Consider the following 263,069-nt stretch of genomic DNA (forward strand, 5'->3'; position numbering starts at 1 on the left):
AAATGGGGAGGGAAAACATTTTTAATTAAAAATCATATTGAAAAAAAAAAAATGGAAAGGTGTTAAATGGGGTTTGACAGTTAACAGCTATGGGAACAAACTACATCATATTGGTTCTTAAATGTAGCGTTGGACTTCATTTATAGCATTATAGTGTCGACACTAACCCGAAACTATTTCACACAGGTCTGGTGAAATTGTCTTAACATAATAAAGCACACTAACGTGTCTGCACTCTGCAGCTCAAAGACAAGCTTCATGAGACCCATAACAAAATATAAAAAAATAATAAAAAATATTTTTTCTACTCACTAAAATGTTGGCGATTATAACAAGTGTGGATAGACCATGCATTCTGTAGCCTATCATAAATAATTCTATCAGAAAACCTACCCTGAATAATTATTTCTGTTTTGATATAAGAAACATGTGGAATTTATTTACATTTTACTCTTTTTAGAATACAAAATAAGCCATTGTATACATTTTAGGTGTAAGCAATTCCTTTGTCTAGTTTTCAATATGCTCGTCAAAGGCCAGTTTTTACAAAGGGGGTTATTTTACAAACCTGGCAACCAGCGCATCTTCTTATTCTGTATGGTTCCATCACTGAAAGCAGGCCGACCATCTGCTCTTCTTTGTGTGTGAAAGCCTTTATTGAGGTTGTTTCAGGATGATGTGTTAATTTTTACGTTTTCCGAACATTAGACCTGCAGATCACAGATATGAGCATTTATTTGATGAGACTAACATGCTTTAGGAGTAGAAATACCGGTAGTAGGCCCAAGTGACTCAACACAAATGTTACTCAAGGTTAGAGGATTCTGGATGATGTTAATTTTATTTTCTTTAAATCAGCATGTTTATGCAGCGTGTTCAACCCAGTACAAAAACACTCTGTGTGTACCATCTCTGCTGTTTCAATCCTGCAAGTACACGCTCACATTTCAGGAAAATGTCAGCTGTAAATATTTACAATAGAGACAGAGGCTTTTGTTTCAAGTGACTTACACAAAAACACATCAGGAGCACGGTGGGGGTCTACTTCAATGGCAGTGGTAGCCCTAAACGTTACAGAAGAAAGCTTGTAACAAGGTTGCTGGTTCAATCCCAAGACTCAGCATAGATCTGAGCATTATTACCACCCATGTTGTTCTTGTGCAAGACCATTAACCCTCAACTGCTCACTGGTCAGACATTGTACTGGGCAGCCTCCAGGTGTGTGTGTGTGTGTGTGTGTGTGTGTGTGTGTGTGTGTGTGTGTGTGTGTGTGTGTGTGTGTGTGTGTGTGTGTGTGTGTGTGTGTGTGAAACCTGAAATCTTCTCCTTAAAAGGTGCTCTAAGTGATGCGACGCGTTTTTTAGGCTACAGCATTTTTTGTCACACACAGCAAACATCTCCTCACTATCCACCAGCTTGCCGTTTGTGGAGCCTGGGCTGTCTTCAGAGACCGCGTTTTTTACAGTGGGTTCAGGGGACAGGCAGCTAGCGGATAGTGAGGAGATGTTTGCTGTATGTGACAAAAAACGTTGTAGCCTAAAAAACGCGTCACGTCACTTAGAGCACCTTTAATGTGCATAAATGCCAAGAGGGGCCCTCGGGTTGTGCTACATTTACATACTGGTGCTGTTTGTCTGTAGGAATTTCCCCTGATGAAGTTCTTGTTTAACAGTGTCCTGGAAGTTGTTGTTCTTTTGCATTAATGGAACTCATTTTGGATAGAGTTCAGTTTTTTCACAGAGTTTTCCAGAAAAGCAAATTTTAAGTCCTCAGACTCTGGGCCAGTCTGTTGAGCTCCTGCGACAGAGCTGTAACTGTATCCAGGATCCGCTTCTTGTCCTTCTCCTCTAACCGAGCTTCACATCGCTGAGCAAATTTATCAGGGTGCCACAGCGCTTGCTGCTTCCGGAGCATTTTACGAAACACTGGCACGTCCTTTCTGTCCACGCCGTGCAGCATCACATCCAGCATCTCCTGTACTGTACCTCGTGGAGCTGGCCAGGGGATGTCGCTGTAGCTCAGCTTTGTGCCACCAGATGAAGAGCCACCATCAAAAGTAGCTGCACATCTTTCATCGTACCTGCGCTTCCTACCCTGCCGAGTCTCTTCCTCTTTACGTGCTGCTCGTGCCAGATACTCTTCGTGTTCCCTCTGTAGCCTCTTATGCAGCTCCTTGTTGCTTTTCTCGTCCTGCTCTCTCTCTTGTTTACTCTTCTTTTTTTTCCATCCAGAAGACGACGCTGCCAGTCTTTGAGCTTCAGCGTGCTTTTTATTGAAATAATCATTTCTAATACGGTCAGCCCAGTCCCCAAAGTCTTCCTCGTCATCATCGACAGGAAGAAAGTCATCGGCTGTGAAACAAATACAGCAGTGTTATTATCTAGTGCAGTACGTCAAAATAAAATGTAGCATTAAAGAAGGAGTTTATGTGGCCGGGTTAGCTCAGTTGGTAGCGCAGGCGTACATATATAGAGGTTTACTCCTCGACGCAGCGGCCGCGGGTTCGACTCCGATCTGCGGCCCTTTGCTGCATGTCATTTCCCCTCTCTCTCCCCTTTCATGTCTTCATCTGTCCTGTGGAAATAAAGGCCTAAAAATGCCCCCAAAAATAATCTTAAAAGAAAGGAGGAGTTTATATTTACCATCATATACTCCAAAGGTTTCACAGAATTCATCCTCGCATTCACCAAACAGCTTTTCCTGCCACTCCTTCTCAGGGTCTCTTTCAGATGGACTGCTCATGTTTTCTGCACTCTGAAGAACATAAAGAAATTATAAGTAAATATGTAATATAAAATAAAATATATAATATACTGTGGTATATGTAGGATAATGTTGAGAGTTCACCTAAATGATTAACCAGCTAATAGTTTTAAAAAAACCTTTTGAGTTTTGGTCAAGAGAAACAAGCACTTTGTAATAAGCAAATGCTTAAACCTACACCTTTTCCATCAGTATTGATTGAAAACGAGTTAAGATGACACGCTTTTTTTTTTTACCATTTATGTTATGTAAGTGATGTTGTGTATTTATGCGATTGATTGATTATTTTTCATTCTCTTTTTTTTCTCCTGTCTGACATTTCATAGACTCAATGACATACACATTGATCTACAATTAAAATAACCATTAGTTACAGTCCTACAAAAACAAAAGAAGACAGAAATGAACAGTATCTGAATATGGACAGCATGTGTAATGTACCTTTTTAGGTTTCCTCCAGTTCAGCAGGTCTTGAGGTGTGACTCCAGCGCTGTTGGGAGCGTTCAAAGCTTCTGGACAGCTCTTTATGAGAGGCTCAACCAGATCACCATACGCTGAAGGAAAAACAACAATAAAAGTTAAGATATGGAAAATGATGGATAATGTTTATAACACAGACTCTCTCTCTGTGTCCTGCTCGCCTGTTTTCCCGTGTTTAAGAGCCCTGTTGACTGCGATGTGTAACGTCGTGTCTCCTTTGCGGTCCTTCTGGAAAACATCGGCTCCGTGTTTCAGCAGCAGCCGCAGCGCAGCGTCGTCGCCCAGGCTGCAGGCTAGGTGCAGCGGGCTCCTCTGCCTCCTGCCCTGGTGGAAGTTCACATCCAGGTCCCGGTGCTTCCGCAGGTACGACTTCAGCTTCAGCAGACTGCCCTCCTCCACGTATTTCCACACCCGCTTCTGTTTGCGAGACACCATGCGGACTGAATACAGGTCAGACTGTGAAAAAAGGAGGTTAGGATCACAGACCGTGAAAGAAATAGGCTGTTATGTTCGCTTCGAAGGACCTTAGCATCATCTTAGCATCGGCTAATCCGGTCCGTCTTCTTAATGACTCCGAAGCTTGCATCAGCTCGGACACCAAAGTTCCGGGTACAGAATTGTCATGGTGGTCACCAGGTGTCAGTGTTGTCCATCTCTATAAACTAGCTATTACAGTTTTTTTCGATTGCTAAACGACAGTGGGCACAACTGGAGTCACATGTGCAAAACTCTAACTACAGTCTCCACAGCAGCAGTTCATGCGGACCAAACTCTAGTTTGTTTCTCATTGCTTGAACACAGTTTTCAAAACTCTACACACTTAGGCTATCCCATGACTTTAACCACAACGTGCACAACACTGTAGATTTACAGCACTTTGTTCAAATGCTAACACACTGCTGTCAAAACTGTTAACCACACATTCAAAACAGAATAGATTTCAGTCTGGTGCCTATCAAACACTGCTGATTGCAATTGTAGCTGACAGCCTAAGCAGGTGTCTTGTTTTAGACTAGTTAGTGAACATATACGGTATTTCTACAGAGAAAGCTCAGAAAGCCTTTTATTGTATACAAACACCAATAAGAATAAAACAATTATACACTGTACCATTTGAGAGAAACAGGTAAAAGAGCAAAGATACCAACATGTCCAGGTAAGATGTCTGAGGTTATAAAAAAAAGTGAAAAACACTATATCTTTACAATAGTAAGACTATGTTCTTACTGTTTTTCAAAAAGTAATGGAGGTGAAAGCAATGGAAACACCACATTCATGTGTATTTAGAGATGATGCAGACATCCAATGTTATGAAGAAAACTTGCCACATGATGCTGGAGAGAGGCAGGATTAGTCACACTGTTCTTTGTTACTGGTATAATGTACCTTTAGTTTTTTCCCAGTAATTCCATAAATTACTAGAGACAAAATACTATATTGAAGAAAACTGCAGATTTTCATTCCTTCTTGTTTACCTTACGTAAAAATCGGTATGTTATACAATCTATATTTTTTCCTTAAATAAACTATTGAGTAGTGTCAAGCCAATCAAATTGTTCAAACTGTAAAGATGAAAAAGTTTGTAATTTCTGTATTGGTGTTTGATGCTAGTGTTTTTACCCTCAGTGTGTTCTCAGTGACAGTGTGTGTTATCTCAGTGAGGACTGTGCATAGTGTTTGGCTGCACTGAGCCTGTTTTGAGACGTGTGTTAAGAGTTGTGCTGCTTTGAATGAGTTTTGCAGGTGATGTGAACAGTTTAGCTCAGGTGACTGTTGGTAGTGCAGACTGTAGTTTAAGTTTTGCACATGTGACTCCAGTTGTGCCCACTGTCGTTCAGCAATCGGAAAAAACTGTAATTGATCAAGTAAAAATGTGTTACGGTTACATGCCACTTGTATTGACTCAGCAACACACTGTAGCTAGACAGGATGTCCTTTCATGCATTTTGTATTGTTTTCCTCATCTCCCATTATGGGAAAACAAAGCCCCAGTGTCCCAATATTCATCCTATGCAATTTGGTTTACAGAAAACTGGAAGAGTTTATACACTACAGTGATACAGCCATGCATCAGTGGTTAATCATTATTATTTTTTCAAAAAATGTACTCTGGTAACTAACACTTATGTGATCTTGTACAGTTATTTCAAAATTCTAGGCCATAACATTTCTTTATGAACTACTATTTGTTATGACTCAGTGTGTGGGGGTGTAGTAAAGTAGCCTAACTGTTTCAGCTGTCTGAAATCTGACTGAAAATGTCTGACTGTAGACTACAGCTTAAGGAATGAATAAACAAACAATCCTTATTTAAAATTATGAAAAAAATAATACATAGCTTATATATATAACCTAAATTACAGGGAGTCATTTAACTGAAGGATTATAGTTTTAGCAGTTTAATATGTTGTGAGATTAAAGCCGTAATTTCACATCTGCACTGCAGGTGTTAACTAAATTAACGAAACCTGCACCACTCAGCCTCTTTGGGTGTTGTTGTTGTCTAATTTCTTGCTTGCTTGTGGGCTCGCCTGTGCAGATATATTTACCTGCAATGCATATGTCACTGCAGCTGAGCCTCTGAGCTGGATCGCTCCTGCTGCAAATGACAGGGCTTCCATTTAGGCCCGAGGGAGGCAAGGATGCACAATGGAGAGGATAGAGGAGGGAATGAAGGGGCACTTTGTGCCTTGTGAAGAGGATGATCTTCTCTGAGATTCACATAACTCCCAAGATCCGGAGTCACCCAAAGCTTGGGCACTTCCGCTCTTTTTTGCTGTCGGAAACGACGTGTCTCCACTAGCGATGGCTGTCTTGTTTGAACGCCTTTGAAATATCTGCCATCTCAGGAGAGACGGAGTGCAAGCAGAGAGTGAGGAAGAAAGAGACATCTGATTTGTCACCTCAGGTGTTTGAGTCACATGTTGGCCAGATGTGTGCATTAAGCTTTATTGCCTTTTTTTTCAGTAGGCCTACCTCTTCTTTGTCTCCAACTGCAACTTGTCTCAAACTCTCAGAGAAGATAACTTGTCATATGTTTCCTCACAAATCCAATGTAGAAGAGTGTCTGAAGGAAGCATCCTTGTCCTCAAAGACCTCAGGAGGAGCATGCATGGAGGCCCTAAAAGCAGAGAGATGCCTCTGAAAGACAGGATATCCCCGGTCAGGAACCCCTACCTCTCCTTTCCTGCCTGGCCTGCTGACTCCTATCCTGTCTGTGAGGTCCTTTCGTCCTCCTGGCACGATGCAGGGAGGAGCACTGCAAGACCGGGCGGCAGGAAGCTGAGGGTCCTCCAAGACGCTCCAGGGGTCAGCATCTCATCCTAACACTCCATGGTCAGACCAGGCTCAAGGTCCGGTCTGCTGGTTGAGCTGCTCAGCCTCCATTGTTAGGATGGAGGAGAAATGTGTGCACGCTTCCTCGGTCTATTTTCTGCATGGCCTGGTTTATTGGGTTCTGATTTATGACAGCTAAACATGCTGCCAACAAACAGCAGGGCTGGCTGCGAGCCTGATTTAAAACAACACAAAAGGCTATGTGTCAGCCATTGATATGACAATGAATGAGTTAAGGTGTGCACCCCTATAGAAACTCGGCCTTCTTACCTTTGCCTTTAGGTTCTTTTATTATGCATTACGTGGTAAACAAACATTGTCCCGCCTTGGGAAGTTTTTGGGTTTGGCCTTTTTTTTACCGTCTGCATTGTGCTGTGTTTATAGATCACCTCTAAAGACAGAGAGGATTTTAGGTTTCTCTCCATCCAGACAGGAAATGAAAAAAACAAGAAAATAAACACATATTTGACAGCTTACCTTCAGTTGTATTTGACTCAATGTGTTACATTTACACACATCTTCTAGATTATTATCTCTGTAAATTGCACATATTTTTTTAATACTTTATACTGTGAACTTTTGCACATTCTTTAATTTTCTTCTCTCAATATTTTGAAAATCCTACCTTCCTTTGCATTTGAAAAACGTTTTAATTTACCTACATTTTCTTTATATTTCTTATCGTACATTTTTCTATTTTCTATTTATGATTCTTGACTTTTGCAGTACTTTTTAATTTTTGGTAAATGGTGGTCTGCATTTATATTGCGCTTTTCTACCTTACGCTAAAGCGCTTTACAATTTGCATCTCATTCACCAATTCCCACACCGATGTTTGCGGAGCCGCCATGCAAGGTGCTGGCCTGACATTGGGAGCAACTTGGGGTTCAGTGTCTTGCTCATGGACACTTCGACATGCTGACAGGAGGAACCGCTCTACCTCCTGAGTCACAGCCGCCCCTTTTATTTTCTCTTACTATATTTATTGTTATTCGCCAAAATATAGGCATTTATCATTTCTAATGTTGCAGTTGGTTGACATTGAGTACATTTTATTGTATAAATTAAATATATGTTTTGTTCGTAAAATCTTACTTTATTCTGAAAAGTAGCAACAGATGTTAAATACATGTAATTGAATGAAAATAACAGTATTTACCTTTTGTAGTGTGGTGGAGCAGATGTATACTTTAGTTACAGTTTTCATGTGAAACTCAAATACTTCTCATTGCCTGACCCTTTAACTGGTTTCTTCATAGTGGACATAATGAGGATTATTTTTAGACATGTATGATATATATGATATAACATTTAGTTCAGAGTAACGCAGATTAATGTTGTCAGAAGTGTTTAAAAAGACTGTTGTATGAGGTGTTAACTGTGGTGTCTACAAGATACTATTATGGATATAATTAGTGGTTTGAGTTAATTATATTTTGATATTTTATGGAGCTTTGATGTTTTGTTCTCATTAGTGTTTTCAGACAACAGTTGTGCTCATCCTTGCACCGACAGAATTTCTGTCTCCTCCTTCCAGATGCAGAACACAATAATGTTTCAGTCACATTATCAATACAGAGGTCAGTGCTACTTTTTAAGTATTTGGCTGAAGCAAATGTTAAATGATAAAACATGCTTGTGAATGTATTGTCAATAATGCTGTTCTAGTTGTTTGTCATTTCTTAGAGAGGGAGAACTGTTTATACCCTCGGGATTCCCCGCGGCAAGCCTGCTTCCAGTGTAGACACACTTAATTTTCACACTCTGTTATTACAGAGGAATGAAAACATTTGTGTAATAATTTCTGAACAGTCATCTCAGACAAACACCCAGCCTACGGAGGATCAAAGGGCATAAATCCCTTTTCTCTCGTAGCACTTTGTTTTCTAGCATTGGCAAAGTTCGTGCCATGAAATTTTGGTAACACGATCACATAGCTCCATAAAACTTGAAAAACCATGAAAATAATCTATCCAGATTATTTTTCACAATGGGCTTTGACTTTGATGCTGACAGGTGGAGGATAATGTGACAAGTCGGCCTGTAAAAATTAGCTGCTGCATGGATTTTTTAAATGTGCTGTTTCACCAATAAAACATGTTGTTGTGCAGACTCTGCCTGTATGGATTGTGCCACTATTTAATCTACTTTAATCTACTTTTTATTCTCAGCAAGCTGTACAATGCAAATAGTTTTCAGGAAATTCTATACAATCTTTCTTGACTAAATTCAGACATCTATTTAACGAAGATTTCGTTGCATGTCTGTGTTTGTGTCTTGGCTCAGATGAGATTAAGCAGAGCTGGGACAGCGATGAAGGAGACGGAGTGAATGTTGCAGCAGCTGTTGGATTTCTTTTCTCTTCCAATGACAAGAATGTTTTCAGAATTCACCTGTGAAATTAAAGACACATATTTCCTTCTACAATGAGTCACATTTACCTAAATGGGACATAACTGTAATTGTCGGTGATTTAGACTAAGCCATTCTCTGTCACAGGTATTACACAGGGACAGATAGTCGACTACAAGTCAGTAACCAAGGATTAGTCCGATCCTTCTGTCTCCCTGCTGTTGCTGATTACATCCCGTAAAAAGCTCTTTACGGTCAAAATCATTGAACTCTAATTTAAAGCTCAGCAATCTGTTGTGGTGTTTGTTTGCAAAATACAATACATTCAACTATGCTTCATCATGATAGACTAACAACACAGAGACTCATTAGAATGTATTTTGGGATCTATTGGTATAAAAAAAAAAGAACCCTGCAATTGTGGTAATTAACCCTTAGGACTTTAATATATCTGGGACAAAGCCAAATGTCCCGTGGTTGATCCAATTTAGAAACTTTTGTTCTCATTGATTGTTTGTGTGAGTGAGTTGTAAGGAGGAGAATAAAACAAACATGCTAAAAGAGGGAAACAGAAGTCAAACATGCATTTCCTGCAGACACATGCTTTGATTTCAACCCTACGAAACACAATGGGAGGGAGACTGCCTCCCCTCAGCAATGCACCAACAGGAAGAAGCACATTCACTGGATAGAAGAAAATACATTCCAGCGAGACTTAAGCTATCACAAGTGACAGAGTAAGACCAGAGAGAGAGTATTTGTTTTCAAAGCACTTTTTTTTTAATTACAAATCATAAACAATCAATTCAAAATGATGTGGATTCACAAAATGCTTTCATGTTTTTGTCAGGAACAAATTCATTGTCATTCTGACACTGAATGACAATCACACACACACAAACACACACACACACAGACACACACACACACACACACACAGACACACACACACACACAGACACACAGACACACACACACACACACACACACACACACACACACACACACACACACACACACACACACACACACACACACACACACTCCAGCAGACTGTCAAAGCAGTCACCTTTTAATTGGGCCCTCAACCAGCCTGAAAACATTTGTCAGCTGCCATCTGTCTGTCTGTCTGTCTGTCTGAGACTCCCTCCCCCTCTCCCCTCTCTCCCACTATCCCCGTCTCTCCTTACAACACTCTTATCAGACACCAACACGTCTTACCAACTGGCACACCCTTTCTAGAGAAATACTTATACGTAACACTGCTGGCTGTGATACAGATACTACAGTTTGAGCTGGAGAGCCGGGTAGTCTGGTAGATATCACACCTCAAGTGCTTACAAATGAAAAAAAGAACAGCAGGGGAAAATGCATGATTATTACACTTCACCGGGACTTAAGTACCGGAGTGCAAAGATCTAAAGTTCAGCATTTGCATAAAAGTCCACAGGAGAACACAAGCATGTGGTCATTTTAAAACACATTCCACCTTTTCCAAAAAAGTCTGGAGTATGCTTGGTCCCTTGTATTGAATAGTTCAGTTTTGCTTCCCTTCTCCTAAAAGTGAGGCTGGACTTTGAATGTGGTCAGACCCCAAAACCACACGCCCAACTGTTGTCTTCAAGCAAATGCTGACAGTAGTCCATCTAGCCAGAGAGGAGCAAAGGTGACACCCCGAAACTGACCGCAGACGATCTGTGAGCAAGCACCAAGCGCTGTACAGTTTTGATTTACCTGCATTGTTCTGCATTGTTCACCCAGCATGGATCTGGGCCCTCAGTTGTCGTCACACCTTCGTGGCCAGAGACTGAGCCTCTGTCTTCTGAGAGGACAGGGAGCTGACAGGGCTTGCATGCAAGGACTTCTTCAGGTTGAGCAGGCACAGACACTGGGATCTGAAGCGCAGGTCAAAGAAGGCGTAAAGAAAGGGGTTGAGGCAGCTGTTGACGTAGGCCAGACAGGTGGCGTAGGGGTGAGCCAGCAGCAGGAAGCGCAGGAACGCACAGGTGGCGGGAAACAGCTCCAGATAGGAGAGGGCGTCAGCACTTTTCACAACGTGGAAGGGCGTCCAGCAGGCGGCAAACACCACTACCAGCGTGGTGATGATCTTCAGCAGCCTCCTCTTACGCTGGTCCTCTTTGCGCAGAGTGTTGAAGTGGCGGGTGACGGTGCAGCCGATGAAGCCGTAGCACACCATCATCGCCAAGAAAGGTAGAAGAAAGCCCAGAGCTGAGGAGGAGATGCTGAGACCTGCGATCCAAAGGTTCTCTTGATCTTTCCCGGTCATCACCAGGCTGAAGTCCATAGCGCAGGATGTGATGTTGATGTTCGCATCATGTTTGGTGGTGCGGAAGACCAGAGTCGGGGCAGCCAGGAGACCAGACAGCGTCCAGATGGCTGCCAGGGAGGCTTGCATGTGGCCACGGGTGCGCAGCTGGGTGCTGGACAAGGAGTGGACGATGGCCAGGTAGCGGTCGAAGCTCATGCAGGTGAGGCAGAAGACGCTGGCGTACATGTTGAGCAGGACTACGTAGCTGCTGATCTTACACAGAGCCACTCCGAAGGGCCAGTGGTAGCCCATGGCGGTGTAAACGGCCCACAGAGGAAGAGTGACCACAAAGGTGAGGTCAGCCAGTGCCAGGTTGCCAATGTAGACGTCAGCAGCTCGCCGCTTACCCTGGGCTCTCCACACGGTGAAGATGACCACCCCATTTCCAGAGAGGCCCAGGATGAAGATAAGCATGTACAGCACCGGGATGACAGAGTACGATGGTGTCCACTCAGAATAGTCACACATGGTGGAGTTTTCTGTCTCATCGTAGTCGTAGTAGTCAGGACCATCATTTGGCTCCATCTCCATTTTCTCTTCTTTTCTATTTGTAATGAAAAAGACAAATCTGTTTGCTGCAGATAGATCCACAGTAGTTACCAGCACTCTCAAGTCTGTTGCTACATGAGAAATCTGCCCACGCTTATATACCCCCCCAGACTTGTACCCTCCCAGGATGCCCCCTCCTCCCTTCCCACTGCCCTCCTCCTCTCTGCTCTGAAGAACATGCTCTTTCACTGCATACACGCCCACCTCTCTCTTTATTCATTTGATTTGTACACAACATAATGCATAGTGGGATCACTTTAATGCATGTAATATGGGTTGAAAATGCTAGTAATTTTGATAATGCTAGTATTATTTTTTGGGATATCCCATTTTCTTCACATTTCATGCACAAAATTTTGGCTGCAGAAATTTATCTCCAGGGGCAAAATGAAACTCTATCCAAAGTATAAATCCAAACTTGCCACATATATAATTGCAACCTTTTGTTTTACTTCAGGGAATGAAAGTTAATAAGACATGTTTGGACAGAAGCCCATGTGTCAAGTCTAGGCAAGATAAGTTTGAAGTAGTCAATTTCAATATCAATTGAGAGTCCTTCTGGCACCGGAGCACTCTGCTGAAATCCGAATGGGCTGCACTATTTACGTTCCTATGTCTGTTTCTTTTGTGTCTTTACACGTTTAAACAAGTAGAACCACAAACTAAAGACAAAAACATTAAGGTTTAATGAACTGTAGGTTAGACAAACACAACTTTGACCTCAGACCTTTAATTGAAAATATACAATAATTATACAATAAGTATTAACAGAAAGAAAATATACTTAGAAACATGTTTAATAGCCTTCAGTTAAAGCACATTTTATTTCCATTCAATTTCAACTGAAGAGAAAAACTGACAATATTTTACAATATACTCTTTTACTTAATGTGTTTAAAATAAAATAATGATTATAATTATCATCATACATTTAGGTATCAGTTTTGAAAATAAGTTTAAAATGCCTAATAAACAACAAAATTGAAAGATGACAGCCAGTATGACAATACACAATTAAATGACATTAATTAATTAATGGGTAGCATATATAAACAAAGACATTTTAAATTGAAATTTTAAAACTCAAATGCATCCTGTGAAAACTGAGGGCAAATAATGCAATGTGATATATTTCATCACCACTTGCATTTGTGCATTTTCCAGACTTTTCATCAATTTACCCAGGAGGATATTACATGAGCATCAGCATTAAAGGAAAAGAGCATACATGTCTCACATATGATACAATTAACATGATTGAAAATGAAAAACAACTGAACAACACATTGTTTTAAGTTGCAAAACTTAATGTTAAATGTTAAAATGTATAAAGTTTCCAAAGATACCAAATATGTCAGGCTAAATTAGAAAAATGATACACAAGTTATTTTTTTATATGATTGCATGCTGCCACCATAAAATAAGTGTTGGATTTGAGTATTTAAATGTAAACATCCTTATAACTTCAATGAAGTGTTGTAACGAGCTGGTACAGAATAAATGTGTGATAATGTCAGACAGTGTGGAATAAAGTGATTTATTCAACTTTAAAGCTACTTAAGGGGAAACAAAAGTGGAGATCATGTTAAGAGGTTATACAAGTAACACTCTTCTTCTGTCTCCCTCTTCTTTGCTGTCTCTTGGGTGTATTCGTTAGCCCAGGTGGGTCAGCTCAGTCTTCAGTCTGCTCCGTCTCTCAGCAGAGAGGCAGCATTGGCGCCGGGGCACCGACCTTTAGACACAACTACTGTATCACTCAACAATCTTTTTCGCCACTGATCCCTTCCTCCACCCCTCCTTCCTCCTCCTTTCCCTTCCCCGCTCATCTCCGCCTTCCTCTGATTATGAAGATGAGGACTGCTTCCCGTCTTCCTCCGCTTTCACCAACGTCATTTACTCTCAGTAAACTGTTTGTTGTTGCCAATTATTGTGATGTGATCTTGTGGCATTTGTTAATCAAACTGATGTAATTGTGTTTGTGTGCCTCCTCCTGAACTCGGTCCTCTCTCCCTCCGCTTGATTGTCCTTCCAGTTCTTTGTCCGTCCGGCAGAACAGGAAAAAAAGCATAAAGCAAGCTTCCTATCTGTGCTCTGGTGGGACTAAGGCCTGTTTTTAGCTGTGTTCGCTGACAGGGATGTGAATACAGCTAAATAAAACATCAGGCCTTGATGAATATGTCAATCCACCCCACTCACTTTCCCCCAAAATCCCCATCAGCCTTGATGGAACAGTTTTACAGTGATAGGATGAGAAATATAAGAGAAAAAAATAAGTTTGCTGCAGATAGAGAGTCCATGCAACATGACAAAAATCCCAATTATTTCTCTTTTTGGCTTTTAGAAGTTCCAATTGGACCGAGCTTGAACCTCTTTGCAGAGCCTCCATCTTTTCATTCAGCATACCAGAGACAACATTCAGCTCTTGTTTTTCCTCTTAATAGCCCACCTGTGTCTCAAATTGATTGTTGTTATTGTTGTTGCTGTCCTCTCATGTGTGGCCTTGTGCTGTAAACCACACACCATGAAGGCACCAAGACATTCCTTGTGTTTTTGCACTCTTACTCAACCACACCAAGGCGTTTTATCCATCTTTCATCATTCATTCGGCTGCCATCCATAAGCGATGAGTCAGTAGCAGACAGCACATCCGGGGGATATAGAAAATGATAAGTACTTGCCTCTCAAAATATACACAAAGGCAGAAAGACACAGAAAGAACGCTACAGTGGCAAACTTTCTGAGTTTATGAGTCTGTTTTTGGTGATACCTGCAGCGCCAGAAGAGCGCGAGGTGTGTGTTCTTGTTGTTTAGGTGTGTGTGTGGGGGTCTGACAGTTGTTTGATGTGTGCGTGTTAAGCTGTCACGGCCCACATGCACGGGCCCCCTCTGCTGCTGAGACAGCTGGTTCCTTGAGGCTTTGTTTGCGATCTGACCAACTCTGAGCCAGACTGGAGCTCCACAGAAAATTCATGACATCACACGTCTGACCTGATAGCAGCTTGACAGCCCTGATGATAAACAGACCCTCGGGCAAATATCTGAGCCATCAGCACCATTTACATTACCAATCACATTAACAGTCTGATCCGCGCTTTTAATTATCTGAATGCTGTCACAGTTAACACTTCCAGCAGCACGGCTGGAAAGCTTGAACATTTGGGCGTTGTTGCAGCCTGCTCCACTTCTCTGCTCTCCCTTTACTCTTTTCAGCAAAGACCATGAGGTGATTGACACCAGCTTGTTAGACACAAAGGCCACCAGGATGGGAGAGGTTCACGCCTTTTCTTACTGTTCCAGTAAAGACTAATGTGGCCTCAGCTAGAGTTTAACATTTTGCATGGATGAAACCGTTAGGTGAAGCATCTGTAACTGACAAACCAGCAACCTGCTGGTTGCATTTCAGACTGTGTGAGAATTTTTTTGGTTTCTCCTAAAGTAAAGCTGGTGCATGGAATAGGAGTGGGTATGATTGGACAGGATGGGGCAGGACAGGATGGCAGGGCAGGGCAGCGTAGAATGGGATTGGGCACGACAGGACAGAATACACGGACTGGCCTCATTCATGAACAGGTTGTCTGGGTTGATGGATAATTTGATGAATGCTGCAGCATAATTGTCCCATGTATAGACTTATTTGATTTCTGGGTACTGGAACTGGCCAAGAACAGATTCTGAGTCCAATCTTGCCCCAGAAACACAGCCAATTCTACTGCTTTTTCTTCTCTTAAATCATACATTTCCCCATTTCACTTCTCCTGTTCAGTGTCATGAAATGTCATATGTAAGGTACAGGGAGTAAAAAGCATCCAGGGCCTACATGTTATTCTGTTTGAAAGGTCAGGAAACGGCCATGGTGCAGTCTTCTTGCTGAGTTTGTATCTACTGTATATGATAACAGTGCGGTTTTTGGACCTCACTCAGCACACATGCACAACATGTTTTCATGATGTTACGGCCCTGATGACCCCACTGCCCTGCAGTCCCTCACACATCCACAGCAGTAGCAGTTATTTTGAATGAACAGCTAAGACACACATGGATGTCCAATTTGTGTTTTTCTGTTTGTGGGTCAGGCGACCGGAGGACTCTGTTGATATGAATCTTCCTGCTTTCAAGATGTTGTTGTCTTCTTGTGCCAGGAGCAGCTGAACAGAAATGTTTATCAAATATACTGTAAATGTAACGACAGGGGAGGGAAATCCCAAACGGGTGTCACAAAAAGGTATAAATAGCTCAGACTTCAGGGTCACCAGTGAAAATATAACCATCAGAGAAAGGCGGGGCGCCTCCTCGTCTCTCACGCAGGACAGCTAAGGAGAGTTGAAATCAGAAAGAACAAAAGCGAGAGGTTCATTATCATTTATAGAAACTGTGAGGTAACTCTGCTGCTCCAAGTTATCATGACAATTGTGGTTTGTTTAGGCAGACAAAGAGTTGTATCAGTGTTTGTTTTATGTTATGCATGCCACACTCTTTGAAGGCCCAGCATGCTTTATTGCGTACCATAATTAATTTACATAAATATCTAATATATATAATGCTCAACACCTACCAAGAAACTGCTTAAAAATAAGAAATAGACTATTTGTGAAGAAAAGAGATAACGTCCAGAGCCTCCTTGCTGTCTAAACACCAGAAAGCTGCAGTAAAACCTGCACCTACATTTCCCTCTTCCTGTGAGGAAGGTCCAGCAGGCAAGTAACTGCCCTCTGCTGCACTCCTCCTCCTCCTCCTGGATGTAAGACTGATATTGTTCACAAAAACGTGTGAAAAAACAGCAATGGGTCAGAGAACAGGAGGTAGTCTAGAAACTGTGTGAATCATTCTAAATGTACTGCAGGATTTACAAAAGTCTTTTATCCCTCACATGTAACATGAACTGTTTTATAGAGCTTTATGGCTGTCCGAACTTCACAGAGTTTTGAAACACAAGCCTCCAGTTTAGTCTCAAGGCTGAGAGATGTACACACACATACACACACATGCACAGAACACACTCCGCTATCCTACAAGTTCACACACACTATGTAACACCCATGACTACTGGACGCAATACAATAAGCTATTGTAACCTCAAACCAAAGGTCTCGACGCCCATATGCTTTTGTCATTAGTCTATAGTCTATTATAACAGGCTATGAGGTCACTCGCTGATGTGTAGTAACACACACACATCCCTTTTTCTCTCTGCATGCACACAAATACACAGACACACACACACACACACACAAAATGCAAATATTAATGCAAAAACAAAGTCCTGGCTATTTTGTTGCAGCCTAAGATCCAAGGTATAATAACCCAAATGATCCTTTAACTCATTTTTGCAGGACATGTTGATGCTCAGCATCTGTGGAGCTCTCGTGCACGCATGCACCAGATCCCTGTTTTATTCCAAGCTTAATATTTTTCAAAAAAGGGTGACTTATTTTCTTTCTTACAAGAAAAACCTCCAATTCTTTACTTTGTTGGTCTCTTTATCTGTCTGTTTCGCTTACGGTTATCACAGGCTGCTCATGCTTCTCCTGCTCACCATCGATATCAGTCTGGCCAAGGTTTTATCAGGACAGGGCTCCTGCTCTCGCTCTCTGTCTCTCTTGCACATGCAGCAACATACACACTCAAGCACTGCCCCCCCCTCCAGTGCATCCTCTCTCAGCTCCTGGCTTCCTTGATTGGGAAAGAGGGGACTAGATGGACGGGAAGAGAGGAGACAGTGGGGATGTGACACAACAATGGCAGGAAGTGACCTCAGATCAACTCAGATTAGTGCAAACACACCAACACCAAAGCACCAGGCTAATAAACATCCCTGGTGAAGAGATAAACATGCAACACAAACAATGCCAAATATTTGTTGCAAAGCCTCAAAACTCTTGAAAATAGCAGCTTCACTCATAATGTGTTACAGGATATTTCTTCTTCTTTCCTTACCAAATAATAAGGTTATAACAACATTTTCTTTAAACATACATAAACATGCACTGGGTAAATACCCTCATTCACTGTAATCATATGGTAAATGCAAAATGGTTTAACCACAAACAATTTCTGCTGTGGTTATTTTTGAATAAGTCACCATGATCTGACAGTGTTAACGGCAACAACTAAAAGGCGTGGTTATTTCTTCCTGTCAACTCAAATTGATTTTTATAAAATATATTCAAAAACAAGCCAAAGTGAATCAAAATGCTGCAAATAAACAAATAAAAACATACACATTGAAACACAAAGACACATCCAGAATAAAAGCAAGTTGTTTGCAGGAAGTTGGAAAAGTCAACAGTGGGTGCAGTTGGAGGGAGAAGCTGTTAAGCAGATCAGAGGTCACATCGAGGTCCCTAAAACAGAAAACCTGATAGGTCTGGAGGATGTGTAACCTGCCCAACTTCAAACATACTGAAATCAAGTGTAAAGAAGCTAGATGGTTATCTGCAGTATTCTGGATCAGCTGCTAACATGAAAAAAATGACTGCTCAACATTAAAGTACAGGGACTTGGAGAAATCCAAGTTTGAGAATATAACATGAAATGATAGAATTGTATATGTCATTGTAAATAGAAAGACAGTTACAGGATTTTACCTTGGCACTTAAAACTACAGGAGACAAAAGTCCTCACACAATGTAAACCCACTCAGCACTGCACATCACTTTTCAACATCTCTGCTTTTTATTTTGCATTGCTCCGGCTATGGACCATTTATATATATTTTAAGAAATTACTCACATTTTAGTAGTATAATCAATAATCTTAATGCCTGGGTTCTATTTTGCTATTCCTTTTTAGCAGAAAATGACCTTTCACAGACCTTAAACAGGAACAATAACTTGGACGTGGATCTGAAGTTGCTAAGCAGAACAAATCAATCTTATGATGATTCATGATTCTGCTTGGACTCAGGGGGATCCCCAGCTGGAACCAAACAGGTGTGCGTTATCTTATCCTATTACTAATCATAACCCAGTGTCAAAAACCTGATGGATCTGAGATAATTAGGGCTACATGTCCAGCTACTGTTATCCTGAGGAGAACCATAAAAGGACACACACACATCCTGTCCACTGTCCACTGAACGAGCATCTGTCTGACCCCTGACACCTTCCACTCCAACTCTGCTTCCTGTCCCACACGTGTAGCTCCGCTACTTGAAGCTTCTCATCAAAGCCTTTCCCTCAATACATAAAAAAAAGTCCCAAATAAGAGTGCCCATGAGGTAACAGTCCTCTTTTTACTCACATATAGTGTGTAGACAAAATAAGGGGAATACTAATGTTTTTTTCTTCTTCTCATTTTACCTATAGACACACACAATTATTATATTAGATCACATCATGCATAAAAACGCAAACTGCAGGAAATGCATGGCAGCTGCAATTCAATTTAGCAATTCAAACTATTATCAACGGGTCACAGTTGTGTTTTTTGTTTTGTGCCCCTGCCTCGACCTCTACCCCTTCTAATCCCTTCTTTAGGCAGAGGGCATGATGAGGGATGGCAGGCCGGGGGATAAAGGTGCAGACCCTCAGTCCTTGTTACCAAAAAGCTTTAGAGGAGCTTTACAGCTCATGAAGCCAGACTTTAATCTCCCAGACGCTTCACACATATGTTTTCAAGAGATCTTCCACCTCACTATACTATCCCACCCCCCATAAACAGCTACAGTGTATACACATAGACATCACATGGGTGGGGTATCTGTTTACACACACATACAGTGTATGAGCTTTGGATATAGTTGTACAATCAAAAAATATAGGTACACAGAACATTTCAGTACTAAAAACTAAATTTGAGTGTGGAGATTAATTCTCCAGACTCCAGAATATTTAATCATTCATAAGCAAGTAAACTTTTTCATAGTTGTACCACAACAGGCAAATTGACCCAGACGTCAATGTGGATCCACCATAAAAGGTACAGCATTTTTTCTGGTAGTTCAATGTGCAAATTTGTACCAGTTCAACCTGACCTTCTCCCCAGTGGTGGTGGTTTGGCATTATTAAGGCGCACCAACCCGATTATCGGCTGTCGTACAGTCTGGCGAGGTCGGTGATCCGAGTGTGTTTGGTGTGTTCCGTGCCGTCATCAGTCGGAGGAGCCGTCGGCATTCATCTGGGCCAATTTGACTTGTTGAATCGGCCAGTGGGCAGTCAGACTCAATGACCAATTACTGGAAATGACGAGCAGGATGAGCGTGATGAACGCCTCTCAAAATCTGACGAAAATCTTTAAAAACTGACCTTTGTCGATCTGAAATGAAGACAGATTCAGCAACTGCATGGCCTATTTCTCTCTTAAAATGTTTTCAGAAACACGTTTCGGTGAACTATTTTCATAAAATACGAGATCGTATTCCAAACGAGCCGCTATGATGGTCTGGCTTTGAAATTCGGGAGAAGCCAGACCCACGTGACGCGTTCGTCCAATCAGCTGCTGATTAGCGCCGCCTGCTGTTATAAAGACGTATTACGTCTCACGCACGCGCAGAACGTACGCTCAAGTCCACGTCGCTTCGGTGTGTTCCGAGGCACTTTTTGGACCAACTTGGGAAGACTGATCAGTCCGACTGCCTTTTCTGCCGACGGCCGGTCGTCGGGTTGGTGTGTCAGAGCCTTTAAATTCAGTCAGTTGTGTTTACTGGAGGGAAGCAGGTGAGCTGTCCTGTCCTTACAACAGGACTGGGCCCGATATATTCCAAAAAGGACACAAACACGGACAGTGGATGCCATTTTGTTTATACCACGTTGGGTGTATAGTACAATATATAGACAAGTTAAACTCTATAAATCTCATATTAGGGATATTTTATTTCTTCACTCATGTGCAGTCAGTGCATGCTGTCTGCACTACGGACCCTTGCAGACACGGGCAACATTAATCTGACAACGGACTGCTTTGGCCAATCAAAAATGTGCAAGAGTACTTTTCTGGTAGATTACTTTGTAATGTGAACCTTACAATTGTTGAGATGGAATATAAAATGATTGCTGCCACAACAACTTTCCCAGAGTTGTTAAAACCTGTTGAAATCTCACAGTATAATAAACTGCATCTGATGAGTCTTAAAGCTCATGGGTGTAATGTATCACTCAAACTGGACTTCCTGGATCATATTTCATCTTCTCACCAGATCTTGTAGCAACTTGTCCACACCAACATAGCCCCTTGCGTTTTTTTTTTTAACAGACCTATTTTCTGTCTCAATATGGCATAAGCAGCAACATGGACTGGGAGAAATTGCCGCTCCACATTAGATGAAAAGTGGAAAATGTCGATGTCAAGTCAAACAATAGTACAATCATTTCCTCAATATGATTACCCTTATTTAAAGGTTCATCGTGATAGTACTGTCAAGATAGCATTATTGAAGGTATGAATGTTAGGAGCACAACAACTGACTTGTGACTTGTGTACCATGAGGTTTTTGTATACAACACTGCCCACAGCAACAAGCTATTGTACTAGGAAAGCTACACCTACACCTACTGCTCTGCTCTTTTCTGAGAGTGTGGTTAAGGGGGCACGTCTGGGTCACGTCTCCTCCTCTGCAGATTAGCCATAAAGCCAGTCTCCCATTACACCCTCTCTGGTCTAAGATTGGATCTAGTGAATGTCAGTGAGCACCAGCACAGGGAGAGACAGGCAGGTGGGGTCCGGTGGGGTGGGGTTGGATTGAGGTGAAGGGTGGAGTTGGGGTAAGAAGCTGGCATTGTTTACAGACAGCGAAAGGCACAAAAGAGATGACGAGAGGAGCCAGAAATACAAAAATGCATTAATGACAGGCATCCTCAGACAAGCAACACACAAAATCCTTCACAGAAATAGAAAAGGCCAATTTGAAGGTTGTGGGTGAGGAAGATTAAAAATCTCAATCATCTGATTGTTGGGTGATAAATTAAAATATTTCATCATTGCAATCAAGTCTTCTCAAATGACAGAAAATGTCTCTACTTTAAATGAGCGGAAGTATGGGAAGACCATAAGAATTCAACTGACAATAGTAATGGAATTATAAACAAAGGGACACATATCATATTTATATAAGTGTTGTGGTTTTCACTGGTTGGGTAAATTAAAATGTAGAGGAGAGTGTTCTCAGCTGTAATGTTCTTGGACTGCAGCTGAACCTTGTCGATGATGAAGAAGAAGAAGAAGAAGGCCTGTATACAGGCAGAAGACTCCATTCAGAGACCAAAGGCAAATGGCTGGGTGAGGCGCTTTGGACGGTGCTGTGGGAATTCGCCCTATTTGAGATGCAAATTCCTCAAAGAGCTGAAAGAGCCGGAGAAACAGGTGTCCAAGGAAGTGTGCTGCTGCGTGGGTGAGGGCGGGTGTGAGGGCGCTGAATGATAACACAGGGTGTATTGAAATCCTACTTGTTCAGTCCAGTCTGTGTGGCACTTCTTCTCTTGTCTCATTGCCTTTCTTTCATATTAAATTAAGGCAAAAGAAGGGGGATTTTATATCAAAATAAAATGCAAAAAAATGACAGATCTGCAAAAGAGTCCAAGAGTTTTTATTGATTTAAATCTAATTTGGTACAAAATAGCTTGTAGATATGAGAAGTTGATTTGAAATCAAATGAGCAAACAGATCAGGAATAAAGTCCTACAGTATATACCCATGAGTACAGCAGGATAAGTTGCACATTCACAAGCCCCAGGCTCAAACAATGTTCTCTTTAATCATAATAGTTGAAAAGATTAGTAATAAGGAGCTTCTCAACATCCTACATTTATATGTTTTGATATATATTGAAACATAATCTTTAAAAAAAAAAAAAAAACATTAAAAGTGTTTAGCTGCCAAACCACATCCTGTATCCTTCAGAATGACTGGGCAACTAATCATTTGAATCCTTGGTTGAAGCTCAGTGGTGCCATCTACTGTATATGACAGTATAGAAAGAAACCCAACTGATGAACTGCATGTTGGTTAAATGTGATCTGTGTTCTAAACTATACTAAAATCTCCAGTGTTTGAAATCAACATAGAACCACAACCATTTTCCATTATAAAAACCCTGACAGCAACTAATGAACGATTCACAAAATGTCACGATTCGATACAATATCGATTTTCAGGCTCAAGATTCGATTAAAAATCGATTTTCGATTCAAAAACGATTCTCGATTTAAAAAACGATTCACAGTATGTAAATGTAGTTACTTTTCCCATGTGATTGCAGTAGACATACAATTTAAAAAATATGAATTGATTTTTGGAATTCTATGAATTCGATTTTGAATCGGTAGAGCTTGAATCGCAATTCGAATGTGAATCGATTTTTTTGCACACCCCTAGCAACTAATCGGATTTACTGTTACACATGTAACTGCTGATAAAGGAATTTCCTGGACTGGGAGTTAAATTTGATTGATTCTGAATTCATTAAGAGTTTTTCCAAACAATTTCTTCATTGGAACATCTCAGATATAATTAGTTTTAACATACCGTTCAGTCATTATCAAAGATTTATGGTAAGGTTCTTTTGACTTTTAATATCTTTTTATCTAAATAATGCCATTAGAAAAGAACTTCTGAAGATTATATATGTACATTACTTGGACTTCATGATTAGTCTTTTTGGTTTTGTATTATTTTAAAAGTTGTTCAAAGCAGTTTTGTCAACAAAAATAATACTAGGTACTTCAGCACATTTGAGTGGAATTTCCTGGTTTTAAAAAAACACATCCAAGTGTTGGGACTGGAGATCAGATTCTGAGGCTGCAGAAAACAAAACTCCTAATGCCATATTTTTCTTTTATAGTAAAATATATCTAAGCCTAAGGGATGCACTAAGTATGATTGTAAAAAAACCAAACAGCTTTATATTAGTGTTCTTTAAAATGGCATTTTGCCATATCCCATTCACAACATTGATATAAACCCAATCCTATCCCTAATACTGTATAACAGTATGATTGATTAAACTGCTCGGACAACATATATCTTAAAAATATGCATTACAAATCTTTGGCTTAGTGGCACAAAATGTCCCTGCACACTTCTTCCTTCATTATGTCCGTCACACAGACGACTGCTGGTCACTGCTGCGGCTGTGAGATAATCTCACGATGCCCTCTAGTGTTCAACAACAGCAAAGACAAACTCCTGGATGACAGACACACTGATTAACCCTTGTGTTGTCCTTTGGGTCCCAGTGACCCGAAGGACAACACAAGGATTATGTACTTCCGTTTACTTTGTTGAGAATTGCTCTCTAAACCCTGTTTCTTGTAAAGTAAGTAAAGTTTATTTCTAGAACACAGTTCTAGACACAGTTTAAGCTGACCAAAATGCTGTACAAACAAGAACTAAGGTGCTGTATTAACCCTTGTTTAGAGAGCAATTCTCAACAGAAATACGAAGCCTATCACTGTTGTCCTTCGGGCTACTGGGAAGGCAAGTGCTAAAGGAAGTGCTGTGTGGTGTCTGCAAATTTGTGCGATTTTAGCAAAGCAGGGTAAAAACGCATCTCTGCGTTGGCAGACGTAGTGACTAACATAGCCAAAGGAGGAAGACTATAAAGGCAAAGTGCTCTAGAAAAGACCTCATCAATCAAGACAAAATCCAACTTCATTTATAACAAAAGAAAGAATCTAGGAGGTACATTTAAAATTCAAGGAGGTAAATAGCAGCAGTAGCTGTTAACAGTGAGTTAGCGAGGGTATATCTCTACATGTTCAGTCATATGAAGCTAATAGATCAACAGGATAAAACCTCAAACACGTGTGCACAGGACACACAGTCGCCATCTGTTGTTGCTCCCTGACAATTACACATTTCTGAGTTCCATACACTTTTATTCTAAATTTCAATGACAACGTAGTTAAAAGTAGAGTAAATAGAAACCTGTATAAATGAAATGACAGCGAAAATGTGTTCAGCATTACAGTGACTGCTTAGCAGTCTGAGCAATGGCATTTTTGCCAGCTTTGAAAACACGATAACTTTTTTCTTGATTGTAAAAATAGCCATTTTAATAAAAAGCTGTCACAGTCATGACTACCACAGATAAAATAAGTCAAAGAAAGGTTTCTCGTGTCACTGTGACATGCGAGAACTTTGACTGAAAACTGTGAGCGTTAGTAAGTTAGCAAAGGCTGTATGGAATGATTTATGTTAGTAAACTGGTGATACTTACCCTGCTACAGGTAAGTGTCATGGTCTGCACTGCTCAGACTCTCTTTGGACCCTTGTACAGTCAAGTGTTTGAGGAGAGGTGAGGGGTCAGTGGGAGGGCGGTAAGGAATAACAGTCTCCTGTGGCAGTGGGATTGATTTCTTCTGTTTTTCTTCTTCAGTCTTTCCACTTTCTTTGGCGTCCTCTTCTCTCTTCCCAACTGTCTTGGGTGCCAAGGGAGATTCCACAATAATTGTGGGTCTCTGTCTCAGGTCCTGACGACTGGGCGGCTCGGCAGTCATGATGGCCTTAGCGCCGTGCATCCTGGGAGGAGACTTGCAGTGTAGATCTCCATGGGTCTCCTTCCAGCGCCGCAGCTGAGCATGGTGTTCCTTCTCAATGTCTTTCTCAGACACCACTAACTCAATAATCTGAAACGCAAGTGGAGAATAAACGTAAATCACATGCGAGTAATGCCTGGGTTTAATGGTTCAAGTACTACAGCACATTACAGGTTAAGTCTTTTTATATCGCTGTTGCAACCAGAGGAGGGCAAAGTCAAACGAGTGTGTGCAGTAGGTGCTAGGTCAAAACAATAAAATGGATAACAAAGACTAAAACAATGACAGAGTTTAACTGTACCTCGTGCACCAGGAAGACTTCTTGCATGTACTGTGGCTGTATAGCTCGGAGCAGCTCCATTGTTTCATAGAGACCTTGACAGGCCTTCAGTTTCTCTTGGGATCCCAACATGCATTTCAGGAGAACCAGGCCCACTCGAAAGAGGATCTTTACTCCTGAGAACAGCATCACACAAGACAACATGCAGCTAGAGCAGCAATCGACACTTTCAATAGATAGACCATCTGAGAGCACATAACTGCTGGAGACCAATTCATTTAAAGTGCTCAAATTATGCTTTTTGGCTTTTTCCCTTTCCTTTATTGTGTTATATATGTTTTTTGTGCACGTTATTAGGTTTACAAAAGTGAAAAAGCCCAAAGTCCACCCCAAAGGGACTTACCATCTCCAACAGAAAACACTGTTCACAAACTGCTCCAAACTGTCCTATTGCAGTCCAGCCTTTGCTTCTGTGACGAACGTGTAACACACGTTATAATGCTCGCCTAGCTGCTAGCGTGGCACACCCTCATACTCTGCTTCTGACCGGCTAGTAGTCCTTACCTAGGTACTGCGCATGTGCGACTCCCAACAAAGATGGAACAGAAGTGTGATGCCTCACTCAGTAGCTAAAACGGAGAGCTCAACACACAGGGTGAAAAGAAGAGCTGCAGCAATGTGCAGTACAACAAATACAGTACAGGCCAAAAGTTTGGACACACCTTCTCATTCAATGTGTTTTCTTTATTTTCATGACTATTTACATTGTAGATTCTCACTGAAGGCATCAAAACTATGAATGAACACGTGAAATTAGTACTTAACAAAAAAGTGTGAAATAACTGAAAACATGTCTTAAATTTTAGATTCCTCAAAGTAGCCACCCTTTGCTTTTTTGATAGCACTGCAAACCCTTGGTGTTCTCTCAATGATCTTCATGAGGTAGTAGAAAATGAGCATAATATTAGCACTTTAAGTGGATATTTAGATGAATAACTATGGTGTAGCCACTTGGATTGATTGCAACAATCTTGCAGCTTGGTGAACTACTTCATATATATTCTCATATTCCTCATCCTGGTGTTTTACAGGTCAAATTACACAGGAGGATAATAAGCACATGACAGGGCCTGGAGGAAAATAAATACTGCTATTGTGTATTTAAATCTGGTGTTTTACCTGTAAAACAATCCTCAAGTGTACTACATCAAACAAAGCTGCTGTCTATGAGCTAAAAGTCATATTTTCACTTCTATTTATTTGAAACACATTATAATATACATTCATTCATGACATAATCTCTGTAAGGGTGACTTGTCAGGTCAGGGAAAACCACTTCTGATATGTTTTTTTTCTTCTTCATGTGCCGTACAATAATATATCAGTGAATGTTTTACACGTGTGGTGTCTCACCCTCACAAAGGAACATGTCCCAGACACGCAGCACTGAGGCCCACGGCAGAGTCCGAGAGAAGGCGCACATGTACCACTCGGTCATGTACAGGATGGGCTCCAGCTTGTGCTTCTTCAGGTGACGGTGGGCCACAGGAGACACCCGCCGCAGCAGAGCATACAGGATCTCCCCGTCCAGCTGGATCGCCTCCTGTGGAGACAACATGAAACAGCAGTCAGTGGAGAGAGGGAGAGAGAGAGCGAGAGAGAGAGAGAGCAGAGAGAGAGAGAGAGAGTGCTTTTCTCTTTGCTTAATCTAATTTTCTGATTATCTCGTCCTTGTAGTCTGGTCACCTCCTCCTATTTATTAGGTCGTTAGCACATCAGATCTAACACCAACACCAGCCACATAAAATAACATGTACTGACTCCAAAAACTGACAATTTTGGCTTCCGTTTAGCCGGTTAAATCAGTCGATGCTTTCAAGAAGCTTAAATACTGAGGGAGAATCTATGTGGGCAATACATCTTGGGCAGTGTCATTTCTGGAAAATATGAATGAATGCAGGGATTCCGTCCTATAATGTGGCAGAAATGCAGTCTTCAGAAAGCCAGTGTTCTTGGGCATTGCTACAGTATTTGCAGTTTATTTTGCTCACAATAGATTAATTTTAGCAATATTTATAGGGTTTGGATAGAAAATAATTGACATGCTGAACACTATTAATATGTAATCCTGTTACAGGTAGTACTTAAGCTCTTCTTATGATATTAAGGTCCTCTTTTCAAAATGATATGACAGTGTGTCTGTCTGGACCCTTACCAGCCCTGTACTGTAGTATCCTGGAAGGTATTTCTCACAGATCTGGACAAGAACCCAGAATGCATCCTAGGACAAAGAAAGGGACCAAGGGTCTGCATTTAGTATGGTAAAATGTGAAATGAAAAAGAATTGGTTGAATCGTTAGTGTGCGTTTTCACCTCTGCTGGCATATGCATGAGGAGTACAGCAGCAATGGGAGCCTGAGCCTGACAATAACCCTCTTCCGGACGATGCAGAGTATATGCCTTCAACACGCGGAGCAGGTCTTGCTGCCTGAATGTATGAGCATATATAAATGATATTCAGAAACTATGTTCAGCCACATTAACACAACAATGGACATCATGACATGCCTTTAGAAGGCAGTGCTTACCCATGACCTCCCCTCGCTGCAAACATTTCATGGAAGGGGAACTGTCGATGGAGGTCCCGCTCAATAATATCTATCCATTTAGGATCTCCTGACTGACTGTCCAGTTCCTAAAAACACAACATAAATTTGTCAGCTTTTGCAACATTGCAAATTAAATTTCACTTTTTAATAGGAATTTTATAATGCAGGCAATTCTGAAACTTCAGTAAGTTATAAGCCTTGTAAGAGTCCAGCCCCTCTCCAGGAGTTTGGGTACTAGTGTACTATTGTTAAAACTAGTTGAAACTTGAATTACAAGTATACGTACATGTACCATTAATAAATATTATTCATTTCGCATCCATATTTTGCAAAACACTCCTCAGTACTTTGAGTGAGTATGATTTGTTCCAGACATGAAAAAGTATGTTTTTTAAGTCAAATAGCTTGATGACAGCAGGGATCACATATATACAACTGACCTGGAATTTGCCCTGGTTTTGCTCCCTTCTCACTTTGCCCCCGGTGAGGTAGAGCCAGGCCCGGCCACGCAGGGATGGAGGGATCCCCTTCTGACAGCGCTCTTTCACCTGTTATTCAACACATGCACAGTTACTCAAGAGCCTGCAGAAAGCAAGAGAAAGCAAGAGAAAGGAAGAACAGGAGAACGGAATACAGACATTGGAAAACAGTACTGTAAATACTGCAGCAAACATGCCACTGACTGCAACATGGCAGGCAACTGTTCATCAGAGATAAAAAAAAAAATTGGCCTGATGATGGAATGATCACAGGTTTCCAAGTTCAGTTTTTGATACACATTTATATTGTTTAGTCCATGCCACAACAACCATGTTTATGCTCCAAAACAGCCAGTGCACATTGGATGAACTCCTGCAAAGTGCACATTTTCATTACAAAGAAAGAAAGATGTGAAGTCAGACTTTATTTACTCAGTTTAGTTTATAAAGCACACCTTCTTGTGTTTTTTGGCCATCCACTTGTCCCAGCTGTTGAGCATCTCCAGCCATTTTGCCTCCCGCTGCCTCAGCACCTCAATTGGGATTTCTTCAGCACTGTGCAGATAGGAGACAATGTCACTGATAAAAGCAAACAAATTACTTTCATACAAATAAACAATGGCTTTACTGTACTGTGTCACTTCCCTGTACTCATGACAGGGCAAACCTGTCTTCAGAGGGGGCGGGACAGGGGATCATCTCTTCCTTGTCCACACAGGAAACCTAACCTCAGACAAAACAGTAGAACACTTGCCATCGGCAGCGAGGTACAAGGAAAACAGGAAGCTGTGGAACGTTCCCCTAGTTGACCTTGTACACAAAACTTACACCAATATCTCACTTCACTCAGTCCTCTCGAAGATCAGAGCTGTCATATTGTTATGCACACACTTTCCCGTCCTGATCTACCAAACAACATGCCCGGTCGTTTTGGCAAACAAATTTAAACAAATGAATTGAAAGAGCTGACTGACATGCTTTTGCATGAAAAGCTAAAGGAAGTTCAATCACTAATCTCTATACGATACCACAGCTACTTAGCTGAACTAGGCTAATAAAGTTAAAGAGCAATGATTGGGACGGTTTCCTTCATGTCTTTAAATTAGAACACACCACTAAATATCTTATGGCGGACCACGAGCCCAAGCTGCATGGTTTGCTCAGTTCTTCCACTGTCAGCATTTGGTCAAAATCAAGTCAAGCGAGACACTTTTTCAAGTCGTCACCAAAGTGCTGTACATTTTCCAAGGCACCGTTGAAATTTAGCCATGTAAGCAACACAGATATAGTATACAAACTGGGACATAATGAAGGTACAAATGACAAAGAAGAAATTCTAGGAGGCACAACAGCAAATGCTCAATCACACACACACACACACACACACACACACACACACACACACACACACACACACACACACACACACACACACACACACACACACACACACACACACACACACACACACACACACACACACACAGCATCTTTGGACTGGCAAACCCATTAAGTACCTTTAAAAAGAACCATTAAGATCTTAAAATCAATACCATACTGGAAGTCAGTGAAAAGAGACCAGCACACAAGTGTGGTCTCTCTGTTAGATGCCAGACGGACGACGAGCAAGGAACAAGGAATACAGACTACTATAGAACAGTGGTCTATGTCAGTGGTTCCCAACCTGGGGCCCCACAAATTCATTGACAAAATTGGAGCGGGTATAAGTTAGCAGCAGGTTTGATATTCGCAGGATATTCGTTTTCGACCTACCCCCATTCAGTGTCTTCAATAAAATTCCACTACATTACTAGTGTAGTATGTTGAGGACAGTTTAGGACATTGTATCAAAAAAAAAAAAAATCACAATGGTATTTGTTGTCACTACCGATTTACAAGCGAAAACAGCACTTCAATCTATGTTCCGGCTGTTGGCTGAGTTAGGGACCGTCTACAAATTACATTGCTCAGGCTGGTGACATAGACTACTGGGATTCTTTCAGGAAAGAAATCACCAAAATTCTATAAAAAGGACTTTTTCTCATTCTGATTGCTGTAGTAGCTGCCAATAGTGGGCAGCTAGTTACTACAGGTCATAATTTTGTCATATGTCACATTATAGTGAAACAGTATGAAATTAAAAAGATTAAAATATTCACCAAAACTCAACAAAAATACATTTTCTCATTCTGATTGCTGTAGTAGCTGCCAATAGTGGGCTGCTAGTTACTACAGGTCATAATTTTGTCATATGTCACATTATAGTGAAACGGGATGGAATTAAAAGTTTAAAATATTCACCAAAACTCAACAAAAATATATTTTCTCATTCTGATTGCTGTAGTAGCTGCCAATGGTGGGCAGCTAGTTACTACAGGTCATAATTTTGTCATATGTCACATTATAGTGAAACGGGATGGAATTAAAAGTATAAAATATTCACCAAAAATCTATAAAAAGACATTTTCTCATTCTGATTCCTGTAGTAGCTGCCAATGGTGGACTGCTAGTTACTACAGGTCACTTTTTTTTTTCATATGTCACATTATAGTGAAACAGGATGGAATTAAAAGTTTAAAATATTCCCCAAAACTCAACAAAAATAAATTTTCTTTTAATTTCATCCCGTTTCACTATAATGTGACATATGACAAAAATATGACCTGTAGTAACTAGCAGCCCACTATTGGCAGCTACTACAGCAATCAGAATGAGAAAATATATTTTTGTTGAGTTTTGGTGAATATTTTAAACTTTTAATTCCATCCCGTTTCACTATAATGTGACATATGACAAAAATATGACCTGTAGTAACTAGCAGTCCACATAGAAAAGTCATTCAAATGACAGCAGGTATCTCTAGCTACATAGACTGATGACTCCACAAATCCAAGGAGGAAGGAGAGATTTAACGTTTTATGTTCCCCTTTACCAGTGTTCAGAAGAAAAATCTGAATCTGTGGGGCAGTCTGTGGAAAAACACTTCATTCATATATTTTAGGAAACATTTAGCCTTATGAAGGTCCACTTACAATTTTCCGGTGTGCTGCTGGGCTCCTCCTGTGAATCCGTACTTATCCACCTGAGTCTCCCCGGGGTCACCGTTTACCTCTGGGTCGGATGCATGTGAGCTGCCTTTCCCATTATCTGTCAGCTTATCTGTGCAGCTCCGCAAGTCAAGTCCATTGCCCTGCTCAATTGTTGCCATTTAATCAACATTTATCTCAGCAGGAGCCGCTCCGAGTCTACAGGGAGTTCACATAACTCACCCTTCCGACCAATCTTGAAAGCTTAGCTAGCTAACACTGTAAAACTTTCCATGAAGACTCCCGTTGGTTAGCTAACGTTAACCTGCAGTCATCATGGATGTATAATAACAACTGTCACATGTGTCACAGCTAAATTAGCTACGGCTGCCAGGAAGATTTGATTCCTGGCTGCTAGCTCGCCAGTGCTATAACGCGTTAGATCATTTCTTTCATACTAAACCTTCTCGCTTTGGTCACATAATCAATGTTCAGGTCAAACAAGAAATGGTCAAACTATTAAAGAGCAAACGCAGCTAGTTCGAGAAACGCGAAATGAGTGCAGTATCTTCCTGCTAACACCGAAGCTAACAAGCTAGCATCACACAAATGTCAGCTGACAAACACCTATTTATATTATGCCCGAATCTCTGCTGTCAGCAAGAATGTAGGTAGCCGCCTATATTAGAAGTTATTTGGTAGCCGGTAGCTACCGAGGAAACTAGAAAGAAGGAACAGGCATTACTCATAAGTAATGAATAGTAATAACAAGGAAAACAAATGCACATATTTATATAAAGAAACATCAGTCAACGTCACATAATGTGTTTTGCTTGTGGATGCATTTTTCACTCAAATGTGAAACAACACAGATATGATGATGGGTTATAGTGAGACTTGCCATGCCCGCCCCAATGCACGATTATAATGACGTATGACTGGTCCTTCTTTCTAGTTTCCTTGTTGGCTACAGGAAGAGAAACTGGAGCAGATTAGTAACATGGCATCCTATCCTATAACTCTACACTGCCATCTACTGCTGAAAATCACAGTATTTACTCCTGTTATTAAAGGTCCCATGGCATGAAAATTTCATTTTATGAGTTTTTTTTTAACATTAATATGCGTTCCCCCAGCCTGCCTATGGTCCCCCAGTGGTTAGAAATGGCGATAGGTGTAAACATTGACATATATATAATGGACCAACAGAGCCCGTTGCTCTGGACGGAGACCAGTGAAGGCTATTAGAAGCACTTTTCCGGTGATGGCCAGCTTTACTGCGCAGCCTCCAACTGAGAGAGACCGTGTAAATGTGACGTGAGCAACGTGTCTGAAAGTTGTAAGTGTTCTGGTAGCTGTGCCAAGAGAAATCTCAATCATTCCCAATCTTACAGAGACGGAGAGTGTAGGTATATGTAAGGAGATAACATAAGCACAGGCTAATTATTGCTAACTAACATGCTAGTTAACATTAGTAATTAAACCTAAACAGCTAATGTAAGTCGAAACTGCCTGCGAGCTTCTCCTGTACTATACGGTAATTCCTCTACTGTGCGACAGTAAGTCACTTGGTTATGACACAATCGTTAGCCTATTTTTACAAAAACGTCTGCTACGGAGCCATAACGTGAGATACAAGGTAATGGAGCCTTTTATACGTTGTTGTGTTTCTTTAGAACTAAACAATGGACAAATCGAGTCTTTAAACACTTCGGATGTAAAGTTATTCTCAGTCAAGTGACGTAAAAAAAAAATGGCGGTCAGCGGAATGCTAACAGGAGGTGATGGCCAGTTAGCAACAAAATGGCGCCATGATGGCTCGAGTTCTGAAGCGAAGCTTACCCCCTTGGGTGTAAACCGAGCCCTGGGTTTACACCTACCCCTGGGTATGCTGTTCTACCCAAAATGAAAGCTCAGATGGGCCGATCTGGTTACCCTCTCTCTGCTTTTCCCGCCCAGAGAATTTGGCCCACCCATGAGAGAGAGACATCAAGGCTTTCAAACGAGCAAAGTGGCAGTTGGTCAAGGCCACACCCCCACCCCCCCCCCCCCCCCCCCTCCTCGATAGCTACAGACACAGAAATGGCACATACTAAGGAAATGGTGCGTTCTTTTTGTCTTGTAATCGCGACTAGTAGCTCGAGCGTGATGTCTCACATCCATGTCAAAAAACGAATAACCGCGGGTAGGCTACTGTTCTGCTTTCTGCTCAAGACTCAGCCATTGTTGTCATATAGCAACCGAGCGTCTCTAGCCAATTTCAGCTGCACAAGCTACAACATAACAAATTAGGCGGTATTTAACTCATAAAGACTGTAGCGACATGCCTATAGGTAGCAGTATACAGTGCTATGAGTACGACTTCTTCATTTGGTTACAACAAAGACAAAAGTGCTTAAAATTGTAGAAAACCACAATGTTTACTACGTGTGATGCACGACGTAGCCATCTTTGAAAGTGAACTCGGGCTCCTCTGAGTTCAGACGACTTGACGAGTCAACCTCGGGGCGTTCTTTTTGCAACTTCCGGTTCGTAACTCCGGAAAACAACTCGTAGGTCGACTTCGTTGGACAAAAAGAACGCACCAAAAGCTCATTGTGGGACTGGCTCTAGTGGCTGTAATTCTGCACCAAGGCTGAATTTCGGGAAAGAGACTTCAGATACAGTATTAGGGGACCACTAAGGTCTATATAAAAGCATCCTAAGAGCACCACGTAATGGGACCTTTAAATAGCTTTTTTGTGGTCTAACTTAAATGTACTTTTTCTAACTCTGGATGTCGTAATTTGGCTTTACTTCACTTCACTTTATGATTTTAGGGTACTAAAGATCTCATGCAGCAGTAGTTCCTTTCTATGGTCACGCTAATCACATATATTTTAACCAGTGAACTAGTATAAGTAATAAGAGATGAAGAGCAGGTGAAATTAACCTTTTATATATACTTCATGTTTACCAGTGGTAAATACCACAATGTAAAAATGTGTAAAAGGCCTGCATTTATAATTTGACTTATGTACTTACATACATGCATACATAGGTCTGTGGGCATATATACACTTTGTCATTGGTATGTATTAAATTGTGGATTTTAAGCTAATTTTACACTTAAAAAAATTATGTACCTGCTGTTTTGACCTGCATCAATATTTGCATCAACAGTAGAATAGCTAACATAGTCGTCATAGAAAATGTGAACGTTCACTGTCAGTAGAGACATTTTATTTATCCGATATAGAGGATGAAGCTGATAAAAATAGTTCATATTTTCTCAACCACACTGGAGTATACTGTAACACAACCTGCCTTATTAAAGCTGTCAATCACTTTGCAAGATTGGATGTCTCATGTAAACAGTAAGTCTGTTTCTGAAGATGAAACGGCTTCATGAAAATACTCAAGCAAATTTAGTATAAATACTGGATTCTTTATTTAAATATTGTACATATTTTAAAACATATTTACATAAAAGTATACCTGCATTGTTACACTGTAGACATAGTTGTATCTTTCATACACACAAACATTGCTTGCTGAAAAGAGGACAATCATACCATACAGACTGCAGAAGCACCTTTGAGAACAATTTCACAGGAGAGAAAGATGGGGGCAGACTGTCATTTACATCAAACACTGGGCAACATGACCGAGACGAGACAAGCTTGCAATGACAGGAAAGGCCTCTTTGTTACAGGTCTGGCTATTTGTTAAGGCTGAAATTGTGCTCACCCTCATACTGCAAGTTCACAGCATCATTACCTATCTCACCACCCCTCCTTCTGCATATGGGTAACGTAACATGTGACTGTCACACATAGGGCTATCTTTGAAGACAAGTTCAGAACCTTTATATACCACCAAACAAGAACAGATGACAACTGGGTGATACTGACTTTATAAAATTCTGCTAATAGCCGAGACAGAAATCATGCTGAAAAACAGTGCAGACAGTAGGACAAATAATATTCAAATAATGGTGTCCATTAGGTGTATGAGGAAGAAACACCATGCTATCGTAACAGCAGGGCTTACAGAGAAGTGCCCTAATCATGTGTTTTTATATGGCTTTCCTTCTTTGGTTTCATAAAATCGGTCGTATACTGTGTTGCAACCAGTCACATATAACTTAAACCAAGAATATAATACAGCTTTTGCTTTGATAGAACAACTTTAGGCATAGAAAAGACATTTTAATGTCCCTCTGAACATTTCCACCAAAACACCTGGCCATCACACAAGATTCAGAGCACAAGCGATTTACAGTATTGCTGTATGATGTTTCTAACAACGTGTTGTGTATGACATACACAGACAGTCTTTGGTGCACCTGCTTTAAACTGTAAAGACATTGTCCAAACCACTTGGATGAGCTGTTAGACAAAAGGACAGACTATCAATGAGTAGAACAGTATTATCAATGTCTTTGATTAATGTAATTTGATGCAACACACACATTACAATCATGGAGACTATGTTCATATAAATCATGTCAAGTCATATACAGACATCTGAGAAGCAGCAAACAAATGTAAAGGGAAATAAGGAACTGAGAAATCAAAATACACACACACACACACACACACACACACACACACACACACACACACACACACACACACACACACACACACACACACACACACACACACACACACACACACACACACACACACACACACACACACACACACTTAAGATTGTTAAGTAATCAATCACAAATATTTCATGTCAGCAGCCACTCCAAATTCTTACTTTTAAAACTAAATAACGTTAAAAAAATACATATTTTCCTTTAAACTCATGCCTGACCTATCATTGCAATTGTAAGCATTCCCAGATGCTAGCTTTAGATGTGTGAGATAACAAATAATTAACATTAAAAACACCACGCATTCCAATAACCAATTCTCATGTATACTACACTCGCACATTTTTAACATCCTCTCTACCACACAACTGTTGCAGCGATCAATCTCAGCAAAGATCTTCTTGTTCATTTCCGCGAGTGGAAGTGTGGGATTGATAAAGCTCACTTCAAGATTAACATCTATACAAGAAAATATATTTATGACTGCATGTGTACACCATCCACAATAGTAACGAAATTGCTCTTTGCTCCAACAACCAATGAAGAGACAACAGAAAAGCCAAAATGAAGCCCTACAAACACAAAAGTATTTACAACTTATTGGGATGTGTGCACCAACAGATCCTCTAGCCAAGTGACAAAAACGGATTCACCTTCACATGTAAGCTCTAACAAGTGTTATGGTTTCCCTTTACAGGTTCATTGATCTGCACAATTACTAGTCAGCTCTTCGATCGTTTACAGTCCCAAACCCAATTCTTAAATCCCATTCTCTAATAACACCCATCCATTCCCAACATCAGCTTCTTCAGTCAATCTATATGCATTGTTCAAACACATTTACAACAAGGAACAGACTAAAAACTGGAACAACAGACAGCTAGCTGGGTTCAATAGTCAACTCTATAACTACTCTCCCAAGAATCCAAAACCATGGCATACTCCTCTTATGATATCACGTTTTATACACAAGAGCTACCAGGTTTTAAAGCCCTAAGTCAATCCAAACTGTTTGACTGAAGGCTCTGAACTGTCTCTCAGTCACATCACCTATACACACACACACACATATACACACACACACTTATAAAGTGATGCCACACAATGAGACACCGAAAGGCATCCCTCAGTCTGTCGTACTCAACTCCTTCTGCATCATGCTCAACATGACAATGTCCTAGCTGCCTGCTTCCCCTCAACCGTTCAAGCACCAAAACAAAAACAGAGGAAGAAAACAAAAAATGTACATGGGTGGAAGTCTGTTTCGCAGCGAGGAGTGTGTGTCGTGTTGGTGGGCCTCCAGTGTTAGCCCACAGGATGCAATGCATTTTTGGGAAGGCTGCAGGTGGAAGACTCAGGCAGATGGGGAAGGGAGGATCAGCCCCAGAGAAGCGCACGCGCACACACACTTTTAGTCTGCATATTCAGCCACAATGGACAGCAGCACTGTGATATCATCTGGCTTCCCTCCTGCAGAACAAGACACAAAGGTGTGAGGAACTGGGCCAACACTTAGCAGTTCAATCCCCTAATTTGTTCTCACACACACACACACACACACACACACACACACACACACACACACACACACACACACACACACACACACACACACACACACACACACACACACACACACACACACACACACACACACACACACACACAGTTTAAAGTATGGTGTTTAAAGTATACTTACCCCTTACATTCAGACCATTGTCACACGCAAACTGTGCAAAAGGGGACATATAATTGGGGTCGTAGGCAAGGTCGTGAGCTTGCCTTGCAATACTCTGTGCAGTCTGCAGGATGCTGTCATAGTTGGTAGTCTGAAATTATCGAAAGTAAACAGCATTACATTTGAAAGACGTAAAAATAATTTGCACCTATGTTTACATACAACTGGCTACGGTATGTGTAACACCTTGAGTTTTTTGAGCTCCTGAAGAATCATGTAGTCTGGCATGTTGTCAAACAGGCCGTCGGTTGCCGTCAAGATGATGTCACCGAGCTGCACGTCAAAGGAGGAGCTGTCAGCTGCTTCAGGACTAGAGGAAACAGACACAGGTACGGAAAGATCAGTCACAAGTGTAACAGGAGCATGCGGCACCTGAGCTGCTGAGTTTCCAGTATGGAATTTAGCAGGTCAGAAGTCACTCTGCTAAATCTTGGCAGTGGACGCAGCCTGGGCGTTTAATCCGACGGCTGACTCGGAAGCAGCCTGCCCTATGTGTCCTTGTTGAGGTCCTGTTGCTTGCTGGCGCCATACCAAGACTTAAGTTTATTTGCTTCGTCTTGAAGGGTTTTATTTTAAGGGGGCACACCAGAGCTATAAATGTACCTTAAAAAAAGGGAACGAAAATCTTAAACTTTATTTCACATCAGAAGAACAGAATTAAACCAGTGGGGGGAAAAGAAATAAAGAAAACAGGACCTCGAGACTGCTCTAAATGGATTACAGAAAGGTTTATCCCTGGTTAATAAGGCTGCCATTGTCAGAATAAAGTTGTGACACCACATTTTTTCTTTGAGCTGCTGTAGCACAGGAATTTCCCCAGTGCGGGATTAATAAAGTCTATTTTATCTTAACTTATCTTATCTGGGTAACCTGGCAAGCCTGTATGCATGTTGCTTGTGTTTGTAAAAAATGCACGTGTGTGTGGGTTTGTGATCTTATTTAGAAAAATTTAAAATTTTTTTGCTGCAGTTGCAGGCACTAAAAAAAACACAAAATGTTTAAAAGGTAACATTTGTAAAGAATTATTTGACATCCTCTCTGTGTTAGTCCGCTTCAATTATGTGCATCTGTTCACCATCACATGTGAGGATAGGTGTTGTATTTTAATAAGTTGTGATGATAATATAGATGACGCCGTGTTTACCTTTAAAATCACTTAAATATAAAGCAAAACCACAAATTATGAACAGGATACGAGAGGATATCCATGAAGGCGATATAAGAAAAGATGATCAAGTACTTAGGCAGCGTAGCCTAGTTTGGCCAGGAGTGTGACACCGAAGCAGATCTCGTTTATTCTGCAAACACTGTCTGGAAGTTCCTACTGCAACTATGCTTGCTGCAGACATGAGAAGATGTGGCAGATTTAACAAATCCAAATTTGACTCAATTCAGGGCTGCAACTAATGGATCTGGTTATTTTCAGAGTCGATTAATCTGTTGATTCTGTTCTGTGTGACACTGTTCATCACACCCCCAACCGGCCCCGTCAGACACCGCCTATCAAGAGTCTGGGTCTGCCGAGGTTTCTTCCTAAAAGGGAGTTTTTCCTCGCCACTGTTGCAACAGCCACTGCTAATGCTTGCTCTTGAGGGAATTACTGTAATTGTTGGGGTTTTGGAATTTATAGAGTGTGGTCTAGACCTACTCTATCTGTAAAGTGTCTCAAGATAACTCTGTTATGATTTGATACTATAAATAAAATAAAATTGAATTGATTATTTTCTCGATTAATCAATTGGTTGTTTGATCCAGAAAGTGGTGAAAAATGATCAATCGATTATCAAAATTTTGCCAATTAATTTAATAGTTGACAACTAATCGATTAATCTTTGCACCTCTACCTTCATTTATCTAAAACAATTGTTTGGAAGCAATTGCTGAACCAGAAAGTAGCTCAGCAACAACCCTGAAGTTTACAAAGAACAATTTAACTGTTATATCCACTTTTATTAGAGAGGTCCTATTTAGCATTTTGTAGTCTATATGGACAACGTTTTATTTCCTGGATTGTTTTGGAAATTCCGCCAGCATCCCAAATTTTCAGCCAGATGTCCCTCACCTTGCGCTTTCTTTGTGTTGGCATTCTAAACCCTGGTGGATTTATGGGGACTATGGCTAACTGCACCTCAGATCTCTGCAGGGTAAATCCAGACAGCTAGCTAGACTATCTGGCCAATCTGACTTCTCTGTTGCACAACTAAAACAACTTTTGAACGAGCAAATGATTCACCAAAAGTTCCTTCCCAAGGCCATTTTGCAGAGGCACCGTTTCTCCGTCCACCGCTTAGCGCTACCCAAGACGATTGTGATTGGTTTAAAGAAATTCCAATAAACCAGAATACATTTTTCTCCTATCCAGGAATGCTATGTGGACTAGCCAGACCCTCCTCCCCAGCGCTGTGGAGGAAGGTCTGGCAATGAGAGAGTAAGCATGTTGTAAAGCTACCAATATCGCATCTACAATACAGCTCTCTTTAAAGTGCATTCACACGACTTGCAAGGATGTATCTAACACTGAGCTACTGACCTGTCACTGAGCACCACCCCTTCAGCTCCAGGAGGAGCGATTGACAGTTGGAAGGGCGTGTTAAAATAGTGCTGTTGCTCATCTGAGCGATGAACCACCTCTCCTCCCCGAACCACCAGGAAACCTGAGTCACCGAGGTTACACGTGTGCAGCCGGTGACTCCGTCGATCCAGAACCACAATACAGGCTGTGCTGCTCCCTACAAAATGAGGAGAGCAAGTCAACAATAAGGTTATGGATAGACTTGACAAGCGAACAGTGAAAAAGAAATGGAGTTCAGTTGTGAAAATGCAAACGTATATCTTTTCAAGTTTGGATAGACAGGCAGAAAATAAGCACGGGCTGAATTTGTTTTTCTAGAGGGGTAGAATGCTGTTCAACCAATACATCACTGCCTTTGTGTGCAACTTCCTCATGAATTTCATTAGATTAGATTCAACTTCATGGTTCCACAGTGGGTGGTTGAGATTATTACGCAATTTGCAAATGAAAAGGGGAGAAAACATTCAAGGGTCATGGACCGTGCCTGTCCCTAAACCCCCGTGAGTGCAGCTTTAGGTGCCAACAGTGCAAGTAACCTTGAGCAGGGAAGGTCAGGCATAGACCTTATAACTGATTCCCAAAATAAAAGTAAGTCATTTGACAGACATCGTGATAAGGGGGGAGGAGGAGGTTAACATTCAGTGTATGTACGTGCTGGCTGTAAGTCAGAGATACAGAGTCTCAGAAGAAATGTGACCTTGGTCACATGTGCACGGTTTTAAAAAACTGTTCAACCCTCCTGCAGTGTCAGTTACAGATGGATTCTTGACCTTTTTGGAACTCTAACACCATTTAGCCCCACAAGGTCACTGAGTCTCAACTTCTAAGGCTGTGTTCAGACAGAGAAACAGCGACCTGGCGATTTCTGCAGGGTCTCACTCCACCACTGTCTGTGTGTACTATAATGTATCCTCTGTGCATGTTTTGGCGTCTCTGTGTACTCACCTAGCAGGGGAACTTTATTCTGTAGAAGCTCATAGTAGCCAGATGTCAGGATACCCACTGGACTACTGGGAGTAAAGCGTCCCTCCTTCACCAGTCGCTCACAGGTTCTCATTAATGTGGCGGAGAACTGAGACGGGTCGACACCATAGTCACGCCAACCACCAACGCCATCTGCAACACCTGATGGACCAAAAGGAGAAACAATTTAAATCTAATTGTCGTTCTTTGGGTGCTCACCCCTCCGCGTACAAATGCTTAAGATTAGTTGATTAATCAATTAGTCAATCGACAATAAAATACAGTAGAAAAATAAGCAACTATTTTGATAATTATTTGATGCATTTCTAAGGAAAGATAAAGGAATGACACACTGTCTGGTTCCAGCTTTGCAAATAAACGTATTTAAGACTTGCTACTTTGGTCTTGTGTGATAGTTAACTATCTAGCTCAGACAAAACAAGCTAATTAACAAAGTAATCTACATTCACCAAGATGATATTGGATGACTTAACTGGACACCTAATTTTAAAACCGCAACTGTACAATATGGTATGTGAAAACATCAGTATTGACAACAATACGCACCCATGCAACTTTAGTTTCGTTTTCTCTTTGTATTGCAGGTGGAAGTCAACAAAAAATAAGAAACTAAAATTACACACAAAAAACACTCTGGGAATCCCTGAAATTTCCTGTTGCACTACTGGAAGGACCAGCATCAATGTATGACTGCACATTGCCTGAAAACTATAAAACGCAGCGTGTTATGTGTCGACCAAGCCACGTGGTTAGTCTAGTATGTCAACAGGGCGATGCAGACAAAGCAACACTCACATAAGCTAGCAGGCTAATGACGCTATTAGCAACATGGCTGCCTCCATGCTCAACCATTCTGACCTTTGCAAGACATTGTCGTGTTAAGTCTGAGACGATGTAATAAGAGCTTTTTCAGCCCTGTCCACCTTTAATGAAGCTTATATATGCATCCTAATTTGATGTGTTTAATATCTTATATTACCGCTGTGTATTCCTCAGTTGGGGCTCATCTAGGTGAAAGGTCACCCGGGGTTTCACCTAAAAATGAAATACCCGCTAAAGGCACATAATCGCAGTTCGTGCATAAAATGTCACGATTGCAACTGCATTGATCTTCTGTAAACATCTGAAATAAGGTCAACACGAGCAAGATAACGTCGACAAGGGGAAATAAGTTATGGGTCTGTTTTGGAGGGGTGGCTGCTGTTGTGTTTTCATCCGAGGGATCGGTGCACGTGCAGGCTAGCCTGAACTGAAGGTCACCTGAACACAGAACATAACATAAAATAGCATGCATCTGCAAGGCAGTTACAGTGCTTTATGCCGGGAACTTACCCAAAACATCGGCGTTCCTGTTCCGCGCAATGAAGCAGGCATCATCTCCGTAGCACATCCCTTTCTTCAGGATCCCTTTGCGAAAGTCTTTACCGAAGCCATAACTGGCGGTGATCAGGCTGTAGTCCCGACCGTCCGTCTGAGAGAGTCCGCCAAGGACAGCCCTGGCTACCAGTCTTCCATAAGACAGTACGGATAACATCCCCTAGCAAGCAGCTACCCCGTCTTGTGAGCACGCACACGCTGTCTCCCCTTTCTCTACCCGACCCCTCTGCCGCCTTCCTACTTTCTTCTGATCAATCCCCGGCTGTCTGTCTTTATCCGTCCATTCGCTCCCGACTGGTCCGCTCCCGTGAAATAGTAACGTGGCCCCAGCAGTTGCTAACTCGGCTAAAACGCCACCGTGCGCACGGACTGATTAACGGTCACTTTATGTCTGAAGTGTACATTTAATAAACGAAGTTCCTCCGCTGGGCTCTCTCCTTCCCGACATGTTTCCACTGTGTGCTGTGCACCGGTCCGGACCGTTCTCTTAATACGTCCATGATCCAGACAGAAAGCTGCGATCACATACGGGTGTTTACACTATGACGTCACGGCACACCGACATCATCCAATGACAACGCAGCCCGCAGTTGCTGTCGAGAGCTCAGATAACTGTGACATAACACCACTCGGCAAGTCGGCCCACAGGCGTACGCCGGCGTAGTAAATGGTGCGGACCCACTTAAAAGTAAACTGCGCAGGCTTCGGGTGTGCACTTTCTCCAATGGTTATAACTGGACATAACCGGACGTAACAGTTGGGCCGAACCATCGTTGGCACCATTTTTAGCCGGTTATTTTATAATTTAACCAGAAAACCAACTGCAAACTCAATTTAAATTGATCAAGTTAATTAATTGTTATAAAATACAGCTCACGGTGAGCTGGGGTCAGAAACCTATGTAGCTTGTATCTAGCTAGCTACATGTCAGAAACGGAGCTAGGTTAAGCTAGCTAGCTAGTTGTAGTTTCTGTCCATATATATATATACACTAGAATAAATGCATTGACTTCTTAAAGTAAAACACATCTGAAAATATCACATATTTGTTTTTATTGGTGGTGTTTGGCTTCATGGTGGTCACCGCATGGACGTCACAGCAAACAGTTCCCACCCCTATTCTAGGCTACAGGGTACTAGCTGCGCCTCAAAACGAGCGTACCCCAGCTAGAAAGAATCCACCCCGAGCCATAACGGAGCCGACAGAGGGAGAGAAAACAACGACAACAACACATTATCGCCGAATTATCATCTAAGATCACATACAACATTAGTTCACGGTAAGAAATAATTATAACGTTATAACGTTACTCCATGAGGATGATGTAGTCTTAATGGGTAGGCTCGACGAAAGATCAGAGCGGCACGTTAGCCTATAATATGATGGAGCGTTAGTGGTTCAATTCAAGCGAATGCGCAGGATGATAATGGTGCAATTATTAGTGCTTATTGTTTAAAAAAAAATCAAGCAGGTCATCGTTTACTCATATTGGTTATGGTACCGTTATATCCTTTAATTTATTTAGGCCTATTTCTTGTTAGATTAAACAAATGAGAGAATAATGGTGAGAGTAGGCCTGCTCTATCTTCGAAACTTTATTAACTATAATTCTCTTTTTGGATTGAGTAAGACTGTTTCTTGCTATGGCTATAAGAATACAAATGGTTACATAATAATCCATTGTTGCTCATGTTGCTCATTTTTAAATGAAAAGGTAGCACTAGGCTAGGCCATTTTTTTCAAGTCATTAGCCTAATGCTTGATTGTTTTTCATGATCATTCCCTGAACACTTTTCTCTTTAGGGTCATGATGAGGAAGTTGTGTGAGGTGGCTCTTGTGTCCCTTCTTATTGGGTTTCTACTGAACACTGAATCAACATGGGCTAAAAAAAGCAGCAGCAGCAGCAAGAAAACATCATCTTCTAGCAACAAGGGTGGGACACAATCAAAACCATCCTCTCAGCCAGGATACCCCCGACAGCCACAGAGTCCCAATCGAAACCCCAATCCTTATCCTCCTGGTGGAAGTTACCCAGGAGCAGGCAACACTAATCCAGGAGGAATTCCCAGACAAAATCCACCAAGTTATCCAGGAGCTGGTAGTAACCCCAACCAGTATCCTGGCAGAGCCAATCCTGCAGGTTATCCAAACCAGAACCCCGCAGGTGGATATCCAGCAGCAGGAGGCTACCCAGCAGCAGGTGGCTATCCCAACCAATATCCAGGCAGAGCTGGCAACCCACCTAACCAGTACCCTGCTGCAGGAGGCTACCCAGCAGCAGGTGGCTATCCCAACCAATATCCAGGCAGAGCTGGCAACCCAGGAGGATATCCTAACCAGTACCCAGCTGCAGGAGGCTACCCAGCTGCAGGTGGCTACCCAGCTGCAGGTGGCTACCCAGTCAGAGGAGGAAATACAGGACAGGGTTGGGGTCAGCCTGGTGCCTATCCAGGGGGTTATCCTGGTGGGGGGGCTGGTGGTTACCCCGGTGGGGGGGCTGGTGGTTACCCCGGTGGGGGGGTTGGTGGTTACACCAACTGGAACCCAAATAATAAGATCCTTAGTCCCCGCTATGGAGGAGGAGGATATGGCGGCGGCCCAGGGATGGGAGGGTCTCCATTCTCTCGTTCTGTACAGGGTATGGGTTACCAGCCCCAGTCTTCAGGTTTTGCCAAAAAAGCCATGTTGGCAGCAGGCGTTGGTGCTGTGGCTGGAATGGCCGTTGGATATGGACTAGGGCGCTTCCCTCGACCACACTTTAATTTCCGCAACCCTGAAGAAGAGCAATACTACAACAACTACATGTACCGCCGTTATGGCACCCAATCTACAGATGAAAAAGACTATGGCCGTGATTACGTCTACAAGCCTCCGCCACGAGCAGAGACTTATGACAAGTTCATGGAACGCTGTATGAATAGGACTGACCTTCTTAAAGACCAGGGGAGCAGCTCTACCGCGCCTAAAAGTCAGAGTGGAGGTGATAATGATGACACCGTCGGCATAGAAGAGATTGGATACCCAGCCCTAATTGAGCAATTGAAGTCCCGGCGCTGTGTTGAGCAGTACATGGTCTACTCTGAGAGTTTTCTGCAGGAACGAAAAGCTGAACAACAAATCGAGCCAAGAGGCAGCAGCCCTCCGAGCTACGGGGTGATTCAGCTGTTCACCTCCCTCCTCATGCTAATGTCCAGCATGCTCCTTCTCCAGTGAGAATACTTTGTCCTTTTACCATACTCCAAATGGATTTCTGCTTCCTCCATTATAACTGCACGGCCATATACTTCTTATGTATTATAATCTCCATAGTAACCGTTCTGGGTCATATTTAGTCAATCCTCTATTATTGTTACAAAAAACTACTAAAAAGTAACAAAATGCAGAATATAAAGTAACTAAAGGAGTCAATTTTAAGAGGCAGCAATCAGTTTAAAATCATCAGTTGTGTGTTGTACATGCTGCACTGTTTTTCTTTTAAGAATATATTTAGCACTTTTATACTCCACATTATTGAACACTGAATGCATAGAAGATTCAGGGTACTTTAGTTCAGTTTTTGTGACAATTTATTGTGACAGTATGCCTGCTACTTTGTAAAATAGGAATGTGACATTAAGGATTTTATATATTTACAAAAACATCACTAACCTCATTCCATAATTTATTCATCCTTTTCATCTGGAGAATTCAACAGACTGATTCTTCCCTGCATTCGTTAAATATTCTTTTATCAAAGGAATATTTACTTTTCATCAAATATAAAAGAATGTTTAAGCCAGAGTTTAGCTAATTTTAAAAACCGGGCTCTTAAAAGGGGAGATTTTCAGATCGTCAGTGCAAAGTACAGATGGTGTTCACTTCCAAATAATAGTTTAATAGCCATAAGCTGTTTTTTTTAAGGACAAAGGCACCAACAGGAAAAGAAAATGTTATAAATAAGAAAGGAGAAATAAATGCCTTCAGTTCCACAATGTGATTTGCTGGGGGTTTGCTCAACATGATAATCTGTGGATGATTGGCTCTAAATTGTTGTGTATTGGCCAAGAAGAGACCATTAAATTGTCATAAAATGAGCCATGTGCACATTTTGATACAAACCCTTGCCCCTATTAGCGTTTGCATATTAAGTCAAGCTTCCCTTATGACCACCAAATTGGTAAATTTCCCTTTGGACAAATGGTTTACTATCCAACAATAAACCGTTAAACACTTGTATGACAGAAATCAAAATACGACTGGAGGTGTCCTCAAAGTAAAGTACAGCTCTACTCCTTCTCAGGTACCTGATACTAACACTTTGTTTATTGCCTGTAAAATCCTGGATTGCATGTAATAGCATGTGTCCTTTGATGTGCAGCAAATGTCGTCTTTAGTGCTGTAGTGGTGTTGCTACCTTGCCTGCAGCTGTTGAGAACAATAGGTGCATTTGTTGACAACAGCGCCTGATGCTTTGAATCTGTGCAGTCCTACATGTAGTTTGGTGAAAGCTGGGATTTGATTGAGGTTTTGAACAGATAAAGTTCCAAAACAATTCAAGACTTTAATCCTAAATTCTGGCATCCCAGAACAAATTCTAAGCTTTATATCTGTACCTTAACCTTATCACACATAGTATCTTTATGTTGTATCTGTCATCAGTCTGACAAGATTAACACTGAAACTTAAAGCACTGGCAATGGCTTAAAACTGCCTGGAAGCAATGGAAGTCACAGAGTCTGTCACATTGTATGTGAATACTGCTGTAAGTATTGGCGGGTCTGTAAATATCTCTTTTTGTGTTTCACGAACTCTAGCCTCATGGTGTGTGTCCCGAGGAATCTAAATTTTGCTCTCCTTTGCCTCACACTGGGTTTGCGAGATTGTGTATAGTTAGGTTTATCTGTACATTATTTCTTTGTGTTTGTGATTGTCTTTTATCTTATCTCTTTCCCTCTGGAAAGTTTCAACCAAGTAAATGTGCAGTTTAAATAAAAACTGTCACTTTTGATTTCATCCTGCTATTTTAAACAGAGTACTGGTGTACACACACAAACACACACACACACACACAGACACACGCTTCACATTTCACTTTTATTCTTGTAATCTCCCAGTTCGTTTTCACACTGCAAGGTTTTTCCTGTTCATTTTTGTTGATTCTGGCAAAGTGTTTCCAATCGATTTCAAATAAAAAATTTGACATTTTCATACTATCTAGGCTGTAGAATATCTGTAAAGTGCACTTATTTCCCTTTAGGTTTAGATATTCTGTAACTGTCATTGAGCTCAGATTGGGACTACAGTCATGTATGTTTATTTCTGGTTTGACTTGCAGTTGTAAATGCTTTGGGTTGCTAATATGGTTTATGTGCTAAATAAAATAAGTAACACAATAAGGGTTTCTTTGTGATTTTCTCATCATTTCATAAACACATATTCTTGTTCGCAATCCCCTTTAAATTAAGTGAATATTTAAATAACAACATCAAAATATAGAGTAAAGACAATGAAACAAAGCCAGACTAATCATGTTTTGTAACCAGTATAGTTATTTGCAGTTCAACTCCCAGCCACCATTTGTTTTGACTAAGTATATCTGCAGTTTCTGACAGGACATTTCTGAATTACGTCAATCTTCTTCAGACTTTAGAATATATTTTTTAGGCAAAGCTTTTTATTTAACAGTGAGACAGACAGACAGAAAAGTTTAATTTATTTATTTTCAAATGGGAGTTTTTTGTCTAATGTATTGTAGACCAAATTATAAATCGATAGATCATGAAAATAAGAAATAAGCCCTATAGTCAAAACATGTTCCCCAAAGGAAGGTGTCATATAGGCACTCATATTGATTCCCAGCCAAAGTTCCTTATTAATTGTTTTTGATTGCCTAAAAGTAGTAGTAAGTATATTGAGTCAGTAATCATACTGGAATCAGCCCGTAAAATACCATGTGTATGCTTTTATTGTAGAATGAGGTTGCTAAAGCCCATGAAGTCCTTGCACCCTGCACTCATATACATAGTAATATTACCATTATTGCCACCATCCTATATTAAACAATAAAGGACAGGAAGGATAATTTCTTCAAATTAGCTTTTATTTCATTTGATAAGATGATTGATCACTAGCCTAATGATCAGATGTGTTAAATGTCTCTTATCCAGGCTGCTATAAGGAAAGACACCACATGTCCAAGCGTGAGAAAGATGTTAGTCGTGGGAGCGGGGGCAGCCGCTGAAACAAAGGCTCTCCAGAGAGACTGGTTGTGAAATCTTTGGCCTTCGCTGTGGTAAAGCCGTTGATCTTGCTCAGAAGAGGCTGTCTTATGGCCATGATGATTCCCAGATCCATGCTTTGGCCTACCAAAGAAGCCCAGCCCATACCCGGTGCCTGTACCTCCCAGGATCCCTGCTGCTGCTGCTCCCGCCCACTTCAGGCCCTGCTTGGGAAGGCCTCGGCTCTGGGAGGGCGGCGCTTTGTCGCCATCACTTTTTCCTCGACCCTTGAAGCCACGCTTACTGTATGCACCTGGGCACAGAGCTGCCATAAGTAACAGCCAAACCCACAGTGAGAGAAGCTTCTGCTGGCCAGTCATACTTACGGGAGATGTGTACCCTGCAAAAACAAACCTACATACATAAATAAATCAGTGGCAGGTGAAGAGTGAGGGTGAATAACCTAAGCCTGATAAAATAAAAATGATATTGCTCTGTATGTATTTTTGCATGGCGTATTTATTCTTTTATTTGAGAGACAACGAAAGAGGGGTTTGTACAGTCTGTTGGCTGTCATTCAAACTGGCATTAAAGCCTTTGATTGAGCTCAATGCCCATCCAAAGTCACATGCTAACCAGCACTAACACAATAGACTTCCAGAACTATCCACATGCGCTGTCAACACTGGGATAAGCTGGGCATTTTGTGTGTGATGCATATTTCTCCCTTCCACGATGCATTTGTGTTTCCTGGCTCTGATAAGCAATGTACATTTCCCTATGTTGTTACAAAACAAATTAATGATGTATAATCAGAGGGTGTGTAAATGCAATGGTATGTGCTATTGCGATGTATCTGGCAGGAGATGATTTATAAATCTTAAACCACACAGATAAAATGTGCTGATACAATCCCTTTTGCAATTAATAATGTATAAGAATATTTGTTAAATGTTTTATTTTACCTTTCTGATTGGTCACACTGAGAAGTCGTGATGCTGGAGCGGCGGTCCTTTGTCAAACCACAACAGGTACAGTGGAGAAGAGCAGCATTTTGGTATGAGTATTATTTCCACACCAACATCCATTCAACAGGGCCAGCACAGCTCCTCCCCAAAACAAACCCTGCTTTGCTATTGGTTCAAGATCAATAATACAGTACAGGTTGAATGATTTTGGCTGATGGCGGCATTTAACATATTTGCAACACCTAGTTTTCTCCCATGATTCACCAAATACAAAGGCTGGTGCAAAAACAAATATATTACTGTCTGCATTGGCTTGTTAACTTACTTCTTACTCCTTTGGCTCTTTAGCTGGAAGGATGGCCCAAAAAAGCAGTGACAGCTTGCTTTAATAATTTTTACCTTTTTTTAATGAAATATCAACACTGTGATGCTACAAAAAGTTAGAGAGCCTAGAAGGTCGAGAATAAGAGAGATGATCGTCAGAGAAACCAGACTGGACTAAATGAAACAAAAATTAGCAAAATTTCCTTCAGGCAAATTTAAACAACTATGTATTTTTGCTTTGTGTCAGAAGATCCTCTTGAGGGCATACTTTGGACTATTGCCGATTTGTTTAGTATCACTCGTACAATGGCTTACCACATTACATTTTTCATGTTACATGTAGCATGTAGCATGTTGCATTGAACTTTGTTTTATTGCTGTTTTGCAGCTACACAGCTGCATAACTTTAAATATAACACTTTTGATGTAATCATTTGCAAGATGTTAACATTTCTCTAGGGTACAGTAAACATCTCACTGCTTTTACAAATCCCAGCTTTGTGTGTTGTGTAAAAAAAGAAGATAGTCAATAGTTATCAGTATGTGAAGGTTTATATTTATTTCAGTAAGGTTTGGGTCAACATGACAATGACCTGGTATTGCGATTACACTGAAATCTGAAGAACTTAGAAACATAATTATAATCTTTACATTATATATGTAATACAGTAACAAAGTATTCTCATTTGCCAAAGTTTCAAAGTGGTCAACGATAAAACCCCTTGTTTGTGTTCAATGTGGTTTGCATCACATGCTTGCAAGCAGTCATGCTCATCTTGTAATGACATGCTGTATAACAATAAACAAAATTGTCATGCAAAGAAAAAAAATTTCTTTAAGTGATTCTGTGAATTCTGCACATCTCCGCTTAGAACAGTTTGTCAGCAAAAGTAATAGTTTTTGCCACTTTGTATCAAAATGTGTCAAATGTGTTGCACGACCCAGTTTCTCCTCTTTAGGATGGATGAAGTAATTTCAAGCCCAGATGCTTGCAGCTGGAAGAACTATGCAACATTACCGATCCACATCCCTCTACAGAAACTAGATGACATTCTCGAAGAGCTGCATGGAAGCCATTATATTTTCATCCTGTTGAGAAAAGAAAGCAGATGCAAGAGAAAGTATGTCTTTGAGCACAAAGCTGCATGAACTCGGTCAATCACCGCGCGGTAAAACTTGTGTCAGTGAGGTTACCTTTTGGCAAGTTTCTATGAATTCATCAATAGTCACCACTCCATCTCTGTTCCGGTCCATTTTCTGAAATATGTCAGACATGGAAAGGAGAGATTTCATATTTAGTCAAGTATGAAATTATATTAATTTAAGGTAAAAAAGTTTGTTGTGAAATTACATTGATGATGGGCTTTGAAAAGGAGCTTTGTGACATTTATCTGTTCAATTAGATGTTCTTTTTGTGTCATGGGTCAAAAACACTAATCAGGTACAGTGAGTGACACACGCTTGGATCAGTACAATATCTGGATGTAATAATACACAGTATATTTTGATGCCAGAGATTAGGCTGTGTGGTTTAGTGGTTGCAGAGATAACATACCTGGAAGAATTTCTCCACATGCTCATAAGGAGAATCGTCTCGTACACTGGGTAAGGTATACCTGCCCATCATGTCATAAATGGATGTCATTATTGCCATCATTTCCTGCAGGAAACCAAAGAGAGACATACAGTACATCTGCAGAATTGAGGACACTGCAATAGATTTTAGTACATTTTCTAGTAAATGAGAATGGTTTGTTGATTGTACCTCTTTAGTAATGTAGCCGTCTTTGTTGATATCATACAAGTTGAACGCCCATCGAAGTTTCTCTGTAACAGAGCCTCTAAGCAAAACAGATAATCCTATCACAAAGTCCTGAAAAAAGCAATTTTCATTATTAGCTTTCTTTACACAAAAATAAATTGCACTTACAACTGAAACTTAACCTCTGCCACCCCTGATAAATGACCACTAAAATGCAGTCGTTGGTGAACTCACCTCAAACCGGATGGAGCCACTTCTGTCCATGTCAAATGCGTTAAACAAGAAATGTGCATATGTGGTTGCATCTAAGAACAAATAATGTGTTGGAAATGAACAGGAAATGGCAATGTTTAATTACAATATTTATTTAATACTGAGAATCATCACTAGCTTTGCTTGTCTTAAAACATTTAACACCATGTTTTGATGAAGATTAACCACCTCGATTCTCATTGTTCACACATTTTGAAATGAACTTGCTATTCCAAATAGTAGTGAGATTTACAAAGCAGATAGTGAGGACAGTCTGTTTTTTGCTTATGTGCTACCAGTTTGCATTGGTTATATAATGTACCTCCTTGAGGGAAGAACTGTGAGTAAATGGTCTTGAATGTTTCCTCATCCACAAGCCCACTGGGACATTCCTATTGAAAGAAAAACATTTACATCATTTAGGTCAGTGCTTACATCATCATATTAGATTGGTTTAAAATTGTGTCCAAATCTATAGTTGAGATACTATAGAGATAACAATATTGCTTAATAACAGAATTTTAAAGTTAGTGTTACTGATATTCTATTATTGTATCTGGGTGTGCAGACACAGTCTCTGCCTGCAGTGCACTGCAGTTTATGGCCACTAGAGGGCAAGAAGATGTCCCAAAAACCCAAAATGTAATAAAAGGCTGAGACCATCTTCGTTGTTTTCCAGGATTTTCAAATAGAAATGCCCACTCAGCCTTAACAAAAAAGGAGTGATATGTGTTTCCACAGTAAGCTTACCAATAAGGTTATGAATAATGTGAACTTTAGCAGTAGAGGAGTCACCGTTAGCTGTGCTAAGTTTGGAAATAATGGCTTAGAAGCTAAGCAATGTAATGTTTTTACTGTGAACGCCATTTAAGTCAGCGGCAGACCAGCAACTTCTGAGGTTCTGTAAGAGGAAATTAGGAGGGCTGGGACGGGACGAGGGGAACTTGAGGAGGTTCGGGGGTAAGCCCGCCAGCCCGGACCCATTTAAATAAATTGAATGCAATGAACACAGAGCAGATCACAAAAACAGCAATTGGGTTGCAGTTTGTTAATAGCCAGTGTGTGCATTTCAGCTGCCCAGTTTGTAGATGTTAGTTAGATTGCACACACAATATAGTCTAATCACAGCTGGCCTGGCAACCCAAAGCCATAGGTTTGTTTCCAGATTCGTCGGGTGACATTTGATGTCAGAAAAGCATTACACACTTAATGTCTTGCTTTCTGAAGATTTTTTCTGCATCAATTTATGCTGGAAATATCTTTATTTATGGAAAGGGAAACATAGATGACAATTCAAAATATAAAAACATACTCAGTCTCAACTTGCACCCCTGAGCCACCATAATGTCTAATGATATTTGCAAAGATGGAAGCTCATCCTCTTAAATCAAAACCACTTAAGAAGTTATTTGGATGGACAGCTGACTGTGCTGATTGTTTACATACATTTTTGAAGCCTCTGTAAAGCGACTGAAGCTCCTTCCTGGTGAACTGTGTCTGGGCTTGGAGCTGATCGAGGCCCTCAGGTTGATGGCGCACCATTGAGAGTTCTAGATCGCCGTCACAGCTGTCTGTCAGTGGGAAACAGAGAAAACAGGGGTGGGGTGGAAAAGATGGGGAAAAAGAAAAAGGGAGGATAATAACAATAAGAGAAGAAAGACAAAAAAAAACAAAGGAAGGGGAGGAGTTGAAAATACTAGAAAAAAACAAATAGATGGGAGGCAAAAAAATATCTGCACATAAATCAACACGCTCACCATCTTCACATAAACAAGGAAGGTTTAAGAAGGAAAGGTAAGACAAGGAAATGGGTGGGAAGATAAAAGGGAGTTAGAAAAATGAACAGTATTGGTGAAATTTGATAAAAGAAGAGACCATGGGGAAGATGTATGGACATTTTTTGATAGAGTAGTGGGAAAAAATGATGAGTATAAAGGACCTTGTAGCTAGGAGAAATTAGGGTGGTTAGAAGAAATAAGCAGATACACTGTATGGCAGAACAGTTTGTTAAGGAAAAAAATACAGGACAATTTGGCTGTGTCCGAAATAACTCCCTCTTTTACTAATTCTCTGTTCCCTACATAATAAACACACAATAGGTTACTCTATAGTAAGGAATATATTGACATTTCTGACACTAGTCACAAATCACTAGTCACAATCATTTTTGTGCCGTCACTAACAGGGGTAGAGTGACATTTTTAGCAAAAGTAGTGTTCTAAACCTATTTTTTTTGCTAAGGAAGTGGGAGGAATTATTACAAGAAACTGGACAAATAGTGGTATGAAGAAATTAGGGAGCAATTAGAGACACAGCCTTTGACTTGCCATATAATCAAGTGTCAATAATTAACATTGATGAAGTCTCTGTGCCAGTATGCTCAACATCACACTCAATGCAGCCATAATGATGTTATCAGTAACACTTTGTTTGACAAGTCTTGATGTCCAAAAGGGAAAACGGGGTTATTATATCAGCCAACGTAAAAGGTAAGTTCAATAAAAAAGGAGGTGGAATAAGTTTAGGGAGACAGCTGGGATGGAATTAAACTTAATAGTAATACTTAGAGGAATACCACTTTGAGTTACTCACCATCTTTAAGAGCAAAAACACAAATGGGGAGTTGGAAAAGACCAGACCAGGAAGAGATGGTGATGAAGAAATGAGAGGGGGAAAAGAACCGTTAAAATATTTGGCTCGATATCTACAAGTTACCCAAATTTACCAACACAGTGAACACATTATTAAAGGAACGATTCCCATTTAAAAAACAACAAGAACATTAACATGCCAATATGTACACTGACAGAGTTTTTACGGTTGCTGCAAATGTTCAGGGCCAGTATGAACTATTACAGCAGCCTAAAACTCTTTCTGTGAGTGTTGTTTTAAATTGTTTTAAGAAGACGTGAAACTGCCCTTTAATATTTTATAACTGCGCTCACTCATAATTTTAGCATCACTATTGCAGTCAACAAAATAACCAGAACGTTTTAACAAGATTATTGTTCTAATGCTACACAGAACACCAAAGACAAATGTTTTAACATACAAACATCTCTTTATGTCTTACCTTCCAGTGACAAGGGCTCCCAAACCCCAAACTGTTTGAGCACGACAACAAACAGTCCGATAACAACAGCAATGGCAATTACTTCCATGCCATCCAATCCCATTGTTGCCTTGCATTAGATCCCGCCTGTACAAAAGCCCTTTTAAAAAAACTTAATGTTAACTTCCTCCTATTTTTTATCAGTGTTTTTGAACAGGCATCAGCAGTTATATTCACTTCAATAAAACCCCTGACTTAAACCACTGACCAGTTAGACAGTAGATTGCCTGCAGAGCATCCTCCTTTAAGTTCAAAGTCCATCATGTGCAAATAAATATCGAATTTGCAGAGTGTTAATCCCCCAAAATGATCCAAAGCTTTCTCCACACGCATATGATCCAGATCTGTTACTACTCGCTGGCATTTAACCCCCTGGCCAAAATTCATTTTAGGATCTCTCCCACAACTCCATCAAGTCAGGGGCTCCACGCCCCACTCACTCCATCTCCTCTCACTCTGTCCTGAGCTGTGTGTGTGTGTGTGTGTGTGTGTGTGTGTGTGTGTGTGTGTGTGTGTGTGTGTGTGTGTGTGTGTGTGTGTGTGGCTATTTGAGGTTGGTAAGGGCGGGGGGTGGGGGGTTGTTACTTAAGGAATCTTCTTTACTAATAGTCTCTGATTGACAGTTCGTGCTGTCTTTATTTGCTCAGTCATTTCAAAGATGCAAAGCTGTAAAACCAAGCATTGATCCACATCCGCTGATGGCTGGGCTATGAACAGCACTTAGAATGAAGGAGCCTGCCCTGCCCTGTGTGGCGCTGCTTGTGTCTAGTAGAACGTTCAGCCATACACACGCTCCATAACTCAGGAGGATTCACTCACAGCTTAAAAACACTGTGACCGTTGTAAGTGTAGAAACAGTGCTTTGTTTATGGCATTGTAGTTAAGAATAATAAAGTTAAAGTGAATTATTGCTGTGCTGCAAAGGCGAGCTACACACCTCAGAGATCAATTTGTAGCGTGTGTAAAATGCTCCACATAACATACATCCAGAGTAGTTTTTAATTTTTTGTTGTTTAGATATGAGTGAGTCTTGATATGATTATAATATGAGGGAGGACAATGAGAGTGAAGAAGAATTTAAGTATAGTTCACTGCTGATGACTCTGCACAACATAATGGACTGAGTTAAAGTACGGGGTGGGGGGGTGGAGGGCAAATCAATTGTTGAGAGGTAAAATATTGGTCTTAGAAGAGGGAGAGAAAACAGGCCAGAAATGCATTTCAATAGCCGAGGAGGGTTTGTGTAAATGGACTCATCCTTAATGTGTGATAATCTGGGATGATGCCGCTCCAAAAATACTAAAATAAATTTGATGCTATGGTTCCAGTGCTACACTTGTATGCCTGTATTGTGTACATTGTATACTTTTAAGATTCCAGAGTGCGATTTTGATGTCATATAGTGCAAAGTATTTGCTGTTTTCTTGTAGTAAGTTATCTATTATACACTCACCTAAAGGATTATTAGGAACACCATAGTAATACCGTGTTTGACCCTATCCTATCAATATGGGCCAACATTTCTAAAGAATGCTTCCAGCACCTTGTTGAAGCAATGACACAAAGAATTAAGGCAGTTCTGAAGGCAAAAGGGATCCCCCACACCATTACACCACCACTACCAGCCTGCCCAGTGGTAACAAGGCATGACGGATCCATGTTCTCATTCTGTTTACGCCAAATTCTGACTCTTCCATCTGAATGTCTCAACAAAAATCGAGACTCATCAGACCAGGCAACATTTTTCCAGTCTTCAACTGTCCAATTTTGGTCCGTTCATGCAAATTGTAGCCTCATTTTCCTATTTTTAGTGGAGATGAATGGTACCCGGTGGGGTCTTCTGCTGGTGTTGCCCATCCGCCTCAAGGTTGTTCGTGTTGTGGCTTCACAAATGCTTTGCTGCATACCTTGGTTGTAACAAGTGGTTATTTGAGTCAAAGTTGATCTTCTATCAGCTTGAATCAGTCAGCCCATTCTCCTCTGACCTCTAGCATCAACAAGGCATTTTCGCCCCCCAGGACTACAGCATACTGGATGTTTTTCCTTTTTCAGACCATTCTTTGTAAACCCTAGAAATGGTTGTGCGTGAAAATCCCAGTAACTGAGCAGATTGTGAAATACTCAAACCAGCCCGTCTGGCACCAACAACCATGCCACACTCAAAGTTGCTTAGATCACCTTTCTTTCCCATTCTGACATTCAGTTTGGAGTTCAGGAGATTGTCTAGACCTGGACCACACCCCTAAATGCATTGAAGCAGCTTCCATGTGATTGGTTGATTAGATAGTTTCATTAACGTGAAATTTAACAGGTGTTCCTAATAATCATTTAGGTGAGTGTATATCATATTAGTTCCCTATTGCTTATTCTCTATAAAAGTCCTTGCACTTGCTCTTGCTCTTGTGTGTCTGATGAAATCTTGTTTGCCAAGTTGCATCAGCATCTGAAATAAAATGGTAAACTGAGTTTTGCATTGGACATACTTGACCTTCCAAAATGATATGCTTAGTTTTGCCGTACATGATTCAGCAGTGTATAAACTGTGAGATCAGAAGTGATGGATCGCACAGCTGATAAAATGGTGCAACTAGTTATCCTTTACATACAAATATGGATTTTTGCAGGGTTTTTGATTCTACTTCACCAGACAGAAACACATTTAGACATTACAGAACATGCAAGATGTATGAACTCATGTTGGAATTCACCTGCCAAACAACATAATGCAGCATTATTCTGTTTAATGCACCCTAAGTGCTGATCTATCGCTGTTCCTCTATTAAATACAGACAAGTGAGGTGGCGTAAGCATGCAGAGATGCAGACAGTGCACCCATCAGTCTCACCATCTGGTTTTAATGACTGCCGTGAGAGCAGCATTACAGTTCAGCGCCTAAGCCCATCTATCAAAAACTGCCACACAGGTTCTCGTCACACAATTAAATACCCTGAATTTTGCTCTCTCTCAGCCTTTTTCTTAGTGCATGCTTTTAGCTCGTTCATTGATTTTTGTGCATTTTATTTTTGGCAAGAAATTACCTTTCTAGAGAGGCTTCACACACACACACACACACACACACACACACACACACACACACACACACACACACACACACACACACACACACACACACACACACACACACACACACACCTTGCATTGTGCAAAGGAATCCACCTGCCCTATAATATGCTTTTTGGTTGTCCAAGTGCAAATATAGTTTCTAAACATGCATTGCAAACACTAACTACCAGAGAAACTTTACAATGAAAAGGTATGACAGGCATTCTAAATGCCATTATTATGTTGGTATTTCCATCATCGTTGTGGGCTATTCACAGGTAGCCATACCTCTCCTTTTAACAGCTGATATGATTTGACAGAATGCACAAATGTTTTCACACTCTGTAATATTATATGACAGTCGTCAAGGAGAAGAGTGTGCAGGAGGCCCAGCAGCAGCCACAATGGGGACCTCCAGACTGGAATATTTGGCCAATTCACACATTGCTGCAGCTGCACAGCAAAAATACACTTGTTTCCTTTACTAACACTAGATAACAGCTCAAACACATAAACAAAACAAAGAAACTTCTCACATATGTACAATATGCTGTAATTAGTTGTGCAAGATCACCTCAGAGGACATTCAAAAAGCCAATTTATGACTGAAAAAAAAATGTCACTTGTCATTTGAATGAGTGTGGTGTGTGAGCTGGTCCAGACTGTGTTGTAACAGTGTACCAGTGGGTTTGCTAATGTTTAGTGTTAAGAAAACTGGTCGATCTCTACTGGAAACAATCATATTCAGTATGAGGTGGCAAAGTGGAAGTTCTATCTCTATCTAGTACAACAAGTACAGTAGCATCTAAAAACCTTTGTTTTCATGTCTTACACAACATAAAAGTGCAACATCCTCTGCTGATGTTGTGTGATAATGATTGTATTTTTTTCACTTTCATAACTATAGAATATGTAATGTATATCATGTTGTGTATTACGTCATGGAACCCAACACCTTTTTCATCAGTAAACAGCAATTCCACATTTTTCAGCATTTTTTCAAATGTTAGGATTATTTATTTGTGTGAGATAAAAATGTCACTGGAAACGACCTTGCATTTTTTGGGGTTTGTTCTATATGAAATACACCTGTTTGAGAGTGAGTGCAGACCACCTTCTGTTAGAGGCAGTGGTGCAGGAGACACTCAGGTGCTATAATGTTCACAGACCACTAGATGGGGATCAAGTTGTTACAAAGTAGAGGATGTCTGCTTATCCCCTCAACAAATATTTACATTTTAATATGTAACCAATGCCCCTGATGGATAGATATTATTATAAGGGATAATAATGATTTATTTGAGCTAGTAGAATGCAATGCTGACACATGTTTCAGTGCCTTCCTACTGCAGATACATTTAAAGGCCTAATCAAGAAAAGATCTATACCACGGGTCTTCAACATTTTTTAAACCAAGGACCCCTTAACTGAAAGAGAGACGGATCAGGGACCCCCTACTACATATATTGTATAAAATGAAATTGCATATTAAACTGGGCCTACAATATCTTGTAGGGCACCCTAAAGCCTTTATACATACCTTTTTATTGCATAAAATAATATAAGCTATTAAAATAATACTTGTCATGATTTTATAAATAATGTTTTAATGTTAAACATACATGTGGCACAGTGAATCCTTAGGATTAACTGTGTGGATGCTACCTTACCTACAGTATCTCACAAAAGTGAGTACACCCCTCACATTTTAGTAAATATGTCATTATATCTTTTAATGGGACAACAGTGAAGAAATGACACTTTGCTACAATGTAAAGTATTAAGTTTACAGCTTGTATAACAGTGTAAATGTGCAGTCCCCTCAAAATAACTCAACATACAGCCATTAATGTCTAAACCGCTGGCAACAAAAGTCAGTACACCCCTATGTTAAATTCCCATAGAGGCTGGCAGATTTTTATTTTTAAAGGCCAGTTATTTCATGGATCCAGGATACTATGCATCCTGATAAAGTTCCCTTGGCCTTTGGAATTAAAATAGCCCCACATCATCACATGCCCTTCACCATACCTAGAGATTGGCATGGGTTAGATTCCATTACTAGGTATAAAGCAAGGTTTAAAGCAAGACAAAGGGGTCATGACCCCCCCCCCCCTCCCACGGGTCCCGGACCCGCTGTTGAAGATCACTGATCTAGACCATTTCCCTGCTGTTCAAAGTACACTAGTTCAAACTAGGGACATTAAGTGATGGCTTGTCAGCCATCAGAGCATTTGTCCTGATACTGTTTTCAGCCTGTCTGAGGCACATGGCCATCTGTCTGTTGGCAGAGAGAGATGTCAGCAGTAAACAAGTCAGGATGACAACAAACGGTCATTTCTGGAAACCGCAGAGGAGATATTTTGTCTGCTCATCACTGTTTGTTACCCAGGCTGATAAAAGTCATCAGAGGGGAAATAATCAATGCATGTTGAAATAAGGGAATTATGAGATATTGCTTGGACAGATTGCACAAATGAATGTCTATCCTGCCTGTCAAGTGCATGCACACAGAATGACAATGTCAATAATTTAGGTATAAAGCAAGACAAAGGGGTCATGTAAAGGGGCAGTGAGTGGAAGACACTGTGCTCTTCAGCTTAAGAATGTGCCACTTCTTCTTTCGTGATACAAAGCTATATATATTTATAATTTTGTTATCATTTCATTATAAATGATGTTATTTGAATTAAACTTACTTAAAATTTAAGCTAGACCTTAAGATGAAATCATGCCTTATAATTTCTACGAGGTAAAGCGGTCAGACAAAAGCAACAACAGTTGTGTGCGTGTGTGAGGGGGGAGATGTAGTGGATCATCACACTTAATTAGTTGAAAAAGAACTAGAGATGAGAGTGAAAGCGGCAGTGGCCCATTCATTTACTGATAAGCTGCTGAAATGAAGTGACGTTTGGTGAAGAGAGAGGTCTGTGCTGTAAACACAAATGAAGGACAAAAAGAGCGATAACATACTGTAGATATACATATATATATATATATTTATATATATATATATATATATATATATATATATATATATATACTTTATATACTGTAGATGGGGTAGATGCTTTAAAATGAATGTATTCTGTTTAGATTTAAGGCCTGCTGACTACTGTCTCTCCCTCCTGCTTTGCTTTGAGTCCCACTTCCCCTGCTGTCACAGTCACACACAATCATGCAGATATTCAATACACTGTGTTGTTGTTGAGTGTGTTTCTTTATGTGCGTGTACCTGGCCCTTGTTGCGTGGTACTGGCGATAATCCACTTGACGAGACAACAATTCATCAAAGATTTACGTGTGAGCCGTGGTTTCTGCCACTTGGAGCTGTCTGTCTGTCCACCCGGGTTTGGATCTTTCCCGTTGGCATCAGGCAGCAGGCCGCCATCCACTGCCTTCTCATCCGCCTGAGAAAGACAGAAAAGAGAAGATAGACCTTATGGTGCTAGTTACAGAAAGCAGAAGGTCCTTAACACTTAATGTAAGATCCTGAAACAAGACATATAACTTGTCTGATAAGGATCTAAGCACATTTTCCTCTGGTATAACTTTCCGTAAATGCACTTTAGGAAGCGCAAGTTATAAATTGATGTAGGTTTTTATTCACAAGGTGGTATGACAACAATAGTTTTGGCACTGGCAAGCTAGATCTGCTTTCATGTGACGATATAATATTTCTATGACGAAACGTAACAAGACTCTTGTGACAGCTGGACCAGCAGCAGGAGTTACATTCAGACATCCAGCCAACTGGTGTGTATGGATGAACAGATCGACACTTCAGTAATCAATACTTCAATATTCAAATGCTGAGAAATGTATGTGGTTGCACGGCTCTTTTGGATTCTTCCAGACTATTTGTAACTACATGCTGTACTTATTGCATTGAGCATATTTTAACATTGCAGTTAGAAAAGAATCAATCTTTGTATGTATTATACAGATTAAAATAAATTAAAGACATTTTAAATATGCTTAGTTTCCAGAAAAAGAAAAAGAAGAAAGAATTGGGAAAAATCTAATATTCTTGTAACATGAGCACTATTACATATATTATAGATATTTTCACCACACATTTTCTCAACTCACACTGAATGCCCACACTCAGTGTTTCTATATTCTGTTAAATATTTCAGTGATAACAAAGCTTGAGATTTCTGACTTGGTGAATTTAAATAGCACAATGGATCTACTGTAAAATAATCCAAAAATGATCTGTGAGGCTTTCGTATTTCCATTTTGAAAATTTTGTTTCCCAGGGTTTTTCAGTTCCATACAGTATGTGTTGATTCATAGCCACTGCCAGTGTGATTGTAGACTATACTGTCCTTCCTTCCTTTTGTCATTTGATTATTTAGAGCCAGTTTGATATAACTTGGGCTTTTTTGTCTTTTCTTAATGCTTTTCTTTGTCTCTGCAAGTATTTTACTTGCTTATGATAAAGGGCTTTAAGAGGTTGTAATGTAAAGAGTTTGTACAGAAAATAGATAGAACTACTGGGGTGCTCCTCTCCCCTCGGCCCACTTTTTGAATATGAAAGGATGCCAAAGCATCCAGCATCGAGAATGTCGCTCAATAATTCACACTCCTTAAAACTGCATCAATAAAAGATCAGAGTTGGCTGCCACGGACTGGTGCGGTGAAAGATGACTACGAGTGGTCTGATGATTGATTGACCCTCCAAAAGCCACATAAACAGGCGCGTGCGCGCACACACACACACACACACACACACACACACACACACACACACACACACACACATACATACACACACACACACAACACACACACACCTGGAGTGTCTTATGCTTAGGGTTAAAAGAGTTAAAAGAGCTGCTACTCTCCACTGCACTTTAATACTCTGTGCCCAAGCTGCTCCTATATGTCTATATGCTGTATTTTATGTGTTGTTTTATTCTATTTATTTCCTTGTTTTATACTGACACAAGCTGGAGGAACAATATTAAACACAGTACACATGAAAATGAAAATAAAGTAAATCTTGAATCTCGAATCATGAATTGTTTGTATATCAAGCAAACTATAAAAAAAACTTGAGTCAAACTAAATCATCCGTGACTCACTTAGAATTTCTGACGCCATGTTGAGAAACTGGTCTAAAAGATCTGAAGAGGAAGGTGATTTTGGGTCTAAACATCCAGAGCACTGCCTTATTCAAAATACTGAAGCCATGTGTGCCGAGTAGTGAGATGCTCCCTGCGATCATCTAAGTTATCATGAATGCTGAGGGTGATCATCCTCCACTGATCATCACAAATGTTGCAACAAAGACACAGCCTAATATCTGACAACATTATTTCTTCCGGCACAGTTGCAAAAGAGGCAGTTGACAGCTAATTCAGTTAAACGCTGTTCGTATCCTGCTGCCTGCACAGACATGACTATTTACCACCTGTGATGCTTTTACTTTTTGCCATATTGCTAAGATGTTTTGGCCTGAAGTTAACTAAACGGTATTCATGAAAACACTGAATATTGTATTACAGTAGTATCTGCATGGAGGCTAGCTTGACATAAAGTGCATGTGCCCTTTATTCAAAGTTTGAAATCACCCATTTACTCTATGTACTGTACTTAAGTTGAGTGCTTGTACTTAAGTACTTAATTTACTGTAATGCCACTTCTATACTTCCACTTCACTACATTTCAGATGGAAATATTGTATTTATAATCAACTACATGTGGATTAAAAGTACAATATATACTTATATTGCATATAAAGTGGTTCAAGTTAACCAGCCAACATAAAATATAAAATAATGTTCAGGTATGTGTCAAGACTTTAATAAGACAAATATAGCAAGTTAGCTACCATATACACTATAATCACATAAATGAATATTACCATGATTAATGATTCTGCATTCTAGTCTATCCCAGCATACGTAAATTAAAGCATATAGTAATGCATGTTAATTGTACCTGCATTGCGTCTGGATGTGTGTTGCTGTTTTGCAGAACAGATCGCTGCAATCCTCCTCTACTGGCTCGCTTCGAACGTCCCTGAAGTGATCTGCAGCAGCATGCAGAGAGGCAGAGACAAAAGTGGTATTTGAAGGAGGAGCAGAGCTGCTCTGAGTGCTGAGCTCACACACTGAGCTGAGTATAAACATAAAAGTACAATCATCACAGCTACAGATAAACTAACGCTCAAACCTGAAGAGTCAGAGGATTAAAGCATGATTCAGGCAGTGATCTGCAGGAGAGTCGTGATCCTCAACAGCTACTGTAAGAGCATCAAAAGCTGCTCCCAGCAAGTGAAGAGGAGGCAAACAATTTATAGAGCGACAGAAGGAGCGAAGTGTGGATGAGGTGTTTGCATCGTGACACATATTATTAGAAGTGCCAGACATATTATAACCTGCAGTGATAGTGTGTGGGTCCAAACTCAGACAGGCGCTAACAGTGTGACTCTCTGAGGAAATTAAAAAGGAATGCTGTTTCATACTCACATACTGTCAAACTAATTTACTGATTTTATACAGTAGCTCTATGTGCTTGCTCCAATATAATGATGATAATAATAATAATAATAATAACAGGAGGAGTATTAGATTTACCGTCCCCCCCGACCCCACACCAATGGATCAGACAATCTTGCTTTCAAGCTGCTTTCTCAACAATTTCTTACTTTTATCCAGTTTGTTTTTGGGGGGCAAACTGTGTCACTTTCTTCTAGATGAAAAAGTCATACAGGATTTGTTGACATCTGTATCAAAATGCAAAACTGTATTCAGTGTATTATAACAATCATAATGTACTATTCAGAGAAGATCTTACATAACAGACTCTTTATTTATACAGTTTTATTTTTTAGTACCATTTTAGTTATTTCACTGCTTAAAAATATTAATATTACAATATTTATTGTGTGGTGGTCTCCCTGATACATGATGGTGACATTAGGTGGTTTGTTGTTTGGTTGGCTCTTTCCAATGTTCTCAAACTACAGAAAACAACAGAACTACCCATCAACATTGAATAAACAGGCTGCATGTAGATTTATAATGTACTAAAAGTAAGCAGTATGCTGCAACATCCCTTCATTTGACTTTGAAATGTGACATTATAGCCCAGTTTGAGCACACTTTGTACTGTGCACCTGCTTGTGCCCATGGTTTCACATTAACTTGGAAGGTAAATGAATACGCGTTCAGGAAGCTCCTGTGCCCGAAGTATGCTCTGACATTGCCTCTGCATCTGCTTAAGGGTCATTAGGAGAGAGGAAGGGGGCTTTCATTGTTGGGGGGGGAAGCTGAGAAAAACAGAGGAGAGAAAGAGAGAAACATTGGTTGGGTGAAGAATTAAATATGTATTTCACTTTATGGGCAGTCTTCTTTTATTCAAGATGAGCAATCAACACTGGATTAGAAACCAGCACTGCATTGTGCATGCCAGTGTGTGCATTCCTTTGTAAAATAAATACACTTTATTTTTTTCTAAATGCTAAAAATGCTGGTATTTAGCAGGTTTAATGTCTATATGGTGTTCCTTATCTTAGTTTTGCTATGGGTAGCATTATTGCATTTGCTAATTAGCAATAACCACAAACATTTGAGGTTGACAGGAATGTCATTAGTTTTACAGGTATTTATATCATAAACCAAAGTATTTGACAATTAAATTTTTTTACTCAATGATGGTGCTAAAGTAAAAGTCAGGGGATCATCAAAGTTATTTTAGCCGTGCCACTAGCAAGGCTAAAAAGTATAAAATACAAGCAATTTTAAATTGAAATTAGATAATTAAATTTACATATAATTTGCTTAAGATACTTCTTAGATGTCAGAGAACAAATTCATTGAGAATAATATCTTTACCACTATTACCGCCATCATCATAACTTGAGAAATTCAATATTCTATACTGTCTGTCCTTGTGCTTCTTATCTTCTTACAGGTCGCTCACTCCTGCAGACACTGAGGTTATTTTTAGCTTTTAAGTTCCAGCTTGGGGTTTTATTGAGAGTGTGTGTGTTTAGTGCAGATGTGCCTTGTGTGTGTGTGTGTGTGTGTGTGTGTGTGTGTGTGGGTATGTGTCTTTTTTTTCTCTCTGTCCTCATAAATGTTGCATTTTTTCCATAATTTGCCACAAACACTCACATGCATGGCTGCACACATTTGTGCACATGTTCTCACTTTGTCTCCAGCTATGCCACAACTATCCACTGCTTCTCATCCTTTTGTATGATAAGAGACACAAACATAGCCTAGAAATGACTCTGGAAAGGACTCTGATGAAGATGTAATCTTACATCGAAACGTTAGTCACTGTTATGCACCTTAAGAAATAAAGCCATCAAGTAAGAAGACATCTGTGTTGCACCGGCAATTTTTTGCTATTTTATAGCCTAGAAATGTAACATTGCAACCTGTTTATGAGTTATAGAAAATATATACTGTAGGTGTTCATGTAATGGGGCAGATGAGGATAAACAGCCTCACAGCAAAGAGGATATATCCCGAAAGTTCCAAACACAAAGCAAAAATATTGAAGAAGCAAATTAAAATCTCCACGCTATCCCAATAAAAAAAAATGTGTTGTTTTAAAAACAAATCTGACTTTGGCAAGAGATCTCTCTAAGAAGTAACATATGAATAAGACTAAGAGCCTACTACAGCCATGTTTTAGGGACTGAGAGGCTGTGCTTTGAGCTAAATATTAACATCAGCATGCTAACATGCTCATAATTACTGTAAACGCTTTGAGTGAAAAGCAGAAACGTCTGTTGTCTGTGTTTTTGCAGTCTGAGTTTTAGGGGTTTAGTGCACCACCTCACTCGCTTGCAGTTATGGAGCAAGAAATTTAATTGTTTTCCACACTTGATGCAATACTATAACAACTTCACTTACCCTCTGCTGCACCCCACTCAAATCCTTCCTGACCCATGAGGTTTACAGGAATCATAATGCCAACCCATGTCAACGTTTAATTAACTCAACAATCCTAATCCGTGTCCTGTGTTAATTATGTGTGTGCAGCCCTGGGCAGCTCTGAACGTGGTCATTTTATCAAGGACCATTGAAGGTTAGTTGAAGTTAATTACACTGTGTGCCATCAGTGGACTTATTCTCCACTAAAATCTCAGTGAATGTGGAATACAGCAGACAAAAGTTTCACATCATATCTCCTCTTCCTTCTTGCATATATTTTCCAGTCATTACATATCATAACTAATGCGACACATCCACCATATCTGACCTGATTTATTGCAGGGCGATTGGATTGGATAGTCCGACATGTGTTCATCTTATGTAATATTTCATGCTTTCACATGTAATAAGGACATGTTGTGTACACAAAAGCGTGTGCAGGAGAGATAAGAAGCAACGTATAAAAAAAACTGGGAAACTCAAGGCAAGACAAACAGAATGACATAAAATAAAAAATAATAAGGGAGAGAAAGAGTTAGCCAGTTTGATTGCTATGTCAATCATCCCAATCATAGGTGGAGCAGGAGCATTGTCTTTGTTTATGGGCATTTGAAAACATGCACACAAGTTTTGCAAAATATAAATATGTAAAATGTTTTATGATTGTGGAACAAGTAGGACATGTCGCTCTACAGGGCTTCATACCTGTGAATGTTCAGCACCACAGACAGCTCCAGCAGCTCCTCAGCACCATGGAGAGCGTCTGAGTTCAAAGGCGCAATCCTCCTGGTGGTCCACTAAACCACAGGGAGAGGAGACAGAGGTGAGCTACTACTGGATATGTTAGTGCTGTCACACCTGCCTCGTCTCACCACCGATTTATTTGTACCTGCTCCCTCACACACAGCTTCATCAGCTCCTCATCACTCTGTCATCCTGGTCACGGCCTTTGCCTTATACCGTAAGTCTGTGGGAAACAAACTTGATAATGATAGTACAATGCACACAGATAGAAAAATAATAATTGTTTCTCATTTGCTTTCCATTATTTACAACTTGCGCACTCATCTGTTTCCTCCCTGATTTCCGAGCCCAGGGGCCTCTCTGCTACTAGAACTACATTTTTGTAAGTAATTAACTGATTTAATGTTTACTTGCTCTACATATTATTGTACCACATATTTGTTTTCTTTCTGTTTTTTTGGAATTAGCACTTCAGTTTCTTGTGTTTCTACTTTTACTTCACTGCATTTTGTAAATTTATAGTTTCATTAACAGATACTTTAAATGTCCCATGGCATGAAAATTTCACTTTATGAGGTTTTTTAACATTAATATGCGTTCCCCCAGCCTGCCTATGGTCCCCAATTGGCTTTAAATGGTGATAGGTGTAAACCGAGCCCTGAGTATCCTACTCTGCCTTTGAGAAAATGAAAGCTCAGATGGGCCGTTCTGGAATCTTGCTTGTTATGAGGTCATAAGGAGCAAGGTTACCTCCCCTTTCTCTGCTTTGCCCGCCCAGAGAATTTGACCCACCCACGAGAAAGAGAGTGAAGTCATGGCTTGCAAATGAGCAAAGCATGGCAGTTGGTCAAGGCCACATCTCCACCCTCCACCTTGCCCCCCCCCTCTCCTCCTCAATAGCATTTAAAGATACAGACACAGAAATGGCACATCCTAAGGAGAGCTCATTGTGGGACTGGCTCTAGTGGCTGTAATTCTGCACCAAGGCTGAATTTCGGGAAAGAGACTTCAGATACAGTATTAGGGGACCACTAAGGTCTATAGAAAAGCATCCAAAGAGCACCATGTCATGGGACCTTTAAGAGTTTTCACTCACTAACCATATTGTACTTTATAATCATTCATCTAATTTTTATTTTCAGTTTGGACACCAGATGTCACCATTGTCTATGTCAAGTTAGCTGCTGAGCTGCTCGCTGTCTCCGGCTTTTCAGGGATACAAGTTCTCTCTTCAACAAGAGACTCAAAACGTTTAAATACACTCCACACACCAGATAAGATGTTAAATGTCCTATATTTGTGTATCTCCCTCTCTCTCTCACACACACACACAAACACACATGCATTTTAAAATGTACACTTTCTGACCTTTAAATATGTTCCAGTGTATAATCACATGATCTGTTTTGACTTTAGTGTGATTAGCCTGCCTGATGTACCACTGTAATATTTAAACTGTTCACATACTGATACGTGCCAGGGTTCTTTTGCTTTGTAGCAAGTCACTTGATAAGTCTGTTGTGAATAAACTCTAGTTTACTGGACAAATGTTCCAGCCCTCAGGGACCAGGCTGTAAATATCTGTTACGATAACTGGATGGGGAAAAAGAAACTCCCAGTATTTGTATTTCCCCATGGTCGAGCTTTCTGCCTGCAGGACGTTTTTCTTTCTCTATGTAATCTCTTAATGATCTTGTTTACCCTTCAGCAACAATGATTACTTACTTGGCAGAGAGCATTGCCATAAAAATAAGCAGGAACTATGTTACTGCTCACAGACTTCTTGTTGTCTCTCTCAGTCTCAAACACACTTTGGCACACACACACACACACACACACACACACACACACACACACACACACACACACACACACACACACACACACACACACACACACACAGGATTTACATTTTTTTGTAGTTACTCGACAGCAGATTAAGAGTTTGGTGAAGCAGGATTTCTTGCACTTACTGGCCAGACTTCACTAAAGAAAAATGGCAAGGATAGAATATCCATGGTCCGCCTCGGTTTCCTGAATAAGATGTGACGTCAGTCTGTAGGAAGAAGGGGGGCCCTTTGAGATCCCCTTACTATCTGCTGAGGATGTAAAAGGCTGTGGCTGCTTCAGCACCACCCACTTCATTTCCCCACAATCAACAGGAAGACTGGAGGCCAAAGAAAGCAGCCACACTCTACAGGAGAGGAAGGACGTGGAGGTCCAGCTGTACACTCAGAACAAAAGAAAACAATCAAGGCAAAGGAATGAGTAAAAATCAGAAAGAAGTGAAAAAAATCCAGACAGTTTATCTGCAGAACTTGGAAAAACTAAACCAGGGGATAAAGCCAGACAAGAAAAGTTGGAAACCAAAGGAAGAAGACTTTGCTGCAGCGATGGAAAAGCTGCGACAGCCTCCCATAGCTGGAAAAGTAACCAAAAGCTCAGCACACAGAATCAGCAGAGATCTTACCTGCTCCATCTGCTTGGATCTTTTTAAGCAGCCAGTGTCCTTGCCCTGTGATCACACCTTTTGCCAGGGGTGCATCGAGGGCTACTGGACCGGCCCCCGGGGGCCCATTCAGGGAGGCACAGGCTCCTGCCCTCAGTGCAGGAAGGTGTACCCCGGGCAAAGCTACAGGCCCAACCGCATCGTTGCCAACATAGTAGAGAGCTACTGTCAGGGTCTGGAGGAGAGCGGGACTGGACCTCGCCTGACAGATGTTGGCGTGACAGAGAGGGTTCCTGCTCCGGTCCCACGCTGCAGCAGACACAGAGAGGAGCTGAAGCTTTACTGTGAGGAGGACCAGGAGCTGGTGTGTCTGGTGTGTGGCCTCTCCCAGGAGCACAGGAATCATACCATGGTGTGTGTACAGGAGGCTGAACAGAAGTACAGGGTGAGTTAAGCTTTGTTTTATGAAGTTTGAATGATTTCTGTTTATTTTCAAAATGTCTACACATTAGGATGCATCTCAGTACGTAGTGCATAGTACAGTACATATGGTCATTGTAATGGTGGAAACTACATCCTACATCTGAATTATAAATTACATCACTGCAGATGATAATCTATTTTTCATGTATAAGTTTATGATCTGTATCAATGTATTGTTTTTGCGCCAAAACAACTAGTTAACGCAGATGTGACATTGTATCAGAAATGTGAAGCGGGCCGCTGGGTCAGCAATGGGTCATGCAATGATGTTGTGTCTCTGTCCTGTCAGGCGTCTCTGAACAGCTCCATGGATTCCCTTAAAGTTGAGCTCAACACGGCGCTGCAGTGCGACAGAGAAGCTGAGGATGAGGTTAAAAAGCTCAAGGTGAGAGGAAACGCTTCCAAAACACACATACTCTACATAATGGACACACCTCAAATACTACTGGACTACTGTTCACTTTGACTTATTTAATGTCTTAAAATCAGACTTTACCAGAAAGGAATGGATATATCTGCAAAAATGTGGCAATGTATCTTATTATTATTATTATTATTTTGATTGTTACAGTACAAAAGAGCAAAGCATGGCATGGATTTAAGGTTTGCATCTTTGTGAAAACACTGTAAGTGATTTCTCCCAGTGACAATGTCCATCATCTTCCACCTACTTAGGAGCACACCGCTGACCTGAAGCAACGCATTGAAGCCCAGTTCAGCGACCTGCACCAGTTCCTGTACCAGGAGGAGAAGCTGCTGCAGGTGAAGCTGAAGACGGAGGAGCGCAGAGAGCTGATCCGACTGGACGAGCACAAGGCCCTGCTGTGTGTGGAGATCTCTCGTCTGCAGAGAGCCGTCCACGAAATAGAGGACAAACTGAAAGAGCAGGATGCCTTCACTCTGCTCCGGGTAATTTCAGCACATAACAACTTTATACATGATAATTACAGTCCATCTGGAAGTTATTAACAGCACGATGAGTCAGCTTCAGGGATGATTAAGGCGATATATGCTGAGCTGTTGATTTCAAACTTCAAATTTCATTTGTTTCTAGAACTATTTATATCCCAATGAAACAAGATGAAGTGGAGATGTAAAACGTGGGAAAGTTAGTTTTATACATCATTCTGTCATGTATTTCCGTGCCAAAACAGGCACCAACATCAACATTCAAGACTTAACTGAGCAGGGTGTGACCATTTTGGCTATGCTGTTTAAGTTTTTGCACTATAAATTAAAGGCCATAAACATGTTGAGCATGTCAGTTTGCATTCATTTTAAGAGTACCGTTTTACATATACTGGTAAAAATGTTAACACTGTTGCTACTTTTCTAATAACAAAAGACTTGAGCAGTGAGTGGAGACAGGATGTAGGCCAGTGATCTCACTCGTTGATCTGGAGGATAAGTAGTTTAGCTCAGGCATAAGGCCACGGGACTTTCCCCCGGCCACAGGGATATCCCACAGGGTGGGATAGTGTGAGCTCAGACATTGATGTCATGTGGAAAAAGCTTTCTCGTCTTTAAGATACAACAAAACTAATCACCCGTCTGTCTCTCTTATCCTTTGTTTATTCCTGTGTCTCGTTTCAGAGCATCAAAGTCCTGCTCCAGAGGTAAGTGTGGGAAACAATTTATCCTGGATGGGCCTTGTTTTTTCTTCTCTCTCTTTACTGTTCTGACATTACTTTTGTTGGCAGGCCTTCACTGAAGTTTGAGAAACCCACTTTTACACCGCCCAGTCTGTGCGAGGGTCGGTTTGCGGGGCCCCTGCAGTACAGAGTGTGGAAATCGATGAAAGGAAGCATTTATCCAGGTACTTTAAGTGAAACTTTGGTCCTATCTTACTTTGAAAATGCAAACTGCAAGCACGGAATTACACAGAAACCAACACTGATCATCTGAGCACCAACATGTGTTGTCAAAGAATCTTTCAATTTATTTTTTAATTTTATACTTTTCCTGTTTTTAGTTCCAGCAGCCATCACATTTAACTCCAGCACGGCCAACCCTTGGCTCAGCCTGACCTCCTCCCTCACCTGTGTTCGCTACCAGACCTTTAACCACACCGTGCAGGACAACCCCTCCAGGTTCAACGCTGCCCTGTCACTGCTCGGAAGCCAGGGCTTCACCCATGGGCGCCACTACTGGGAGATTGAAGTCTACAGCAGCACAGTCTGGACTGTGGGGGTGGCCCGAGAGTCAGTGCCTAGAAAGGGAGTCATCAAAGCCCTCCCAGCCAACGGCTTCTGGACTCTGTCCCTTTCTTATGGGATACAGTACATGGCTGGCACTTCACCCCCAACAGTCCTGTCCCTGGAGGAGCCACTGGCCAGGATCGGAGTGTACCTGGATTACAAGAGGGGCCTGGTGTCCTTTTACAACGCAGAGTGCATGATACACCTCTACACCTTCAGGGAGACTTTCACTGAGACGCTGTACCCTTACTTCAACTTGGGCTTTCTGGATAAAGTGCATGAAAATGAGCCTCTCAAAGTTTTCTTACCAAAGATTTAGAAACCTATGACAAAAATACAACTGAAAGGGGAACACAAGGGTAAAACGTTACCAAACAAACATGTAAAAATGTATAAATGTGATGAATTAGAGTGGCAGATTTCTAATTTTCCTATGTACATTAGATATTAGAATTATCTGTCCAATAGTAACCGATGTATCTTAAAGGGGCCCTGTGGAGTTGTCAAACAAACACAAGTAAACATTCAGCAGTGCTCACCAAAACGCATTGTGTGTATCCTTGAGGTCTAACAAACCAACAAGTGCATTTCCTTCCTCATAAAAAAACTGCAAATTCCAGCATTGTTCACATCCATGCTTGCTAGCTTGCAGTCTTCTTATGTTATTTGCTGGCATATTGCAGCATATCTTGGTGTGTTACCGCCACCTGTTGATCAGTGGAACAGTGTGCCACCATTGGTAGGATTGTGTGCATCCCAAAACAGGTACACACTCATTGAAAAACAGCTCCATAGTGCTACTAGAGGACTAAACCTCCACAGGGAACCTTTAAATAACACTTTTGTAACACATTGTTCAGTTTGTTTGTTGACTGGATCTACTGCCACGCATTTCATTTCAGAGAAGCTGTGCTTCAGTGACGAATGTGAAACTGTCTATTTACCTGACCGTTGTGGTGCCCTAATATTTTAATGATTCAATAATTTTTTTTGTGCATGATAAACTAATACATTCAATAAAATATACTATAACTCTATACTGTGGGATTATTGACATGTTGACAAAAACTGACATCATGTTTTAGTTGATTATGTGGTGTCACGCTAATGATGTATTTGGTGCACACAGGGAGCCTGGAAGATGATTAGAACGGGTAGCAGAACGATAATAAGACATGTAAAAGCAACAAATTGTAAAAGTGTCTTTTTCATGTGAACAAATTGTTGGGCTTGGTGTCTTCACTGTACCAACTGTTTACCCTGGCTGACCCAAGAGCTGATGTATATAAGGGGCACCCAATATCACACCAAAATTATATGGGTAACAATTTAATAAAAAGCATTTCTTGAAACTTTTTTCCAAAGTGCTTATTCCAACATAAAAATAAATAGAACATCCTTGTAATTTGATTAAATACGGTAGATGCTGAAGCACTATGTGTCATTGTTTAAGAGTTACTGTCCTCATCCAGAGGTCATGATCACAGAAAGTAAACAACTCCCTCAGGAGCAATCCCTTCACCTTCGTGAGAGGCTGTATGTGCTGCCTTCCTCCGTTTGTTCTTTCTTTGACCAGTCAGGTTGTGTGTGTGTGTGTGTGTTTGTGTGTGTGTGTGTGTGTGTGTCCTGTAAGTGAATTTCCTCTTTTAATACCAGGCTGAAAAGCAGTGTTTCACTTTCCTATTTGGTTTTAAGTTGCTCTTCTGACCACACCCTATAAGATGTGGGTTCTGTTGCACCTGTAACCACACCCATCGGTGATGTCACAGTGTACCGACAACCTTCTGAGTACACTTACATCAGTGGAGCAAGTTAAGAAATAAAATCAGTGAGGGTAAATCAAACTCTAAATATCTAGCTGTTTAAGGTCAGTATAGAAATATTTACTGATGAGCAGATGTAAAGGGAAAATATTGGATGAATTGAAGAATGTGGCGCTAATTTCATCCATTGTCATGCTGTACTGCTATTTGTTGCAAGAGAATACAAAGCACAGGCTCAATATACTCACTCAAAATATGCTGTGAGTTAATCTACTGGATGTGAACTCAAAAACCTCACCAAAGTAAAAAAACTGAGCTTTCAACATATTAGATTTGTCCTCCATACTCATTATTATTGTCATGTGCATTTGTCCAGTGATATAATACAACAAAGTGCATTCCATTCATTAGAAGTGAACTTTCATCCCCAGAAAAAGTGACACAGTTGATATTATGATTACAAAACTGTAAGTCACCCAAATCCCCGGCAGAAAGTCTTGGGAGACTGATTTAATGTCATTCCTTGAGCTAGAAAAGATCAAATTCTCACTTACGGGGTCAACTGAGAAATTCTACACTACATGGCAGCCTCTCCTCTCATATTTTTATAATGTAGTGATGATACCTGTCAACAAAACTTTGCTTTTTTTCTAACCAGTTGTATTGTTGCAACAATGTCAAGGTACAGATACAAGTTGTTTTATGTGATATATTGATGGAGAAAGGTGGACCAACCTGGGGTGGGAGATTGGGTGGGTTTTGAGTTTTGTATTTTTTTTCTTTTTTGATTGTTATTATTGTTGTTGTTGTTCTCTTCTTTCTTGTCTTTTATTCTCACTTTCTTTCTTCTCTACCTTTTTCTACATGTATGTTTGTTTAAAAAGGTCACACATGTAAACGTACAAGATTTATGTAATTTGATGTGATGTGTTCCAATAAACAAATTTATAAAAAAAAAAAAAAAAAAAACTATTTCACAATATATACATTTTATATCTCAACACAGTGCTATGACGTAATCAGCTCATTACAGGCAGTGTGACTGAATTTACTCAAAATAATCGATGCAAATTAGTCCTTGCCTTTCATCCTATATAGCTATATAATGAGGAAGAGTAAAGATGCAATTTTTCTGCATGGCTTCACTCTGTCTAACAGATGTGAATGTAAAGTATGCAGGTTGGTGTTTGTGGTATCAATCCATGCATTCACTCCTCGCCTGGAGATGGGTGTGTCTGACCAAATGTTAGGGGTGAAGTCTCCATTTAGGTTTGGGGTAGTTTCAGAGAGTCACTTGCTTGCGTGTAACGTGTCCTGGAACTTTGTGCTTGTGTAGCGTACATGAAAGCCTTTTTTATTGATGCTGTCATCTGAGTGAAACTTTAAAACTATGGCGTCCCCGGCTGAGTAGACTTCCTCTGGGGCCTGAGGGAAAGGAAGAAGACAAAGTGAGATGCTTTTTGAAGAATAATTTAAATAGTGATTACTACACAAGACTGATATTTTTAGCCTTACCCCAGATCCACAATATCGTCCCAGCCTCGGAGACTTGATGTCAGCGCCGTCATACAGCTCCACATAATCATACCCGCAGTCTGCCTCCTCCTCGATCTCAAACACTTGGAAGATGATCTCCACTCCGTAACCCTTCTCAGCAGAGACCACCCACAGACAGTCGGAGCCACTGGGGTAGTTGTTATCTCCAAACTGGGCATGAGAGTAAAGATCTTTTGTCTTGACCTCGGCTTTCAGGCTTCCTCCACATTCTGGGAATTCACAACCACAAAATTAGAGGGTCAAAAAGAGGAACTCGTAAAAGAGAGGAAAGAATGCAGCTTTTAAACACAGCAGAAAACAAAGCCATAGTTATAATGTCACACTTTTGGTATTTTATTCTTTCTCCAAAGTGCCATTTTACTCATTTTCCAGGCTTTTTGGTGGCAGAAAAGTTATGGTTGATTTGCCCACCTGCTCTGTATGAAGCCTCAAAGCCTCTCTTCTGCACTGAGTTGTCAGAGAAAAAACGCAGGAACATTTTATTGCCACTGGAGACGACTGGAGAAGGCTTTTTGGTGCCACAGAAGCGTCCAAGAAACGGGGCACGAGTGTCACCCCCGTCATAGATCTCCAGATGGTCGTAAGCGCACTCCAGATGAGACTCCATGTCGATCTCACTGAAAACCTGAGAGAAGTTTAAAAAAAGCTATGAATTACCTCGATAAGTTGTTTTTCAAGTCTTTAATTTGACAATAAAGTTTAAATAAAAATAAAAACTTCCATTGGCATACAATTTTGATACGATGGCCTGGGGTTGTGGACAGAGACCATGTGCAGGCCTTTTTGCTTGGATACTTATCAGGCCAGTTGGGGCTGCTTATTGTGCCTGACACAGTGTTGACAGCATGATCACAGCCCGCTGAAAAACAAAGCAAAAGGGTGATAAAATCAAAGGACTAGTGGACAAAGGTGAAGAATCAAACAATCACATTTTATTGAGACTTCCTGTAATTTGATTGAAATTACCCTTTAAATCAAACATATCCAGGTCAGCCTTGAAAAAGAGATTCTTAATCTCAATGGGTTTCTCCTGGTTAAATAAAGGTTATATAAAAAAAATGTGTGTGTGTGTATATATATATATATATATATATATATATATATATATATATATATATATGAGGGGAGAGCAGAAACACCTTCAGTACCTTCCTTGCAGTCATGCTTATTATCATGCAGCATGAAGCCGCTGCGGCACTGACAGCTGTAGCTCCCGAAGGTGTTCACACATTCATGCTGGCAGCCACCATTTTCTTTGGAGCACTCATCTATATCTGTTGAGATGTTTAAAGAATTGTAATGCAAAATTCCTTTGCACAACATGTGAATCTGTCACAATAGGCAGCAGATAACTTGCAGAACATATCAAGTTAACATTTTAGGCCCAGATCTGCTGCTGAGTGCAGACACAAAGGCTTTCTGTGTTACTCAAGGAAGAAAAATCTGCAGTATGAAAAAACCCTGGGTCATCTTTCAGCAAAACATCTCTTGGGTGAGAGCATTATGTTAGTAAAAAAAAAAAGAAATCAGTTCTTCCTGTCCACAGAACAAAATATTTATTCAAGCTGATGTGGCAATAAGCACTCTCCATGTTTTTATAAGTTTGTTGAATAGTATTTTGCAATGAAATATTCTCTCAATATTCTTTACAATTAAAAAGAATTACAAACACTAGACTTGGACCAAAATAAGAATAAATGTAAATAATGAAAAATGTGATTCTGAATGTGCAATTAAGCAATTTATTTAACTTAAACACAAAGCATGCCACTCAATTATTAAGTTGTGCAAAATTAGATCCAAGCTTCACAAAGAGTCAAACAACACTGCCTCCACTCTTGTGTCAGCAACTGAAGACAGCTGCCTGCATTGTTATCAGAGTAGAGTGATGGTTTTGACCTTCTTACTGTACCACATCTTGGACATTACGTAATACTTCCTCAGAATTTCCAGAGTACTTCACTCTTCATGACTTACCAGAGAAGAAATGAGCTTTGAAGCCCCTCTTGGAGACGGTGTTGTCAGACTTGAACTCGATCCTCATGTTGTTTTGTTGGGAGGTGATGACCTCGGGTTTCTCCGCTCCACAGAACTTCCCGTGAAGCTCTGAGTCTGGAGTCAACCCAGTGCGCACCTCCACATAATCATATTTACACACCTGATGGTAAACACTGGACAATTTTACTTACGGCAATTGGCCTGGGAAATTATGAATGATTTTAGCAGGTTATCTGATGTGTCTGTATCTGTATGTATCTTAAAATGTCTGCAGAAAGACTACAATATATTACAGATTAACAGAAAAACATCACTTTCATTAACTTACATCATTCCCTTCGGTCTCGAACACATCGAACACCAGAGTGATGCGATACTGAATGGGTGCCACCAGCTGCCACACACAGTTCTTGTTGGGTGGGTATTCTTTGGGCCACCCGGGGGTGGTGAGGGAGCCATTGAGCTTGGTGATGAACCCGCCACAGGCAGCTGCTGGTGGGAGAAAACACAGTGGTAGAAGTGTGAGAGAAACACTTGCATCACATAAATTACATAACACCCATTCGTGTGAATTTGTAAATTCTTCAAACTATTATTTATTATTTTTAAATTATTTAAAAAAGAATTTACATGCAGAATTTTTTTTTCTCAATTTACATTTTCTGTTACTTACAAATACATTTCAAGAAATAAAGTTATAACCAAGTATAATCGACTTAACAGGACATTGTGGTACTGGAATAAATCATAGTTATTAAAAGGTTGAAGAATCAATTTTTTCTTCTTCTATAAAATCAAGAAAATCACCAAATTGTACTGAATGGAAATGTAATTCTTATGTGTACTGTTAAGATAAATAAAGTCAGTGCTGTAATGTATCGTTAAGGTACTGCCCTCTTGTGGTAGAAGAGAGGCTCCCAGGGAGTCATGTTTCAACTGTGCAAAAGAGATGAGACCTCTTTCTCACAATGCCCTGTGTTCGTTATAAAAACTTGAAGAAATAACAAACATATTTTTGACCTTGTTGTCTAAACCGATAGTTCCCAGCTGCTGTCCTCAGGCCTGTTTGAGGTTATTTTGTTGTAGAAACTCAATTCAACAAATTCAACAACTAAAACTGTAGGTAGATAGCTTAGCTTCATGACTGGAAACAGGGGCAAACAGGTTCTGAAAGGCAGATTTAATTACGTTTGGACAGAGCCAGGCTAGCTGTTTACCCCTGTTTCCAGTCTTTAAACTAAGCTAAGCTAACCTGTTGCAGGCTGTAGTCTTATATTTAACAGAAAGATATTAGAGGGGTATCCTTTAAATTTACTCTCCTCCAGAAAGTGAATAAGTGTATTTCCCAAAATGGCAAACTTTCACTTGAAGTAATCAAAAGGGTGCATTGGATATATGTTGCAGTGAGAGGAGGCTGCTCCACTTGGAGCACAGTGCATACTGGAGTTGAACTAGCTTGCAGGCTTTTAGTGTGTGGAGTGGTGCTCTACACTCACTCTCACAGCTACGTCTGTCAGCTGCCAGCTCATATCCGGGATCACAAGCACATCTGTAGCTGCCCAACATGTTCAGACACTGCTGCTCACAGTGACCGTTGTCAAGTCTGGAGCACTCATCCATCTCTGCCAAATGAAATATTTGACAAAATTAAACCAAATGTTCTTTTATCGCTGGCAGTTTGTGACTGAAATGACTTTCTGACCTTTGAAAAAGTTGGCCGCAAACCCAGCTTTGTTGACCGAGCCATCCGACACAAACTTTAGCCAGAGCTGGTTGGAGCTACTTTTGATGTCGTCAGGTTTGTTGTAGCCGCAGAAATGGCCGAGCAGCGGGCTGCTCTCTGAGCTGCCATCCCTCACCTCCACATAGTCGTAGGCACAGCTGTCATGTCTCTCAATCTGCAGTGGAAGCAAGGACAGAGAAGTGTGCAAAGAGACATTACAGCAGATGATGGTGCTTCTTGCCTTTCAACGACCGGGCAATCGACACAAAAGTAAGAGCTAACAAAAATAAAGTTCCAAGCTACCTGAGAGAATATGTGGCTTGTATCATGTGGATGCACTGACAGAAACTACTCACTACGCAGCTTTAATTAACATGTAAACAATCAAAATAAAAGTTATTTTACCTCAAATGACTGAAAGGAGAGGCCAACATCAAAACCCTCTGCCACTGTGATTTGCCATACACACACTTTGTTGGACTGGTAGTCATCGGGATAATTGGGGGACTGGATCTGGCCGCTGTCCCGCTTCACCGCTCCCCCACAAATGGCTGCACAGGAGGTGAGAAGTGATTTGTTTCATTCAGAGATTGGCTTTCTATATTTCTACCTTTAGTTGCCTACAGTATACAGTTCAAAGGAAATGTAAAATCTGGAAAAAAAAAAACTACTGTAAATGCTAATGATTCACATGAGAATGTAGCATATAAGAAGGGTGTATTAAAATCCACATATTGTCAATGTTGTACCTTCATAGACTACTGAAAAGCCTTTGCCCAACCAGCTGCTGCTGCTTCTGAATTCAATCCACAGTCGACTGTCGGTTGAGATGATTGGATCTGGAAGCATGTCTCCACAAAAACGGCCTGCCAAAGTGCATGAAAAAACAATACTTCATGGTGCTTAGACACTGCATCAAATTAAAGGAGAACTCCGGCCAATTTTTACGTGAATCTTGATTGCTATAAATATGCGAGTACTGTCGATAGAAAAAAAACGACCAGAATCTGTGCCAGCAAACTGGAGTTGCTGCAGCTACGTCTAGAGCTCCCAGTTAGCTAAAACAGCAGTTGTGGGGGCATGTTCTAAAGATTGCCTTTGTGCCTCTTAACAGACACAAAATGCAATCAAAATGTCAGGGCCCTTACATGACAACAAGATGCATTTTCATTCCCTGTCTCGATCCTGCCGGTAGCTAGCTCGCCCTGCTAGCTGCTAGCTGCTAGCTTCCATCTGGGATGAGTGTGTTCAGCCAGGCTTCGGTGATAATCACCATGCAGCTGTTCCGTGTGTAGTTGTATCTCATCCATTTTGTGTGCGATCGATCTGGCGTTGGAGAGTAGGAGGCTTGGCAGTGGCGGTCTGTGCGGTAGTTCCCTTAGCCGGGCTAGCAGGCCCGACTGGCATCCTTGCTGCTGACAACAATCCACCGAGCGCCCGGTGGTCTGGCTATGTCCTCCAGAGGACAGGTCATGCCTTCGCGATGAAAACTTGAAGTTTATTCCCCCCTCATTTTTTTTAGGGGGGAATAAACTTCAAGTTTTCGTCGTGAAGCCTGTTCTCACTGAAGCCTGTAAACAATGTCTGAGTTGAAAATGCATCTTGTTCAATAGGGCCCTGTTCATGTTGCACAGACATTTTTATTGCATTTTGTGTCTGCTAAGAGCATGGTTAAGAGGCACAAAGGCACTCTTTAGAAGATGCCCCCACAACTGCCGTTTTAGCTAACTGGGAGCTCTAGACGTAGCTGCAGCAACTCCAGTTTGCTAGCACTGATTCTGATCGTTTATTTTTCTATCGACAGTACTCGCATATTTATAGTGATCAAGATTCAAGTAAAAAATCTCCTTTTATGACATGATACTCAACGGAGAGAGAGGGAGTCTATTGTATATCAAAGTTAAAGACCTTTCAGAGGAGCTTTTCTCCAAAACCCGTCTCGGACTTCCACATGGTCGTACCAACACAAGTGACTCCTGAAGAGGTCCATGGAAGTAAAATTCAACACAATCTATGAGACAGGAGACACACATGGAGGGCAGATTGTTACAAGAAAATTTGGTATCAAGATTTAAAGAAGCAGTCTAGATTAAGTGGCATCTAACAATGAGCTAGCAGACTGTGGGCATTCTTTAAGTCAGTAACTTGTATCTAGCCCTTATTGAATTGATGCTTCCCCTTATTAAACATTGCTCACCTTCTCTCCAGGAGTGACAGAAATCATCCAGACACAGTGAGCGTACGCTGAGTAGCCGTTCGGAAAACCGGGAGAAGAGAAGTTTCCAGCACTGTCCTGCAGGCTGTCCCCACACCCTTTAACAACAACACACCATAACATACATGGTTATATTTTAATAGATCGGAGAAAATAACATTAAAGTCTCAGAATGAAGAACAGTGCACACTCATGTGGTCAGTCATGATGTGTAATATCTAATTGGCTTTGAAAATGATAGTCTAAAATTATTATTATTGCAGCTTACTTGCACACTGGTAGAGTTTTCGGGCTTGTGCAATGTCCCCTTTGCTCAGCCTGGTCCTCTGTCCAATAGGTGGCCTGACTCCATTGACGTCATAACGGGGCAAGATCGTGTCTAAGAAGATGCCCCTGTTTCAGACGAATCACAAACGTGAGCTGTTCACTTTCTTTTTCAAAGGTTCACGCAGAGAGACAGATTTTTTTTTTTTTAAGATCCGACTCCTGTTCAACTCCTTGATACTTTATTGATTCTGATAATCTCTTATGATAATCTCTTACTAGATTTGGAGCTCACCCTTGCACAGTTCCCATGGTGATGCACCCATGAATGACAGGCATGTGCAAACAGAGCACTCTGAATGGGGCCTTTCGACTGTGCCAGCCGGCTCAGTGGAGCCCGCTCCTGAATGCCAGAGAAAACGGCCACTCCAGCCCAAATTGTTCAACAAAGCCTGAACTGCCAGGCCTTTATTTAGCTTGGCTTGCCTCCATGACCCAGACCAGCAAAGCGGCGATGGAGGTAAAAAACCAAAGCACAGAGAAAAGCAACGGGGCAACAACATGCACAAGACAGAAATGAAAAGGAGGCTAGTGTGAAACCATTTCTGTGACAATAAAGGATCAAATCCCCTGAGGTTTCCTATGGAGCTTGTTTAGCAGAGCTGAATGAAGGGACAAACACCATGTCGGTGTAGTAGATCAGCTGATAATGCAGCATGATATTAGAGGGCAGTTAGGGAGGCAAAATGATCATAAACCCTGTATTAAATATTGTGCAACTACAGTAACAAGTGAGAACTCTTATCAGGGAAATATGTAGTCAATTCAAACTCTAAACACCAGAAACGCAACGGAGTTTAATCACTGATTGTCACAAGTAGTATAGTAGTGGTGATGATTTCCTGGCTTAGGAGCAGGCTGGTGCACTGTATGTTGCCAGTTAAAATATACAGGCAGAGTGGACAGAATGAATCACCAAATGCTCAACAGTTAGGCTCTTGAGCCAATAATTGCCCCTGTGGAGCTGTTTAATGGCCTGTTAATGTGAACAAAGGTGGAGCTGAAAACAAAGTACACTTAGGAAATGAAAGTGATCCTTGCATTCGCTTTAACACAAAACTAACTTTAGGAAAGAAAAACATAAGAAGGATCACAATGCCCACCTGGAAAATGTATTCCTTGCATAATGCATGATGCTGCCGAAGTCGTATACCTCCCCAAGTGAGTCAACCTCGCCTGGCTCCATCTTCAGGAAGTTATACTCCTGTCCTATTCATTTACACATAATCAGTGGACTGAATGCAAGGAGAAACATCTGGAGGGTCAGTGAGCACACACATTTTCGCACTTTTCTTTTCATGTCAACACAGTAACAGTACCTGGTTGGATGTTGTCTCTGATGATGCTTACGTGCTCGTCACGGTCTGGACGTGTGTGTTCGTGCCAGAAGCCGATCACGTGTCCGAGTTCATGCACCACAATGCCAAACTTATCACAGTTCTTTCCTATAGAGATGGCCTGAGGGCCGCCACCTCTCCTCCCCACGTAGGAGCAACACCTGCAGGGGGGCGACACTGTTTAGCTCCACATCCTGGAGCACTGACAGAACTAACACTGATTCTTTGCTGCGTGTGCATATTAAAGGACCATACAACCATGTGTTTGCAAGTTCAAACACTTACATTTTGTAGAATGCAGGTTTAACAGTTTTAGGTTCTTTGATGTAATTTTTCCACAGCTCCTGGCAGCCATTGCCTTCCATTTATTTCCGGATACTTCGATAGTTAATTAGCCGACTCTTCAAACTTGAGTTTTGTAATTTGTCACATACAAACATAATGTTTGCATGAACGTGTTAGGAAACAGTTGCTTTTTACACATCTAGCAGACACGGAGCAACATTAGCATTCGTTTGGAGATGTGTTTCCGGCCACCTGATGAATTGCGAATGAGTTTAATATTCACTCTTCTTTTAGCTCTGTTTTGCTCACTAACTCCTGAGGGAAATATTGGGCTATTTAGCTGCTTAATGCTCCACTATGTTCACCAGCTAATTGCCAACTTTGTCTCTCATTGGGTGCTGGGCAGGTAGTGTATATTGTTTTTTTCTTTAGAGCTTTTTTCGATAGAAACCTGCTGTTGCCTGCTGCGGTTAAAAATAACTGTGATGAGAACAGTAAGAGTGAACTAAACAGAACCAAAACAATGAGCTGAAGGAAGATAAAACACTCTGTGACTTTCACATCATATAAAAATGAAAATAAATCAATAGACGCACAGTAGAAACAAAATCAATCAAAATGTCTGCAATGTGAGTGAAGACACTGGTCTACAGGCAGAGGGATTAAATGAAACAAACCAAATAAATGATTTAAAAATGGTTAATGAGCACCCAACTCACCCACAAGGTCGGTAGGTGAAAACGATGTAGCTTTCTTCAGTCGTCCTCTCAGTGAATGTTACGCAAGTGTGTTTCTCCCAGTGACGCATCGCCTGTCGGAAAATGGCTCTCTGACTGCCTGATGGGAATTAGAGTTTGACAGCTTCAGCATGTCAAACCCGCACAAGGCAACGGACACATGCTGGCTGTACATAGCAGACTCCAATGTGAGAATATATGAATAATTAACTGTTTTCATTCAGAACTCACCGGTGAAGTTCCCACTGATCACATACGGGATGATGCCATCCGGCCACACTCGCTCAGGTCTGGAGGTGGCTGCTCTCCTTCGACGATGGAGACTCTTTCTGTCTGCAGCTCTCTTACTCCTCCTGACGCTGGAACTGTTAACTGTAAAACATCTGCATTGATCATAATCCCTTTATTTGAACTCACTATACAGTCAGTCAGAATTATTCATAGATTAGTAAATGTAATCCTGCTTTGATACCTGAGTCTGTGTGGTTGGTCTGGACAGTGTGCTGTGCTACATCACTGCTATGGGCTTCTTTGAACATGCGGAGGTCATCTTCATCAAGGGCGATATCTCCCAAAAAGGCAGCTAGGGCAAACCAAAGAACACACAGATAAATAATAAATAAAGATTAAATAATGTTAAAAATAAAACAATAAATTGACATGTTCGATAAGAAAGTACAACCAGCAGTAATTGACACATTATCTTGTTTGTTTTATCCGTAGTGTAAAAACACACTGTGGTTTTATGGAGGGTTATGTGCAGAACTAAAACAAATGTGATATAAAAATGTGAATTAGTGAGCTTTAGGCAATTTGTTTAAACCTTTGGACAGAGCCAGGCATTTCCAGTCTTTATGCTAAGCTAAGCTAACCATATGCTGGCTGTGGCTTCATGTTTAATGAAGAGATATGAGAGTAGTATCAATCTTCGCACCCAACTCTTGGCAAAAAAGCAAGTCACTCAAAGCTCACTAGCTCCCACTCGCTACATGCAGTATGCTGTTTGAGCAGTGGGTTCAATGATTTGCTCCGCACAGACAGAACCAGTTTCAACTGATTTTTAAACTTTATCTCTGAATTTTAGTAAGTTTTCTTTTCCTGCAAACAGCAGCCCAAACTCACTGCATGCTTTATTGTGTCTTTAGTGCAAATCTCTGTCCTGAAAAGAGTTCTGAACGGGACCCCATGTGTCTGTTTGATCAGTAAACACACCTCCTGAGCACACAAACTAAAACATATTGGAGAACTGTCCAGCTACTGCGTCATTTTAAAGAATGAAGATGTGAACTGAATACTTTACAGGATTGTGATCACACTGTGCTGGACTTAGATACTCAAATGGCAAAGAACCTTTAAGAAACCATTAAGAGCCATTATAGGAGCTTCATATGAACAGCCTATGCCGTCTGCATAGTTGTTTTTTCCCCAAATTTACACAACTCTGTTGAAGTGCCCTGCTTAATAAGCAGGGATATGTTTCCATATTCATGCTCAGCAACTCATTAACCCAGGAGTAAAGTCCTCTACATCAGAGCAAAGACCTTTACATGCCTGATAAGGTGAAGAAGAGCAGCTTTTAACAGCTTTACTATACGGACTAAACATATTTCTCTCTGTGGCAAAAAAATTATAAGAGGAAACTCATTGTCTTTTTCAAATGAATCACATGTGACCAACCATCTGAATCGTGATTATCCTCTGAACACCCGGTCACTGTATGTTTGTTTTGTGTGTGTGTTTAGCAGCATGGAGATCCCACACATTATTCTTGTGTTTTGTACGAGGCCCAGAGTTCTTCTTGATCACGTTTAACAGCATATTAATGTCAGCCTCAGGCTTCATCTTTTAACATACTGTAATATGCCAAGTATGGATTGCCATGTAGACAGAATGGTCACAATCATGATCTGATTTTGCCCTTTGACACCAAACAGAGATTTTTAAAACAGGGGTTAAGGTGATCGTCACTGGTATCATTTACCACTGATTGGCTGCGTTTCTTTTCAAAACTAAAATGGAAAGATATTAAGTACATTTACTCAAGTATTGTACAGTTAGTTTATCTAATATAGACAAAACACATCTACTTCTACTTGTTAGATTAAACCACACAGCAGTATATACTGTAAACAATTAACTTCCCCTCAACCGATTACAACCATAGACATTAAAATGCTGCTTACACTTGAAACACACACTTACACATATTTGAAATCAATATTTTCCAGTAATAATAGGCCAATACATGACAAATATAAGTGAAACTACACATTAAATAATCAAACTTCATACAGCACATCAGACACAAATCTTCACAAATCAAAAACTTCAATAGCTAGCATGTTTGTAATAAAAATTTGCTCAGAACTCAATGATAACAAAATATGTTGGTATTCTTATAATGTGAGTCCACAAAAATAATACTTATGTACTTTTATTTAAATTACATTTTGAATGCAGGACCTTTACTTGTAATTAATTGTTATTATTGTTTAACTTGTAATTGATTGTTACATAGCAGCATAGCACAGAACCTGGAAGATAAAAGCGGTGAAAGTGCTGAAGACTCAACATGTGCTGAAAATTCATTTCAGTTAATTCAACCTCAGCATCTGAAGACTGGGATACAAAGAAGAGCAAGAAATCATAAGAAATCCAACATGCCAAAAGCTGGAATGATTGTCTTGGACAGAAAATTGGACTAAAGTCGGGTTGTTGGCTCCAACAAAATGTGTTGAAGTGAGTGGGAAAGCCTTTAAAGGACCTTTAACTTCTGATTGAAATACAAAGTCAAACCACAACACACAAGACATTAGAATCTCAATAGCTAATTCTGAAGCCCAAATTAGGATTTTCTGGCTCCAATATCTGACAAAGACGACGCGGAAATCTAAATCCAGGCTTCAAAACTTCACACACACATTCTGACCATGTTTTCTATTCCATTACTGGGAATATTTTGTTTCCATTATTATGACCTCCTGTATAGCTCTCATGTTGTACTAGTCGAGCAGAACAGCTCACTAGTGTCGTTCCCATTAAATACCTAATTTAGCCATGTGATGTAACAACCTTTGAAAGTCCAAATGAAAAGACATAGCAGGCCCTGTGTCTGCCTTTGAAGTGAATTCACTCATGCAAAGGGTGACTGTAAATGACTGTCACCCCTGCAGTGTGCACCCCATGCCCTGAAGCCAGAGGGATTTCACCGGCGTCCAGCCGAGGACTGTGCTGGCACAGCCTCAATGACCTCTAGTCTCCAGGCAACTGCCTCGCGGAAGAAGAGTGGTGTGTTTTGAAAGTTTCAGAAGTCACAAGTGAAAAGGGACCCCAACCAGCTGGAGGCCCCCTAATAACTAAAGTAAAGTAATTGTTTGGCGTGTTCCATTATGGAAACAAAAAGTTGTATATTCTTTAACACGGGAGAAAGCAAACAGATTTACTAAATGAGAGACACTCTGGCAGCTTCATGCCAATTAGTTTAGATTTGACATTTAATTAATGATGCACGATTGAAATGTCAGCAGTGTCCTGTATAATATCTGCATATAATATCAATACGCTATGTTTTATTGGATGCTTCTTTTTATCTCTAGATTATTTTAATTTTTTTTAATTTTACATAAACATGTGAAACATCAAACCTATGATCCCTTAAACTTAAAACCAGCAGTGGAATGTCACTTAATACATTTACTCAAGTACTGCACTGAAGTACAACTTCACTTGAGAACATCCATTCTAAGCTACTTCTACTCCACTACATTTATTTGACAGCTGTAGTTATTATAGCAATTTAAAAATCTATATTTTGCTCATAAAATATGATGCTTTGTTGTAGATGAAACTACCACATAGTTAAAATTATCTCTACCTCAACTTAAACAATGGATTGCACCTACATGCATTAGTAATAACAATCTAATAATATAATACAGCATCATAAAAGGGGCCATACTGTCACCTAATATGTATGTATTTTTATTTTTAATACTTGAGTACAATTAGCTGCTTATACTTTTGTACTTTTACATAAGTAAAACCATAAATACATGACATTTACTTGTAATGGAGTATTTTCATAGTGTTGTACTTCTTCCATCACTACCTAGAACAGTACTCAAGAGTTGTCAAGTGATTTGTCTCAACCATGATAGCAATACACTTTTTTTTTAACTTTAAACCGAGATTAAACATATTCCCACATAACAAGTATAGTGGTACAAACATCTTCAGATGAAGTAACACATGAAGAAAATACAGGTTTAACTGTGGAAGTATTACTAATACTTCCACAGTTAAACCTAATTGAAGTACTACTTCATCTTATGCAGGTTAACACTCAATACATTTTCTATTAACTAACAATAGGATGAAAATATGGAGGTTATCTTTTGCATTTTTTCTATCTACATGTAATCCTAAATTGCTAGCTGTCTTCACATCTACATCATCAAGAGCTACATTTAACTTTATAAATGTCTTTCACAGTGATTATGGCAAAACACACATAGCTATATACACACAAAAAGAAATGCAAACGATCTTTTCGTAGAAACGGTAAAACGCACTGTACCGGCTTTACAGGGATCCTTGTAGTCTATGGCATCACCGAGGAAGGTCAAATGAGTGTCCGCAAACTCCCAATCAGCCGCCAGAGAAACGCGCAGACCGCACAGCAGCAACAGGAGTGTTGGAGCGACTTCCATTACATATGATCAAATATCTACAAGGTGTAAAGTTGGTAATTGTAGGAAGAGAAAAGAGCGCAAAAAAAGTTGCTCGATAGCGGCGGTGTGATTTTAGAAACACAGCGTTGTTTTCTCACGTCTCCATTGTGCTGCAGTGATTCGCTGCCATGCAGGACCGAGAGCAGAGCGCGCACAGTTCACAGCAAAACACACACATCCGTGCATCTGAAGCCAGGGGGGTACTTCACCTGCAGGCAGATGGGTCAATCCATTTACATAATTTACATAATGTGTTAATAAGTTTTGTCCCTCATTTTATGTTTCTTTCTTTCTGTTTACATTTTAGTTTAATTCTGGTGGCCCATAGAGAGAATCATTTTGGAGCAAAATTATCAGTATAGATTGAAAATATATTCTCAATAGGTGTTGAATCTTGAACCGGATACACCACCTGCAGGTTTTTTTTGCCTCTGCTCTCTGAAGAACAGAACTAAATAACAATTTAAGAGAGGAAAGGATCCACTTACTGAGTGTGATGAGTAAGCGCATCCATCCCTGTGGATGTCATATGCAAACCATAAAAGCAAACAGCTGCATTTAGTTTGCCCACTTAAATTTAGCAGTGTTAACTTTTACAAAAGATAAATCCTGTTTTCTGCTTTTCATCTGAGCCACTTTACTGCTGCACAGTGCCATGCAGCAATGGCAAGAGGAGATTTTGTCTCCTCTATGAACTGTTTTATGTTGGCACAGAAAGAAAGGACTACTGCCATGATTTTTTTTTATTTGGTTGAAAGGCCCAACTACTGTCACTTCAGTTTAGTTGGTTTGGTGTCAAAGTATCTCTCTATCTCGCTCTGTAGCAGCCAATGTTGCTTTAAATTAATAGTTTGATATCTTTGGATATACACGTATTTGTTTTCTTGCTGTGAGTTAGATGAAAAAAATGATACCACTTCATATCCTTTATTTAAATATGAAGCGATCACCAGAAGCATACAAACTGGAAACAGCTAGCCTGGCTCTCTCCAATGGTAACTAAATCTGCCTACCAGCACCAGTCTTGTCAGTATTGTCTAAAAAGTGTCAATGGAGGGCATATGATCGGAAGTGGAAGGCTATGTTCAAAAGCTTTGGAGCTGCCACCACAAAGGCCCGGTCTCCCTCACCCATTAGCATCGATCTAAAACATTTAAAAGGAATTGTTCTGAAGATCTAAGAGGCCTGGAGTTGGAATAGGGGCAGAGAAGCTCTGAAATGTACAGGGGCATCAGCCCATGTATGGATTTAAAAACAAAAAAATCAATCCTGTATTTGACAGGTAGCCAGTATGGGGAATGGGATGCTAGTACGGGTGTAATGCTGTCTCTTTTTCTGGTACCAAAGTCTCGCTGCAGCATTCTGCACCAGCTGCAGGCAAGACAAAGATGACTGGTACAGTACACCCAGGTACAGTGAGTTGCTGTTATCTAGCCTTGAGGACAGAGGATGGACTTAAGTAAGGTTCCAATCGGCTGTAAAGGAAAAATGTGTCACAATCAAAGGAGTCAGTTTGTGGAACGGTCTTGATTGTAGAATTAAAACTTCAAAGTCCATCGATGTGTTTAAGAAGTGTGTTAAATTATCAGTGTTGCAGAAATATAATACTGCGGAGTAGCAGATCAAATTTATTGATGTATTTTGTGTTGATGTCTTAGAAAACGAGACGGCTGTATGAGACAGCTCAAATGACCTGGAACTGTAAACGATTTTGTGTTGATAAGGGGCAGACATTATAAGTTTTACTTCTTTCTGCTCCTTTTCATTCATGTTAAATGCTGTTGTTGCATTTGTTTTTAAATGAATGAAATAAATGATAGAAAAAAAAAAAAGAAAAAAAAAAGTTTTGAAATGTTCCTTAGCTGAAAATAGCAGCCTTTCACCACAAAGATATTCTGTTTATCAAATTTCAGTGCCTGGCATGGGCATAAAGGTTCGATGTCAATGGCCCTAAGTGGCTGTCTATGTACTGTATTCCCTGTGGTGTTGGGGAGAACAAAAACAATCACTTCTGTGCTACTCGGCTCTCACAGTTGATAATATATCTCTATCCTCGAAGAACCTTTGTCCTATATGGAGACAATATGCGGACGCAGTTAATGGTCCTAAATTAATTAAAATGATTCCTGAATGTATCACCCAGCTGTTGTTATTCCCCTTCTCAGGTCAACACAATAATAATTTAATAATACTTTAATAATACTTTCTTTTCTTTTTTTTCAGATTCGTAATCAATCTGAAAATTGCACAGAAATTCACAATGAATCTGATTTTAAGTGTCTTTCTCTTCCACATGTGGATAAAACCTTGTCTTGCATTTATTTTCTTTTGCGCATCCCCAAATATTTCACTGTGTTTGATATTAGAAGATAATCTAGTGTCAGCTGTTCCAAATGGTGTTACTTCAGGAGAGACACACCACGTCAATATTCAAGTTTTCACTGAGGGGATGCTCTTACTTAAAACAAAAACTAAACTGCATTTCATGTTTTAGTACAGTGACTTGCATGGTACATGTGTTTACCACTAAGTGGCACTGGTGGGTAGGTGCAGACTTGAGTAAACCTGCAAGAAAAGTGAAAGAAACAAACAAACAAAAGTATTAGCAAGAAGAAATATCTGATGAAAGCTCTCAGCACAAAAAAAGTGTTGATGTGAACTCATGGCACCGTGTGCTAAAAAGATTTAGTGTGGAGAGAGAGGGAGCTGAAGACTGAATCCCACCACCTTCACTCCTCCTCTGCCACCACACATCTGCTGCTGAGGAGATGGAACACTGATCCAGAGAGGAGCGTTTAATGCCTTGGAAATCGGTCTGTGCAGCATGGCAGACTGCATTAGTGTGCTGTGAGAGGGAAAGTGGACGAAAATCTCCAACTGGAAAGTATTTATGTTTAACTTCTCTTTGCTTGAGCTGGTGTTTTCTCTTAAACTTGGGGTGATGTCCCAGTGCTGGTGCAGGCAGGTCCTGCTCGGTGTGGAACTGGGCATGCTGGTGGCGGTCCTGGTGGCCGGCAGTGCAGGACAGATCCATGACAGGAGGGAGGCTGGTTCATCCTGCTACGGAGGATTTGACCTGTACTTTGTTTTGGACAAGTGAGTGCTACCACTTTTACTCGACTTTTAATAATTGGTGCATGACTCATTGTCTTAAAGACACAGGTGCAAACATCTTTCATCAAGATAATCTCCAGAGGCATTAATGGCCTACTTGCATGAAAAATATTTGCTACTGTATTATAACTAGCAGCTTTACTTTTAAAAGCAGCTTTATGTAAAATAAAATAGAATAGATTTTAGGCTGGGTACAAACAAAAATAATTGTGTGTGACTTAGAGTCATAACTGCCAAAACAAAGAGCAGGTCTTGTCAAATCAACTGGCACACATGGATATAATGTATGTTTATCTTGAAATATGGCAAGTTTGCTAAAGGTTAAGCTTTAAAAAAATGTCATCAGATCTGATGATCTCTTGTGGTACAGGATGTGGTGTGTATCTACCACAACAGTTTATAGCTCCATCATTTTCCAATGTTTGAAACTGAGGAATAAACCAATCACAATTCATTTTCATTCTTCTCCGCAACAAGCTATTGTCATTATTGATTAATTCATTAGTCCTTTGGTCTATAAAATAATACCCATCGCAGGTCGCAGATGACATCTTTAAAAGTCTTGTTTTGTCCGACCAACAAAAATATATTCACTTTACATTCATGTAAAAAGAAAGAACAGAGAACAGACAGAGAAAAGCAGTGAATCCTCACATTGGACAAGCTGGAACCAGAGAATGGTTGGCATTTTGCTTAAAAATGACTTAAAGCAATGAATTGATTATCAAAATAGTTGTAGGTTAATTTTCTGTCGATCAACCAATCAATTAGTTGACTATTTGCAGGTCTGTGTCATTTTATTTACCAAACACAGGAGCAGATTTCTAAGGCTTGAGTGCCCCGTGAGGGTTAAATTACACTGTCCATTAAACTGTCATGAAGCTAATGTGAAGCTCCTAACAACTCATGTCAAGTCATGTGTCAGTGTGTTGTTGTTTTGTAAGCCAGCTCATAGTAATGTTCTCCTGGATGAAAACTACAGTTTTGTCAACTCAAAGTGCAGCCACGTTTCACCGACAGCAGCTTCAGCTCTCTCTGTTTCAGTCTGCAGAACCCTTTCTCCATTAGAGCCAGATGTTCCAAAGATCCTGAGTTTTTGGCTGTCTCTGCACTGAGACTCACATCACTGGATAAATGAAAACATAAGAGAGGGAGAAGAAGAGAAGCGTGCAGCGTGAGAAGAGGTTTTGCATATTTGCCTCACAATTCGCTTTAATTGCTGACTTCCGCTTTAAAAGCTGCGTTCTTCTTTTGATTGTTGTGGCCTATTTGAGTCTGACATTTTTTTCAAAATCAGGACCTGATATGAAGCTCATCTGATAAAATGACTTGGCATTTTTCAGTTTTTGTTTGGCTTTTAAATATGAGCAGCGAAGCCACATGAAAAACGTGGAAATATTGAGCATCAGAAAGAATAAACTCTAAACTCAATGGCTTCTCTATGTGAAGTCTCACTATGATGAAGACATAGACTGGCCCATACATTACAACGTCAACGTTTTTCCAGGGTGTGTTCTCATCCAGTGATCTGCTGCTGCGTTAACATATCGCTTTAGTGGACCGAACACACTCCTGTCGAGCGGCTGGAGACGATGTGAGCAGTGGGGTGGGAAAGATAGGAGGACTATGCCGTTTGACCGACAAAAGTCAATTGCTGCCACAAGAAAGAAAGTCAACATCATGCATCCAACCTGAACTATTAGCAGAACCAGTAGAGCCGATGGGACCATTCCTCACAAAGTGGTCCTGGAACTTTTTCCTGGGAAAGATGAAATACGGGGGAATGCAACTGCCTTGTGCATTAACAGCAAGGGCAATGGTGACCAATGTCCCCCTTTCCCCAGAGGTCACTGCACCGACCTGGTGCTTCCCCTTGGTGGCGATACACGTCGGTAAAGGATATTTGCCGTTTGTGTAACGAGAATTTACGAATAAAAGGCACCCTTTCAGGTTCCCGGTCCATATTCCAAAAGAAGGATCCAAGAGAAAAAAAACATTAGCGAGCAGCTAACAGAATTAGGGCTACCGCTGGCTGAAAATACTGGTTAGCTGATTGGATAAACCATCTGTCTATCACCACCTAAACCCGCCTCAAAACCAACGCTGATTGGCCCGGTCGTTTGGCAAACGGCTCCAAATTTTCTCTATCTCAAGATGCCAGACTGATCTGCCAGTGGAAAACTGGAGCTCGCGAGATCAGGACGGTCTCACGAGGCTAGCACAAAGCAGCTACAGCTCAAGAAGTCACTCAACTTAAAACCACAAGGAGTATGGTTATTTCTACAGTTGTGGATGCAATATTGTAGGCCTACATTGTTTGTAACCTTATACCAAATATGCAGTACTTTTGATCAGACTAATAATTTAGTCTATCAACAGTAAATTAGTAGGCAACAATTTTGACAATCAATTAATCATTTAAATCATTGAATTCAAGCGAAAATGCAAAATAAATAACTAGTTCCAGCCTCTCGGATGTGAAAATGTTCTGCTTTTCTTTGTGTGTGGCTACAACACTACGGCCAGCCATGGTCCTGTGGTCTCCAACAACAAAGCTGGCATATGTTGTGGAATTAACAGTACCATGGGAAGTTGGGGTTGAAGAGGCTTATGAGAGGAAAAAGAACAAATATTCCGACCTAGTAGCTGAAGCATCCCAGGACGGCTGGAAGAACACCATCTTCCCAGTAGAGGTGGGATGCAGGGGATTTGTTGCCACATCTACCACCAGTTTGCTGGGAAAAATAGGGGTGAAGGGTCGTTCCCTCCAACAGGCCATCAAGTCCATGTCAAGTGCTGCCGAAAAAAGCAGTAACTGGCTCTGGGGGGTAAGGACACCAAATGGGCAGCAAGGTAGAGACGATGGTATGCGGTCAGGCTAAGCCCCGACTCAGGGAGAAGAACGCCCGTGCCATGCAGAGCCCATCAGGGATATGAAGGGGATGGCATGGAGGGGGGTGTACCTGGGACGCTGGGTACACTGTTGAGCCCTCTGGAGATGTCGTGGGCTTCAATCAACAAAACGTCGATGAATCAGGGTGCCCATCTGATGACCCCAATGACATACCTTACCCTCCTTTTCACCACTCCACACCGACTGCTACTGTCAAGCGTTTACTTACCTACTAAAGGGATTGAAATATCTAGTTCTATTAGCTTTGCATTTGTAGCAACGCAATATCAGAAAACAAGCAATTGGAAAATGTCACACTGGCATTTCCTCTATTTTCTGATATTTTACGATTCAGCAGATGAATTAATAATGAAAATAATAATTAGATGTAAACACAGTGTAAGAATGATGCAATCCTTGATCAGATCACATCACAAGCTTTAAAGAGGTATTATACCTTTTTATGCTTGATCAGTTCACCCATCATGAGGAGTATGTGAAAACTACGGTTAGCTTCAGCTGCATAAATGTTGACTTTTTGCATGCTGCAAATTTTACAGTATAGACTACATGCAAAGTGCAGTGTTTTACCTTGGTACAACTAATGCACAAGTGTTGATTCATTGTTTGTGTTCAATTAATCCAAAGGAGTCATGCAATTAAACTTATTTAGCAAAACCTACTGCATGACATAGAAACAGAATCGAAGGGCATTTAGGACTGCTACAGCTATCTTATTACATTTCCGTGAAACAACAAGATAGTTAAGTCATTGAATCTTTTTCTCAGGTCTGGCAGTGTGCAACATCACTGGAATGAGATATATTATTTTGTTGACCATCTGGCTCACAAGTTTATCAGGTAGGTCCAGACAGATACATCAGATTTAAAGAGAAAATGATAGAATGTAAAACATGACAGCCGTCTTTGCTTCTTGTTTCCAGTCCTCAGCTGCGGATGTCTTTCATTGTATTTTCAACAGAAGGAAGGATTCTCATGGCACTAACAGAAGACAGGTACACACATGCACTTCCTGACTTATGTGCTATCTCATTCCAGTTCAATTAATATACATTTTTATTCTCTGAAATATGTCAATTATTAGAGAGCAGATTCGGGCTGGACTTGAGGAGCTACGCATGGTGCAACCAGGTGGAGACACCTTCATGGACAAAGGTTTTCAAAGAGTAAGCCATCTGTTAAGTCAATGGGAAACTGATCCTACTTACCCTAAAGTATGGCATCTCATTTTTTTTTTTTTTTTAAATGAGGAACATTTAAATTTATAGCCACTGACACCTCTAAACTGCTCTCTCAGGCCAGTGAGCAAATATACTACGGCACTGGAGATGGTGAGTAGAACATTTTCCTTTTTAACACTTAATCATTCCTTCTACTAGTCTTTTTTTATCCATTCATCAACATGTGGTAAAATCATCATATGAAGACAGAAATAACAACAAAAAACACAGCTGCTCTTTCCATCACAATTATGACAACTATGTTCAAAATATAAAAAATACAATAAAAAATGGATTTCACTAGATGACTAAGATTTTGTATAATTATTTAAACAGAAAATTAAATTTCTTTTCACAATCTGTCTCTGACTTTCAGGTTACCGGACAGCCAGTGTCATTATTGCCCTGACGGACGGTGAGCTGAGGGAAAATCAGTTTGACCTGGCACAAAGAGAGGTGACACAATGAAATGAACGGTGCATTATTTAAACATTTTATTAATGCACTATTCTCACTTATCTCAAAACCGACGCATTTCCCAGATGCCAGTATTAGTAATGCATAATGTGACTTTATCATTATCATGTAATAATTATTCATGTTGCTTATTTTTCCCCTTACTTTGGAACTTGAAAGCAATATAAAAATTAGAGAACTTAAAGGGTGAGTCCACACCGAATAACACACGGCAGGAAGATGTTGCTGTATTGTTAAAAACGTTCAGGCTTGTGACTCTCAGTGATGTCACAGCAGATGTTTTCCAGCAGCTGTAAATTGCATAACATGAGCAGCAACGTCCCCACCGATGAAGGCGTGACCACAAGTGGAAAAAGCTTTAAAGTTTCGGCCCATAAAGAGCAGTGCAAAACGCTTGTGATTTACTGAGCATTCATCATTCACTGAAGCTCATCTGTTGTTTGTTTGTTTGATGTCTCAGGCCAGCCGAGCACGCCAGTTGGGTGCCACTGTGTACTGTGTGGGAGTGAAAGACTTCAATGAAACCCAGGTAAATCAATGTCAACCAATAAACCAGTTAACAAGAAGATTAATTAATCAGTCCAAACTATGGCATATAATCGGTTAATCATTAAGTCATATGTCTTGACAGCTTTCAACGATAGCTGACAGTACAGACCATGTCTTCCCGGTGAATGATGGATTTGAGGCGCTACAAGGGGTCATTGACTCGGTAAAAAAAGACACTTCCATATCACAGAAAGATGATTAAATACCTCATTGCATAATTTTATCTACTGTACCTTTAGTTCAGCTTTTTATGTTGTTATTTTCCCTTTCAGATCCTGAAGAGATCATGCATTGAGATTCTGGCTGTAGAGCCCTCCAGCATCTGTGAAGGAGGTACAGAGGCACAGAAGAAAACACAGAAACATTATACACTATAAAAACATCTGTTTTATTTATATTATATCATATTTAGTGTAGATGTAATACTGCAATTGAAAGTTACATACACGCATATTAGTATTTATTGTATATATGTTTATTATTAATAGATTACATTGATGACTCTATTATAGTTTCTTCAAAAATACACATTGCATAACCTACTGCAAGAAAAATGATATAATCATTATGAAATATAAAATATGGTCCATTTAATCCCACTTCAGAATCGTTCCAGGTGGTAATCAAAGGAAATGGTTTCCTTCACGCCCGAGACGTAGAGAAAGTTCTCTGCAGCTTTCGCATCAATGACACAATTACTTTGAGTAAGTACATGCTTCAAGGTTTTACTAAAATTAACAAAATTCTAAATTAAGATTAAAAATCTTTTTCAGGATATTTTTTGTGTGACTTTTTAAAGGTACAATATGTAACATTTCTGCTTTAAAATGTCTAAAAATGACCATACCTATGTTATATATTTTTATGAGTTGTGTTCTTACACTATCCCAAATGTTTCCACCAAATGTCAAACCCAGAGAAATCTGTTATTTTATTTTCAGACACGGCACGTTTCCTTTAGTCGTCAGTGGCGTCATATAACCTTTCACCCTCCAGTTACTCTAACTTCCGTCAGAACACTGGCACCAAGATGATACGTTCAGGAGTAATTGTAAATCATGCAATGTCACAGAAAAAAATACTTGTAACCGTAATACTGCTTTTTTTTTGGCCATAAAGCATCATTTTGTGATTAATTACATCCCACTTTTTATCACAGTAATACAACAGATACCTTATTTATTTTGAAAGTTCAATATCGACAAGTAGCTAACATTGATGCTAATGCTTTGTGGGTAACATTATGAGGTTACAACATCATTCAACACGCTTTAGTATGACTGTTTCGACCACAGTTAACAGGACTGGGCTAACCCACGAATAACTTCACTAGCAACGTTAACTGTATAGATAGACGATTAATCTAATGCTAATTTAGCCAGCTAGAACACCCCCGGTCTGTCTGCCTCACTTCCCGGCGCAGAGATTCAGTCGGGGATGACAGCTGACAACAGCCCGGACATATAGCTAGCTAGCTATCGTTAGCCCCCAGTCAGCTATCAGCCAGCTACTTTATTGTACGCAACCCCGGCCAGAACTTATCTCCAGTGCCTGGTGCTTACGACGCTAACGGCAGTTTAATTAAACGTCGGAAACGGACCATATCAGACCAGGCACCGAGTCACAACAGCGGCCATCCATAGAGTTAGCTAGCTACATCTCCGCAGCGCTACCGGTGTATGTGCTGAAAATCTCCTCCCTGCCGAATTTCTCCCCTCTTCGCGTTAAGCTGTCTTTACGGTTAGCTAAATTAACCTGACAAAAGGTGAGTTAAGCACCAAAACGAAAAGTTAAGATTACTGAAAAGTGAAGGGGAGATAATTCCGGGCAGCTGGGAGATGTTCTGCTGCTGCACAACCGGCATCGAACACTGTGGTCAAGCCAGCCTCCACTTCAAAATGAGCGGTCAAACTAGCCACCCCTATATTTCGCGGTGCGCGTATACACTTGCTATTACGGTGAAACTAAAAAGAGGGAATTTTCTGACGAAGGCAATTTCCCATTCATTTATTCTGTCTGCCTGTCTGTCTATCTGCCTGCCTGTCTGTCTGTCAGTCAGAAAGAAAGAAGGAAAGAAAGATTTTAGCACACCTACAACCTCTGTGACAACTGCATGATATGCTGAATTCCAAAATAAGAGCCCCCCCAAAACTCAAATATTAGCTGTTTTGTCTACACATTAAGAAAATCATGAAAATAAAAGTCCTAGCTTCCACAGACCAATTTCACATCAGATGGAGAGGACACCTTCTCAAGGTGTGATCTACAATGTTTCAAGACATTCTGATGTTGTTTTCCAAAATAAGAGCCCCCCAAAACTCATATATTAGCTGTTTTGTCCATACATTCAGAAAATCATAAAAATAAAAGTCCTAGCTTCCACAGACCACTTTCACATCAGATGGAGAGGACACCTTCTCAAGGTGTGATCTACAATGTTTCAAGACATTCTGATGTTGTTTTCCAAAATAAGAGCCCCCCAAAGCTCAAATATTAGCTGTTTTGTCTACACATTCAGAAAGTTATAAAAATAAAAGTCCTAGCTTCCACAGACCAATTTCACCTCAGATGGAGAGGACTCCTTCTCAATGTGTGATCTACAATGTTTCAGGACATTCTGGTGTTGTTTTCCAAAATAAGAGCCCCCCAAAATTCATATATTAGCTGTTTTGTCCATACATTCAGAAAATCATAAAAATAAAAGTCCTAGCTTCCACAGACCAATTTCACCTCAGATGGAGAGGACCCCTTCTCAATGTGTGATCTACAATGTTTCAAGACATTCTGATGTTTTCCAAAATAAGAGCCCCCCAAAGCTCAAATATTAGCTGTTTTGTCTACACATTCAGAAAGTTATAAAAATAAAAGTCCTAGCTTCCACAGACGAATTTCACCTCAGATGGAGAGGACTCCTTCTCAATGTGTGATCTACAATGTTTCAGGACATTCTGATGTTGTTTTCCAAAATAAGAGCCCCCCAAAACTCATACATACGCTGTTTTGTCTACACATTCAGAAAGTTATAAAAATAAAAGTCCTAGCTTCCACAGACCAATTTCACCTCAGATGGAGAGGACTCCTTCTCAATGTGTGATCTACAATGTTTCAGGACATTCTGATGTTGTTTTCCAAAATAAGAGCCCCCCAAAACTCATACATACGCTGTTTTGTCTACACATTCAGAAAGTTATAAAAATAAAAGTCCTAGCTTCCACAGACCAATTTCACCTCAGATGGAGAGGACTCCTTCTCAATGTGTGATCTACAATGTTTCAGGACATTCTGATGTTGTTTTCCAAAATAAGAGCCCCCCAAAACTCATACATACGCTGTTTTGTCTACACATTCAGAAAGTTATAAAAATAAAAGTCCTAGCTTCCACAGACCAATTTCACCTCAGATGGAGAGGACTCCTTCTCAATGTGTGATCTACAATGTTTCAGGACATTCTGATGTTGTTTTCCAAAATAAGAGCCCCCCAAAACTCATATATTAGCTGTTTTGTCCATACATTCAGAAAATCATAAAAATAAAAGTCCTAGCTTCCACAGACCAATTTCACCTCAGATGGAGAGGACTCCTTCTCAATGTGTGATCTACAATGTTTCAGGACATTCTGATGTTGTTTTCCAAAATAAGAGCCCCCCAAAACTCATACATACGCTGTTTTGTCTACACATTCAGAAAGTTATAAAAATAAAAGTCCTAGCTTCCACAGACCAATTTCACCTCAGATGGAGAGGACTCCTTCTCAATGTGTGATCTACAATGTTTCAGGACATTCTGATGTTGTTTTCCAAAATAAGAGCCCCCAAAACTCATATATTAGCTGTTTTTTGAATTTTTAAAAATATTTTTATTTTTTTAAAAACCTTATTTATCCATACATTCAGAAAATCATAAAAATAAAAGTCCTAGCTTCCACTGACCAATTTCACCTCAGATGGAGAGGACACCTTCTCAAGGTGTGATCTACAATGTTTCAGGACATTCTGATGTACAGTTTCAAAATAAAAGCCTGTCAAAGTCTTGAATATGAGACAAATTAGATATGATTTTGGATTCAATTTAAAAGTAAACACCCTGTTATCAAACAATAAATCCACTTCAGGGTTATATTACACGACCCCGTGGTGTGACTCATTAAGTATCAAGACATTCTGATGTACAGTTTCAAAATAAAAGCCTGTCAAAGTCTCAAATATGAGGCATATTTAGGCTGGTGACAAATGGTCAAAAAGGGCTTTAGTTTTTGAGATACCCCTACTGGAGGTAGAACTAAACCCAACAATGTTTTTCCTCATCCCTCGGTCGGTCCCATATATGAAATTGATTCTTGGCTAAAGATATTTTACTGCTAAGATTGTTAAATTAACAGATATTGTTACACAACCCAAAACCAAAAGAAGGACTAAAATATAGCCTGTCCATGGGAGTTAAGGCATCTAAACTAATGCAGATCAATCACACAAGCTCTGAGAGCTTTGAAACTTAGCGTGTTTGTAGTCAGGAAGTTGCTTTACCTACTAGAAAAGACTGGATGTGAATATAATGATGTATGGAATAAATAAAGACATACCTAAAATAGGCGAACCATGCAAAAAATTAATATCTATGCAGAATGTTTTCATTTACTTTGTGGTTACTTTGCCAGGGTTTTATAATAGAAACACATATGATTTCTTGTTGGAAAAGTGGGGTTGTGCTTAATCCAGCAATACCAAATGTGTAAATATAGCATGACAAATCAGGGTGTTCTTTCACTCAATGTATGATGTGTCTAAAATGAAAGAAGATGGAACACTGACATAATTTAGTTTCAAGTCCAAAGCCCATTATCAGTGGTATCATATGGCACCTTGTACTATATAGTCCATATGGAAACAAAGATTGAAATTGAAAGATAACACCTTACCATAGCACAAACAGGAGACCAGGATTCAGGATTGCAGTTTGACCTTAATGAGCCTTTTAATAAAACTATAATTTAACACAATACAAATTAAATGACTTAAACAAACAAATGGCAATCTAACAAAAGAAACACTGTGAGGGGGAATGACCCCCCTCATCACTGAATCTCAAGCTCTTTCTAGCAGCAACCATTTGGAACATGAACTGCTTTTGGTAGTCATTCTGGGGGTTAGGCCATCTCCAGTGGCCACTTTGGGGAGGTCAGCTCCCCATGATGTTACCACTGCAACACACCACTGTCACTCATCCACATTGTCATCAGTGACAAAGTGGGTCATATTTGGATAGCCTGGGGCAAGAGCAAGACTCTGTGCAGGTCAAGCCCACTGAAAGACACTGGCATTTGGTAGCATTGTTGCAGTTTCCGTCTTTACAGTATAGTAGTGGGTGATGTCTCTAACTTCTTTAGGTGCTGGTGTCTTCTGTAACATCACAGGTTCAATGCACCTATCTTCTTTGAGCCTCCATCCTCCAACTGGGTTCCAGAGAAGAGGTTTGACCAGGTGGCTGTGACGCCACACTGCTGTTTGGTACAAGGCTCTCAGCACTTGTTGGCCCAGTACTGGCGATGTAGGTGCTGACAAAGCTACATACAGGGATATTCTTGAGCAAAACCTGTAACACTGTGCGTGATTTGAGGCTAGGACGGAGGTTCACCTTCCAGCAGGACAATGACCCCAAACACACCTCAATCCAATAGAAAATCTGTGGTCAGACTTAAAGATTGCTGTTCACAAGCGCAAACCATCCAACTTGAAGGAGCTGGAGCAGTTTTGCAAGGAGGAATGGGATGATGTAGATGTGGCAAGCTCATAGAGACTTATCCAAAGCGACTTAGAGCTGTGATTCCCGCAAAAGGTGGCTCTACAAAGTATTGACTTTAGGGGGGTGAATAGTTATGCACATTGACTTTTTCTGTTTTTTATTTCTAAAAAATAATTTTATGTATATTTTTCTCATTTCACTTCACCAACTTAGACTATTGTGTTTTGATTCATCACATAACATTCAGATAAAAAAAACAACATTGAACTCTAATGTAATAAAATAGGTAAAAAGCCAAGGGGGGTGAATACTTTTGCAAGGCACTGTACATGCAATACACCTTGCACAGTCACATTCTTGTCTAATTGTTGAATGTGATGATACAGATGTAATAGTTTTGCTGCTATACTATTCAAGCAAAGGGATGTTTGGATCCTCAGTAGTGTTTATGCACTCGGGACATGGCCTTAAGGAAAGATTTGTCCCTAGTTGATCGCTCAGAAGCTTGGAGCAGTGCTTTGTGATTGTTTACCTGCATGACACGCTCCTACCGGTTGTAACTGCACAAGCAGTTTGTACAGAATTGGGAAGGCCACTGCCCTCACAAGACTGAAGACCCATCTTTGTAAGTTACAGGCAATTACTAAATGTGGACTCTCTGGTAGCCTGGAAGAGGCTTTGCCCTCCTTCTGTATGGCCAAAAGAAAAAGTTGGATGGACATCCAACCTGGATGTGCTGAGGTACAGATTAGCATCTACCAGAGATTCGTCAGCAGCAAATCTACCCCCAACAGAAGATGCTTTCCAGCATGTCTTCATGCTTTCCAGCTTTCCAGAATGTCTTGATACTTACTGGGTCACACCAAGGGGGTAGTGTACTATAACCCTCAAGTGGAAATAGTCTGTGATAATGGGGCTTCCTTTTAAATTGAATCCAAAATCATATGTTCTATGCCTCATATTTGAGACTTTGACAGGCTTTTATTTTGAAACTGTAAATCAGAATGTCCTGAAACATTGTAGATCACACCTTGAGAAGGTGTCCTCTCCATCTGAGGTGAAATTGGTCTGTGGAAGCTAGGACTTTTATTTTTATAATTTTCTGAATGTATGGACAAAACAGCTAATATATGAGCTTTGGGGGGCTCTTATTTTGGAAAACAACACCAGAATGTCCTGAAACATTGTAGATCACACCTTGAGAAGGTGTCCTCTCCATCTGAGGTGAAATTGGTCGGTGGAAGCTAGGACTTTTATTTTTATAATTTTCTGAATGTGTAGACAAAACAGCATATATATGAGTTTTGGGGGGCTCTTATTTTGGAAAACAACATCAGAATGTCCTGAAACATTGTAGTTGACACCTTGAGAAGGTGTCCTCTCCATCTGATGTGAAATTGGTGGAAGCTAGGACTTTTATTTTTATGATTTTCTGAATGTGTAGACAAAACAGCTAATATATGAGTTTTGGGGGGCTCTTATTTTGGAAAACAACATCAGAATGTCCTGAAACATTGTAGATCACACCTTGAGAAGGTGTCCTATCCATCTGATGTGAAATTGGTCTGTGGAAGCTAGGACTTTTATTTTTATAATTTTCTGAATGTGTAGACAAAACAGCTAATATATGAGTTTTGGGGGGCTCTTATTTTGGAAAACAACATCAGAATGTCCTGAAACATTGTAGATCACACCTTGAGAAGGTGTCCTATCCATCTGATGTGAAATTGGTCTGTGGAAGCTAGGACTTTTATTTTTATAATTTTCTGAATGTGTAGACAAAACAGCGTATATATGACTTTTGGGGGGGCTCTTATTTTGGAATTCAGCATATCATGCAATGACAGGTTGTGAGGTGTGCTAAAATCTTTCTTTCTCTCTTTCTGACAGACAGACAGACAGGCAGGCAGACAGAATAAATGAATGGGAAATTGCCTTCGTCGGAAAATTCCCTGTTTTTAGTTTTGACGGTCTCACCGTAATAGCAAGTGTATACGCGCACCGCGAAATATAGGGGTGGCTAGTTTGACCGCTTATTTTGAAGTGGAGGCTGGCTTGACTGCAGTCATCGAACGTCCTGGCTCGCGGTCGCGGAGATTCCCCCGACAATCCCCACCCACACCTGTCTCTCAGCCTCGTTTAGTAGCTAGCTAGCGTTACAACAAACCCCGTCCGTCCCGGTGTTGAAACGATCCAAAAGGTGACACTGATATGTGAAATATTTTGTGTTTTAGCTGCTGGCTACTGTTAGCTTGCTGGCTCACGAGCTAACTGGTCAGCTACAAATAAAAATCTAATCAAGAAAAACGTAATTATGTTGGGGAAACTGCAGATATTTTATTAGAATGAATAAACGTAACGTGAATAAACTTGAACGGGTAAACTCGTCCGTGAACTGATGCATTCTAACTGGCAGCGAAGGTGTTTAACACTTAAAACTCCCATAATTCCACGCAACTTCCCAACGTCATCAAAAGTCCAGTTTTACCGTCCATTGTTTTGGTTGAGAGACCCCTAGTGGCAGAAAGTTACATATTGTACGTTTAAGTGCATTAATCCATCTTTTTATTAATACAATGACAATCACTGTGTGTAATGTGAAAGGAGTGACAGGTAGTGACAAAATAGCTAGTGACTAGCTGGTAAACATAGTGGAATATTTAGCAGCTAAAGATACTTTGTTGGTTGAGACCATATAGACTGTAAAAATAAGGTGGAGACCAAAGCAGAGCTAAAACTAGAGTGAATATGGGACTTACCTTTATCATTTTGCCAGACACATGACTTAAGATGAATACTAATGTTGCTGTGTGTCTGCTAGATGTGTAAATAGGCAAATAATAAGTTTGCCATATGAACTTTACAAGGACATATAACGTCAAATGGGAGAGCTTGTTGTGGAGTTCTGTATCGCGTCATCCTCTGTTGTCCACGTCATATTGTGAAGCGATCGACAAAGGAGACAACAACACTGTAGGTGTGTGAATCCAAACTATTAATAGACAGAATAGAAAAGCAGCAGTTTTGGGGATTTCACTTCATTGTTCCAAGTTTGTTTTGGCCATGCAGAGGAGGATGGGTGGGGGGAGCACGTTGTGGCTCACAATGATTTAAATCCTTGTCCTCCCCCCAAAAAACCATCATCACCAGCTTCTCCTTCTTTAAATCAGCTGGTATAACGTTCAACGCTTCTCAGATGTCTGAAGGGGAATGTGGATCTCATCAGGGACGAGCACTGTCTTTGCACACACTAGACACTCACTCAGCCAGGGTAAATAAACCACAACCCTCCCTCATTTGCTTCATTTTCCATAAGGAGAGGAAGTCCAGGAATTTAATAACAAAATTATTTTTTGAGGCTTGAATCTCTTGAAGTTTCAGGACTGGTAGAGAAAAATCAGGGTAACTTTTTTTCTTTGCATCACTTTCACTATTTTCTCTTTCACCAATGATCCTGACTGTAACTGACGTAATCCACAGTGAAAAGACCTTTGGTGGTGAGAGATACCTACCTTTTGTGCCCAGCTCCTGTTCTGGAAAAAGAGGGAACGTAAGTTCAATGTTACTGTTCACAGACAGGGGTGTCTGGGTCTTTCTAGACTGAGCGCTGAATGTGCCATCTGTCAGCAAATTATCATTGCTCTCATTTACTCTCCTACCATTTTTCTACAGGTCTGCCACTCTCCACGTCAGCATGAATAATGGCCTGAGCTTTATATCAAGCTCCGTCACAATTACTGCAGTCACTTGTGTAAGTACAATGTAAAGCAAGATGGCACTAAAAAGCTGCTCATCTGCTTGTGGCTAAATGTATTCTATGAACTTCAGTCTAGTTGTGACTCCTACTAGTATTGTATTGCTGGCCATATGTAATCATTGCATCACAGAAACTCTTTTCTTCTTGTATGGATCAGCAGTTTCTTTGAGTTTTAAAGAGAAACTTCCTGACACACATGTCAGCAGCTGCAGCAGCTCTGACTCAGTTTGCTGCCTTTCATTAGTGGCCTTGATGCTGACAAGATGTTAAAACAATTGAAAGTCCTCCATAAGAAGGGATGGCAGTAGCTCAGTCCGTGGGGAGTTGCTTGGAAACTGGAGGGTCACAGGTTCAAGTCCTCGCATGGACCAAGTACAAAGTTTGGATTGATAGCTTAAGAGTAGCCTAACTGCTCAGGGCATCTGCCCATGGGCAGCCATCCTACTCTGACATCTCTTCAGTGCATGTGTGTGTGTAATAAAAATAACAAATGTATTACTTTAATACATTCTTATTATTACTTATTATCTAATTATTATTCTGCAAGTTTTTCTCACTCTGATACATGTTGTTGAAAAGAGGCAATCTATATGACTACTAGTCATCTCAAATACTTTTCTATGTAGTTTTGGTTGAAAAGTTGTATCAATGTGAATTACACAAATAAAATATGACTTAAGAAATGTCTTTAGTGGCCATTTAAACACATTGTGTTTTCACAAAGCAACATAAGGTTCAGTAAAGTTGTGTAGAGGTTTGGTGAGGTATATGACTCACCTGATTATGTCCTGTCTCTGTTTTCCCTTCTAGTCTGATGGGACCTTTGTGGCCATAGCTCTGCTCATCCTGCTGCTCCTGCTCACCATGCTTCTGCTGTGGTGGTTCTGGCCTCTCTGCTGCACCGTGGTATGACAGCCATCTTGGATCCTTTCAGAGTGAAGGACATACAGTACAAATGTGTTTATGTTAGGACACACCAATACATTTCGTTTTCATGTTTGCAGGTTATTTATGAGCCACCTCCTCCAGTTATAGAGGACAGCTCTGTAAGTGATGTTTCACCTCATAATGACAAAATGATATAAAAGTCTTGGCAACCCTACAGTATTAATGTCTTTAGAGTAGTAATTACCTTGTTTGTCAAGCACAACACATCTGCTCATCTATTTGCTGTCTTCTTGTTAACATGAATACTGGTTCCTTCTTCTTTAGGATGATGAGGACGGTTTTCCCAAGAAGAGGTGGCCCACAGTGGACGCCTCGTACTACGGAGGACGTGGAGTCGGAGGCATCAAGAGAATGGAGGTAGAAAGAGAGAACGACAACCCAGATAGCAAATAAATGAATGTGTACTGATGTGTTCAACAGTGTTTTCCAGATACTTTAAAACTGACTTAAATTCACCAAAGATAATACAAATCTACTGGCTTCGGGTTCAAAGACAATACACGTGGTGGCCTTGAAGCGAGCACCCGGCTAATTTGAAAGAGATCAAACACAAATACAGCAGGACTACAAATAGAAACAGGAAAAAGACTCATTCCTTAAAAGAGATGAGTATGCAAGTCCTTGCTGGAAGTGACTGAGTCACTTTGTTGTTGTGACTACTTTAAAAAAACAGTAAGAGTCAAGATGAGGCCATCTGGCCCATAAACTGCAAGGACGGCAGTTTTAGCAAATGCCCAAAGGCTCGGATATGTTCTCAGTTAGCAAGCTTGATGATTCGTTTGTGGGAGTAATACAACATGCCGGGAATCTTTGGAAATAAAGGTGGCTGGTTGGTCTGTTAGTGAAATCTTTTGTAAAGGCTTGGATTTTGCAGCTTAAGATGGTAGGAGGAAGAACGAAAAGGTAAGCAGTGGAAAGAAAAGTTCAGTCCTGATGTTGGGAGGTTTCTTGTAGAAAAAGAAGAGGCGGTCAGACTTCTGAGCACTGTGCTACCTGATACACTGAGAGGTAAACAACATAAATGAGACGGAGACGTCCACAGGTCAAGAGGAAGGAGGAGACACAAGTCGCCCTTTCAGTATGAAGAGCTTTACAGACTGGTAGTGCAGTCGGAGAAATCTGTGCTTTAAACTTGAAGCAGCACCACCTCCATACAGACGGAAAATATGCAGAACTTCATTTAAGTACTTTCTCTGCCAAGTTAAAACCGCTATGGCTTGTCTGTGGCAGCTGCAAGGGAGTAAATCTGAGTAATGAACTTCCAAGATTGCTTTGACAGAACCGGTTTCACTCTTGAAGTGATGGATCATTCTTGACATTTACTTTTGCCTTTTTAGTGGTTCTCTGAGCAGCAAGGTAACTATTAAAAAAAATAAACTTATAAAAAAATGTTGTGAAACATTCAGAAAAGCAGACTATTTGTGGCAGTGGGTCTCTTGCTGATTTTTTTTTTAGGTTTTATTCTATAAAACAGGTTCAGAAGTAAATGCTGTTCTCTCAGAGACTTAGGAAAAATCCTAAATCTGAAACTGTGGAACCAAAATTCTATTTTGAGGCAAGGCAGCCAACTTCTGATTTCATGTTGATTTCAGAGGACTGGGCTTAAATAAACTCCATGTAGACATTCTCCAAACATCTGGATATGCAAGGAGAGAGTCATTTTTATATGTAAAAATAAAGCAGCAAGTTGTTGCAAAGATTGACATAATTTGCAACAGCTGCAGTCATTTAATGCAGAGGCATTGATTGAAAATGGGTTTTTGAAAAGTTAACAAACAACGGCAATCTGTCCAATAGTTGTTGAGATATTTCTCTAGAAACCAAATATGTCAAGTTCATGGTAGCACAAGAGTAAAACTGTGTGGCTCACTAAAGTCAGTAGGACTCATTGTCTGGGCAACAATGAATGTTTGTACAAAATGGCAGGGCATCCAACAGTTGTTGAGATATTAGAGCCTGGACCAATACCAGAGCCACAATGCTAACATGGCTAAAAATAATCGGAACCATTGCCGCTTTCAGCTTCCGTAGCGAATATTTGTATATGGTATATGATTTATCAGCCAAATTCCTATTTTAAACCACTCTATATGAATGCCTCCTATTTGTCACTGATTGCAGCACAGTGCTGAAAGCTTTTGTTTCTGCTCAGGTCCGATGGGGAGATAAAGGCTCAACTGAAGAAGGAGCCAAACTGGAAAAAGCTAAAAACGCTCGAGTTGTGATGCCTGTGGAGGAGTATGATCCACCACGGCCTTACTACAACATGCACAAATCTATCCGCCCCCAAAAGTGGTACTCCCCAATCAAGGTGCTCCAGTTATTCAATGTTTGCATTCATTTAAATTGTGTTACACTCAGGACTTTCGTGATTCAGTGCATGTTACTCTTATCTCATGTTTGATTCTGTGATTTGTGACCAGATGTCTGTTTATATTTTATATTCATATTTTGCTAATTATATTTTTCAATGTATTAGTATTTGGTTTTTAAATGCCTATTAAATGTTAACTTAAATAATTTGACAAAAAAAATCTTAGCTTAGGGTCCACTTACTAGCTTTTTCCAGAGCTAGCCACGTCTCATGGTTTCAACTGTCACCAAATATATTTTACACCATGGATCACACAATGTTAACATATGTAACACACAGTAAGATGTAACTTCCAGATGTTTAAAACATAAAGACCTCTTTCTTACACTGGCGTCCATCCACCATAATCTAAAAATATAATTTTTAGTGTTTGGTGATGTGTGACCAGGACATAGGGAATAGATAAAATGTGTTTCCTAACATATTAGTCAGCTGGATGGATGGTAATATGAACCAGAAATGAACTGAGCTAACCCCTGAATTTGGAATCTGTTGAACTGGTTTATCTCAAACAAAATACATTCTTTGTTCATCTGTCCCTCTACCATAAATAACTTCAGATGAAAGAATCAAAAAGACATCTGGACATCACAGTCACAAATAAACAGACACACTCTACTGGTTGGTTACCTCATTTTTCAAAGGACTGCTTTTGCTGAACTACTGGCCACTGCACACAAAATATGTTAATATTCTGCTTGTTATCAGAGATCACAGGTATAGTATACTATTTTAAATGTTTACTTTCATCTGTGATCATCTTTCTACAGGGCAAATTGGATGCTTTGTGTGTATTCCTGAGAAAAGGCTATGACAGAGTGGCTGTGATGCGACCTCACGCTGGAGACAAGGTGAGAGATATTGACAAGCCAGAGATAACGGAAAGTCATGATGCTGTGACTTAATGAAAAACAGCATCAGCTCTTTACAGCTGTAAGATAAGAACACATTCATTCAAAACAAAGCAGTTAATTCAGATTGTGAAGCTGTCAACTTTTGGCAGACAACATGTACGAATTTGCCAGAGCTTAAATTCATGACCTCTGCAAATTATGGATAAAGGAAGTTAAGAGCGAAGGATCAAAGTACAGAGTAGACAACAAGTTGAAATATTATCCGCATGACATAAAATACACAAATTCCATGGACTAAACATTTTGAAAAAGTCAAAGCTGCGTCAAAGTGACTTTAAGCAAAACCCTCAAGGGGCATAGTGAGTAGACAAAAGGTAAAAACAACTGCAGTATTGTCTGGAGGAATGCTCTTGTCTGCAGAAGTCATTTAGAGTAGATTCTGCCTGGTTCCTACAGCTCCCAGCGTCAGCTCGACTGGGCTGGCAGGAATGCTGTTTCCTTTCATGACACTCACTGACAGAGGAATTTCCTCTTTCCATCTGTTGAAAGCTGTACCCTTCCAAGCCTGCCAATTGCTGCAGCCACAGTAGTTGGCAGTTTCTTGTCTTTACACATGAACTTGTCTTTACATCTCACAGTACAGGTAAGTCCATAAACAAAACAAGCCTCTACAATGACCTTTTTGTTTTTCTTTATTACAGGGCAAGTGCATAAACTTTACCCGAAGCAAATCCTACCCTGCTCCTCGCTATCCAATCTACAACAATCCCTCCACGCCTGTCTACACTTTGCCCCGCAGTTACCAGCGTCGTCCGTCAGAGGGCAGCCACATCTTCCATTTGCCCCCTTCGCCAACTTCCACGCTCCCCCCTCTACCGTCCACTCCTCCCCCGTCCTTCACCACCCCTCCCATGTACACACCACCTCCAAACAGAGCCCTGCCCCCTTCTTACTTGAGCTCAGTCTCTGCACCCCTGTCTCCAACTGGCTCCCTACCTCCTCCCCCTCAGGGTCCACCCCCATGCAGAGCGCCTCCTCCATCACGCCCTCCTCCACACCCCAATCATGAGAGCCACTGATGATTAAAAAACAAAGAGTTGATGAGAAGGATCCAACCTCAGGATGGAAAGCTGAAAGGATCCTCTCAGTGTGCCTCTGTCCAAACACAGTGACTCTATAATGTTGCCTTTTGAGGCTGCAGCTGGTGAGTCAACTCCTGCACAGTCTGTTTTTCTCACGCATGATGTGCCTTGAAATATGATTTTCTTTTTTTAAAGGTCCCATGGCATGAAAATTTCACTTTATGAGGTTATTTTTAACATTAATATGCATTCCCCCAGCCTGTCTATGGTCCCTCAGTGGTTAGAAATGGCGATAGGTGTAAATCGAGCCCTGGGTATCCTGCTCTGCCTTTGAGAAAATGAAAGCTCAGATGGGCTGATCTGGAATCTGCAAGGTTACCTCCCCTTTCTCTGCTTTGCCCGCCCAGAGAATTTGGCCCACCCATGAGAGAAAGACATCATGGCTTTCAAACGAGCAAAGTGGCAGTTGGTCAAGGCCACACCCCCACCCTCCACCTTGCCCCCCCTCTCTCCTCTTCAATAGCTACAGACACAGAAATGGCACATACTAAGGAAAGCTCATTGTGGGACTGGCTCTAGTGGCTGTAATTCTGCACCAAGGCTGAATTTCGGGAAAGAGACTTCAGATACAGTATTAGGGGACCACTAAGGTCTATATAAAAGCATCCTAAGAGCACCATGTCATGGGACCATTAAAGTAGCAAGCACATCTTTGGCTATTACATGCTATTTGAGCTAAGCAGCTTCGTTTTCTTCAAATCAGACACATTGGTCAAGTATTGCAATGTGATATGGAGTCGTATACACTTGCATTTTAGCCTTTGCCTGATGTGAATATTTTGGATCTAAAACAAATCTTGCACTGCTTTGCACAGTGAAAAACAATAATCATGAGTTCAAACAGCAGAAAATACAGTTGCTCAGCAACTGTGTCATGTGTTTTATACATGCAAGTCTGTTTGGAAAGTGCTGTATTGGAAAATGTATATTTTGTGAATGAATAATCATTAAATCACAGAAATGTATACAGTATGTATACATCAAGATCAATACCACAGTCATGTTTATATGGTAACTACAGCACTGCAGCCAGCAGGTGATATGCCAGTCAGTGACTATAATAGTTCCAGTTTGTCACTTCCTGATAAACTGGTAGGGACATCTTTTATAACTTTTTCCGTGTATAGACATGAGAGTGGTATCAATCCTCTCATCTAACTCTTAGCAAGTAAGTGGATGCATGTATTTCCCAAAATGTATAATGCAGTTTTGCAGTTTTTGAGTCTTGTGATTAGACTTGTGACCAACAACAAGTTGGCCTTCCCTGTTTTGCTCCACTCCGGGCTTTAACATTGCACAATGGATTTTTTTTAAACTGGCCTCAATCTCAACAGGTGTTCAGATTGAAGCTGGTTAGTGATGCAGCTGAGGACTTACATCCACAACTTTAAATGCTCTATACACCTATGTTTCACCCCCACAGGTGTTCTCCTGCCCTCACTGTGCATAAAGGTGCACAGCTATGCAAGACTTTAATTACCGTATAAACTTAGGTGACATGTTGTTTTCAATGTAGCTCCAACCATCTTCAATCTAAGGTCTAATTAGCAAGATAAAAAAAAAACACCTGTGTGGGCGTGCATGGCCTTTAACTTTAAAAACAACTGATGGACTTAGTCCTAACAATAGTCTCACATTGCCAGACTTATCTCCACAACCTAACAATGAAACTAAAGATGAAGCCATTAAATACATTAACTTTAAGTAAAGTATTTGTTTAAAAGGGATTTTATGAAATGTAAAGTTTGCTTTTATGCCTGCACTGCTTTCAGAAACATTTTTGGGGACTTTTTTTATACGAGAAAAAGCATTAAATATGTCTGTCAGATGATTTGCTACTAGTGATCAAAAGAATGATGGAAGTGGAAACAAACCACCAAAATAAGGCTTTTCATCTTATACAAGAGGAGTTGAGCTGTGGTTGAGATGTTTGTTACCTGATAAAGATCCCCCAGATGACTCCATACAATATATCTTGGTCACTGCTGGACACTTGTGGAAAAAACAGAGGAATTCAAAAGCACGCCTGGGCTGCTCTGCTTTCCTGGCTGGCACTGCAGGAAATGTGCATACAGCTAGAAAGGGGATGGATTAACAGAAGTAGAAATAACATGAAATGATTGACATTATTTATAACTGAACAGTTTGGAGTAAATGATTTCCATCTTGGGTAAAATATGTATAGACTCTCCAAAGTCAGCTGAGTCTTATTCCACTCAGATCTACTAAATACCTTAAAATATTTTCCATGAGCTTGCTTTAGTTTAGTTTTCTTAGTTTTTTTCTTAATTTGGAAATGCTTCCACACACGCATGCAGACACAGTCCTGTGGGCAGTGAGCTCATGGAGGCGTGTCTGAGAAAAACTGCGAGAAGCAGAGGCAGTCGGATTCAAGGCAGACAATAAAATCAAAATCCAACTATGATGCCATGGAGAACTGGAAGAAGTATTTACACAGCTTAACACGTGACCAAGTCCATCTGCAAGCAGTGAAATGACAACATATAGTTATGCCTTCCTGTTGAAGAGAATGGATAACATGAGCATAAAGACGGGGCAAGTTAAGCTCTTGGGGGCTAGTATTTTTTTTTTATTTGTAATATTTTTTTTTCCTGTTTCCAGCTTTGTGTTAGCAGTTTGTCTATTTTACTGTCTGTCATGTTGAACATATAACACAATATTTAATTCTCTCATTTCTAAAAGGACAACAATGCAAAGCATTCTCAATATACTGTATGAATGATCAAATCAACCTTCCTTCTTGATCTTCCTTGACTATTTTTTAGATCCACTAACCCCTCTAAGTTCTGTGTTTTAGTGCCATCTATGACATCAGAAAATAACCCCATATCACATAATTATGTTTAACTTTAAGGAGGAAAATATTAGCAGTGGGCTCATCTTGGCCAGTGGCAGTCTACCTTGGCTGTTCAAACAATGGCAATAACTTACACACAGCCCTGAACTAATTAACAGGAAACCCTCAGACTTATCTATTTCCATTTACGTATACAAATCCTGACATGTTTACTCACGACCTGGCTCTCACTCCTCTTTTTCCATGTGCTCTTCATCTCTTACTTGTTCTAAGATCACATGACATTTGACACATTGTTGAATAAAAACAAGCAGCTCATCTTTCACACAAGCTCAACTTACCCTTTTCTTCCTTAAGTACATAGCCCATTCGGGGGCTCAGTCTGACATGAAAATTAGCCGTCAAATAGACACCTGTGTTTATAGTGTATTCTTTACCATTTTATCTCTGTGTTTTGTTCAACCTGTATAATATGGTATGAATAAAATGAAGATAAACCAAAAACCTTCCTGGAAAGACTATACCTTTTGGTTTCCTGTGTCAGATTCAAAGACAAGGCTGCGACAGTAGCATGTGCAGCATCAACATCCTGCTGCATCTAAGATACGGAGGAACTCAGACTCATCCTCATAAACTAAACCTCAGCAAGTCTATAACAGACACAGAAGAGACATGACACAACATCTGAGCCACTTCAAGGACCCTTCAGTGCTGTAGTGGTTGTCTTCTTAAAAGTAGGAATCGACCGATACTGTTTTTTCAAGGCAGACACCAATTATTATTAGTTAATGAAACTGATAACTGATATTTGGAACAGATGTGCATTTACAGTGAAAATGAAAATCTTTCAGTCAAAATTAAGAATTTGGAATGTTACAAACAAGACTTTGTTTAAATGCTTTAAGCAAATATTTAATAAATTAGAAACTTTCAACATAATACACAGTAAAAGATAGTGTTGTGGGTGGGACATTACGTCAGACTCAGTGGTGAGTGAAACCAAAGCAGAGGGACAGATAGAGCTGTAGCGGAGCTAAAGTAGTCCACTTTTTAATTAATAAACTTTATAAAGGTCCAATGTGTAGGAATTTAGCGTTGAGATAATATAATCGCAATCAACTCTCTCGCACAACGCAGTTCAAAGTACGTATTACATCTATGGTAGCCTTCACGCTTCAAAAAGCCGGTCTCTTGCTCTTTTCAATATCCTTTTTCTGGGTGAAGAAGAAGACTCCTGTTCCTGAAATTTGGATTTTGAATACGTATGGTTCACGTTTCCTTCTTCAAACTTGCCGGGGCCGGGAAGCTACGATACCCATTAGCAGCACCTGTGAGTTTATCATGTGACAGCGGAAATGCGAAAGACGGAGCAGTATGTCCTGTATGTCCCTTACCGGCTAACGTATTTCAAGATGGCGCATGAATATGGAGAGTCTACCCCAGTTCGTGCGAGTGCAAAGGAATACTTGGAATTGATGGTGGGGGTAAATATTCAGGAAAAAGGACAAGTTTGTGAACAGGCAACACAGATTTTGATAATGATCAACTAAACATGTTACACACTGGACCTTTAACGGTTATCAGGCAAATAAAACGCTGATACAGATAATCTGCAAACTGGCAAAAAATGGCCCGATAATCGGCCAGGGCCGATAATCCGTCTATCCCTACTTAAAAGCAGTTAAAATTTTAACAGGCATGAAAGCCTGGATCCCCTAATACGATACAAGTTAGCAATGAGGCACTAGTAGAAAGATCAGGATACTATTATGTTTACAAAACTTTAATAAAATACAGTTTAAAGACAACTTTTCCTAATGTCCAGCATTACTAGCCTACTAATATAGAAACATAGCCTACAAATACTGTTAGCATGGCAAGGCAGCACGGTTTTAAAAACAATGGTGACAGTGACAAAGTATAAAGCAAAATTAGAAGCGTTATTTGAAATGACATCACTTACTAAAAAAGTTGACTCGGTAGAGATGATGTTTTTTGAGAATCTCTTCTGACCGGTCACTTTTTGCTCTAAGACATCAGTGAATTTGAACCACAGAAATGATATGTTTAATTTCAAATACCAAGACCAGAGACAAACCAGCAGGGTCAAAATCCTTTCAACAGAACTATAAAAAGGTCCATTAGCAATGGTGCAGCCTGTGAACAATTATTAAGCAGTAAAGCAGTTAAATTGACTTCCAAATCTTAACATCATACTGGTTCCAGTACAGCTTTCTAGTGACCATCCATTTGGGATTTTGCATAACTCACCTATCTTTCCTTAAAATCTTTATACAAAGTTTACAGAGTTTTCACTCTGTTAATATGAAATTAATACTTGCATGAACATTTTTTATCATTCAACTGTGTGAAACATCTTTCACACCATTACATTTAATTTCCAATGGTTTCTTTGGCTTGCAGCAGAAGGTTTGGTATCTTTTGCAGCACTTCTTGCAGGCCAGCAACCATTTTGAAAAAAATAATACGACTGGTATTAAAGGCACAATCCGTATTGTAAATGTAAAGAAAAGGGTAAACAACTAGAAAAAATCTACAATCAGTGCCAAATTGATTGACATGTTTTTAATACAAAGACTAAAACTGAAAACAGCTACATTATCTCTAAGATATTGTTTTCTGATGCTGTTAAATATAACCGCATCAGAATATCAAACCAGTAATGTTTGTAAAGGTCTGAGTAAAACATACCTATATTTTTATGACCATCGGGAAATAGATGCTTTTCATTCATTACTCAAATGAAATGGTTATTTATATGGTTAAAAACTGAGATTGGGTCTCTAACAAAAACCTTTTTGATATCCTAAATTGAGTCCAGGACCAATCCTTCAAGTTCATCTTAAAAACGTCTTAGTCCAAGTTCACATAAAGTGCTGAAATAATGCACTGCTGTGCTCAGACTGAAAGCAAATACCAATACTGAGGTAGAACATTAAGTTTAAACAAGTACATAATTGGTAAAAAGGATAATTTACTTGTTTTAATGCTGCAGTAATAATGACAAGGGTAAACCTACATTAGAAATGGGGGTAATACTGCAACTGAACTCTACTTTGGCTCCTTCTTAAGTTACAGAAAAAAAACACTGACTTGGCATATTTTAAGAGATGAATTATATGATCAAGGTTTCCCCTGAGAGCATCTCGGCTGAAAAGGCGCAGCAGTGAACGGGTCATCCAGAGGTCTTCCCCCGATGGTCCAGGAATGCAGAGGCCCCACAGCTACCGAACCCACGGCGGCCTGCTGACCGATCCTGGAGACGACCCGGTGCACCGTCACTGGCTGCTGGAGCAGAGGCGCTTCCAAGTGCAGAGGAAGGGCCCGAATACCAAGAACCGGAGGACCGAGAGGAGAGGATACTGGCACCAGGTGACACTGTTTGCTGGTTTGAATCTGCTGTGTACCAGACTTAAATATGCGAGTGTTAGTAGGAACAACTTGGGTGGTTTCCTGCCTCTTTCCAAACGGTGCCTGCAGGAAAACATCAGACGTCTCAACAGGTGAATGAGACACAGAAAAGGAGGAGCTGCTGAATGCCATCTTGCTTTCTTTCCCTGGCGTTTTAAAAGGGGCCAGCTGGAAGACGTCAGAGGTCACTGGGCTGTTTGGGGACTGGAACTGGGATACTTGGTTGACAGGTACGAAAGGCAGGCTGGTGGAAGTAGCTGGTATAGTATGGCGCTGTACACTCCTCTCATCTGACGGCAATGTGTGTTTATTATGGACACATGCAGCAGTCTTCCGCTGGATCCGGGGCCTTTGATCCTCTTCAGCTCGCAGTACATCACTGTTGAGCTCCCTCTGCAGGTCTGTATGTGGAAAAAATGGGATAGAGGTCAGATATGAAGATGCTGATCTCTGAATCTCTTATATAAAATGTTATATTTGGCTATCTATATACATGTTCTTGTGCAAATTTAGGGTTTTGATCAGCTAAAGACAAATTTCCACTCACACTTCCACTGGACAATAAGGTTGTATTCTCCTATATATTTATCTGGACAATCGTTCTCAAGTGGATCAAAACACGATAACATAAATGGTTAGGATGCGTGATCTGAAAAATAGCCCAAATTTGACTGGTTTTTGAGACCAATAAGAGAGAGAGTTCCAATAAGAATATATTGGTCGATAGAGATATATACATACACACACACACACACACACACACACACACACACACACACACACACACACACACACACACACACACACACACACACACACACACACACACACACACACACACACACACACACACACACTTTTAAACTTTTAAATTTGGTTAGTCGAGAGTCATGACTAAGATATGTACTGAGTAGGACATTTTACAGTTGAAAAGTAAACTTGTCGTTGTTGCAGTTGTATTCCTGACTCTTGACTCTACTTCATTTAGGAAAGTAAAAAATGATAGCCATAGTCACAAAAATGTAAAAAAATAAATAATGGATTGACATTTGAATGGGGCATGAAGGTCTTACCTGAGTAGAATTAACCTGCTATCTGAGCAGAATAAGAATTTGATTAGTGCATTACACAGTTAAATCTATCCTACTAGATTATGCTACAAATAAACAAAAAATTTACTAGATCATTTAAGCCCTCACTAATCTCACCCAAAGTACTTTATGCAAAAATCTTTGCATGCAAGTCTGATGAGAAACAATTAAAGGATAACTCCATCGATTTAGCATTGCACTCCTTTAACACCGTCAGACTTACGATGGACAGTTTAGAAATAAAAGGATACAAATTGATGCAGCAGAACCAGACATATTGTCTTCTTCATTGTTACACCTGGGGCCTACATTGCCCACAATGCAACTTGACTGCCGACAGTTGGGTCGGAGATTTGGGTGTATTATGCTAGTAGCGGCTAATGACACCATGCAGCTCCCTCTGAAGACACAAAAGGATTTAAAGTTTTTCACATACAGTAGTACTCCCCAAGACCTGTGTCTAAAGCAAAGTTGTTTAAAATGTGGAATATACTGATAAATGCTGAAATTGTTTGTTTTACTGACAAAACTTTTTGTCATTTTGAGTTACAATACATCAACCAATATTCTGGACAACAAAGAAAACCTTACAATCAATACTCAACAAGGTGACATTCACATTTGTATTTTATTTGCCATCCCTTAATAATTCTTTAATTATCTCACAAAAATAGAAGGAGCACACGATATCACAGCTCTGACGCAGGTTTGGGCCATAAAGACAAGAGGAGTCTTGAAACACTCAGTAGTATCAGATAATTGACAGCTTTAATTTTTGGCAAAACAACAGAGAAAATGAGGGGCTTCTGTTTCAAATCAAGGACTAATCTCACTACCTGCTTGGCTTTACCGATTACAACAGCACGCTGGCGGCTACAGGGAGAAAGCTCGGGAGTTGCATAGGTTCAAACAGTAACTGCAAAATACTGAGTTGTTCAGAGGAAGGATCATAAAGACGATGATAAAAACAACATAAGCCTTCAGTTGCACATGCAGTACCAACAGTAAATACACCTAGAAGACTGTTGCTTTAAAACCAGCCACTCATTTAAAGTTTTCAAAAATGTATTTCAAAAATAAAATGATTTAATTAAAATTAGGAGATCTACTCAAAATACTCTCAATCTTGGGGGTTAATGAAGGAAATGAATGGACAGAAACAAAGATGTTGTAGCCTTTTATCATTTAAGAACATGTGAATCAGTCACTGTGCTCCATGCTTTTGGCAGCACTATTCTCAGATTCTGAACTTTAGGATTCAGTTCTGAGGATTGATTTATTTTATACTGCTAGCTTGACTTTGATCATTCAGAAGGTAACTACATTGTATTTGATATTGCACGCATGCAAGTAGAATATATCTAACTAGCTTGTAAAAATCTATTATGATTTGTGCACTTTGCCAGCATTAAACCATAATATGACATGTTTAGCATTCAATATTCTTGTTATGCTTCAATATACAAATAACACAGAAAACTATAAATCCTGATTTTTTCTCTTAAATCTCGGAATTACTTTGCCGCCTTCAGAAGGGACTATTTTAAGTAGATCTCACAAAATAATCACTTTCTAACATGCCAAAATGGAAAAAAAAACAAAAACTTCCCAGTGTAATCATGCACAGGAAGCTGATTTTGCTAATATTGCTGATTTGGAGCAGATTTTTTCAAACCCTGAACAGCTGACTTAATGCTGAGTGTTATATCTCCACCGGCAGATTTAACCTTAACACTTCACAGAGCCCCTCACACATTAACCCTTGAGACTAATTATCTTAACTGTAACATGGACATCCAGAGGACAGTGAGACTGGGGAGCAGTAAGCCAATCAAATCAAACTCTCAGATGTAGCTCTGACTTCCTGAGAGAACTTGGGGGGGGGAGGGGGGGGGGGGGTAAGCTGTGCTTTCAGAAGAGATTTTAATGACATCGTTACCGTCGCCATATTTGCAGCAAACAACAACAACACAAGTAGGCTACTGGAAAACACATCCAACAATTCTGACTCCACACACACATACATACTTATCATTAACACTGTATACAAACACACATGAACATAACATTCAACAACACTGCCATGCTTTTTTTGATATGAATTTTGTGATCACTAAAGCCTGTAATGCAAAACAAAGCTTTACAAAGCACAATTTTTCAGAAAGATTCTAGTTTAGCGATGAAATAAAACGGGACTAATATTCAAGAGGTTAAGCTCCCACTTTTCAGAAAACTGTCAACTGTTTTGAATAAAAATATAATCCATCAGTCCGTGTAAACAAACATAACACAGGCTCACTTTCTTTTCACAAAGGTAGAGGAGGTTAATAAGACTCATCTCCAGGTTGAACAAAGACTAGGATTATCATCTATACAATAATGTACTGACAATAACTGAGTATCTTTAACCAAGAAAAAAAACCGTTCTCAACACACAGTTCCACAAAGAGGAATGAAATATTTATATAGAGTATTCTTCAATATTATTCAGTGATTATGGTGTCAGAATCATAGATATTGTTTATTATAGACTACTATTTATTTATTACATTCATTCTCTAACACTCTATTCATATTAACATTTATTAACAGGAAAACAATGTCATTTGAGTCATATATCTAACACACACACACACACATACATATATATACATATATATATATATATATATGTGTGTGTGTGTATATATATATATATATATATATATATATATATATATATATATATATATATATATATATATATATATATATATATATATATATATATATATATATATATATATATATATATATATATGTGTATGTATATATATATATATATATATATATATATATATATATATATATATATATATATATATATATATATATATATATATATATATATATATATATATATATATATATATATATATATATATATATATGGATATATATATATATATGATATATATATATATATATGGATATATGAGCTTTTACAGGTAAAGCAATATGTTTTCCACAAGTAAAGCTTTATGACAATGACTTACTATATACACAGGAAGAATAACCAATTCTATGGTCTGGATAAGAGCCTGCAGGGGCTGCAGATATCTATTTACATAAATTAGGAATGAACAAATGACAGGAATGTTGGAAGGATTGCACAATGTGGAATGAATGTTTGTGTTGATATTTGAACAAAAAGTGCAAGTGAGTGAAAATCATTTTTAAATGCCATATTACGGTTTCTGTTAGTGCCCAAGAATGACCTGAATCGTCATGAATTGTCTCTCTCTAGATAAAAGCTACAATACTTCTACTATTTCCTATTACTGATTATTCAAATTATTGTCATGATTTCATGCATTTCCTATCGATATGGCACACTGCTATTACAACTGTTACATGACCCTGATTTGTCATTTCATTCCAAAACCACCTATTGTTTGCCTCGAGGATAAAATAATAGCAAATGAGAACGTTTTCTTCGTTTGAAAAGTACATTTTGTCTGTTGGTCATCATTTATTTTGTTTTGTAGTTATTATATTTAGAGTTTAGCTGATACATTTTCTCCACCAGTCAGCAGTTATTTCACAGATTATTTTATGGCACTTTTATGGCTGGTCGCAATAACTTGTATTACAGTTAATAATAAGGTTATGGCATTTTTCAGTCTAATCTATAGCAGCTTTAAATTGTTATAGATATTCCATCCAACAGCCATAACAGGTAGGTAGGAGGTAACATTTATGCTACTGTGCAAATTCGGCTACATGTCTAAGTTTCCCTTTTACAGAAGAAATAAACTGACCTCATTTAAACAAATGGTCATTTCACTTTTCCATGGTTTTTACTTAAAATGTGCAAATAAATCTGGGGAGGAGAATTTAAAAGAAGGCAAAAAACGACAATTTCACTTGTGCACAAGAATAACTACAACCACTTATAACTATGCCTATTGTACATTACAACAATGATCTTCTATTGTTTGCTATTAGACATAATGCAATATTGCTCAAACAAACTGGATAGCAATAATATATCCTGATTGACAGAAAGATGCAATGGTTAGTCTTTAGAAACTAAGGATGATGTTAGTGTACTGGCCACTCTTTAAACCAGTGGAAGATACATGATGTGTAGGGACTATAACCGAGAGAAAATGTGAGTGAGAGGGTGAGAGATGAGAGGTGAAGAGAAGCCAGATAATGCAATTGATACAGCAGAGAAGGCAGGTGTGAAGAAGCACTAAAAGGCGAAGGACGTTTCTACTGTAGGAACTAAAATGGAGATGACAGCAGGGGGAGGGGGTTGCAGGAAGTTAGCCATGACACAGTGTTGATTGCCGTTATGCTATGCCAATCTATAATCCAGTGTTACAGCATCTACGGGGGGGGGGGCCGCCTACAAGTCGATGAGCTGATCCACCAGCAGTATGGAGCGGGCCAAGCTGGGCAGGCTGGATTCAGAGCCGCCACTGTTACTGCGCGAGTGGCCTCCTGAAACTGGCCGGAGAGACAAGGGGGGAAGGCGGAAGGCGAGACGAATACAGGCAAACGGGGGGAAGAGAGAGAGAGAGAGAGAGAGAGAGAGAGAGAGAGAGAGAGAGAGAGCAAGCAGGAGCAGGAGTCACAACAAGCAAAGGCAGCAGTCAAGGAGGGGGAGAGAAGTCGAGAAAGAGAGAGAAAGAAAAAGAGGACAGAATTTACCTCTACTTGTTTTAAAACATTCTGAGGATGTAAAAATAGTGCAGGCACCAGATCCTGTTATCTGTAGGTTTGACTATTTCATTAATTATTTAGCAAATCAGCATGCAACTGAAGGAAAGCCAATAAACAGCCAATCGCTGTGTCTTTAATCCTAAAGACCACATTATCCCACCTGTGCTTCTTGGTAGAGAAAGTAAAGACTTACCTTGGGAGTTCTTCCGGCCTGTGACGGGAATCGGATCAAACTCATCCTCGGTCCCTGCCTCTGTAGTGACCTGCTGGGGCTCAAAGTCTGAGATCAGGAGAGACGAGTCTGCGGACGATAAAAGAAAGGTGGGCTGTTAATGGAAAAGTGAAAAAGAAAAAGGGGGGAAAAAAAAGGTGAAAAAAAAAAAAAAAAAAAAAAAAAAAAAAAAAAATAAAAAAAAAAAAAAAAAAAAAAAAAAAAAAAAAAAAGAAAAAAAAAAAAAAAAAAAAAAAAAAAAAAAAAAAAAAAAAAAAAAAAAAAAAAAAAAAAAAAAAAAAAAAAAAAAAAAAAAAAAAAAAAAAAAGAAAAATGGTGCACATAGTCAGGCTGTGATTCAGTGTTGGCACGGTCAACAGCGGTCAAATGCCTTCGTTCACCAACCAACAACCAAACCACAGCTGTTGAGCTCTCAATTTGGGACACACAATGTGGTTTTACAGATTATTCCATTTAAAAAGAAGCACTTAGCTACTTAAAAAAACAAAACAAAAATGTATTAATGTGAAACCGATAACATTTAAGCAAGACCATCAATCTAGTGTACACAGGAACACCATTAGAGTGAATAGATAAAGTTTTGAATTTATTTACTTGCCTTTAATGTTGAAACTTTATGAAGTTATGACATAACAGTCTGTCAAGATGAATTTGCTAAGATGATGGAAATGCTTCTGCTGACACCCAGTGGTTGAAAACTTCAGCTTGCTGCACAAAATGTCAGTAATGTTACATTGCACTCTGACAACAGCACAAGAAGTTGGTAAGTTGATGTAGTTTATGAAAGCTCCGAGTTGTTTTTTTCTGCCCTCTAGTGTTGACAATAGCTTAAAGTCCAACTGACATTAAATAGCATTTTTTTTTGCCCATCACAGATCTGAAAATCACACGCCCTGTGTTCTCCTTTGAGAAAATAATCAGAAACCAAAAGGGAGACATTATTATATATTTTTTTATCTCATGATGGCGCCCCCTATCTTTACATCAATTTGTCGGAATACTGTTCGGTAGTCGTCTACGTAGATGGAGAACTTGCTTCCATCCAGCAATCAAATCTTTGCATAAAGCACCGTTCGGTCACTGCCACACTGAGGCAGACAGCAGCCGGCTACACAACACAAGAGTTTGAACAACAACCCACGTTAGCTTTCCTCCTAAACTCCTTCTTATCCAGCTCATGAACATGAACACACGTCTTGTCCTGCTTCTTACTATTTAGTACTACTGCTGACAACAGGTGTTCCGTACCAGAGTACGGGGTCTTTAGATCTTACAGCTCACCTGCTATAGGCTGTGCAGAGTCCCCAGACAACAGACTGAAATCATCCATAGCAGAAGCAGCGGAGGTGGGAGCAGAAGAGACGGAGGAGGTGGCGCTGCTCGCAGGCGGAGGGGCGGACAGACCAGAGATCAGAGAGCAGCCCAGGAGAGAGTCATCTGCGGTGAGAGCGTCTGGGCCAGGTCAGGAGAAGCCAAAGGTATAAAGAAAAGAGGGTAAAGTTTAGTTATGGTTAGTAGAAGTAGAAAGAGGACAAGGACACATGGCTCTGAGATCTACAGTGATTCTAAGAGACATGCACCAACCCTCTGACTTATGCTACTTCTACTAGTTACAAAGCTGTACTATTTGAAGACCTTTTAGCTCTAGAATATATGCCAGCTGTAAACACCACACACACACACACACACACACACACACACACACACACAAACACACAAACACACACCTTTTGCAGACTCTCTCACTGATCCACCGAAGGGATCAGACAATGACAAGAGGTCGGGTAGCATGAGTGAAGATGTGTCTGGAGATTTCAGTCCTTCAATCAGCTTCTCTGAAGGCCAATGAAGAATTAGGAGATGATAAAGGAGACGTGGTTAAGCAAAGTGCAATAACAATATCAGCTGTTGCAAAAAATGTAAGTCACAAAGTACTGTCGATACAGTAAGCAGACAGATGACTACAGACACTATAAATTTGACCACAGCTAAGAAAAAGACCATACAAAAGGTGTATGTGTGTTCATTGGATCCACGGGGAGAGATATTATTTACCTGGTGTATCGGACAGTTCAAGGATACCGAAAGAATCTGGGACAACCAGCAGTGAGGCTCCTGAATCCACATCAAGAATGGTTGATGATCTTTCAACTAGGTAACAGAAGCAGTGTATACAGCAAAGATTTATTATACATTACAAAGCCAAAACAATTTGCCTAAAAATGCATTATGCGAGGGAGCTGATTTTTTTCAGTTTGTGTGTTTCAATACAAATTGTTCAAACTTGGCTGTATTAAGTATTTACTATTTAGGGCGATTACGACGGTTTATACCGAGTCAAGTGTGTATTTATCTGTGGTTATTAAAAAGTGACTATGGGTGCATGGAATCAAGTTTTCAAATAATGACATGTCTACATAAACACAGCAATTCCTGAGTGCATTTTACTTTCTCTAACAGACCAAATCAAACTTTATGAGCTCTTGAATGTTTTTAGAATGTGAGAGACTCTAAGCAACAGTGCTACCTAATACCATAGGTAATACGTACTTAGGTAGCAAATCAATCCTTAAACTTTTCTTTCTTGTTAAAGGGACTGCATAAAAGAAATTAGTGGCTACATTGACTGAGTACAATACCGTCAGAACTCTTAACAACATTTCTTTTATTCTGACCAAACCCCTTATTTTATTTATGTGATGCACATCGGCAGCTTTCGAAAGCTTCTTAAAGCAATCAGATTAATGGATCAGGTGCATTACCAGGTTTACATAACCTTCAGACTGATACAGTACAAAGCCTTATCTGGCATCAGTACAGCAGTGAGGTATTGAAGTGGGGAAACAACTTCACAAGATATCTTTACTGTGTTGAACGAGGGTTCAGTTGAAAACCCCAAATCAGCTAAAACTATATTACTGCTTAGAAGTATATTAACCCAAAAACAGCTACAAACTTATATTACTGTTATAAAAAGTATCGGTATGCATTGTACTATAAATGGATCATGGTTTTGACTGTGTGTTTTCAAATGAAAGAGTGTAGGAGACTGCTGCAGATAAAGGGGAAGTTCATGCAAGGGTCACTGATCATGTAGCTTGTGTAACGTATAGAGATGGAACATGTTCATATGTGAAGTTTTCTGTTCGTGCCTACCGACTTTTGGCTCGTATCTGCATTAGCATATTCCTCTATGTGCCTTCTGACTTTTGTCTACGTGCCTTTTGGCTTGTATCTGTATTAGCTTATGTTACCCTGCATGGGCATAAAGATTGGTGAAACAAGCCTTGCTGAATCTGGGGGAATGAACCAAACAATGTACATAAATAAGGGAGTTTTGCCGGCAGATTTTTCTTGTGTGGTTAGGGCACCTTGCTCTTCGGACGCGAGGGTTTTAGTACTTCAGCATTTAGAGAAATTACTCACTGAATCTACTACACTACTGGTCAAAAGTTTTATAACACCCCAATTTTTGTAGTTTTTTATTGAAATTTTAGCAGTTCAAGTCCAATGAATAGCTTGAAATTGTACAAAAGGTAAGTGGTGAACTGCCTGAGGTTAAAAAAAAAAAGTAAGGTTACCCAAAACTGAAAAATAATGTACATTTCAGTATTTTACAAAAAGGCCTTTTTCGGGGAACAAGAAATGGGTAAACAACGTAAAGCTGTTCTGCAGCAATGCAGGTTGATCAAGCTTTGAAAGCTGGTGCTACCAATTCCCACAGGTGTTCCAACTTGTCTGGATTACTTACAACCCCCTCTGTTTGTATACAAGTATTGTTGGAACGCACTGTAGTACCGTACCCTCATGAGCATTATTTGAACAGTATTGTACTGCAGAAAGTAGTGTGTTGCTATAAAAATGGTGGGAAAAAGGCAATTAACAATGGAAGAGAGACAGACCATCATAACACTTAAGAATGTTGGTCTTTCCTACAGAGAAATTGCAAAGAAAGTCAAGGTGTCAGTGAGTACAGTATTCTTCACCATCAAAAGGCACTTAGAAACTGGGGGAAACTCTGACAGGAAGAGGTCTGGCAGACCCAAAGCCACAACAGAATCAGAAGACAAGTTTCTGAGAGTCAACAGCTTGGGTGATAGGGGGCTCACAGGACAACAGCTTCAAGCACAGCTTAATAGTGGTCGTAAGCAACTGACTGGTGCTGAGAGAGTGCTAAGGCACATTGTATTTCATTGCTGTGGTACTTCGTACCAATATGCATATGACAATAAACTTGAACTTGATCAGTTTCAACTGTAAAGAGAAGACTTCTAGCTGCAGGTTTGATAGGTCGAGTTGCAGCAAGAAAGCAATTGCTAAGACGTCAGAATAAGAAAAAGAGGCATTCCTTGGCCAAGAAACATCGTCAATGGACTACTGAAGACTGGAAGAAGGTGCTATGGACTGATGAATCAAAATTTGAAATCTTCGGTTCATCACACAGGATTTTTGTACGCCATCGAGTTGGCGAAAGGATGGTTCCTCAGTGTGTGACATCAACTGTCAAACATGGAGGAGGAAGCATGATGGTCTGTGGCTGTTTTGCTGGATCCACGGTCGGTGATTTGTACAGAGTGAAAGGCACCTTGAACCAAAACGGCTACCACAGCATTTTGCAGCACCATACAGTACCCTATGGTATGCGCCTAGTTGGTCAGGGTTTCATCCTACAGCAAGATAATGACCCAAAACATAAGTCCAAGCTATGCCAGAACTACCTTAGTAAAAAAGAACAAGATGGTAAGCTTAAAAACATGGAGTGGCCAGCACAGTCACCAGACTTAAACCCCATTGAGCTGGTTTGGGATGAACTGGACAGAAAAGTGAAAGCAAAGCAACCTACAAGTGCCACACATTTATGGGAACTTCTGCAACAGAGTTGGGAAGAACTTTCTGAAGAATATTTGATTTCCATATTTGAAAGAATGCCACGAGTGTGTTCATCTGTTATATCTGCCAAAGGGGGCTACTTTGAGGAGTCCAAAATTTAGAATACATTTTGGTTTATAAATTGATTCCATTTCTTTTTTAACTTAAATTGTTCATTTGTTCTATTCTTTCATTTCAGAGTACAATAAGACATTGAACTGCATGAATTTCAATAAAAACCTGGAAAAATTGGGGTGTTCTAAAACTTTTGACCAGTAGTGTAGGTTCAGGACTTTGTTCATTTTCATTTTTATTCAACTTAGCTTATTTGTTTTTTGTTTTCTCTGCTTCATATAAAATAAAAATACCTGAGCTCGTGTTGAGCTAAGGAACCAAAAAACCCGTGAATTTTTGTGCATTTTTTTGGAAGACTCTTTTTTCCCTCCACCCTGCCGTACGTATTTGGGGACAGCTCAGACCCTTCTTTAACCGCCCGTGGCGAGTTGCAGCCTGGCGGGGGCCGATCTTGGCAGTCAGACCTCCTGTTATCTCTCAGCGGAGTGCATTTCCCTACCCGCTCGGCCGGTCAGAGCCCCCGAGCGCTTGGCCTCTCTCGACGCGGCGACCAAGGAAGGCTAGCGGGCGTCCTTTGGAAGGAAGGGACCTTCGGTGATCCTGAGAGGAGCGGCCTTGAACCGTGAGTACTTAAGAAAAATCATTTGGTTATAAAGATCCCCTCGGGCAGTGCTTTTCATACATAGGGGGTTAAGAGCCCGCTAGTTGGGGACATCTAGAGTGGTAATCAGAGCCTCTTGCCTCGTCTCCGGGTTCCCTGACCTGGGCGAGGGCCCTTTAATACGGGCTTGTGTGTCTCTCTAATAAACAAAAAAGCAGGGAAGTATCTGAAATAACTCCTTTTAATACAGAAACATCCGCTCCGCTGACAGTAACTGGTGTTGCTGTACGGCAGAAGAGGGCATAGTAGATGCGGGGGTTATCGAGGGGAAGGCATGAAGGGAGTTGGCTTTTGATGAAAAAGTGATATGAAGCCTCGGTAACTGTCACATCGCTCTTCAACTGTAAATCTCACACGGAGCTACATTGCTAAAGAAATGCTCTCGGTTGACAGGCATGATGTCCGGTTGACATTTAACCACTTGAACCAAGCGTGCAATTGCTGTGGGGGGACAGGAGAGTCATGTCCCCCACCCAATATATGAAATATGGAAATGTATTTTTCACAAGATTAAATTTAATCTTGTTTGACAAGATTAAAAACATTACATTAGAAAAAAAATGTAGCTGTCTGACATACAGCATTTGCTTTTTATGAGAAATCTTAAAATGTGTTATGTTGGTCTGAACTATGTTTGTAGGGACAGTCCGAGATTGTGACGGTGTGGCTAAAGGGTCTGTGAAGTTGGGAATGGGTCCAAGTCCATGCAGAAGAAAGACACAGACACTGTAGACTGTCTAAAGGACATACCAGTATCTTGGGATGTATAATCCATAGTTAAGGCCTGCAGGCCTGGTATCAACTCCACAGAAGATGATGACTTCATTTCTGAGGGCAGTTCTGGAAAAAGGAAAGTTCCAGTTATTCAGGGTTTACAACATATGAATACAAATATACATCAAAACATAGTAGTACTAAAAGTAATACCAGTAGGCTTTTTGTCCTCAGTTTTGAATTCATCTGCAGTGAGGTTGGAAAAGTTGTCATCGTCAAATGGGTTCCATGCTAGCTGTGTGGGGGTGATGGTGGCATCAACAGTGGGTCCAGCTTTGTTTTGGTCCTGGCCTGCATCACCAACACCAAGCTGAATAAGCTGGGCAGTGCTTGCTTGAGATGGAAGTGATCTACGGTAAAAAAAAAAAATATATATATATATATATATATATATTATAAATAAAACAAACCGGGGAAGACTTTGGACTATTCTTCAGGTTTACTCAAGTGCATGTGACGCTTACTGTTTGAGGGCAGCGTCTCCATTAGCTCCTTGTGGCTGCTGTAAGGAGTCACTCACTGGAACTCCAGCAACGCTGCTCGCTGTGGCGTCACTTGGCGTGCGTTGGTGGCCTCGTTCTTCAATTGTCTTTGGAGAAGCAGGTGTAGTCTGATCAAAAGGGGCATGGAGTGAAAGCAAAACGCAGAAGATCATTTATTTGAGGCAAAAAGTCTCAGACCAAAGAAACAGAAAATGAGTAAAATGACAGATTCAAACGTAAAAAACGGTATAGTAAATATTTTTACAATATTTAGATTTTTTTTCCTTTCTCAAAGTCACACCTAGGAAAAAATGGAAACAATTGATGGCTAGATGGATGAAGAGAACACTAGGCCATGCCACTAAAAGATTACAGACAAATAAAAGAAGATGAAGTAATTAATTCTGACATCTACAGTGATGATGATGTTCAGAAGCTGGATGGTGAGCAGAACTTACCGTAACTGCTGCTTTTTGGCTGATCTCAGTGGAGGCGGGCTGAGCCTGGGCAGCTGATGGCTGAGTTATCTGCTGCTGCTGAGATACAGGCGGCTGACCAGAGACCGGTTTGCTTGGTGAAGGATGAGCTGCAGGCTGCTGAGGCGCTGGCTGCTGAGCCGCTGGCTGCTGAGCCGCTGGCTGCTGAGGCGCTGGCTGCTGAGGCGCTGGCTGCTGAGCCGCTGGCTGCTGAGCCACTGGCTGCTGAGGTGCTGGCTGCTGAGCCTGCTTGCGTCGAGCTGGGCGTTGAGGTGGGGCCGGGCTCGATGGAGTCTGAGCTGCCTGCTGGGAGGTGCCGCTGGCCACAGAGGGAGGTGTGGTCTGTTGCTGAACTATTGGCTGTGCTTGGGGTTGGACATCAGCCTTGGTCACTGCTGATACGACTGCAGCTGCTGCTGTTGTAGTTTCTGCTCCTGTAGCTGCGGCTGGCTGCACCGGCTATCACACAGAAATATATGACCAAATCTGTTACGTCTGCAAACTACCTCAAGTAAGTAAGTAAGTAAAATGTATTTATACAGCGCTCTTCACAGATTCAAATCACAAAGTGCTCTACATAAAACATACAATATGATACATATGATACAAAACACAGTGCACAATTAAAATCATAAAGTAATACATAAAAACATTAATAAAAATAAAGTGCGGACAGGTCAACGGTCGCCTGTTTAAAAAAGTAGGTCTAACTTAGTGCTCCAAGTTCCACAAGCAACTGTGAATTTATATTTGTGTTGGGCTGATACGTATGGTTATTCGGTATGTGGTTTATTTTTCAATGAATGTATTCATGATTTAGTCCATAATATACCTCACAATTTCCCAGAGCCTAAAGTTATGTTTTGAAATAGCTTGTTTTGTCTGACCAACAGTCCAAAACCTTTAACCGGATAAAAGGACAACAATTATCAAAACCTTTCAGTTTAATTTTCTGTCAATCTACTAATGGATTAATCAACATCACTAATGTGAAGACATATGAAGGTACAGACAACAGCCAAACATGCATTATACTTTCCTGAAGGTGTTTGATTCTACCATTTTCCTTTTTCGCACGTTGTCGTACGTTTTAGGGTTTGTATTAATTTTCACCTGTAAAAAGCTGTCTGTTCAGTGTAATTTGCTGCATGTACCTGCTTCTGTGGAGCCACAGCCTGGCTTGAATTGTTTTGTGACTGGATGAGTGGCAGAACTGAAGTCTGTGCCTTCTGGGACTGCAGAGCTACAGCGGGCTGAGAGAGGTTTAAGCTGACTCCTTTAGGATGTTAAAAAGAGCACAGACTACAAATTACTCAACAGCATGGACACATTTTTAATCTAAATACTTGTACAGTTGCGCAACAATGTCAAAATCAAGCAACATAAACAGGTTAATCAGAGCAGGGGGATCATAAAATATATTGATAAAATACATCAAAGTGATTTGTAACAGGTACACTAACTGATATCAACTGAAGCAGAATTTCAGAGTGTGGAGAAAACCATTTCATAATCACTATGGGTCTGTGATTAGATTGCTTTCATTTGCATGAGTCTTAACCTGCATTCCGGTTGAGAATTGTGTTATTCAATGTGTGCACAAAGGATTAGAGGGATTCCTGTCTTTATGCACATCCTTATTCAAAAGCTTGGTTTCTTTTTGCTAGAACAGGAGAATAAGGACCGAGTGCTATACGTACCAACAGGCTGTGCTGCACCACCAGGGAGATTAGGCCGCTTGCGAGGGGTGAGAGCAGCAGGCTGGATGGGTAGGATGCCAGCCGCAGGCTGGGTATGTGCTGCTTTGGGCCTCTGGCGAGGGGTAATAGAGGTTTCAGTGGTGGGAATTGGATCCGTCAGTCTGGCAACAAAGGGAGCATGTTGGCCTTCTTGTTAATCATGGGAAATAGTCTTAACAGAATTATGTAATGCGTATCAAAATACTGACTGTACCTAATTACTTCCACAAAATGCCGTGTTACTACAGCTTTAATGGTGATACAATGTAAGCAGGTCATGCTTGCCTGGATTTAGCCTGGCTCTTCTTTGCTGCTGCAGCCTCACTCGCTTTGATTGGCTCAGGAAGTTTAGAAGGAATTGGAGAATTCTGGATTATGGAAAGAAAATGCTAAATCTTTAAAGAAATGTTAAGCAGTATTAATGACAATGGTACAGACAACATTTGACAATTAAAATGTCCTGATTGTTGCAGTTGGCAGTAATAGTGAAGAAAACCATCAGTGCTAACAAGTATTCTCTACGGTTTGCAACTGATGAATTAGTGCAGATTTTCCTCCCACAATGTGACAAGTGGTTGGTCAGGCAGACAGCTCCTAGCAGATTCCACTAAATACAACGAGGAAATCAATTCCTGATGAGAGAAAGCCAAGCATATTTCATTTGGTGCAGAGAGAGACTGACCTTCACATTCTGAACAGGGCAGGTCCGCTGAGCTAGTTTAAAAGCAAAATGGGACACCTGGTAAATATCTGGTCTTTTGTCTGGGTCTGGCTCCAGCATGTACCCTGAAAAACCACAAAGAAACAAGAGAGTGCGACTCAAAAAGTGGAGAGTTACAAAAGTCAGTAAGTAGATATTCCCACTTTAACCACAGATGCATGCCTTTGTGAGAACTGAATTTGATGTTGTTAAAATCATTAATTAATGTTTAAGAAGGACTAACGAATGAGGCAGTGAAGATCATAAGAGTAGCGGGAGTTGTCTGGAATGGTGAAACTGCCATCACAGATGGCCACCTGGCTTTCACCAAAGGGCAGAGTGAAGAAGCACACTTTGTACAGCAAACAGCCCAGCGCCTGGAGAAGACAACCGCATGCATGCCCCGTCACACCAAACACAAACAAAGACAGCAGATGAGGAGAAGAGAGGATTAAAAGTATATCAATAATAAACAGTAAGATACACAACAAATACCTTTTTCTCTCTACCAGCTGGTATAACGCTAAAACTATGTTTTCAGTGAGCAACTTTTATTAGTCATGGGCCATTATGTCAAACTTGGGTTCTACAGTAAAACATACAGTAACCATAAATAATAGGTGTTAGTTCCACAAAGTATACCATGATCAATAGCTTGATCATGTTTTACGTCAACGGAGGCTATGGTGTTTAGTTTTACAAGATATTTATACAGTATGATATACACAGTATGTGTTACTGCTCTATGAGCACTTCTGCACCCCAGGTTTGAAAATCACAGTTCTCCTCACTAACCCAAATATCTGCTTTTGTGGTGATAATCTTGTTATTGTAGAGGTTCACCATCTCAGGGGCACGATATGATAAAGTGGTGTACCTAAAAGAAAGCAGGAATAAATTAGTAAGAATAAAAAAAGGAAAAAAAAGAAGAGAACTACCAGTCTTTGCTAAGGAAAGTGGTGATTTTATCCATTACAAATTACATTTTGCCTCAAGCAAAACTTGTTTTGCACACACGTCAAAATAATAATGGTGCTGTAAAAAACCCTGCAGTCCATTTGAGTATGAGGTGAAAAATTCAATTAGTCTATAAAATAACAACAAAGCTGCTCATGAAGGAAAAACTGCTGACAGTTTCTGTGCAGCCATACCTAAAAGGAGTGCTAATGACTGAAAGCGGCACATGCAGACAAAAAGAGGCACAAACTTTTTGATCTCTTCCTCCACAGTGGCCACTCCTTCAGTCTGTGGGCTCTGGAACTTGTTAGTGGCGCTGCCAAAGTCACACAGCACATAATGACCCTTGTCATGCAGGAGGATGTTCTCCACCTATAGATATACAAGAGAATAACACACACACACACACACACAACACACACACACACACACACACACACACACACACACACACACACACACACACACACACACACACACACACACACACACACACACACACACACACACACACACACACACACGTTATACTTAAAAGGACCCTGTTAGGAGGCGGTGCAGTACTTGACCCATTATGCCAAATCAAACACCAGAGCTTGATATAATGATGAATACAACAATTAACGTAAGGCCACCTTTACATTAGGACATGCAAATGTAAGTCTAGTATTAATTATCTTCTGCAGTTGACTGTGCTCTGCAGAAATGGAAAGGTATTTGAAGTATTTTGACATCTGATAATCGTGTCTCCTATTAGAGCTAGGCCTGCACGATTCGGGGAAAAATATGAATCAAAATTTTTTTGCTTAGAATTGATATCACGATTCTCTGCCACGATTTTTTTCTCACGTAGTGTAAGGTTTATTGCATACAGGAACCATGAAAAAAACAAAAACAAATTGGCATTACCAAACAGATTTTTTTTTTGCCACCTATAGCACATTGCACATCACCACAAGCTTGTAAACATAGAGGCTTCAATGAATAAAGAAAATACATACACAAAGTACATACTGGCCATTTAAGTACAGTAGGCTACCAGAAATAGTGATATATAAACACATTGAACTAAATATGGCCCTGATACAGGCTCTAGCTGAACTCCTTGAATATATCTTTACATAATTAAAACATGTCAATGGCAAATGCTTTCAATAAATTAATTGGAGAAAACTAAGTCATTTAAAAATTAAAGGGGTGAATTGAGATCGCGATTTAATAACGATTTATCGTGCAGGCCTAATTAGAGCTATCCATAATTAAACAGAGCTTCAACTCACACAAACATATCAATCATGATTCTTCAAACACATAGTATGGTGATCCACAGCAGGTGTTAACACAGAATGGGCTGACTGTCCTATCCTGCACACTGCAGAGCAGAGCATTACACAGAAGACAAATGGCAACATGTGTCACCTTAAGGTCTCTGTGGATGATGGGTGTCTTTCGCTGGTGCAGGCGAGAAACAGCATCACATGTGTCACAGAAGATCTGCAGCACCTCAGCCTCAGTGAAGCCAGTCTGCAGCCTCTGATTCATCAAATTGACCACCTGCCCCCCTGCAAAACAATATCCAATTATACAGCGGCACAAACCGGGAAAATAACCTCACCTCATATCATTGAACATCAACTTGTGTGTGTTAGTCTTTTAAAACTGATATTGTTTTTTTATTCTGAAACTGCTACCCAAACTCAAAATCTTTCAGTAATGGAAGCATGTGGCTGCAGCCACAACGCATTTCCTGTTCAGCACTCACCCTTGCAGTAGTCCATTAGTATGAGAACCTCCCATACATCCCTTGATCCCATAGCCGTAATACTGGAGTCCAGATAACCAACAATATTCTTGTGACCGACAAGGTCCTTCTGCAATAACACAAACACACATTCAAGAGCATTAAAAAAAACAAACACTGTTCATAACGTTTACCAAAAAGCACAACTTCTGCTAAGCTGCTGCATAGAGTGCATGTACAACATGACCGGTGGAGTGAATGGCAGTATTTCAAAATGACTTGATTCTCTGCTTTGAATTCATCATTCAGAAAAGATGCCACAGAAGTGACAAAATTATGTGAAACACAATAAAACGATGGAAGAGGAAAGAAATATTTCCATATTTTGTTGCAAAGAGGTAGATAAGAAGTTTAATGCCACAAGCCTTTTAATTCAATCTGGTCAGTGTTTTGTGGTGCAGTGTGAGGCCATCACCTACAGAGGGCGCAGCAATGGAGAGCTGAAATCAGGAACCTATTAGGTAATAAAAACATGTCGAGTACTGTGGCTGAGGTGAAGCACTGTCTGCCGATGAGAGTGTGTGTGTGTGTGTGTGTGTGTGTGTGTGTGTGTGTGTGTGTGTGTGTGTGTGTGTGTGTGTGTGTGTGTGTGTGTGTGTGTGTGTTTAAGAGCTAGTAAATGAGACAGAGACTGAGAGCTAAAGAAAACATATTTGATGAGGAAGAATCACACCAGACATCATCTTTAAACCAAATGTGAGGGTCCGTTAGTGCTAGGATCTAAGAATTTACTGTATGTAATTCTGTTGACTGTTTATACAATCAGCCATTTCTTTTGTAAATTAACCATTGATTACTTCCTTCCTTCCTGATTGGTCCTTCGGACAGACGAGAACAAATCCTGTGCGTGCACACAATGACCGTAGGAGTCCAGCTACAATTTTTTTTTTCAAAACTAGGAAATAAAAATCTCATCACTCTCTTCATGAACTAGATGGTCCTTAAGAATTGGTGTTCATACGAATAACCCATGCAACTCATTCAACAATACATATCAGGAGGAGAGCAGAACATGCAAGACAATACTATGAAAACAAAAACAAAGCTCCCCAAGAACCAGATGAATAAAAACAGTACGGTCATCCAAACAACCCTGCTGCAGGCTGTATGTGTACCGAACTCGGCACTTGTTCTTAGTCATTCTTGACAAAATAGAGAATACTTGCATGTGTGGATTTCTTGGAAGCTTTCAGACACAATTTGAGTTTCACTTTGTTTTGTGGTTGCCTTCATATGTGGTTTCAACTCCCATAGAAAAATCACATAATTTCAGTGGGAGATCAAGTAGAATTATTTAATCTCAGCCACTCACCATTATTTGAATCTCGCATTTGCACACCTGCAGATCATGCTCATTGTTGACGTACATCCTCTTCAGGGCGCAACGCACCCCTTGATTTGTTCGCACGAGGAACACAATTGCAAAGCCACCTTCAGGATTGAGAAAGGGATCAAATAAAACAGTCAGTCACCAAAACCTAGGTGCATGCTACAAGATTATTACCAGATTTCCCTACAAACAATACAACATGTATAACTCTTGAAATTCAAGCATCACACCATTCAGGTTTTCCAGATTTTGGAAATGTAGCTGACCTGTTAAGTTTTACACCCAATTACTTCCACAACTGTTGCAATCTGTGTCTATGTAGCCTTACATTAATATGAACGACTAGGACCAAATGGTGCAGCCTTATAGCGTTATGTATTAGTCATGTCATAGCTGCAGGCTTTACGTAGAGGCCCACATTGAGGCCTAACCATCTGGTATAGCTCAGACCACAAATTCACTTTGCCGAGTTCAGTTGTAACAGAGTCATCAATTTCAGGCAGACAATGCAGCTTATACTGCATCCTCAACTTGACATGAGTGAAATGGCATTGTATGGCACTGTAACACTATAAATCTGCAAGAGATACCTATGATCATGGGTTCAGGTTAAGGGTTTGCATCGATACTAACGATACTGTAAGGGAGACGTAAAAGCACAACCTATGGTCAAGAAGATTAGTAGCTTATGGTCAATCAAAAGTCAAAATAGAGTTAACGAATGTATGAGTTTGACAATAGTCATTAAGAGTCTTTTACCAGAAGCAACTACATCACTGCAATATTCTCTCATTTAATCTTCATACTGTACTTGCATTAGCATGTATGCAGTCTGTGCAAACACTACCAGGTACAGTTGGCTCACATTATGTTCAAATTTTTACGGTTTACTTTTTAAAATACTACAAATAGAAATATAAGAATAACAAAACAAAAAAAATGTATTCCCGTTTAAATTGATTTGTTTTGGTCAAGTACAGGCCTCTACTTCAGCATCAGTAATTTGGGGCTGATGCCAAACAGTCCTAGCACCGGTATCTAAGAAATCCAACAATCATGTGTGATCTACAGCTTGTACTGTACCAACAACCCTTCATTTATTCAGCAGTAGGCCACTTTTTTGCATTTATGTATCAAAGATACAGAAATGTAAAGCTGCATCATTCCTGTGGGGATGGCATGAAGTTACATCCCTGCTCTGTCATGTGATTCATGCATTTGGCTTGCAGGATACACATCATACTCTCGTTTCATCAACATGCATCAAAATATAAAGGTGTGGGGCCAAACAAATAAATGGCATCATTCGGCCTGTGCAAACCCCTCTCACCTTCAGCAATTATCTCCTCAACAGTGACCTGGTGCCGCCCGACAGTGAAAGCTCTGCCAATGAAATTACCGCCTGCATGACTGGACCCAGAGCTGCTACCTCCTCCTCCAGACCCAGGCCCAGAGCTCACCAACTCCCGACGAGAATCAAAGAACTTCCTCATGTTGTCGAAATGACAGGAGTATTTGCGGCTTGAATCACAGAAACACAGATGAAGTGCTTGTTTCCTGTGCACTGAATGATTGCACTGATAGATAATGCAGGTCAGATTGTAAACCGAACGAATCCGACGCTTCAAGCAAGTCTATTTGTAGCCTCAAAACATGCAGTGCTGCCTTTGTCACTTATGATGTTGAGACAACCCAGATTTTTGGTGGCAAATTTCCCATTTGCTTGCCAACACAAGCCAGTTGGTGATAGAGCGGCTGCGACTAGCTGTTATGTAAGTGAATTACACCACCCAGGAGGCTAAGCATCTCCGGAGAAAGTATTTATTTAGCTATCCATCCAGCTGTTCATGGTCGGTTGCTGCTGATGATAACATTAGGTCCTTCTCCATCTCGTCCAGACATTACCAAGCTAGCTGAGTGCTAGCTACTTACGCGCTATGACATTTCGTGTAAGGTTATCCAGGTTATCCTCTGAAGATAATGTCTTCGAGTGCGACGTATCCGACGTGTAACTTGTGTGATAGCGTTTGCCGAAACAATATTTCCATCCTCAGTCAAGTGAAGCAACCGTTAGATGGCACATAGCTGCCCGCCTAGCTATTTAATTGCTTCCATTTACATTAAAACTGTGATTTTTGTAAGCTAACGCATTAGCGCGATGAAGCCTTTTATCAACACAAACAAACGCATAATCGACAAGAAACTAAAGCCTCCGTCTGTTGCAACTGTTGCTGCATATGAGAAACCACAGAATTTGACATCTACCAAAACATTAGGCAGAGGTTTCAACCCAGCAGCCTAATCTCTGCAACCACAGCAATCTTTGGCTGCCAGCGATATCGCAACATCCTAGCTGTTGCTGTTGACGCGCGGACGGAATTGTGGGTATTGTAGTTCAGAGCGCAGCTGCAGCATCTCCTCCCTCCCCCATGCGTATGTGGTCACATGTCGCGTTCAAGGCATATCGCTCAGCCCGTATATAGGCCTACGATAAAGTATGTACAGTGGGGAGAACAAGTATTTGGTACACATACAGTAATTCATTTGCATTTTATTGCTTGACAGAAGTAGCGTATTTGATACATCAGAAAAGCAGAACTTAATATTTGGTACAGAAACCTTTGTTTGCAATTACAGAGATCATACATTTCCTGTAGTTCTTGACCAGGTTTGCATATACTGCAGCAGGGATTTTGGCCCACTCCTCCATACAGACCTTCTCCAGATCCTTCAGGTTTCGGGGCTGTCGCTGGGCAATACGGACTTTCAGCTCCCTCCAAAGATGTTCTATTGGGTTCAGGTCTGGAGACTGGCTAGGCCACACCAGGACCTTGAGATGCTTCTTACGGAGCCACTCCTTAATGGACCTTTTTCACAGCAGACATTTTTGACTCGTCACAGTAGGTAAAGCACAGCTGAAATTGATAACCTTAACGATGGCTCAATTCCATCAAGTGTCCCAGTAAGATATTTCAGTGAGTCGGCATGCACAATACCAGGGCCTCTCCTAAGTGGAATGCAGCCATCATTAATAGTTTTGAATACACATGTGCTTTTCCGACATGTCAACATGTCTGCCGTGAAAAAGGTCTATTGCCCTGGCTGTGTGTTTCGGGTCGTTGTCACCCAGCCACGACCCATCTTCAATGCTCTTACTGAGGGAAGAAGGTTGTTGGCCAAGATCTCGCGATACATGGCCCCATCCATCCTCCCCTCAATACGGTGCAGTCGTCCTGTCCCCTTTGCAGAAAAGCTTCCCCAAAGAATGATGTTTCCACCTCCATGCTTCACAGTTGTGATGGTGTTCTTGGGGTTGTACTCATCCTTCTTCTTCCTCCGAACACGGCGAGTGGAGTTTAGACCACCATTTTTGTCTCATCAGACCACATGACCTTCTCCCATTCCTCCTCTGGATCATCCAGATGGTCATTGGCAAACTTCAGACGGGCTTGGACATGCACTGGCTTGAGCAGGGGGACCTTGCGTGCGCTGCAGGATTTTAATCCACAGCGTAGTGTGTTACTAATGGTTTTCTTTGAGACTGTGGTCCCAGCTCTCTTCAGGTCATTGACCAGATCCTGCCGTATAGTTCTGGGCTGATCCCTCACCTTCCTCATGATCATTTATGCCCCACGAGGTGAGATCTTGCATGGAGCCCCAGACCCAGGGAGATTGACGTCATCTTGAACTTCTTCCATTTTCTAATAATTGCGCCAACAGTTGTTGCCTTCTCACCGAGCTGCTTGCCTATTGTCCTGTAGCCCATCCCTGCCTTGTGCAGGTCTACAATTTTATCCCTGATGTCCTTACACAGCTCTCTGGTCTTGGCCATTGTGGAGAGGTTGGAGTCTGTTTGATTAAGTGTGTGGATAGGTGTCTTTTATACAGGTAACAAGTTCAAACAGGTGCAGTTAATACAGGTAATGAGTGGAGAACAGGAGGGCTTCTTAAAGAAAAACTAACAGGTCTGTGAGAGCCGGAATTCTTACTGGTTGGTAGGTGATCAAATACTTATGTCATACAATAAAATGCAAATTAATTATTTAAAAATCATATAATGTGATTTTCTGGATTTTTGTTTTAGATTCCATCTCTCACAGTTGAAGTGTACCTATGATAAAAATTACAGACCTCTACATGCTTTGTAAGTAGAAAAACCTGCAAAATCGTCAGTGTATCAAATACTTGTTCTCCCCACTGTATATTCGGGAAAATGTAAAAGCAAACATTTGCCCCTAAAATGGCCCAGCTGTGACTGTTACTATACTTAATGCCATTACATTATTATTAATCATGCATTAATATAAAAGCAGGATTTACTGTTGTAGTTTTGTCGAGGTGGAGCTATATTTGTTAAAATATTTTGACTGCCAACTAATGCCAGGGCTCTGTAGATTATAATTATGGATTAATCTGATAACTAATAAGTATTGTCTCGAAAAATTAATTGATTGTTTGGTTTAAATTTCTGAAAATACTGGGACATAAAAGTAGTAAAGTAAAAAGTACAACATTTATCTTTGAAATGTAGTGGAGTAGAAGTAGAAAGTGGCATAGAAGAATACTTAACATAAGTAAAGTGCAAGTCCCTTTACATTTTTCCACCACTGGTCTGGTCCCTAGAGGACAGTAGGCCTACAGTATGAAGGGAGGTTTCCCGTTCTGCTGACATTCCGTGAATGCAGCAGTATTGCTCCCGTGCGCGCTCTATTAAGGTGCACGCGAAAGGAGGATCCTGATCCTGTTATAATTTTCTGTGGGTGGGACGTAAAAGCAGCTGTTATAAGCTTCAGTTTTCCGGTACGTTGACACTTTACCCTCTGCCGGGCTTCACGCTGAGTAATTTGTCTTCAGGACAGGTAAGGTGTTGTTCAGAGTCCGAATAGTCATGTTTTCGAGGTGTTTTGCGGAATTTGAATCGGCAGAGGAGCGCAGACTGAGGGCTGTGAGCGGCTGTGAGGCGAGTCTGCAGGGTGTGCCCTAACTTCATGCCAGGTTAACTTTGAAGCGGCTGTGCTAGCTGCTTACTGAATCACTTCTTCGTTTTATTTTATTATCTCAATTAAGCTTTCCTGAACATTACAGCGTAGATTACAGAGTGCATTTCAGCTGCAATACTGTTTGAAAAACTTGGGTAAAGTTAGAAATGTATTCACTGATTCGAACTTCCGGGATCAATTAAATTATATTAAATCACAAACGACGCATCTTTCCTACCGTAGTAGCCTAAGATTAACAACGAGCTACAAACTCATTTCCATCAAAACGAGCCGTCCACCAATCTGGAGAAATAACATTGCTCTACGAGCAGCCGGCGGTGAGACGGCAGTAAGACGAGTGCTTATAGGGACCGTCTACAAACTACAACCCCGAAAAGAAATACAACAAAAATATTTATTAATTTACTTGTCTCCTGCAGATTATCTCAGTTAAAATTTAACCTATCAATGTAAATTACCTTTTTAAGCACTAAAACATACAATGTACATTTTCACAAACGTGAATTTGAATACAGCGCTTATAGGCTACTGCTGTTGTTAATACCTGGAGCTATTTACCTGAGGAATAACCGGAGTAACAAATTGTAATTGTGTTTGTTTAGAAGAGGATTGCTTTGTTACACCATTTGTGTCTTATTGGTAGTAAAAAAAAACATGTATTGTGCTTGAGTGGAAACGGACGTTTATGTCAATTTAAAATTTAAAAACGTCTCCTCAGTAAGTTCTTAACTAAATGGATTTTAACATGTATATGATAACTAAATCTGTGGGTAATTTGATGCCTACCTGCAGGAAAACCTGTGGGAGTGAAACCCCTCTACCCTCTAGTAATTACAGGTGTGTCTAAACAAACACCAGCTAGGCTAAATGAGATTAGCTCCTGGGACGCCTGCACAGACATGGGACACAAGAGAGCCTATGACCAAATGTGTGTGACAGAAACCCTCTCCGAGATGATGAACTGCATACAATATTAATTAGAGGTTAACAAGGTTCCATTCAAAACTCAAGAGTTTACTGCCCCTAAACCTGATGCTGCAGTTAACTCATACAGTCATTGGTTATAAACAGGTCCTTGTGCAAGTGACAAACTATCATTGTGTATTTATTCTTTTGTAGCTTTCTGCACCTCCAGTTTGGAAATCCTCACTCATCCTACAATGGCAGCGGTAAGTCTTTCCCATAGCTGCTGTTCCACCTGTGCACAGTGAGAACAATCAGCTACATTTACATTTATTTGCATTACCGGTAGAGACTGTGCACTAGACATTGGACAGTTTTTTTTCTGCTTGGTTTTGAAATTTGCAGCAATTCAATATTATAATTTTCCATCTTTTATTATAAATCTTTTATTATAATTCTATTAAACGTGCCCTGCCATACGAAAAGTTTTTACTTGCATTTTTTTTAAATATGTTAGGTCCATATGTGTTTGTGTTATGTTTTGAATGTGAAAATGAACTGCTACCTCCTTTGTCAGCTCTAGCCACTGAAAAGAAATAAGCGGAGAAATCAGGCCAATTACAAAAGCTGGTCAGTCCGACATCATATTGCCTGAGCTCATTACTATTCATTAGCTCGCCCAGTTGGGCTGGGTAAAGGATTCTGACAGCCAGGCTCTCATTGGCTAGCTGTTAGCCAATCAGATTCAAACAGCTTAGCTTGTTGAATATTAATGAGAACTGGCAGAAATCGAGCTGAGTCTTCCTCTAGGCTTTCTATACCACGGTAGAATGGCTTGAAATAAGGTAACCAAGGCATTATTTCCACAAGAAATGTTACAGAGTCCATGGTAGAACTTCAGACATTACCACAAAGTAATGAAATGCGTGTGGCAGGGCACCTTTAATGATATGGTACTGTTGTGATTTACAGTTGCTACTGCAACCTGTGATTATAGTGTTAAGTCTGTTGTCATGTTTATTTTATAATAAACGTAGACACAAATTGTGGTATGAAATTATAATCAGTTTTGTTTATAAGTTTGCATTTCTTCTTGATGTTACTCATAATACTACTGTGCAGTTCAGTGCAATTGTCAGCAGTTTAGCCAATTAAATTAATGTGAAAAGTCATAAAGTAGTGTGTAATTTGGTCATTGTGATTTCAACTTAAATTGCCAAACCCTAGCTGTGGAAATGATTCTCCTAATAATGTAGATGTATTCAAGTTTGCTATGCCCCAAAAAGAAATTTCACAGCTCTTAAACTTTATCATGCATTCATAAGTTATAAAAAGCATCTCTTTCTGACACATGAATAGATGATATTGTGTACTTGCAGTATATTTTAGCATTAGAGATTTAGCCTTTTAAATGTGCAAATGATGTTATGTAAATTATGTTTCCTACTTTACTGAAAAGTACATTCTCAGAGTATGTGTAATGGATTATTAAAAATGTCTATGCCTTGAACTCCGATTTATAACTATAAGATAAGCACATACAAACGTACTGCCTTCATCAGATACATGTAAAAACAGCCTTCTAGTATCAAACGCTGCACATACATCATTCTGCACAAGTAAGACTTTAAGCTTTGTGTCTGATTGCTTTATTTCTGTTTAATAGACACATAGTTGTAAGTACAGTATGCCTCTGCGACAGGTTGTACTACACATTTAACCCCAAATAAATTTTAACCCAATTTGGGTCAATCTAGCACCGACTCAGTACTCTGTAAAGTTTACAAAGTACCCAAGTGTATAAAAACCAGAAAAAAAAAAAAAAATTGGAAAACACAAAAAAACATTTATTTAACAATTAGTGGTGATTTTTAGACCTAGCAACAATGTCATATGTCCATTTTTTTTATTTATTTTTTCTGTCATAAATTAAACCAAATTTCCCCCTGGGGATCAATAAAATATTTCAGATTCTGATTCTCTGTAGAAAAAAGTCTCTAAGTGAAGACCACATGTTTCTCACTGGAAATTATTCACTGGAATCATACATGCCAATTGATAACTTCAATTTCGCCTATAAATACACTTAATACCTTTTTTATTACATTCCTTCCAAGTCTTCAATACATACATATATAATATGAGCCTGGACAGTCATGGATGTAAATTGCAATTTGACTTGTTAGCAGAGGCATACAACCGCAAGGCGGTCATTTCTAGTTTTGTCATTTACAACCAGATTGGAAAGCGTGGAGCAGTGACTGAAGCGGCTGGTTTTAATGCAGACGCTGATGTCCAGACTCTTAGAGGAGCCATGAAAGGAGTCGGTGAGTGATCCAGCAAATTCAGTATTGCTCAGCTTTCTATCTTCATAGTCCATTCATTCTGCTGAGCATGTCCTTGTACTTTGCCTCACCTCTACAAACTGCGGTGTGAAGCTTCCTCTTATTGAAGGGAAAATGAATCCTAACTTTGCTGATCATGCAGAAAGTAGTAAACTAAGCTCATCAAGGGTTGCACTGTTCTGTTGCAATATTGGCAGGTATGTACCACTCAAAAAGGTACATCCTAACAAACATTCAGGAGTACGTAACAATCCCATGTCTTTCACCGACAGCTCAGCGTGGAATGCTGATGCTGTTAGGGTTTGCTGGCATAATCATCTTCCCCTGACTCTTGTTTGAGCTGTATTGCAAACAAATGGTTTCTATGCTTATGCCAACAAACAACTGTGTTAGAATTGTCTCCAGGGTTGCTATGCTGGTGCCTGATTCTATGTCCTGTAAACACTGGGGCTGAACCCATGTTCTCAATAGGATTATTTAGACCTGTAAGATGAGTATTGTTTACGGTTGTAAGATTCTATGTTATATTATTTCTTGCAGGCACTAAAGAGGCACCAATCATTGAGGTCCTAGCACACCGTACTATTGCCCAGAGGCAGCGCATCAAAGAGGCCTACAAACAAGCAGTGGGGAAGGTGAGAGTTTTGACTGAGCTGCACTAAAAGGCGGCAAACAAAGTCTATTTGTAAATGTCTTTTATTTGTGATGTGTTTTTCACCATCCACCATCCATACACCATCCATGTATGAAGCGGAGTATGTGAAGAAATTACAGTTAGAGCATCAGAAGAATTTGAAAAGCAGCCTTGATGGGGACTAATTGGTAGCAGCAGTGGATGTGTCATCTCTTATTCCATTGTGTACGCTGTCCTCACTCTTTCACTTGAGGTTGCTGTGCTAATATAGTGCTGATAATGTGCAAGTTAATCATTAACTGTAAAGCAGAAATGAATACCACCTGTACACAAAGACCAGGACAGACAGGGCATTGTGTTTTGTACCAAAGGAGGATGTTCCCATCCCTTAAAAAAAAAGTACACTGAACCCACAGAGGTACATTTCGCACTGACGGTTTCTTTTATGATTATGTGGATCGATATATTAACTAAAAGGGAAGTATGGTGTTTATTGTATTGACATTATGAGTTAATACCAGCTCGTTGTGCAGTGTCTGGTAAGAGGTCGATAAAGTTATCTGGAAGTTCCACTGAGGGAGCTGCAGAGAAAAAGCAAAGATTGTGAGAGGAATCCTCGCAGGCAGAAAGAGTGAGTCATTTTGCACATGGCGACGCCCACGTGTGGTCACACAGGCGAGTTGTGTGGAACAACTTCACAAAACTGTCCAGAAACCGCACCCTCTAGCGGAGACACAAGTCTCGCTGATGGAAGGTGTGAAGTCATGGCTGGCAGCACAACACCCCATACATAAAGCCAAGAAGATTGACTTATTTTAACCTTAAAGATAATTAGCTTTTATTAAAGAACAAATTATTAAAGTAGTGGGAATGGCTGGTGGTATGTTTTCCTGTTAATCCATCTGCTCCCGTCCTCCTGCAGGACCTGGCTGAGGATCTGTCCTCAGAGCTGAGTGGGAACTTCAGGAGTGTCGTTCTAGGTCTGCTGATGCTGGCGCCTGTGTATGATGCCTACGAGCTGAAATATGCAATAAAGGTCAGAGTTTAGGATAAGTCTAGTCAATATTTTTGCTATTGTCAACATTCCCAAGAAAAGACCAAAACAGACACACTGTTGCACTGTGACATGTTCCTTCATTACAATAAACCTGGGCACTGTGGTTTGTTTTGAGTCAGTCTCTCATACACATTTCTGCTGCCCTAAATACTCATGAGTGCATCAAATGCCAATAATTAACATTTGCTAAAAACTACAGTGCCCAGGTTTCAGCCTTTTTCTTGTTAACTCTAACAGTAGATATCACATATCAGTACATGTAGGAACAAATGGGCTTGGGGCTGAGAGCCACAGACAGGGTAGGGACATTTGAAAGTATTTAGAGACAGACTAACACATTGTTGATTTAATGGGATTTGTTGACAAAAAAGATTTGTTGACAAAAAGCACCACACCGTCCTCGTGTTTTTAACACATGTCCATATCCATTCATGAACAGGGAGCAGGAACAGAAGAGGCCTGCCTCATCGATATTCTGGCTTCAAGGTCAAATGCTGAAATAAAAGCCATCAATGAGGTCTACAAGAAAGGTAAGTGTGTCACTTCTATGAATAGAATTTATGACATCAGGCCATGATACAGCTCAGTGTCTGTTGGTGCCTATGGATTGTGTATGATATCCGATATTGTGTATCAGTGACTCGGATGTAATGGCATCCGTTATTAAAAAAACAGAGTATGGCATAAATTATTCATAAAATCCTTTGCTGCTCTTTATGTGGCAGTTTTTTGTTTTTCTGTGGTTGCAATGAGTCGGCAAGTAGTCAAAGGGTTTTTGAAATGTCTTTCAGTGAGTATGAATACATTGTTATTGTGTGGTGCTTTGTGTACGTGTTTTGTACCAATTATACCAGCACAGTTGGTGAATTTAGATCACAACACAATAAATATTAATGAAACCGTATTCAGTTATATATTTACTTACCAAACCTCATAGAAATATAGAAAGCCATATAGTATGTGGTGACTGGGCTTGACTTGTATTTATATTTATCCCGTAGTAGCGAAAATTGCAGGTATGCGATTCCATGCCTTATATTTTAATTCATTTTCTTATGATTTTTATGGCAGAATACGGAAACTTGGAAGCCGATGTGTGTGGGGACACATCAGGAATGTTTCAGAGAGTTTTGGTCTCTTTACTCACGGTGAGCAAACATTAGCCCATAACCTCTCCTAGCTTGGGCCAATGTGAATGTTTTAATGGCCCATTTTTAGAGATGACATAAAAATGCATTCTGTAAAATTGTAATTCAAGGTGATGAAAAAGCGCAGTTGAAGTTAAAAATGCAGTAAAGCTTCGAAAAGTAAGTAGAGTATTGTTCACTTCCTTCCCTGAAAACTTTAGCTTTTTAGCTTTCATTTTCAGTATTTTGAAATTCTTTTGGAGGCACACGATGACTTGTTTAATGTCAGTAGGAAGTTCGGGTTAAAACCTTTTTTCAACCATTGTTTCGGTTAGAGGAAGCAATGGTCACTTCTGCATCATAAAAACACACAGTTTTTTGTATTTTTCTGTCTCCAATGTGGCCTAATCTGCGCTGGTTTTCTCTTAAGCGGATGTGTCTTCTGCATTGCAGGCTGGACGGGATGAAAGCGACCGAGTGGACGAGGCCCAGGCTTCTCTCGATGCCAAGGCAAGAGTCCAGGTTCTTTAAATGAAAGTATGTGATTCAATTATGACTCCCAGATTTTCTTTTTAACATTTGTGATTATAGGACATCTATGAGGCTGGTGAGGCTCGATGGGGCACGGACGAGGTCAAATTCCTCACGGTGCTTTGTGTGAGGAACCGAAACCATCTGCTGCGAGGTATTCTTCAAGCATATTCACAAACATATTTAAAATCTGCACGCTTCCTTGTATTTATCGGTGTTGTGTGTCACATGAAAATACTTTCTTTTACATAAACTGGTTACAGAAGTCATGTAGCCTCTGGGGATTTTCCTGACCCTTTTGTGGCAGTTTTAGAAGCAAACACTGACTCTTGTTGAATCACTTTCGTCTTCATTTGTTTAGTGTGTAGTGTCATGAGTTAAATAAGTCATTGTTGTTTTCTTCTTTCAGTGTTTGAGGAGTACCAGAAGATTTCTGGAAGAAGCATTGAGGACAGCATTAAGAGGGAGATGTCTGGCTGTCTGGAGGAAGTCTTTCTGGCCATTGGTCTGTTTCTGCTATGTGACATGCTCCATCAAATAGACATCTATTGACAATTTATAAAGCTTCAACCCTGTTGTGAAAGCTGTTAACATTCAAGTTCACTGCACACAGACAAAGAAAAACCTAGAAGCAACAACCCAAACTTTCTAGGCAGAATATAAAAGGAAATACCGTACAGTATACATAGTACTTGCAGTGCAGAGGCACTGCTTTTATGGTGGCTCCAAATAATAGGAATACATGTTCAATCTAATGCAGTTTATGGTGTATTCCCTTAATTGTAAAGCATCTCTTTTATTGTGTCCCCCCTCTGTACGTCATGATAGAAGCGACTTTAAAAACACTGAGCTCATACACACTTTGTATTATTATCGATGTTGAAGCATTGTACTTTATGTGCTGGGATTTGTTTTTTGCGTTGCAGTGAAATGCATAAGGAACAAGCCAGCGTTCTTTGCAGAGCGATTATACAAATCAATGAAGGTAGTGTGTGTGTGTGTGTGTGTGTGTGTGTGTGTGTGTGTGTGTGTGTGTGTGTGTGTGTGTGTGTGTGTGTGTGTGTGTGTGTGTGTGTGTGTGTGTGTGTGTGTGTGTGTGTGTGTGTGTGTGTGTGTGTGTGTGTGTGTGTGTACGTCTCTGTCTCTCAAAAGAAGGCTGTTGTTATCATAAGGGACAAACACTACCGCCATGTAAACACATTTTCTGTCTCTTGTCAGGGGCTGGGCACTACAGATAGTGTCCTCATCAGAATAATGGTTGCGAGGGCGGAGATTGACATGTTGGACATCAAGGAGCAGTTCAAGAAGATGTATGGCAAGACTCTGTACTCCTTCATCAAGGTGAGTCTGCAATACATCAGCTGTGATTTAATAATAATTGTGATTCTAACTTTTGGAATGTCTTAATGTAGCAGTTTCAACTGTGATGAGACTTTCATTTCATTTGATTAGCTAAAGTCATATCATGAGTTATATTATCAGGTTTTCCAAAGGTCTTGAGGAATCTGAATAAGAATATCAAAGATTGTTATCAGCTTGGCTTCATGAGACTGATTGCAGTTATTAACTACACTGATCCTTTGAAGTCTCACAGATCTTTCTCTTACTTCCTAGGGGGACACATCTGGTGACTACCGCAAAATCCTGCTGGAGCTGTGCGGAGGCGAGTAAAAGAAAGATCAGAACAACATCCAGCTCTGTCTTTATTCCACATTATGAGCTTTGATTCTGTTGATTACTTCTTCTGTCCTATCTGCTCTTTTTCCATTGTCTTTACATTTCACTGATGGACCACAGTGCCTTGTTTTACTGTTTGTACTTTAATAACAATTAAACCAATGACCATTGTGACCTTTTACACATGTCTGTGTTTATGTTATTGATCCTATGCTAAGGATTAATTAATGGTATTATCTAGCGAGAGATATATATGCTTCTCACATCTTTAACAACAAAGGATTACTGTTATTGGCCTCTAGCTCCCGGTCTTGTTACAGCGCAACATTTTCCTCACTGTCCAGTCAGTGAAGTCCATTTGTTTAATTGGTAGCAATTACTCATTTGTTGAGTCAGCCCTTCGTCATTTGACTCAATTACATTAACTGGATGCTAGCTTCATTTGGGAGGCAGTAAAGTGTGTTCTAATCAAGTAAAAGAGAATGTCCCATAGCTCTTACAAACTTACAGCTCCATCTCAGAGCAGTAAGCCTGGGAAATAATGTGCAGTGGTTACTCAAGGTGACCACTAGGTGGAACCAAAATAACTCTGAAGGTTACCTGAAGCAGCTGGGAGCCCAGCAGTGCTGGAGAATCTATCCGCCTCCTTTCTGTTCGTGAATGGTCCAGCGCTTAATGTCATGTTTTTATAAATGACTTCTCTGACAGTTTGTTTCTCAGTAAAACTATTGTGATGTAGAATTGTTAGAATAATTACATTATCAAATAATAGACAGAACCACTGAAGTTATATTAAAGTTCATTTTACTTGAGAACCCAACAAGGAGACAGTTACAGTACTCACAGCATGAGTACAGAAATGACCACAGAATAAGCTTTCTACAACAGCTTTTGTAATACAACGTGGAATGTGATAAAACTCTATAGTCATAATAAAGAGTCGATGTCGCTAGTTATCTCAAGCTGGGCATCTCATCTGCCTGCTCTGCTCTCAGAAACATCCTGTGCCTTTCACAAGGACAGACGATGGCTCCATGGTATCTTGTGAGTGTGTAATCATTACAATATGGCATTATATGCAAACAGTTTAAATAACAAGAGAGAAAGTATGTAAATCAAAATTTCTCTAACAACAATATATAGCATGTTCTTCCACTGTTGTTGGGCAACATAAGTGTGACTCCTCTCTTGAAACTGACTACTGCATACATACTTTAATACAGAACCAAGCTTTACAGGAAAACACTCATCCCTGGAGGTTCTCCACTCACTCTGTGTGGCGCCAACAGGAAGAAGAAACATCACTAAATCAGACTGGTTGTTTACCAGTCACCATATTAGACGCCACAACAACTGCATCCATTTATGTCTTTCTAAGAAGAGCTGCCACCCTCTGTGGCCATCTGCTGAAAGCCTCATTTAGAGGTTTTCAAGGCAAAAACTGTGAAGTTGCAGAAAAGTGTTGATTTGTGAAACATTTTCTCTGTGGTACATTTTTGTGGTACGTGTGGTACGTTTTTGTCCCTATATCCTTTTTGTGCTGCAACTACAGTTGCCGTTGTGCAGATGTTATATATTTGACAATATAAAAGAGGAATAGTATAAGTATATCACTCAAAATGCTTTTAAACTCTTTTTTTTTTAAAGGAATGCCTCTGTTTTATCATGTTCAATATAAATCCTGTTTACAAGCACCTTATTTCATTTGAATTCGTGGCACGAAGTCTATTCATTAGACACAGAGAGGATTTGTTTTTTCATTGTGTACAATAAAACATGATTTAAAAAAGACCATTTAAAAAAGAATGTTTCAACAAGACACCCCAGAGAAACCACTTTCTCTATTAACTTACAGTCACAGCCAAGATTAGACGTGTTTTATTTTATATGTCTGTACACTCACGTTTGATTAAAAATAACTACCTATAATAATAAGTTGTTATAAGAGGTTTGAGGCGTGCAGGAAATGCTTTGATAAATGGAGGACAGCAGTTGTGGTAAACAAGTGAGAAAAAGCGGGTACAGCAAACAAAAACAACACATCATAACAGAAGGAATGTCCTGAACATAAGGTCACACAGGAACTTAGTTTGTTATTATGTATAATAATCCTATAAGAATGAACACAATACTGCAGATATTGCCATGGCAACAAAAATAACCTGCACGGCAGCGGCAGACATAATGCATACTTTACACTCAACCCTCTGGCTGCTTAAATATGGAAGTGGGAAGATGGGACATAACAGAAGATAATTTACATGAAAACAAAGATAACAGCTTTTGCACACCGTCAAGTCAAAATAATGCAACTGTCGCTTCAGCCCTGTCTTGCTTGGAGAAAGGAAGTCCTTTAATATAAATCATACATTCCTTGGACAATTTGTTACCTGCATCTATGCAATCCATGCTCTGCCACATATTCTTCCTTTACAAAACTTATGATGGCCAGTTTCTGATAAAAGAAAAAAAAAACACTTTCCAAGACGTTAATTCAACTATAGCCTACGTTTATAACTGAGGTTGTAGTTAGTGGTGGTGTTGTCCTGGACTGCATTATGTTGACATGTTGTATCACATTCTTCCCCTGTCATAAATGTGGTGGGCAAAACATTAGAAACACGTTTAAATACAAATGCAGTCCAGTTCAATACCACTGGAAACTACATCCTCAATAATAAAAAGGCAAGGCAAAATGGTTGACTGTTTAACTGTTCCTTTAAGGTGTATTCACTGCTCAAATATTGTTCTTTTTAAAAAAGCAAAATCATACCAGTTTCTCTTTGCTGCTTAAAACATAAACACATTGATCAGAAAGTTAAGTAGAGAAGAAACAGACTGCGTCTCTTTTTAATTGCTTACACAACGCAACAACAACACTTTATAATTTTCTCTTCCACATTTAACCTGCAGTAAAACGGCATACATCTGAAGACAATTGTGTCTGAAACGTGATCACAAAGATAAAACATATGACAAGGTCCACAGGACGAAAATCATCTATCAAGGCATGGTGCAGGGAGGGCACAGCACATGGTGGACAGTAGATCAACCGGGAAGATATTGTCAGACAGAGGACGGGCCTTTGTTCAAATCACATGGGACAACAGAAAACATGGAGAGGTGGTGAGAGTCAATTTAAACCTGCAGGTGGTGCCCCAGCAGTCCACAAGACAATATGAGGGGGGAGAGGGAGTTTTAAGACCTTCAGCCACCACTGGTACTTGCAAAAGTCATTCATTAATAGAATGTCCATTTATTAACAAGGCCAAATTCTGGCATCAGGTCAACCACTACTGCTTGTAGATGGAGGAGAAGCAAACATTGAAACTCAACTGCTGAGCCAAGGGCACGTCATAAAAAGTGTGTGGAGGACAAGCAGCATCAACACATGTAGAGCCAAATGAAAAGGCTTTATTTCTTTCTCCAGCCTGAGTGTTCCTGTTGTGTTATGTTTATGGTGCATACAGTATGGTATCTACACTGAGCACATGATGGCTAACCTTTGTAAACAAAAACACATCATGGTCTAAAATAGCATATAATCAGCAATAGAATGAAGACAGTCTACAGCAATAAATAAAGAAATAAAAGAGCTTCTTCGAGAGGTTTATGAAAAGACTAATTCTCATTGGTGGATTCTCATCTTTTTTTCACTGCAGACATTTCAACTTGTAATGGTAGGAAAATCACAGATGGCCATATTAATTAATCAGTTCTATTCAAGTTTTAGGTAAATCATGCCAGCTTGACAGTGAGCCAGCATGCACAACACCAGGACCCTCAAACTGAAGCAGCTAAATGGAATCAAGCCATCATTGATTGAATCATTTACACCTCATGTCATTATCTTCATCACAGGGACTGCCCACAGACAGTTTGGGGGATCCTTTATATCAATATCAATTGATTTTATTAGTGCACATTTGATCATTCATTCATGCTGTCAATCATGTTGTAAATACTGTAGTCCAAATTGGAGGCTATAGGGACAGCCAACACAGAAAATAGAAAATTTGAAATATTCTTTGCACATGCACATATAAGTCCGCATTAATGTGATTTTCGTTTCCTGTGGATTGAAACAGCAGTGCATGTAGCTGCAAGTGTAATGAACTGGAATATTGACAGCAATTTGAAGACAGCAAGAGTATAAAAGACAAAGATATGTTCAAAATGCCACGACAGCCACTGGGACATACATTGATATTTAAAGACAGCAGCTGACAACACGTGGTATCCATCAGTGTGAAGCTGAGACACACACACATCTGAAGTCTGTTCATACCTTTATCTTCATTCAAAATGCATGTGAAAGACTGGGGAATGACTTACAGTCGACAACGTTGCTTCAATACAAAGCACATTTTCAGATACATGGTTTCTGGAGAGAGAGATGTTGCTGTTGAAGTTTTTAAATTCCATTGTCAATTTGAAACTATTTAGAAATATTAGACATGATATGTCTCAACAAATAAAAACAAAAGTATCTGATATAACCATGCATTTTCTCACTATTAGTTTTATCACCATGCATCGGCTGTTGCTACTGTCTAAACAGGCGAAAAGGCAATGAAAAGTATCATTATAAAATATGTTCATTGGGAAAAATGGCATCGTGATATAAAAACGGCTGGCTTTAAACAAACCTTCAATAAACTCTGTTATTGTGAAAAGAAGCAGGATGAAATAACATTTCTGTGTATATTTATTCATGACATTCTTTTGACAGTTTCTTTTTATTCAGACCAAATAAAGAGACAGATTTAAAAAAAGATTTGGTGGAACTGACCCTTTAAAACAGGAAAGAATTTGCACTCATTTCTGCCATCCCTACGTCTGTATTCTTGAGTCCAGCTCTTCCACAAGTCTCCAGCCGCATATACATCTGAGTATGATGCCGAGATTGGACCTCACAAAGAATCCAAGTGGAAGAATTATGTTTTCTCTACAAGTAGTGAGGAAAGATGAATCAGATGAAGGTGTGATCCTCAGGGAATACAGCGAGGCGATCGTTGTCCTGGAGGGATTTGTTCATGTTGAACAGAACATCACTTTGATCATCAAGACTCCACCTTGATGAAACGTTCCTAAGGGATTAAAGCTCCCTCAGTAGAGCACTTTAATAATCTGCTTTGGTGTAAAGTTCAAACAGTCTACCGTAATGCTCAAATGTGTGTTTATTACACGGTATCACTGTCACAGCGAGCTATCGGCTGTAGAAAAGTGGCAGTGATCACCACAGAGCACATGGAGAGGTGAGTTGTACATGCAGTTGGTTTTCTTCAAGACTGATGTAGATGTTAATATATGGGGAAATATCTGGAAATGAGATGAAGACTTTAACAAATGCTGAGTACAATGAGTTCAGACTAATTCAGCTTTATTCACACAACAAACAAACAAACTTTCATGAAAGGGAGAACAGTTGACATGCACCAAATGTATATGCCAAGGTTTCTCTCCTAGAAAGGGAGATAACCATGTGTGTACACTCCTAAGAGCATGTACCCATAGTGTCTCTACGAACAGCAAGATAACTCCTCCTTTATACTTTTTGTCCTCACACAATCCAAGCTATGTATTTCAGTGGAACAGTTACTTTCAAACCATACCTTTTATGGCCGATGCTCCTAATAGATTCAGACATTCCCATCTATTCCTGTGGGTGAAGGTTGTCCCCAGACTAACCTTCTTGTGTAGTACACTACATACAAGATATGAAATACATTTGAAAACCTGAATGCTGAAATATCCAACCTATCAGATGTGGTACATTTTCTAATGAATCCGAAATTTGCATGGCAATAATATAACAGCAGGATAAACAGTAGGATATGATCGGGGATATTCAAAGCTCAGCTGCTGCTGATTGTGAAAAACTGCAAAACTGAAAAGAGAAATCTGAAACATACAGCCTAATGTGCTGATTAACACCACCTACTCTGTGATGAGTTGTTGAAATGATCATAATCATGTTTACACACTGTAGATGTCCATTCTGTATGTCCTCAAAATCTGTGAGTACTTTTCACTGCACAGATAAATGTGCCTTAATGCAACTGGGGATGTACAGATAACATGCAGCCTCACTCTCAGTACTGTAGTAGCCTATTGTTCAGTTGGGTATGGGCAATTTAGAATAAGTCAGTATGCTATTTAGTTATTTTTTGCGGCATTCATTTGTCATGTTCATTTGTGAAGGCACAAAGTCACATCAGGATACTCGTAGAAAACCATATTTTTCATACTTTACTAAATGGATCCACAAGAAAATATTTAAGAAGGTGAAAATATATTTCCACTGCATTTCACTCTCTGATGGATGGTGATAGATGGTCATTTCTTTTGTTAGTACTTCAAGTTCAGAGTGACACATTTTCATTTAAAAGTTATAGTGAACTTTCTACTAAGCCATCAATTCTGCCACGACAAATGTTGATAAAGGGTCAGACACTTATAGGCGAACATTCCAGACAGGAGAGGAACCAACCAATGAGCTTGCTTGACGCGAAGGTCCGCATAACACGTTGCTAAGATTTTGGAGGTGTGCTTACCCATACCACACTTCTCCATGTAGGTCCACGAAGGCGTTTACGTGTATTTTTGGGGAAGCATAATTCCAGCATTAACCTTCAGCAAATAAGCATTAGGATAATTAGTATTATCAGGAAGTGAGACAGCAGCCAAAGAGATTTTTACTTATCTATAAAGTATCAGTATTCTTAAAACCTTTAATAAAGTATGACTTCTAAGTATGACTATCTAAATCAGCAGACATAGTTGGAAGATCTTCTGCCAACAGAACCTTAAAACTCAAGTTAAACTATAATAATCTGATTTTGGTATTTATACTGCCAGACATCTTATTCCCTGCCAGCTGACCTGAGAGCTGCTCCTGCTACATTATACTCATTTCAAGTCCAACTTATGAAGATTTGGTGTAAACATGGCAGTTTATTTAATCAGTGTTTCTCTTTTGTGAAAACACTTTGAGACACACTTGAGAGTTGATAATGGAGCCTAGTGGGGCCACTGGCAGCAAGTGGTCCATCTCCTTGACTACTGATCACTTTACATTGGATTGTACTAGCATCAACATATCAACATATTTGAGCATCTTCTTTTGTTAAAGGAAATACTCCCACTTCTCACTTGACTCCATCAGGTTTGTGCATGTTATGATCTCTGCAGCCGCAGGCTTCTTTTCTGGATAAAAGCATTGCACTTGCAGATAAACACGATGCTTCCTTCAATGCCGTCCTCTAAACATGGGATCATTTTGTGACTGTGGATAGATTCCTTCTGGCCTCATAAATAAATTCTATCTTTTTCCCTTCTCTTTCTAATGCCTCACTGATTGACAACCTTGACAATATAAGATGGCAGCTGATTGAGTTTATAAAGCCTTGTTCATGTCTTTTACCTCTTAAAAAGCAATCAGAATGAGTGCCGCTGTGTAGAAGATCTCTTTCATCCTACCTTCTGACATTTTGTGCAAATTTCCAGCTGGTGCTCACTGCTGCAAAACAGAAATGATTGACTTGGGTTGTGCTTTTTTTTCCCTTTTTTTATTTTTTTTTTTTACAAATACTTTAGGTCAATGCTAATGAATAGGAAAAAGGCATTACTGCTGCCTGACTTCCAATAGTCATTTATTCATTCAATCTGCAATAAAAAGGTCATCCTCTTAGTATTTTTTGCAAAAGAAATGAAACGTCTTAGCCTTACTCTGCCAGCGGACAAGTAACTGTTAATCACAGTGCACTTTAAAACCTTTTATCCAGGGAAGGTTTGTGGATAATGGAAATACTTGAAGCACTCCCATGTCAAGGTAGGAGTTTGGGGCGTGATGCTATAAATGCAGAATCTTTTTCAAAAAGGTGTTTTTTTAGCACAAATATAAGTAATATTCAATTACAATAGGTTTTTCTTGGAAAAAAAAGATTCTGAGACCTCTTTTCAAGTTATTATGAGGGTTGAAAAAATTATATTCTACTGAAATCACAACAATTACAATTCCCACTTTATTCAGCTCCATCCATAAATGATGATCAAAGCACAATCTTTCAAAACAGTGCACTGATGGCACTTTAGCGTTAAATCAGAAGTCTACTGGCAATCCATTTGTGCAAGCATCAACAAACGAACAATAATCGAACCGCTCTTAGATAGAGTCCTGCACATGTCTGAACAGATCAATAATTACCGTTCCTATCATTATTGAAATCTATTAGTCCTGACCACTAACTAATCAGTTCAAGATAAAATGTCATTGTCAAGTCCAACCCAGTCATGAATCTTATTTGGTCTCTGCCATCCAATTGGCTTACTGTCATTTCCATAAACACTTTCTCTTCTCTCTCTCTCTCTCTCTCTCTCTCTCTCTCTCTCTCTCTCTCTCTCTCTCTCCCTCTCTCTCTCTAAAACAGCAGCTTCAGCTCACTCACTGTGGAGAAGCGCACAAGGAAGGTCCGCTCTTTGTTCTCACGCTCAACTTATCTTTCCACTGAGAATCACCAACACAGGTGAGTTACTGTTTCTTTTTTAAATCTGCATTTGTTTGTACGTTCCTTCATTTACTTTTTGCATGCCTCAGGTCATAGTGGTAGCATCTTTTCTTAAAGACAGAACAAAATAAGTTAATTATGATTACTAGAGTAAGTCAGTGGAATATATGTTTACTGTTATAGTTTAAATAATACACACTCTTTTTACATTATCGTCCTTCGTCACATTGCTTATTAATGTCATGATTTCCCAATAAGGTGTAATTCAAGCAACATTTTTCGGGCTCATTATGTAAAGGAAAGATGTATTTGCACACCCTGGGTTATGCTAGCTATTTCCAAAATGCCCAGTTTTTCTTAATTTTTTTTCTTTTTCTTTAAAAAAATTTATTGAGAGATATATTGATGGGTACAAACAGCATTGTGTGCCAGAGTTCTGTTATGTAAGACTACTTGAAATTATAATCCAGAGGCCTATATCTAGACTTAAATATTAAAGCTGGACTACGCAGATAATGTGCGAGATGAACATGAGAAAAAAGCTTTGAATATTGTATTGAAATACTTGAGGAGGGTACAGACTATGAACACATCTATCTTTTTTATTGCTCTATTATTTAAGCCAAGTCCCTACGGATTAACTTACTGCAACCCCATTTTGAAATTAAAAGTACTAACATGTAAGTATAAGCCCTTACCCCATATATATGTAGGAATACATGAATCATTTTATTTTCAAGTTATAGTCATATAAAGTTTGGAGTAGTCTGAAACACTGGGACTTTTATCAAGATGTAATGACTAACATTTTCAATAACAGCCAGCAAGCAGAAGACAGATCTCTAATTATGTTTTAGTAAAATCTCTCTTCCTCATGGTTCACAAAGCGATAAGTCTTTGGAAAGTGTCCTTGAGACAGCAAGACACTGAACCCCAAGTAGCTCCCGAGGCCAGCTCCGCTACCATTGATGTATAGATGTGCATGAGAGGATGAATGGGAGGCAAATTGTAAAGCACTTTGTCTGGAAAGGTAGAAAGATTCTATATAGTCTATTTACAGTCTCATCAGCTGGAACAGAAACCTGACTGCAACATGAAAGCTATAAAAAAGGCCAAACAGTTACTTATAATATAATATGCAATGTGGCAAGGTGAAATTTTTTTTTTTTTTTAAGTTTGAGGAAATTATGTGAAAAATAGTAGACCCTAAACAACCCTGACTGAATGACTCTTAACGGGACATTCAAAAAATAAAAACAATTAAACAGTACAAGCTACGGCTTTAAAAAATGACCTTCAAGATGAATCATCACAAAATTCACAACAGAAATTCTAAATAATTTGCTCATGTAAAGGTCACAATTTGTAATTTTATTTCACCAGGAGGCATTGCACGTGACACACTATGAAAGCATTAGGACATTTGACTAAGTGAAGTCCTAAGTGCGTTCATAACACAAAATGTATTTGTATGCAGCTAAAAACATTGAAATGTGGACACATCTTAAAAAGTAACACTTATTTTCTCCATTTTCTCACCACTCAGTCAATAGAAACATGCACGTGTAAAAAAGTAAAATCCTGAAGACACTAAACAACGAAACTTCTTATGTTTTGAAAGTGACCATTATGCCAGATCGTCATCAGTCACAGCTGAAACAATATATAGTTAAAAAGCAGTTCTTCTCTTGTTGCTCAATAAGACATTTCAAGTCTAATTCCAGACATTGCATCAGCAAGCTAGCTTTGAGCTCAACATAATGCTTTGAAGTGATTTTGCAGTGCTGGAGATTTAATATTTTAGAAGTCTCATGCCAAAGGGAATTAAATGTTACAATTTCCCCTTCCTTTAATTTGACTTGTAATTTATTCTTCACTTAGTGACTGCGACAAAAACGATCACCCATGTAACAAAATTATTTTACTGTTTAATAAAATGCCTGGAAATACAGCAGTCATGTTGGATGAATATTCCACTGATGATGAAAAGTACTAAAAACAGTCAGCTAGTCTGTAATCACACTAATACAGCACTGCATGTCCTCCATACCCAGACCCAATCCTGTGATTTGTCATTATCCATATTCACATTTCCGTGGAGGACGCACTGCTCATCATTCAAATGCCTTCATAATTACAGTATACACCCTTTAATCATGTGCTCTACTCCTCTCATTGTGAGAATGTGTTGGTGTAGGTAAAAGCATGGTTATTAAACAGTGGTCTTATATTTTGTAAATGTCATTAAACAGATTCCTGTTTCATTTACATTGTGCATGCATCCTTAGATTGAACACTAATGGGGTAGACATTTGGAAAATGTGTTAATGTTCTATTAGAACAGCTGCAAACCTGTTTATTGTATTTTGGAGTGCAGGTATTGGCACATTGAGCTTTGCTGCCATGGAGGGTAACCACAGTGGCTTTGCTGGAAGCACACAGCCATCTGTGTCCGGAGAACAGACAGATGGACACGTTTATGAGGTTGCGGTGCAGAACAGCTCCACCAACCGCAGCTCCCAGTTTGCCGATGTGGCTCTGCTGCAGATGTTCAAGCCTCTTATCATCCCCTGTTATGTGCTCGTTGTGGTAGTGGGCGTCTTTGGGAATTACCTGCTCATCTATGTCATCTGCCGAACCCGCAAGATGTACAATGTCACCAACTTCTTTATTGGAAACCTGGCCTTCTCCGACATGCTCATGTGTGTGACCTGCGTCCCTTTCACTCTCGCCTACGCCTTCAACCCACACGGTTGGGTTTTTGGCCGCCCAATGTGCTACCTGGTGTTCCTCATCCAACCAGTCACAGTCTATGTTTCAGTGTTCACGCTCACTGCTATTGCTGTGGATAGGTGGGTGGATCTCTTTGCATGGCAGGAATACAAATAACAAACTAATAAACCATAACTAATAAATGCTAAATTGAAAGTCAATTAAAATTTAATTAATTGTTATTTTACTGTTAACAATGAAAATATATATATATATATATATATTACATGTTACTTGATACTTTATAAACCACTTAATAATAATAATTATAAGCATTAGTTGCAACTTTAGTTTTTTTTATGATCAATTTTTTATTACTTTTATATTTTTGAACACACAACATACAGAAGTAGTAGTCACTCTCCTCTAGTTCTTGTGATGTTGAGGTCATTAGGACTGATACTTGTGCTGCTGCATTTTTCCATACGTCTATAGTATAGTATAGTCTATAGTAATCCTTGCTGTAGAGAGCTCAAGCATAACTATGTCCAGAAAATACGGCAACCACGGTTTTATACAAAGCGGTTGGGGGCAGCGCTGAGCTATCATTTTCTTGGTCGTGGTTGATCCAGCTAGCCAAATTTTCTTCTGTCTCCCAGGTAGGTGTAATTTAGAGTCATCATTAAGTGACAAAACAATCGGGTCAGTAGGAATTAGTTGCAACTTTATAATAGCCATCCAAACAATGTTTATAGATGGTTTATAAAACCATTATTAACCTTTGACAAAGTATAAACTATCTACATTTCAAATTACACTCAACTCATAATCAAAATAACATAAATTATAATATTACTCATAATTAGTTTGTTAATAGTAAAATAACTATTAACTAAAGTTTAATTAACTATTAATTTACCACTTATTGATGGTTATTATAAAGCATAACCATAAACTTTATATGTATAGCACCGTTCATACAAGAAATGCACCACAAGGTGCTTTGCAATAAGCTAAATCGACATAGAATGAACATAAAAAGGGATAGGATGCCATAATTAAAGCTATAGTGCGTAGGTTCTGTCACCCCCATGAGGCAATTATGTATTCTAAGTAATGACAACAAAACTGTTGGCACGTCCACATGATACAAGCCTTTCGTGATCGCATTACGTAGTTGCTAGTAACCAAGAAGGACACACAGGATTAAAAAAACACGATGGACTCTTTAGAAGAGGTAATTATCTTCACACATCTTTTCTGCACGTGAAGGATGGGAAATAAAACCCACTGAATAATAACAAACTGAAGTTAAAAATATTAAAAACAGAATCCATATTTGCAACATGCATATACATCAATACACACTGCCGCAGCATCAAAACATTTTCCATTCTCTTCTCTTCTATTTTATTCTTATCTTTCCTTTTCTTCTTCTACATCAATGGTAGAGATTTTAATTTTTGAGACTCATTTTTTAAGAAAAAACTTGAATGCACTCTCTACCAATCAGATCACAAGTGACATTTTGAAACTATTTTCAAAGTGTTATTTGTCCTTCTTTCTGTCACTCCTCTTCGCAGATTAGTGTTTCTGATGGTTTGTGTAACATAATTGCCATGTGCTGCCATTTTGGCCAAGAATCTCTTAAAAACTGTTCTAGACCTCAAGCAACCATCCTAAATGGAAGTGAATTCCCTCTCTATATAATTTATTTCACATTTTACACAATATTTTAAGTATGAGTGGAGTGTAATTACCAAGCCAGAAATTAAGCAACCAGGAAATTCAATCATAATCATCATCATTTTTTTTCATTTATACTCATTTAGAAATAATTGAGATGTGCAGATGGATTGATTAAGAGTGCTTTCTTACTAGTAACAATAAGGGGTTCACTACGCTAAATAAATTCATGTCTAAAATATGACTCATCCTGACTTATTGTATTCTTTAATACATGATGTAACAAAGACTCCTGGATTAATATTAATCAATGATTGGGTTGTTGTTAGCTCATGTCACAAATCCATAAATTAGAAACTTTAATTTACAGTTATAGTTTGCATGAATTTATCAACAATACATATAGTTACATGAGCCACTCTCTCATTTATTTTTCCACAATTTGTAAAAGTAATCTTGTAAATCCATTGTGAATCAATAAACAAAAACCAAATAACCAAAATAATTTGGGCAGCTTGCTGCAGAATGGGCCAGATGGGACCAGACCAACATCCAATTATCCAGCTTTATACTTTGTGTACAGAAAGAACAATCAGGTATGTGCTGCAATGACATGTCCCCCAGTAGAACCCTGATATCTGCATACTCTGCTGCTCACTGTACTCAAAATTCACACAGCTACAGTTTTGCGCTCAAATTGATAATTTCTCTCCCCTGGAGCTGAAGACAGCAACAATGTACAAATGGCGGCTTTTAAGCACCAGTTGAAAACTCACTATGGCTCATTACTGCTTCACTGCTGTTTTATTATGCACAACTTAAAAGTTTAAGTTTCTCTTTTTCTTATTACTTAGTACTTCACAGAGTCTGAGCAGTCCCTTTTAGAGCTAATTAACTAATTTAACATTTATACATTAGGCAATCACATAAGTTAATGGTGACATGAACCTTTATCAAAAACTGTGCTGCAGGAGGTCAGGATAAATCATTCAGTTATTCATACATTGGATCATGATTACTCAAGCATTAATTAAACATGACTTTTGTACCCTTATTATAAAGTAGCATTCTTTCTTTATTGCAGATATTATGCAACAGTTCACCCCCTGAAGAAGCGTACCTCTGTGTCTACCTGTGCCTCTGTCCTCACCGGCATCTGGCTGCTGTCCTTCGGGCTTGTGGCTCCAGCAGTCAGCCACACCTACCACGTTGAGTTCAAGGAAGAAGGCTTCACCATTTGTGAGGAATTCTGGTTGGGTAAAGAGACAGAAAGACGTGCTTATGCATACAGTACCCTGCTGGTCACGTATGTCCTGCCGTTGTCAGCTGTCTTTGTCTCTTATCTCTGTATCACTGTCAAACTAAAGAAGTGTGTTGCACCAGGCCACAAGACACAAGGCCAGGCGGGGGCTCAACAAGCTCGCAAGAGAAAGATCTTTCGCCTGGTTGCACTTTTGGTGTCTGCGTTTGCAGTGTGTTGGCTTCCTATTCATGTATTCAATGTGCTGCGAGACATTGACATTCACCTCATTAACAAGCGCTACTTTTTACTCATCCAACTGCTGTGTCACCTGTGTGCCATGAGCTCATCTTGTTGTAACCCCTTCCTCTATGCTTGGCTACACGACCGCTTCCGCACCGAGTTACGGAAGATGTTCAAGTGCCGTCGTCGCATTGGAGGGCCTGCTAATCACTGTGCTGCCGGTGTGGCCTTGTAAATGTGAAGAGAATCCTTTGTTACATTACATTACATGTCATTTAGCTGATGCTTTTATCCAAAGCGACTTCCAATTAAGTGCTTTCAACCCTGAAGGTGCAAACTCCAGACAACAAGTAGTAAGTGCAAAACTACAGAGAGCCATATGAAAGTGCAGTTTTTTTTTTATGTTTATCTTAGGTGTAGTGGGAAGAGATGCGTTTTTAGCCTTCGGTGGAAGATGTGTAGGCTTTCGGCCATCCTGATGTCAATAGGGAGCTCATTTCACCATTTAGTAGCCAGGAAAGCAAACAGTCTGGATTTCGTTGAGTGATTACTTGTCCCTCACTGTGAGGGAGCAGCAAGCAGGTTGGCTGATGCAGAGCGGAGTGGGCGGGTTGGGGTATATGGTTTGACCATGTCCTGGATGTAAGCTGGGGCTGATCCGTCCGTGGCCCTGTATGCAAGTACTAATGTCTTGAAGCGGATGCGGGCAGCAATTGGTAACCAGTGAATAGAGCGGAGGAGCGGTGCAGTGTGAGAGAACTTGGGGAGGTTGAAGACAAGTCGAGCTGCTGCTTTGTCATTATTTCAGTGTGATTCATCTTGAGTACTGTACAAGTAGAAACTTTGATGTATCAAACTAATGGAGTTCATCCTCTGGCCACCAGTAAAATCCATTTATCCATTAGTCATGTTGTGTATAGTCTATATCCACGACGTTCCACTTCCGGGATTGCTCCGTTGCCACTGGAAATTCCGCCGGATTTCCCTCTTTTTGGCCAGATATCCGTTACCTTCCACTTTCTTTGTGTTGGCATTTTAAACACTGGTTGTTTTATGAGGACTATGGCTAGCTAGACTATCTGTCCAAGCTGAGTTTTCTGTTGTACGACTAAAACAATTTTTGAACGTACACATGTTCCACCAAGACAAATTCCTTGGCTCTGCCCGGTGCTTAGCGCCGCCCATGACGATTGTGATTGCCTTAAAAAAGTGCCAATAAACCCCAACACGTTTTTCTCCCGTTCCGGAATGCTGTGTGGACTAGCCAGACCCTCATCCGCTGCGCTGTGAAGGAAGGTCTGGCAAAGACAATCTATTGAGGAGAGGTAAATCTGTTGTGCAGAGTGAAGGTCTATTTTTTGGTAATCACCCCATTAGAGTTTGAGATATGAAATTAAAAAGTAGAAACTTTGGCAGGGGTCAACTGGTGTTCCAATCCAGCCATTAGATATATCTTGTTTGAAGCAGGAAGGGTTTCATCCTCTCGGGAGCGTGAGTGTGCCCAGAAAACCCTATGGGCAGTCTGCCAATTCCATAAATAGAAGAGGAAATGTTGACACTAGATAAAGGATCAGTGGGTCACTAGTGTGATTATGACTTATTCTCTGGGAACTATAAATATCAGCAGCAGATCTCATTAAAACCAAGCCATTAGTTTGTTAGATGAAGAAAAAAAAAACAGCCTGGCGAAAAGATCCATGTTTACTACTCTTGGTAGCTAATTCAACGTTGAGAAATTGTGCCAATAAAAACTCAGAAAGCTGTGAGATAACTGGAGACATGAATGTTTATGTATCTAAAATACTTAATGTAATAAGTTGTTCATATGTTGCTCATTAGACCGGTACTTTAACAAATGAATGAGGATAAAAATATAAAATGACCTAGCGTTGTGCATGAAGTGTAGCTGTATTGGATATGAAAACAAAATGAGACTGTCAGTTTAAATTGTGTTTGGAAATGTTCACTGCTGATGTGATTGTTTCCACCAGGGCACTGGTGCTCCTTCTGTGGAATACATTACATTTAATTACCTGCTCCCCAGGCCTTTAATTTGCTTAAAGCCTGTAGTTGATGAATATGCATCTTCATATTATAACTCATTGAAAATGTTTCTGATAGTATTGTATAATGGATGTAAAAAAAAAAATCATTGTAGTGTGGTGGTTTGTTCTGTGTTCTCAGCACTTGTTTCTATTACTTCTTGAGATTTTATGCAAAATGTGCAACACAGATTTACCTGCTTGTTTTCATTGTCTTCATTCCACTTCCATTATTTAGTTTGCATTATAGCCGTTGTGTCACCTATTCTGTATTCTCTTTGTATCTCAGGCAGATGGGACAGATTTATCTTTGCAGCTATCTTTGTGATAACTCAACAATGTCAACAAGTTTTCAAGTGCTACTGTCACCAAAATGATTAAACCTCATCCACAGCGGTGTGGATGTAAAACACAAGTGCATTTATTTTTGCTCTTTTCCCATCTACACTTGTATGAAGGAACGGTGTACTGTCTTATAACAACCACAGAACTGTTTGTAAATTTTGTACATCATTTGTGGTGTGACATGCAAAATATGTGTCATTTGATCTGTAGCCTGTCCTAAAAATACACTGTGGAAAATTGTGAATAAAACTAGAGAGATAGAATGACCTCTCTGCTTCAGATCAATGTGTCTGCATGATGAAATTTAATTATAACAGACTTGGTCAGAGTGCAGTTGTCCCGCTGAATTTACTAATTGAATAACGGGGAGGACAGAAGTGTTTTATGCATATCAACAAGGGCCGTTAGATATTGAAACAATGTGAGAATTTATTGATCGTTTCAGCGTGCTTGCCAACAATGACGTAAATTTCCTGCAGTTGAATAATATACATTCTACAGTTATTCACACAGTGAAATTTAGGCACAATTCTGTTTCTGTTCATGACATCTGAATTTCTGATAAAAAAAAGCAAGGCTGCTAAACATTAGGTGTTTTAGTATTTTATATGGGCCTGAATGCTGGCAGCTGCATATACAAAGTATTATCCTCTGTGTTCTTTACATACAGAGGCTGAATTTGAACCTTTTCAAGTCACAAACCGTAATCAGGTTGGTGTTCGCAAGACAATGTCTTGATTAGTAATAGCAGGAAGAGCACCGGTGTTAATAACATTAACAATGGCTCGGTCCTATTCAAATGCCCCAGTAAGCCATAACACAGTGAACTGAGCCACCATGCCGAATACCAGGACCCTGAAACTGAAGCAGCTAAATGGAATTCAGCCATCAGTAATTACAAAGGAATTTACCTCTGTGCTTTCCTTACTGCGACATGTCAAAAGGTCCTCTGTGAAAAAGGCCTATTTGAATTAAAGTTTGTCTAAATGTTCAAATCCTAAAAATGTCCCCGGACATCACACAGATGTGATGTGTGATGTTGAGCATTTAGTTCACATTGTTCCACAGAGGATTCATGTGGATTCTGCTGTACAAGCTCAGAGGGGGGAGGAAGCAGTGTCCTCAGGAGTTGTTAACCAGGTAAATATCTCATATAAGGCACTTTCATATGTGGTGTGGAAAATTTTTATTTATTCTCATATTTCCTTTAAAAGAAAAGCATTTCACAGTTTGTAAAGTGGAGATCATCATACTGCACTTTTCACTGATTGCACATCATGTGGTGTGTCCAAAATCATCAACCTCCTTAATGAACCAAATCTTATAGAAATTAGAAATACCTGCATCTTTATTGGAATAGTCCGGTTAGGACTTCTCACTCTCATAAAACAGCTGCTGTGTCAGAGTAAACTCTCGAGCTTCCCGAGGAGTGCGGATGTAGGAGTCAATTTCACTGTCAGAGATTTCCTCGTCACCGGTTACATCCTTGAGCTCAGGCTGCTCCACTCTCCTTTTCTTCCTAGGATGAGTCACACACGGGGGAGCAAACAGCACTCTCTTCCCCCAGTTTGGGGTTGGATATTGGCTCTCCTGGATGTCAGTGTGCAGCTCAGACACTGTGCATGGATTATCATCTCCACCTCCTGGTCGCTGGGCCCTTTCAGCATTCAGTTCACATTGTTCCACAGAGGATGCATTTGGATTCTGCTCTACAAGCGCAGAGCTTTGGGTGGGGGCAGCCTCCTCAGTTAGAGAGTCCTCACAGCTGGCTTGACACTCTACCAGCAGAGCTTCCTCGTGGGTTCTCAGAGCCCTCCTAAGCAGGGCGTACCTGTGCTTTAGAATATCCTCCACCTGCCGAACAACATTGTCTGGCGTCACCGCTTCCCTGACCCAGGGAATCTCATTACCGAGCTTACACAGCACCTTCTTCATCTCAGTTATTCTCTTGGAAGCAGGCCTGTGCTTATTCACTTTGGCAATCTGACAGAATTTTTCCAGAGAGCATTTCAGGCGATGCTTGTTGGGTTTTAAGGACTGCCAGGACAGATAGATCGCAGCCATCATGATGGGGATGGGCTTACGGCCAGTCACTATCCAGGAATCTGCTGCCAGCTCCACCAGGGACACGGCACGTTTAGTCAAGTCCTTAGAGCTTTCGGCATATTCTTCAGGAACGTGAAGTGAGGTTATTTTGTACCTGACAAAAAGAAAAAACATTTTCAGTAACTATAGACCCAGTCTTTTTCAAAATGTCTCATTTATAGCATTTCCTATGCATGATTTACAGTATTTTTTACTAACCAAATAAGAATCATCCCCATCCTCTTGTGAACATTTGTAAAAGCTAAATAACTTTGTATAAAGGAATCAAGGGAAAGTTATAGTAGGCCTGGGTCATAAAATTTCTACAACAGGCTGTAACATTTAACTACCAGTCAGCCTTCTATAAAATGAGATTTGTCTGTGAGAATGGATGCTGATGTTTGGACTGGACAGAATTTGCAGTTATTTATCTATTTCTATTGTTCAATGTAAAACATAAGTCTTTTCCCGAATGGCCTGTTTAACTATCATGTTGCTGACAAAGTTATCCAAGTGTCCCACTCAAGCAGAATCCTTCACTTACTCCAGACTGTGGGCCTCCATCACTTCTGTGACATTGATGATCGGAGGCTCAATGTTGAGAATCTTGACCATCTCTTGGTAAACCATTCCCACCACCATTGGGTCGGCATCCAGCAGACAGCTGATGGTTCCCATGGTTATGGGCCAATTTAGCAGTCTGCAGCATACAAGCACACAGCAACCAGCGAGAACCTCTTTCTTCTGGAGGCTCACTCTGATGAAACTTTCATGCTGATAGGCTAGGTTGTAATAAGTCTGCGAGAGATCCTCAATCCCACTGTTGACCCTGAGAATCCGACATATGGCTTTCACACGCTGTATACCTGTAGAGGTGTAACAAAGATATAGGAGCATGGGAGAGCAGCAGGATCCCCTGTAATAGCTACTATGTGACAATATCTCTCACAAGCAGAACCTCCCAAGATCTCACCTTTTATTAGGTTCATACACGGCTTTTTGGCCACAGCGGTGGATCGGCTGTAGCTGACATCTGTAAAAAGCATAGAGAGTCAAGACAAAGACTAAATCTAATGGTAAATGTAAAGGAAGTTTCAGAGGGTTGGGATTAGCAAAGATATCAACGCTACGTGCACCTATCAACAGGCTATTTTTCTGTAAAAACCTGCTGTAGGTGTCAACAGCACAGAGCATTATTACTGCATAATATATAGAGCAGCATACAACTCATTGCTACCCCAAGCAGAGCAGTTTTGATGTTTCCCAGAGCTTTTCGGACCTTGAGTTGGATTGCCAAACCCTCAGGGGTCTTGAAGGTCAGTTGCCTTGTGGTAACTTGACTTATTGCACATTTGTTTGGCATATGTAACATGATAGCACAATATATCAACTCAAATAAAGAGGACCTCAAGGTGGGTCCTGCATTTTTACTGGCCTTCCAGAGAGCCATTTGTCAAAATGTACATGGTGCATATTCCTAAATTAATGTATGTTTAACCAAATTACCACTAACAGTCCCTGATGGGTTAATCTGGACATGTTAATGAGGTTTGTTTATGGTGCTCACAGTACTGAAAAAAATGACATTTAAAGAACATTAATATTTTGGCATTATGCCCTTATTTGACAGCCATTTTAGAGAGAGACATGAACTATTTGAGTGAGAGAGGTACGAGGAGCTATTATTTGAGCTTTTAAAACTTTCTCGGGCTATACCGATTAGTAGGCCTTTTTTTAAATGGATATCAGTGTATACACGTCGGATGTGTTTCCCCCCCGGATTGTTTCCCATGCTTGCTTAACTAATGGCATTTATGAAGTGCGATTTTAAAGTTTTTTTCGTTAAAAACAAACATCCAATGTATCAAGGTCCGAGGTGACAAGATTGGATGCATGCTCTTGAATTAAATGTCATTTTCAGTGTGAGCACCACAAATTAAATTACAAATTAAATCACACAACCAATGGGAAAGCAGTTAACGGGAGGCTATCCCGAGCTAACGTTAAGGGAGAGAATATTTGTTTGTATTTTTGTGAGACCTCCGTATCTCACTGTTCATACCTGAACCTCCGACGTGGTCATCGGCGGCGACCAGAGCTCCTTCGGACACCACAGAGCCGCAGTCCACACACACCAGCTGGCTCTGACAGTACAGATTATCGTCTACAACGTTTGAGGAGCCGCAGCCCGGGCAGCTCAAACCCGCACGAGACATCTTCCAAATAAACTGCCGCCGCGTGCAGACAGCGGAGAGACAACTAAAGATTAACAATATTAAACAGGTTGTTAGTGTGAACGGTCTGAACAAATAGTGGGCTCGACAAACGCATGGAGAAATTGTAAACTGTTGAACGACCAATGAACGTTTTTGTCACCGCGGGCGTGTTAAATATGTCCGGGTGGATATAAACTTCTGGGATGTCGAGGGTTCCGCCTGATCCTGAATATAGAGTACTCACCAGTAGGCAAGACCGTCATCCGAGGTTGCACAAAGTGAGATTTTCTCTATCCTCACTGGTGAGGAAACTATAACCTTAACATTTAATTCACTGTACTAGACATGGGAATATGGCTATTGAAACTAAACACGTCTCTTTTAGACAATCTATAATCCTAAAATTAGTAAATGCAGAAAGCTCACTCATTGAGAATAATTTTGGTAGATATTAGGAACCGTTAAAATGAGGACCTAGAACAAAGAAAACAGAGATCCCAAATAGCACACAATATTATGTGTGACACACACACACACACACACACACACACACACACACACACACACACACACACACACACACACACACACACACACACACACACACACACACACACACACACACACACACACAACAACCACACACACACACACACACACACACACACACACACACACACACACACACACACACACACACACACACACACACACACACACACACACACACACACACACACACACACACACACACACACACACACACACACACACACACACACACACACACACACACACACACACACACACACACACACACACAACACACACACACACACACACACAACACACACACACACACACACACACACACACACACACACACACACACACACACACACACACACACTTATCAGAACAATTTTTATTTTATTATGCATATCCATAAGTCAGTACAATAATTCTGTGTACTTCATGTTAATAGGTTTAAGCCAAGTAAAGTGCCTTTTGGGGGGTTAGTGGAATCACGTAAACATAGACATTCAGTAGAAGAGCAAGACATAAGTGCATAGTTTTGAATGTAAAATAAGGCTTTTTTCATATTGGATATAGACAAGATGCAGTTTCTTAATACCATTAAATACAGCAATTAAGTTTGACATGTTGGCAACATTTATCAAAGTAGATTCTAGAAATTCTAGAAATGTATGCTCAACATGAAAATAGTTATAACAAATACACAAAAGAGGTTGATTTAGCTTCAGACACATACTGTAGCAAAGTGTCAAAAATAGTTCTAAATATTTAGAAAGATGTAGCATATATTTGTACTTAACATCTTTGATTGAAAATTTATATTAAACTTTATATAATCCTCCAATTGAAGCGGTTATCTGAAGATTAAACAATGTCTGCAAGATGTCTTTCACAACATTAAATCTTCATCACTATTCATTTGCCTGTATGGGGAACTTGATCGCCACTGTTCAAGCCTTGTAAACCTAAACCTTTACTCAAGTTACCTTCCATATTATAATCCACAAGTATTGCGAAGTATCTGGTGTGGTAATGTCAGATTACTGTGTCTGAACTGATTAGGTACAGTGGAAATAAAAAACGGTCAGCTGAGAATCCACCTAGGCAGCTTTCTTCAGAGAGTTCAGGGACATGAGAATACTTGGTTTCTCTTCTATGACGCGCACAAGCAAGTTGTCAATGTACTGCTCCAGCTCGGATATCTTTTTGTCTCTCTCGGACAGCTGGGTTTCTTGTTTGAGCACCAGAGAGATGAGTTCCTCCCGAGTCAGCTGGGAGTAGGGCCCTTTTAGCCCAGTGTCCTTTACCTGTGAGAGTGCATGGAGAATATGTGCATATTAAAAAACACAGAAACTTTCCTTGGTTAATTTAGAGATAGAAAATTATTTTACCACCATACATTTTTTGGTTAAAAAGAAAAAGATACCTTTGTTTTCTCCTGAACTTGACACAGAATTCCAGTGGACTTGTTATCATTTTCCCCTGGAACTACTGAAACAGACTGCTGTTTCAAAGGATTAAGGGGTTTTACAGGTTGAAGCCTGCAATGACAAAAAAAAAGAAGAAAAAAAAAGGAAAGATGTAGGCAGTGGCTGGATGGTAATGAAAGGTGTATTGGTGTGCTAGTATGAGTCAGTTACAGGGCTGTATCATTTCTCTAGACAATCAAAGAGTAACTTGTTATTCATCAATAGTCAAACAGAATATGGTAGTTTGTATTAATGCTGCAGACTCATTTCATCCACACCAACCTCATAAGACACAACACAAACAATGATGAGTGAGTAGAATAAATAACATAATATCTCTACATTAGAAATGCGTAGAAGGAATCCTTTTCCTTTTATGAAAGGAATGATATTGGGAGCTAGTGGTGTGTGATCTATAATATATGAAGAGATGGACGAGTTGTATAAATATCCTGTAGAGGATCTGAACTGTCTCACCTGCGTAAAGTAATAGGAGGCCCCTCCTTCTTGCCACCTGCTTCCTCCCCTGCACTCTGCACTGCCGCAGGCTGGGACTCTTGTAGTGGAGCCTCCTGGACATGCACAGGACTAATGTCCTCTGACTCGGGGTCACATGCACGGTTATCAGGTATGGTCACAGGAAGTGCGGGAGCGCGGGCCTTTGAGGATTTGATTTTTACTTGAGAGGCGGCATCTTTATCAGCAGCTTGGGACACGACTGGAGGCCATTGTACTGAACCAGTATTGCCAGAAGTTGTTGCATCCTCTTGGGCTACATTTTCCTCTTCGTCGTCGTCTTCAAATGGATTTAAGCCATAAACGATAGGGAATTGTTTTGCCCCCGAGCCACATTCATGGGAAATGTCGCCATCAGAAGACCGTCCTGTGTTATCAGATGATAGCCCTTCTTCCACAGAATGAGGTCTAGACGGCGCAGGACGTTTACTGTGTTTGGCTCCATTTGAGGTTTCTTTAGTGGAACTACTTTGTGTCATGCTCTGGGTGTTCTTTGTATCTGTGGGAGACCTACTCAGAGGAGCGATCATTTGCACTGAGCGCTGAGGGAGAACAGTTTTGATGTCTTTACTTTTCTTGTTAATTTGTGCCAGATGTGGCGTAGAGCCATGCTGCTCCCCCTGAGCCTGTCTCTCAGCTTGATTCCCTCCTGGAGGCTGTGGAGCCAACCGCCTCTCCCGTTGAGTACTAATAGGATTCTTTTCATCAGTGGAAACGGGCTTGCTTCCCATCAGTGATGCAGCAGATTGAACCCTGGATATGAGACACAGAACAAATGAAATGTAAGCCTTATTTAAAAATAGTCTCATGGGAAGGACAAAATATGCCTTTTCTAGGAGGTTGAAAATGAGATATTAAAATCTAGTAAAATATTTTGTTGCAAAATTAAAACAAAAAGGACAACACAGAATGTTCCTTTTGAAAAAGCAGTGTATAGTTAAGGCAATGCAATGTAGTAAGATGCAGTAATATAATAAAAAGGATAACAGCTTTTAAAAATACCAATCAAATCTCATCCTAAGATCTCACCAAGCTATTACATTGTCATGACGGTGTCAGTTTTAGGTTGTGTTGCGGTGTTGTAACAGACTGAAAAACAGAAGATGAACTACAGTCAGATAACCCTTTCTGCACATGGAAATGACTGACTTAATATCATTTCCATCAGGTATTCAAATTTAGTGTCACTACCTCTTTGCCCTTCTGTTCCTAGTCCTGTTCTGTTCCTGATAACTAAGGCAGGTTTACAGAACTACCATCTAGTTTAAACCTGTTTCACTGTACAACACAACTTTCACAGTTTGCCACAGGTGGATTTTTATACAGGTTCCAACTATTGAAACATAATGTTGAATTTTGTCAAATATGTTTTTGAAATGCGAGGTGTAAATTCTAACCTTTGTTGGATAGTTGACATCTTGGCTGTGTTGCTGTCGAGTCCAGCGGGAGAGTCGGGAATCTTTTCAAAGGGATTATTTGAAAAGTTTTCATCAGACTGATTAGAAGGGATTCCTGCAGGGCTCTCCACAGCCACTTGAGGTTTCTTCCCTGAAGCGTTGGGTTTGGTTTGATTGTCCTTCTGTTCCTCTGCTTCCCTTATTAACTTCTCCATCTCCAGCTTCCTGGCCTCCTCTTCTGTTCTCTCCTTTTCAGCTTCCTCCTCCATCCTAATCCTCTTCTCTTCCTCCTTTTTAATCTTCTCTTCCTCAATCCGTCTCCTCTCTTGTTCCTCTTGTCTGTTTTTTTCCTCTACCAATCTCTCATGTTCTTCATTTTCCTTTCTAGCTGTCTCCTCTTCCTCTTGTCTCCTATCCTCCATCCTAATCCTTTCCTCTTCAATTCTCTCTTGTTGTTCTATCCTCTTTTTCTCTGCAGACTTCTCACGCTCTTCTTGCCTTCTAAACCTCTCCTCTTCTTTCTTCCTCATCTCTTCCTCCACCCTTGTCCTTTCCTCTTGTCTCATCTTCTCCTCTGCCTCAATCCTTTTCCTTTCTTCCTCCTCTTCTAGTTTCATTTTCTCTACTAATCTCTCATAGTCTTCCTTTTCCCTCCTAGCCTTCTCTTCATCTTTAATCCTCATCTCTTCCTCCACCCTTATCCTTTCCTCTTGTCTCATCTTCTCCTCTGCCTCAATCCTTTTCCTTTCTTCCTCCTCTAGTTTAATTTTCTCTACTAATCTCTCATAGTCTTCCTTTTCCCTCCTAGCCTTCTCTTCATCTTTAATCCTTTCTTCTTCCTCCCTTTGCCTCCTTTCTTGTTCTTCAAGCCTCCCGTTTTCCTCACACTCCTCTTTTTGGATTCTCACCTTCTCCTCTTGTCTCCTCCTCTCTTCCTCAGCCATCTCCTCCTCCCTCCTGATCCTCTCTTCTTCCTCCTTTCTAACTTTCTCTTTTTCAATCCTCTCTTCTTCCTCCATTCTTCTCTTTTCCTCTGCTAATTTACGCTGCTCTTCTTGTCTCCTTGCTCTCTCCACTTCCTTGTGTCTCCTCTCTTCCTGAGCCCTTTCCTCCTCCATCCTAATCCTTTCCTCTTCCTCCCTTCGCCTCCTTTCTTGTTCCTCAAGTGTCCTCTTTTCCTCACGCTCTTGTCTTCTCACCCTCTCCTCTTCCGCTCGCCTCCTCTCTTCCTCAACCCTCTCCTCCCTCCTGATCCTCTCCTCTTCCTCCTTTCTAACTTTCTCTTTTTCTTGTTCCTCTAGTATCCTCTTTTCCTTCGCTAATCGTTTACGCTCTTCTTCTCTCCTGAGCCTCTCCTCTTCCTTTTTTTGCCTCCTCTCTTCCTGAGCTCTTTCTTCCTCCTGCCTCCTAATCCGTTCCTCTTCCTCCCCTTTAACTTTCTCTTCCCCAATCCTCTTTTCTTCTTCCTCTTGTCTCTTCTCCTCAGCCAACCTCTCAAGCTCTTTTTCTTGTCTCCTAATTTTTTCCTCTTCCTCCCTTCTTAGTGTACCCACATCCTCTTTTATATGCTCTCCTTCCTCCTCCTCCTCCTCCTCCTCCTCCTCTGTCCATGGTGAATATTGCTTCACTGCCCTCAGTGAATCAACAGATGGAGAACTTTCAGGGACATCCTCCATGGATCCGTGGCCTGAACTGGCCAGACTGAAGTTGGAACCGATGCGAGACGTCTGGGGCGGCTGCCCTTCACAGTATACATGACTGCCATTGATGCACAAGTTACTCTGTTCGGCAGCGCCATGTTTTTGGTGACCAGAGGAGGAATCTTTGCTGTCTGAGCTGCCTGAGCGTTTATGTATCAAGAACTTGAACTTCTTTTTACCTGGAAGGACATGGGACAGTTAACATATGTGTAATGACATGAAGGACAAGAGAAAATAGATGAAATATTGGAGTAAATTGAAAACCATTGCTCCCAACCTTCAGAGGAATCCACATTTAGACCAGACGACTGGCTGCCGCTCAGTGAGGAGTTCTTCGAAGGCAGAACAGACATTGACTGAGACATGTTCCTCTGCAGGTTAGACTTGGTAGAAAACAACGACTTCATCTTTGGTTTCTTCTTTTTCTCGCCTTTGTCAACATCTTCCTCCTGGTTTCCCTCCTCCTCGCTGTCTGTCAGAACCTGGGTGAAGGATGGCACCACGTTAGACGCAGTATCCGATTCCTTTTTCTTGCCACGCACTTTGTCCTTTAACTTGCCCAGGCGAGATCTGGATTTGCCGGCAGCGGAGAGGTCAAACATGCTGCCGGTCATGTTGTTTCTCATGAACTGGATGTCCACAAGCACCTCTCCTCTGTCTTTGTCTGCCTTGCCAGTCTTGTCCAGCAACTTAAACCACCTGTTAAAGAGAGGCATCTTATAAGAATACAATTTTTTTAATACATGTTACCAGATACATAATCCCCAAATCTCTGTCACCAACTCCCTGTTTCAGTGTTCTAAGGTTAAAACCAATTCTTAGACCAGAAATAACAGATTTGTTTGACCACTTTAGGGCAGTGGAAATAAGACCTAATCACCTTTTAAGTTGATATGACAAAGTTTTACACATGCAGAACAACATCATCATTCATTTCGAGTGGAGTTAGTGTCCACCTGGTGAATGTAAGTCAATGAATGTAAATCAACTCTTTTAGCACAGTTTCTGATCTCTACCAACTCCTGTGAGAAATCTCTCTTTAGCTGCTAGCAGGTACTGTAAAGTGGGTTTTTGTTGATTTTTACATGAAAACAGCTTCCTGCTGCAACTGAAAATGGTGCTATGTAAGTGGTGAGATTGAACCAATTAACTATAAAAAGGAAAAGTTACAGGGCGCACAGCTAAACAATGAGCGAAACTCTAAACCAGACTATTGGAATAACAGACAGACTGCACAGTATGTGGAGGTTTAGTCCTCGTCAGTTTCTTTGTGGAAACTATGATCCACCCCGTAGCAAATGGAGAGTGACTCAGCAGCCACTTGAATGTTTTTGGAAAGTCGGTAAGGCTTTAAGCACAACCAGCAAACTGACCACGGGGGAACGTTTTAAAAATAATACTGTTCTGCCTGTGGCAGCCTCTAATGTGGGAATGTTTTGAATAATTGTGTATACTTTTACCAATATTTGACAGCCTTTATCAAATACATCAAATCATAATAAGTACTAGGATTAGACTTGTAGCATAGATTTATACCTAGCAGGCTCTCGCTCCGATAGCTTGTGACACACTATGCCTCGGAGACACATCACGCTCAACCTTGTGCATACTGCATGTTTCCAGACACCAAACCCTGCAGACATCCAACGGACCAGTCGGCCTCTTAAAAGGAAGGAGTTTTTAATCCAACAAGATTAGCTCTTCTTGTCAAGTTAACAGGAAACCAATCTGCTATTAACCTCATCAGCACCTAACAAGAACCCAACATAAACACTATAGCTACAACCTCAAAACTAGCAAACTTAAAATGTAAGTCTCGTAATAACATGTAATAAAAAAAAAAAACACTGCCTAAACCAACTCAGTAAGACGTCCACTGAGGCAAGGTTGTGTCAACTTTGAACTGCTTCTGCGTCATGGTCCAACACTAACAGAAGGGTTTCAGAATAAGCAGGATACTTGAACAGAACAACGAAAAGGAGCAGTCAGCATAAAAAGTGCCCAATAGGCAGAAATCTGAGGTCAGCTCATCACTGAACAAACAACTCCAACTGAAATCAGGATTCCTGGGGAAATGAGGAAGGGGCCGTGGGTGCATTTCTGTGTGTGTGTGTGTGTGTGTGTGTGTGTGTGTGTGTGTGTGTGTGTGTGTGTGTGTGTGTGTGTGTGTGTGTGTGTGTGTGTGTGTGTGTGTGTGTTAAGAGCATGTTTTTGTGTTGCAGCTGCATCAAAAACTGAACAATAATTGTTCTTTGAATCTGCAAAGGAAAAGTTTAAAATGAACACATTTGGGTAAACAAAATGTGGTTTTAAAATCATTATTCAATATTGTGATTGTTTAAATGTAGGGTTTCGTGTTTATATATCACATAAACCGTACTTTTCCTCATTTTTTACACAACACCTCTCCCTGAGATGCAACTGATATAGACCCAAAGTAACTTTTTGTTCAGTGGCACTGAATCAGATATGTTGAGATTCACCCTCCTCCTCAGCAACGCTTTAGATGTATTGCAAATTAAGGAGGGAAACTTCCTTTCCTGGTAGTTGCCACATGGGTGAGAGTGCTGTCATGTTACATGTATCAAACCGATGCCTTTCTACACATCCAGAACAACATAAGCATTCACTTGGAGTTACATTTCTGACCACCCTGGTGAATGTAGGTCTAATATTCACTCTCCTTGTTTGGTCTGCACCATCGGGAAACATCTGGCTAATCACACACACACACACACACACACACACACACACACACACACACACACACACACACACACACACACACACACACACACACACACACACACACACACACACACACACACACACACACACACACACACACACACACACACACACACACACACACACACACACACACACACACACACACACACACACACACAGTTATAAATTAAACTAATATTTCAAACTCATTTCAGCTTCACTTCAAGGGAGACCAATCACTTAATCCATTTTTTTTTTTTTTTAAAAAGGCTCATCAAACACCCAACAGCTTAAAGCGTAACTCTCGCCAAAATGCAACCTAGGGCCTTTTGGTGAATGTACCCAAGTCAAACAAAAGCCATTTTTAAGATTCACCGTATTTTCATTTTTCGGTCAAATGCCCTTTTGAATGGCAGTGCTAGGGGCACTACAAAAAAATAAAAAATAAATAAAATAACGCTATTTTTAAAACACTAAGAAGGCTCGATGCAACATGAAACTTTGCTCCAAGTATCACCAGGGGCTCTACACATGAACTCGAGCATTGAGAACATTGTTTGTATACACTGTTTTTGACTGGCGAGATGGCAGCGACCGGAAACCCCAACTGCTAAAGTGAGTCGCTCAAAACCTTTTAGTAAATGGTGTACAAAAAAAATAAAAAAAAATAAAAACTTTCTCAACGCTCGAGTTCATGTGTAGAGCCCCTGGTGATACTTTGAGCAAAGTTTCATGTTGTGTCAAGCCTTCTTAGTGTTTTATGCTTTAACTTTAAACTTCTACAATTACGTGGCCGGGTTGGGTCAGTGGGTAGAGCAGGCGCACATATACTTTAAGGGTTTTTGCCTCAACGCAGAGGTCCAGGGTTTGAATCCAACCTGTGACGATTTCCTGCATGTCTTCCCCCCTCTCACCTAGCAGTCTTGTCAAAATAAAAAGGTGGAAAAGCCCCCCAAAAACCAATATCTACAATTACATTCCAACACAAACTGCCCAACCCTCTGACACTCATTTTTGAGTATATTTAGTAGTGATTCTGGAAAACCAGTAATTAGAAAAATCAACCATTTTATTCAATATAAAAAGTATTAGTATAGTATACCATATAGCACAATATTAGTATATTGTACAAGCAGTATGGAAACATTTGTATAATTCCAATAAAGCACTGTGTGCTTTACTGTACTATACAGTTGTATAGCAGTGTGGTAATGTATATAGTATCATATTATACTACTGGTGTGTCTAACACTAACAATTTACAGCACCTATAGCATAGTGAACTATACTAGAACTGCTCAATACTATAGCATACAATACTAGAACATTGTCCTATATTATACTAAACTGAAATGTACAGTATAATCACAACCCTGACCTTTGAAGTACTGTACTTTGCTGATCTGACACATACCACAAAGAAATGCATCCCACATTAAAAAAATAAATAGAAGAAGTAAGCTTGTTCAGTTAAACAGAAGGGAAGTTACAAAAGTGTTGGGCGTTAGCTGGTTGGGGTAAGCAGTGTGCAGGAGGAGGCTTGATGATGATGCCATTAAACTCTGTAATCTCACACTCCTGTTAAGAGTAGAAAGTGTTCTGCTCTGCTGTACAGACAGAACCACAAGAGGATAATGGGTGACTCAACATTCTGTAAATTTATTCTACTTTACACACACACACACACACACACACACACACACACACACACACACACACACACACACACACACACACACACACACACACACACACACACACACACACACACACACACACACACACACACACACGCACACGCGCACACGCGCACACGCACACGCACACGCGCCTTTCTTATCACATAGCACAGCTGTGTGAGTGGGAGAAGAGCTGAGTGAGGAAAAAGAATAACAGTGATAACATCCAAGGACCAAAACTGTCCAGGGCTCATTGTATCAGACCTCATCCACGAGTCAGAAAGGCTAAAATGAAAGCCTGTGCAAAGAAACCAGAGTGAACAAGAAATTCCCTTTCTAACCAAAATTTTAAAAAAAAGGCATAAACAATAAAAAATTAATTTTGTAAAATAACCTGAATACATTCCTATGCATTTTGTTAATTTCCACCTGTGCTGATATTGCTGAAGACTGTTGAGTGACATCTTTACTAACGGTAAAATAGTACAATCTGATGGAATAATTCTGATAATATATGTACCTCCACAGTAGAGCTGTTGTACAGGCAGCTTGTGGAACAGGTTTGTCTGTCGGGGGAGGGGGAGGTCAGTAGTCGGTACACAGTGGTCTTGCTCAGAAAAACTGACCTTGCTAGACTGTTTCTGTTGCCATCACAGTTTGCTTTTCATAGATAAAAAACAGGCAGGAATGTGTGGCTGAAGCTGGATTCAAACCTCAGTGTCAAGGTGCATTCACAGAACTCACAGAAAAGATCAATGTTTGATGCAGGTTTGCGGATTTCACAAAAAAAATGCCAATCTTTGCAGCAGTCCTCAAGTGAGACAACCCAATATCAGATTTTTTGGAGGACACATTTCCAAAAAGAGCAGATGTAATAAGATACTACAAAACCCCAAATAGTGCATGGTTAAACATGCAGAGTAAGGCCAGGTGAAGTTCAGCCTAGCATACTGAGAGAGTTGGACAACCGCCAAATCCGAGAAGCAGGCAGAAAAGTATGAAAAGTTATGTGTGACCAAATGCATTTTAATAAGCTCACTTCATGCTCTATTTTAAGCGGGTTGACTGTTTGCTCCGATTTATAAAAAAGGTTTGCCATAGTATGAACAGACCGCAAATCTTTTTTTATGATGAACAAAACATGAGCAGTTTTCAAATCTAGCCTCGCTGGACTAAATTACAACTCATGCAATGATGCAAGACATCAAGCAAACAGAGACCCAAACAACATCAAACAACCCTGGAGAAGGAAGGGTTTGTGTTTGTTTGTGCATTTAGGCTGGTATGCAGTTTGCTTCTGTATAATACCGGTCACACGGCAGGGGGACTAAAACGCTCAGAAACAGCTTAGCACAACAAAACATTGTACAATTCTTACTACAGACATGGCTGACGGGTTTTGGATATCTTGAATTAAAGTGTTAAACATTTTTCACAGACTGAAGAGCATATATTTTCTGCTTAAAAAGGAGCAGGTATATTCACTATTAGTGAGACCATACAGTACCAGCCAGGCCTGTAAAACCAATCAACCAAATCCCTGCAGTTGATTACAAAAATGTGCTTCATTGAGCACAGGGAGGGGAATTCTGGGGAATCTGTCAGTTGTTGACAAGTTCAGTCAATGAAAGACTGACTCCTTTGACTCACATCTTTTGCCCGTGTGTGCGTGTGTGTTCAAATACCTCACCTCAGTGGAAAAGAAAAAGGTGCAAATATCACTGAGGGAACTCACTTCCAAAGTATTTTCCAATGCACAATTTAAAAGGGAAACAGTCCTATGGCAACACTAATCTACAGTTTTCACAGATGATGAATGATTTTATTACAGTTATAAAATAAAAAACATGGTTTGTAACTATTAAGGATTTTATAGGGATTATGGTGTTTTGCTGCAGTACAAATCAGCAACCAGGAGTTATTCCCCTGTGGTGGAAATGAAAATCCAAGTAACTAAAGGCTTTATTTCACCTCCTATGATTTCCTCATTTACATGCAGCTAAAAAGGGAATAGCTTAGAGTAACATCCGCTCCAAAAATTGCATAGCTGGAATACAGTCTCATATTCAGAGGACTGGGGTGTTTAAACTTTAAAGTGCCTTAAAATACAGTGATCATGTGGGTTATTTTTTTAAGGAGAAACACTTTTTTTTACAAAAGCAACAATTGTCTGTCCTCAGGGTCAGCAGCAGAGAAGTTTGATTGCTCAAAGAAACTTCAAAAATAGGATTTCTTTTGAACCACTGGGTTATCACACCATAAGCTCAATGATGCTTCCTTTAAATGAGAGTTAATGGTATTTGTTCAGTAGAGGCTTTAAGACTGTCAATGTCACTAGTTAATGGACAGAAAATGTTTCAGCAACTGCAGTTTCTTATGCGATTATTTCCGGGTTTTTTGTTGTGGTCTTCTATGAAGAGAAGCTACGTATCTTTGGGTTCTGGGTGAACAAAACAAGACCTGTCTAATGACATTCTGGGATCTTGTGATGGGGGAGTTTGGCTACAGTCTTGCTGACATGGACCACACAATTAATGGAGAAACTGATCTGTACATTAATGTATTCTAGATTAACATAATGGTTAGTTGCAGCCCTTATATAGGCTATCTCTTATTCTATCCATTTCGTCTAGCTTTTCATATGATTTTTACTTAAATAATGACCCACTAACATCCTGCTGTGTGCACTCACATGGTCTTGTCGCGGGTTTTGTCCTCACTGAGCTGCAGCAGGTTGATGACAGCCTGTCCCAGCAGTTTGTCCGGACCCATCAGGGCCCGGTGCAGGACTTGGACATGCAGCGTGCAGCGTTCCGTGCCTCCCCCACCTCCACCTCCGCCGCCCAGGGGCAGCAGCGGCGGCAGGTCGAAAGCGGCCTCCTCCTTCCACACCGGCGCCACGCTCTTCTCCACCACCGAGGTCTGAAACTTCTCCTTGCCCACCTGCATGAGCGCGTACGCGTCGTTAGTGCCGCTTTTCCCCTTTATCCTCAGGCCTCTGGCTTGGAGTACCGTTACCTGGACGCTTGTGGGACACCACTGCAGATCCGCCAGAGACATGTTGACACTACTTGTTGCTGGACTAACACCGCACCAAAATTAAATCCCAAAAGAAAAAGTCTAGCATGGGTTTACCGTGAGACCGATCCGGACGCGACGGAAAGTTTTTTTCCCCATGAGTTTCGGTGATCTTGAGGAAACAGCTGATTGGGCGTGGTTACACCGAGAGGGGTCCTTGGTTAAAACGAGACACTCCCCCAGATTAACAGATTACATGAAACCAATTTGACACGGTGCTTGGCCCATTCCACACCACAACAATAATTTCTGGAGCCACTAGGCCACACCTGATCCATGTTGACACCTGCCAGAGTTAATCAGCATCACAGCTGCATTTAAATGAGGACTTGACTCACTGATTGATTGACTGTTTTTAATCTTTTCATTAAATACATATTTATGCAAATTTTAGTAGGTTCTGTGATAATTTATAGTAGAGCTGGGCAATATATCAATATCGTGATATTAGACTAGATATCGTCTTAGATTTTGGATATCGTAATATGGCATTAAGTGTTGTGTTTTCCTGGTTTTAAAGGCTGCATTACAGTAAAGTGATGTCATTTTCTGAACTAACCAGTTGTAACTGTTCTATTATTTGCATTTACCCACTTAGTCATTATATCCACATTACTGATGACTATTTATCAAAAAATCTCATTGTGTACATATTTTGTGAAAGCACCAATAGTCAACACTACAATATCGTTGCGGTATCGAGGTATTTGGTCAAAGATATCGTGAAATTTGATTTTCTCCATATCGCCCAGCTCTAATTTATAGTCGCAGTTCCATCTATCTACTCCTACTTTAACGTCTTTCTGATCTATGTCTGAAAACATGCGACGTCTGCTCTAACTGTGATGTGGAAGGGAGGACAGGATAACTGACAAGCCTGTAACAGCTGATAGGGTTCATATGGTTAGATTCAGTTTCACATGCAGCTTCAGTTTGAATCTTAATCAGGCTGCAGTGCCAGTGTCTGCAAGGGTTTTTACATGGATTGAATGCTCTCAAATACCTTGAATGTGTTTGTTTTAGCCCATCCATGGACTTGCCACCTTCTCAGAGTCTATTCCCTGCATGTACCTCAAATGCATGCTGGGATAAACCCTCAATTCCCATGAGCATAAACAGGATTAGTTGGGTATGGAAAACGCATGTATTAAATACAGTTATACAGTTTAAATCAATCGGTGTATGTTACTCATGCCACAATATGCACAATGGTTCATGTCTGAACACTGACCCCTGCTGTTCAAGAAAGGGAACAAAATGAACATGTTTCTAGTTATGTTCCTTTGCATCAATCTAAATCGCAAATCCTTCAAAGACAGACTTTCCTAACAACCTGAGACAAACAAATTGGAACCCTATATTATCATGGCTTACATTGTGTAATAGGACTGAACATTTTTTATCTCACTTTCATTGCTTCCTGGTGCCCAGCGAAGATTAAAGGCCAAGACACATATAGAGCCCTGAGCCAATTAGCAAGGTGACGCACAAGTGTTGGCACTGCCACTGTCTGACTGTGATGTAACGACTGTAGTACTAGGTACTAAAAATAGTCACAGCTATCTTAATGGCTGTGCACCTGTTAAAAGAATCTCCAAAATAATTTTGAATTCTTTACAAAGAGGTCAGTGTTTTTAGAAGATAATGTGTTTTAATCAGATATATGACAAGCACACATGGCAGGAAAATTCATGTCACTATAGGACTTTGATCTATGAACAATTAGTTAACAAAGACCTATTAGCATTTCTTATGTCTTTCAGTGGTTTAGCTTCTGTACGGTTACCTTTCTCCTAATTTCACATCATACAAACTATGTAAATAAATATATATTTATATATATTACACCAATAACATAAAAATCTAAACAATTAAATACTTTTCTTCACTCAAGAGTCTAGGAAAAAGGACAGTTACAGTAATAATCTATATACTTCTTTCTTTCTACTTCTGATTCTGATTCCCAAATCACCATTATGTAAGATGTCACTGTATGAGATGTAAGAGTCTGTATTTATAACATCATACATTCACTGTGTCCTCATTGTCCTTTTGTTGAATCTTGATTGCTTTCATCCTCTGGATTTTCATCCTCCTCTTGATTTTCATCCTCTAAATGCGTGTCGTCACTTTGCTCCCCTACAAGAACTTTACTGTAAAGTTTCTGCTGCTCTTCTTTAAAAGCGTCTTTCACTTTTGCTCGTTTCAGCCCTCCATCCCTGAGAGCACACGGGTGAGAAAGGAAAAGAGAATCACACACAGACTCAACACAGTGTCATTAGCTACTTCAAACACTTACTACAAACAACTGAAGGGAACAACTTAGATTGACCCCCATGGATTACCTTCAGGGTGTAATTCTGCAGTTTCTAGCAAAGCTAAAAGCCAATAACAATGTGTTTTGTGAATCTGCATTTCATCCCATTGGAAACTTTACTTTCTAATGTTATTGATCTATCTTCTGAGACTTTCTTTCTACATTTTCCCCCACCATTTGAGGTTTGACTGGCATTCTCCTTATTACTGTATGTCATCTTGTTGCACCCTCTTCTTCTGCAATGGTATAATAGCATCTGATGGGATAATTAGCGAAACTGATCTTGATGAACCAACTCCTAATATTCACACAACAGTAGTGGATGGAAACGCGCATACCTGTACATTTACATAATCTTCTGCAGATTTTCTAATAATTCATAAAAAATGTGCGCTACATTTGGATGGAAACTTGGCTAATAATGACTCACCAAATGAGATCCACTAATCCTCCTTGAGCAGCTATGGCTGCTTTCACTCTGTTGGCAAACTGCATCGCATCCTCCCCTTCCTTCACCGGGACAATAAAAAAGAACAGGCAAGCAAAGGTGGAAAAAGTACTCCAGTAGATAGAATAAACAATAGATGATCAGAAAGTTCTATCACTGATTTTAATTATATGCCATATTTCGTTGTAAGGTTGTGACATAGAGTTTCACCTCTCTGTTCATGGGCGGCAGGTACCAAACGCTGCAGACAATGGCCCAGCTGCTCATCATCCTCAGAAGATAATTCACCAAGCCAAACTTACTGCTGTTCCAGAAAGCATCCCCAAACCGTGGATCATACTGCAAGATGGACATAAAGTCATATCAAGCGTAAGTAAGAGAAAAATAAGCAGAAAACAAGTTCCTACCTTAATGGCAACTGGATAGACTGTGCAGGCAATTTCAAAGCTGCCCTTTTTGAACATCATCACTGATGTGTTGTTGATGCAAGTACCTGTAGAAGACACAGTGTGACGCTCTTATCGACACTACACACCAAATGTTATGGGCTCTACACGTGTGTTTATAAGAATTATATCATCATACACACCCTCAGGGAAGATCAGGATGGGCTGTTTGGTTTTGTCAGCAACATGATCACTTAGTCTGAAATGTAAAAGCATAAGTGATTAATATATATATATATATATATATAATATTGCCATAAGCCTAGAGTTTAAGCCATGTAATGTTCAATCTAACTGCTACTATTATAGCAACAACTAAAACCAAATCATTACATATTCATACTCCATGGCCTATGTCAAGTTGAAATATCCCTATGGTGCTTATTGATTACATGAATGTGGTTATATACTGCATTTTTAAATGCTAATAAAAAGCAAGTTCTATCCACAACCTGCTACAGACTATTCCAGTTTTATTTTAGAGTAGCAGACAGACATACATACATACATACATACATACATACATACATACATACATACATACATACATACATACATACATACATACTGGTGGGGTTTATTGAAATGCATGTTTAGAGCAAAAAAAAATGAACAGAATACCAAGATATCTGACTGTTTGATGTAATATACTCACAGCACTGCCATCTGACTGACCAATGTATTATTTGTCAGGAGACCTTTGCCCATGACTAAAACACATTCCTATTATGTGTGTATTAAGTGTGTTGTACCTCATGTTTAAGTCACAATATAACAAATGTGTCTAAGCCACAATCAAATGTTTTAACCACAACTTCATATTTCAATACATTTTAAAACTTGACTTTAACCCATGCGCACCAAGTTAGTTGACACTCCTATACAGGGGTGAACAAAATGTATTGTGCATTATAATTCAATACACACTGAGGTGATGATACGTGGTTGTACATCAGCGGTACTGACCATAATGCAACTGGACATTAGAGCAAAGCCAACGCTGAGAAGATGCATTGTTACCTTTTGGCCACTAGGTGTCTGTCTTTGACTTCTGATCTTTCGAACCAGATGTGGGGGGAGGATTTGACCATGGCTCGCTGCATCATTCCCATCAACCCTCCATGTACCTGGCCAACCTGAAAGACATGTTAGACCCACTTTCAGCTCAAAACAATATCTCTACCTATCTCTAATTTTTTTTTTAAATAATCATTCATTCTTGGTTACTGTGTCATCTTCTCTTGATTTTTGTCTGGGTGGGTGGTGATGACGAGGGGTTGGGGGGGTTCATTCATGTTGCAAATTGTATGTTTTGTGTTAAAATAAAAATTGTTTATCATAAAAAATAATCATTCATTCTTATGAAGACCGAATAACCATAATCCATAACCACTCACAGAATACAGAGACACACACAAACTTGTCTACCATAGAGTAGCAGCCATCATTGGCCAAGATGATGACATCAATGGGTGTTGTGTGATTGGACACACAGATACCGCCATTCTTTGGTTTGTTCTCTCTGAAATTAAACGAGTGTGTTTGACACAGACATATGACTTTGTGAGAGGCAACTGTACACCATACACACTTCAATGCTTGCCATTATGTTCTTTGAAATGACATTTATAAAAAGCTGTTAACTTGTCAATATTACTGTTCTGATAATTAGAATGAAGGAAGTCAAATAAAATGTCTCTTAGGAAGCTGCTATTGTTCCTGAATATAGACTATGTTGTACCTGTTATGATAGGTGATGATTGCTGTAAGAGCTCTCACACAGATGCGGAAACACATCAGATGAACCTTCTCACTCAGGTAGAACCTTAACCTGAAGACATGCAGCATAATGCCACAACAATTATTCCAGTCCCCTTAGGATGTACACTTCAAGGTTACATTTTGGTTCAATAAACGTGGTTACACCGAGTTAGTCATATTGCTTTTGATTTTTCTTAATAGGGACCTGACTTCACATGCATGCCTGAACTGTTATGCGAATTGGGGGAAACTTACTCTCTATTTGGTAAGAAGCCCACGAAAGTAGTCAGGACTACAAGCAGACTGATGCCAGTGATGGCCAAAGTAACCCTGCAGAAAAATAGAAATTATATTTGACTCAAGACTGAACCTGTACGATGAGATGAATCTTACTGCCTCAAACACATAACCTGCCTGTGTGCTGCTCTGACCTTAGAGGCAGCAGGATGCCGTAGCGGATGAGGACTCCCAGGCCCCAAAGGACAGTGAGTCTCAGACTGATATGACGGAAGTTGTAGTTGCTTCGAGTCAGTAAATTCCAGCTCTCCAGTTCCTGGGCCGAAAAGCGCTTGGTCACCTCATCATCCAAGATGCTCTCCACACCTCTCCGGCAGAAGTAGAAGATGTCAGCCATCTCAAACTCCGGCTCTGAGCGCAGACAGCTGGCAGAACCTCGGAGCTCCTGGAGCTCCTGCTGCAAGGACGATGGTGATTCTTTGGCTATGATTCCTACAATGGGAACAACAACAAGAAAGACATGCGTTTCAGTTAAGGGTCAAAATAATACAGGTACATTAAAACATTCACGACTGAGAAATATTGAAATATTACTTATTTACCATTGCTATATGGTTTATGGAGTTGCTGATTCTTTTCCTTTGCTCCCATCTCCATCCGTGAGGTTGCCCACTAATTTAGGAAAAAAACATTCAGATAACTAAAATTATTATTAACCTACATTTTGCTGTAATGTCTGACATACTGCAAAGTTACCCCTATTATCCACTGGGCGCACCTGCGCTGCGTTCCGGATGCGCCGCAGCCCCCGTGAGCAATAACAGCCATTCAAGTCAATGCTTGATATTCCACCAGCTGCGCCACGGCGTGTCACAGAAGAATGCGTGAAGCGGCTCTCCGCTCCGCTAAAGATACGAAAATAACTATAATACTACTAACTATACTTAATAAACATTTGATTGTTCTGTAAAGTACTTGTAGAGACAATATAATCTGCGAGTCGGGCAGGCAAGACGCTCCGCTTCTGAGGCGCTCCCGGTGTGGTATGGCGCGGGGCGGAAGAAAACCGGAAGGCAGCTGGAACACAGCACAGACGTGCCCAGTGGAAAATCAGGGTAAGAGTGGGAACTGAAGACTTAATTCGATATACCGCTGCTGACTAGCAGCTACTGTAGGAAGGTGGATGAGCAGTATTAAACACTGCAGGCCTCCAAATTGCATTCAAGGTTAGAGATCCAAAGAGGATATAAGCAGCATAGGATGTGATATGATCAGAGTGATGAAATTAAGCAACATGATCCCTAGAGACAGAGAGACAGCTCTGCAACAGAGAACCTATTTTCCTGAGAAGCTTGCAGCTGAGAAAACAATGCAGAGAAATTGCAGAAACATTCAACACTATTCTGGTCCAGTTTCGGTTTTAAACCCTTAGACTGACTTACTGAAGAATAAATAGGTCAGATCACCTGATGTGTACTCTAAATAAAACACCAATGTGCATTCCAGCAGGGCTATAGCTCATGGAAAACAAACTATTTAAAATTGTAAAGTACACTTCTACATACACACACTCCTACGCCAACAAGTACTCCCAGGCCTGCTGCATGAAGTCAAGATGATTGACACTACCGAAGGCTTACCAGCCTTGCATGGGCTGATTTGGCAGTGCAGATAGGCCACGAAAGCCAGCCTGCCACACACAAAGCTTCCTGTTCCATCCGGGAACACCACACATCTATTCCCTAAAGGAGGTGCCCAGACCTAAATTAAGATAGTAGAACCATTCGGATGGTAAAGACTAAATAGCAATAATACCAAGTACGTCAGTAGAATGGCAGTGTGCCACAATTGCCATAATGCTGCCATGTCACAGGTAGTATTTGACCATACATAAAGGCAGAGGAATACCAGCGTATATTGGTCTGTTGTAAAACATCTACAAAAAACTATCTTTAAGCTGTCTGGGTTAAACCCAAACTACTGTATAGTAAGTCTGATTTTTGCCAAGCTCAATGTCAGACACCTGATTGGACAAAGCAGAGAGAATCTTTCCATCATGAACCTGCATTGTGTCAAAAGAGCCTGCAGCTCATCTCACCCTCCTGGCAGAAGCCAAAAGAAAGACGTCTTCTTGATTGACAGCTAATTCAGATTGACCAGCTCCAGGGGCTCAAACAGGGCCTTATCCAGAGAACAGCTGCCTTCAACTGTGCTGCATCATTCAGGAAATTGGTGAAGCAGTTTGCAATCCTGCTCAGACAACAGGTATGTCCCTAATTGTTAATCTTTAATCGTGACTGTCATTATCCTGTGTAGAAGGGGAGTTCTAACAACTCCTACAGAAACTGAAGGACCACAGGGGCTGAGCTTGTGAGGAGAACTGCCTTAGCTTCTCTGTACCACAAAATCATCCAACTATGTCACTAGATAAACTTCCTCCCAGGGGTCTAAGCTCCCTGCAGTATCTTTACCACCTCAGATGGCAGTCCCATGGCTAAAAGCTTGTTCCTCCCTGGGGTCTGTCCCAAAACCCAAGTGCCTGAGAAAAGGGAGGCAGCAACATGGCCTGTGCCTCTATCAGTCCCCCTGAGCTGGTAGAACCCAGGGGGAATTTAGTTTTTAGTTTTTGTTTTTGAGATTACCCACTGCCATAACTATTTGTGTGCAAAAATCTACTAATGTTGTAACTCAAAGGATTCTAATATATTACTGCAGCAGTTTAGCGATAGAATATTTGTTCCAAAATGTTGTACAATAAACACATATACAAACCTTTTCAGTTCACCAAACCCCTGTTCAACAACATTTCAATACAAAGGACTTATATTTTGAATAATTTGAATAATATTGTGCATCACAAAGACCAAGCTCACCTCAAAAATCTTGAGAAGTGTCCTCATGTAGAGTCTTCGGATACCAAAAGAGACTCCAAGTACAGCAGGCACAATTATGAAGACAAACAGAAGAGTCAACCAGGCAGTGATGGAGATGCCAAGACATCTGCACAGCAGGTTGTCACCAGGAAATGTAAACCAAGTCATGCTACTCAACAGCCGGAGAGACACAGAGAGCAAAGAGGCTGCACACCACGACAGCTTTAGGCCAAGCCCTCTGGTCCGTTTGAAGAGTCTGTGTCCAAAGCAGACGCTGAAATGTACATTAACTCATTGTCTGCATCTGACAAAGACAGTACAAAATATCAAAATCAGTCATCATGCTGCCTCTAACGATATGGTCCCCCGTGTTCCATTTCAGGTGACTTGTTCTACATTGTGATTGACTTTAAATTACTTCTTTGCTGATGGCCAATATGTAAGGTAGGTTTTTACACACATATTTCCACTCATAAAAAATTATTATATTGACATATTATTGATATAATCAAGCATCCTGGGGCTACAGTTTAATACTAATATAATACTGACCTAGGTACCCCTCCCCTGGAAAGTGCGTAGGGCCATTATTGAAAGAGACAGTTGAAGTGCAATACTTACCCATATTAGGGGTGATATTTTTTTTCCTTTATGAATTCACTGACTTTTTTGTGACAGCATGCATAAGAGTTATTACATCTTTTTTAACAATGTAACAGCTATTGCCTTTGCCTTATTATAGAAAAACTGGAATAACTAATGCAAGCTGTCAGAAATCAGAAGTAATTTTTGAGTTATACAACCACAGCTTCAGTTTACTTGTATCTGTAGCATCCTGCATAGCTGTGTAGTTTAAAATATGAAATATTGTCAATGCCTATGAATTGAATGATGAAAATAACTTTAAGAATACAGCTGTCCATGGCTTGTGTCAAGCATGATGCACAATACGACTAAAAACTCAGAGCAGAGTGATGCAATTTAAGGGACACATAAATGTTCAATAATTGCAGCTATAATGTTAGCTAGTTCTGGAGTAATTACCAATTACAAGTAACTAACTGACAGTTCATGGGACCAAACACTTATGTGTAATTAACCATGATTAGGCTAACGTTACAGTAGGGACAACAAGCACCTAATTCAGATTTGTAAATTATAGAGTGTAGTCTAGACCTACTTTATCTGTAAAGTGTCTCGGGATAACTCTTGTTATGATTTGATACTATAAATACAAATGAATTGAATTTGGTATACGTGCAGTTTAGTGTCCCAAATTCCCCATACAATGTCCTTAATTAATTATGAACCTGCTAACCCCCCCCCCCCCCTCCTAACCTTAACCGGTCTCAAATAAGACCCTCATCATTTGGGACACTCAGTTTTTGGAAAATAATTTGTGACGCGAACTGCATGTAATTGCCTTCAAAATGAATCATGTACAGTACTAAGTGGTCATTAGCTAGCTTCGCTGATATCAAGCAACGCGACGTTGTAAACATCGTCACTTATCGTTAACAGTTAACGTTATAATATTATAATGTTATTTATTTAGTTAACGTTACCAACTGAATTTAAATAACACTAACAGCAAATTGTACTTGCTTAACGTTTCATCAATAGCATCCTGGGACACATTAACTCACTCTGCCGGTATGTTATTGACTAGCTAGCTACTAGCTAACGTTAGTAGTTAAGTTTAGATAAGTTTGGTTGGTAACATGCTAACGTTAGTTTACAAGGGAGCTGCTAGGATAATATAGCTCACTTTTGACCCACGGCTAACGGCTAATAATGTGTTAACGTTAGCTTCTGGGTAACAGCTCTTACCGTCCTCCGGATTTAACGCTAGTCGTGTGCCGGAGGAGGACTGAGATGATAGACGGCCAGGTAGTTCTACATCTGCACAGTCCAGGCTGAAGTACAGGGATCTCTACTGTGCTGGCTCCACAGGCTAGGCTAGCAACATGCTAACTAGCTACAACTGCAGACAGAGTTGTATGGAGTCGAGTCGTCATGGCATCAGGTGGCCAATGATGGCCCGTCACTGCCTTACTTCACGCACTGTGGGAAGAACATTTACAGTAATCTGATTACAGTGTAGCTAGCTGGTCCAAAATCATCTGTCAAAGCTTCGTCTGTATTGATGGTGTAGCTACTTTGTATGTACTGACCTAGCTACAGTCTATGGTACTGACCCTAACTGTGTTTGCGCGTTCACACTGCAAAATGACAACATGAGGAAATAATATAATGAGGAATTATTATAACCAGCATGTAGTGGGCTACCCATCAGTACTAATGGTTAAAAAATGCTAACAAAAATAAGCAATGTGGTACAAGCGGAAACCATATGATGATTATAGCCTTAATATTGTGGGAAATAGTTGGCTCTCTGACTCATACTGATTCTTATCATTTGACCAAACCTTTAAACGTTTGCTGTCAATGCATACATTGCATGCTGTTATAAGTTTCATCCTATATGAAAAACACTTTATTCACACTGAAAAAAAGCATTTTAGGGGAGGGGAGGGAATTATGCCTAAAGCCTAGTTCGCAAATGCTCATCAAAAGTAGTCAATGAGAAAGACCGTTGTGTTTATATACAGAAGACTTGCCAGTGTGCTGCTTTAACAGATTTTTGTGAATGTCAGAATTGTATTCGTCCCTATCTTAATTTGGTGTTATGAGCCTCATTCCACATTCAAATAAGTTATTCCTTTTGCTAAACTACACTAAATGTTTGATGAAGCTCATTTTGGCTTTTGAAACATCTCAGACTTGAGTTTGTCTGCATACAGACTTTGCTGGATTTGAGGAGTTTAATTTTTCTCCATCAATCCAAATATTGTCATACAAGGGTCAAGTTTATTTTGATGTTCTTAAGAAGAGGTTTCTAATTTTGTTCATTTTTCACCTGCTGTGTTGGAGTTAAACCCACATGGTCTTGATTTTAATAGACTGCACTTGCCCGATTCTCTGTGGCATAACCCTAACTTTAAAAACAAAGACAAGAGTGTGCCATAATTTAGCTGTCTGGACAGATTCATGTCCCCACAATATTGTTAAGACAACACACACACACACACACACACACACACACAACCACACACACACACTATTCTACAGACATTGGTTCTGTGCTCAAGTTCCAATAAAAACCTTTATTTTTTTATATTCTGCTACAAATGTCAGTTGTTTCTTGCATGCATAGTTTCACACACTTAAGACAAGTAAAACCACAAAGTAAGATTTCTTTTTTTCTTCTTCATGCATATACCCCCCTCCATTTATAAGCAGTCAACCAATAATTTAGCTGCCCCTGGAACCACAAAGGGCATTTCAAGCAGCCATTTTGAAAATATAATCCAATGGATCATATTTCTAAAAAAACACTGCATACACTTATTACACTGAATAAGACTCAAATAATATTCTTGTAAACTTTCTTTGGCTTTTTTTCCATAAAGAAGTGAATGTTGCCTCTATACAAATATATATAATGAAGGTAAGAGGGTAAATACATTGGTATTAGAGCTTATGCTAGGTGCAGTTTATGGATGAGATTGATTGTTCAAGTCATCATGAGGTATTAAAGTTAAAAATGTAAATGTTGCACCAAAGTGAAAATCACTTCAGAACTGTTCCATAGACTTGGTAAACTCACAAAACCCCAATAAACAAGTACATTTATCAAAGCTCTCTGATAAAAATGAAAGCAACAGAATCTCTCTTTCATGTATAGTTTTAACGCTCTGTTAAAGGTATACTGTAGATAATCTGTCAAACTCTGTATATTCATGCAGAGTAATATATTCAGAATTCATAAAACAAACATGTAATTAAAAAGGCCTATCGCAGTAGTCAAGATTCACTTTAGAGAATTTCCTTCAGGAATGTTGCAGTTGAAGGAGTCCTATGCACACTAAAATTACATATACATATATATATATATATATATATATATATATATACACACTAAAATTACATATATATATATATATATATATACTAAAAGTACATATATATATATATATATATATATATGTAATTTTAGTGTGCATAAGACTTCAACTATATGTATATCACAGTAAGATAGCCATAATGTTATTAAAGTCAGAAGAATGCATCAGTGCTACAAAACACATAATTACCAAACAAATATTGGCTTGCCTTAACCAGGGTAGTCTTAAGGGACATACTAAACAGTATGGCGTGGAGAGAAACAACAGTATGCACAAAACACAAACACACAGCTTTGACAGAATCACATAAATTATTTCCATATTGCCATATTACAGTTGTGCTTAAGATGTCCTCGGCTTTAAAGAGGAATGTGCTGTATTGGTTAGGGTGTCTGCTGGCATACTGCTGTAGTTGAAAATATGCATTTTTAATTGCTACAGTCTAACTCAAACTCCCAACAAAATCCCATTACCCATTAGAAATGTTGTTATCACTAAAGGAAAATGCGTTTTTTTTTTAATATACTTTGTAATAGTCAGAAATGCAGCTGTTGGTTTTGTTTATGTTCTAAGAAACAGCAGCAGCATATAAATCAACAGTGTTGCTCCCGGCTGTTAGTCCTCAGCCTTTGTGCTTCAGCATGGCAGTTTCAGGGCAGGGTTGATATGTTTGTTTTCTGGTTCATTGACAGTCCAGAAATTCAAGCTCCATCGGGACTCTGTGCTGGTCTCTCTCCTTTTCCTCCCATACCAACAGAGAATCCATGCCATGTTTTAACATGTCAACTCTCTGTCGGGAACTCATCGAGACATCATCCGCACAAACTCTGGGAATTAAAGAGAAGGACAGATTGTTTTACAAAGCTTTATTTAAAAAACCTTCAATGAAATATATGATGCTGCACAAGTGGGCACAACTGCTCCTTAACATACAGGATACAAGTCATGTTTGAGGGTTTGTACCTCTGCGTTTGAGGTATTTATGGGTTGGTGGAGATGTAGGGTGGTGGATCTGCTAACCCCACCTCAACTCTACTGAGCATTTTAATATCTTTTAGCTCATTGTTTTGGTTTTACAACTTGCAACTTTAAACGGTTTTGGTTAACTCTCACCACTCTCATAGCATAATTTTGTTTTCAGTGAATAAAAGTTCTAGAAACCTCACTGTACACTGCCTAGCACTAAACAACAGACTGACACAGTTCGCAATGGCTGGTGAACATAGTGAAGCATTTAGCAGCTAAAGAGGCAGATATGTTCCTCAGTAAACCATGGACAAGGTCATAAACCTGAACAGAACACTGTCAAGTATGTTTACACGTAAACATTTGAATAATACAATGTTAGTTGTTATATTTGTTTACTTAAAGGGGCTGTACTCGACATTCAGAACATATATCAGCAAACAAATATTTGCACTGTAAAGATATAGTGGAGTAATGGCATCCTGAGCAGAGAATGAAGTCACACTTCCTCTGTGTGTGTTGTAATCCGAGCTTCTCTGGTCTTTGTTTTTGATAGCCGTTTCGGCTGTGCGTGCATGTTAGTGCATGTGAGTCGATGTCATATGCCTAAAGCCGTGACAAAGCGTCGTTATTTGACAAGTTGGGGAGAGCCGTGTAGCAACAATCCCAGACCACTTTTTTTCAGTATTTCGAGTACAGCTCCTGTATTGCTTTGCGACATTCAATTTGTGACACTTCTACTGTAGGTGGATGGCTTGATTCTTTTCTGCCACACACCCAATCTCAAAAATCATGTCATATCATCAATCATGTTAACAATGATCTACATGTATTCTACTGTAGCACCCCAAAAGCACACTTTCTTTGCTCGATCAAATGTTGAATGGACATTATTTCTGATGTTTTACATATAGAATGCAGAGGACAAATTTGCAATGTTGATGTAAGTATAGTTGCTCTACTTAGAACAGTATGCATCTTTTTCTCTGTGGGTAATTTATGAGGTGCCATAATCCCTATGTGATGATAATCTGACAGACCTACAGAGCTGTCTTCATCCCTGCATGGTATTGAAATATCAGCACACATGTTGGGATTTTACTTTGAAGTATGTGTGAAGACATGGTGTAAGCATGTTTGATTTCCAGGCAGTGAAATGTGTATGCTGTATGGTGTCACACACCGCATAGGATTCTTTACCTTCAAAGTCGACATGTCCATCTCCGTTAAGGTCAATGTCTCGTAGGATATCCTCCAGGTCTCTATGTCCGACCTGAAAAAGTCAATTTGTGGGGAAAGTGTGAATGTCCATGGCACAAACCACACACACACACACACACACACACACACACGCACGCACACACACACACACACACGTATAAACAGATAAGACTCAGACAGACATCATGATTGATGGAGAACTACAGATGAGGACGGACAGGAGCTCTTTACCTGTTGTCCTAAAAGTTTTTTCATTGCTTCTCTAAGTTCTGCTGTGCTGATCTGGCCGTCACCATTAGTGTCAAACTGAGAATAAGAGAAAAGACACAAATGAATAAAACAGAGAGAGCATTAATCATAATAAAATCTTAATTACCAAAACTCTCTTTTCTCTTTGGTTGCCATTCCCGTAATCCCCTCTGAAATAAATGCAATAAATCTACACATATTAATTAATGTTTACCCTGATGTTCCAACTCAATTTCAATCCATTGTGAATTATTTTGACCATAATGCTGTGATCACACTCAGTTTACTATTTGGTGAGCTTCCCCAAAGTCTTTCCTCACCTCCTTGAATGCATCCCTCAGTTCTTTCACCCCAATCATGTCTGCAGTTTCAGCCAGAAGTTTGGGCCCCATGAGTTCAACAAAATCCTCAAAGTCAACATGTCCTCCCACTGTTGGACAGATTTTAAAGGGTAAGCTGGGTTAACCTTGGGGGTATTCTTAGAGACAAAACATGACAAGACTGATTGCTTTATTTGTACCCGATCTGAAGAATAGTGATGCTGACGCCGAAGCACTGTTTTTATAGAGGCTGTAAAAGTATTGAACTTAAACCTTCCGCAGTGACCCACAATTAATTCTTAATGATAATAGTAGACACATATACACACAGACACCGTTTTCCTTACAATTCATGTTGATCTGCTGGCTCAGTTCTATTAGCTCCATCTCTGTTGGCATGTAGCCCATTGTTCTCATGCAGTTCCCCAGGTCTTTACAGCCAATGAACCCATCTTTGTCTTTGTCAAACTCCTTGAATGCCTCACGCAACTCTGAGAGCAAAGAAGTAGGGTATGAATGTGAGAAAGATGTTTAAACTATTTGACAATATTGTGAAAATGTGTGATATATTTTCACATTCTGTATTTTTCCTGAAACGTGACTTACCATCCATTTCTTCGGGCCTCAGCTCTCGGTCCTGTGAAGGATCATAGTTCAAGGTTAGAATCCAAACACTGCTGATCATTTTGAAATAATGCCTGTATACAGCAATCCTCACACAATATGATGCTTTATAAAAATAAGTAACTGCAGGTATGTGCAGCAGAGTGCCAAGAGTCTCCTCCAGCCAAAGAGGAAGAGCTTATCAGGGAGATCACCTGCCGAAGAAAACCTGCAGACTCTTGGCACTCTGTGTCACCCTGTTGGAAAAATAACACATTAGCTGTTGCAATAAAAGTAAAATAGCAGAAACAAGATAAATATAAGATAGAGATGCAGAAACAATGGAAAGACGCAAAGTACGGAACAGTTTCTTTATTTGCCGGTCCATTGAATTAAAATGACTTAATCACAACTCTTGCATCCATTACAAACAGCCATGGGAGAGCTTGTCATCAGAACAGTCAGTAAAACAGCGGTAGTCTACACTGAGGATTTCAACAGCACTGTTTTCTTTAATAACAAAACCTTGACTTGTGTTGTCACTGCAGGAAATAGACAGATAATTGAGAGATAATTGTAACGTAGGGAGCATTTCTGCCATCACCATAACCCAGCTTTAATAATCCTCCACTCTGCTACAAATGTCCACCAATGTTTATGACTAATGCATAATCAAATGCATAAACATTGGTGTGCATAAATATACACACAGACACACAAACACCCTTGCATTCAGCATTCTTGCTATCAAGATGACTTGAAGACTAAAAATACCATCTTCGACATTACAGTGAGAGGTGATTACTACACACATTAATTCATGTTATTGTGTGTGTACTGTGTTGTGTGCTAATCTCTTGGCATGCATGCACATGATATTGTCTGGACTTACGTACAGCCTGCCGGTTCTCAGCGAAGCCCTTGCGTAGAAAGATGCATGCAGGCCCCAGTACGTTGTGCATGGTGGCTCCGTTCTGGGCCAGGGCCACTAGTGGCTCAAGATAGGCCCCCCCAGAGCCCCCCTCCTCACACTGCACTGCTTTGTAGTTCTTCTTCTGGTCCTGGAGCAGCATTCGGGAAGGGGGGCCGGACATGGGAGCAGGGGCAAAGATAGGGGTAGAGACCGTGACTCAGATTGTGGCAGCAAGGAGTCAACAAGGAGGTGGGATGAAGGGGGTGACGGACATATGTCTGTCCGTCATAGAGAGGTGTGGAGTTAGGTCAGTCATGATGGAGGAAAGCACCTCAGTCAGAGGGAAGAGGTTGTAATTTGTTATGACAAGGGCAACTGATGCCATCCATGAATCTGTCCTACAGGTCACAGGCCTGCACAACAGAACACTACCAAGCCTCTGTATCATGTGTTATAGATAATGCCAATAGTGGAGTTTACTACATAGCAAAAATGCAATGCCTCTTTTCATGTCACACAACACTGACAGCCTCACGTAACTGCTCTTTAATAAACAAATTGCATAGTCAGCTGCACACTCTAGAGTTAAAGGATAATTACAGTTTACAACTAAATTTGGTCTTAGTTTTGACCATCATTTCTAACAGTTACAGTATGATAACATTAACTGACATATTGCTCAGATCTGGGAAAACAGAAACATCACTACAACAAAGTCGGACATGGCAAGACGTTTTAAAGATCCCCCAGATTAGAAACTGCATGTTGTAAATTCGTTGTAAATCCCAGTCCAAATTTAACGTAATTACCATGGTTGTGTGCACACAGATTTCCTGTGCAAGGAGCGATTATTACCAACATTTCAGGTGCACTCACTTGCGGCTTTATCTCCAAATTAAGTGGTTTAGATTATCTGTATGCTCATGTTTCTTACCCCATCCGACTTTGTTATCCAAATTCTCAACACTGACTTTGGTGAGTACATATCATTATAACCGAGTCCACATGAGTACATATTTAACCGAAAGCATTATGATTCCAACTAATGACACATGTTGGTAGTAATAGTGGTAGTGCAGTGTCTGGCAGTACGAGGGAATTTGAAGGATTAATGACACAGTGTATTTATAGTGAAAAAGTCTTATTTTGGGTTAGTTACTTGAATTTCTGTTTTTTTTGTGCACATTACAAAATAATTGTGTTGTCCAGGCGATGAGGCTAAAAGTCCGCCAGCCATTTCATTATAATCACCCATTATCCAATCGACCAGGGGGAAAAACTTGTTCTCACAGCAGTCAACCCAATTATAGAGAGAGCTACAGGTTAATTAAAACAGGCAATCACTGCTCGCCAGTGGACAAAAAAAGCGTCCTCTAAATAAAGCCAAACAAGGTCCAACCATTGCTCTGACTAATATTTAAATTAGATAGAGTAGCTGTCTGATGTTAGGCTACATGCAGAATACAACAGACTAGTAGAAAAAGGACTGTTTTCATGCTCTGTGACTATCTATTGCATTAACATATCTTCTTGCTTATAAAACATGATAATACCGGTCAAGTCTTCAATTATCACCGTGTAACATCCAATTCAGTAGAGGAAAATCCTCGGAGTGGACTCACTGTCACAGCGAATTACCAAGGGACCATTTTTGCCGCTGCTTTACATCTTAGAGACATGAGCTTGTGCCCGTCTATGAATACTTTTCCAGTAAACAGACATCTACATGCATACATAACGAAAAATTAATATGCATGCAAGGCATATACTACATGCACATATACACCGCATTGTATTCTCTACAAATGACCTTCACACTCCATCTGTTACTATGCCAGTCCTAATGCGAGTTTATGCATTCCTACAGACCCCGCCACAGGAACGGATGCCCACAGGGTAATCTGACCAAGTGATGCATGGAGCAGGGCTGTCTCTGGGTATATCGTGCCAAAAAAGTAGGATGAAGCCACGCGCTTTCAGTTATATAACCCCAAAAAAAAAGTCAAGTCAAGCAAGAACTTCTCTAGCACTCCAAGACGTTGTGCACAGATGGCATCAACAGTTGCATGTCATATTTTGCTTCCTCAAGGATGTGCAGCTGCTGATATGAAGGAAAATCTATTTGCGGGACCGTCTGCCTGCTTCACTGAGAGTCTATTCAAGCATACGCTGACACGAAGAGGGCAGCAGATGTGTTGTACGAACAAAGGTTATCTTCTTGAGCCTTTACAAAAAACATTCTAAATGTTCTTCCTTCGTTGGCCCTTAATTGCGCACTTATGTTGTCGTCTAAAAGCCGTAATGCCAGTGGTACATTTGATCTAATAGAATCTGATATAGCTGAAAGACCTGTTAACCTGTTTGGAACATTTTCACTGACTGGCCACATCCTGCAGGTGCAGATTCAACAGGGTAGAAATCTTCTGCTGGCTGGTAAGGTGGCATCACTGTGCAATTTGACTGACTCTAATGTTTGGTGACATGATCCAAATTCACCGACTTCACCTGAGCCAACAGGTCGAGCACAAGCACCACCAATCAACTCAAATGACCTCTGTTGAAAGGGCTAAAATGGGTTTCTAGGGAATGCAACCATGCACTAATGAGCACAGAGGGAACTAGTATAAGAAGATATATGATAAGATGCATATTGCCCTAAACTCAATGCAATTCATAAAGTACATGCAGAATGAGTTTTCTACAAAATCCTAATCAGTTATAAAGACTGTAAATTCCTAACATTGACAGAAACTACAGCATGAGACACAAGCTTTATCTTGATAAACTCTTCCATTATTCTTCCATGTGCTTGGGCTCCAGCAACACAAAACACAGGTAAACAGTTCAAGACAGTCTGTTAGTGAATAGTCAGACAGTAGACATGGTTCAGTCAGAACAGGTCCAGTCAAATAGCCTTTGGTCAGGTTGGGGACACACCATGAGACAAACATGCACCAACAGTTAGGGGATTCAAGGACACCACAGCAAAGCGGACCTTACCTTCTTGGTGAAAATTTTAAGCGACTTTACAGAGTTGCCCATTGCAAAGAAAAATCCTCTTTGTTTTATGTTTTCTCTCTAACCGTGTCTGTGTTTGTGTGGCTGTATGTACGTGTATGCATGTGTGATTGCATATGTTTCCGGGCATGCATGGGAATAGGGGTGATTAGAAAGGGAAAGAGGGTTCAGTGGGTCAGTGACTAATATAAGAGGACATTTGGGAAAAGACAGGGATAGGAGCAGAGATATCATAGGAGGTTGAGGAGGTATAGGAGGGAGAGGATGGATGAGTATACGGGGAGGACCTAGAGGCAAGGACGCCGGAAGGTATGAGGGGAGGGAATGCTGAGACAAAGAAGGAAATATGTAAACAAGGACAAAGGACAGATCAGAACAAAACAAAGATAAGCGAGGGAGAGGAAGCATGCGTGTGATCAGAGCGAGATGCAAGCGCCAGGAGTAGAAAAAGTAAGATTGCTTATTCATTCCATCCTCTCTCCTACAGTGTCTTTCCTCCCTCCCCCCTCTCTCTCTCTCTTTCTCTCTTTCGCTCTCTCGCTCTCTGTCCGTCCGTCTGTCTCTTGCCCTTTATTACCCTCGCTCTATCCCCTACTCTCACTCACTTCACAGTTTTAAACCATCTATGCGAATGTGACAGAAGAAGCTCGTTCGGACAAGCATATTACCTTCCCCTAAGCGAGACGCTGGGGACACTAATCCAACACACACAAACAACACACACACACACACACACACACACACACACACACACACACACACTCACACTCGATTAAACACACAAGCATGTGGGGGGCTGTGGAGCTAAAAATATAACACATGCTCTTCACCCCCTGCTCTCCCACATTTCTCTCCCTCTCTCTTTCTCTCTCTCTCTCTCTCTCTCTCACACACACACACACACACACACACACACACACACACACACACACACACACACACACACACACACACATACACACACACACACACACATGTAGAAGCATCACATTGTCATGTTAAGCTAAGGGTACGGATTGAGATCAAGACCAAAATGTGCAAAAATTACACTGATTGTGAACCACCAAGGATGCAAACCAAAACGTGCAAGTGCAAATGCAAATGCAAATGCAAACGCACACACACAAACACACACACGTGTTGTAAAGTACTATGACTGTGTTGGCACTTAGACTCTAAAACCAGCAGGGAAAAATAATAATGTAAAGGGATTTAGACTTGTTTAGTATTTCCATTTCATATTAGTTTATACTTCTACGTCACTACATTTTAGAGAGAAATATTGTACTTTTCATCTTATTTTACCGAAGGTTATATAAAAAAGGTTAGAATTGTCAGCAGTTCAACCAACAAAATTAAAACTGTATCCATGTTACTTAATAAATAACTACAAAATAGTATCATACATAAATTAAATAATGAAATATGCCCTTCTGTAAAATTAGTACTTTTACTTTAGGTGCATTTTGCTGATAATATTTTCAGGACTTTTACTTGTAAGTATTGGAGTGGAGTATTTATACATTGTAGAATTGTTACTTTTACTTAAGCTAAAGATTCCCTTCGGACTAAAAAAAGATCTACTTTAAATCACAATTTCCTCTCTCAGTGCATGTGCACTGGAGGCTTCAAGTTTCTACATCACTCTTGTGTAAGTTGCATATTGAACCATGACTGGATTCCAAACAAGCTGTGATGTCACACAATCAAGCTTGTGCATGTCTTAAGTTGAGCAAAGACAAAACTTTCCCCCTTTTAGGACATTCATTTCAAAACAGCCTTCTAGTGTCAAACTGCACATACATCATTCTGCACAGTTAAACATCCAAGTGAAGTAGCACTAAGCAAAAAAATGTTTTGAGCGGAAGGGGACATTAAGGATCTGAGCGCTTCATACCACCACTGTCTAAAACTACAAACCACAGTATAAACCCTCATTTTAGGTTTTTACCAGCTTCATTCACTCCTGAGGTAACACTAATAAACATTCTTATTTCCCTCTTCTGTTCAACCTTGTCTATTCTCTGTTATTTTAATAAACACATTCACGCCAAAGTCGCTTCAGATCTCACTCCTATTCAATATCTCTGCGGCTCCTCTGTGTTGTTCTGCGGATGATTCACCCAGCCTCTCACCAGAGGCTCATTGTGAACTTCAGAACACATCAGACGTCAGACACAGGAGCCGTCAGCTCTCATAATGTCAGACCATATAGTGCACGGGCATGAGATCCATTTCTCCCCCTTCTCTCTAACTCTCTGGATGTATCCTTTTCCTCACCCTTTTCTCACTCACACACAATTTACTTTACATAACTACTTACACACTACATACCGACAACATTTCACTAACATCCCAGGAGATCATTCATCTGAGTATTCAAGGATTATTTGGCATAATATTCATTGTAAACACAATGTAAATAGATAGATACACATGTACTAGACAGGAAGCTCATTCCAGGAGGAAATATTAATATTTGCAATTGGTTTTTTAAATGGAGATTTTGAGGTCAAATATAACCCTGTTTCATCCACTGTCATCACATGTGTTAAATGAGCTGAGAGATGTAGGAAGGGCAAGGAAGGGATGGATGTAATAAGAGGCTCTCATGCGTTTATCATTAACCTGAAAATTGTTCTTTTCCTATTATAAGGCAAAAGTGGAATCAAATCTAACCATGTCCTGGTCTACTGAGGTTACGTCACTGTGTATTCTGATGATAAGACAAAGGGTTAAATAGAGTGACCATGAGATTGTTTTGTGCGTGTATTTTTGTCGTCATCAAACGACGTCTAGGCGGTGAAAAAACAAACAATGCACACATGCGTCATCTTCTTGTGCTTGGCTGAGACGTCACAGTTTTATCCCATGGCTGATTAATTCATTCAAATCAGAACAGCTAAAATCATCAGCTTTCATGCAAGTTATTCTGGTATTTTTGTGTTATTTCAGATAGTATTATTAGTAGTATTATTAGGGTAAAAGTCTAGTGCGTCAGCTGGGGGTGGGGATATTGATATTTCTCATTTTAGTCAATTACACCTCTGCTGTTTCTCCTCTGACTCATTTATCCCCTGTCCTCTGTCTCACTCCTCTGTCTCTCACTGATTTTCCCTTTCAGGCTTAGGTCTCCATGAATATTGAGCATCAACACCCGTGTGCTTACAAATGCAGCACGTGCAGCTGTGTGCGCAGGCTTTTACATTTCACTGCCTAATCCTCATCTCAAAAAAGGGATTCAACCAAATTCTACCTCCGTTTTTTTGCCAGCACAGCTATAAAAATACCCATCCATGTCTAAAAATAGCCTGCTATACTCTAGACATACTGGAGGCATATGCTGTGGTGAATACGATCATCTCTTTCCTCTCATTTCCACCCAGCTCTTTTTCCTTTTCTACTCATTTTGTCTTTTCCTCCTCTCTCTTTTCACTCCTCAGACATAGTAGTGAGAGAAAAAAAACATCAAAGTCAGTATGACCCCGGAAAAAAAAAAAAAAAAAAAAAAGAGCAAAGAAGAAGGAGAAAGGGAATGGCAGACAGGAAATGTCAGAGCGTGCGAATGTGAGATGAGTAACAGGAAAACCAAGCATGGAAGTGAAGGGCTAATCTGTGTTTTAAGACCTTTCCTCACATTGTCCTCAGAGCTGTCAGCTGGGAGCAGGGAAGTGAGAGTTGATGAGTGTTTGTCTTGTATAACAACGGCCAGGTCTGCCAGCACTTTCTATTTTATTCTTTGTCCTCATCCTGATTTATCCGATTGCCTCGCTTCCTTCTCTTTCTTCCCCTGCGCTTTCACTTCTCCTGTCTCACTGATGTGACACACACACACACTCAGTGGACTGTTAATCCCTCTCACTCACACACTCTTTGAGTTCAGACCTATTAGTGTAAACAGTAAGTACTCCCTCTGCTGGTTAATACACATTCTTTCATCTAAATTTAATTTGAAAAGAAATCATCTCAATAATAAATCTCTCAGCAGTAGATAATAGATGTATTTCAATAACAGGTCTCTACCGCATTTTGAGATTTACAGGGCGTTTATTTATTTTTTTAGAACAAGGTCATTGAATGTCACAGAAGCTGAGGGATGTGGTGATTGTAAAAATCTCTCAAAATAGAAACAGCATTTCTACTGGGACAGAGAAACTGCTCATGCTCCTTGATCAAGGTGACTGGTGTAACCTGGATAGATTAAAGGCCTGAATGTGCAGAAATAGTGGGAGTTTTGTTAACTATGGTGCCTGCCTGATTTAAATATATAAGATTTTCATATTAAACTATGATTTATCTAATGAATCATTGTATCACAACCTATCTGCAACCATCAAGCTGCAAAACACATTCAAACAGCTAACCACATCTCCCACTAGCCTTTTTTTTTTAATCATGATTCATTTTATGAATATGAAAGTGTGGATTATAAATTGGTAGTTTGGAAAAACATGATGGAAACCTGCTTTTTTATTCGCCAGTCAGGTAGCATGTATGCCAGTCGATTTGGATATTTCTTTTCAAGACAAACAAAAAACCCAACACTCTGCCCTCCTCCGGTCTCTCGTAATCAGGTCTTGATGGGCTATTTTTAGCTTCTTCCACTGGCAGTGCATGAGTTCTGCTAGGATTGCATGCAGATCTTGATGTTATGTAAGAAAATTTGAAATGAAAGAAGTTGTAGCGTGTACTATCTCACCCCGCATTCTCCGTTGCGCTGCCACATCTATTCAAGGAGCATTAAAGGCATGTTATTATGACTGCTTGGTCATTAAAATTAAACAGCTTGGGTAAGATGCTGAGGAGGTGCAAAAAAAACCTGTCTCTGTCATTTTCTTTCTTTTCATTTTCACACATACATCTTCACCCTTACTTGCTCTCACTTTCACACAAACACTGAGTGCAACTGAGAAATCTATTTTGACTGTTGACTTAACTTTACGGTGAGATCACGGAAAACAAATGTGTGTCACAAATGTTTCCTCTTTAAAAAGTTGATGATTCAGTTACAAAATGTATTCACCATAGCTGAGTAGGTCAACTTTTTGATGCAATGTTTTTAATGAGTTGATAACTGAGTAATCCTGTTATTTGTTCCATCTATAGTTGTTGTTCCATCACATTTCGCTCACCAAAAAAATATTCAGAGCTGAAATTCGCCAACACGACGCAAATATACAATAACGCTATTACAAAAGAATATACAGTTCCCCAAAAACTCAGGTGGAATTTCAGGTGGAAAATAGGAGAGATCTATAGATTTGATGGAAACTTCAAAACATCTGCTATTTCCACACACGTCAGCAGCTCCAGAGACTTTATATAGCACACCGCTGCATGGATTTTGCCTCTCTGGAACCCCTAAGACTGATTGAAGCTCTGGCCTGGATTGAGAGGAGTTATTTCTGGAACACATTAGTGTTCGGGGAGGTAATTGTCTCCTCTTGAGCTTTTTTATCATCAACGCAGAGAGAAGGATTTAAATGAAACAAGAAAAAAGATTGGAGGGAATAGACAGCCTGCTGTACTGCTCAACTGCACGGCGTGTCACAGGAGAAATGCAGATGTGTTAGTAGGTGATGCAGGTGATGCAGGGAAGAAGAGATACACCCTTTATTTGCTGTCCTTTCTCACCCAGTGTCAGAAAACACTTTTTTTAGGTGAATGATGTTTAGATTTGATCAGATTTTTGTAACCTCAATATCAAAAGGGTTCACTTACCTCTTGTGTGTGTGTGTGTGTGTGTGTGTGTGTGTGTGTGTGTGTGTTTGTGTGTGCATGCGTGCGTGCGTGCGTGCGTGCGTGCGTGCATGCGTGCATGCATGAGTGACAAGCTCTCATCAATGAAAAGTTTTCCACACAGCGGGAAAGTTGATCCCCCTGCTGTTGCTCAGGTGACAGGAACAATGAAAGTGGTTGTATTCATATTGGGATGCATGACAGACTGCAGCCCCCCTGTCATGGGACTGATGGATACCAGATACATACAGGAGCCAGATTTGGACTGAATACGTGCATCCATTTTTAATCTGCTCACCTGGGGTGACTGGAGGTCCAAGACAGACATGGCTTCTAGTTTCACCCGCATCTGGACCTCTACCTGCTGTTGACCAATCAGCTCTGCAGCTGTGATACACTTTTATTAAGCATCCACAGCTACAGTAAATGTGTCAATAAAAGAATAGAATACCAAACTTTCACTTTGTTTATAAAATATAGACATAATGTTGACTTGAGAGTAAACCACTGACATTAATACACCTGGTCTCTCTTATACTGGGAATAGTGTGAAGATTTGATATGGATTATTTTTGTCCTACCATGTTGATATTGCATTTATACTCTCATGGTAAATCAGCTCTCTTATTTTTTTAGTTGCTTTCCCCCCGACCTATGGTTACAATTGCACCCCAGCTGTTTTTGAAGGAGGATCTCTCTTTGATTTGACTTTCACAAATGTTCCATGTGTTAAGGAAAAACTTGTCTTTTTTTACAAAGGAACTGATGTGGCCATAAAGCCTATTGAGTCAGTGTATGTGAAATAAATAAATAATAATAGTAACTTGTAATATGCATTTAAAACAAGACAAAAGTATTTGCATTGACCTTAAATTAAGCTATAACCGATTACTGAAATTCTGTGCCAGTTGCCACCAAATGCTGAGTCTGGATGGATTCTTGATTCATGAACTGCTGATGATTCATTTACTTGACATTGAAATGTGGCCCCCTTTCCATTGTGTTACGGTATCAGCGAGCAAAATGTTTACATTTTTACACAATGTTTAAATTAGACTTTTTGTGTTGCATTTCAACAAAAGAAAACTTAAATTCTCTGAAAAACTTGTCTGAAAAGTTTAATTTCCTCCATGCCCTCTTACCTGCCCAAAGACTGACTTCACAATCGGGTGAAGACTAGACTCATACTCAGTTACGCTCAGTCTTTTGGACGTTCGGCTGGATGCGGGCTTGACAGGTGCGCTGGTCGCAGGTGGGTCAGAGCTGAGGCTGGAGGATGACCCGGTGATGACTCTCTCCCTGGGCTCGAAGAAGAAAGCCGCATCGTCCGGTTGTTTTGGATAAGATGGAGTTGGAGAGGTCCTCCTGTCTTGCAGGGAGCCGCCCTGGTGATGCGCTGCAGGAGGCAGCTCACCTCGGGAGGAGTCGTGGTGATGATGATGGGAGTGTTTGGACCTGGTAGACTTGCTGCGTTCTTTCTGATGCTGACTCGTCCCGTGTCTCACATCCTCCTGAGCGTAACTATCATCCTGGAGGCTCGGCTGCCGGTGAGAGTGGCTCTTCTGCATCCTATGATCACCTACATTTCGAGAGTCGGCATGTCTTGGTTGACAGAGAGGTCTCCGCGCACTCGTCTCGCAGTCCTCGGTCCAGCCTGCATCATCGCTGCCTCCAGCTCCGGTGGAATGATGGTGAGCGCGGTGGCTCCGGTGATTGTGTGGACCGCTACTCGAGTGCGCAGACCTGCGGTTGAGCCCCGATGTTCTCAGCAGAGAAGTAGTGGACTCGCTTTTGGGCAGAGAAGAGCTCATCGTTCGCTTTCTCGCGCTTGAGAGGCGGAGTGAAGCTGCTGCTGGCTGCAGGTCGAGAAAAGGGAAATAAGGCAGTGGTCCGCCACGTGCAGGTGTTCAGCATCAGCCAGTTGGACCCCACTCTTATCAATCCTCATCAACACTCGACCATCACCGCACATCCGCGGGGATGAAGACGAAGCAGCAGCCACCTGATCGAGCTGTTGCAGTGAATGTGAAGTGCAGCCTGATCTGGCAGCCAGGCGGTCACTGTGACGCTTCACGGGGGGCTCCACTAACTTTGGATAACAGCACTGTTTTTTTGCGCTGTCGCGCGCCAAACGCACTTCATGCGCAAACTTCATAAAGTCTCACGTCACAACAGATCATTTCTCGCATGATAAACCGCTTGATTAATATTCCCTATACTGTATAAGAAGACCCGTTTGAGCTTTTCTAACATCGTTTTCAAAAAGCACCCTTACATATTTCACAAGCATTAATGGACAAATTATCTTTTTTAATTAATTTTTAATTAATTTAACTTTACATTTTCATAAATACAATTTAAAGACTCTGGACCAAGACAGACTCCCAATAAAGCGAATTAATGAAAAGCTAAAAAGAGCAAACAAGGATAAAAATGATTACACAAATAGAATGACAAAGTGAAATCTTTGTACACGCTTGAGCAGTTAGTAGGTCTTTTGAGGAATGAATAGTAACATAACCATTTTGAAATTAACACTGAGGCACCATTTATTCATTAGTCAGCACTGGGATACTACAACTGAGAAATGTGATGAGAAAATATTCCAGAGTAAAACAAGATTAATTTATTTTAGACATCGCTCTCTGCTAAAGGACTGTTATGTGGCTGTCTGTATGTTGGACATCAGCATTTTTGAACCAAATGATTTGAAAGAAATCAGAAAAAAATCTAACAATCTACCAGAACACTTCATCCCATTAAAACAAATACACAAAATCACTCTCTCAAGAAGAGTCTCCTTATCGTCATCTTCCCAAAGACCATGCACAGTGAGGTCAATTTTCCATTGTTAGATGTTCTATATGGAAATGAGCAATGTTTTATTTTTTGAAATGCCATATACTTTATCTTTGTCAAAGTGCATAGTGTTTCCATTAGCCTAGTTCGCATATATTACATGATGTACCTGACCTTGTGTGGCGCATACGTGACTTGTTCTCAAACATCCTCATTTTACCTAAGAACCGTCTCCAAGGACCTTTGAACATAAACAATTTACAGGAAATGAGTATGGGTATCAATGGCCAGGTTAAGGCAATTAGTAACTGTTTACAAAGTACGTGTGCAAGGCTGTCTGAGACGAGAACAAGTGATGTCAATGCATATTTGTAAGATGTTTGTTGGACACTATATAAAATTCACACTCGCTTTCCAACTTTGGCCTATACAACAAACAACATGGTTGCATAATCTGGGTATAAAAATTATGCCAAGGTGTGAACATAGTGGAATATTTGACCTCTGTTACTCAAAATAGTAACAGAAAAGTTCAAAAGAAAAAATATAAACACTGAAAATAAAAGCGTGACAATCATTCAGTCTCATCCCATCTGCACACCTATGGTCATAATTCTCACAGCAGATGTCCAGGGATGGAGGGCAAAAGTGTGTAATGATGTTAATACACGGAGCCAATTAGACACTCGAGCTCTCACGAACTGTGTTTCACAGTGTAAAGCTGAGAAATGAGCAGGTTTTTGCCCCCCTCTCTCTGGGGGATTTTTGTTCTCTGACATCTGTGTCTCTGTCTCCTCTGCTCCAGGGAGAGGCAAAGTATCTTCACTCCATTGCTTCCATCCTCCCCCTCCTCTTCAACATTGGCCTGCTTTAACTCCTCTGCTACTGTTTTATCCTCTGTGCATCTCATCAAGTGCTGCTGAGCCATTGTTACTCTGCACAGTCATTATCAGGTGTAACCCTACACTCATCATACTATCCACGTCCTCTCCTTCTGATGTATTTAACTTTTTTTGGAACATGTCATTCGTATAAGATGTAGGAATCTTGTTTATTAAAAAAACCCATTTACATTTAGAACACTATCTTCATTCCCCCCCTCTCCTTTGCTCGCTCTTCCCTATTGTAGACATTGGGCTGCAGCAGGGGACATATAAGCCTCAGGGTGCTATATGGCCCATTTAATGTCCGCAGAGACCAATGCAGAGACAGAGAGAGAGAGTAAAAAACAACAGGATTGCTGTGTGTGGTAACAAACAAAATAAACACCTATTTAAAAAAGAACAACAGTAAAATAACAGAAAAAATAGAAATAGTTTAAAAAAAACAGATGGCACTGGGAATTTATTGCTTGATAATTTGACCAACAAAAAAACAGTTAAATGTTTTTTTTAACTCTTTTTTAGGGGCATGTCACATTCTATTTTTGCATTTATCCCCCCAATCCACCCCGACATCACCCGCTCCAACTCTCAGCAGGGTCAGATGGCCAAGTAAACTCTCATGACAAGTGCTGCATTGCACACAGCTGCTGCTCTGTTTTCACAAACAGCACAATTATTTGGGCATATTCTGTAATATTTCGGTACACGGTTGACATGAAGAGTCTTTTGACGAAACAATCTCAGCTCAAGAGGGTTCACTTACTTTTGCAGCCCATGTGATACAATCAAAAGCTTCAGATGAAGTGAGTAAGAGGACCTTGAGCTGAGATTGTTTTTCAATTGCTGTTTCAGGTACAATAATTTCCTGTCAAGTTAAATAAATGTTGTATTTGTTCAAAATATTATATAGAATATTAAAATCTAAATCAAAAGAAAAGTGTCATTTCAAACTGGAGTGTCCAGGGCCCAGCTGAGAGAGGGATTATATACATCATATGTTCTTTTGTAAAACGTAACTATGTGTTGTTAGTTTTTGTGGCTCTCATCATTTTCATATTTCATGTCAATAAAACACATTTACAGTGTAAATGCAAACAAAGCTGACATCCTGTACTTTTTGCAGTGACATGGCACAGTTCTTTTTTTCCGCTGCCTCTTACTGTATGTCTGATCACACCTTGCATCCCTATTAACCTTGTCCCCTGGCAGAGTTTAGCAATACTGAAAGATTAATCAGCAGGGTAAATAATTGACCACATAGCAGCTTGGGGCCTACAAGGTGAAGAAAGAGCTCCCTCATCTGAATCATCAAAACATTTTGCCCACTCATCTAATGAGCACTTTCTATACAATGCAATATCAACAGTAGAAAAATACAATCAGGATCACATGATGCCAGCATGAACCTAGAAACTGATACTTTGATAAAGTGCAGATGAAAGCCTTGCTGTCATCAAAAGACTGATATGATAATTAACTGAATGCTCCAATGAACCACAGCACAACTCATATCATAATCAAATATTTATTCATGAAGACAATCAGTTCCTCTTGATCTCATCTCTCCAAGTTTAAATTACTATGATCAACCATGTCTCGCTGGTTTGCAATGTAGCTCCTAAAGCATCATGTGATAGATGCTACAAAATAATGAACCACCATTTTCTTCTTGTATAATGGAAATATTTATAATAATGTAAATCAGCTCAGTTTACATAAAACTTCTCACAGAATGTGCCCAATTAGATTGTTTAATAGGACACATAGTGGCCTGAAACATGACAACATATATCAATGAAATAAATCATCACTAAGATAAATAAAATACACTTTACATAGTGTTTGTGTGTGATGTTGTGTCATTCCTCCCTACTCTTGCCTGTTACTAAATTAAATACCCAAGCACAGATTAAGTTGTCAGGGCTGTTTTAAACTGTAAATTCAACAGCGAATGTTCTGATATACTATATTATCAAGGTGTCCTGGAGCATTGTGCATCTTGAGCTACAAACATGTAAGTAACCTACAGTGGATCATGAGGGATGAGTATATTTTTTTCATTTTATTAATGACAAAGCTGTCTGTACAAAACTTTATAAAGGCAGAGGTCAGGGTTATGGGGTAAGGTCTCAGATACCGGTTGTTTGATCTAGTATGCCTTATGTACTCTGTGTTACTGCTCTCTCTGGCTTTGCTGTTAACATGCTCTCCGATGTCTTCATTTCTCGCTCTTTGAGAGGCCTTAATGGAGGTTTTTCTTTTTCTGGGCATTGACTCATTTTTAAAGAAGTAAAAAAATGTGGGTTTTTATCAACTTTATCTGTATAGTAATATTGACTTGGCATTTTTGTAAAGGGTATTTTAACAAATACAACAGGCGAGTCAGCAAAAAATAAGTAAGTAGGACTCTTTGAAGGAGTGGGTGTAGGAACATTCTGATGTGTTCATCCAATCAGCCTCAGCTGTATGAGGGAGGTGTTAATTCCTTTCAGCTTAAACTGCTTAATTTCTACCCACTCCAATAATGGTTTCATCATCGTAAATGAAGGGCTGGTGCAGGTTCAATCAGTGTTACTGTTACCAGACACAGCAGGTGGATTTCACTTTGATACCTTTGTGTGAAATAACGGCTACTAGGAATTTAAATGTTCTTCATGAAGAAGAGAAACACTAAATGCAGCTCTAATTCAAAGCACACTTGTTATATTTGTTATTATTATATTTACGTTCCCTTACTTCTTTGGTAAAGAGAAACATTGTGGAACAACATCAGTAATGTGCATGAACATGTAGTCCATAATATTGTTCTTATATTAGTGTCTAATAGTATGTGTTTTAGGCATTAGTTGCAAATGTACTGCAACAAAACATAGTAGCATAAATGTACTTCACTGAAGTGATAGAAGTGTATCTATGAAATCAGTGTGTTCTCCAAATTATCTTTAATGTACCCAGCTGCCTTCTCTTTGCTCTTCAGGGGCGACTTAGCCAGAAGAAACTTGTTTTTGAACTATTTAAGCCTCACAAAAATATTTGGTCACTCACCTGTCCAGTAGCCTCATAGTGCATTGTAATGCATGTTAGTAATGACATAATCCACCTACGCATTAACAAAAGCAAGACAAGTGCCAAGGGATCATGAATCATTCTTCTGAAGAATGAAAAAGGTTACAGAGTGCACAAAGAAGGAAATAAAATGCCTTCCGCTGGGAGGGCAGAATAATAACACAATAACACAACGACATACAGTGTGGTATCCTTGAAAAATATTCTCCTGCACCATCTCTTTGTGCTTTTCAATTATGAAGATATGAACGACAATGGTGACACTTTGTCTTGTATTGTACTGAGATTAATTGGCTTCATAATAGAAAATAAACTAAATGATCCAGCTCCTTGTGATCACAATGCAGGGCTGTAGGCATTCACAACAGTTTATGATGATAGGTCATGTGGCTGTGAGGCTGAGCTAATGCAACAATATTTAACATTAACATGCATGTGTTTTCTGGCTAGGTTTTCTATTTGCAGGTCTTAGAAAAGGTCATCAGATACTCTTTAATATCCCTGCTGTGTACAAACTCTACACAGATGCAATGATATTCACTTGACCCACATAGAGAGATATGGGTACTTTTGTTGTTTTAATTTGTAATCTCATATCATTAGACTGTTATCTCTTTTAGTTATCAATGCACAATAAAATGTGCCAAAACATGGGTGAACATTTGGAGCCACGCATTGAATTACCTTGAATCATGTCTTACCGAATAATGAAACATGGTATCAAAATTAAGTTGTGTGTGAGTGTAAGAGTACAGGCAGGTCTACATGATCACCAGGTGGGCACCCTTCTTTTCTTTACTTGGCTGCATGACACCGACAAGGCTCAACAGTGTGTTCCAGCATCCAAGAACCAACCCCCTGTTTACCTGAACCCATACACTCAACACAATCCTCCGTAGCAGGTCATTTTGACTTGTGTTTACAATATCACCAGCTAAGAGCATGCTAACCAATTACAACAAGCTAACACCATGTCAAGCTAGCAGCAACAGCCACATAATCACCCTCAGCTATATTATTTTTAGCAAGCAAAAATGTATACACTCCTTTCTACCACATCATGTTAGGCAACATGTCAGGCTAACTAGCATGCCCATTTAGCCACCAATTGAACCAAACAACATGTTAGACCAACTAACATGCTTCCTAAGCCACTATGTAACCAAACAATCTTCTAAAGCTACCTCACCTTGTCAATCAACAAAGCATGCACTTCTGTCTTACACCATTATCAAACAACATGCAGCCACATGTTGATTCAACAGACTGTCAGGCTATTTAGCATGCATCCATCTAGTGCTGCTTCTTCCCATTGACATATATAAAATGGACCAACAGATCCCGTTGCTCTGGACGGAGACCAGTGAAGGATATTAGAAGCACTTTTCCGGTGAGCGCTGAGCATTACTGAGCAGCCTCCAACTGAGCTCGAAGACGTAGATGTGGCGTGAGCAACCTGTAATTTCTCTACTGTGCGACAGTAAGTCGCGTGGTTATGACACAATCGTTAGCCTATTTTTACAAAAATGCCTGCTACGGAGTCATAACGTGAGGTACAAGGTAATGGAGCCTTTTATACATTGTTGTGTTTCTTTAGAAATAAACAATGGACAAATAGAGTCTTTAAACGCTTCAGATGTAAAGTTATTCGCTGTCAAAGTGGCGCCAAAATGAATGGGAGTCAATGGAATGCTAACGGGAGGTGATGGCTTGTTAGCATCAACATAGCGCCATAGGAGCTACGCATGCCACCACCAAAGAAACCAAATAACCAAGCCTCTTCTGCTACCTCATCCTAGCAAGCAACATGCCATACACTTATGTCTATAGCATCACAAGGTAACGTTATAAGTTCTGGACTGACTTATCTTTTGACCCGGTCACTTACCTTTCTTCTAAAACACAGCCATTCACTGGAATTGACTGCAGTGTCGGCCATGTTTGTTTTTTAAGATTATTTTTTGGGGCTTTTCCCTTTATTAGAAAGTGGAAGAGAGATGGGGGATGACACGCACCAAAGGGCAGCAGGTCGGATTCGAACCCTGCGCCGCTGCAGGACTCAGCCAACATGGGGCGAACGCTCTTACTGGGTGAGCTAGAGGTCGGCCATGTTGTTTAGTGCCTGCTTTTGGCTCCACCCTCTCATACCCAGTTAAGTTCACTGTAATAATGTTATGTTCTGTGCTTAGGCTTCGAAGTGTGTGTTGAGAAATCCTGGAAGTTTTTTTGTGAAGCACGTATTGAGGCTTGTATCGTTTTAGACAAATGACGCCATTAATGACATCTGAAGCCTTGCTTCACACCACTGGTTTAGAAAGTGGTGTGAATCTACAGGATTTTATTTTACATCCATGATCTACACAAGCACATTCACTGCCCTCTGCCCAGTAAACCACTGACACTTTCCAGTTTTAGAATACTAATATTGCCCCTGCTACTATTATGACCAGTGATGCCACGTGTTACTCTAATTTGACCACTTTTTTCAGTAACGAGTAATCTAACGCGTAACTATTTCCAAACCAGTAATCAGATCAAAGTTACTTATCCAAGTCACTGTGCGTTACAATTTTTGTCATTTTCCTTAGTAAAAATATATATTTTAGCTTTCTTCTTGCGTCTCGGGGAGTGAAGTCACGTTTTCAGCATGAGACAGGTCACGTTTTCAGCATGTGGACAGTTCACGTGTACCATGCAGGGCCACAAACGTAAACAACAATGGAGGAAGGAGAGAGCTGTGCGCTTTCTAGCTGGAAATACAGTCAGTATTTTCAGTTTGTGTCAGCTAAAGACAGCAGTATTAAGGTTCATTGTACACTCTGTGCTGGTGGCGACAAAGTGCTATCTAGCTACAAAAACACTACGTCAAATTTGAAGAAACATTTGGATTCGCAGCACTGCAGTCAAACTTACAGAGCAAGTCCCAGCTGGTGGTGCGAAGCAGAGAGGAGGTCCCCCACCACCCAAACAACAAAAGCTGGACTTCGGTGCAAAAGCAGTAAGTGGTGGACAGTTGAAGAAGTTGGTCGGGCAGTAGGCCTATGTTGTAGAGGAAATGCTGCCCTTAAACACCGTTGACTGGCTCTCTTTTGTGCCATAATAAACCAGATCCCTACTACTGGCAATGCCGAGCTGCCTCACAGTAAACCGGTTGTCATTTTTATGTTGAGGCTGTGGGGGTGTTGTCGGCAGTTGCTGAATGTAACTAATAAAGTAACTTGTAATCTAACTTCGTTACTTTTAAAATCAAGTAATCTGTAAAGTAACTAAATTACTTTTAAAATCAAGTAATCTGTAAAGTAACTAAATTACTTTTAAAATCAAGTAATCTGTAAAGTAACTAAGTTACTTTTTCAAAGTAACTGTGGCAACACTGATTATGACCAAAATAATAGATTTACACATGTTTGATAGCCGCATTCCTCTCAAGGAAATCTGTTTATTATACAATAATACTAATAGGGTATATAACATTGGTTGGGCTGAAAATGTCCCAGGTGCTAATTTATGGGCCTTTATGCATCCCTGTGTAATGGCTCTATTTGGAACGACAGCTTTTCTTCCAAATATGGTATGCTCATGAATATTTAGATGAGCTGTGCGCTGACTGGTTGAGGAACCACATACACATACATTGGAGACGAGACAGCAGGTCTCATATATCACGGCTGGATTACTTTAATGCACTTTGTGTGGGGGTAAGTGGGTCCTCCATCGCCCGTCTACAGATGGTACAGAATGCTGCTGCACGTCTTTTAACTGGCACACGTAAACATGAGCACATTTCCCCCATCTTAGCCTCACTCCACTGGTTGCCTATTCAATTTAGTGCTGTACATAGCGCATTAGCCACAGGGTGATAAAATAAAATAAGAAAAATAAAACACGTACAAATCAGTGATTTAGGCTAAAAGTACATCGAAAGACAAACACTTAATTACAAACATAGCAGGATAAGACAATTAAGATGCCGGGAAGGCCAATGTAAAAAGATGAGTTTTGAGCCTGGCTTTGAATATCACAATTGAAGGGGCATTTCTGATGTCAGGTGGCAGTCGGTTCCACAGCTGAGGACCAGCAACAGAAAATGCTCTGTCACCTTTTTGCTTAAGCCGGGACTGTGGGACATGGAGGAGGCCTTGGCTGGAGGATCTGAAGGACCTGGGGGCCACGTGAAGATGAATGATATCAGCTATGTAGCTGGGGGCCAGGGCGTGAAGTGCTTTAAAAACCATCAACAGTATTTTAAATTGTATCCTAGACTGGACTGGAAGCCAGTGCAAGGAGGCTAGGACAGGTGTAATGTGTTCACCCTTTTTTGTATTCGTGAGCAGCCTAGCCGCTGCATTTTGGACCATCTGAAGCCGTGCCACCAGAGTCAGAGGGAGACCAAAGTAAAGAGAGTTACAATAGTCCAAGCGGGAGGTTATGAAGGCATGGATGACTTTTTCCAGATCATTGTATGACAGAACAGACTTGAGTTTAGAAATTATTCTTAGTTGGTAAAAACTGGACTTTACAACAGAAGATATTTGTTTCTCCAGGTTAAGATGGGAGTCTAAAATAACACCCAAGTTACGTGCATGGGGTTTAACATAGGGGGCAAGGGGACCAAGGTCGGCAGGGATGGCAGTTTTGGATTTTGAAGGACCAAAGACAATAACTTCAGTTTTGTTATCATTCAACTGAAGAAAATTGTTAGCCATCCAGATTTTAATTTATTTCCAACAGTCTAAAAGAGGCTGCATGGAGTTGCTGGATTTAAGTGGGATGTACAGTTGGGAGTCATCTGCATAGAAATGGAATGAGATATTACATTTTCTGATGATGTTACCTAAGGGGAGCATATAAAGGCTGAAGAGTACTGGACCCAGAATGGATCCCTGAGGGACACCATAAGACACAGGGGCAAGGGATGAGGAGTACTGGCCTATGGATACTGAGAAAGATCTTTGGTGGAGGTAGGAGTGAAACCAGCTTAGAGCTGTACCCTTAATGCCAACCCACTGTTCGAGACAGTACCATGGTCTACAGTGTCAAATGCAGCAAAAGATCCAACAAGACCAGAATGGCATTATCACCTGAGTCAAGAGTGAGCAAGAGGTCATTTGTCACCTTTAACAGGGCTGTATCAGTGCTGTGGCGGGCTTTGAACCCAGATTGAAATGGCTCTAGGATCTCTGTGGAGTTTAGGTATGGAAGCAGCTGCGTTAACACCACCTTCTCCAAACTTTTTGAGATATATGGCAGTTTAGATATAGGCCTGAAGTTATTATGACACTTTGCATCTAGGTTTCTTTAGCATAGGCTGGACAACCGCATGCTTGAAACATGTAGGAACAGTGCCGGTGGCAAGACAGGAGTTAAGAATAAATTAAATAGCTGCACCAACAGCATCAAAAGCATCTTTGATAATCTGTGAGGGGATGGGATCGTGTGGGGCTGTTGATGGTTTCATGTGCTTTACAATGTCCCATAGTTCAGTGTAGGACACTGCTTGTAATTGGTCAAACGCAGCTGTAGCGATGGGGAAATATGGTGGGGTGTGTCAGATACAACAGGAGTGAACTGTGCTCTGATGTGGTCAATTTTTACAGTAAAAAACTTCAAGAACTCTTCACAGCTATTGGTGGATGCCTAGACCTCTGGAGAGACTTGGGGTTAACTATTGAGTTTATGGTATTAAATAAAATTCTAGGGCGATGGGAATGTTTAGTTATAATGTCTGAGAAATGCTTAGCCCTGGCTTTTTTTGCTGCAGCTTGGAAATTGGCCAGGGAATTTCTGAATATTTCTAAAGAGACTAGGAGGTGATCTTTTTTCCACTTACGCTCCGCTCTTCGACAAATCTGCCTGAGATGGCGGGCGGAATCATCAAGCCACTGTTGGGATTTAAAATTAGGGCGTTTAAGTTTTAGAGGGGCCACAGTATCAAGGATAGCTGAGCAAGATGTTTTGAAGGAGGATATTAGCTCATCAGGGCTCAAGAGTTGATCATGGGCATTGATAACATTTCCCAAATAGCATTCAGCGAACTCATTTGCAGTGGAAGAGTTAATATAACGAGCGTAGCCAGAAGATAACCAGAAGATCTGGCTGTATACAGTGAGTTAAATAGTTTAACATTGAACATAATAGGCATATCGTCAGAGAAGGATGCATCCTCAATGCGTATGTTATCAATGGAAAATACGTGGGATAAAATCAAATCAAGAGTGTGCCCCTGAACATGGGTCGCCTGATTTATGTGCTGGAGGAGGCCAAATGACTCCATTACATGACAAAACTCACTAACCAAGGGTTTACCTGGGCAACAGACATGAATATTAAAATCACCCAAAATCAACAAACAGTCATAGGATGTTGCATAGTGAGACAGAAAGTCTCACTATGCAACATCATCATCAGAGAGTGTGCCTAAAACTAAGTGGAAGCTCAGAGGACACCGTGCCTTTGGTGTGGCGGCTCCTAAATTATGGAATGATCTGCCTCTGCACGTTAAACTGGCCTCTTCTTTGTCTGTTTTTAAATCCCATCTTAAACCCCATCTCTTCTCTGTGGCCTTTGACACCTAGTAAGATGTTGACTTGTTGTACTTCTTTTAATTATTTAGATTGATTGTTTTTCATAGCGCAGCTATTATTTTGTATTCATGTTATATTGTTATGTATTTTATTTATGATGTCTTATTTATTCTTCTGTACAGCACTTTGGTCAACTTTGGTTGTTTTAAAGCGCTTAACAAATAAAGTTGGATTGGATTGGCTATTTCAGACACACACACACACACACACATACACACACACACACACACACAGCTGCCCGGCACACAGCGCACACACACAAACACAGACAGACACAGAGCTGCGCACACACACACACACACACACACGCACACACACACACACACACACACACACACACACACACACACACACACACACACACACACACACAGACACAGACACAGACACACTGTCTGTTACATGCCCAGACATGCCCAGGGCAGCAAAATGCAAAGTTTCAACACTACCCACTAGCTAGTAAGCGCAGGGAGCGGAGAGTGAACCCCTGCACGCACGTCCTCTGCCAGTGCCTCTGTGGCGCTGCGTTATATCCACAACTCCTGCTCCATTTTCCGATATACTAGTTCTAAACACTTTTCTCTGGGCCAGTAGGCTATTCCTTTGTACAGTCTGGAACACAGCATTTATGACTGTAGTACCGCATTTACGGAACTTTTCAACTTTTTTTTTCTAAAGTACAGTGTGTGAGATCCTGACAGAGCTCCAGCTCAGCGGGTCTGTGAAGGGGGAGAGGCCGACAGGAAAGACAGCAAACCCGGCCAGCAGCCGCCACCTGTCCCGGCAGATTGTGGAGCTTGTGAAGTCCGACACTGTCTCACCAGATTTGCAATTAGCCATACATTTTCGAAAAACGGCCCATATTTGAGCTTTACATTTCTTGCATAAAAAAGTATCAGAAGTGAATTTAGTAACGGAATAGCAGATGAAAAATGTATAAAGTTTCTGAGATCTGCGCAACCTAGATTCAGAAGACCTCAGGTCAGTTGTGTAGCCTATGTAAATGTTGGGTCGTGACAAAGCCAAATAAGGAGGAGCCACCGAGTTGACGTCAACTCGGTGGTTCGTTGAGCTTTGCCCGTTTTCAGAGGCAGTTTCAAATTGTGAGATTTGCAGAGGAAAGAGGTGTCAATGGGATTTTGAGGTGCTATGTATGTCCTATTTTCCCTTTCAACTATGACGGTAATCGGTTTTGCATTCTGTCACCCCTTTAATCATGTTATACAGCCAGGAAAATACATACTTCAATGATATAAATGGATTACGTGGAAATTGACTTTTTCTTTATCTCTGCTGTATGCATTAACATGGAATCCTTCCTCTTAGCCTATACAACTGCCTCCCTTGGGTTCCACTTCCTCCCTGCTCAGGCTGTTGGCACTGTACTGCTACATTCCAGGAATCGGACAGCATCATGTCCAGCATTTCTTTCGCACATTAAACCCCTCTGCTAAACTACGTATAGGGAGCTCCAAAATCCCTTTTCAGCAAACTGCATCTGTCTGAATGTGGTAGAAATAAAAGATGTCAAACAAGACACCAAAACCACAGACTGATGATGTTTCATTGGTCAACACAAGAGCCAAGAGCTTTCCTACTGAAAATATACACACCGTCTCCCCCTTGTGTTGAAGTTTTAACTGGTCATAGGCACTGGACATAATGCATTTAAATCATATCAATATGTTCTCCTGCAGCAATGAAATTATATCTTGTATTCATTAATTTGCACCAAAAACTTAAAATCCTGCCAGGGTGTCACTTTTAATATTAGTTAATTAAAACAACTTATTGTAAACTAAGATTCCATTCCAGATCATGTTTAAGGTAACTACATAGCAAATGGCATGGACAAAACAGCTGATTCTCGTGACACTGAGCTCATATGGTTTTCCATGGTTTGCCCCAGCACCCTAGACAGCAACAGTCAATGCCACTTTTGCCAGAGCACATTCAGCACCCCGGTCAGCAACCTCCACACTGGACTGCCAGGGACAGTCGAGCAGAGCCGCATGTTGAGGGCACTAAAAATGACTTTATGCATTTAGGACCAGCCTTACACATTGGATTACCCAGTACAACCGTGTGCATTTCCCTTCCTTTGCAATGGCCTAGCCGGGTCGTGACAGTAGCTACAACCCATCAGGAGTCACAAGGCAGGACTGCAAAAAGAAGTAGGCAGAGTAAAAATTGGGTTCAGGCTGAAAAAATTTATTTATGAATTGATCTGACAGCTGTGATGTTGTTTGAACCTGACACAATTGTATATCACACGGAGAGACTTCCAGCACAAACACTGACACATTGAGGCAAATTGTTGATCAAGATATAGCAGCACCTACCAGGACATTCAAATAGATCACATGGTATTTACTATTCCTCCCTTAAGGCTAAACATGTGTGATCATGTGCAATTAGCTGATGGATTATCCGACTGACTTTCCTCCACCCTGTCTGGCAGGCCTGGTAATCTAGCAGCCCACATGCTCAGTCTCGTTGCCTACTGCTGCAGTCACCTGCAGGGCTGAAAATCAAAGTGTTTGGCTGGAGCTTTGTCATTTCAGTGATAACTTTACTGAATCAACTTCTAGCTGAAGCTCAAATAAGTCAAGTTGGAGCTAGACTCTAAGGTGTTGACAGGTTGTGCACATGAGAGCATTGTTCCCAGTCTGGGCTCGTGCCACTTACACAGCTTAAGGGTAAACTGGCCATCTGGAGAATCTTTAGGCTCATCAATATAATGCTGCAACATCAAAAACACAAAGAAATCTCATTCCGTTTGGTAGCCCTTCTGTAGCCTGGTCCAGCTCAGCACAGGCGTGTGAGAGGTCACAAGTTTGTCCATCACCAACTTTTACTTTTTTTCATTTGCTGAGCTGCAGGATGCACCAGTTGTACAATGATGTCAACATTTCATATACTGTCAAGATGTTTTTGGAGCTAGAAAGGAGTAAAGTTTTCTATGATATGACATATATGGGAATAGAGCATTCAGAGCCTGTCAAACAAGTGATGGTAAAAGTAATTATTTGGGTGAGGAAAATAGAGATGGAACTTTGGGAATTGTTTGAGTTTGAAACATTCAAAACAATACTAGGAAATGGCTCTGACTAATGTAAGGAAATGTCTTAAAGACGTGTTCGTTCTGATTTCTGAGGAGAAGGAGAGGCTGGGGTTGAATTGAAAGTTAAGCAAAAGGTTTAATAAAACAACATGAAAACGACATGACAAAGACAAAATTATACACTGCAGCTGACAGCGGACTTAATGACATGCCTCCTCTTGGAGTCACATAAAAACAGTCCTGAGACATTCTCCTGGTCCGGATTATATTCCTTTGGAATTGTGGGTGTTTCCCTGAATGGAAACTGTCCCAGGTTAAAGACACACCTCTGATTAGATTAACTCCAGGTCACAGACAAAGGTCGTTTATCATGGTATAGTGCCAATTCACAGAGATACACATTTTCTTTGTTCTAATCAGTCTGGACTAGCAGGGAGTGGCTCCCCGAAAAGAGACAACAGTTAGCCTACCTTTCCTGTGGGGACAATGAGTCTTCTACAGCATCTACTTTCATGCTAAATAACCGACAAGACCTAATTAATTCTATTAGAAGCTGGAGATGGTGTGAGCCAAACAAATGCTGATTAACATGAAACATTCCTTCACTCAGTCACACAACAGTTTACATTTTTAAGTTACATGTTTTACCTAAAAGTATATTGTACTAAAACATAAGCATATTTTTAACTTTTTTAAACCTAACACTAACTACTAACTAACTTCAGTTTAGTGGGAGCTCTGCCAAGTTCTCTGGAACACACAACTTGGCTCATTGGCTCATTGAAATGACAAAAAACACCGATAACCGAGAATGCCAGTGATGTCATGGTTATTTCCCAAGTGTTGGGGGGTAATAGTAAATTAAAGACAGATTCATACGCTGTGGTCATTTTAATGGTGCTGTGAAACTCCCTGTGCTCTTCGCTTTCACTTCAGTAGCCCGTTGGTGGAGCGGAGGGGTAGACCCATGTTCAGGATTAGGCAGTGTTCATAGAGCGTGTGTTCGCACTGAGCGGCAGCAGCAACTATTCCCCTTCAACACAAACTTTCCTCCGCAGAAAATTCAATGGCTAAATATAAGCCGTGGCTGGTGTGCTGCTTCATCTTGGCTGGTTTAATTTGCGCGGTTGCTCTTGTCTGCCTGTGCATCGTCTCACTGGTGGGCAGAGAGTGTCCCAACGGCAGCTTCATGCATGCGGCTGTATCTGCAGACTCGCGATGTTGCTCCGAGATTGGCAAGTAAGTCACTTTCCTCATACGTTTTGTTCAATTGGAAGAAATCACTGCTAAATTCTGCCTTAGTTTGTATTAATTCACACGCTGTATCTAAAAAAAAACTCCAAATTAAATGTGGTTGTTTTGTTTTTTGGAACTTAATTAAGTTTGTTCTTAGATGTGCAGTATTGCATCACGTTTCTTTATTCACACAAATGACTTGAGCGATTTAGAACTCTGTATCCTATCAGGCTGCAGCTCCCTGCCCCTGTGGGTGAGATAAAAAGCTGAACTGAACAATCAGATAAGCAGTTTAAGAGATTTGATAGGCTCTGTTTGAACAATATAGATACTGCATGTGCAGACAGGCCCTGATTCTCCTCACCTTTTGTTGCTTTACTTCTCAACTATCCTGTTAAATGTGACTGTTGGAGAAAACCAGATTTCCAAACACTCACAACTGATCTTAATCTTTCTAATAGAACGTTAATAGACTTCCTTCTTTAAAGTACTCTTTGATGCAGTCATTTGTTCTGTGGTGAGCCACAATATGGACTCATCAGTCTGTCATCATACTAACTCCAAATAGAGAGTAAAGAAAAGGTTATTGTTTTTTTTATCATTGGAATGTGCATGAAGCTCTTCCTGCTTTTGTATTCAGTCACAGAGGGGTTTTTTCTGCCCTGATGTTCATTTCCCAGTTCACAGCAGAAACAATGAATGTGAGGCAACATGTTTATCTAATGAGAGAAACCTTTAAAGACACCATTTTACTTTCTTTTTTTTTACCTTGAACTATATCATTTGCATAACATGTTCTTCAAAGTTTTAGATAAGGTAAGATACGATAAGATCAAAATGTATTTATTCCGAGGGGAATTGCAACAGTTGCAGTACAAAGTAGGAAAAATTCTCTCTCATCGTTTAACTTTTTTCCAAACTCACTTTTCACCCTAACCTGTACATACCATCTCAGGAATGGGGAGAAAACAAAACAAAACAAACACCCAGTAAATGAAATCCCCAGATTAGTGCTGCTAAGCCTTTATATACAAAGTATACAACCTACATTTAGTTTTGTCAGTCTTTAGACAATATCCCATTTAAATAAAATCGTCAGTTTATGACATCTTTTGTGTAAAGACATAGACCAGTATCAACCAGTTGTTGTTCTGTGTACACTGTTCACATGAGACTCCTTTAATTTGATTCTTCTGATTGGATTTAGTCTATTATTCCACCTCCTGAGACTTTTTCCTCTGTTAAACCCAAACTACATGGCTCTGAGTTGGCCTGACCATAACACAACATTCCCGACACTGCCTTCGCTTGTTACTCAGTGACTCAGTTACTCAGTCTGACCACAAGCCAACCGCTCCGTGAAAAGACTCATTCAGAGCTTTTGGAGATGGTTCAGACTTAAGCTTGCATGCTCTGTTGTGTATTATAATTAAGTTGGATAAGCCTTATTAAAACAAATGAGCTGTAATTTTTAAGGAAAACGGTTTTGAGTCAAGTTTAAAATAAATAAATAATGAAAGCACCACCATTGCTGGTATGCTGCCTGAAGTCTCAAGTCTCAGCACATGGTTTAAACTTGCCTCTTGGCAGCACTCCGATACTTTGTTCACAACCCTGAAACACTGAACAGGGATGTGTGCAAATTGTGTCTGTGGGTGGGCAAATATGTAGTGAGTAGTTGGAGAGTTAGTGACTGACTGTGTTTACACATTTCCCATAAATCCAGTGAAAATGAATGGGAAAATGTTTTCTAGGAGCATGCTACAGCAGGGGGGGTCAGCAGTAGATGGCGCCATTGCAGCTCTTCTGTGCACATCCGTGGTCAATCCTCAGAGCATGGGGATTGGAGGAGGATCTATATTCACCATAAGAAATAAAACAGGTGGGCCTTCTCATTCATTTGTGTGACATCAAATGATAATGATGGATTAGGCCGATCATTCCAATTGCTGATCTCTTCTCAGGCAATGTTAAAGTCTACAACTTCAGAGAGACCGTCCCACAGTCTTTTAAAACTAACCTGCTAAATGACTGCCCCACCACATTCAGACTGACCACAGGTAAGAAGAATTGTCCATTGGTGTTAAGTACACATTTCCTACCCATGCTTCCTCTTGTCATTGCAAATGAAAGTAAAATCTCTGTGTTGCTCTTATCACTGAGGTTAGATGTTTTTGTTTTCTAGCATTAAAGGTCCAATATGTAATACTGACAGCTAGCGTTTAAAATAGTTACTGCAATCCAAATTCAAAATACTGGAGAGAGAACAACCGCGACCTTGCGGTCATCTGTACCCAGGTCACAGTCATAGTTTGTCGGCTATGGCCGCTGAACAGAAGCGGGGGAAGAATTTCGGCATGGGGTAGATTTTTGATACATACAGCTTCCCTATACACTGTACTAGACATTATGGTTGCATGCCAGTTTTTAACAAAGTGGAAATCAAACTGTCCAACATATCATAACCTTGAAGCTGGCGATGGTAACGTTAGCCACAAGAATATTCCATAACAGACCATAACGTTACATACATTGCAGAGCGACCAGTAGAGAACATATGCTATGTCCCAATCCAACAATTCAGGCTACACGGTTGTTTTGCCAAAGTTAAATTGCATGTTTTCATTATGAGGAAGTCAAACTTGCGGTGTCTTTCATATGTCCATCATGGTAGTCGTAAGCAGTCGTGTCCCGTCCGCTTACCTGATCCTCCAATAACGTCACGGCAGTTGACAACAACACACAGGCCAAAACAAGAACAGACATTCTGTCCCGGAATGGAAATTTCATAGGAGAAAATACTGGCTTTAGCATTGTTGTCAGAGAAGATAGTATTCAACTTAGCATGTTTCATTAATACCTATTGACATATTGTGTTAATTTGTTGATTAAATACAGCAAATATATTACATATTGGACCTTTAAACTATGGTTATATTTGTTGACCTGAACAAATATCAGGGGTCAAAAACACATTTTTGCTGTATTGCTTTGCTTTCTTTTACAGTCCAGCTGAAATTTTGATCATTGGTTTCCATCATCCATTTAATCAGCTGCACTGTTTCCCACCTGTACATTGCAGGCAGTCAGTGGATTGGTGTTCCTGGAGAGCTGCGGGGCTACGAGGCAGTTCACAAACAGTATGGGAAGCTGCCTTGGGCAAAGCTGTTTGAGCCAACAATTAAAATGGCCAGTGAGGGCATCCCTCTGCCGGCCTTTCTGGAAAATGTTCTGAACTACTCCATTGTGAAAAATCACGTGGAAAATTCATCCATCTGGTACGGCATCTCTCTAATGGCTTATTGTGACTGAGAGCTTTTAAAGGTCTTCAAAAATTTTACTTTAAGAATATCTACTTTGTAGCGGCACTGAAAATAAATATTTGAGGGCACTGATGAACTAGCAGTGGAGCCTTTTCTCATCTGTGTGTCACTGCAGAATACCTGGAGCAAAGGGCTCTCCTATAAATCATTTCACGCTCATGTTATGTAACCCCTGGGTTAACAATTGACTCTAAGTTTTTACTGTAACGTTCAGGATTTTACTTAATAGTTTCACCCAGTTGACACGCTCATTTAGACACTTTTTGGAATCGTGAAAATGAGTGTTCAATTCTAATAGCAGAAAGGTGCACACTATTTTTCCTGGCATAACATTTCAAGAGCAGGGTTTACTGACCCAAAGATAAAAGCATCTGCTCACCTTCTTTCAGAAATATGTGTGTGAAATGTTGCTTTTCCCAAATGCAAGATTTGAAAAGGGGTTAGCTCAGAGTTAAGTGTGGTGTGAAAAGCCTGAAAGAGTGTTTGCTTCTTGTCTGCCTCTGTAAAAGTGTGTGCACAGATGCAGAAACAAATTCCTGCAGAACATTTGAGAATAGTCATTGCGTGATTATGCACAACATATGTATGTTATATATTATGAATTGCATGAAATGAATGTAACTCTTAGTTAGCATTCAGCCCAGAGTTCACAAATCACCTAAATCATAATGTGCAGCATGAGTATCTCTTAGTGTATTATATTTATACGTCCTGTGTTATAATATGTTCTAATGTGTTCTTTTACATGGATACTCTTTTCTAGTGAAGTTTTCTGCAACAAAAACAAAACCGTTCTGAGGAAAGGAGACATCCTAAAGTTTCCTAAACTTGCAGAAACCATGAAAACAATTGCAGAGCAAGGGGCAGATGCCTTCTACACTGGCAAGATAGGACGTGACTTAATCCAAGACATAGAAGCTGCAGGTTGGTGCAATTTCAGCATAGATTGTACACGCTGGGGGTGTATACTTCAATAGAATGAAAAAGAACATACTGGCATGTGATGTAAAAAAAAGCTGTTTAAATATCCTTCATGTTTCTCTTAGGTGGGACTTTGAAAATGGAGGATCTACAGTCCTTTCGGGTGCGGGTTGAGGATGCATGGACCGTTCCTTTGGGAAATACTCAGATGCACATCCCTCCACCACCTGCCGGGGGGGCCCTGCTCGCCTTCATTCTCAGGCTGATGAAAGGTGTCATGTACCGTGTGATTAATCTCCTGTGATCCTTTAAACGGACCTACTGTACTGTAGCAGTTGAATTCAATTCTAGCATCTTTGCCCAAATTATGAAACTAAGTTAATAAGTTAGTTGTTGTTCTCCTTTTTGCACAGGGTTCCCCTTGACTCCAAACTCCTTGGATGGTGGCCAGATGATTCAGATGTACCATCGTTATATAGAGGCAGCTAAATTTGCAAACGGACAAAGGACGAGCATCAGTGACCCTCTCTTTAATAACAAAAAGGTTGGGATCTGAGATAATAGTTTTTCATTAGTCTTAGCACAAAATATATTAAAATGAAAATAATTTCAAAAGGCCAAAAAATATGTCACTTTATCAGTTTAACAGTTCTTAAAGCTACACTAATCATATTGCCAATAAAGAAAAAATCACCCGATTCGGCAGTTTCCCTCAGCTCTATGCAGCGTTTTAGCATCTTGCAGCTCATTGTTTTGGTTTGACATCTTGCGACTTCACTATTTTATTACTATTCTCATCAAACCTTTTGTTTTAAAAGCACACCACCTGCCCAACGCCAAATGGTAGATAGACAAATTTAGCAAATAGCTCGTGAACAAAGTGGAACATTAAGATGCTAGAAAGCAAGATATTTCCCTCAGGAGTTGATGAAGAGCAATACAGAGCTGAAAGGAGAGTAAATATTGGACTTACATTTGCCAGGTAGACAGTAACACAAGTCTAATTAAAGGTTTCTACTGAGTGTGTAATTGTTTTATTTTATTTTAGTTTATTACATTTATTTGTCAGGGACCATGTACAGAAACATTTACCTTATACAAAGAGAAAAGATTTATTGTAGTAGATTTAGCCACTAGCTAATTTTCATATGCAGTCCCTGGGCAGGTAGAAACAAACAGTAATGCAATTACAGTAAAAAGTCAGGATGTACTGTATACAGTATATATCACCAAAAAAAGTAAATACATTTTTAATTTACAAAGAAAAGACTTTCAAATGACGCGCCCCCCTCTCTCCCCATGCTTGCTGTTTTTATCCAAACTGTAAGCTCTCCAATTAAGGCAAAGATGGCAACAACAAACAATCTTTAAAAAATTAAGAAACAAAACAAACCCCAGAAAAGAAAGGGAGAGAAAGAATCTGAGATAGAGTTTACGAATAGTTACATCTCACCCCAGCAGTATACAGGATGTTATTATATCCTTTTCCTGTCTCATCATGATATTCTTCTTTCAGAGTGCAAATCATTTGATTGATGCCTCCTTCATTAATCGCATCAGGGACATGATCTTTTCAAACGGTACCCATGACAACTCCTATTACTACAATGCCAAGCCCTCACGTGATCACGTTGGGACGACACATGTGTCTGTCCTGGATGAAGATGGACTGGCTGTCGCTGCCACAAGCACCATAAACCAATTGTGAGCAGGAAGCCTCTTTTACTTTATATTATATCAAATCTACTATAATATAATAACTATCCGCTCAGTCTACTGTGTTTGGTTTTGTAGATTTGGAGGAGGCATTTACTCCAAACAAACAGGCATCATCCTCAACAATGAGCTGACTGACTTTTGTGGGAGAACAGACACAGTGAGGGCAGGTAAAGTCACAGACATAAACATGGACTTTCAACCTCAGACAATTGAATGAAGGACATTACTTAATGTAGTCATTTAGTCTCTTTTCAGTCTGATATGGAGTGTATTTGTTGTCACAGGTGAACAGCCTCCTTCCTCAATGACTCCAGTAATACTGGAGTCAAAGTCTGGAGGACTCCTTGTGATTGGTGGATCAGGAGGAAGCATGATTACCTCGGCAGTGGCCTTGGTAACAACAACAACGACAACAAAACTGGACTGAACTCTGTTTGCATGCTTGTTTGTCTGCTTCATCATTTGTTTGCTTACATGATTCTCTTTTATTCTTGCAGTCTATAATGAATCGCTTGTGGCTGGGGATGAATCTGAAAGATGCCATTGCGGAGCCAATAGTGTTTGTTAATTCCCATAACATTGTGAATTTTGAGAAAGGTTTTAACAAGGTGAGATACTTGTGTTCTCATCCTCATTGTCCATTACTGTAATGACATTCAAATTCACTAGACCGTGACCGTCTATCTGATGAATAACTAACATTAACATAATTTATGTTAATGGCTTGTGACAGGGATTACCAGGACATAACATAATCCAACAAAGTCTGCTTCAATTTACCTGTAATCAGTTTTGAAACCTGAAGTGGCAAGGATAAGTGGTATTAATTTATGTGTGTATGTGTGTGTGTGTGTGTGTGTGTGTGTGTGTGTGTGTGTGTGTGTGTGTGTGTGTGTGTGTGTGTGTGTGTGTGTGTGTGTGTGTGTGTGTGTGTGTGTGTGTGTGTGTGTGTGTTTGCCCTCAGTCTGTGATAGATGGCCTCAGAGCTCTTGGACACGAACCTGGGAACTGGAAACCCTTCATGAATGTAGTCAATGCTGTGGAAAAGGAGAATGGATGCATTGTGGCCGTATCGGATAGCAGGAAGATGGGGGTGTCAGCTGGATACTAACCACACAGACCATGAGGGTGCACCAACTCCCCACTCAAATCTTGCCTAAAGACTGACTGAACCTGTAGCCTTAAGAACAATGAATGTGCCAACAACTAATTGTGAGCAATTTGGTGCTCAGGCTCTTTCCTGGTGTTAGCAGATCAAGAAACTACAAAACTTAAAGGATAATTCCAGTTTACTATAACTCTTATCTTATTTTCGTATGTATGTATCTGTTAGACAACATTGTACCCACCATAAAAATTGCAGAGTTCTAGGAAATTGGCAAAATGGCTCAAAAGATGTCAGATGGGGCAAGAAACACAAGCGATCATATTATCAGATTATCTAAACCACTTTATTCGGAGGTAAACTGAAAGTAGAAGTTTTCACCTAAATGTAGGAAATTAATGCAATGTGATATTTTGACCCTTTTTTAAGTCAGGTGTATTTCCCTGCTGAGTGCAACAGAAATATCGGTAATAATCCCTCGCAGAAGAAAACATGCATGCACAACTATGGCAAGTACACTAGGGTCATAGTTGTACCTAGAAGTTGGTCTCTTAACTTTTAGAGGCAGACTTTTAACTGCATCTCACAGTCTTCATCACCAAATGCAGCTTGCTCAGTTGTCGTGACAATTCAAATCTCTGGAAAAGCTAATAAGTGGACCATAAAGAAAATATGGGTATTATGTAACATTGGCCAACATAGTTGGCCAAATACATTTGCGTAACCATTAGGACTGTTTAAAAACTATTTTATTGTCTGACTTCTTAGGTTTCTTGTTCTGTCAGTCTTCTTTTTGGCGATGTTGCCATGTTCCCAGATCTCAGCAATTAACTTGGTGATTGTGACCAACAGAAATTATGGGAAATAACCACGAAAATTAGACCCAAGTTGTAATAAACCAGCCTTATCCTTTGAGCTGATCAGAATGTTCGATATATATGCATTTTCAATCCAGCCAGTCCTCACACACACACACACACACACACACACACACACACACACACACACACACACACACACACACACACACACACACACACACACACACACACACAGATGTCATACCACTTGTTGTAGACTAACGCACAGTGAGCACACCATGACGCTGCTACTCTTACAGTACTGCTGAGATCTGCCTAATGTGCTGTAGATTACACACTCCTGACCAAAGTGGATATTCGCAGCAGCAAGCCATAAAGGCAAATCTACTGGAGTCCAACAAAACAAAACCAAGCCCTCTGTCATACTGTATCAAGTTTATTAATATCAATGAATGTTTTATTTTCTGACTGATTTTTGTAATTCTGTGTAGAACAGTTAATTGTAGATGAGCCATGTAACACTTCTAAAGTTACATCCTGACTGACATATGAGTTGAAGTTGAGTCAGCTGCCCAAACAGGGAACTTTTACTGTGACTTTACTTTAATTTTACTGTATGTGAAACAGCCCTATTCATGTCCCTGGGCATATTGTGATTTTTTTTAAAGATTAAGGAATTGCTGTAGAATTTCATTTAAAAAATGTTATGTAAAAAAAACCTTAATTCACAATGAACACAATTATCTAAGTGTATTTTCACACCACCAGCATGTCATTTAGTATTTTCTCTGTTTAATATGTCAAAATGTTTTGTAAAATAGTTACACATTTTTACAACTATTAACTGTGAATATCTGTGTTGTCATAATAAAACATCCAAAGTCCAAACCAAACAAAGATGAGATCACTGATTCTCTGATCTTCACCAGATGTACTTTTCAACCACAAACCCTGAAGATTGAACTCATACTTTGTTCAACCCAAAAACATTCAGTACACTTCTCACTGTAAACTACAGCTGTTTAAACATTTCTCCTTTGTTGTTAGTATGATCAGCAATACTCTGCCTCATGTTTTCCTATTTGCCTTGTCTCAGAGCAGCGCTTTTGGTCTGAGACAAAGGGAGCAGTAATGAGAAATTTCAGTAGAGAGACCTATGAATTAGTAATGATTTCTTAAGTGGATTCTGCTCCGTTTTCCTTCGAGGCACTAGATGTGAGTTATGAGAACATGCAAATTTCGTCTGTGTGAAGCACCGCTGTCTTTGTTGTATGCCAAATTAGTTAATCTGGATAACTTGTGACTTCATTGCTTCATGATATGACCCTCTTTGTATAAATAACAGCCATTTAAAGCATAATTTTACCCTATGCAGAAAATGTCTTTCACTCAAAGGAGAAGCAGTTAAACAATCCAGTGATGACTCTCTGAATGTCACTGTTTGCACACTTTTAGTCACATAGTCCCTTGGCGAAGCAAATTATCTCAACAGTTAGTTATTTGACGTTATCTTAGAGAAATGTTGATTTACATACTTTTTCTCTTGTTGTTATTTAAACTGTTTGCATAAAATGCCATATTATAATGATTACACACTCACAAGATACCATGGAGCCATCGTCTGTCCTTGTGAAAGGCACAGGATGTTTCTGAGAGCAGAGCAGGCAGATGAGATGCCCAGCTTGAGATAACTAGCGACATCGACTCTTTATTATGACTATAGAGTTTTATCACATTCCACGTTGTATTACAAAAGCTGTTGTAGAAAGCTTATTCGGTGGTCATTTCTGTACTCATGCTGTGAGTACTGTAACTGTCTCCTTGTTGGGTTCTCAAGTAAAATGAACTTCAATATAACTTCAGTGGTTCTGTCTATTATTTGATAATGTAATTATTCTAACACGTTATTATAGATGCATTCTGTCTGTGTTCATCATTATTTTCAAATGCCATGCAAGGTAGTGGGAAGAATTAAAACAGACATTGAGACAGATAGTTTTTAATGCCTAAAGGGTAAGAAAATTGTCTGAGTTGCATAACTCTGAAGTTCATTATAACTGTGTGCGAGTAAGATTGTATTTAATTGGGCCTTAAAGGAAAATTGTTGTGTGACTCAATTCTACATTCATCATCTCCTTAAAAATAATTGTAACCACACAAGGTAACATAACAATAATAAGATAATAAGATATTTAGATTGCTTTTGCAGGGTAACCCGCTAGACTACAGACCTAAGATCCATAGCATGTTATATTAATGTACCCAATTAAAATCTGTCTGGGAACATTTGTTGTATGTCATCTTCCTCTCTCCCCACATTTCCTGTCACTCTCTGCTAGCTACTATCAATAAAAGCAAAATGACCAAATGTTATGCCCAGCTCATTTAAGAGCATGAGGTAGACCTCAGGGAATCACCCAGCTTTATTGACTCCCAGCAGGCGAGGCCAATCCCCCAACGAGGTAGGAGGAGCCAGTCAATCAGGAACCACAACAGTACTTTTTTTTTTTTTTTCATGTGTACCAGCTTTTGTGAGCAGTGGCAAAAACAACATGGAGTCGGCAGCAGGTGGCTCAGCATCTTTCGATTCGTCACTTAACACTGCTAATGTACCCTGATCTATGTGTCCAAATACCATTTTTTTAGGACTGAGTTGGGGTGCTGGCATGGTACCAGCCTGTCTGGAGGGAGAGTGAGGTAGACCTCATGGAATCACCCAGCTTTATAGACTCCGAGCAGGGAGGCCCATCCAATGAGGTGGGAGGAGCCAGTCAATCAGGAACCACTGAAAGAGACAGATACAGGCCAAAACAGGTAGTCATACGGCCAAGGGCTGTCACACAAATGTCACTCATGAATTTCATATTTGGCCAGTAAAGTTAATAGCACCATAAAATAAGTCAGCACACATTATGTGCAAATCTACATCACATTTTTAAATTACATTAAAAACATTTACCATAAAGACCATAATGACTATAATGTTATATTAAAATATTGGGGCGCCTGGGAAGCTCACCTGGTAGAGCGTGCGCCCCATGTACAGAGGCTCGGTCCTCGCCGCAGCAGTCGTGGGTTCAATTCCAGCCTGCAACCCTTTGCTGCATGTCATTCCCCCTCTCTCTCCCCTTTCAGTCTAAACTGTCCTGTCAAATAAAGGCCTAAAAATGCTACAAAAAAAATCTTAAAACAAACGTTAATGTTGAAATACATTAAAGAACCATATATGTGTACTACTGAGCAATATAATATGTTTAATGGAGCTGAAAATATGATGACTAGTTGCCTATAAGTATTGTAATGGTGCAAAAAGTCAAACTTCAGAGGCACGTTATCAATAGCCTTTATTGGAATGTACTGTAAATGTACATCCAAGCTTAGCTCCAGGAATCTGTGAGGGCAACGGATGTAAGATAACAAAACTTGACAAGAATATTGCCGGTGCTTGGTTGGGACATTTCTTTGTACTAGGCTACATACGTCTGCTATTTCCTTGCTGGAGTGTGATGTGATTTGTGTCATGTGCTGGTGTGATGGATCGCGTACAAACCAATAGGGTGTCGGAATGATATATTTATATACTTCTTATCCAACCACAATCAAATTCACTCTATCCGGATGGCGTGATTTATCTGGATAGGTTTTTGTTTATTTGTGGGGGTTTTTAACAATGACAAGCCGGAATGAAAATGAACCGAACTGAAATAGGAGTAACGAAGCTATTTTTAAAATGTATGGAGTAGAAAGTACAGATAATTGCGTGAAAATGTAAGGAGTAGTAAAAAGTCTCCTGTAAAATAATTACTCCAGTAAAGTATAGATACCCAAATTTTCTACTTAAGTAAGGTAACAAAGTATTTGTACTTAGTTACTTGACACCTCTGTGGATGGATTGCTATGACATTTTGCACTGACATTCATAGTCCCAGAGGATGAATCCTGCTGACATTGGTGATCTATTCACTTTTTATGTGTCACCATCAGGCGTAAATCTTAGTTTTTCCAAAACTTTAATATCTGGAAAACTACTGACATTACCACCAGCCTCAGCTGTGCTTTGTGTTTAGTGCTAAGACACATTTTAGCATGCTAACATGCTAAACATAACCCAAACAAAAAATATATATTATACCTGATGAGCACCAGCATGCTAACGCTGTCTTTGTAAGCATGTTAGCCTGCTGAAAAAAAACCATTTACAATAGAAATGACCAAATTCACACTGAGATTTTCCTTTATTTGTTTTAAAATAAATATAAGTGTTGTAATTGTTAAATCACTTTGTATTATAAAACTGTTTCTATCACATATATGAACCAGCCATTTGTAGCCAAAAGTTGATTAAGGCAGTATCATTTTACACTTTTATACATTTCAGTAATTATGTAACACATTAACATGAGAATAGAAGAGCCCTGAATCCCAGCGGTGACCGTGACAGCTGTAATGTCGTTATCAGGTCATTACAGGCCATCGCACTTGTGGGAAATTACAGTAGGTCATTAAGTAAGACTGTTTGACCCTGAGGTGTTACAGTCCTTTATTTTAACAACAGCTTATGCCTGCTCTCCCTCTGTTTGCTGACACCTCAAATGAACAGTCCTGGTGAAATATTATAAAGTTTTAAAATACAAAAAAAGAAATATATTCGAGGTCTCTTTGGTTGATTTCTTTGACGTTAATAATTACTGTAGAATTCACATTTCATATCTTTAATGGACGACAACAACAGGAAACAGCTTTACACTGTGAATGATTTACAAAAGTGCTTCATAAATAGGTACAGTAGTAGAATTGTACACATTTACAGGGTGAACAAAACACTGATGGTGGTAAAGCTATATTTAAAATAACATCCAAATGTCTTGTGCGTTTTTTAATAGCATGAAATGATGATGTGACATGTAAATGCATTGGGCATGAAAGTCAATATTCATAATTCATTTCATACTGAGGCACTTTGTCTTCACAGTCAGAGCAAGCAGAAATGTTCTGTTATCTGAGTTGTGTTGTGTGTAAAAGGAAGTTTTTCTCACCACCCAAGGTTTCTTCCTAAAAGGGAGTTTTTCCTCGCCACTGTCACACTAAATGTTTGCTCTTGGGTCTTTGTAAATTATAGCGTGTGGTCTAGACCTACTCTATCTGTAAAGTGTCCTGAGATAACTCTTGTTATGATTTGATACTATAAATAAAATTGAATTGAACTGAATTTAATTGTAATGAGAGAAGAATTGATGCGGATAATGGTTCCTGGATCTTTATCAAGTCTCTAATCTCCCAGCTCGTACTACTGGTGTCAAGGTTCACACGGTTACAGTTTCTCGGCATAATCAGAGGTGTGTTTATGACCTCAGTACCCTGCGGCATACGCCCACTTGCGAGGATCTGACTGAGCATGGAGTCCGTCATCATAGCGAACCACTGCCTGCACCACAGCTCCTGTTGATTTGAGGAACTCTGTCTCATGGTTCTTTAATGCCAAACCATCCAGGACGTCCTGCAAACAGACGCATATATGAAAACACACAGACTCCATGCAAACTAAGGAAAACTGGCAATGTGTGGCATACTGTTCTCATGAACCATTCATACAGCTACGAAAAGTAATGCACTGTAATTCGGTTGTAATTCGGACTTTCAAGCAGGGTAACAGAGTTTGTGTCCCGGAAGAAGTTAATAGGAAAAAACAAGACTTTCACCCAGGAAATGGGTGTTTGTGTCCCAGAAGTATTACTTAAGGGGACCAGTGTTTTAACCCAAACCCAAAAAATTCTAATCTTAACCAGTCGTGTTGATGGCTAAACTTAACTGTCACAATGTCACCAGTGTCACCTCATGGTGACCGGTAGGCGCATCACAGTCACCGGTAGTTGTTAGCTAAACTTAACTGTAACGTAGGCCAGTAACCAGTCGCCATATTTTCATAAGAGATCATACAAATTGTTGTGCTTAAGTTTTCGTATGATATCACAAACCCATTGATGAGAATGTGTTGACAATAACTTTATGAACATTATTCACAAATACAGTAATGAAGAGTGTGACGGGTGACGGTCATGACTGAGGTATAAGGGCTCAGTGTTAGCTGGGCTTTAAGTTGAAGGATTGTTTCCCTACACACCACACCGCCCTGCTATTAGTCACATATCAGCATTGTTTTCTGTTTGTGACACTCACTTTGTCAAAGTCAGGCTCTGCTACAGTGGTGTTGGGACTCAGCTGGTTGTGGAACCTCGGATCTGACACAGCTTTCTTCAGATCGTAGTCAAAGAACAGTGCATTCAGAATTACCTACAAAACAGCAAACATTTCAGCCAATGATAACCTTACTGTAATAGCCAGGGAGTAACAAGTTACAATAGTACAATTCATTAATTTAGCTGGATAACTTTCAGACTGTGGCTTATGTCTTACCTGAGCGACAGAAGTGGTGATTTTCGTTCCTCCTGAGCCTCCGACCACCATCTTAACTTTGTTGTTTTTGTCAAAGAGGATGGTTGGACACATGGAAGACATTGGCCTTTTTCCTTTTAACCAAATTTAATGATAGTTTAAGTTAACAAGGTCAAATGAAACAAGTGGATGTGCTTTGCAGTGCCTATAAAAAGTATTCATCTTGTCTCACAACATTGAATCAAAGTAGATATAAAATGGCTTTTTTGTATAGAGAAATCTCCACAAGATTATTTTATATTTGTAATTAATCACTTTATATCTACTTTGATTTAAAGTTGTAAAAAAATGAATGAAGATCCACACTGTATTTTTAGTAGTAATGCACAAAAAACAAAAGATGAAACAATGTAAAGTGTCAAGAAGGGAGGGTTGACCTGTGTGTGACTTTAAACCTGCCTACTGTTAAACAGCCAATCTATATTACAATTTGTGTTGCTGTATTTGTGTGTGTGTATATGTGTTTGTGTGTGTGTGTGTGTGTGTGTGTGTGTGTGTGTGTGTGTGTGTGTGTGTGTGTGTGTGTGTGTGTGTGTGTGTGTGTGTGTGTGTGTGTGTGTGTGTGTGTGTGTTTAAATCTAACCTGGCCTGATGAAGTTGTTGGGTGAAGGAGGCACTCCAAAACTGTTTGTGATGAGTGGAGAGCTGAAGTCATCCATCTCATTGTTGAGAAGTATCCCTGTTGATCTTGACATGACTTTGGAGCCAAAACTGCAGGAAAACAATAACCGTTACAAGCGGGGAGAGTAATGCTTTATAATAACGATTACTAATAAATGGTAAATTGATAGTTCAATAAAAATAAGTTAACTATTAATTATTAATTAATTGACCATTTATTGATGTTTGTTATTATAAAGTGTTACCAAAGGGGGGTTACAGGCACAAGACCAATTAAAGGCAGGGTTGGTAACTATTTCCAATAAACACTTTTTAATATATTGTTTGAAATTGTCTTTACACCCCCAAAGCAATAAATAATTTATGGGCTCTGAAAAAGGAGCGAAAAAGATTCATCATCTGTGGCTACTGTAATCCTGTAGAAACGCCCAATCACTGCCTCGCAGACAGCTTAGAAAGAATCAATGAAATGCCTCCTTGGCCCACAGCGCGTACTCTACCCCTCCCGTGTACGAACCTGAGCTAAATGTGTGTCGTTGCCACATTGCTAACATTAGTCATGTTTGTTGTAAATAATCGTTATGATAATTGTAGGTGTTTACTTACCGGTGAACGAAACATTGAATACAATTGTGGTCTCTTCTCCGCTCTGCTCTGAAGCAGCAACGCAGAGGTAATTGTGCATGTCTATGTGTGTGTGTAGGTCAGAGCCCCGAGGGCAGGGGGGAGGGGTCAGATGGAACCCTGAAGAGATGCTACTTTCAAATCTTGCTAGCTTTTCAACATTAGCAACCCTGCCTTTAACTAAAATTTGTAAAAAATATTTGGAAAGGTCAGTTAGGAGGTCATACAAGCGATTGATGGTGCTGGTGGCAGCCACAGCGCTTCCATCTTCTGCTACTACAGAGAGGTGTGCGGTCCCGTGGTTTTCAGGAAGGTAAAATTCTGGCTCGTAGTAGTTCATGTGATGTGTGGATTCATCTGTGATCTTTTTACGGAGTTCATCAGCATATAAACTTGAAGTCATATTCTGGATCAACTTTGGAAGAGAAAATAATATTTAGTGAAACATATTGAGTGTTATTTGTTAAGTATTGGTTCATGTTCTGGGACATTTTACTATTGTTCCTACTAATATAAGACTGGCAAAGTATTGCATGCTTTTAATTATGTCTCAAGTCACTCATGTCTTTGGGATAAAGTAGCAGAGATTCACTGATCTCTCCAAAGATGAATGGCTTGTCAAACTATATTACATGTTATAATGTAGGTATGTAATCTCTAAAGTCAGTAATTGCACTATAAGGGGAATAACTATTTTCTTATCACACTGTATTCTATAAGCAGATAAATAATTACACATCTATGCCAAATCAGATTTCCTAGAAAGTATGTTTATGTCATATACTTAAAATTTGCATGTTTTGGGAGGAACATAATGCCACCTAGATTACGTTTATCGTCATAATTAGGAAACATGGTTTATGTCGAATCTGCCAAGTTGGAAAATGTTGCTGCAAAATAATCACTGCCAATATATCTTATTTGTATTCCCTATGAAACTACAAATTCTGCAACTTGAGCATGACTCTTTTTATGTTTGTATTTAGGCACTAACAGCACTCAGCTTAGGTAAGAAAAAGATTGTGCTCTTGGTTCAGTATTGAAAAGTGACTTCAAGCATGTTTTCTTTTTTAACATTTAACTAAAAACACAATCTTTCCCTAACCTTAAAGCTATAATATGCAAGCTTTTACAAAAACAATTGACTAATACAAAAGTAATCTCTCGCAATCCTTATTTATGGGCCACTATAAGTATGTGGCGGTGTCTGTATCTGCAGAGTATATGCAGGCCGTGCAGCACATTTTCATTCCCAACAACTGCTTTGTCACGCTCTTTGGCGGTTTAACCTCTCACCTTGCTTTGATCGAGCACACCGTGACATCACTGCAGTTAAGCTGGGTGTGGTCAGAGGTGAAACAGGCTTGAAACTTTTAACCGGAGGCAGCAGCAAAACACTGCTTTTCAGCCTGGTATTAACTTACTCTTTAACTAAAGTGCTTTGTTTGTACATGTTAAAACATTTATTGTACAACTTTAGAGAATGTCTGACTTTTGCACCCCCTTGTTTTAGCACACTGCCACCCAATTAGAACATGTTAAATCAATGCAGTACAATATACTTGGCCTTCAGCTTGGAGAGGTTGTTTCCTACAAGAGGAGCTGCTGCTGCCACTGGGTAGGTAGCACAAACATAGCGTGGCACCCCACAATCTACAAACCAACCCTTTAATTATTTTAAGCACGATTTTAAGACCATGACCTTACATCTGTGATGTTGAGAAATTTCGGATCTCCAAGTAAGGTCCTCTTTGCATAAGCAAAACGGAAAGCCTCCACAATGCGATGGTAGGTTAGGATCTTTTTCTCAGTGCTTGCCATACTATCTGAGTTGAAGTTGTACCCTGTAGAAAATATAACAATCATCAGTAACTTGATTTAAAACCACAGCTTCACTCAACTGTATTCATTCAGATGGCTGTTCAGGTAGGAAAGGAGACAGCTAAAATGGACTTGACCCGGCCTGTTCCTGTGTTTTTATTTAGTCTAAAAGCTGCTGTGACCAGACCGTGGGTATTAGCCTGAGCTGACAGCCAAAGGGGGAAACAGGAAAAAAAGCTGAGGGAATCAGAGTTTTGGTTTGATGGGTTTCAGCTGACAGACAGAGGCAGGAGTCATGGTAAATCAGCAGGATAAAAGTTTTTGGCGGTCACTAAAATGTGTGCATGAAGCCTCCACCATTCGACTGTGTCCAATTAGAGGTAAATTGGTGAGATTAGTGTTAGCATGTAAGGCAGGGGGCCGCAGTGAGTGAATGGCCAGTCAGAGGAAAGGAAAGGTTCAGAGAGATTAATTATTTTAGCAGGAAGTTTCTTGTCTAATCCTCAGAGGCAGACACTGTCACTGTTACTGAAAAGTAGCAGAAATTCAGTGTCTTCAACATGAACAGTTTGGATTTTCTGCAACAACCAGCCAACATGGATAAAGTAAAATCAGGCAGATTATGATTTACACAGAAATGACATATGATTAATGGTGATAGGTCAAGGTAGCAATGATTTGATTAGAAACGTGTTCATGAACTTTGCTGATCAGACTCTGAGCCTCTCAGGTATGTAGACATGGACTGCAATTATCATTGATCTTAATAACTTCAATCAAACAAAACCCTTTTTTTTCAGGGTTACAGAGTCGCTCCCTCAGTTGTTTTAACTTCATTCTCTAAATTGGAGGAAGTTAAATGTAAACTTGATATTGTTTCAGTATCTTATTTCTGCTTATTGCTATCTGTTAGTGTTGCAGTAGTCTTGCATTGCCAGACCTATCTCCAGCCTAATTTCGTGGGATATCTTATGAATAGGTAGGCATAAGTTTTCGTACAATAGCATGCAGCTCGTTCATGAGAATGCGTTGGAAGATTCCTAATGCATTGTCAATGTAAGCATTCCCTTACATTGTAGGTACATTAGGATTGGATCTTGTATGGCAACACATTCTTACTCCCAGCGTGTCAAAAAGCTATGCCTGGTCAGGTACCTTTGTCTTTTGTAACTGACGCAAATAGTCTCCTTTAGCGTCTTGCCCTTTGGCGTCATATTTGAACGCACTTGGTCAGGACTCTTGCCGTCACTTTTTGATGCTCTGGGTCGGGATGTACATTAAACTGACATGTGGCACAAAAATGGGACAGTTAGGTTTGGGATAAGATCGTGGGTGGGGTTACAAAATGTACGTTTTAGTGACACGCGGACAAGAACGGGACACAAACCCCAGTCTCCTGGGTGAAAGTCCTGTGTTGTTTGACCCATCCACCATCCCAACCACCGTCCTTATGCGGATTTTTGGTCTTTCATACTACTCGGTACCATTGTCGTTCTTGATACTACATCATCTTACAGCGCCGCGGTTGAGCTTACTGCTGTGCCCGGTGCATTCCATGCAGATGCTAAAGGGGTATTTGGTGTTGTATCTGACACTAAGAGCCAGTGACCAAGCGTCAGTATTTTACGAGTTGGGAGTGAGAATGTGTTGTGTATAACCAGTATAAACAGGATTACAGCAAGCAAAACCTGTTTCAATGTTCATATGGGTACCTGACTATTGTTTTAAGATAGAAAATTTGTGAACCTACCCTTTGAGATACACAGTCTGGAAACCATCAATATATGTACCACATTTTGTGACAGTCATGAATTAAATGTTAAGATATGTCAGTCTATTGATATTCCTACAGCCTAAAAACTACTTGGTGGGAAAGGATTATGGTTGTGGTTAAAAGACGTCAACATTGACTGTTAAATGGGAGGTCGCGCAACCTCACAAATCTATTGTCTTCTTCAGGAGAAGTTAAATGTAAAAACTTTACATATGTAGTAGTATGATACTCTAAGGTTTTTATTTACAGTAGATCAACATGTTGCTCACAGTGGAGTCTGAGAGAGTGACTGGCAAAGTGAAGGCAGCTCACATTGAAGCACTCCCACTCGGGATGTTTTTGGACAAAGCATCAAAGCTTACCATTCAAGATGTTTAATATCAGCGAGAGCACAGGGCCGCTAGCTGGGGCATTGGGAACAGCCATGGTGTACTCCCCCACATTCACCCTTAAAGGGTTATCATCCAAGACAGGCACATAATCCTTCAGATCCTCCATTGTGATGATACCGCCTAAACACGGAGTGACACACACTGTGAATGCATATTTAGACAGAACTGGAAAAACCTTCTTAACATGAAAGTTAGCTGTGCAGATAGAGGTGTATGTCAGTTTATTAAATGTCCTTACGTCTTTTTAGCAAATGCAAAAAATGATCTGATCTGCAGAAACAGCTGTTTGGATTGTCAAATAAAGTAAAAAGATGACCAAATTTTGCAAACTTTTCACTATGAATGACAAAAGTGGAAAACTTGCTATTGCTGGTAATTATAGGCGTTTTAATCTAACAAAGAAAGCAGCTTTTATATAAACAATATAACGACTTTAGACAATTTGGTTATACAGTCTATGCTCATCAACTCTCAATATATACAATAAAATAAAAAATACTACCTGCTGCCTGAATATCTGTCACAAGGTTCTGAGCCAGTGGTCCCTGATAGAAAGCATTAGCACCCTCTTCTGCTATTTTTCTATAGGTTTCTGCAAGCCTCGTGAATATGATGGTGTCATTTTCTTTTAGGATGGTGCCATTTTTCCCACAAAACACTTCACTGAAATAGAGGAAAAAATAATTTAAGATGGTAATGAAACATGTGTTTAAGTGACTTTAAAATAAACAGACACTGGTTTTATACTCCTTATGTCGATGCTTCTCACCATAGGGCTTCGTCCTTGATTATTGTTTTCTTGTTACTGGAAATAGCAGAGGCAAGTGCCCTGCCCAAAGGAAAACCTTTTTCTGCAAGATCAATGCTCGGCTGGAACAAGTCTTTCCAAGGCAGTTTTCCATGTCGTTTGTGTGCCAACTCATAACCTCGAATCTCCCCCGGTACAGCAACAGACAACCCCCCTACCAACCATGGAAGCCAAGGAAACACGATTTAGATTATTGCTTCATAAGTTATTTATTACATAGTAATATTGACCCCATAATATGTGGGGTTTGACTCCAAAGACCCAAACTTTTGTTATTTACTCCTGAGCGTAGAGCTCTCAAAGAATATCAAAGAATGTCTCTTTTGTCTGTCACTATCCTCATTATATTGATGTTAACAGAAACTTCCCTCAGCTTATATCCATGTCTGATTGTGCTGGTTAAACATTACCTTTCTGGGATAAATCTGTACTGTTCCCAAACATGTTCTCTGTTGCATTGCGAGGTGCCATCTCCCTGGCATCAATGGTCTCAACGATCCCTGTGTACAAGTCACAAATCAGGAAATGCATTTAGGATCCAGATGATCTGGAAGTTGTACGAGTTTGTTGCGTCAGTGGGAAATTAAACAACAGAAGACTTTGTGGCGGTGATGTATGTGAAAGTAAAGGTGTACCAGTTTTGGCGTTGTAGATGGTGAAGAAAAGTCCTCCTCCGATACCCATACTGTGAGCGTTCATAAGTCCAACACACAGTAAAGCAGCTATAGAGGCATCTACTGCAGACCCCCCTTTTATTAGTATGTCTCTTCAGTAAAATTAATCAAAACACACATAGGAAAGGATTAGTTTTTACACTTAAGATCTTAAAACCCTGGCCTGTTGGCAAAGAACAAAGCAGGTTCACAGGGATTTGCATGGGTATGGCTGTTAGTGCAAGCAATGTTCCTGCTTTATGCATGAATGAGTCTGTTTACAGCAGAGCAATGTGCCTGTCCTGAAGGGTGTTTGAGTGTGTACGCTCTCACCTGCCGACCTCTGAACACGGCCCAGCATCTGCTGCCACAGCTGCCTTCAAGTACCCCGGGTCACTCGGTTGCTTCCTTCTCTCGACACCAAAGAAGACACCCACGAAGGTGGCGACAGATGCCAACAGAAGCATCGCCAGTGCCACAATGATTGTCTTCTTTGCCATTTTTATTGTGCAGGAGCAATATATTTATTTAATGCCTGTCAAGAGAAAAATAAATTACACAAATTCATTCAGCTGCAATGACTTTCACTTTGTAAAATCAGAAACCCAAAATTCACATCACATAAATGATAATATTGTATTATTAGAAGAATCGATGAAGCATTATAATAACTCACAAAAACAATTCAAACCTACAGATGAGGTGTATGGAAATATCAATTACATAAATACCTCTAGATACCTCTAATTTAGTAGAGGAAACAAGTAGTACACAAAACTTGCAGCATATTCCTTATGTGGATAAAATGTAGCTTGTTCACAACAATGTCAGTTTTGTGTAACATATATTTCCAGATGTTTGTTTAGTTAATGTGGACTTCATGTGTATTTACAAATTAAAACCTGGAACATTTTTACAAACACCCTCATTAGAGCTGTTTGCTGAAATGTTGCTGTTTTGAAAGTCACAAAAATAAAGACAATATTTTTCATAGCATCAACCATTTAAAATGTTTTAAAGGGGTGATAGAATGATTATATAGGGTATTTTACACTGTTCCTTAAGGTCTCCTAATAGGGTATGTAACATTGGTTGGGCTGAAAATTGCCCGAATGCTATTTTATTAGGCCCTTAACTACCCTGTGAATATGGCTCTATTTGGAACAAGAGCTTTTCTTCCAAATATGGTATGCTCATTAATATTCTGAATGAGCTATGTGCTGATTGGTTTGAGCAAACTACATAGAAACACATGGGAGACTCTCATATTTCAGACACTGCAAAGTTATACATTGTTTATTGGGCTATTCCATTACAAAATTCACTTTTTTATGCGAGAAATCAACTATGTAAAGCTCAAATATGGGCCGCTTTACGAAAATGGATGGCTAATTGCAAATTTTGTCCGACTGTGTGTCGGAGTTCAGCGCTGGTGCTGCCTGTGTTGCTGCCTGTGTTGCTGCCTCGCCGCCCGGCCTGCCTTCCTTCACAGACCCCGGCCTGCTATGAGGTACTTGGAGCTCCGTCACGACTGGCAGCCCACAGCACTCCATACCCGCGCAAAGTCACCGTCTCTTGCGCTAATGACAACCAAATGCCCCTGCCCTGACAGAGCTCCAGGGCCTGCAACTCCCCTCTTCCTGCTAGCTAAATGCCCGGTGTATGTGAGTGAGAGCGGCAGCAGGCTCTATCAATGAGACTCGCGGACAAGCAGCGTTTATTTCCCCAATCGTTTGTTTAAGTAACTCAACACATTATAATTACAAACATTAAAAGATTAACTGAAACCTGTGGTAAGAGATTGCTGGCGTAACAAGCTCGCTGACCGTGCTCTCACTCACATACACCGGGCATTTAGCTAGCAGGAAGAGGGGAGTTGCAGGCCCTGGAGCTCTGTCAGGGCAGGGGCATTTGGTTGTCATTAGCCCAAGAGACGGTGACTTTGCGCGGGTATGGAGTGCTGTGGGCTGCCAGTCGTGACGGAGCTCCATCTACCTCACAGCAGGCCGGGGTCTGTGAAGGAAGGCAGGCTGGTACAGCTACACAAGCAGCACCGGCGCTGAACTCTGACACACAGTCGGACAAAATTTGCAATTAGCCATCCATTTTCGTAAAGCGGCCCATATTTGAGCTTTACATAGTTGATTTCTCGCATAAAAAAATTTCAGAAGTGAATTTTGTAATGGAATAGCAGAGATCTGCGTGACCTAGATTCAGAAGACTACCTGATCTCAGGTCAGTTGTGTAGCCTATGTAAATGTTGGGGCGTGACCGTTCTCTTAATACACCCAAAGAACTTCTAATATATCAAGAAGTTCCACTCCTACTCGTTACTTCCGGCTTCTGAACTGGTTGCAGTTCCACCAGAGTTCCATATAGGGGGCGCTCACAGGCCAGTGCAGAATGAATGGGGATCTATAGAGCTATACCCCTCAAAATCCACTTTTTTCAGGATATCATTTTTTGTCTAGTAATTTGAATATTGCATTCGAAAGGGGAGGCTAAGAAAATATACACTGCTGGGTGTTAGATTTTTTAAAGTCGCTTTTTTGTTCTAAAAAGCCTTTTAAAATGTTAATGACATCATACACATATACAGCCGGAGATACTGCTTTACGGCAAGCTCTGAGTCACTTCCTTTTTTCTCTCGAGGCATCGACAACACAGCTGACAGGTTCGGCTCTCCCTGTTAATACACGTGCTAGAAAGAGGTTTGCTGATGTTTTAAAGACTACGCCGAAATATTTACTCTGACATTCAGGCTCTGCTTTGGATGCCGTCAGGCGGGCTCTCCGATCGTAATCAGACCTTCACTGACCAATCAGCATCCATTAGCAGAATGCTAGCGTGTTATGGGCAACAACGACTCCCCCTGTCAGAAATCAAAAGGACATAAGTACTCATTCATTCAACTTTCGACCTATAACCCATGTTGAACTTGCAAAAACTACAATCAAATCTGCGGTTTCTCAACGACAATCGGGGGAAAGAGACACATTTAGCCGTCTAGCTCCATAGAGTCCCATTCATTTTGCACTGGACCGCGATCACCCCCAGTGGAACTATGGTGGAACTGCAACCAAATTCGGTACAATGGGGCTGAATAGGGAGTGGAACGGCTTTCCGTAGACCGGCTTTGATACACCCAAGGGCTGACAAAGGTTCCGGTTTTTGGGAGGTTAACGTCAACTTCCAGCTTTGTTGAGATTCGCCCGTTTTCAGCGGCAGTTTCAAAATATGAGATTTTCATAGTAAAGGGGTGTCAATGGGATTTTGAGCTTCTATGTATGTCCTATTTACCCACCGAACTGTCGTTATTCAACTATGACAAGGTAAAATCGGTTTTGCATTCTATCACCCCTTTAAACAAGGGATTTTGTTTAAATTTTGATTCCTAGCAGGACTGAAGAACATTAGTTTATTACCACAGAGTTGAATCTGTGTTCTGTTACAGCATGTGCCAACAGGTGAACAGAGATGGGCAGTATTTCAATTAAATATATTTAAATATACGTAAGCCTATTTAATCACTATTGAGTATTTTGTAATTTGCATTTTGCTGGACAGAAAAAAAAGATTTCACTTTTAACAAAATACTTTAACAGCTTGTACTTGCTTTAATACTTGTGTATTTGAAATACTTCAAATATTATTTAATGTAATTTTATCATCAAATAAGACACAATTTTATCCCCAGGTTTAAACTGTAGAAATAACCTGCACAACAATTAGTGTCATCACAGTCTTTGGCTCAATGCAAGGGAATTCTGCCATATGTCCCATCTCATTCTAAATTACAGTATTACATTTGTGTTCCCTGGACTGCAGTGTTAAGGGAACACTTTTTTATGATTTTTTAAGTTGTTGTTGTTGTTGTTGGTGGTGGTGGTGGTGGTATTGGGGTGACAGGAAGGGGGCTTCTTCTCTTTCACTTCTACTATTTTGTACTTTGTCATACTCTGCTGTACTGTACAAAACAGTACAGCAGAGTGTCTTATGCACTCTTTCAACTAGTTGCTTATAAAGTTGGAGATCTTAGAAATGTACTTACTCCACTGCACAAATACGCATCACTCTTGAAAAAGGCATCCACTATGGCTTATTGTCATCTGAAAGATGTTCAGTTCTGCCTGTTGCATTTCAATTGGCTGTTCATGTAGTCAGTCAATGGTTGCTTTGACTGACAGAAAACACCCGGCAAGATATCCTGATTGGCCACTTCAAATGATGTGGGAAATTAGCAGAGTTCATCTTTTGGATGTAGGGGGTCATAACCATATTACATTTTGTCATACCAGTACTTTATTTCGATACATTTGATGAGCAATCATTTGTAATTTGATACTTTTGATGTATTTGTGCTCATCTCTGCAGGTAAATAATGTTAAATCTTGAACCTATTAATGTAAATAAGTAAGTAACGACAATGGTTAACAGACCAAGTAAGGCAGAAGATATTTGGGGACTCATTGGCTCACACACAGTCATGGCTGACTGCTCATCTTTACTGCGAAAGAAAAAAGACAACTGAAATGACAGTGAAGCTGTACTGTACCTATGTAGGGGTTAATGCCTGACGAGGTGTCCATTGTCAGGTATTAATGGACGAACTGCTTATACCATGGTCACTTGCCAAATATATATATTTTTTAAACATTAATTCATATTTTAATACGTTTTACAATCGAAATTTTACCAAACAATAACTTTGTTTTCCTGGTTACGCCTGAGGGTTTGACTAATACCTGGAATAATCATTCCCATCCTATAAGGTTCTTCTGCAAAACAAACGTTCACTGCTTCAGGGAATAGAACGGACCTTAGATACGTCTTGCCACCCTTAGCAAACGGAGATATTTATAGTCCGCTCAGCTCGTAAAACCCTTCAGCTCAGCTACAAACGCTATGCTAGCAAGATCCAAAGTCAATAACATTGTGTACAGTTGGCAATCAGTAAAAAATATTTGACAGTATGTTTAACATCAAGACAAGCTAGCTTACAGTCATGTCATTGTCAACAAAACAACATAACGACTTTAACGAGCAATTTTATCTGCCATGTGTACTATCGGCCGCAGCCTGAAGTAGCAACCTGAACAGTGAACGAGATGTGAGATAACGTTATTCACTGTGAAACAAAGTCAGTTGCTAAGCTGAAGGGTTCTACGAGCTGAGCGGACTATTAATATCTCCAGGTATTAATGAACTTTCAGTAACACTTTAGTTGAAGGTATCTACAGAAGAGTGACATGGCACTGTCATTAACACATGCCACTGTCATGACTGTGTCATGACACATGAACCCTAACCCTAACCCTAACTCTTACCCTTAGCCTAACCATAACATGTCATGACAAAAACCAAATGACACTTACTGAAAGAAGCGTTATGTCATAAACGTTTATGACTTGTTTATAATGTTTATGACACGTTCATCACAGTGTCATGTCACTCTCATGTAGATACCTTCAAGTAAAGGGTAACCAAACTTTCTTGTGACCCAGGTAATGTTATGTCACTACAAACAAAGGTCGCTTGGTCAATTTTAGGACAACGAAAGCTTGGTCAATTTTAAGACAACGAAAGCTCGGTCAATTCACTCGAACAAGCTGCCTAATTTCAGCCCAAGGCCCAACAGCACCCCATCTTTGTGTGGTATCCATAATGAACAAGACTAAAAGTAAAGCTGAGGCTGACAAGAAATCAGTCATTAGGTACAGTAAGTGTTGCACAAATCTGTCCTGTTTGCAAAAGGTCAAATTATATGGAGGCTCTGCGGGCAGCAATAGAGCCCCAACCTCACTCTACATTGTTTAACTCCCTGGCTAAAAACAAACACACTCAAATAGATACCATATGTTGAAATGTAGATTTAAAATAATGTAGCCTTCACAGATAACAGGGATTTTAATTGTGTATTGAGGGCTCTGCTAGTCAATAAACCTTTAAATTGTTGTGGTAAAGTTGTCTAAATCTCAATAGTTTTGTCTATCTGAGATGATCTGACTCTGTGTATCTTCCTGGCTGTGCTTTCAGTAGCCCAAAATAATAAAAGAAAAATAATAAATGTTTTTAAATACCCCCATTTGCTTCAAGCCATAAAACCTTCTGTCATGCAGATTTGGTAATCTGTCAGAGGAATTAAACCAAATTACATAAATAATAACAAACATTTTTGTGCAACATTACAGTCCACACACCATTTATTTAAAAATCCCACCTGCCTTCAAATCTCAAGGAAGAAAGCTGCTTCACCGATTAAAAGCTAAAGGGAAATGTTACAAGGTAAAACAACAACATGGATGAATTTGAATCCTAGCCTTAGATTTGGATAAAACATTGCACCAGCTGGATCATTGAGATAAACCTTCCTAGACATGCGAACATTTGTTTTCTTACCTTGAGTTCTCTCAGGCCCTCAGGCTGCTCACTGTGTGTTTGCCTATATCTGCAGCAGTTTATAGGTAATAGGCTTGCTGCGGTTCTCAATATGTACTGTAACTATCACTAAATCATTAAACTTTAACCCACCCCACCATAAAACACCTACAGTGTGTTACCACCGGAAGAACAAAATGCAAACGAACACGGAAAGAAACAGCTTGAAAAGATATTCAAGTTATCACTGAAATAGTAAGTCATCTGTGCTCAATCTTCACACAACTTTCTAAAATACCACAGAGCAATTGCATGACCCTGAACCTGAGTAGAAACACAAATTCACTGGATGAATAGCTCTTAATCCGCAGTGGTACTTATCTCATCAAAGGTTAACTAACAGTAGTTTTGCTGGTGGTTCATTTCAAATAGATGACATATGAATCTACTAGGTAGTCAACACTTTCACAAAATGATAAATAGGGACCTATTCCACTGCTCTGATGCATCGCAGCTTTAGAATAAATATTGATTTTTGCATGACGTCTCACAAAACCTTTGATATTTAAGTTTTAAATAAAGTGCCTCCTCACCAGGAAAATGAAGGCTTTCTGGGCTGCGAGGGAGAAGATCACATCTGCCATGAGGAGAGGAAAGATCAAACTGCAGAGGAACAGTGTGAAGAGGGTGCAGAAGAGAAGGGTCAGTTAAATAAACAGTCAAGCCAATAGGTGGAGGCCAACAGGGACACAACAGATGACTTTTTCAACTTTGACACAGGGACCCCAGGAACAGCTATCCCAGGTTATCCCAGAAAACCTACCACCAATGTCACCATTGAATTGACCCTCTAAGATGGTGCTTAAACTCCCAGACTGCACCGCCTCTGTGAAGCTCCACCAATAAAATGGTTCATGGAGAAAATGGGAGAAAAAAAAACAAAGTGGTCAAAAATCGAATTTGTTTAAGCTCCAGATGGCCTGAAGGCACTCAAGTAGGTGCATGTATGCAATTTGAGAAAAAGCCCCGATAGCCGGCCTTGAATTTGATTCCCAATCAAATAGTTTAATAGTTTTGTTTTAATAAGTTAATCGGGTTTATTCTTAAAGTATAACGCAATAGAGCTGCCATAACATATTCTACTGTAGAAAAATTGGGCATTAAATGTGTACTATCATGCAATTTTATCTGTCAATATAGAAAAGAAACTGGTTACAGCACCTTCCAAAGAGTCTCCATGAATGCAGTCTATTTTTTCATTTATTTGGTCCCTGGATTTGGTTACAGCTGTGATAACACCAACACTTAATGTTTGTGTTTCCACAGCTGTAGCCAATTATCTGTACTATATATCCAAAGTTAGTTACATAGATCCATTTCAAACAGACACTTAAGAGGGGCATGGGATATAAGAAAATATTATATAATATAAAAAATACTCATCTTGGCACCCAAAAGCTGACAAAACATTAAGTTAACCATCTGGTAATACTGTTTTTATTCAAATGACAATGACAATTGATGGCTCATTTTTCAGGACTACATTCTATTTCACAAGACTGGGACTTATGACTATGAGCAGGCCAACACAGCTTTACACTCAGCCTCCACCTGGCTAACTGCCTACAAACATTAATGACAACAGTTTGGTTTAATTCTTAAATTTAAAAAAGCCACACCTTGAAGTGAACATTTAGTTCTGTGCAGTGGACTCTATATCTGCTGAACCAGCAGCTGTTATGCTGTATGTTCCTTATTTCTTCCTTTGCAGTGTGTCACTGTTACCACTGACTAACCAGATCCATGATGTGCACTGCCATGTTTGTCTTTTTCTTCTACAGCATTTTGTTTAATCTAGGTCTTCATTATAAGGACATTGCTGCTTTGCTTGCAAGTCGTCACCATTATATTGTTTCGATACACTTAAAACAGATTTTTGAGGAGGAGACGGCTCCGGCACCGAAACTACTTTGCTAAAGGGCCTAATATATTTGGCACTTAAACTCTTATGACAAATTGAAGCCTCCCCAGATAGCAAACAGTCATTGAAACTATGTTAAATCAAAATTCCGTTGTCAACATTAAGTCATTGAATCAACATCAAACGCTGATGTTGATTCTACATCATTTGCATTGTGTTTTAATATTGAAACAACGTTGAAATCCCGTCCATAGATTAACGTAATTTCAATGGTATTTCTATTATCAGGAATATTGAAAAATTGAAATTTCAACTGAACTAAGGATCGCCGTGATTTCAATGGAATTTCAATCGTTATTAAGTCATAGAAAATAATTTTTTTTACAGCCCTATTACTGATACCATGGTGGCAGAAATTTTGACATGGTGGGCCGCCACTACAAAATCAACATAGAGGAAACACTGCAGTCACAGTTATTCTCACATGATTCACCTTGAGTTTAAATGGTTGTAAACTCATAAACCGCAGAGTGACCCTGGTGTTCCTCACGCAGAGCGAAGCAGATCAGGGTGAGAATGAGCAGCCCAGGACATAACACTAAAGATCATGAAACATTCCTTCTCCAACATACTGAACATCTGCTCCTGGAGTGTCCTTCTGGCTGTCAACCATGACACCTCATGTGCCAAACATCCCAGAATTCACTGCAATTGAGACAAGGGGAAAGATAAAAGGGCAGGTGTACAGTACACAGTGGTAGCTCACAGAGAGTTGCTTTTAACATCCTCTCGTGTGTCTCGTTCTACAAGGCGCCCCTATCAGCAGGACGACATCATTTGTATGTGCCCTTCAAAACCGTTACAAATACGTTTTCTGATTGGACAATACTATGCTATGTTGAGGTTTGGTTAGATTAAGGCACAAAAACAACTTGGTCAGGAAAAGATCATGCTTTGTGTTAAAATAACTACTTGTTAAGGTTGGGGAATGTGATGGCCTCACCTGCTGTCAGCTGGTTCAACCCTCCTGCATACACCTTAGTTTTCTTTACAGTTTACACTATAGTTCATTTTCTCCTCATTGAGTTGGCCGAACTCTTGACCTCATGCACTTACATCAGCAAAAAAGATAAATAATGATAGATTGTTTCATACATAATTCTCATAATTTATATATTTCTTAAAATTACCTGCCCCTAAAGCTGAGCTCTTAAATACAGAGAGTGCCCATCACATGATGGGGGGATTGGAATTGTAGTTCAGAGATTTGAGTTCTTTAGACTACAGTCGGCTATATTAGTTTGCTGATGCTTTTGTTTAGGTTAATTGTTAAATTATTATTATGGTAATTGCTAACTCCTCTTTTATGGGCCTGGAACTTTGTTACATATTTTGTAAATTTTTTTGTTTTTTTATTTTGGGGTAAATTAAACACTTTTTTGAAAATCCATTTGTGACTCCTCATGCCTGTCTGCTCTGTCCCTCACAGGAAATGATCGCACCTCTGAGAATGAGGTGCATGACAGGGGCCCGGGGCTCCATACAACCCAAAAAGACCTAACCCTAAACTTGTTGTGTGGAGAATGTTGTTTTTTCATGAGACTCTGGTAAAAGAGGAATTTGCTACCAGCTCGAATCCAGTGTCAAGAAACAAAACAAGAACCTGGACAATCCAGGAGATCATCGACCCTGAGAATGAGGTGGGCTGTGAAATCCTGAAATCCAGACAGAGCCAGTGTGAGCAATTAGACTTTAGTACCAGCATGATGGGGATGCATTAAGCACTGCTAGACAACTATATCCCTCTCTTCTCCAGCATAGAGTTCCCTGTTTCCATGGCTTTGCATTTAGGCTGGGAGGTGATACAACTTATTACACTCATCCCTCAGGGGGTTGTTTGGTGATGTAAGAGTTTATACCCACTGTTATATTATACAAGGCTGAGAGTGGATTAGATTTTGAAAGCTTGGGCCCTAACTTATCTCTCATACTCACTGACCAGAAAGACACTGATGACCGATGCTTTTAGTTGGCAAGATGCACCTGTGTCAGTGACAGTAAATGCAGTTTAGAGGTTGAAGTATGTAGCGATACAAGCCCAAGTCTCACTGTGTAAATGATCTCACAGCCCTCCTGATGTCAACGTTCCATTCCCTGGAGCAAATTCTCACAGAGCATTTCTTTCCCATTTTCTGTTGGTTTCATGAATGAATGTGCAAATCAAGCCAATAAATGTTAAGTTATCCAGGTTGTGGTGCGATATTTGAAAATTGCCATTGTCATCAACTGATATGACAGCAGCCTGGTAAACACTATATACCCACAACGATGGGAATTATAACTCATGCATAGTTTTGCGCACTGACATTTAAAAAATAAATCTGAGGCGAGTGAATTAAAGAATGCGGTCGCTATTGATGGTAGCTTGGCTACTTAATAACTTATTGCGGATTTGTGCAGGAAGTCCCGTGTCGCGCAAGTGACGGTTCTCTCTGACCAATCAGTGAACTGCAGTGTTTAAAAAAGTACCAGGTACCAGGTACAATCCACAATTTTTGCTAAAGGAAAACCAAAAAAACACAGAAAGGGGAGTAGAGGCGAGTAGAGCCGTACCATGCGGTGGAAAAGCAGCATCATACATCACTGCAGCAGGGTGAGCAATTGATTACAGGAGGTCAGGAAACATTTGATTTTCAGCTGCTAGGTACAGGTAGTTGCTCTTAAAATCCAACTGAAATGAAATTGCTTTTTGTTTTTGTCTGCTGTAGTGTGCATATCTGCTTTTTAAGTTAGATTTCATGTTTTCTGAAATCAAAATTGAAAAAGATTATTTTCATATTTTTGGGTTTCATGATGGTCAAACACTAGTCTCGGCTTGCCAGACCTATCTCCACAGTGCTGTGAAGTAAGGTCTGGCTACACCACGGATACATTCTACAGTAGGAGATAAAAACGCTGGGTTGTTTGCATTTCTTTAAACCAATCACAATCTTCTTGGGCGGTGCTAAACTCCGGACACAGCGAAGGCGCCTCTGCAAAATAGTCTCGGGAAGGAACTTGTTTAGGTGGAACATATGCACCCCGCAAAAGAAAACTCCACATACAATATTAAATGAAGTTAACTGTTCACACAATACAGTAACATGAGCTATTTAAATTAGTTGGATACATGGTTAAAAGTAATTTCCTCTTATCAGTGTATTGCAGTGTGTACCTCATCCATAGCAATCCCTGCCCATCGGTCCCAAAATATCCCATTAGAGAGTAAATGCTGTAAACATATTATTTGTAGATCTTTACAATTATTCCCTGAAAGAACCAAGCAGGCCTGCCTTATTGCACAATCCAAATTTTTTTCAAAGCCATGTTTAGCAACAGAGTTTGAGAACGGAAAAACACAGATGGCGGAAGGTGAGGGGCACTCGCCGGATGTCAGGCTTTATCCTGGAAATGTATTTCTGTTGATCCAGACGAGTCAAACACCAACACACCCCTCCATCCACTTAGAGGAAAAGAAGAATTTCTGATATTTAACCAAAGCCCACCTTTTCTTCCTTTTAACAATTCAAACTTATTAGTGATTATTATTTATGACTGCAAAAAGTGTTGACTAAATGTGATTTTACAGGGACTTCAAAAGAGTTACATTAGGCTAAAAAGCAGTGTTTTGTGCCCTCTGGTTGAAGTTTCAAGTCTGAAATCACTGTAAGCAGTGTGCTCTGTTGTTGTGCTCTGTGGTTGTAACCACACCCAACAGTGAAGTCACTGTGTACGGATGTCACCCTGGGCCTGGATTACACTTCTATATCACTGCAACAGGTAGAGAAGTTAAACCAGCGGATGTCAGCTACTGGTTTGTTGCTTTTTAAAGATGTTAATCCATTTCTTGTTCTGATACTCAAACTTACAGGTCATGTTTCTCAGTATTCGATTAAATGTCTACCAGCCCATCTGTCTGGGCTTGATCAATACTGTTCCTTATTTAATGGACACCCAAAAGTTTAGCTTATGCAGTCTGCATAGCTAATGCATAGTAACAGACTGTTATGCAATTTAAACAGGGGAGTTTTAGTATTAATACTCAGCATCAGTAGACTACAGCTACATCTCTATCTATTCATCATATTTTCCAGTATAATAGATTAATATTGTTATAAGACCCTACATTATAATAACACAGGATAAACCCTTGTGTGGTGTTCATATTTTTGTTACACAGCCAATGTTCCTTGGTCTGGTGGACCCACCACATTATTAAGTTTTTAAATCAATACA

At 40.1% G+C, this 263,069-nt stretch overlaps 18 protein-coding genes and 2 long non-coding RNA genes across 38 annotated transcripts; 6 read left to right on the forward strand and 14 right to left on the reverse strand.

Moving 5' to 3' along the window:
• Positions 1-1,462: 1,462 nt before the first annotated feature.
• nfkbil1 (nuclear factor of kappa light polypeptide gene enhancer in B-cells inhibitor-like 1) lies at positions 1,463-3,824 on the reverse strand. The gene is made up of 4 exons (XM_039780017.1): positions 3,405-3,824; positions 3,205-3,317; positions 2,643-2,754; positions 1,463-2,351 (listed from the first exon to the last, which is right to left on the reverse strand). Exons 1-4 carry the CDS (start codon positions 3,676-3,678, stop codon positions 1,762-1,764), a joined length of 1,089 nt encoding a protein of 362 aa, XP_039635951.1. The 5' UTR covers positions 3,679-3,824; the 3' UTR covers positions 1,463-1,761.
• A 5,864-nt stretch (positions 3,825-9,688) lies between these two features.
• Positions 9,689-11,887, reverse strand: aplnrb (apelin receptor b). The gene has a single exon (XM_039780018.1). It carries the CDS (start codon positions 11,789-11,791, stop codon positions 10,718-10,720), a length of 1,074 nt encoding a protein of 357 aa, XP_039635952.1. The 5' UTR covers positions 11,792-11,887; the 3' UTR covers positions 9,689-10,717.
• A 12,486-nt stretch (positions 11,888-24,373) lies between these two features.
• On the reverse strand, positions 24,374-31,854 carry tbc1d10ab (TBC1 domain family, member 10Ab). The gene is made up of 9 exons (XM_039780787.1): positions 31,679-31,854; positions 29,102-29,201; positions 28,608-28,715; positions 28,147-28,253; positions 27,932-28,046; positions 27,774-27,839; positions 26,972-27,161; positions 25,580-25,734; positions 24,374-25,368 (listed from the first exon to the last, which is right to left on the reverse strand). The coding sequence occupies exons 1-9, from the start codon at positions 31,852-31,854 to the stop codon at positions 24,964-24,966; spliced, it is 1,422 nt and encodes a 473-aa protein (XP_039636721.1). The 3' UTR covers positions 24,374-24,963.
• Positions 31,855-35,078: 3,224 nt separating this feature from the next.
• On the reverse strand, positions 35,079-43,481 carry LOC120545367 (protein phosphatase PTC7 homolog). Its single transcript, XM_039779614.1, has 6 exons — positions 42,887-43,481; positions 41,516-41,695; positions 40,529-40,727; positions 38,185-38,308; positions 37,960-38,089; positions 35,079-37,730 (listed from the first exon to the last, which is right to left on the reverse strand). The coding sequence occupies exons 1-6, from the start codon at positions 43,086-43,088 to the stop codon at positions 37,672-37,674; spliced, it is 894 nt and encodes a 297-aa protein (XP_039635548.1). The 5' UTR covers positions 43,089-43,481; the 3' UTR covers positions 35,079-37,671.
• Positions 43,482-43,924: 443 nt separating this feature from the next.
• Positions 43,925-48,308, forward strand: LOC120545364 (major prion protein-like). The gene is made up of 2 exons (XM_039779604.1): positions 43,925-44,211; positions 44,736-48,308. The coding sequence occupies exon 2, from the start codon at positions 44,740-44,742 to the stop codon at positions 46,144-46,146; it is 1,407 nt and encodes a 468-aa protein (XP_039635538.1). The 5' UTR covers positions 43,925-44,211; positions 44,736-44,739; the 3' UTR covers positions 46,147-48,308.
• Positions 48,309-49,375: 1,067 nt separating this feature from the next.
• Positions 49,376-50,487, reverse strand: LOC120545368. Of its 2 annotated transcripts, none has more exons than XR_005636684.1 (3): positions 50,096-50,487; positions 49,517-49,530; positions 49,376-49,443 (listed from the first exon to the last, which is right to left on the reverse strand). It is a non-coding gene; the product is annotated as an uncharacterized LOC120545368 (long non-coding RNA). The 2 variants fall into 2 exon arrangements; XR_005636683.1 differs by having other exon boundaries at positions 49,517-49,544; positions 50,096-50,261.
• Positions 50,488-50,955: 468 nt separating this feature from the next.
• LOC120545366 (calsenilin-like) lies at positions 50,956-70,399 on the reverse strand. 5 transcript variants are annotated; one of them, XM_039779609.1, is made up of 12 exons: positions 70,229-70,399; positions 68,217-68,308; positions 64,561-64,651; positions 61,847-62,021; positions 58,394-58,396; positions 53,883-54,007; positions 52,759-52,828; positions 52,419-52,489; positions 52,188-52,295; positions 51,978-52,082; positions 51,617-51,679; positions 50,956-51,511 (listed from the first exon to the last, which is right to left on the reverse strand). In XM_039779609.1, the coding sequence occupies exons 1-12, from the start codon at positions 70,271-70,273 to the stop codon at positions 51,464-51,466; spliced, it is 996 nt and encodes a 331-aa protein (XP_039635543.1). In that variant the 5' UTR covers positions 70,274-70,399; the 3' UTR covers positions 50,956-51,463. The 5 variants fall into 5 exon arrangements, with proteins under 5 accessions (XP_039635543.1, XP_039635545.1, XP_039635544.1 ...); XM_039779611.1 differs by lacking the exon at positions 70,229-70,399 and adding an exon at positions 68,401-68,531; XM_039779610.1 differs by lacking the exon at positions 58,394-58,396.
• A 96-nt stretch (positions 70,400-70,495) lies between these two features.
• Positions 70,496-74,737, forward strand: trim69 (tripartite motif containing 69). Its single transcript, XM_039779603.1, has 6 exons — positions 70,496-71,149; positions 71,477-71,572; positions 71,863-72,096; positions 72,781-72,803; positions 72,888-73,003; positions 73,160-74,737. The coding sequence occupies exons 1-6, from the start codon at positions 70,520-70,522 to the stop codon at positions 73,702-73,704; spliced, it is 1,644 nt and encodes a 547-aa protein (XP_039635537.1). The 5' UTR covers positions 70,496-70,519; the 3' UTR covers positions 73,705-74,737.
• A 738-nt stretch (positions 74,738-75,475) lies between these two features.
• On the reverse strand, positions 75,476-90,697 carry LOC120545361 (bone morphogenetic protein 1-like). Of its 5 annotated transcripts, none has more exons than XM_039779601.1 (20): positions 90,543-90,697; positions 85,797-85,907; positions 85,556-85,696; positions 85,307-85,424; positions 84,285-84,463; positions 84,069-84,174; positions 82,910-83,034; positions 82,624-82,748; positions 82,335-82,437; positions 81,176-81,292; positions 80,832-80,977; positions 80,406-80,601; positions 80,200-80,325; positions 79,032-79,195; positions 78,683-78,863; positions 77,854-77,979; positions 77,437-77,564; positions 77,117-77,330; positions 76,664-76,914; positions 75,476-76,573 (listed from the first exon to the last, which is right to left on the reverse strand). In XM_039779601.1, the coding sequence occupies exons 1-20, from the start codon at positions 90,562-90,564 to the stop codon at positions 76,439-76,441; spliced, it is 2,814 nt and encodes a 937-aa protein (XP_039635535.1). In that variant the 5' UTR covers positions 90,565-90,697; the 3' UTR covers positions 75,476-76,438. The 5 variants fall into 5 exon arrangements, with proteins under 5 accessions (XP_039635535.1, XP_039635534.1, XP_039635533.1 ...); XM_039779600.1 differs by lacking the exon at positions 90,543-90,697 and adding an exon at positions 89,901-90,222 and having other exon boundaries at positions 79,032-79,192; positions 82,624-82,739; XM_039779599.1 differs by lacking the exon at positions 90,543-90,697 and adding an exon at positions 89,901-90,222 and having other exon boundaries at positions 82,624-82,739.
• Positions 90,698-92,698: 2,001 nt separating this feature from the next.
• On the forward strand, positions 92,699-113,307 carry antxr1b (ANTXR cell adhesion molecule 1b). The gene is made up of 18 exons (XM_039779602.1): positions 92,699-93,150; positions 96,851-96,922; positions 97,006-97,077; positions 97,167-97,248; positions 97,380-97,413; positions 97,679-97,758; positions 98,240-98,308; positions 98,411-98,491; positions 98,601-98,661; positions 98,934-99,032; positions 107,548-107,617; positions 107,740-107,818; positions 108,635-108,730; positions 108,829-108,870; positions 109,037-109,129; positions 110,925-111,083; positions 111,917-111,997; positions 112,702-113,307. The coding sequence occupies exons 1-18, from the start codon at positions 92,945-92,947 to the stop codon at positions 113,077-113,079; spliced, it is 1,854 nt and encodes a 617-aa protein (XP_039635536.1). The 5' UTR covers positions 92,699-92,944; the 3' UTR covers positions 113,080-113,307.
• Positions 97,845-100,164, reverse strand: LOC120545369. The gene is made up of 3 exons (XR_005636685.1): positions 100,129-100,164; positions 98,562-98,650; positions 97,845-98,274 (listed from the first exon to the last, which is right to left on the reverse strand). It is a non-coding gene; the product is annotated as an uncharacterized LOC120545369 (long non-coding RNA).
• Positions 113,308-117,722: 4,415 nt separating the features above from the next.
• Positions 117,723-141,661, reverse strand: LOC120545360 (AP2-associated protein kinase 1-like). 4 transcript variants are annotated; one of them, XM_039779594.1, is made up of 21 exons: positions 140,620-141,660; positions 139,272-139,390; positions 137,921-138,029; positions 137,578-137,720; positions 136,409-136,530; positions 135,997-136,078; positions 135,446-135,578; positions 135,184-135,287; positions 134,787-134,869; positions 134,463-134,623; positions 133,917-134,038; positions 132,745-133,221; positions 132,269-132,414; positions 131,958-132,154; positions 131,781-131,870; positions 127,481-127,576; positions 127,153-127,260; positions 126,707-126,877; positions 125,387-125,494; positions 120,466-120,487; positions 119,634-119,793 (listed from the first exon to the last, which is right to left on the reverse strand). In XM_039779594.1, the coding sequence occupies exons 1-21, from the start codon at positions 140,780-140,782 to the stop codon at positions 119,769-119,771; spliced, it is 2,781 nt and encodes a 926-aa protein (XP_039635528.1). In that variant the 5' UTR covers positions 140,783-141,660; the 3' UTR covers positions 119,634-119,768. The 4 variants fall into 4 exon arrangements, with proteins under 4 accessions (XP_039635526.1, XP_039635528.1, XP_039635529.1 ...); XM_039779595.1 differs by having other exon boundaries at positions 119,698-119,793; positions 120,466-120,483; XM_039779592.1 differs by lacking the exon at positions 120,466-120,487 and having other exon boundaries at positions 117,723-119,793; positions 140,620-141,661.
• Positions 141,662-143,976: 2,315 nt separating this feature from the next.
• anxa4 (annexin A4) lies at positions 143,977-152,744 on the forward strand. Of its 3 annotated transcripts, none has more exons than XM_039779608.1 (13): positions 143,977-144,089; positions 145,409-145,458; positions 147,432-147,519; positions 148,078-148,172; positions 149,094-149,207; positions 149,668-149,758; positions 150,300-150,376; positions 150,809-150,865; positions 150,947-151,040; positions 151,296-151,391; positions 151,813-151,871; positions 152,105-152,227; positions 152,501-152,744. In XM_039779608.1, the coding sequence occupies exons 2-13, from the start codon at positions 145,450-145,452 to the stop codon at positions 152,555-152,557; spliced, it is 960 nt and encodes a 319-aa protein (XP_039635542.1). In that variant the 5' UTR covers positions 143,977-144,089; positions 145,409-145,449; the 3' UTR covers positions 152,558-152,744. The 3 variants fall into 3 exon arrangements, with proteins under 3 accessions (XP_039635542.1, XP_039635540.1, XP_039635539.1); XM_039779606.1 differs by having other exon boundaries at positions 144,002-144,148; XM_039779605.1 differs by lacking the exon at positions 143,977-144,089 and adding an exon at positions 144,262-144,284.
• An 8,286-nt stretch (positions 152,745-161,030) lies between these two features.
• On the forward strand, positions 161,031-167,551 carry LOC120544962 (prolactin-releasing peptide receptor-like). Its single transcript, XM_039778869.1, has 3 exons — positions 161,031-161,091; positions 163,451-163,925; positions 166,556-167,551. The coding sequence occupies exons 2-3, from the start codon at positions 163,477-163,479 to the stop codon at positions 167,187-167,189; spliced, it is 1,083 nt and encodes a 360-aa protein (XP_039634803.1). The 5' UTR covers positions 161,031-161,091; positions 163,451-163,476; the 3' UTR covers positions 167,190-167,551.
• A 2,959-nt stretch (positions 167,552-170,510) lies between these two features.
• brf2 (BRF2 RNA polymerase III transcription initiation factor subunit) lies at positions 170,511-174,149 on the reverse strand. Its single transcript, XM_039780781.1, has 4 exons — positions 173,489-174,149; positions 172,400-172,459; positions 171,971-172,292; positions 170,511-171,541 (listed from the first exon to the last, which is right to left on the reverse strand). Exons 1-4 carry the CDS (start codon positions 173,640-173,642, stop codon positions 170,707-170,709), a joined length of 1,371 nt encoding a protein of 456 aa, XP_039636715.1. The 5' UTR covers positions 173,643-174,149; the 3' UTR covers positions 170,511-170,706.
• Positions 174,150-175,003: 854 nt separating this feature from the next.
• rab11fip1b (RAB11 family interacting protein 1 (class I) b) lies at positions 175,004-186,968 on the reverse strand. Its single transcript, XM_039780361.1, has 6 exons — positions 186,363-186,968; positions 179,539-179,960; positions 177,562-179,440; positions 176,126-176,917; positions 175,606-175,720; positions 175,004-175,486 (listed from the first exon to the last, which is right to left on the reverse strand). The coding sequence occupies exons 1-6, from the start codon at positions 186,728-186,730 to the stop codon at positions 175,280-175,282; spliced, it is 3,783 nt and encodes a 1,260-aa protein (XP_039636295.1). The 5' UTR covers positions 186,731-186,968; the 3' UTR covers positions 175,004-175,279.
• A 1,405-nt stretch (positions 186,969-188,373) lies between these two features.
• On the reverse strand, positions 188,374-197,025 carry gpat4 (glycerol-3-phosphate acyltransferase 4). Of its 3 annotated transcripts, none has more exons than XM_039780346.1 (13): positions 196,661-197,025; positions 194,831-195,104; positions 192,560-192,629; positions 192,152-192,449; positions 191,976-192,050; positions 191,701-191,790; positions 191,388-191,481; positions 190,980-191,095; positions 190,103-190,158; positions 189,921-190,006; positions 189,724-189,852; positions 189,496-189,575; positions 188,374-188,967 (listed from the first exon to the last, which is right to left on the reverse strand). In XM_039780346.1, exons 2-13 carry the CDS (start codon positions 194,996-194,998, stop codon positions 188,790-188,792), a joined length of 1,440 nt encoding a protein of 479 aa, XP_039636280.1. In that variant the 5' UTR covers positions 194,999-195,104; positions 196,661-197,025; the 3' UTR covers positions 188,374-188,789. The 3 variants fall into 3 exon arrangements, with proteins under 3 accessions (XP_039636280.1, XP_039636281.1, XP_039636282.1); XM_039780347.1 differs by having other exon boundaries at positions 194,831-195,134; XM_039780348.1 differs by lacking the exons at positions 191,701-191,790; positions 196,661-197,025 and having other exon boundaries at positions 194,831-196,048.
• Positions 197,026-199,090: 2,065 nt separating this feature from the next.
• Positions 199,091-213,887, reverse strand: cabp1b (calcium binding protein 1b). Of its 3 annotated transcripts, none has more exons than XM_039780324.1 (8): positions 212,970-213,887; positions 203,054-203,218; positions 202,161-202,191; positions 201,902-202,045; positions 201,555-201,664; positions 201,217-201,291; positions 200,965-201,037; positions 199,091-199,625 (listed from the first exon to the last, which is right to left on the reverse strand). In XM_039780324.1, the coding sequence occupies exons 1-8, from the start codon at positions 213,636-213,638 to the stop codon at positions 199,600-199,602; spliced, it is 1,293 nt and encodes a 430-aa protein (XP_039636258.1). In that variant the 5' UTR covers positions 213,639-213,887; the 3' UTR covers positions 199,091-199,599. The 3 variants fall into 3 exon arrangements, with proteins under 3 accessions (XP_039636258.1, XP_039636260.1, XP_039636259.1); XM_039780326.1 differs by lacking the exon at positions 212,970-213,887 and adding an exon at positions 206,071-206,797; XM_039780325.1 differs by lacking the exon at positions 203,054-203,218.
• Positions 213,888-229,127: 15,240 nt separating this feature from the next.
• Positions 229,128-238,246, forward strand: ggt5b (gamma-glutamyltransferase 5b). Its single transcript, XM_039780705.1, has 12 exons — positions 229,128-229,463; positions 231,215-231,342; positions 231,425-231,520; positions 232,543-232,738; positions 233,547-233,707; positions 233,830-233,976; positions 234,118-234,248; positions 235,221-235,408; positions 235,499-235,590; positions 235,708-235,817; positions 235,921-236,031; positions 236,388-238,246. The coding sequence occupies exons 1-12, from the start codon at positions 229,291-229,293 to the stop codon at positions 236,532-236,534; spliced, it is 1,680 nt and encodes a 559-aa protein (XP_039636639.1). The 5' UTR covers positions 229,128-229,290; the 3' UTR covers positions 236,535-238,246.
• Positions 238,247-241,890: 3,644 nt separating this feature from the next.
• On the reverse strand, positions 241,891-257,134 carry ggt1b (gamma-glutamyltransferase 1b). The gene is made up of 13 exons (XM_039780804.1): positions 256,895-257,134; positions 250,829-251,030; positions 250,478-250,608; positions 250,253-250,342; positions 249,804-249,996; positions 249,537-249,697; positions 249,005-249,154; positions 246,755-246,891; positions 245,275-245,462; positions 244,386-244,513; positions 243,764-243,876; positions 243,527-243,640; positions 241,891-242,846 (listed from the first exon to the last, which is right to left on the reverse strand). Exons 2-13 carry the CDS (start codon positions 250,993-250,995, stop codon positions 242,700-242,702), a joined length of 1,719 nt encoding a protein of 572 aa, XP_039636738.1. The 5' UTR covers positions 250,996-251,030; positions 256,895-257,134; the 3' UTR covers positions 241,891-242,699.
• Positions 257,135-263,069: the final 5,935 nt, after the last annotated feature.

Source organism: Perca fluviatilis, chromosome 17 (assembly GCF_010015445.1).
Source record: "Perca fluviatilis chromosome 17, GENO_Pfluv_1.0, whole genome shotgun sequence".
NCBI lineage: Eukaryota > Metazoa > Chordata > Actinopteri > Perciformes > Percidae > Perca > Perca fluviatilis.

Bases quoted from the DNA above. Each gene is read 5' to 3' on its own strand.
- nfkbil1 (XM_039780017.1), bottom strand. From the start codon at position 3,678: ATGGTGTCTCGCAAACAGAAGCGGGTGTGGAAATACGTGGAGGAGGGC. The intron at 3,318-3,404 runs GCGAGCAGGACA...TTTTTCCTTCAG, and splicing joins TCTTAAACACGGGAAAACAG to CGTATGGTGATCTGGTTGAG. The intron at 2,352-2,642 runs GTAAATATAAAC...TTTGTTTCACAG, and splicing joins AACCTTTGGAGTATATGATG to CCGATGACTTTCTTCCTGTC.
- aplnrb (XM_039780018.1), bottom strand. From the start codon at position 11,791: ATGGAGATGGAGCCAAATGATGGTCCTGACTACTACGACTACGATGAG.
- tbc1d10ab (XM_039780787.1), bottom strand. From the start codon at position 31,854: ATGGCAACAATTGAGCAGGGCAATGGACTTGACTTGCGGAGCTGCACA. The intron at 27,162-27,773 runs GTAAGGGTCCAG...TTGTCTCCACAG, and splicing joins GATACTACAGTACAGGGCTG to GAGGCGATCCAGCTGGACGG. The intron at 25,369-25,579 runs GTACAGTTAAAC...CTTGCGTTTCAG, and splicing joins AAGTCTTCCTGGTGCACGAG to ATTATTGAGTTAGTGGTGTC.
- LOC120545367 (XM_039779614.1), bottom strand. From the start codon at position 43,088: ATGTTATCCGTACTGTCTTATGGAAGACTGGTAGCCAGGGCTGTCCTT. The intron at 41,696-42,886 runs GTAAGTTCCCGG...TTGGTCCATCAG, and splicing joins CAGGAACGCCGATGTTTTGG to GTGTTGCAGATGGCGTTGGT. The intron at 37,731-37,959 runs GTAAGTATACTT...CTTGTTCTGCAG, and splicing joins CAATGGTCTGAATGTAAGGG to GAGGGAAGCCAGATGATATC.
- LOC120545364 (XM_039779604.1), top strand. From the start codon at position 44,740: ATGATGAGGAAGTTGTGTGAGGTGGCTCTTGTGTCCCTTCTTATTGGG.
- LOC120545366 (XM_039779609.1), bottom strand. From the start codon at position 70,273: ATGGATATTCTATCCTTGCCATTTTTCTTTAGTGAAGTCTGGCCA. The intron at 68,309-70,228 runs GTAAGTGCAAGA...CCTGTGGTTTAG, and splicing joins TCTTTAGTGAAGTCTGGCCA to TGGACCACCAGGAGGATTGC. The intron at 64,652-68,216 runs GTATGAAGCCCT...ATGCTGCTGCAG, and splicing joins GTGGTGCTGAACATTCACAG to ATCACTTCAGGGACGTTCGA.
- trim69 (XM_039779603.1), top strand. From the start codon at position 70,520: ATGAGTAAAAATCAGAAAGAAGTGAAAAAAATCCAGACAGTTTATCTG. The intron at 72,097-72,780 runs GTAATTTCAGCA...GTCTCGTTTCAG, and splicing joins ATGCCTTCACTCTGCTCCGG to AGCATCAAAGTCCTGCTCCA. The intron at 72,804-72,887 runs GTAAGTGTGGGA...TTTTGTTGGCAG, and splicing joins ATCAAAGTCCTGCTCCAGAG to GCCTTCACTGAAGTTTGAGA.
- LOC120545361 (XM_039779596.1), bottom strand. From the start codon at position 90,033: ATGGAAGTCGCTCCAACACTCCTGTTGCTGCTGTGCGGTCTGCGCGTT. The intron at 85,697-85,796 runs GTATCAAAGCAG...GATGTTTTACAG, and splicing joins GACCAACCACACAGACTCAG to TTAACAGTTCCAGCGTCAGG. The intron at 80,602-80,831 runs GTAAAATAACTT...CTTCCACTGCAG, and splicing joins TCTCCTTTCAGTCATTTGAG to ATTGAGAGACATGACAGCTG.
- antxr1b (XM_039779602.1), top strand. From the start codon at position 92,945: ATGTTTAACTTCTCTTTGCTTGAGCTGGTGTTTTCTCTTAAACTTGGG. The intron at 107,618-107,739 runs GTAAGTTCAATG...ATTTTTCTACAG, and splicing joins GTTCTGGAAAAAGAGGGAAC to GTCTGCCACTCTCCACGTCA. The intron at 111,998-112,701 runs GTGAGAGATATT...TCTTTATTACAG, and splicing joins GACCTCACGCTGGAGACAAG to GGCAAGTGCATAAACTTTAC.
- LOC120545360 (XM_039779592.1), bottom strand. From the start codon at position 140,782: ATGAGGAAGTTCTTTGATTCTCGTCGGGAGTTGGTGAGCTCTGGGCCT. The intron at 134,039-134,462 runs GTACGTATAGCA...AACATCCTAAAG, and splicing joins TGGTGCAGCACAGCCTGTTG to GAGTCAGCTTAAACCTCTCT. The intron at 133,222-133,916 runs GTACATGCAGCA...TCTGTGTGATAG, and splicing joins CTGTGGCTCCACAGAAGCAG to CCGGTGCAGCCAGCCGCAGC.
- anxa4 (XM_039779605.1), top strand. The intron at 148,173-149,093 runs GTGAGAGTTTTG...GTCCTCCTGCAG, and splicing joins ACAAACAAGCAGTGGGGAAG to GACCTGGCTGAGGATCTGTC. The intron at 151,392-151,812 runs GTCTGTTTCTGC...TTTGCGTTGCAG, and splicing joins GGAAGTCTTTCTGGCCATTG to TGAAATGCATAAGGAACAAG.
- LOC120544962 (XM_039778869.1), top strand. From the start codon at position 163,477: ATGGAGGGTAACCACAGTGGCTTTGCTGGAAGCACACAGCCATCTGTG. The intron at 163,926-166,555 runs GTGGGTGGATCT...TCTTTATTGCAG, and splicing joins ACTGCTATTGCTGTGGATAG to ATATTATGCAACAGTTCACC.
- brf2 (XM_039780781.1), bottom strand. From the start codon at position 173,642: ATGTCTCGTGCGGGTTTGAGCTGCCCGGGCTGCGGCTCCTCAAACGTT. The intron at 172,293-172,399 runs GTGAGATCTTGG...ACACCTCTACAG, and splicing joins GTGTATGAACCTAATAAAAG to GTATACAGCGTGTGAAAGCC. The intron at 171,542-171,970 runs GTAAGTGAAGGA...TCTTTTTGTCAG, and splicing joins ATGGAGGCCCACAGTCTGGA to GTACAAAATAACCTCACTTC.
- rab11fip1b (XM_039780361.1), bottom strand. From the start codon at position 186,730: ATGTCTCTGGCGGATCTGCAGTGGTGTCCCACAAGCGTCCAGGTAACG. The intron at 179,441-179,538 runs GTTGGGAGCAAT...ATGTCCTTCCAG, and splicing joins AAATGTGGATTCCTCTGAAG to GTAAAAAGAAGTTCAAGTTC. The intron at 175,721-176,125 runs GTGAGACAGTTC...TTGTCATTGCAG, and splicing joins CCTCCTATTACTTTACGCAG to GCTTCAACCTGTAAAACCCC.
- gpat4 (XM_039780346.1), bottom strand. From the start codon at position 194,998: ATGACTTGGTTTACATTTCCTGGTGACAACCTGCTGTGCAGATGTCTT. The intron at 192,630-194,830 runs GTGAGCTTGGTC...TTCCTAAATTAG, and splicing joins CACTTCTCAAGATTTTTGAG to TGGGCAACCTCACGGATGGA. The intron at 188,968-189,495 runs GTGAGTCATTAT...GTGTGCTCTCAG, and splicing joins GGATTAGTGGATCTCATTTG to GGATGGAGGGCTGAAACGAG.
- cabp1b (XM_039780324.1), bottom strand. From the start codon at position 213,638: ATGAGCTCTTCTCTGCCCAAAAGCGAGTCCACTACTTCTCTGCTGAGA. The intron at 203,219-212,969 runs GTAAGAGGGCAT...ATGCTGCTCCAG, and splicing joins TGAAGTCAGTCTTTGGGCAG to GACCAGAAGAAGAACTACAA. The intron at 201,665-201,901 runs GTAAGGAAAACG...TCTGTCCAACAG, and splicing joins CCAGCAGATCAACATGAATT to TGGGAGGACATGTTGACTTT.
- ggt5b (XM_039780705.1), top strand. From the start codon at position 229,291: ATGGCTAAATATAAGCCGTGGCTGGTGTGCTGCTTCATCTTGGCTGGT. The intron at 231,343-231,424 runs GTGGGCCTTCTC...ATCTCTTCTCAG, and splicing joins CACCATAAGAAATAAAACAG to GCAATGTTAAAGTCTACAAC. The intron at 231,521-232,542 runs GTAAGAAGAATT...TGTACATTGCAG, and splicing joins CACATTCAGACTGACCACAG to GCAGTCAGTGGATTGGTGTT.
- ggt1b (XM_039780804.1), bottom strand. From the start codon at position 250,995: ATGGCAAAGAAGACAATCATTGTGGCACTGGCGATGCTTCTGTTGGCA. The intron at 244,514-245,274 runs GTATGACCTCCT...GTTTTCCTGCAG, and splicing joins ACCAGCACCATCAATCGCTT to TTTTGGCTCCAAAGTCATGT. The intron at 243,877-244,385 runs GTTAGATTTAAA...TTTGGTTAAAAG, and splicing joins CAACAACTTCATCAGGCCAG to GAAAAAGGCCAATGTCTTCC.